This window comes from Cupressus sempervirens, chromosome 5 (assembly GCF_028749045.1).
Source record: "Cupressus sempervirens isolate cs-2001-9-10 chromosome 5, ASM2874904v1, whole genome shotgun sequence".
NCBI classification, from domain to species: Eukaryota; Viridiplantae; Streptophyta; class Pinopsida; order Cupressales; family Cupressaceae; genus Cupressus; species Cupressus sempervirens.
The window spans coordinates 259,390,261-259,678,618 of NC_143122.1; the positions used below are offsets into that span (position 1 = coordinate 259,390,261).

The window sequence follows — 288,358 nt, forward strand, 5'->3', positions numbered from 1 at the left end:
CGAATAGATTCTTAGTTGAAGTCGAGAAAGTTCACCTTTAGAGTGTGCCGAGTAAATATCAAGTGCTGAGTGATCTTCAAGTGCCGAGTGATCTTCAAGTGTCAAGTAATACAGAGGGTGTCGAGCATCAGTAAACCAATAGATGCTAAGCAGAATACAGGAGTCGAGTAATTCAGAGGGTGCCAAGCATCAATAAACCAATAAATGCCGAGCAGAATACAGGAGCTGAGTAATACAGAGGGTGCCGAGTATTAGTAAATCAATAACGCCTAGTTGCTGCATTATTTTGAAAATTGAAGATTCGCCAGATTTGAGCCGACATGGTTGTTATCTAGAATTATATGAATTAGATAGAAGATAAGAATGATGAGCTGGTGGCATAGAACACGATGTAAACCATTTTTTTGACAAATACAATTGGATTCTAGACAAAGTTTCTAGATAAGTGCAAGATATGGGATAGATACATTATATCTTACCTAATCTATTGAAAACCTAAAATTGGAGAGGAAGAATCGAGTGAAAAAGAGATTCCAGATTTCTATTTAAGGAATCATAAGGTCACGAAGCGAAAGTGAGAGAGGTGATCAAGCATGAAATCATGAAGTGTTGAAGAAGGTGCTAAGGTGAAAGAGAGCACAAATACTCTGCTTCAATAGGTGACCATAGATATGATTGCATTGGTATGATGAGTAAGAAGACTCAAGGTGATGAAGCTTGAGATGACAAGCTAACAGATCTAAAGTGATTAAAGCCAAGCAAAGGATTAAACTGAAGTGTGATCTGTAATATACAAGATATGTTGTAAGTTGTATCAGATCAAAAGCCATTGTTGTTACTCTCTAGCAATTGTAACAGTTAAGACAAATCCTATTAACTTAGGTTGGTTTAATAGCCATGTTGTAAATCCTTTAACAGGGTGACATTCCAAGTGAATGTTCCAAAGTCGTTTAACCAGGCCCATTCCTAACAGTATGGTGAAATCCTCTAACAAGGTCACATTTAACAATGTGTTATAGCCTTTAACAGGGCAGGCCTTTAACATGGCAGACCATCAGAAGTGGTTGAAATCAATTGCGCAGTTATTTTGTGGGTATCATCCCCACCCCAATTTTATCTTCTTATTCCTAGAGGGTTTTTGGGTTATCAAATTCTCAGTGTTATGGTGTGATGCATGTCTACTTTTCATAGTTGTTTAAATGTTCAAATTACATGCATGATAGTTTCAGTTATGTGCTATTGAGGATTGAGAGAAAAAGTGGCATTGGACCTTGAATAACTAATTCACCCCCCCTCTCAGTTATTCTAAAGAATTATAACAATTTGTTGAGATGTCTAGTTGGAGATAAGCCAAGTAATTGGGAGATGGTAGTGGTACAAGCTGATTTTGCATATTATAATTATGTGAATAGGAGTACAGGAAAAACACCTTTTGAGATTATTATAGGAATGCAGCCTAGAGGAGTATTAGATTTGAGAGATATTGTGGGTGAAGAAAAGAGCTATGACCTGAGCCAGATTAAGGTTATCTAGAAGGATGTTTTATCATGCATTCATGAGTATTTTATCCTAGATGGTAGAGCTAAGAGAGTCCACAAGTTTCATTTTGTGTTCCTAAATCATTTTAGGTATAAAGATAGAATATCTTTCCCATTTTACTTGAAGTACTCTCTAATTCAAGCCTCCAAGTACATAGGAAGAAGGATTCTCAACCTGTGCTCCATGAGGGCTTAATCTTACTTATTCATAAGTAATGTAAAAGAAAGGTTGTTAAACCCTCTCTGATTATGCAAAAAAAATAGAAAGTGTCTGGTAATGAACCTCACTCAAAGAAAGAGGTTAAAAGTGGGGAAGGCACTAGTGAAAACAAGAGTACCAAAAAGGGGACCATAAACAAGAGATTAAAAAGAAAAATGTTGAGGAAGTGACAGATTCTAAGAATTCTATCGAGGATGATAATAAAAGCAAAATGGGGGACCTTAGGTCAAACCTGGAATGTTATTTTGGGAGCAAGGGCATGTCAACTAGTAAGGATCATGTGGAGGAAAGTAAATATAAAAAATTGATTCAAATGTAGGGTCTGAAGCTTTAAGGGATGATGAGGGGAAACAAAGTGTTCACTTTTCTCCTCCCAATACCAAAGAAAGTGAGGAGAAAATGGACATGGACACAAAAAAGAATAATGAGGGTAATATCCTTGTCATGAAAGAGCACAACCCAATTAAGGAGAAGAAAGAGGAGCTTAATGAGAAGAAAGACGCAACCACTGACATCCAAGTCAATAACACTACCATTGATGTTGCGATTAGGACTGAAGAAGATAGTAAGAATGAGTCTCACCAAGAGAAGCTATCTTTCCTTCATACTAATAAGCTAAAAGTGGAGGCATCCCTACAAGTAGATTCATGGCTATATAATGAAATCATGGTGCTCAAGAAAAAAGTTGAGGTCATTCAGAAAGAGTTGGACCATGAACGTGCTATGAGAGCTCACCTAGAGAATCAAGTTTGTAACATCCCTAACAAACTAAAGGATTATGAGCTATAACTTTGTCAACTAATTAAGGATAGTGGGAAAAGAATGGAGTAGGGTACTTCCAGTTTGTGTGTTGCAGTAGCCAATCTGGGCAAGAAAAGCAATGAGGAGATCATGTCTCCAAATGTTGTTGGGGTGAGGAGCCTAGGAGGGCCTAGAAAGAGAACGAGGTAGAGTATGAGGAAAAATATTATTGAAGCTCCAGAGGTTCTCAATTCTACCACGGTTGATATTATCTAGAGTATTGCAGAAGTAGCTAAGGAGGTGGAGAAGATCATTAAAGAGTTGTTGTAGGTGTTGGTCATGGTTGTTAGCATGCTAGTTACTGGTCTGTGTGGTGTTGTTGGTTCTATTTTTTTATTTTCCAGCTTTTGTTTAAATTGTAGGTTCCAGGTCCTTGTAAAACCTGGGTGTGTTTGGTTTAAACTTGCGGTTGTAGGTCCTTGTAAAACCTAGTTTTTTGCATTTTTTTGCTTTACTCTAGGTTTCAGGTCCTTGTAAAACTTGGTAGTACTTAATGTTGATCTTTTTCTTTTGTTAAAGGGTTTCAAGTCCCTTCAAAACCCATTTTTACCTTAATCTAAAACTCTGTGTAGTAGGCAAAAAAACATGGAAGAATGGAGAATTTTTTCTATTGTTGTGGTTATTGTGAATACCAATTATAAAAGACCTTTACAGTTATTGCTTTGTGTAACAAAACAAAAAGGGGATTTTGGATTTAGTTACATGTGGTTATGCAATTCTGAAGTTTCTGGTACATCTTGACTATCATTCAAACATGCAAAGACTCATGTAAATGATATTCAATAACCAAATAAGGTTTTTCTTTGTTGGCCAAAGTTTGTGAAGACCATTGTTTTTGTTAAGGATTTGGTTGTATTAAATCTATATTAGTTTATTAATTGATTCTTTGAAATTGACTGTAAACATTTTTGTGTATATCCCTATATAAGGGAGTGTATCTGTGTATAAATTGTGCATGACAAAAGGAAGAAAAGATAGACAGGTACATCTCTTTATATATGGAATACTTGTTTATAACTTGACAGAAAAATCAAAAAAAATTTATATGCATCGGTGTATGAAAGTTATACAATTATATATGTAAGTAATTCATATATAAATCCATTGTAAAGGAAGAAGGGTTGAAGCCCTAGCAGTAGAAGCTATAGTTGTAAAAGGTGCGAGTTGTTACTCAATAAAATTATAGGTTCAAATGGAGTGGTTTTTCTCCCTATGACGAAACTAAAAGGATTCTTGAGGGTTTTCCACTTGGCACAAATTTTGTGTTTCTATCTCTTGTGAGTTGCATCTTTTCTATTCTGATATTTTACATATTAATCTTCTTAACTAAGTTATGAATAAATGTTCTTTATGCATCTGCAAGTAAACAAGAAGGGCTTAAATTAAGTTGAAGTCATAGTTCTGATTCACTCTCCCCCCCCCCCCCCCCCCCCCACAAGAACTACAACTACTTCCAACAAGTGGTATTAGAGGTAGGGATTCCTTCCTAGGTCTTCCTATAGGAATTGCTCCAAGGACTCTTGGAAGTATAAATGGCTCAAGCTGAAGGAGCTTCTCTTAATCAGGCTCCATTATTTGATGGAAATGATTATGTGTTTTAGAAAGTGATAATGGAAGGTTTCATGCATTCCTTAGGTGTTAGAATGTGGGATTTTGTTGTTAATCAATAGAATATTACAACAACTCTCAATTGCTTAAAAATGTTATATGTTGATCATTCATTAGTATATAGATTATACTTACTTTATGCTGAACATTTGTTAGTATATAGATTAGACTTTGAATTTTGTGAGCTTTCTATGTTTTAAAATTGTATTAGAGTTGTAACAACCACCAATTTAACAAATTTTACATCTAATGTTATTCTTTTGAGATAAACTTAGAAGTTTGAAAGTAAACAATACTAGTAAAAGGTTGTTCAATGTCGTCTCAAAGGTGTCTATTTATGTGAAAACATGAACAAAATCTATCATGTATTTTGGGTTGAGGGGGGTAGTTCAACAAAAAATTTGTGCTAGAGCAACTATTTAGATTGTGTTGTGCTTATTGTTCCAGGATTTGAGTTCTTGCATGCCTAAATATGGTAACTCTTAATCAGATATAAGCTGATAAAACATAAAATATCTACTGAGAGCAATGAATTGAACTAAAAATCAGATATAAGCTGATAAAACATAAAATATCTGATCAGAGCAATCAATTGAACTAAAAATCGATAAAATCTTTTTCACAAATAAACAAGGTAGTAGAACGGCATAGTTCTTATTAAATATGTGTGAGAAATAGTAATAGTAATTGTTCTGATTTTTTTAGTAAAAATATATTAAATGATTATTTGATCATGATTTATATTTTATTTTATTTTAAAAAGAACTTATAAATGAAATCAATTAATATTGTTGTATAAGTTATTTCTTAATATTATGAAAAATATTTTTTAAAAATAAAATATTAATATTAAATCATTACTTCAAATTTTCTAAAGATAATGTACCAATTTTAACTTTATAAAATTATATTTATTATTATTATAATTAAATTTAATAGAAAATTATTTTAAATCTGATTTGTTAAAAAACTAATTGCTAATAAATAGTTAAAATAAAATATATAAATATTATATATTAATTATATATTATTATTTCATATCAAGAAAATGAGAGAGTTATACAAAATTTACAAAGCCTAAAAAAAAGATACTCATATGAACTAACCAGACTAAACTACCTAATCATAATACAAGATCCAATGTTGTAAACTGCATAAGAGAAGACATGAAGCGATAGGTAGGAGGATCCCTATTAGTCTAATCATAATACAAGATCCAATGTTGTAAACTGCATAAGAGAAGACATGAAGGGATAGGTAGGAGGATCCCTATCTATTATTGGTCTCCTCCATTTGCCCTTCTTTTAAGGTTCTTGATAAGCTAAATGTTAAAGTTGTCAAGCTCACCAGTTGGGTTGCTTTTGTCTTTAACCTTCATAGTAGTGAAATCAGAGAACATATCTTTCTTATCTATATTTAATAATATTGTTGAAAAATCATATATTTAAATTTATAATCTTACAAAAGATAATACTAATTTCATTTCTTAATATTAAAATTTTAAAAAATAATAATAAAGTAAAAGAAATTAGCTAATACGAATGTTCAATAGATTTTAGTTGTTATTAAATTCAAATCTTACAACAACTAAAGATATTTGGTATTTTTCTAATATTTCACTTTTCTAATTAAATATAAAGATATTTCTAATTGAAAAAATTAATCAAAGTATTTAATTAGATTCTAATTTTTAAAACTAGATTAAATATTTTCCTAAAGTATTTAGGTATATTTTACTTCTTAGGAAAGTATGCTTTCATTTTATTTTATTTTGATAAGCAAGAGGGCGAAGCTATTGAATCAGAATTTTCTTCTTGCATTCTATTGCTCATTCAAATACCCTTCATCTAGTATAGTCCTAGTTCTAAAATAACACAGCAAAACCACCAAACAACTTTGTCTTTTCTTTGTTAATTTATTAGTTTGTAATATAATAAAACCACAAATTTGGAATTTTGTCTTTTTCTTCTAAACCATATAGCTTAAAATGAGATAAGAGGACTGGAAACTAACATGAACAAATCAAAGAAGATGTAAAAAAAATATAGATGAACATAAGAAGCATTTATTTATTAAATGCCTCCTTTGAAATGATATTATTTAGGGAACCTAAATCAATAACAACTTACATACCTTTCTCATAATCTTGAAACTTACCATGAATTAGGATCTCCTTTGGCTTGGTTCCTTCTTTACTGGTTCTTTGACTATAATTCTTCTCACCATGAGGTTCGCTCCAACCTTTAAGTCCAAGTTGACTTTTGGTGACTTAACACTTGTAGTGTCCTCTTGAATGTAGTTGAATCTCATATCTCCTTTTGATGAAGAGGTCCTTTTAGAGCATCTAAAAGTAGGGTACCCAGTCTTATTGTAGTTAATAACACTTCATGGTGGAGAAAAGGATCCCCTCCTTCAAAATACCCACTCTGCTCTACCAATTTGGATTCCCTTTGGGAGATCTGATTAATATTTCTCCCTCAAAAACCACCTCCATGTCCTCTACCATATCTGCCTCTTCCTATGGATTTATGACTTTGTTCATGCTTCTTTTTGCTATTTTCTTCCACCTTAAGTTTCAATCAACATGCCTTTTGCACTATAATAGGACACAACAATTTGATTTCTTCTTGAATATTCCACCTAAAAACATTAAAATTTTCTAGCCAAATTTATGCTTTCATCTTGAATAATATTGGACCTCAAACAAATTTTTTGAAACTCTTTAGTATATGTACCCACATCAAGATATATTTGCCTAAAGTTATGCATCTTTTTATGTCGTTGAGTCTCACAGTCCTCCGGTATGTAGGTTTCCTTAATCTTGGCTATCATACCTTTCCAAGTGGCAATGCGGTTGTTTTCCTTTCTTTGTCTCTCTATTTGGAAAAATTTCCACTAGGTTAGAATAGTTCTTGTCAACCTAGACTTGGTCACATTTACTTTTTGGGCTTTACTTATCTCTTCACACTCAATGATTTTTAAGACCCTCAATTCATTCCATGATCATATATGGTTCCATTTTTCTACTAGATAGTGGTACTCCTTCTAATACATTTCCTCCCATGGATTTTAGGAATTTAAGAAGGGTTCTTCTTGTAACATAGGGTCTAGTTTAGGCACTTCATCCCATATTGAAACTTCTTTCTAATTTTCTTTTTCTTCTCTCTCAACGACCTTCATAATCACTCTTTTTGTCTTACTTTCCACTTCCCCAAGATTACTTTCTAACAAATCAAGATTTTCATTTAGTAGCCTATTCTCTTCCTCTCACTTGTATACTTTCTTGGCCAATGCTACATTGGTTGTCATACTTGTTTCACCCACTGACTCACTAGCTAACATATACTCAATGCTAGCACAAAGCTTTAGGATCTAATACCACTTAGATAGGTAGTCTCTAGTTTCTAATCACTTCATTTTTTTTCCTTCTTAATTTTTATTTAATACTCTTCAAGGGTCTCTAAAGGCATGATCTAAAAGATTAGAGTGGTTAGGTTACTGGCAACACTCTTTACTAGAGCTCCCATTCAGTTCAAAAAGATACCCAATCTTACTTGCAAACCCATCTTTACACTCTTGCCACTCAACCATCAAATTCATTCAGTAATATATTATAGGAGTGTAAAGACTTCAAAACTTATTAGAAATCCTTAGAACCAATCCAAATTTCTTGGTCTCCATTGCACTTCTCTATTGATCTAATAACTTGGTCTTTATAAATGTACTAGCCTGTTAGACACAATTAGCCCTTTGTTTAGGGTTTTTGGTCTCTAATTAAAAATATTGACAAATGACCTTATGAAAAAATGGTCATTCAAATCACCCATTTGGAAGGCCTAAATTATTTTTTAGATCTTGGGTCTCCAATCATTCGTACAATGCCAAACCCTAGTTGAGGCCAAATAAGAATGTCTAGGACTAAAAACTAGTCTAGCTTATCAAAGGTCATTAAAATGGATTCATACACACTTGATTTCTTGGTTTTAGTCTCTTTTCATATTATTTCACCTTTTTGGAAAAGTAGATGGTTGTATCCAATCCTCCCTTGCAAGTTATCAATTTTGATACTCAAACCAACCTAGTTGGGCTATCACAAAGCTCGCCTAAGGTATGACCTTAAATTTACTAGTTGAGTTTCCTATCTTTCTACCATGTGGAAAAGAATGTACATGGACTCAGTTTGAAGACCTTCAATGGCTATGAAAATCCCATGGTGGAGTTTCAAGTTTGGGGCATTATTTGAGACAAAGCCTTGAACAACCAGATGAGCTTGGGTGGGAATGTTTACTAAGAGTGGACTTAAACTCCCATTGCAACATTAGTTGTGTCTCCAAAAATTGGAAAGATGCATTGAAAAGCCCCTAGTTTTATCTAGAGAGAAAAAGATTAAAGATTTTTGAACAATGGATTTGTATATTGGAGAGAATAGATGATAAGTACAACTACATCACAATCTATGATCCAAAGAAGAATTCATGCAAAACTCTACCACCCATTCTGCAAAATATTGAAGAAACCTTTCACTACCATTTCCATTTAGTGAAACAAAAATTGGTTTTGATAACTGATTTTTGGATTCATAGTTCTAAAAGTAATTATTCTGAGGCTTGACTTATGTTAAAGCATTAGCTAAGCTCAACACAAAATGTATCAAAGATAATAAATTTTCAAATTTTCAAAAAAAAAATCACATTTATAAAAGCACAATGAATTTTTTCTCAATAATTTTTAAGAACAAATGATAATTTTTTTGCTAAAATTTATTATATTTTCAAGTTTTTAAATATTGATCAACATACACATTGTCTTTAGCCTCGTTCTTTTTGTAATGACTTGTTGAAAATCCCCTCCGTAGTTCAATTTACAATGTGGAGGAAGACAAATCCGATATTATTCCTAGTATGAACACTCACACTCTATTTTATGATGTTTTTTTTGTTAATGGCAAGTTTTCTATAATGGACAATTCTTATGGGCCAAGCTTTCAGGGTTTTGATCCCTCCACCAAGAGTTGGAAAATGATGGAGGATAGACCAGGCAGTTTTAATTGTTTGGTTAGTACACATAGGCACTTCAAAGGCTTTTCTGAGAGAGGATTGATTGAATATGACTATAGAGGAAATAAGTTGCATGTGGTAGGCCCAAAAAAATGTTTGACATGAGGTATTAAATTTTCATTAGCAATTGGTGATAAAATATTTTTGAACAAGTTGGATCACAATGAAGATCAAGATGAAAGTTTTTATTCTTGATATAATTGTTTCTGATCTCTATAGTTTGTGAAGTGTTCATATTATTGTTTTCACATCTTGATCATGGTAGAAATAATGCATGATGATAGTTAAGTTAGATTTTCCCTTCATGCAAGGATATCAATTCGTATTAGAGGGTTCAAACTCATTTTTTGTAAGTACTATTTTTTTTATAAGAGGCTTTGGACTTATTCTAACTACTACTCGCAATTAGTTAAAAAATTACTATATGATGAACATTTGTTAGTATATAGATTATACTTTTGAATTTTGTGAAGTTTCTATGTTTTCAAATTGTATCAAAGTTGTAATAGCTACCAGTTTAACAAATTTTACACCTAAATCTTCCTTTGGGACAAACTTAGAAGTTTGAAAGTAAACACTACTACTATAATTCATTTTGTCACAATCATAATCTAAAAGTTTGTTTAGTGTTGTCTCAGAAGTGTCTATTAATGGTACATATGTGATGCAGGAGAATCTTGGGTGTAAGGGCAATCTTGCATCAAACAAAAATACTTTATTTTCAGTCTCTTCTATTTTAATAAGGACTAGTAGATAGGGTGGTTACTATTTATGGGAACTTGCTATTTTTAGTAAGTTTTTCATACGAGCTTAGAATGTTCTCCTTTCTATAGGAAGGTTCATTTGAGAGATATAAGCCCACCATAAAAATCTCATTGCTCCAGCTTAAGTATTAGAGAAGTTATTGCGGATTTTTGGTGGAAAATTTTGTAGAAAAATCTTTAGGCTCATTGTTGGAGGCCTTAGAGTGCCTAGATGAGGTCCAAAAACTCAATGAAAGGGTGGTAGCACCATTTCAAGCTTGTAGATCAAGAGCTGGCATTTTCAAAAAGTGGAATAGCCAGTCAGAGCAATAGTTTGTGAGTTATGGGCTTCGAAAGTTGGGCTACCAAAATTTCTAAAATAATTTGTCAAAAATATATTTGGCCAACTCTATGTCTATTGCCAGGGTTTGTTGGCCCTAGGTATTAAGTTTGAGCATCTAGAAGCTTCTCGGGTGGCATAAACCTGCCTATTTAAGAAAGGCCCAAACATTGTCTAGGGCAGCTCTAGGTGATAGTTCGTAACACTGTCTTGCAGATTACTATAATGAAGGCACCCATCTAGGTTAGCATATTGTAATTGAGAATTATGTAATTTTGCATTTGTGATGATAATAAGAGGTTCATATTTTGTTCTTGCATTTTTTGTCATTTCTTTGTTTCTGTTATGAGTTTATGGTATTAAGGGGAGTCTGTTGCATCAAGTGATATCAAAGCTAGAGTTCTTGAGTGTGTGGATAGATCACCAATTGTAAGGTAGTTTGCACTAGGACCATGGTTTGTGCTAAGCATGTAGACAGTTCGCTGATTGTGAGGTAGTTTGTACTCACTTAAGCATTTGAGGTCATTTCGCGACCAAAAATTGTGACCAAGTTTTTTAAATGGGCAATTTTTTGTTTTTTTTTAATAACTAGCCTGTGTTGGTCGAAATTGCGACCAATTAGTTTTGTCAAAATTGTGACACATAGGGAAGCATAAAACAAAAGAAAAAGGGTAAAACATTTCATTTGGCTTTTGCACGAGGTTCATTTGGCTTTGGCGCGAGTGAGGGTCTCCATCAAAATTGGCTCTGCTACAGATCATTTTCGTCTGGCTTTGGTGCGAGGGTCTCCATCAACATTGGCGTGAGGGTCATCAACATTGGCACAAGGGTCTCCATCAACATTGGCGCGAGGGCACGTCTGATCTGGTGCGTTTGATTGTAGAAATTTTGAGGGCACGTCTGAAATTTTGAGGAGTTCCATGTGATTCCATTAGTATCCTGCCTACGGCAGGAACTAATATGTTTGCATTTCAAAGAAACAGTTTTTATCTCTGAATTTTTGATATTTTACTTGAATTAGATGGTTGCATAGGCATTTATAGGAAGCCAAACAACATTACATAAATCTTTGAAGAGATTGCTTCTCATAGTATTGGGGAACAAATGAGTTGGGTGGCAGGCCACAACACTCGTAGTTGAATGCCATTTACACCGCACATCTTTTTCCAAATCTTTTATTTAACAAGACCACATCACACACCATAATAAAAATGGACCTTCCTGAAACTTATTCAATATCTCAATTATATAGCCCATGCAAGACATCATTTAACATCACAGTCAAAATGGTCATCATGTGGTCAATATTTCAACTTATTACCATATACTACAGGTATGTCTATTGAGGGAATGATTGGAAAATTGCACAGAAAAATGTAAAAAATTGTATAAAACATGGGTGAATACATAAATCTTAAAATGGTGAAACTAAGGGTAGAGATTTTAGGGAGTCAAAGAGATGTTTAGTGACATGATTAGCTTTCGGCATAGATCAAATTACATAATTAGGGATAAGGATTGTAGTCTGTAACTCTTTTTTGGAGCATCCTTTTTATGATATGCAGTGTATCATCTCATTAGATTCTTCACTCATACTATGTGACTTTCCACGAACTGCCTATTTGGATTATGTTCATGATCTCAACTATTAGGGGAAACTCTACACACTCTGTCTTCTCTCGACTGTGTAGCATTCTAGAATTTTGAACACTTTTGATCTCCTTACGGCTTGAAGAGCCTTATCTTTATCAGGTCTTCTTCCTTTGAAATGGATGTCGTCTGAATTGACACTGAGTTTCTTATCAAATGCAATTGGCTACTTTGCATAATTCACACTAATAGAAATAGCAACACCAACTACTTGTTACTCTACAAGGAAAAAGTGAGCATCTTTTGCACCCCTTTCACAACTTTCATGCAATCTTTTGTGTCTATTACAAAGTGCACTCCACATTTAATGATTCATCTTGATAGAAGTCCTCTCCTTGGAAAATAACAAGCTTTTTCATTCTTGAATAGGGATTGACTACTATTCTATTTATCCCAGGAATGCCATGTAAAAATCTCTACCATATACTGATATATTCAGGCTGTATTGTGTTTTTTAATGGACACTTTTAATGGATTTCTACCAAGTCACTACTTTAAGAATATGCTCTCTTTCGTCAAGATTACTTTCTAGGATAGTTACTAAACTTTTTATGTCAATACTTCAGTTAGAAATATGCTTTCTTGTTCAGCAACACAAAATCTGCCTTGTCTTCATAATTTTGCAAAGTTCTATGATGCTCATCTTGCAAAATCAACCTTGACATTTTTAAAAATTCATTGAAACATAGTGCATATTCCTTGTTTCTTGTATCATATTTCATTATTCCACAAAGTTTTTCTCATGATCAAATCATACAATTACATAGCCTGATAGTTCCTTAAATCAAATTAGCATACATATAGAAAAAATGCACGGAGATGGCAGGTTGTGAAACCAATCATATAGGGCTACAACGTGGGCGGCCTGTATTAATCCTTGAAACTTGCCATCTAATTCTTGTCATTTTATCTGGAGAAATCTTTAATTCCACCACCTATTTAGAATTTGTAACTGCATGCCAATCAGGACAAAACAAAATTCTTAATAGAAAGTAAGGTCACTATGGTAACATTTTTCAATGCCAATTTTATAAATTCAATTGTGTTTATTTTTAATTTTAAGACTTTAGACTACTCATTTGTTTTTTCAATTTAAGATCGCGAAACACTTTAGTCATTCAAGTTCCTCAATATAGCCACCCAACATAGACACAAATCTATAAGTATAATGGACCAGTGAAAATTTGAACCTTGATGACAACCTCACCTATCTATTTTGACCCAGCTCTAAATAGATCACCGCAATGTCAATTAATATTTACTTTAATATATTTTTATTATAGTAATATATTATAAGAAAAAATTAAATCTTTACAAAAAAAAATTAATACCAAAATATTTCTTATGAAAAAGATATAGGCTAGTGTAAATGTAAAAAAAATTAACTAAATTTTTCAGATGTTAAAACTAGAACATATATGAATTTAAAAGATTTATTTATATAATCTATTAATATTTTCTTTAAAATTTATCTCGACTCCAAGGAAAAAGCTAAGGAGTGAGCAAACATAAATTTGAGTGGTAAATGGATCCACCTAGGATTCTATTGGAAGCCAAAGTGGATGCCCGTATTGCTGTTCTTTTTACTCAAATAGATTCAAAATTCATAATCTTGTATTAGATAAAAGGGAAAACTTTATACAAATTGTCAAAAACCTATGACTGTCAAATACAGGGCGTTTGATCATTTCTGCCATAAACATTCAATAGAAAAATCTCTTGTCCATAAGTTTTGGCTTCCTTACAGTTACAGACACCTCAATTCTGATTTATATATCTGAATTAAGAATCATGAAAATTAATTATAGTTCATTATTTTTTTCTACTTTTTGAGATCTATATAATTCTAATGATGGGTGTGATTTCAAAAATTGATAAAAGCAATTTGAGACAATCAAATTAAATTGTAAATTTTTCATCTTGGAAATCTTAGATTTGAATCTATTGAAACTTAATACATAATAACAAAAACATTTATAACAAAATCTACCTGAGCTTTGAAGACAAGTGGTTCATAGTAAACTAACAAATCCTCAAAATTGAGTATAGAAAGACTTTCAAGCCACTCTCCAGACAGAATCTCTTCCACAATCTCAATCCTCTCCTCTCTTTCCACTTCCACACTTTTACTTGAACTCACATTGAATGCATACCTCACCTGACCTCTTGATTGCCTTCTCTTCCTTTCACACTAAGATACTTGTGTTGGTAAGAATGGCAGTGCAGCAAATGATACACACTTCAATTTCACTGCATTTACCAAAGACATTGGTTGTTCCTCTCTACTTTATTATACTCAATTCAATATCTCTTGCATTTTGACATTTATATAGCAAATTAAATGGGCCATACTGAAATAAATGAAAGCTAAATGGTTTCAGAATTCACCTTCATTTGGTGCAGATATACATTGAATCTTATCTTATATGTGGGTCCATTTTAAGACACATGTCTATACATTGGCAAAGATTTGGAATGCCTTTGCACATTCCTCTGAATTATTGTGCAGTGGATAAGATGGACTAAGCTATTGAAAGAGATTGATGGTAAATTTTGTGGACTCTAATTTGCATGAAACAACTGCGTATTACAAGTGGCTTCTACAATGGCGGAAAAACTATTTTTGACTCTTGTAAAACAACTGGCTTCTATCATGGAAAGTGGGGAAGCTAAATTTTAGGGGCTTCAAATGAAGCCAAATCTTTGAATGAAGGTCCCAAGGAGCTTCACTCGAAGCCTCGATGTCAATATTGGTGTGGGGGCTTTGAATGAATCTTAGGGCTTCATTCGAATCTGACATGCAAACCTCGTTCATACTCCTAATAACTGATCAAAAAATCTTTTAAATCCAACATTTTTTCTTTTTTGTCCCATGGTTTCATGTATGAGTTGGTGGACTAGGGCGCTAAGAGGAAAGTCAGTAACATCATACCTTGCATCAGCATCTCCATCTATGGTGCATGAGCACCTAACTCTTATGAAGTACAACTCAGCAACTGTTTGACAAGCTTTAATAGTTGACATGTAATGGGTGATTGGTGTCAGGCTACTGCGTATGCATTAATCCCGGTCTTGAATGCAAAAGAAACTATGAATTCACTAAATAGGGTCAAACTTATTTTTTTTGATTTAATAGATTTGATTTGAGAATGATGGTCTAATGATTTGAGAGAAAGAGTTGAGAGACAGATGGAGAGAGAGATAATACAAGTGATAGAAAGACTCCTAGATAATATTCTTGAGGACAATGTGTATTATAGTCCTTACCATGTTTTCCTTTGATCTACCAAAAGGATGGTGGTGTCCTGCAAATGGCATGGCTCTTTCTACCACTTGTATTATCTCTCTCTCCATCTGTCTGTCCATTCTTTCTCTCATATCATCTGACCAACATTCCCAAATCAAATCTTGACCCTATTTAGTGGATTCACAACATAAACTTCAAATGCTTATCCTATCAAATATTTAGATTTCACAATAGCTAAGAAACATAATTGTAGGCATGATGGTCACATTTTTTGGAAATTTAATTGGGTTGTGTACCCAAGCAATGCAAAGAAACTTCCACACCTTCAATTCCAAGTTGAATTCATCTGTAAGAATGATCGCTTGCCAACAGTTGCTGAATACATCTATAGCTCATGAATACAAGGTCCTCCAACAAATTTATTCAACAACTATTGGCAAGCGATCATTCCTAGCTCATGAATACAAGGTCCTCCAAAAAATCTATTTAATAGATATTGACAAGCGATCATTCCTAGCTGCTTTTTTTTTATAAGGTTTGTCTCAATCCCAATAGGTCGTAGTTTCATTTTCTAGATGCACTTCGTCACTTGGGTATACAACTCAATTACATTGATTTCAAAAAAATGTGACCATGATGCTTACAATTATATTTCTTAGTTGTTGTGTCCTAAGATCCCTTATGACCCTTTACGACCGTTTACAATCCCTAAGAATAAATCTTAGAGCTCTTAAAATGTCGTAAAGGGTCATAAGAGACTCCTAGGAGGGGCCATGATGAGCTTCCACCTTCACGTGGTTGGCCCTGTTAAGTAGAGAATGCTATAGTTTTCACAAAACAAACAGAAGCTCAATAATTTAAGGTCTTAGTCCATAGACAAATTAAATTAGACTTATTATCCAAAACACATAAAAAAACATGCACATAAACATGGTAGGCACTAAATAGAGATAGTTGGAAGAGAATTAAAAAAAGATTAAGGATTATGTTATTTTAAGAAATATTTAAATAACAGTTATAAATTGAGTTAAATCAATAAGTATTCATTTCTACCTTTTCCAATATAAATTTAAATATTGAATGCTCTCTCCTTTATATCTTAATCCTTCAATACTCATAACTCTTTATTGCATTAATTTTGATCATTCACTAAACTTAATTAAATTATAATTATATTACATGTTATTTTAATTTTTTATATTTTTACTTTTTATTTTTATTATTGAATGTCATGTCAAGTGGGGACATTATAGTGAGATGCATTACAATATAGCAAAATAACAAGAACATTATTGAAACAAACTGATACAACATTCAGATTATAAAATCAGACTGCTGCAACAACACAAATTAACCTAATAGAAAGCATAGAATACCATTCCCACAATGACCGAACATTTACCCACTGAACTACACCTCTTCTAAATAATGTAAGATGTTGATAACACGTTGATACTGCCATCACACATGTCAAATTAGACTGATACACACTAAAAGCCATCCCAATCAATTGTAGCTAACATCTGGATGTACACTTATAATTGATGTCAATCAGAATACTGAAGGTCTGGAATAGGGCATAGTGACTACTGATACAGTAGGTACAAACTCGTAGAAAGCTCACCAGATTCGCCAAAGTCTACATAACTAAGACTTAGCATCAAAGGTTCTCCCTAGGCACCTCGAAACCACCAAATATTGGCCCCAAAATAGGAGCACTTCATCTTCAAGCTCTCACATACTTGCTCCACTTGGTACAACACCCCATAAAGGTCATCTATTCACTTTCAACTTGGACAGCCTACAATATGGTCTTTGTATACAATTCATTTTTTGTCGTTTCATTATATGGTTTGAACAAGTGTGGAAAAAAATCAAATTTTTATTATGAATTTTTTGTTCACCAATCTATGTTAAACTAATCAGCAAGGTCACTTTCCTAATACTTTATGAACTAGATGCTATTCGCAAGGTCAATTTCCTAATACTCACTATAGTACTTGCTATTCAATTGAGATAGACACGGCTCATTAGTTTGTTTGTATTCTCTTTGGATTTTGTTAAAGAAGACAGCTGAATGCTATATGATGAACTAAAAGTTTTGTGGTGTCAACAGGCTTGTGCATCTCTTGAGCCAAATTACCAGCCCCAGTGACATTTTTTGTTGTTCAAAAGCGGCACCATACTAGACTATTTGCAAACAACCATGCAGATAGGCATTCTATAGATAGACTTGGGAACATCTTGCCAAGTCTTCAGTACATAATAAAGAAACTAAATTTCATAATTTTTTTTTTTGATAGTCGATTTCTTTAAATATTTCCCATCAAAAATTACTTAGTACATCTCATCTTTTTTCTGCACAGGAGCTTGCAGTTCTGAAGAATCTGATAGCGAAGAATTCGAAGAAGATATTGTAGCAAAGGTATATTTGGTGTTCTTTTTTAAGTGAAAATGTGATTGGAAATTTTGTATATTTTCATATTTCACTTACAGAAAGGTCAAATTATAAATAGAGGTGAAGTTGTATGGATTTAAGTTTCTTCTGTAGAACCAGAATCAGTATGCAAAGAACATTAACAAATAAAGTAAACATTCACAAACCAAAAAATAAATTCACATATATGCTTAGACTAAGAAAGAAAATAAGAAGTGCAAACCTCACGAGAGAAAACACTCCATGCTTTCTTGATTCTGTAGATGTGTCCTTTTGCTGTGGATGTATGCTCAAAAGCTGCTTCAATGGAGATGGGTAATGGCAAATTGGTAGCTTTGTGAGCTCTCAATTTGGCATTATAAGGGTATGGTTGATGGCTTTGGTTCTCAAAATAGCATGGTAACTTTAGCTCAAAGATTGTTGATGAAATGGCTTGGGATGGGATTCAATTTATAGGCTAAGGGGTAGAGGGATGGAGGGCTTAGATGCAAGGATGGATGAAGGCTTAAGGAGGGCTAAGATGCACTCAAAGGGGAGCACATGGATTGTGCTTGTTTAGCACCAATGGGAAGGTGACACTTGTCACAAGGAGGATGAGTGTGAGAGGGTAGGGTTAAGGGTTGGTTAAGGGCATGATGGGTGGGGTTGAGTATGTAAGAGGGATGTAAGAGGAATGAGTGTGGAAGAGGGAAGAGTGTGGAAGATGGGTGTAAGAGTCATGAGTGGGCTTGTAAGAGTCTTTATGTTTTGTAAGAGCACTCATGACTTAGTGGTTGGGTTTTTTTGAGGGGAGACTTTGGTTTGGATTAGGAAAGTCTTAAACTTGTTTAAGGAATGTGACAACATTAGGGGTGGATTAGGCTTGGGTTTAGGATTAGATTAGGGATTTTAGAGATGTGCAAGTGGATGGCATTAATGAGGGTGGGTGAGTTAGTGGCTAAGCTTGGTTAGTATGGGTGGATGGGGTGGATTAGGCTAAATGGAGGATTAGAGATAGGTTAGGGTTTTTTTTTGAATTTGAGGATTTCATTTATCAAATAGATTTATTTAATAAATGGGGATTTTTGAAATTAGATAGGAGAAAAGGATTTAATTGATAAATAATAGATTATTTGATTTATCAATTAGGACTATAGATGATTAATTAAATTAATCAACTAGGGGATGACAAAGGATTAATTAAATAAGAATTTAATTAATGATGCCTTTAGAGATGGCTAAATTAGATTACATTTTGCCCCTCTTTGACATAGTGTCGAGACAACACTATTTCAAAGAAGTTTGAATGAAGACAACATGAGGAAGATGTTTTAGCAACAATGTTGCCCCAGTCTCGGATAAGAAGAGGAGAGACTAGACTTAGATGATGCCCCCTCAAGAAGGCGGCAGGGAGAGAAATGAGGCTTGACGACTTTTTGAAAAGTACAAGAAATTGAGATGAGCTGAGACGCTGGTTGGCGAAGAGAAGGGGCTGAATTAGCTCAAACTCTCACTACGGGAGAATGATAAAGGGAAATCAGAGGCACAATAGTAAAGCAAGCTTAAGACTTTCCAAGATTGGGGGGGGGGGGAGATGGAGGAGCGGAGCGCTATAAAAGGAATCCATTGAAGCTTTTTGAGCGGGGGGATACTTCAAAGAGAAGTACCACCATGTAGTTGAGCACTAGATTTGCTATAGGACTGTTGGTTAATTGCCAAGGTTACCAAGAACATCAAGGCCTTTTCACCAACCGTCCAGAGGACTGACGAACTAACTCAAAAAAAACACACAAGGATCGCCCCAGTATCACACATGAATCCCAGAGGAGGCAGCGTGGAAATGACACTAGGTAACCCACAAGCAGAAAAAGAAAACAAGCAAAAGACCTGATTAAGACCTTACGCTCTAATTGCCCCATTCGCAGCATTTCATGATATGGAAGATCATGGCAACCTTGAGGAGGGAACAAGGAGATTTCTTGGAAAAGATATTTCAAGACCCAAAAGGGAAGATCCCAAATCAAAAGAAAGTGAAAATCCAAAAGAGAACTATTTGCCAATGAGATGGGTAAGACGAGGTACTAACGGACCAAGATCAGACATGAGGAAAGCTATATCCTGCAAAAATCTATCAGAGAGCACCTAAGCTGATGGATCTAGATGAGTGATGTGTCTGGCAAGCTGAACTAAGAAGGATAACACTTTGGTGATAGGAGATCTAGCTAAAGGATGCATTGGAATATCTAACCAAGGTGTGCAATGTGTGCAAGATGTTGACCAAGGATGAACTAACATGAAAGCCGGATAGATACAATGATACTAAGCTAAAGAGGATGTATAAGCTGACAGACCAAGATATGTTACAAATGTACAAGTTTGTTCATGTTTTGGTTTTTTGTGAGATGGAAATTTTTGTGAAGGATGGGATGTCTATAATAGTTGATAGGTGGACAGGTAGATGGTTTGTAAAAAGCTTAAAGAAAATGGGATTCTGTGTGTGCATGTGATAGGATACAGGCTAGGGCACAAGATTATTTACAAGCTGGAATATGGTACAAGCTTTGGACAAGATTTGGATATATACAAGGTATGGTACAAGATTTACAAGGTATAATACAAGCTTTGGTACAAGATTTACAAGCTGTACAGGAGGTATTGACAAGCTCCATCAGATTTTTGATATTTGATTGGAACACCAAGGGAACAAGTAGGTGTTTTATGGGATGGTGGGTGGATGGATGAGGGATAGGATAGTGATAGATAATGGATTAGTCTTTAGCACACAAGGCGCCTGAATTACCAGGTTTTTACCAAGGTACCTATCCAAGGCGCTTGAATTGCCAAGTTTTCACCATTGGACGCTTATTTCTCTTTACTATTTTTTTTTTTTGTATTTTTTCAAAAGCTGGGTATACCAAGGATCTTCAAGCATAGAACTTCTTGAGGTGAATGATTTTAGTGGGATCATTCAAGAGTTCTCCTTCTGGTGTAGATAATTGATAGGCTCCAGAGCCAAAGGAGGCAGTAACCACATAGGGACCAAGCCATGTAGGTTCAAACTTGCCTTTCTTTTCTCGATCTTCTTGGACTTTCATATTTTCTTTGAGGACCATGTCACCTGGCTCAAAGTGTCATGGGAGCACCTTCTTGTTGAAATTCCTTTTGAGACGAGTTTGATAGACTGTGAGATGGTCATAGGCTTGTTGTCTCTTCTCGTCTAAGAGATCTAGCTGGGTGAGTCGAGCTACTCTATATTCTTCATCTGAGATTTGCCCTCGCAAAGATATGCGTAGTGAGGGAAGTTCAACTTCTATAGGTAATACCGCTTTGGCACCATAGACTAGGGAGTATGGAGTTGTGCCTGTGGATGTACGAAAGGAAGTTCAATAGGCCCATAGAGCCAAATTTATTTGAAGGTGCCAATCACGGCCGGAATCATTGACAACTTTCTTTAGAATTTTGAGGAGGGTTTTATTAGTTGCCTCTGCCTGGCCATTACCTTGTGGGAAATATGGGCTAGAAAAGTGGTGATGGATGCGGAGGGAAGTGCATAATTCTTCCATGTTGAGATTTTCAAAATTACCTCCATGGTCAGTGAAGATGGTGGATGGGATGCCGAAGCGGCAAACAATGTGGTACAAGATGAACTTGGAGACTTGAACTCCTGTAGCTGAGACTAGGGGGACTGCTTCCACCCACTTAGTGAAATAGTCTGTAGCTGCTATTATCCATTTATGTCCATCAGATGAGAGAGGGGTGATAGTTCCAACTAGATCAAGGCCCCAACAAGCGAAAGGCCAAGGTGGTGCAATAGGCTGTAGATCCTGTGCTGGAGCGTGCACAAGATTTGCATGCTTCTGACATGGGAGACACTTTCTGACAAAGTCACAAGAGTCTTCTTCAATGGTAGGCCAATAGTAGCCTGCTCTAAGGATTTGTCATGCTAGGACAATACCACTCGTGTGGGCACCGCAAAGTCTGGAATGTACTTCTTTTAATGCCATCGCGGCCTCATTTTCATCTAAACATCGAGAGAGAGTATCGTGATAACCCCGACGATATAGGGTATTGGCTATGATAACATAGCGGGATGATTTTCGGATGAGGTTCTGGCGTTGGGTACGTGTGAGGTGAGGGGATATGATACCATCGTTAAGGTAAGCATGAATTTCATGGTACCAAGGGGATTGGGGACCAACCAAGATACAAACACGGTTTGAATCCTCATTCGCATAGGCAGGTGTGAGGAACTGCTCAACTAAAAACTCATACTGTGTAGCTTCTTGGGGAATTTCCAAGAGCGAGCTGATAGTGGCCATGGCATCTGCTGCCTTGTTCTGCATTCGAGGCACTTGTGTAAACTGAAGCTTTGTAAAATGCTGGGTCAGCTGATCAACTAGCTCTTTGTAGGGTAATAGCTTTTCATCTTTGGTTTGATATTCATTTAAGACTTGTTTGATGATGAGTTGGGAATCACCAAAGACTTGTAACTCGGTGATATTCCATTCTGCAACTATCTTTAATCCTGCTACAAGAGCTTCATATTCTGCTATATTGTTGGTGCTAGGGAATTGTAGCTTGAAGGCTTTTGGAATGTAATCTCCTTGAGGTGTAACTAATAATATTCCTGCCCCTGATCCATGAGAGGTGTATGAGCCATCAAAATAAAGCTTCCATGGGGGCTGTTCTTCAATTAGGCAAATATGCTCATCTGGAAATTCTGTGAGCAAAGGATATGCATCTACTAGAGGTGCATCAGCTAGGTGATCTGCTATAGCTTGCCCTTTGATTGCCTTTCTGTCCACATACTGGATGTCAAACTCACTTAGTAGCATAACCCATTTGGCCAAACGGCCTATAAGTGCTGTTCTGGAGAGCATATACTTGAGAGGGTCAATCTTGGAGACTAGTTGGATGGTATGACTTAGCATGTAGTGGCAAAGCTTTTGAGTTGAGAAAACAACTGCCAAACAAGATTTTTCCATAGGAGTGTAATTGATTTCATAACCAACTAGGGTTCTACTGATATAGTAGATGGCTCTCTCTCTACTATAATCATCATGTTGTGCTAGAAGTGCCCCTAGAGCAGTAGGTGTTGCTGATATATACAAGATCAAGGGACGACCAGGAACTGGTGGAACCAAGATAGGGGGATTGGTGAGATACTGCTTGAGCTGATCGAAGCTGTGCTGACATAAAAGATCCCACTTGAAGTTCTCATTCTTCTTTAGCAAGTGTGAAAACGGTGTACACTTATCTGCAAGTTGGGAGATGAAGCGCCGGACAGATTGAAGTTTTCCCTGAAGAGAGCGAAGCTGTCGCAGTGTCTGGGGAGGAGGCATGTTTAAGATAGCCTTGACCTTTTTGGGGTCGATCTCTATACCTCGTTTAGAAACTATGAAGCCTAGAAGCTTGCCAGATGTGACCCGAAAGACACACTTCTTTGGATTTAGCATGAGATGATATTGGGCCAACCTATCAAAGACTTTCTCCAGGTCAGAAAGATGATCCATGAAGGTGTGAGATTTGAGTAGGATATCGTCCACATAATCCTCCAAAATGCTATGGATAAGATCATGGAAAATGGCTGTCATAGCTCTTTGATAGGTAGCCCCAGCATTCTTTAGGCCAAAAGGCATCATGGTGTAGCAAAAGGTTCCCCAAGGGGTAGTGAATGCTGTCTTATGCTGGTCCTCTTCTACAATCTTGATCTGATTATACCCAGAAAATCCATCCATAAGGGATAGGATTTCATGTCCAGCCATAAGATCTACAATCATATCTATGTTGGGCAAGGGAAAATCATCCTTTGGACAAGCTTTGTTAAGATCTCTAAAATCAGTACAGATTCTGATGTCACTGGAAGGCTTAGTGACAGGGACCATGTTGGAGATCCATTCTGAGTAGTCGATAGGTAGGATAACCTTAGCAGCTAACATTCTTTCTAGTTCAGCTTTGACTAGTAATGCCACCTTGGGGTGCATTTTCCTAAGCTTTTGTCTGACGGGCTTGATCTTTGGATCGACTGCAAGATGATGAACTACAAGCTTTGGATCGAGTCCTGGCATGTCCTGATATGACCATGCAAATCGGCCAATGTTCTCTCATAAAACCTCAAAGAGGAGGTCAGCTTGGTCTTGTGATAGGGATGCAGCAATGTGAACAATTCTAGGGATCTCTGAAGAACCAATGTTGACTTCTCTAGTATCCTCTATTAGAATAGAAGACACCTCTGGTCGATTATCTTGAGGAGGCAATACTAAATCCTCATGTTCTGCTTGTGGCTCTGGATTTTCTTGCTGAGGGGTTCTCTTCGCTGCCTTAGCTAGTCCCAGATTTACCTTAGTTCCAGTTTTGGGTGTATCAAAACTAGGTTGGGGATTTTCTCCAAAATACCCCTTGGGATCTAGCTTGTAGATGTAGGCAGAATCTAGCTTTGTCTTCTTATGAGGAGTTTCAGCTCCCATGAATCTTAGAAGTGCTTCCTCTGATGCGAACTCATCAATATGTATGACACTTGGTTGGTCCCAATCTATGAGTTGTGGATGAGCAAGTGGTAGGTCAATGAGATGGATGGATAGTTCTTGGAGAACAGAGTCTCCTAGGAAGATTTGGTCTGGGATATCATCGTAGGCTCTCTTTTCAACTTCCTCAGGAATGTCTTCAATTTCAACAAGGTCGCGGTGGATGTTCGAAAAAGCGTGACCATTCTCGTTGGTGCCCCCAGTTGTGGGTATGCCAAAGCCAAGACCTGACTTTATTTCCCAATCATCCGCTTCGATGGGACATTGCATGCCCCTTTCTTCTGGTCCTAGTCCACCTCCTTGATAGTTCCATTTTTCAGTGACGAGCTTATGTTGTTGGGGATACTTTTGGCTGAAGTGATCAAGGCGTGCTTGATTTCTTGGAGGTGCATCCTTATGTAGCCCATTGTTGATATTTGGAGTGAGCTCCTCATGAAGAGGGGTTTTTGAGGACACAAAGGTGGTTGGGCCAAACTGTTTGTATCGAGGAGATGGAATCTCCTTAGCTTTGTGATATGTTGACCGTCCATGGGTATGTGGATCAAGTGGGATTGCTCCGACAGCAAATGCATTTGATAGACTATATTCTCCACATCCTTTTTTGTTGATCTTTACAGTAGATAGGGTAGAGGCAAGGATGGTTTCTGTGTCATTACAAGTGTGGGATGAGCTGGCGATGGCTGTGCCGATGTCTATTCCAGGGCAATGGTTTGTATATGAAGCTTCAACTGCATTGCAGTAAGCAAAGGGTTCTGGATTGGCATGGATGGTTACCTCAGTGCCTTGATGCGGAAATTTGATGCACTGATGGTAGGTGGATGGAACGGCCTTCATAGCATGAATCCATGGGCGACCGAGGAGGATGTTAAATGGTAGGTTTAGATCAACAACATGGCAAACTGTCTCTTGAATGACTGGCCCAACCTTGATTGGTAGCAAAATAGTCCCTTCTGTGGTCCTTTCCAAGTTGTCATAAGCTTTGATGGTGATAACCTCACTGATCATATCTGCCTCAGTATACCCAGCTTGTTTTATGAATTTTAGGGTGCAAATGTTCAAGGCTGATCCATTATCTATCATTACTCTTTTCACGGCAAAATTGGATACCATGATGGCTATGCGAAGTGGAAGGGTGTGATCTGGCTCAACTGCGGGTATGTCGGTGGGTTTGAAAGATAGGGCACATGAGGATGAAAGGTGTCCAACAAGATTACGAAAATCAGTAGCATTGATATCAGAAGGGACACGGGATTCTATGAGAGCACTATCAAGGATGTCTTTGTACACAGGACTAGTGTGGAGAAGGTCTAAAATGGATATTTGGGCTGGCATGTTCCCAAGGTGTTCCAAGATATTGTACCGGCTTTTTGATGGAGCTGATGGTGTTGATGAAACTGGTGGGCCTGCGATGTTAAATTGCGCTCTTCGAGTGGTGACCGCACACTCATTGTCTGGTCCTCAGATATTGATAACATTGACTGAAGGCTCTTTCTCAGATATACAACCTATAAGGCTACCATAGTCTATATAGGATGAAGTGTGGTCATTGTTCTTCCCATGCTGTTGGTTTGGCTGGCAGTTGTTGGTGTTGTTTTGGATAGGTGCTTTTCCAAGATTTTGGTTGTTGTGTGGAGGAAAAGCATTTTGATAAATTTGTAAGCCTGCATTGGGAGAGTTTTGGGCACCAACAGTGATTTCCTTCTGATCAATGAGGTCTTGCACATAGTCTTTCAGTTTCATGCATCTGAGGGTGGTGTGACCATTTACCCTATGGAACTTGCAATACTCATTGTCCTTGTACCATGCAGCTTTGGATTGGCTTGGATCAATTTGCTGGGTAGGAGGAAATTTGATTCCTTAGCTAATTTCTCAAAAATAACATCCAATGGCTCACCAAGGGGTGTATAGTTTCTAGGTGCAGGTTGGAATCTGGGCTTTTGCCCTGCAGCTACATTGATGGCATTAGCTTGATTGTTAGACCCTTGAAAGTTGGGTCTTGTATTGTGGTTTTGATAGCTTTGGTTATTTCGTTGTTGGTAATTGGTAGCTTGTTGGTTGTTTGTTTGATATGGTGGGTTAGACTGGTTTCGAGAAGGACCAATGATATTCACATGTCTGGTGTTAGTAACCCCATCTGTTGCAACATGCTTGTTTTTGTTCCAATACCTAGACTTGTCATTGGAATGTGATTGATTTTGGTTGGCCTCTTTGTAAATCTTTACCACACCATCTTTGATGAGTCCTTGCTCAAGGATCATTCCTTTCTCTTTGATATCCTTATAGGTCTGCAAACAGTTCATGGTCATGTGGTGAGCCAAGCTGGGATGTGCATTATCAATAAACATTTTCACCACATGGCATTCTGGCAAGGTGCAGGATATGCGGGTGGTAAGGGTTTGCCATCTTTGCAGGTATTCGGCAAGGCTTTCTCCACCTTTTTGCTTGGTGTGGACAAGATCAACTATTGATAGCTCTGTTTCAACAAGATGGGCATATTGGGCTACAAATGCCTCAGATAATTCAGCAAAGTTCTTAATTGTGCCATAGGGGATTCTATAAAACAATTCAAGAGCTGGTCCAGCCAAGCTTTTGGGAAAAAGGCGCAAGAGGAAGACATCATTGTATGCCACGTCCTGGCAATGCATGTAAAATTCTTTGATATGTGTGACAGGGTCTCCTTTTCCTCTGAATTTGTCAAATTTAGGTACCTCAAAGTGTTTGGGAAATGGTGTTGTGGTAATGGCTCTGTCAAATGGGTAAGGACACACATTCTCAAACTTGAATGTCTTTGGATCATTCCCTTCTTGGATGGCTTTCAGGGCTGTCTTCATTTGCTCCCACTCTGAATTGATAGGTGATGGTTGGGGTGCCCCCAATGTAGGAGTGCCTTGAGGTAGGTATGTGCTGGATGGGGCCATTGAATATGGATGGTTATGAGGGATTTGCTGATAGGGATTGTACATTGTTTGGGCAGCTGCATGGTGGATGACGAGTTGTTGAGGGGGAGGTGGTGCATATTGCTGCATGTGCTGTGAGGCTTGCTGTTGATATGGGATTTGAGGTTGGGATTGAGGAACATAAGCTGGCTGTGGGTTAAATGGATTGCTTTGTGGAGGTAAGGTATAAGATGGTTGTGAGGCTTGGGGAAAGGATCGGAGGGCTTGTGGGGTTTGACCAATATATGTGGGTTGTGCCCCCATTTGGGATGGCATCTGCAAATAATTGGTGGTTGGCTGGGGTGGTGGATTACCTCCTAGAAGTGGCATTGAAAAGTAGTTGGTAAGTGGAGGTAATGAATTAGTTGGTGGTGGAGGTGGTGGGAATTGAAAGCTTGGGAATGGAACTGATGGGGTTTGATAGCTTTGTGGCTGGATTTGGAAGCTTGGTAGAGTGGTGGTGGGAGCTAGGGTCACTTGGGAGCTTGGTAGAAGATTGGCAGTAGCTTGTGGGATTTGATAGCTTTGTGGAGTGAAGGTAGTAGCTTGTGGATTTGTGGCTGGTGGTATTGAGCTCTCGAGACCTAATGGAAATGATGGGATTGTGCTTTGGGCTGTGGTGAACAAGCTGGGGGCGATAAAAGGTTGATTACTTGGCCCGATGGGTGGCATCCCTGTTGTATATTGTTGAGGTTGGCCAAAGATGCTAGCACTGATTTGGGAGATGGGTGGATTTGGAAGGCTAGGTGTGGGAGCAGTAGCAATAGTGAAGGGGGTGAACGGTGAGATGTTTTGGGTAAAGGGGGTTTGGAGTGGAGAGGTATGAACCAAGGATGGAGTGGTGGTGGTTGGGTTGGCTTGCGACATGGAGATTTCAACTTGGGTGGATGATGGTATGTTTGGGTCTGTTGGGTTATATGGATTGGCTGGAGGCTCTTCTTTTGGAATATATTGAGGATAATTTGGATCATAAGAGCCTATGGGTGGTGGTAGCTGCCCAAACAATGGGTGAGATGGATCTGATAATGGAGGGGGTCTTCCAAAGTCAAAGGTTCCTACATTGTCCCTTCGAAAATTAGCCATGATTGTCTCTTTGTTTTTGTCTATAATGGCGTTTACCAATACTACATTTCCTGGTTGGTTCATGAAAGCTTCAATGTCAATAGGCGATGGCATAGCTGGCTCTGGGCTGAAGGATGGCTGAGTGCTCAAGGGGGGTGAGGCTGTTTGATCTAAATGATAGGGCTCCATTGTTTCTTTCTTCTTGGCTAAGCGAGTGATGGGTGGCATGAAAAAATGCTCCTAGGGATGAGATGCAATAATGCTGATGGATGCAAAAGGGGGAAGGCTTTTCTATGCAAATGATTTCCTAGGTTGAGGCAAAGCTATATGACAAAACCTAAGGAGGATTGGGTTGGGGATTCTAACTTCAAAGATATGTTGTCAAAGTACAAAAGGTCTGCTTTCCTATGTGGAAGCTTGGTGGTGATTGTGTCAACTTAAGGATAGACTGATGATCCTTTAGGAGGAACACGAGATTGACCACTTGTGAATCCCAACCTTTAGCTCAAGGTGATGAGGGATAACAAGTGACAAAGCTAGATTACCCTAGACAAAGCTATGTCAAAGGGATAACCTTGGTGAGATTGGTGGATTTGGAAGATTTTAGGAATGGCAAACTTTTAGCAAGGTGACAACAATTTTGAAAGCTTAGATATGCAGAATTTCGATTACTGGCTAGATGGTATGATTCTAAATGAGATGGATGAGCTAATAATGCTTAAGGGGATAACCTAAGATGGCTGGCTTTTCTACAAAGATGACTCTAGAGTGAAGCTTATCCAAGAAGATGTGGAGAAACAAGGGTGTCTAATCATAGAAATCATGCCTAGTTGGTAAGGCATAAGCAGGATTAACTCCTGGATGTTGGCTAAATTTGATGGTGCGCTTTAACCAGGCCTCTTGAAGTGCTTCGTCGATAGCTTTGTCCTCTGCTTTGTGGAGTTTGGAAATTCGTGGGCTTGGTGTTATTGCTTTTCTCTTGGCTGAAAGTTCTTGGTATGCTAGAGATGGCTTGAGTTTGACCTTGTGAAACTTCTATTTGGGTTTGGGTTGTTCCGACATAAATTCCTGAATCTGCTTGGCTTTGGGAAAAATCTCAGTTGTTTTGCTTCAACTTGTTCAACTTCCAAAATAGGCAGTGACTACGCTAAGTGTGCCCTAAGCTAGGATTGACCAAGTTTGGCAAACATTCATTCAACAAGTAAAATAAAAACAAGCAATAGATAGGAACACCCAGATAGAAGTTTGTGGTTCTCAGAATGTGGTACTTGCGCTAAGGAGTGTGTATGTTCTACAAATGTTTCGATCAGTCACTCCAAACACATTAACATCCTAGATGGTTTTTTGCAAGGCAGACAATTGGTTTAGCTAGGGAGTCCTCAATATACGCAAGGTACGTGAGGCCCAAATCCGTAGATGAGACCAAAAGGATGTCACACAGCCGAGAGGAGCGGTAACCCACTTCTCCTCTTTCACTTCTCAAGGGTATAAAGTTCCTTGAGGCTTAGCCCGAATGACAAAATCTTGATCCCAAGAGAGGTGTCTTTCGATTCACCTCCCGATTCTTATACTCCGTCGGAACGCTGGAGTTGAGGTCGTCCAAGGGGTGATGAAATCCCCAAGCAGGCCTCCTAAAAAAGAAACAAGGTTTTGGATCCTAATCTTATGCACCCAAGATGGCCTCGAAAGACGACAAGGGGAGAGAAGACTCGGATGACCTTGGGCTAAAAAACACGCTTGTTCTTTTACCAACTGACTCTTATGTGTGCTAATCTAGACTTTGCAAGCACTCATGTTTAAGAGACAATGTTCAATTCCAACTTGAAGCACCAACAAAAGTAAATCGATCGAAGAATGCACACAATAAGAAGAGTTAGGGTCAACAAAAGCAAACTCGCGCGCCCGGAGGCCCTCCACGTCAAGTATCGATTAATTTTCTTTAAGGCATTCAAGATTGAGTGTGAGTTTGTTTTAAGCCCAAAACAAAAGTGTGTGAGATTTGATTTCAAGCGCACACCCGGAGGCTCTCCACGTCAGTTGTTGTTCAATTTTAGTGCCCAAACTTGAAGTGTGATCGATTTAATCTAGAGTTTTGACCATTTAAGAATTTTGATAAAGTTAAAGCAATTGTTCAAAGACCAAGTGAGTGAGTTAGATTGTGGAACATTTAACACCTTTTTCAAGTAGACCCATCCCCATAAATGGCGTTGAGATTGCAACCAATGGTTAATATTTGATGGGTGATTAGAAAAGAGGTGATTCCAAGGAACTACTCAAATTGATTTTTGTAAATTTGTATTTTAACTTAACAAAGTTTCTTAAATGTCCAAAAATCCAACTTTACCTAGATTGCATGTGAAAAAGAGATTTGTAATGGTTAATTGATCCTTGGCATTCAAGATTGAATTTTTTTGTTTTAAGCATGCATTCCAATGAAAGTGGATTTTAATCCATGACATTCAAAAGTGTGTTTTTGAGCAACATTCATTCAATGAAAAATGTGTTTAACCATTCAAGTTCATCATTTTTTTTTTTTTTAGCAACATGCATTCAAAGACAAATGGTTAAACATTCAAGTTCATTTTTTTAGCAACATGAAAACCTGCAAGAAGCATGGTTAGTGGTTCCATATGTGCTCCAACCTGCAATGAGACAAAAAAAAGCAATTTAGTTAGTTAGCCAAAATCTTCAAAAATGAGAGCTTGACTATGGGAAAAAATTTTTTAACTTTTTTTGTTGTTTTTTCTACGCGTAAAAATGCAGAAATAGTAAAGCAGAAATGGAACATAAGCAAGCAGAGAACACAGTCTGCCAAAATACGAAGATGCTGAACTACAGAGGCGCCAAAATATGAAGAGGACAAAATAGATTTGCAGCACAGAACCCAGGTGACAAGCAGAGATGTCGATTTTCGCAGACGCAGATTTTTGCAGACGTCGATTTTCGCAGACGCGGATTTTCGCAGATGTTGATTTGCACAGACGCGGATTTTTGTAGAAGTCAATTTTCGCAGACAGAACAGGTTGCAGACGCCAAAACCGCGCCAAATAAAAGCTGAAAAATGCAATTTTTTTTTTTTTTTTTTTTTTAGATGGTATTTCTTCTTCCTAAGTGCATTCTTTAACCTGCAAAAACAAGAAAAACACCCTCACAACACACTCAAACAACAGCAAATATTAGATGGTTAGAAAAATGACATATAGATCAAAATAGATGATTAAATGACCCATAGTGGGGTCCCACTGGGCGTGCCAAAATGTAGAACCAGAATCAGTATGCAAAGAACATTAACAAATAAAGTAAACATTCACAAACCAAAAACTAAATTCACATATATGCTTAGACTAAGAAAGAAAATAAGAAGTGCAAACCTCACGAGAGAAAACACTCAATGCTTTCTTGATTCTGTAGATGTGTCCTTTTGCTGTGGATGTATGCTCAAGATGCTCAAAAGCTGCTTCAATGGAGATGGGTAATGGAAAATTGGTAGCTTTGTGAGCTCTCAATTTGGCATTATAAGGGTACGGTTGATGGCTTTGGTTCTCAAAATAGCATGGTAACTTTAGCTCAAAGATTGTTGATGAAATGGCTTGGGATGGGATTCAATTTATAGGCTAAGGGGTAGAGGGATGGAGGGCTTAGATGCAAGGATGGATGAAGGCTTAAGGAGGGCTAAGATGCACTCAAAGGGGAGCACATGGATTGTGCTTGTTTAGCACCAATGGGAAGGTGACACTTGTCACAAGGAGGATGAGTGTGAGAGGGTAGGGTTAAGGGTTGGTTAAGGGCATGATGAGTGGGGTTGAGTATGTAAGAGGGATGTAAGAGGAATGAGTGTGGAAGAGGGAAGAGTGTGGAAGATGGGTGTAAGAGTCATGAGTGGGCTTGTAAGAGTCTTTATGTTTTGTAAGAGCACTCATGACTTAGTGGTTGGGTTTTTTTGAGGGGAGACTTTGGTTTGGATTAGGAAAGTCTTAAACTTATTTAAGGAATGTGACAACATTAGGGGGTGGATTAGGCTTGGGTTTAGGATTAGATTAGGGATGTTAGAGATGTGCAAGTGGATGGCATTAATGAGGGTGGGTGAGTTAGTGGCTAAGCTTGGTTAGTATGGGTGGATGGGGTGGATTAGGCTAAATGGAGGATTAGAGATAGGTTAGGGTTTTTTTTTGAATTTGAGGATTTCATTTATCAAATAGATTTATTTAATAAATGGGGATTTTTGGAATTAGATAGGAGAAAAGGATTTAATTGATAAATAATAGATTATTTGATTTATCAATTAGGACTATAGATGATTAATTAAATTAATCAACTAGGGGATGACAAAGGATTAATTAAATAAGAATTTAATTAATGATGCCTTTAGAGATGGCTAAATTAGATTACCAAAGTAGTGTAATCAAATTTAGGTGTCTACATCTTCTTCATTATTTATAATGCTCTCGATTCCTCCTTTGTAGCTGTAAAAATACTTGTTTATTTTCACCTTTCCAAATACCCTTTACCAGGTTCTTCAAGATTCCAAAATATCTTGGGCTGACCCCACTCCAGTGTGTCCTAACTCCTACTTGGTTTAGGGACCTAACTCCTTTTTATATGTGTCTTCCTCTTACTACTCCATCTGCAGGTTGCAAACAAATCATCCTTCTTCCACCGAGTCATTCCATTCAAGAAAGACCATGTCTGACGATATCAATGCACAAAAAAATAGGGAGGCAATTTCTAGACTACGGGCTAACTTAAAAAGAAAAGGTGATGGAAAATGTTATTGTCCTTGCAAAATGTGTAAGGGCTTAAAGACTCAAAGATATCTAATCACAACAGCTGAGCAACATTGTAGGCAACATGGTCACATTGAAGGGGGAAACAGATATCGCCCATTGGTATGTATTTTAATAGTTTATAAATTACATGAGACATGATTTGATGATGACATCATGGTCATGGTTAATATAAGGTCATCATTTTCATATTGGTCAACGTCCCTGAGTTTCATGTTATGGACCATGACAATTCAAAGAATGCAGTTTTCCAAACGAGGGAACATGGAGGTGTGAATATTGAAGTAGAAGGTAATGATACCATGGAAGAAGATCAGGATGATGAAGATCACAATGATCAAAATGATCACGATGATCAAGATGATAATGATGATGATGATGATGGTGATGATGATGCAGAGTTTGATGTACCTTTACTTAAGAAGGCAGAGCAGCCCCTATATGAAGGCTCCAAAACAACTCTTCTTGCCGCTGTATTGCTTTTGGTGAACTTGAAGGTAATGAATGGTTTATCCAATGTAGCAATGACACGTATGTTAAGGTATGCCATCTTCTTTCATCATTTTACTCATAGTTCCCTTACAATTAACATTGGGTTCATGTAGCAATTAATATTCTTTAAATTAAGAAATTATATTTTTGGTCGTAGGTTGATAGGTGAGTGTTTGTTACCACCATCAAACATTCTATCTCGCTCATACCGAGAATTATCTGCCATCATGAAAGATATTGGAATGGAGTATCAAACAATAGATGCATGTCCGAACAATCATATTATATATTATAAACAACATGAATTTGTAACACAATTCCCTACTTGTCATATTAGTAGATATCAATTAGATCGATTAACAAAAAAGGTGCCTCGCAAGGTTCTTCAGCATATTCCCATTATTCCACGTCTGCAATGATTATTCAAGTGCAATAGCCTGGCACAATTTATGGATTACCATGCACGCAATAGAATTTAAGATGACATTATGCAAATGCCTGTAGATGGTTCGGCATTTAAGGATATAGAGGAAAAATGGCCACACTTTAAAGAAGAACCTCGTAATCTCAAGCTTTCATTGGCAACAGATGGTGTCAATCCTTATGGAGAGATGAGATCTACTTACTCAGTGTGGCCTATTTTTGTTATCAACAATAACATACCTCCTTGGTTGTCCATAAAGAGAGAACACATAATGTTGACACTGATTGTTCTAGGTATTTTTTGATTTAGTGGTCATCTAAATTAATTTATTATTACTAATCCATCAAATGGTCAAAATAATTATGTAATGTTTTTGCTCATTCAACTAGGCAAGTACCAAGTCAAAGATATCAACGTATATATTGAACCCCTTATTGACGAGTTAGTGGTGTTATGGAATGGGGTTACTATGTATGACATTTGTAGACCAATAAGACAAAGACAATTTTAATTTCATGCAATGCTTGTATGGACAATACACGATGCCCCTGGGCTAACACATTTTTGTGGTATGTTCTCTTCTTGACACCTCTTTTTTGGTATGTCAAAGTTAACACATTTAATCCAATTATACATGATCTTGTAGGTCTTTAGACAAACGGTAAATTTGCATGTCCAGTTTGTGGTCCAAAGACGAAATCTCATCATTCAAAAAGTTTAAGAAAGCAGGTGTTAGATGAGAATAGACACTTTTTGCACAGAAATCATAAGTACCAAATTACTGAAAAACATCTTTTCAATGGTCTAGAAGAGACTACATCAAAGCCATAGAGAATTACACCTCGCCTATGGAAGTTGGCATACAATAAAATAAATCATCGAGGTCATGTCATTCCATTTGATGCTTTTTGTTTCAAATTTATATTTTGATATTGTGTTTTGTTTACTGATGATGTGATTGATGGTTGTGAAGGTCGTCAAGACATCAATGTCCAACTTCCAAAAGGACTAAAAATTTATCCTACACAATTTACTAGGTTTTCGTACTATGAGCAACTTAGCAGAGACATTATGGAAAATCTTGGATGGAAGGCGTGACAAAGATCAAATTGTCAAAACTTGTAGTGACACTGAAGAATCCAACCATGCAATAAAAAATGGTATTCGACCAAATAAAAATGGAGACCGGATTGATACAAGTGCCCTTAGTTGGTTATTGTCAGAGCAGCAGAGCAATGCTATAAAAGAAGTCATAAAAAAAATACAATTATTCACAGGATTTGCTGCGAACATAAACAATGTCATATCAAATAAAAGTGAATTTGGGCCAGGGTTGAAAACACATGATTGGCATAAATTTATTAAGGTAATTCATGTTATTTTGTATTCACTATATATTTATATACTGCATGTAGTTTCAATTGCATTCTTTTATAAAATATTGACAAGATCATTTTACAAATATTGCAGTACGTTCTACCTCTATCTCTCCCACACCACTTTGCCAACAATGTCAAACAGGTTATATATGATCTTGGAAAATACATGAGGTGGTTGTCATCTAAAGAAATCAATAAAAAAGATATAAAATATTGGAAGAGAAAAATTCCTCTTCTGATGTGTGAAATGCAAAAGTGTCTACCTCCAAGTTTTTTCAATGCACAAGAACACTACCTCATACATCAAGTTGAGGAGATTGAATTGTGTGGACCTGTACCAACCAAGTCAGTGTGGATGGTTGAGAGGCACTTGAAATTTTTGAAAGGCTTGGTAAGATAGAGAGCACATCCCGAGGGCTCTATGGTGGAGGGATATATGGTATACCAGACCATGGTGTACATTACTGAATATCTTCCTAAGTTTGCAGCAAACATCCATGTAGATCGTATTTGGGATCCCAACTCAATTAATAAATTTGAAGGGGAGTACTTGATGGGAAAAGGTAGATCGAAGAAAGTGAGAGGTAAATCTAAGATTTTATTGTAGTTAATTAATTCATATAAATCTTCAATATAAGTTATTTTTAATTGGCGTATTTATTTGAAATAGGTGGTCAAGAGTGGGATGCAATACATTTGTATATTACAAATAATATTGATTGGATGATGGAATGGATTGAACGATGTCAAAAAAATGGTTGCTCATTAACATGGGAAGGTGTTGCTTCATTGGTTACAAAAGCTCATCGTAATGGAGATTCCAATGTTATGCCGATGGTAGTTGATCTAGTAAATGGTTTAAGAGGTGGAGAGGTACATAAAAATTTATTAATGATCATAACTCGACGTATGTTTCATATCAACTCATGAAGCAAATAATTTACATAGACTTCAAAAATTGCAGGTCAAGCACCACAAAGCTATGTACTATCATGGCCACAAATTCCGCATAAAAAGGTTGGATGACACAAAGAAAACTTGTGATTCTGGGATAACTGCAGTTTTTGAGGTCACCAATATATCATCTAGAAGCGACATACATCCTCAACAATCTCAAAATCAATACTATGGCATCTTGGATGATATAATTGAGTGTGAATTTAACACCTTCAAAGTAGTTCTATTCATCGTCAAATGGTATAGGTTACGACTAAATCAAAATGATCCAGATAGAACGGTTATTCAACATGATAATGGATTTACAATGGTCAATACAAGGTCGTTTGAGCCAGTTGGAGATGAGCCCTATGTTCTTCCAAGCCAATGTGAGCAAGTGTTTTACTCAGAGGTTCCAAATAAACAGGGTTGGTCATTTGTTGTTAGACATGATCCAAGAGGAAGGCCGATAAAGTATAATGTTATGGAAGAAGAAGATATTGAAGATGATGAAGAAGCAGATGATGAAGATCAAGATGATGGTGATGATGATGATGGTGATGGTGATGGTGATGATGATGATGATGATGGTGATGATGATGATGATGGCGATGGTGATGATGGCGATGATGGTGATGATGATGGTGATGATGATGGTGATGATGGCGATGATGATGATGATGATGATGATGATGATGATGATGAAGAAGATAATCAATGACTACAAATGTCGTCACCCCTTCTGTTGATGATCTTGCATTCCATATATAAGGTAAATTTGTTCATGTGTATGATGTTGCATATTGTTCATGTTGTCTTCTAAGTTATTTGTAGCATACACATATCATGTAATTTTTAGCGAACTTAAGATAAATTATTAACATATGCAAGAAATTTGATTATATATTTATTGTGTTCATTTCTAATGATTACAACATATTTTATTTATAGTTACCAATGTTTATGTTGTGTCTGATTATGACCCTTTTTGCAAATAGTCAATTGACTACAGGTACATCATCACCCCTTCTGTTGACATGTTTACGATGTTGCCTATTGTTCATGTTGTCTTCTAAGTTATTTGTAGCAAACGTGTATCATGTAATTTTTAGCTAACTTAAGGTAAATGATTAACATATTCAAGAAATTTGATTACATATTTATTGTGTTCATTTCTAATGATTACAACATAGGTTATTTATAATTACCAATGTTTATATTGTGTCTGATTGTCACCCTATTTGCAAACAGTCAATTGACTACAAGAGATTTGACCCGTTTGGCGTGGATTGTGCACAGTGACATGGATCAGCAGGTATAAGTCAATAAATAGACATAATTTTCTTATATTCTTCTTGTTTATCATTGAGCACGTATGTTATAAATAGACATTATATAATCATATAATGTATATATAGACAAAGAAGGTCCGTATAGAAATATAATTGTATAATCACTTTCAACTTACTACATTTTATATATGTCACTTTCACTTTCCATTTGATGGATTGCAGGACCCACCAAATAGGTACTTATCAGATCTATCTACATCGAATGAGGGAAATGAGGAAATGGTAGATGAAAGCTCTACATGTAGTACGGCTAAAAGAGGGAGATCAACTAGAGGTCAAAAGAATAGAAAAAAATTTGATAAACGCATGCAATTTTTCCTTGCTACTGGGGGGTCATGTTCTTATGATGATGAGACCAAAGGTGACATCAAGGTGCCCTCTCGGTACTCACGCATTGAGAAAGAATGGATACCCAATGAGCTACCTCCAATTAACATATATTTTTGTGTTAATGAGAGGATATATCGCATTGCTCCATCCTCATTACATGGTTTGGGCCTATTTTCCATGGATGGGATAAAGGTATGTTACAACAAAGTTGTCGAATTGTTCAAGTATGTCGGTCCATGTTACAATTACAATGATTGGATGTGGATTGTTTGATATAAAAAAAGTATGAGTAGGTATGGGGTATCAGCTAATTATATACAACGAAAAGAAAATGATCAAAGTAAAAGTTTTGCTATGTACATTGATGGGAGACCAAAAGAAATAGGTAGTATTGTAGGTTTTATAAATAGTACGCGACCTGCTTCAACAAGTAAGCAACCCAATTGCATATTTGAGGTGCATGAGGGGAATGAAGTTTTTGTTTGTGCAATAAAATCAATAAGTGCAGTGGAAGAACTGCTAATTGATTACCATTTAAATCACATAGATACAATGTTACTATCATGAGGGCTGTAAGTACTATTTACCATTTTGTTAATAAGTTTTATTTTGCTGTCTATTGCTTTCAATTAGCTAATTTTTTTATGTTTAATCTTTGTGACAGGATGATATGGATTTGACAGATGATAGAGGTCAGTAGGATGCTACTCCCACCCCTTCTTCAGTAAGGGTAAACCTTTTTGAAATTGTACAAATTAGATAGTTGAAAAATGTTATATTATTACGCTATTTTATTTACGATTTTTGAGTTTTTATGATAGTTTTACTAATATTCCTCTCACAATTTGATGTTCAGGATAAGGGTAAAGCAGTAGCAATGACAATCGAGCCAATAGCTATGCATTCTGATGAGGCCGATATTGTTGATACTACCAATTTTATAAAAATGTTGAAAAAAAAATTAGGCAAATTAATTTAGAAGCAATGAGAATTTTGGATGAGGCAAATATGGAACCCGAGGAGATGAGGAAGAGGTTATTAGAATTGAAAGTGCAAGCTCAGCATTATGAAGTAAGCTCCAATGAATATTTAGTTATAACAAAAGTTCAATAAAGATTTATATTTTATAATCTTTTATGTTGTGAAGTAAAATATGTAATATGTGCAAAAATACTTTATTGATGCAATTTTTTTAAAGAGTTGTAAGAAACTTTAACTACTAACTTCTTGTTATATAGGAATTTTTGGGAATTGATCCAGAACATGGTCAAGGACAACACAGTGAGGGCGGTAGTAGCAGAGTTCCAGCTGCCACTGGTAAAATAATCTTTTAGTTGACAAGTTAGAAGGAATTTTTTATTTCAAACATTCAAAACTTCTTAAATCTTACTTTTATTATTTCAAAATGTCTTTGCTAACAATGTATTGTTCAAGTCATCTAGTGCAGGAGACTCCTACGAGGTTGACAGATGCCCATACGAGATTGCCGACTACAATGTCGGCAACAAGGGGACATCCAGCTGGTAAATCCTTGTTTTTCTATATTTGGTTTTGTGTTAATTATGAGTTGATAATATGTACTTTAATCTTGGGATGCATCACATAGTGTATTTTTTTTTTTTGTGGTAGGAGATGCACTGTCTGGTACCCTGCCAAATGTGGATCATAGTACATCTATTGGTGATAATTCACCGTCATTTCTTGGAGCTACCCATGTTTCTAGCACAAGATCTATGGAGACATCGTTGTTGATTGACCATAATGAATTATGCCTTTGAAATGTCCTAAGCTTCCAGGTACTTTAAATAATTGTTTTTAATATTGTAATAAGGATTTTCTTGCAAGATGTAAACATGATAGGAAGTGGTGAATGCAAGGGCTTTTGATGTGGAGTGATGCCTCATGAACTTTAGTGTGTCGTATTGTGCAAGTTGTTTAATTATTCTGGAATTCCTTTTTATTAGGGGTTTGGTAGGATCATCTGAATTATCAATGAACTTTTGTCTATACCAGTAATTCTCTAGTTTAGTAATTTGGTACATTGCAATTTCATGCTTTGAGTAGAAGATACTAACTAATTTTTCTACAGAGAACCAAAAGTGGGAGTCTTCTTTCATATGATTCATTTTAATGGTTTTTACTATTAATTATCCCATGAAATTTTTTGCAGGAAACGATACATTTTATAGGAGGCTTTGTGACCTCACGCTGGGAAGATTCGGGCCCACCATACGTACTAGGTTGTTGTACATCATAACTGAACTAATTTTATCCCACTATTTTTTTTCATATCATTAATTGGTGCAACATTTTTCCTTTCATTCGAGTCTTTTCTTATACTAGTTATATCTAACAATTTTGTGTTTTTTCTTAAAAGGTGGAACTACCAATCTCAAAAATTAAAAGATGAGCTCATCAAAGATATAGAGCATGAGTTTGGTAGTAATATTTTTGATCGTAAGAAATTGTTACAAAAAGCTGCCAGAAATCTTAAGGTTGTGAGGGACACATATAGAAAGAGCCTTGTCCACAACCCGAAGTACGAGCGTCCTCCCTGATACTAGAATGAGTTCATTTTGGATGCAAAGGAGAAAGGGCAACATCCGCCAAAAGAAAGTGCACCAAAAAATCCAAAAAGGTATGCAATAGTATTAACTACTAGTACGTTAATGAGAAAATTTAGGGTTCAACTTCAGTATAAACAATTTCAACTAGCTCAATTTAATCTATCTATTGATGAAAGGTATGTAAGTCATATGCTGACACAATTGCTTATAAATCTCAATCTCAATCTGGGCATAAATCCTACATAAGATATATTGACAAAATGAAGCCCTTTATTCATGTTTAGTGACAAATTTTAGAGCCTATGTCTCCTATGGGTTCTTTTCTCAAATTTTATCTTCGCTGAACTCAAACTCTAATTAAACTAAGAAATTCCTACTCAAAGTTGTGACAACCGAATCTTTTGATATGATGTACCAGGTTAGATTTTGAGTCATAAAAATAGGCAACGCCTTGACCATTATACTTGTTGACTTTCCCTTTCTTTTACAATAATTGCTCGCTATCTTGAGTTTCCTATCCCCTGTTTTCTTTTAGGTCATGTGTGCATCAAATCTGCATGTAAATCCTAATCAAATCCATCATTGAAGATATCAAATCCCATATTCTGTAGTATTCTGTTAACTATGATAATAGCATATAATGTTGTCATTAGTGATTGTTATTTTATACTATCATCAATTCCATTTTGTGCTTTGTTGCATATCAAAAAAGAAGTGCATATACACTATACATCAGATTTAAGTGTGAAGCATCACAAAATCTAATCTCTATCTTTAGATAACAATGTAGTCTGAGAATCCTAAAGAATTTAAAGCTGAGCATTTCCACCACATCTAAAATCCATTCTTCTTTTTTAGTATTTTCCGTTGCTGCTGAAGCTTTGATCACATGGATTATGTGTCTATACCCAACCAATAGATTATCCTTTTTAGGGAATCCCTACTTTTTCTCCTATGGAAACTGTAAAGATGGAAACTCATTAAGAGATTTTTCCTGATATCACCCTGCTTCCAATCTTTCTCTTCCATTCCTTAGCTCTTTGCAAGCTCAAAAAAGGCGTATTAGCTTTGGTAACATGTTAATTATTTGTGTGTAGACTAATTCAAACACATATATCAGTGAAGTAAAGAGACAAAGTACCAAGCCTAACACATCTACCTTGGGGAAGCACTCTTAAAATACAACATAATGTACAACAAAATTCACAGTGTGTACAAATGACTTTTCATGTGATTTGAACCTTCACCTACACCTCTTGTTCCTTCACATTCTCATCCTTTTGAATTCAATATTTCTCGCTATGTTGTTTTGTCAAAATCCCTAAAATAGGAGTTATTTCTCCAACATACTACCACACATAATCCTCAATTTTGGTATTTAAATTTTGTTATTGTAAATATTAAAGGTATGTAATTCATATGCTGACACAATTGCTTATAAATCTCAATCTCAATCTGGGCATAAATCCTACATAAGATATATGGACAAATGAAGATATATTGACAAATGAAGCTTCTAATATGTTCTCTCTATGACCAAAGGCACTCACCCTTATAAAACCTTCACCTGCGGGTCCAAACCCACTTCCTGGAGTTGTAACTATATGTGCTTTCTCAAGGATCTCAGTAAAAATATCCCATGAATTTTGACCAGGAAATTGAACCCATACATATGGCGCATTTTTTCCTCCAAAGACATCAAACCCAAGTGAAGTAAATGTTTCCATAATGATTCTAGTATTCTCTTTATATCATCTAACATATTTCAAACTTTTTATAGGTTGCAGGACACATCAAAGGCAACAAAAGCGAGGCTTGAAAAGGTTGGGCAGTGCAAACTTGGCTCTGGGGGATATTCGAAAATCAAAGCACGTGTTGTAAGTAGCAATAAACGAATTGCAAAGAAAAATTATTTATAAAATGAAAATAATTTTTTTAATTAATAAAAAAAATGCATGGCATTGATTTTAATCTAGAAGCCACAGAAGAACACAAAAAAATTGCCTTCAAGCAAGGCTATGCAGTGGTGGTTGAAAGCCTACATCAAGCTTCCATTGCCCCAACTGAATAGTCTCCTACATCATGTGCATAGGTAAATATGCCAAAAAATATATTAGAAATTGAATACTTGAGCAACAATTTATTTGATAATAATGTGCATGACATTGCAATGTAGCTTGTTAATCCTAACATAGATCATACGTAGCATCATGAAGCCCCTGATGTGCATCGTACCATCAATGGAGGTGCTCATTTGTTATTTAAAACTAATTATGTAATTATTAATACAATTTAACATCTTTAATTAAATTTGGTGTAACCTTTTTGTGTTGAGGATATAGAATCATGTCGTTTTGAACGAGTGCCAGAGGATGTTCAGACTGATCAGCAGGTAGATCATGTGGCACATTCAGGTAAAGAAAATCTATGTTTTGTTCTTTTAAATTAATTTTTTGATTTATAGTTCTTTTAATTAAATAAAAACTCATAATTCACTAATATAAAATGGTGGGAATTTAACCTCATGAAGTACTTGTTATTGCAACAGACCCCCCTTTGGTGTAGCGGCCTCATGTTGTTCTTGAATGGATGAGGAGGAGACATGTGTTAGAACCAGTAGAGGAGGGGGATCCTAACGAGGACATTGATATTCCTCTTAGAAATTTTATGAAAAAAAGAAATGGCAAGAAAGAAAAAAAGAGATGATTATTCATGAATGATTTACTCTTGAATATTGTGTTAATGAATTATTCATGAATGACTTACTCTTGAATGTTGTGTGTTAATGAATTATTCGTGAATGTTGTGTGTTTATGAATTTTAAGTGTTAATGAATGTTATCATGTGATTATAATGATTGAATGTTCTATTTCAAAAATGGATGAATTGAATGTTATTGAATGTTAATGGGGAATTTAGAGTGATGTTGGGGGGGGAGGGGCCAAATGAGCTTCCACCTTTACGTGGTTGGCCCTATTAAGTAGAGAATATTTAACTATTCTTGAAACCAAGTGAAGCTCAAACTTTAAAGATAAGCTTATAGTTAATAGTGACAACCAATTAGCAAGTCGAAATGAAGTTCTTCGTTATAGGTACCTTTTTAGTTTTTAAAGCACGATATCATGTTTTAATATTGTATAGTTTTTTTCTCTTAAGTTAAAGTATTCTTTTACTATAACAACATAATTTATGACCATTTTAGTAACTATTCTAACCTCGCTTTATGAAAAATCCTATTTCTCATATGTTGAGCATGGCTGCAGTTGTGCAATTGACGTTTCAAAGTATTGGTGTGGTTTATGGGGACATAGGAACATCACCACTTTATGTGTATGCGAGCACCTTTCTTGATGACATCAAACATCCTGATGACGTTCTTGGGGCTTTGTCTTTGATCATATATTCTCTCACTCTTTTGCCCCTCATCAAATACATCTTCATTGTATTGTGGGCCAATGATAATGGAGATGGTAAGATTATAACAGCTCTAGTTTCACTTTGTTTTTAGGTCAAAGTTTGATCTTTTTGATGTGAAAACATGTGTTCTAAGTTTCAAGGGATGATTTCTTTTTTAGGTGGAATCTTTTCTCTTTATTCTTTGATTTGTCGCCATGCAAATGTCAGCATGATACCCAATCACCAGGAAGAAGACAGGAAACTCTCCTCATATACACTTGAAGTTGCAGGTAGAGAGCCCAATAGAGCCATTAGGATAAAGGAAGCTCTTGAAAAAAGTAACTTTTCCAAGAGATGTTTGTTAATACTAGCCCTTGTGGGGACTTGTATGGTTATAGGAGTTGGCATCCTCACCCCTTGCATCTCTTGTACATATTATTGTTTTTACAATATGTAATGCTTTTTGTTGTTATTTTTCAATATATTGTATGCTTGTTATATCAATGTTTCAATAGTGTGATCTATTATCATATGTTAGAAATCAAATGATCTCGAAGTCTACTTAATTCACAATAAATCCCTTAGATTGTACAAAATTTGTTAACTTTTCCCTTTCATTTGTTCAAGTAGTTTCACTAACACTTAATTTGTTGATATATTTTAGTTCTTTCAACAGTGGAGGGAATCAAAAGGGTGGACAAGTCGCTCAACCAAGGTGAGTTTTTGGCATTTTCTCACATTATAATATTTGAGATGGGTAGGAAGGTTATGGTGAGTAGAAAACATGAACATGAAATTAGATTGATAAACTAATGACATTTCATTCTTTGTCCTATTCCTCAATTTCATGCTTGGGTTTTATAACCCCAATTGATCTTCCTTAAAAAATTATTCCATTTCTTTTATGAATTCTGAAGTCAGGAATCTCTGAAATTGTAATGACTTTGCAAGGTATCCCAACAAATCTCAAATTCACATTCTTTTTTTTTCTATCTTAAAGTCTTGCCTGTAGGAAATTGTGATCTTGTGTTGAATACACATGTTAACCTGCAAATTTATCTGACTTTCTCTTTGGACCTACTTTTGGTGTAATCTTAGAACCCATATTGTTGTACTCAAATTTGGAAGGCGTGATGGAGATGGCATAGCTGTGAAATGCCTATGTTTGGAAAGCTGTTTGGTTTTTATCTTGATTGATGAATAGTTTGCTGTCATTATGTGGATAATGGCTTCAGTTACGGGCATCTTATCTTTCCAAAAGCTGTCATACCTAATGACCTGAGAAAATCCTAAAATTTTGACGTGTTATATCTGATTTGGAGGAGGAAGAAGTACAAACGATTCAAAAGGTTGTCTAGAATGAGAGAGTAGTGTGCTTCCATAGTTTTCATCTATCTTATTTTTGTATATTGGAATGACTTGAATATTTTAAAATGCAAGAAGAATTGTGCCAAAAAAAACATAAAAATTGGGATGAATTTCGAAGATTTCTGGAGGATCATAAAGCAACTAGCCTGCTTACAGCAAAGACACACTTCATTTGAAGCAGGCTCTTTGCTTTATGATCCTCTAGTTCTTTGATAAAGAAAAGAACTAGAGGATCATAAAGAAAAGAGCCTGCTTCAAATACATCTAGTTCACCACCCAAAGATTTTTTTGAAGATGTTGCAGAAGGGATGAAAAGGAAGGTAAGAAAGTTGCATATATTTTAATTATTTGATTGCAGGATTTAATTGCACTTTCACAATCAGGCTTGCAATCATTATTACTCAAGGCAATGTATGTTTGATCCTTTGATGTAACCATTTTTTGAATATGTATCTTTGGCAGTACTAGGAGGACAAATCAAACATAAAAGATGCTATGGAGTCAAGAAAGGTGTGCCTTTTGTGCTTTGAGATTTTCCATTGGATGTAAAATATATTGTAATCTTTTTGATGTAATGATTGCAGCTCCCAGTAACATCAGCATGGACTCTTGACAAGTTCAAAGCCTCCATTGGGGAACTATATGATTTGGCTACTGCATCTAAAACAAATCTTAAGGTTTGTTTTGGTTACATTTCTAGATTTTTTGTCTCAGCTACAGAAGACTTCACAATAAAAGTATTTGGTATTTGCCTTTGAACAATGTTGTCACATATTGTTATGTTCCTAGTAACTACTATTTATACAAACAAGGATCTTATCCTTATGTTCCATATGACTCTGGTTCCTAACTTATTCGATCATTGCATCAACTATATTATGTTTTGACTCATTTGCACTGGTAAGTAGTTGCTAAAAGTGAATTGCTATCACAAATGCATTAGTCTGTTCTCATTAGTGGATAATGGATTTTTATTAGGTTAAACTGAAACAATTGCAAATGTTGAAAGTAATGCAAGTTGTTTTGGGATATATGATTTTGTTAGGTCTTACTAACATCTTGTGTATTGCTTGCAGCTTGTGTTTGAAGAAGTGATTGAACAAGTAAAGGAAAAGGAAGAGAAAGAAGCAAAAAGGAGGGAAAGGCTGGCAGATGATTTCACAGCTTTACTTTATTCTCTGAAGGTTTACATTATTCATTTTGGAAAAAATCCTTCTAATGCGGTCTCTTTTTCCTCTACTACTTTTACACCTGGAGTAAAATTTCACAAAGTTTTGTACATTAAAAATCTTGAATATGAATGAATTTCCATTCTTATCATAAACAAATTTCTATCTATGTAACGATAAATTAGTTATATATTCTTTTTCCATTTCAAGAAATTGTTGCTTCCTCAGAATGGGAGGATTGCATACCTTTTCTCAAAGATGCAGAAGCATACAGGTAAAAGAGCCACTATCAGGAATTAATCTTATTGTGAGTAATTAGAGGTACTTATCATGTACCTTACACTAGTAGTAGCTATAAATATATTGGATATGAATATTCAGGGCGATTAGTGATGAAAGCTTCTGTTGGGAGATATTTGATAAGTACATTGCAAATCTTCACGAAAAGGTTAAGGAAAACAAGTGCAAACGAGATGAAGAAGAGGTACATGAGCTGATTATCATTTCCACTTTCATATCTAATTTTGTCAAGATCTAATTGTTGTTTAAATACCTTTTGAAAGCATATTTGGGTGAGTGTTGCACTAAGAATTCAAATTAGACCTCCTTATGAAGATAATTGTATTACTAACAAGTTATTTTAACTACTTTTACAAACTAGCTATTAGAAGTCAAATTGTTGCAAACTAGCCTTTATCAAGACCTGATATGACCTAGATGAGATGAGTTAGGGTTAGTAGACTAACCAACATGAAAGGTCATTCCATGTTGAACTAGAAAAAAATAATTTTAAAATTTAATATGAGAGGCACCCACCAGATAAGATTTGGATGTTGTCTACAAGCACAACTCTTAACTATGAAATTGTTATAATATAGTGTGTTAAGATTTGGATGCCTTAGTTCAATTTCCTCTTGGTAGAGTTTCAAACATTAGCTCAATGCAATCCTTTTGGTTTAAAATTTGACAAAAAAAGTTTCTTAAAATTCTTATAAATGAAAAAAAGTTTGTAAAAGAAGCCCTCATATTTCCATACAGTGAAATTTCCTTTTAATTACAAATTAGATTAATTGAAACTATGAACTTCACTATACCATGACCATTTCTGCCACTTAGGATAGCCCATACATTGCGACCAATCTTTTTCTTGTATTTGCAGCTTAAGTAGTTCACCACCAACAATTTTTCTCTTCAGTTTTGCTACTATTAAGTTAATCCATATGACTAATTTCTTTTTATTCGAGCTTCTCTTCAAGGCTCTCATACATGAGGAAAATGGGGCAAAATTAGTGCCTTGGCTGTATTGATGTTTTCACATATTATTCACCAGACCTTATTAGAACTAACCTATGAGAACTTTCTACCGCAACAACTTTAGTAAGCACATTATTTGTGGAGTAGATACAAGGTTCTGTCTCCAACATTGAATGCCTCATAGATGGAGAAGAAGTCTAGTGCCAAGGTTTGTACATTCCATAGAGATTTTTGTTGTCTTGATCACATGGCACCATCATTTTTTTGTTTGAGGTATAATACAAAATGGTGACCTACAAAATGTAAGGTTGCTCAATCAAATTATATTAAGTTCCTCATTTGCAGGAATAATTTAAACAGTTAATACTACAATATATTGCATTCTTATTGATCAGTTTCGGAGGATGATGAAAGATTTTTAGGATAAGCAATCTATGGTTCAGAACATTTTTTTGTGCCGTCATAAAAAAATCAACTCTTCAATGGGCAAGTGAACTACAACAGTTGTCATCCTGACTATAATGATTACAAATATATGTATACATTATGGTTAACTTCAACAAAAGTCATTCTATTGGCACAAGATTCATATACATCGGCCATTTGTGAAGCAAATATTAGCCCAAAACAGTTAGAACACAGTCATCAATGTTAAAGCCAAAAGAAATACAAAAGTTGTCAACAACACTCTTGACATTCTCTATGTATATGCTAAATGAATGTGCTATCATCAAATACACTTAACAATGATGTTAGCCATTCCAATATGCATGCAGCTTTAATGTTAAATGAAGATAATTCTAATGTAACTATCAATCATTCTAGCGATTCTTTTGGCCACAACTTCTTCCAGGCTAAAATCTCTTCCTCCGTAATTAACTTCTAAATGCCTCCATAAAATCCTTCAACCTCACCTCCTACTTCATGATGACGTTTCCTATTGATTGGAGCACGTCTCTATCAAGAACCAGAGGTATATTGATGAAGAGATATTGAATCTTATTAATATAACAACTAACTTGATAGCATTAATATACATTATGGATGAAGAGATATTGAATCTTATTATGGACCTTATCCTTGGTGGCTATGAAATGACATCTAACTTGATAGCATTAATTTTGAAGTTTCTAACTGAATGCCCTAAGGCATTGGAGAATTATTAAAGAAAACATCAAGGGATAATATTTGAATTATGGATATTTGTAAATTATGTTGGTTTTAGATAGTTATAGTTATAGTTATATATGCGCTCTTATGATGATGTGATTGGGACTGTAAGTTTTTTGTCACATTTATCTATTTGAAAAATAGATGAAATTATTGGCTTTCATTCCTAATAAATAATTATTTCCTAATTTTATTCTTCTCTGCAGGAACCAAAATTTAGATGCCCTGTGCCAATTATTGCAAACCCTTTGCTCTCATAGGAGCCTTCTAAACTCCACAAAATTTGAGTTGTAAAGCATAATTGCTCGGTGGAAACAGGATATCGTGCACATTTCTTCCTCCTTCCCATTGTTTTGTATAAAATAAATCATTTGATGAACGAAACAATGGTGTGGAGGAAGAAATGTGCATGATACCTTGACTCTCATGCATCAAGAAATTACACTTTATAATCAAGTCTTGTGCAGTTTTGAACGCTCCTATGAGAGTAAAGCTTTAAAAAAACTAGGACAGCACGTCTCAATTGCGACATATGTTGGTCTCAATTGCCACCAATCTTCGTCGCAATTGAGACACCAAACTGGCAACATTTACGTCACGAGTATGGCTCTGGCATCAAAAGCTAAGGTTTTGTCGTCAGAATTTTGACTCAAAATTGGGCAAGTTTATGTCGATATTGGGAAAATAACAGTTTAGGCTGGATAGAGAAATGGACAAAATTTGTGTTGGTAAATCAACGTTTATGTAGTCAAAATTTTGACGCGCAATTAATGTGGCAAAAAACCAACCAAATTTGTTCGATGACTTTGGTGGCTTTAGCGACCAACTTGTGTCAAAATTGAGACCTTTTCGCATTGCAAATTAGGCCTAAATTTACTAGTGACTAGGGTTTCAATGGAAGCATGAAAATACCTCCACGAAGAGAGCGTGGCAGAAGAGTTGTAGGTGTTACACCTGAGGGTTTCCAAGACCTCCAAAGGAAAATGCAAGCATTGGAAAAAAAAATGTGAAGAGGGATAAATCTTCCTATAAGAGATGAAAGCGAGGATGAGGATGAAGTAGAAGAAAATGCTAAAGCAGAGGCAGTTCTAAAACTAGAGGAAGATAGGCTTTTTAGGGCCATGTCCAAGATTGGAAAAAGACTTAAATTTGAGGTTCCCACTTTTTTAGGAAATTTTAACCTAGAAGCCCTGATCGATTGGATCAATGAACTAGAGGAGTACTTTGATTATGAAGATATTGAGGATCTAGATAGGATCAAGTTTGCGAAGGCAAAACTAAAGGAACATGCAAAGATCTAGTGGTGAGAGGTTTGGTTGGAGCAAAATACAAAGGGAAAGGACAAAATCACCAGATGGGATTGGATGATAGCTAAAATGAAGCGATAATTCATTCCTATGGATTATAAGCTTGATTTTTTAAAGAAGATGCAAGGAATGAAGCAAGTGGGAAATTTTTTTCAAGAGTATACCGAAGAGTTCTACTGAGTTCTCACTAAAACCTGCCATGTAGAAGCTAATAAGGAGAAAGTCACTCATTATCTTAATGGGTTAAGGCCAAGCATTTAGGATGAGCTAAGTCTAGTTTGAATGAGCAGTATTGAGGAGGCATACCAATTTTCCCTAAGAGTTGAGGAGAAACTAAGCAAGAAGTTTGACAATTAGAATAGTGGAAGAGGTTGTGGTGGAAGATCTGGTGGATGATCTTATGGAGGCCATAATGATGATTAGAAGAACAAGGATGAGGTTCAAAGTAGCAACTAGAACCAAAAGGGAAATAATTCAAATCATTTCCATAATTAGAACAATAGAGGACAAGGATTTGGAAGATGTGGCTTCCATGGAAAATGTTTTCATTGCAGAGAAGAAGGGCATAGAGCATTTGAATGTACCCAGTGCTAAGGAAGGACAAATCAAAAAATAGAAGATTAGGTGAGAGTTGTACATGTTGATGAAGATGCCAAATCCTCACATTTTGAAGATGCTGAAAGAGGAAAAGTTCTAGTTAATAGAAGATTCCCATTGAGTGGTGACAATGAACCTGATCAAAGAAGGGGCTTGTTTCGAACAAGGTGCAGATGTGAAGATAAGGGTTGTGATGTGATCATTGATGGTAGAAGTACTAAAAATCTAGTGTTAGAAATGATGGTCACCAAGTTGAAGTTGAAGAGACAGAAACACCCGTGTCCATACTATATAGCTTGGGTGCAAGATGACCATAAGGTTATGGTCAATGAGCAGTGCTCAATGTAGTTCAAGATTGGGAGCTACCAGGATGAGGTACTATGTGATATCATACCTATGGACATATGTCATATGTTGTTGGGTAGGTTGTGGTAGTTTGATAGGCATGTTGTACATGATGGGCAAGCAAATATGTACACTCTAACTAAGGATGGAATAAAACATAAGTTGAAGCCATTGAAGGATAAAGAAGAAAAGGTATGTAGTGTTATCAGAATATGTCTTTTTGATAGAAAAGAGTTTCTTAAAGGTATGAAACATGAGAATATGTGTTTTGCTATAATTTCTAAAGATAGTAAAGAAGAAGTAGAGGAGGTATCTGCAGAAGTTGCAGATATATTGGAAGATTTTTCTAATATTGTATCAGATAATGTACCTAATGGATTACCCCCAATGAGGAAGATCAGTCACCAGATGGATTTGGTTCTAGGAACCAATTTTCCAAACAAGGCAGTGCACAGAATGACACCAGCAAAAAGTGAAGAGTTGAATAGGCAAGTTCATGAGTTGTTGTAGAAGGGGTTGATTTGAGAGAGTCTAAGTCCATCTGTTGTACCAACAATATTAGCACTAAAGAAGAATGGAGAAGTGCACAAATTCTCATTTTATCAACAAGATCACCATCAAGTATAGATTTCATTTGTCGAGGATGGATGATATTATGGATTTTTTGAGTGGAGCTCAGTATTTCACAAAGATAGATCTGAAGAGTGAGTACCATCAGATTTGTATCAAAGAAGATGATGAGTGGAAGACTACTTTCAAGACAAGGGAAGGATTATATGAGTGGTTAGTCATGCCTTTTGGGCTAACCAATGCACCCAGCACTTTCATGAGGCTCATGAATGAGGTATTGAAGGATTTTCTAGGTAAGTTTGTCATTGTTTATCTAGATGATATATTGATCTTTAGTAAGACATTGGAGGAGCATTTGATTCATATTCACAAGATGTTTGAAAATTTGAGGGAAGAAAAGTTGTTGATAAAACTGAAGAAGTGTAGTTTTGTAAAGGAGTTGGTGTACTTGGGATTTGTAGTCTCAATAAAAGGTCTGAAAATGGACCCAGAGAAAGTGAAGGCTATCCTTGAATGGCCTAGTCCAAGGAGTGCAACAAAGGTAAGATCTTTTCATGGATTGGCTACATTTTATAGAAAGTTCATAAGAAGTTTTAGCAATATTTGTGGACCCTTGACTAAAACAATGAGAGGAGATAGGAAAGAGTTTAAGTGGACTATAAGAGCAAATAAGAGTTCCAATCTATTGAAACAAAAAGTTACTGAGCAGCCTATTTTACCACTTCCTAATTTTAACAAGGTGTTTCAAGTAGACTGTGATGCTAGTGGTACTACAATAGGATTTGTTTTGAACCAAGAAGGTAGACTAGTTACTTATTTTAGTGAGAAGTTGAATGATGCAAAAATAAAATATTCTATTTATGATCAAGAATTTTATGCTATAGTTCAAGCATTGAAGAAGTGGAGACACTATCTTCTTCCCAAGGAGTTTTTTTTGTATATTGATCATCAAGCTTTGAAATATTTGAACAATCAAGAAAAATTGAACCAAAGGCATTTAAAGTGGGTTGAGTTTTTGCAGAGTTATACATTTGTTTTGAAACACAGAAGTGGGAAGTCTAACAAAGTTGTAGATGCTCTGAGTAGAAGAAAACTTTTACTGATAGAAATGCAGATAGAGGTGGTTGAGTTCAAGGAACTTAGTATATTGTATCCAAATGATCCTAATTTTGGTGAAGAGTGGAAGGCTTGTACAAAACCTGTTACACTTGATAGGACAAATTGGTTGGATTTTATGATCCAAGATAATATGTTGTTCAAAGGAAGCTAGTTGTGCATTCAAGGAAGTTCAATGAGAGAGAACCTCATCAAGGAGAAGCATAGTGGAGGATTGGCTGGACATTTTGACAGAGATAAAGCTATAGCTTTGGTTGCAAAAAATTATTATTGGCCACAGCTATAGCAAGATGTCACGAATTTTGTACAAAGTTGTTGAATATGTTAGATGGTGAAAGGAGTCAAGCAGAATACAGGGTTGTATTAGCCATTACCTATACCAAATAAATTATGGCAGGATGTCAGCATGGATTTTGTTCTTGGATTACCAAGGACACAACATGGGCATAATTTTATTTTTGTGGTGGTTGACAATTTTTCAAAGGTTGCGCATTTTATTCCTTGCAAGAAGACCAGTGATGTTGTTCATGTAGCAGAGTTGTTTTTTAGAGAAGTGGTGAGATTACATGGTCTTCCAAAGAGTATAGTTTTAGATCAAGATACCAAATTTGTTGGGTATTTCTGGCATATAGTATAGAAGAAGTTGAAGAAAAATTTGAAGTTTAGTTCATCACATCATCCACATACTAATGGATAGATAGAAGCTGTGAATCGCAGTTTGGGAAACTTGTTGAGATGCTTGGTTGGAGATAAATGAAAAGGATGGGATATGATTTTACCACAGGCAGAATTCGCATATAATAATTATGTCAATAGGAGTATTGGTAAATCACCATTCTAGATTGTATATGAAAGTAGTCCTAGAAATGTTTCTGAATTGAGGAAGTTGGATAAGGGAGAGATAAGTAGTGCTGAAGAAAAAGACTTTGTTGAACATTTGAAGAATGTCCATGAGGAGGTGAGGAAGCACATCATAAAGATGAATACATAGTATAAGGCTAAGGTAGATGTGAAAAGGAGATATAAGGAATTTCAAATTGGAGATGAAGTCATGGTTCATTTGAGAAAAGAGCATTTTCCAGTAGGTACATATAATAAGTTGAAGATGAAGAAGTTCTTACCATGCAAGATAGTAAAGAGGTATGATTTTGGAAATGCGTATGAAGTGGAGTTGCCTACTGAATTGAATATTTTACTAGTATTTAATATTTTAGATTTGACAAAGTATTATAAAGGAGGTAATGGAGATGAAGTTGTAGAAGCATAGTGGAGCATTCCAATAGCTAGTTCGGCTACCAAGGAGATTGAGGAGATACTAGAAAGTCATATTGGAATAAGTACCAGAAATAGAACTTATGAGGAATATCTAGTCAAATGGAAAGGGAGACCAGTTGAGGTTTCATCATGGCTAGCAAAGGAGGAGGTCAACCATCTTGGTTTTCCTCTGAACACCTAAGATGTGATGGGGTCATTTCTCAAATAACCCCTAGTGTCTGATGCAGGAGCATCCTAGGTGTAAGGGCAATCTTGCATCACCCAAAAATATTTTATTTTCAGTTTTTCTATTTTAATAAGGACCTATAGATAGGGTAGGTACTATTAATGGGAAGTCATTATTTTTAGTAAGTTTTTTATATGAGCTCAGAATGTTCTCATTTTCTATAGGAAGGTTCATTTGAGAGATATAAGCCTCCCATAAAAATCTCATTGCTCCAACTTAAGTATTAGAGAAGTTATTGTAGATTTTCGGTGGAAAATTTGTAGAAAAATCTTCAGGCTCACTATTGGAGGCCTTAGAGTGTCGGATGAGGTTTGAAAACTCAATGAAAGGGCACTAGCACAGTTATGAGCCTATAGATCAGAAGCTAGTGTTTCAAAATGTGGTTATAATAGCCAATCGGAGCAACACTTCATGAATTATGACCTTCAAAAGTTGGGCTAACAAAATTTCTAAAATAATTTGTCAAAAATGTATTTGGCCAACTATATGTCTATTGTCAAGGTCTGTTGGCCCTAGGTATTAAGTTTGAGCATCTAGAACCTTCCTGGGCAGCATAAAACTGTTTATTTAAGAAAGGCCTAATCATTGTCTAGGGTAGCTCTAGGTGATAGTTTGCAACATTGTCTTGTAGATTACTATAATGAAGGCACCCATCTAGGTTAAAATATTGTAATTGAGAATTTTGTAATTTTGCATTTGCGGCAATAATAAGAAGTCCATATTTTGTTCTCGCATTTGTTGCATTTATTTGTTTCTATTATGAGTTTATGGTATTAAGGGGAGTCCCTTGCATCAATATGTTAAAACATGAACAAAATCTATCATGTGGCAATTGTTCAACAAAAAATTTGTGCTTATGTATATATGTGATTGGAGTAACTCTATAGATAGAGTTGTGCTTATTGCTCCACCATTTGAGCTCTTGCATGTTTAATCATCGTAACTACTAATTAGATGTAAGCTGAAGAAGTGTTGCTCTATTTTCATTTTCATCAATTTGTCAACTTTTCTTTTAATTCAAATGGGTTGATTTCAAAAGAGTTTAAGAGATCAAGTGGTTGATGACTTCTTTACTTATTTAGTGATCTTAATACTACCAACTCATCTCTAGCTTCATCTAACATTTCAAATTTTTGAATTCTGGTGTTTGATTTTGAAGATATTGAAGGTTGATGAAGATGTTAAAATACATGTTTTTCATCCACATCTTAATCTCTAACCTTTAAGAAGTTAATGTTTGGAGTTTAGAAATAGTTCATAATATGTGTTTCGATCCAAAATCTTAACTTCCTATCTCAAAATGAATTAAGATAATGTGAAGTTCGCAGCATACTTTTGGGAGAAGTTTGGAACACAAACTATTCAACAGAGCCACCCATGAGTATTTATTTCCTAGTGTGATAAGATTATTTGTAGGATAAGAAACACCACAGACAATTAGAAATAGTGCATGGAAAATTTTTGACTGAATGTCTCCATGCAGAGCCATAAAAAGATGGGTTAAGTTGGTGACTTATTTGAAAAAATTCCACCAAAAATGTGTCAGCTCAATGTAGGTGATATTGGTGTGATATGTACAAAAGATCCATAATGTTTCATTTACTCATATCATCAAACTCATGAAAGAGTATGATGATAAGAAATATAATTTTTTTTAGCATGATTATGGAATATACAGACAAAATCAAGGTGACCACGCATACAATCAGATAGCCATGATTCAAATTGGATAACTCTTAGTTGTGTCTCCAAAAGCCAACACTCAGACTAATACAAAGATGTATGTCATAGTCAATGATCAAAGGTGTCCTAATTGTTTAATAATGTATTTTCTTGCCAATTGGAATGATTGCAGACACATCGAGGCAATTATTTGATGAAATACTTCATGGAGAATGAAGTTTGCCATGGTGGTTAGATGAAACATGCTATAGGTTTGATGCAATTCCTATCAAGAATTCGCATAGACTATCAGGTTAAAGATGTAGATTCCAAACTATTTGATAGAAGATCTAAATTACATAACAATACATAGTATTGTACCTGAGGCTGTGGCTTAATTGTTACTCTTTATGAAAGACAACAATTGCAGCCTATAGGTTCATTCAAGTTGATGGAATTTTGAACAAAGAAGGTGAATGTTACAGAGAGAGACACCACTTCGTTAGGTGGGATAATATTTTCTTTATCAAGAATTCACTTTAAAGTTATAGATAGGTAGTTTAGAGTGAGATGTCAACATTCAATCAAGACAAAATAATTTTGTAAAGGTGATTGTCTTTGTGGAAGAATGATCAAGACATATGACTTGTTGACTAGGGAGATATTCTATTACATGGCTATCCTCCATCCAAATTGTACAGTCGACCAATTTTCAAAAAATAGAACACATCATGGAATTTTCTAAAAAATTCAGCATTTGATCTTCATGATCTACATAGTTTGTAGTCGAAAACAATAAAAAATTTGGAAAATAAACACTACATTTTTGTGAATTTGGAAAAATAAAAGTTTGATTTTTTTTTTTCTTTAGTGTATTTTGGATGGAGATTAGCCTATCCCATTCTATTTTAGATCTAATAAAGTGATAAAGCACATTTAATGTACATAAACTTTAACTAAGCATTTGGAGTGACACAAATATGGTCATGTAAAGGGGAATGTTAAAATTGGAAACAAAAGTACATGCTTGATTTGACTCTTCTCCAACACTTTGAGGAAAGAAAATTATTGATAAAAGAAAGGATGGTCATGAATATATTCCAAAACAAAGTTAGGGGCAGATCGGTATCGAGAAAATAAGAAGAAGATCTAATGACTCTCATCAAGACCAATCATTCAACATTCTTTTCAAAACATTTGAATCTCAAGTCACTTTGGTTAGTTTTGTCAAGGTTAATTAACCTCTCCAAAATCATGTAATTGAGAGGTAGTTATTAACCACAGAGGAGTAATTCTTAACTTCAATGTCTATATAAGAGATCAATGTCTATATAAGAGATCATTTTGGCTTTGTGATGGATGTTTAAAACTTGAAGATTTGAGAGAACAACTTTATTACTAATGAAGACCAAGTAAATTGAAAGTATTTTCAATGCCTTTGGCTTTTCAACTTTTAAATTAGTTATGTTCATTGTATTTGAACATAGCATTTTATGCTCTCTTTCGGCTAAGACAAATAGTCAATTAATAATTTGTTCTATGTGATTGAGTACTTTTTTCTTGGTATCTTGAAACTATAAGTTCTTGTTAGGAGTTTGTATATTCTTTGAGCAAGAATGAAGTGTTGTAAATATTTATACTTATTTTTATCCCTAACCTTTTAAAAACCCAAATTATACACCCTACAAGGGAGATGCTCCTCTAAACATAAAGGAAGGTCACATATCAAGAGCCTATCTAACTGGTGGAGAGATAGATTTGTCACAGATTCCATTGGGTCAATCATGTATTTTTCAAGTGACAAATCTATTTACCAACAAGAAGGAATGATAAAACATATAATATATTATCTAAATAATCATCTTTTTCATAAATAAATAAGGCAAGGGAGCGGCATAGTTCCTATTAAAAATGTGTGGAAAAATAATAATTTTTCTAATTTTCTTAGTTAAAATGGATTAAATAACTATTTGATTATGATTTATATTTTGATATATTTTAGAAAGAATTTATTAGTGCAATCAATGTTTTCAATTATTACAATTGTATATAGCATAAATTACTTTTTAATTTTTTTAATTTTATGAAAAGTAAAATTAGTTTTTGTTCTTTTTAAAATGAAACAATAATACTAAAATAACATTTCAAATTTTCTTTAAAAAATATATTAACTATTATTTTATGAAATTTATATTTTACAATTTTTTATAATTAATAGATAATTATACAACTTCCTACAAAAGCCATCAATACGAAACATATTTTTGAGATAAAATAATAATTTATTTTAATAGATTTTTTTTAAAAAATCTAATTTGTTAAAAAACTAATAACTAATTAATAGTTAAAATAAAATATATAAATATTATATATTAATCATATCTTATATATATATTTAATAATATTACTTAAAAATCAAACAACAGTAAATTATGAGCCTCTCATTAAATCTATTCGAGATTAACACATAATAATAATTAATCTTAACAACAATAATAAATAATCTATGCTTCAATGGATTATAGCTTCTTCTTTTCTTTTTTTAAACTTACTATTAGAAATTCATATATTTAAATTTATATTTTTACAAAAGATAATATTAATATCAATTCTTATATATTTTTAAAAAAATTAAAAATAAAGTAAATATTTTAGCTAATACAAATGTGCAATAGATTTTAGTTGTTATTTAATTTAATTCTAATGATAACTAGGTATGTGCAGGATCATAGTGGGCCAAACTATGGTCTTAACTGGCAATGAAAAATTAGGACATCAATGTTAGTCAACTTGATTGATGTGAAATCTTGAACTATTTATGAATCTTATTTCAAAAATTTGTAAGAATAAAATTTGCATTAAATTGAAAGTAGTTTCTAAAATATTAGCTTTTTATTACAATAAATATAATAATTTTATTGGTCAAAATTTGGGATTTCAATGCAAAAGTATGAAACATTTCACGAAACAATAAGAGGTAGGTGTATGTCTGACCACATTAATCACAATCAAATCATAATATTTTTTAAGATTCTAGATATAAGAAGTACACTCATATCTAGAGGTGACACATATTTTTTGCATTTTAATTCTAAGGAATTAATTAATTTTGAATTTTTTGCTACAATATTTTTTGGAATAAAAAAAATTTCATGTCTAGCCACTTTAACTCATTCAAAATTATACAAAAAATAAAATTTACTTTTGTTTCCCTCATAGTTAGGAATGCATAGAATGTGACACATCTTTTAGAATTTCAAAAGGTTATACTGTTTTAAAGTTATAACTTTTTTTTCAATCAGTATGTAAATCAACACTTATAAGTAATTAGATTAGAAAATAAGTAATAATTACTTACTGAACTAATGATTTGACAACAATTAATTACCACTTGGTTTTGCATCTCTTGCTCTCTTATCCTGATGATGAATCATGTAGTATGATTTAAAATGTTGATGGTAAAAATTGAACACAATCTAATCCAGAAATCAGACCAATAATAACAATTAAATCGATGGAAAGATGATAATTTCCTAAGAAATCATTTTCATTTCATCAAATTCAAATGAAAACTATTTTTTTTAATATTGCCACTTTTTGGCCCATCATGATCCTCCACATACCCAACTAAAGATATTTCAAATTCTTCAAATATTCCACTTTTCTAATTTAAAATAAAGATATTTTGAATTGAAAAAAAATTAAGCCAAAATTTTAATTAGATTTTAATTTTTAAAATTAGTTGAATATTTTCCTAAAGTAATTAGGAACATGTTACTTCTTAGAAAAGTATATTTTCATTTTATTTTTTATAAGCAAGAGGCCAAAGCCATTGATCAAAATAGTAAAAAATTACAATCCTCTCGAGAGGCACTGAAAGGATGGAGTTAGGCAAGTGTCTTTCAAATTTTCTTGTCATTTCAAAGATATAAAAGAGAGATACAAAATATGAATAAGAATTTTCTATTGCTCATTCAAATCCCCTCATCTAGTACAATCCTGAAATATAACATAGCTAAACCACCAAACAACTCCATGTCTACTTTTTTAATCTATTAGTTTGTTGTTTTAATAAAATCACAAATCTAGAATTTTATCTTTTTTTTAAAAACCATATAGCTTAAAAGGAGATAAGAGGACTAAAAACCAACTTCAACAAATCAAAGATATATTAAAAATACAAATGAACATAAGAAGCATTTGTTTATTAAAAAGTAAATTCAAAGTGCATAGCCCAGATGAATAGTCCATAGCTTTAGATATAAGTTAACTAAGGACCTTTTTCCCTTTGTGTCCTTCCTTGAGTTTGGGTCTGCCTCATCATCCTAGTTCTTCTTTTTAACCTTTAACTTGTTAGGACTTCCATCTATCTCCATTTCTTCCACCTCATCCTTTGAGTCCAGAAGGGTGACATTTACAAATTCTATGATTTCCTCATAACTCTCAATCCCTTCCTCCTTCAATTACTTTGTAAACTAGTTAGGTTCATCTAGGAAGTTGACATTAAATAAGCCCAAAAGGAAGTTCAGGTTTTGCATCCTTAGGTTCACATTGTCTCTAAAGGAGTTACAGTCCTCAACCCACAAAATGGATAATTTTGGAACTATCTTACCGTCCAAATCCAACTTGTCATAGTTTATGGGCTCTCAGCATAGTAAGATTGTTGTCTATGTTCAATAAAACCACATCCATTTTAAATAGATACTTTTTATGGAACACACTTTTACATAGATTCTTAGCAATATCTATGTCATGCATTCAAAGAACATAGTAAGGGAAGGAATGTAGATGCATTATCTCAATCCACCCTTGTCATGTCCACATTCTTCAAGAATTCCTTGCCTAAGAATTTCATTACTATATCCAACACCAAAGAATGAGGAAAGCATATTATACCTCTCAGTCATTCCTTGGTGAAAAACTTCATCACTTCTATTTGTAACTTTACCCCTTTCAAATGGAGAATTGTATCCATATCTACATTGACCACTACTAAGTTAATGGGATTACCTTCCAATTAATAGCTAAGTAGCTTGACACCTAAATAAGTTGGTGCAGATGACGATAAATCTGTAATAAACACATCAAAGGAAAAATCATATGAAGTACAAGTATTACAAAAGCTTTTATATTAATGAACTTGGTAATCATTACAAACTTAGAAATTAGAGTCCTAAAAACAAAAATATATATTTAAAAGGAACATCGTCCTTCACTCTTGGGAAGTAGGACAAAATCATCATTACCAAAATAAATTCCCTTTTTAAAAACATCTCACTTGCATTAATTCCATATGTGAGAATATTCATCCATTTAATGATGTTCTATCTTTATTAATATATAAAGATCATCTATCTTAGCTTATTGAAAGATTGATTCCCTGATTAGATAACTCATCCATCCTCTTCTTCCCTTCATGATATATACGGTTGACTAAAACTTTATTGAAATAATTACAAAGCACTAGGGTTTTAGATAATTGGGCATCTTATCTCTAGTTAATGAGGGAGCCTTTCCTAAGAGCTTTGACTATTATGGATGAATCACTATATATTTCTAGTTTCTTGATTCTCAATTCCTTACATAGATCCAAACCCTCAACTAAAGAACAAATTTCTACCCAATTTCCTATAACCTCCTTAATTTCTTTAGCTATACATTTAATCTCCATCTCTTCATCTTTATGGATGTTGCATCCTATACTAGACTTACTAGGATTCCCCCTAGATTCTCTATGGAAATCGATCGTATACCATCCTCTCTTAGGGGTCTTCCAAACACATTCATGTCTGCTTATGTTACTTTGAAGGTTTCCAATTCTGAGGAAGGGTAGATTTACAATCTAATCCACCTATTATGCATCTTCTCATCCTAGTGAGACATTTTTAACCCTTTGTGGATCATAGACATCAGTCGACTATTAGTCAATTCAATACTTGAGGGTTCAATTTTATTAATAAGATGATCAATCTCCATCTTCTTATCATTAAGTATTCTTCTATTTCTCTCCTTCCATAGCTCACAAAGAACTATGGAATGAGAGGATATCCAAGGTTATTGTAAATTCTATCTGGTTTTAGTAGGACCCAAGCTAAAATAAAAATTATGATGGAGTTAGGGAAGGTTGAACTCCACCCTAACTTCTAGTAGTGGTTTGGGAAAGGATAACTAAGAAAAAGGTGATATGTTGTTTCCTCTTATGTTTCACAAAGGGGTCATCTACTAGGACCCTGGTAGCATATTCTCTTAAACCTATAGGTTGGCAAGGCTCTATTGTGGAGAATAATCTAGGTGAACACTCCTACCTTGGAAAAGCAGAATTTATCCAAGCAAAGATTAGTAGGAAGACAACTCTTAGAGAACCCTAGAGAGGATTCTATAATCTTATAACCCATTCTAGAACTATAAACATCGCTCATACATCCATACCAAATAAGGGAATGTTTACCTCCCTAAAATGAAATTTTCCTAAAGGATAGCACATTCTTCAAAAAGTCCTCTCTTAAAGGAATATCCTCCTCATCCAAGCTTTTCCAATGCCATTTAAGATTTCCTTGATCAAAAACTACATAATCCTTAACTCTAGAACCCCATTTGGATTCTAAATAGCTCCTTGAGTGGAGGAGAAAACTAAATTTTTCTAAGGCTTTTTAACCACCCCAAGGTTCATTCCAAAAAAGTGCATCCTCTCCATCCCCTAAATTCCAAGTTAACTTATTCTTTATGACATATCTACATTTGAGAAATAAATTCCATATTCTTGAGCCTTTTGAGGGATTGGTTTCTCTAAACATATTAGAGGGAGCAAAAAAGCAAGGTATTTGTGGCAGCAGATCCTAACCTATTTTAGATTTTGGAACTTAAGCATTCTCCCTGCTATCCTGATTCCCAAAGTATAATTTGATATTGTTGATACCAATCCCACCTTGCTCTTTTGGTTTACAAACTTGATCCCAAGATACAAGGGGGAAGATTTTCTTCTAATCCAACCCCTGCAAAAAAGGTTACAAGAAGCCTATTAATTTCATTTAGTTTACTGCCTAGTAGGTCAAGGCAAGAAAGTTGACAGATAGGTCAGGTTGATAAGACTGATTGAACTAAAGTAATTCTCCTTGTAGATGAAAGTCATTCTCCTTTCCATCCTACCACTCTTTTTGAAGCTTTCCTAAAATAAGATTCCATATTTAGTTGATCAAGTACTAGAGTTTAAAGGTAACCCTAAGTATTTACAAGGAAGGGATCCCTTGTTGAATTCAATAATATCACAAATCTAATCTTGCACACTTGGTTGGGTGCTAAAGAAAATGATATATGATGTATCTTTGTTGATCTCTTGACCAAATATATAATTTATCTTTGTTGATTTATCTTCGTTGTTAGTTCTAGCTCACTAGTAATAGAAATCCCTTTAATCTAACCCAAAGATCTAGCATTAGACAAAGATCTAATTAAAGCATTGACCATAAGGATAAATAAAAAGGGGAAGATTGGATCCCCCTTCCTTAAACCTATTGAAATACTAATGAAGCCCTATGGAGAGTTATTGATTAGCATAGATAATTTTGGTGTCGAGATACATTCAAAGATCAAGTTTATCCATTGCTTGGAGAAATCATAAGCTTCCATATATTTACATAGGAATCTCTAGTCTACTTTATCATATGTCTTTTTGATGTCCAATTTGATCAACATACTTGGTTCTTTCTTGATTTGGACTGAGTGTATTTCCTCATATACAATAATAATTATATCATAAATCAATAAAAAAAATGACAAAACCATTATGATCCTCACTAATAGGGTTAGGAAAGAGAAATTGAAGTTGGTTAGCGAGAGTCTTGGTAAGCAATTTTTAAAGATTATTACAAAGTGTTGTAGGTCAAAAGACTCTGGTTTCTCTTTTTTAGGGATGAGATAAATAAATGTGTTGTTTAAAGCTCTCAGAAGTTTACCCAAGTTCCTAACTCCTTCTACAGCACTAGTTATGTTGTCACCTAAAAAATCCTAGCATTTCTAAAACAAGGTTGTGAGGAAGCCATCGAGCCCAGGTGATTATTTTGGGTTCATAAGATTTAGAACTATCTCAATTTCTTGCTAAGTGAAAATTTGCATTAGCTTTTTGTTTTTCTCCTCAAAGATAAGTTTGGGAATAGATGCTAAAATATCCCTCTAGACCCTAAGGTTGGAGCTTACCATATTTTTATAGATGTGATCAAAATATGATATGGTTTTTGAGCTAATATATTCTAGAGAATTCCTAATTTGACCTTCAACGTCTCTAATGGATGTTATACAGTTAATCATTCTCTTTTTTTTGGTACTATTGTGAAAGAACATTTTATTCCTGTCCCTTGTCTCTAACAAATTTTCCCTAGACTTCTTCCTCTAGAAGAGCTCCCCCTTAGCTAGGACATCTTCATAGTGTTGCATGAGCTTCTTCTCTTTAAGGAACTAGGGTAAACCCATCCCATGTTCCAAAACCTCTTTATTAAGGGATTCCAATTTATCCTCCAGGGTGAGTTTATCCTCAAAGATATTTTCATAGAAATATGAGTTCCACTCTTTCCATTTTTATTTAATAATCTTCAACTTACTAACCACTTGAAAAAATTTGGAGCAAGACACTTTGGTTTCATTTCAACATTACTTAATCAAATTAAGGCAATTCTCATCCCTAATCTACATTTATTTGAACTCAAAAAGGCATTTTCTTCGTCATTTTTTCTCAATATTTTGGAGTTTGATAGGGAAGTGGTATAATCCCAAAACTAGTCAACTTCAGCTATGAATGAAATAGAGTGAGAAGAATCCCCATGAATAAAGATCATATCAAGATTTACAATAATATTACTAAAACCCTTCCTCTAGTTATTCTAGGTGAATGAGTCTAAGGAGAATTAATTTTCCAATAGACCAACCCTATGGACCCATTCTGCAAAATCTTGGATGTTGAGGAGAGCTAGATGTTGCCACCTCATTTCTCCGAAGGTTTTTAAGGATAGCATTAAACTATCCTCCTAAAATAGAAATTTCTAACACCCCTAGAATAATCCTATCTTCTATTTCCTTCCACATACTTCCTTTATCCCAGTTTCTTTTTGGACCATAAATGTTGAAGATTCTGAAATAGACTTTAGATCTAATACTCGTCACTACCCATACTTTCAGTTTCTACGAAACTCCAAGGAAGATATTGAGATATTCCTAGGATCCCACAAAATAGCAAAGCCCTTTGAGGCATCCTCTACAGGGATAACTTTAATAAACACCCCTTTTAGAAAAAGGTATGAAATTTTGGCAAATTGAAGATTAGTTGAGGGTAACAAAATTAATTTCTATTGCAAATTTTTTCTTTAATGTGGCAATTTTTTCAATTTTATTCGTGATTTTTTTCAATTGTATAAAAATTCTATAAAATTATGATAAATATTTTATTATTGAATACAATTATAGACAAAAGTATAGATACCTAGAAACCATGATTTTATTATTATTATTATATGGAGCCTAATTAATTATCAAAGTTGAAGGTCAAATTTAGCCCACTTTTATCATTACAACTTTCCTTCAAATTATTGAATAGTGGTTTGTGGGAAACACCCTAATTATTTATAATCATTGTATGATTCTAAATCATTGGCCTAAATTCTATTTTGTTCCAAACTTTTAAAAGAATATTGAGTTTTAAAGAAAGTTCCCAAAATAAGACATGTGTCCCTAATCAAACATATTTGGTCAAAAGTGAGAAAGGATAAGTTTGATGGAAAATCTCCAAAATAGAGACATGAGTCAAATCTACTACTATAACCTATAACCTAGCTTAAATTCTTACCATAATATTGGTGAATATGACCATTAATTAAGAAAAGTCTTAGAAATTATAAGTAAAAATCTTTAATTTATCATGTGGAAATATTAGATTCAATTGGCAAAGTCTTCACTAAAATAAAAATACTTTTGTATTATTTTTGGTGATTAACCTAAGCATGGGACCAAATTTTCTTAAAGTGAGATGACATGGCTACTTCAAAGTTGCAAAAACAAGGAAATTTTTGGGGCCCTAATGAGTGAGATTATCCAATTGGCATATATTAGCCACTAAAATTATCCTTGGTCCTTCTTTGGAGACTTCTTGATTTCCCTCAACCTAGGGTTCTTCTAAATTTATCCATCTCTTCCTTAGCTAGTTTGGTTTCTTGGATAAGGATGATATTGACTCTAATCAACAAGATACATAATTTTAGAAGATATTGTTTGTTAGGGGCATTAAGACAAAAAGACCCCTAACATTCTAGGTTAAGATATTATTGATGTTGTGGGAAGGATCTTCCCCTTCCCAACATGAAATGAATCCGTTAATTTTGGTTTCCCTTGGGCTACTCCATCTTTGGATCTATGTTGTTGAAGAAATTCATGAGATTGTCGACCACCATATTATTTCGGGCTTCCACTAAAATATTAACCTCTCTTTTAACCTAGCTTGGGGTCTCCATGGTTTCCTCTTGTGAAAGAATGTTGATGTCATTCTAATCTCAGATGTTAATATTGGATGTATCCTATTCATAGTCAAAACCTTGATCGATTTGATCCTTTACAGGGGGAATTTTACATAAGCTATGTCAACGTTAATAGGGGAGGAATCATCTTCTATTTATTTCTCTACCCTAACAATTACTAATTGTAGATGAGGGGATCCCTAATCTCCCCTTCTTCCGATTCTTCATCAATTAGAAAATAGAAACCTCCCCCATCCTCATTAATAATTATTTGAACATTTGAGGTAGGGGTAGAATCTACTAAGTAGTTTGGAGCTAGGGAAGGAAGATCGCAAAGAACTAAATCTTCCCAGAAGGAACACTCGACAAATCTACGTTTGATAAAAATGGTTTTATCATTGATGAACTAATATCTAGTAGTTTAGGTTTTAATATGTTAACATAAATAATAATAATCAAACTAGAGAACTTAAGATTGATTTCTATAAATGCTGAAAAAGATAGTACAGTATTATCAATAATTTTAAGTGTTTCCCTAACATTTAGCTCTATTAGGAGGTTTGGTAAATTTCTTGCGTGATCTACTTTGAAATCTCCCAAAGTCCTTGGATCAAAAAAGGGTTCCCAATCCAAAAATTTGAAGAGGTAACCATTGAAAGCTAGGGTTTCCCTTTTAAGAAGTCTATTTTTTAAATATGAACTATCACAAGCTATGTAAAGAAAATTGTTTTCCATAGTTTTTAAGTCTATGTTATTTTCAAGAGCTTCTTATTCCATTTGACTATAGCATTTATATCCATACCTGGGATAGTCCATCAAGAAAAATCTCCAAATTTATGGCATTGGCATTAAATTTATTCAATTGAATGTCCTATGAAATTCAAAACAATGTGATCAACTTCCTTGATCCTAGGTTTGTTATTCAAGGACTTTTCTAGATTTGAAATTAAGGGATGCATTGTCATTGACTTCTTGGGGTCTGGTGCTCACTCCAAATTATGGAGAATGAATTAGATTTAATATTGGTATTTCTTCTACCTCCATGCTTAGGGGGAACCTTTGTATAGGGTATCAGATTCCTTTAACCCCCTAATCTTGATCTACCATCGTATTTGTGCGATCAATGAGATCAAACTATCGTACATTCTCCCCGATCATCTTTTGTGAGAGTTTGAGGGATGAGGGAATGGAGGAAGGGTATTGCATATTGGAACCTCTAGAAGATATGAAATTGTATAAGGTATCTATTGAATTTTTCATGAGGGTTGAACGATGTTGAATTCACATACTTCATTCTTAGCGCAAAGGTCTTCGTGTCATACTTATTCAAGTGTATGATTTCATATATATATATATATATATATATATATATATATATATATATATATATATATATATATATATATATATATATATATATATATATATATATATCTTATTTTTTAAGCATTTATAAAAAATCCTTCAATAATTAAATTCAAAAATACTATGTTTTAATATTTTGGTTTAAATTTTTTATTATAATGAGGGTTAGGGTTTAAGGTTATGGTTTGGTTAACCATGATAGAATTATGTTTAGGGATGGGTTTAGAATTATTGTTATGGTTAGGATTTAGATTGGATAGACAATAATAGCTATGGATATTAATTTAGGGTACACTTAGGGTAAAGATTAACGTATGGATTATGATAGGCTTACAATTAGAATTATGGTTATAGAACTAGTATTTAGCATTAGTATTATTATTTGAATTGTAGCTATGGTAATGCATTATGGTTATAGAACTAGCATTTAATGTTAGTATTATTGTTTGAATTAAAGCTATGGTGATGGATTAGTATTAGAAGTAGGGTTAGGGTTTCATTTTTCCTTAAGTTTATAATTACTATTAGATTTTGAGGTTAGGATTAGGACTACGGTGTATGGTATAAGGATCCGGTTTTAACATTTAGGATTTAGGGACAGAGATAGGGTTAGAATTAGAGTTTAATATTTAGGATTTAGGGTTAAGGTCTTTGTTAGGGTTAGGTTTTGGATTAGGTTCAAATTTGGGTTTTTCATTTAGGATTTAGGATTATAATTAGGGTTAAGTTTAGGGATAGGGTTAGAGTTAGGGTTAGGGTTAAGACTAGGATGAAGGTCTTGGTTAGGATTAGGGTTAGGGCTATAATTAGGGTTTGAGTTTACCTACAAGCTCTCAGTAGTTAAGATACTATATTGAAATAAATATTATAAAATAGAATTTTTATTGACAAGGAATTATTGAGAATGAAAATTGGGAATCATTTTACATACCATGGTTTGGTCCACTTGTGCTCTTCCTCTTATCCACATTTTCTTCCCAATCTGCATCAATAAACATACTCAAAGAGTAATCATCTCTCTGAGGACACTAAATACCATAGTCTTTTCTACCCTTAAAATAACTAAATATCCTTTCACTTCCATCATGTGAGATTCTTTAGGATTAGTGGAGAATTGAGAAACTAATCCTACAACTACCTATGTTATATCTAGTTTTCTATTCACAACATATAGATTCCCTATCATATATATGCATAATGTCTCATCCACCTCCTTAGATCCATCTTCCTTAGAAAATTTGCAATCAGTCACCATAGGTGTACCAAATAGTTTTGATTATTATAATCCAAATGTCTTGAATATCTATTTCACATACTTGGACTACCTAATGTAGATTCTATTTCTAAGTTGTGATACCTAAAATCCAATGAAGAAATTGATCTCTTCAATTAGTGACATCTAAAATTAATTTAATCTAATCTAACTATGCACACCCAATAAAAACTACAAACAAAATATGCATAAAAATATGATTTTTACATCTACTTACCAAATACAGCTTGTCTCCATTGTTCTCCTAGCCTTTAAGTAATTTTATTGGTGAGATCTCAGATTCCTTGATCAACTTCTTCTTCAATATTTTCTTCCAAAGTGTGGAGATTATTAATTCAAAGCAAAACTAACAAGATGATCCTAGAATGCTCTAAAATTGAGATGAAATGATGGATGGATGACAATGGATGGAACATGATCCTAATGATAATATGAATATGCTATGATCTTATAATGCTTGATTTCTCATAGAAATATCTAGCACAAATATTTCTAGAATTCGTATTTCTCAAGTTTCTAATTAACTTTCTTGTGGGAATGAAGGCTCCTTTTATAGACTCTTTGGAGACCCTAGCCTAGGTGGTACAATCCAATGGTTGTGAGTGAAATTTATTCAAGTGGGTTGTCAAGATTGACTTGGTTGGGGGAATGAGGATAATTGAGGGATTAGTTGGGATGTGAGAGGAAGAATAGGGGTCATGTTCCTCTCACCTTGACACAAAGCAATTTGATATGGAAAGGGAAGCCACATGAAATGTATCTTACAAAGACCACTAAGAGAACATCAGTGTGACTCTAATCTCAATGAGAAATCTTTGTAAAAGTGTCTCATGAGTCACCCATGACTAAGTGAGGGGGCTTGACCATCAACTAAATTATAGGGAAGGTGGCATAGACTTTGTCACAAAGAGGCAAGTGTCCCTATGACTCATTCCTTTGAGGACACATAATCCTCTTTGACCCCTTATAGATAGGACTAGTGTGTGATGGAAAATAGGATAATTAATAATATAATTAATTATTTGTGCAAACGTGATGTGTCACATGACTTATAAAATGAATGTGGACTAGTAGACTTAGTCACATCATGAGTGTGTAATTAAGTAATTAATTGAATCACTTAATAGGACTAATCAAAAGCCTTAGGACGATGTAACATAACCTAAATGAGTTAACTTAATAAATTAAAAAAATTATTATAGTTAATAGAAGAATCAAATTAATTAAATGTTAAAATATTTAATTGATTAACTTCACAATTTTTAAGTGTATATATTTTCCCCATATTTGAAATCAGTGTGTGTTGTATGATTCAAAAATAATAATTTGTTACTATGTTTGGGATAAAGAACAAGGACACCTAGAAAATTTTATTTTTCACCCTTAATCAATAATGTTTTAGTTGACTCTAGTGGATCTTTTACCATATAAAGTTGGGTGATAACATGGAAATGATGTGGCATAAATGAGTTTTGATGAATTGGTCAAACATGGTAGTTGTGATTGAATTTCTCAAATTTATACATGTTCACTGAAAAATGTGCAAATGGCCAAATGTTCCTTATTGAATCAATGTGAAATTCAAATTGATGATCCAAAAGATCTATCAAATAATGGATTAAGGTTTGGCAATAAATTTTGGTGAGCTAAGGTAAAATTCAAAAGTAATAAATGTTAGTTAAGGTGGTGGCCACCATAAAGATTGAAGTATTTATCTATACAATAGATTGTCACAATTGTGAGTGTGTAGATCATGAATGGTGTTTGTGATCAAGATAGTAGTTGAATTCCTACAAGAAGAAGTAAATGTTGAGCTCAATTAGATCTGTAATAAAAATTGAGAAGTGTTATACATAGATCGCATTCCTTGTTGAATCCTAACAAGCTCTCCAAGTCTAAATCCCTTAACTAGGTCACTCTTAAAAGGATGAGTAGGATCCTAATAGGTCTAAAGATTAATTTCCTTAAATAACTTGAGTTAAAAATCATCCTACAAGGTTACTCCTAATAGGGATAGAGAAAATTCCCTTAACTAAATGACTCCTAATAGATTTTTCCTTTAATAAGGTATTAGTATAAGATCCTAATAGGGATAGGCCTTTAACATAATGGATTTCAAAATAGTGCAAATATTTGTGGGTACTAATTTGCACAATGTTTTTTCCCTCTAACAATTGGATTACACGTAAAAATATTGGTGTCTTTATGCTACTTGTTTAGATGTTTTTATGAGTTGCTTTACTTATTATTTCACAAGTTAACATTAGATGAATGGATGAATGTTAAAGTGATTAAATATGATTTTGATTGCTCATTATTGATAAATTGGTAATTAAAATAAATTTGATAGATCACCCCTCATGTAATCTTGGGCCATAAGTACATTAACGATTGGCATTAGAGTTTAGGTCCCCTTGGTGGGAATCCTAACAACTTGAGGTAAAAATCAAGATGAGGAAGAAAGAAGTTCCAAAGTGTTCTAAGAAGAACTTATCCATATGGTGTGATAGAATGGAGATCTATATTGAAGGAGTGTGGTCATAGTGTCAGATGCATGTTGAGACCAAATATGTCATACTTAATGGGACCCTCAATGCATATGAGTTGAAGGTGGGAGAAGAAAGCATACAAGCATCAGATGTCATTGTAAATATTTTATTTGATATTGATTTTATTGATAGTTGTGGACTTAATATTGAACATGATGTTTAGAAAAATCTTAATTTGTTTTATGGTGGAGATATGCATGTTCAAATAGCTAGGGTTAATAGTTTGAAAGGAAAATATGATGACATAAAAATGGTAGAAGGTAGAAATGTTGATAGGTATGGTCATAGATTAAAAGAGGTCATTGTTTTAATTATAAGTGATGGTAGAACCATAGAAGGTGAAGAAGTCATAATTAAAATATTGAGAACCTTTATGCCTAATTATGCCATTAGAGTTTCTACAATTTTGGAGTTGAGATATTTTGATGAAAGTCCCATTGATGGACTAATCAGAAATCTTACTGCATTTGAGATGAACAACTACAGTAATAGTGTTCCAAGGTTGATATAGATTTTAAGGTCTTCTTATCACTGGCTTTGGGAAGAAAAGGAAAAGAAGTTATAAGACACATATATCTTGACTCATTATTTGATGAAGAGAAAAGAAAAGCTGAATTTAAAGCTCTACTTGTAATAAAATTACCTAGAGGCACTCCTAAGTATAGAGGTAAACTACCTTTGAAATTTTTATCATGAAATACGATTACTCATATTGCTGCTAGATGTCTTAATGTTGATCAAAAGTGTAAGAAAGGAATATTTAAAGATAAAGCAAAGAAGCAATGCTATGTTGCAATTAATGAAAGAGTAACTGGTGAAGAATTGGAGGGAAATGATGAAGAAGAAGTAGTATTTGGTGTAATCAAGGAGGATACCATAGAAGGTGAAGGTGAGAAGTATTTAGTCTCACATTTAGATTAGAGTAATGATTGGGTCATTGATAGTGGATTTTATTGTCACATGACTGATGATAGAAAAGGTCTAATTAATCTTCAAGAGTTTGATGGTGGTGTAGTCATATTTGGCAGCAACATTCCATGATGTGTATCATGTTTAAGGTTTAAAGCATAATTTTCTTAATGTTGGTCAATTGCATAAAAAAAATTATCATCTATAGTTCAAGGAAGGTATGTGAAAGAATCTAGGAAGCTCAAGAGATTGATAGCTATCGAGAGATAGACCAAAGGTAACATATTCCATTTGAGTGCTACAATTAATTTTTGTTTGGATACAGAAGTTGAAGATATTTGGCTATGGATTAGAGGGTATTTTCATGTGAGTTGTTAGCTTGATTAAGATAAGAAAGACTAATAAAATTAGAGGATTTATTCCATTAATACAATGAGACAAGATTATTTGCAAAGATCATCATTTAGGTAAGTTGACTAGTACTACTTTCAGTAGCATGTCTTATTCATTGAAAGCATTTTGGATTTGGTGCACACTAAATTGTGTGATCCTACAAGGAATAGAAGTTATCGTGATGATAATCATTTTATACTATTTTTTGATGATTATTCTAGAATGATATGGTTAACTTTCTTGAGGTAAAATTCAAAAACATTTCATAAGCTCAAAGTTTTAAAGCAACTAGTAGAAAAATAAATCAGTAAGGCCCTAAAGTGTTTAAGATCTAATAGAGGTGGAGAGTATAAATCTTAGGAATTTATTGACTATTATGACAAGAATGGAATCAAGAGGAAAAAGTTTTCTCCAAGGACTCCATAGAAAAATGGAATTTCTGAAAGATGGAATAGAACCATCATAGATGTTGTTAGAACCATGTGCTAAGATGTTTTCAAGAGAAGTGATTAGTGCTACAGTTTACACTATGAACCGAGTACGAGTGATTAGTACTGTTATTTTGGAGAGATATTTTGCAAAAGAGATAAAGGAGGAATTTGAAAGGTGTATGATAGGTGAGATAAAATAAATCATTTACTTACAAGTGATGCAACTCAAATAGATTATTTTTATTTTCAATCCAAGTATGTGAAAGAAGTGTTTAATACTTTTAGGATGGAAGACTCTAAACCAGTTGGAATCCCCTTGGTTATAAGATGCAAGTTGTTTAAGGATAATTATTCAAGTTCATTAAATGAATCTTTCTAAAATTCCATGATTAGAAAGCCACTAGTGTTCACAATAGACCAGACATTGCTCATGCAATTGGGATTGTTGTAAGATTTTAGTCTAGTCCTAAGGAAACACATATGATGGTAGTGAAAATTATATATATATAAAATTATGGATTTGGTATCCTCATAATGATGATTTTATTCTAAGTGTTTATTGATGTAGATTGGATAGGCAATGTTGATGATAGAAAATCACAAGTAGTGGTGCATCCTTCCTAGGTATAAGACTTGTGTCTTCAATTAGTAGGAAGCATAATTGCATTTCATAATCCACAAAAAAAGAAAAATATTTAGTATCGTCTAGTAATATCTCACAAGCTATATGGATAAAGAAAGTCTTGGAAGGGATTAATGAGAAGATCATATAATTGGTAACTATATTTTCTAATAATACCAGTACAATAAACATATCTAAGAATCTAGTGTAACACCCTAAGACTAAGAACATTGCAAAAAAAATTACTTTCTAAGGGAAAAGGTGTAAGAGAAAGAGGTCGAGAGGGCTTAAGTGACCTCAAAGAAAGAAGGTGCAAATATCTTCTAAAACCATTACCTAAGGATTCTTTTGAGTAACTCATAGGTAAGCTAGGGATCATTTCCATACAAGTATAGAACTAAGATGTTATTTTCACATCAATATAGTGGATTCATTGCATATTTTATAATGGATCTATGTAAAGGGGACTAATTCTCAAGGGGAGCAGTTGGAAGTGAAGTAGTTGGATTGGAATATAGAAATTAAGTTAGTACAATTCAAAGACTAGTACAAAATCAAAATGCAAAACAAGAGTTATTCTTTGAAATTGATGATGGAATTCCAGTACAAATTGAAGAAACTAGAGAAGAATAGAGAAATATTGAGTATGTTTCAAGAAATCATGTTGATGATTATATCATTGGTAATGCAAGAAAAGGAGTATTAACAAGAAGGGTAAGAGATGAAATTTTCATGTCTTGTATAAGGTCTTATTATGGACTTGTAGAAGCATGTCTTGGCTCTTGATCTTTGCATGCTAACCCTCTACAATATGGTCATCATAACCAACCTTTTTCACCTCCTTCCAAAATGTAATTTATTAAGAATGTACCTAATAGGATGAATTCTAGTAGCTGATTTGGTAGGAAGGTGTGTAAAGATAATCCTACACATACCCCTCCCCTCATTCAGTGAATTTTTGAAAATTACTACCAAGAAGCATAAAACCCCTATTGATTTATTAGGGTCCTCCAATTCAAGAAAAAAGACCCAAGATGTTGGAAATAATCAAGACTAGCTAGGTTACTAAGAGGGGAGGGGTGAATCAGTAACCTCAAAACTGTTGACAAATATAACACTTAATAACATAATCCATTCATCATTAATTGATCTAATCTATAGCATGCATGAGAAACTAAAAGCACAAAACACTTTGAACACAATATTTGGTGACCTAGAAACCTTCCAATAAGAAAGTAAAACTGGGGTGGGGATGATACCCACAAAACTTCAATATTGTAGTACAAAGTTGGCTTGTTAAGGCTTACAATGATCACTTCTGATGATCTGCCCTATTAGGAGCAATTAGCACTACTAGGTCCACCTTGTTAGAGGTTTTACAAACATACAATGAGTATGCACTCGATAAAGAGATTTAACAAAAGACTATTAAGTCTACCCTGTTAAAGGATTTGAAGTTGATTCACCTATTAGGATGAAACAGTAGATCTAACTTACAACTGAATTGTTGATTTAGATCCTTGAAATGTTGATCACTCCTTTGTGATAGATGAACCTTGACTGCTCCAAATTTGACCTTGCTATACACTTTGCTCTGCTGCTAATTCACATTCGCATTCTTATGCATCACTTCTTCTTGCTTGGGTATGATACAATACATTACATATATAACAACCCAATTCTCATAATTACAAGGTTATCCAAAACACAAGATAACACCAATATTACTGAGTCAACCCAAATGTAGAAACTCGAGTTCTCAAAGCTAACTTGGTGAATTTCTAATACTCGACATCCACTACATTACTCAACATCGTCATGCATTTGGTAGAAGTAGAGGCTCGGTCCATACTAATTAATCAATTTAGGTTTGAACTCAGTGAACATTGGAGACTTGGTAGATATAGTGTCACTTGATAGAAACTGAATACTATGTTTACCTTGCTTGCACTCGGTAAACACTACTCATCCCATCACTCGGTTAACACTGGCTTCACATCACAACAACTGATGACTTGATAGACACTATGAATCTCGGTAACCATTGAACTGCTCAATAAGAACTAAATTGCTCGGTCTAAATTGCTAGACTTCACACTACCTGAATTCACTTGGTAACTACTGGAATGCTCGGTATGAACTGTGAGACTTGGTAACCACTGAATTGCTCAGCAAATACTGAAGACTGAATGAAGAGCTCGATAACCATATAGAATTTGAATAAGTGTTGTCACTAATAAAAAAAATAAGAATTAATGCGAACACAGGAGGGATCCTAAAATAAGAGAGTTGCAATTATTATAATTGAATATATGAAGAGGAAAAACAATCAAAGAATAAAGAAACCAAAAATATAAAGAGAGGTTATAATCAAATGTGTAGATCTATCAAACTAGCAAAAATTTCCCCAGTCCTACAAAACAAAGGAAAAATGATTGTGTTTAATAAAGAACAAGGCACATCTCAAGAAAAATATGAACTTGTGTATGAAGAAGACAATGAAGATATGTGATGCAAGGCAAGGTAGGAGAATCCCCAAAGGAGATGTCCTAGCCCCTAGCAAATAACCATACAACAGAAACACAATAAAAATGCAAGATTTGATATTAAATCACAACTCTTTATTCATAAAATAATTAATTACATGCAATGTGTCAAGTTCTAAGGCCTTCTTGGTTATGACCAAATACAAAGCAAGTAATTGTTCTACACAATCCCTCAAGATCCAATCCAAACTCTAGCTAGTTTAGATCCACACTCTGGTAGAAACCTTTCACCAATCAATCTCCTTGTTTCCCAAGCCTCAACTACCATCTCTTATCAAAATTCACTCCTCTACCACATCCTCTTCTCCAAGATGAATGAATAATCACAATCCTACTATAAACTACCTCACATTCAGTGCTCTATCCATAGACTCAGGAAAAACTCGCCCTTCAACTACTTTCTAGACTCACTCCTCCTCCAAATGAATGAATGAATGTTTAAATACTTCACAATACCCCCTACTTGTACCCAAATAGGCCACAAGTCATCCTAGTAGCCTACAAATTAAATATTCCTCACATTAACTACTTGAAGAGCCATAAGGCAGCCTTCAATAGAAATTAAATACCAAATGCCTTTAAAAGCTTACAATACTTATTAAATACATCAAAATAAATTACCCAAGACCCAAATAGGTCCACTCAACTCCAAAAAAATCCCTGAATCATGCAGGATAGCCAACTACCCCCAGATGCTCCTGTATCAGACTCCCCAAGTGTGAAACGAAAAGTGTGTCCCACACTTTGATGCCCAATGAAAATTCACAACCGTCTTCATCTTCACCAAAGGCTTCCACTCCAACAGGGAAAAGAAAACCAACATGAAAATCATCCACATCTACATCACTTTGTCAAACACCAGAATCTCAACCATCCAATCAGCATGCTTACTCCTAGGAACAAGTTGAATGTAATGCTTCATCAACAAAATCTCATCCACATAAGCAACTAGTGAATCCACACCAGCAACAATAAACTCCATATCAGCAGAAATATGTAGATCTCCATCAACACATTCCAAACTCACAACAAAAATGGTCTCATTATTCACAAAAAGATAGCCTACAACATAAAAGTCCCCACCAACAACAACTGGATCATCCATGATTGAGTGTTCTGCAATATCCATGTCAAACTCAACCAATTGATCATGAAAACCAATCTCCATCCTAGTGTCAACAAGGTTAGGATTATCCTCAGCAAAAACCTCTAGTTTCTATGTAGGTTCTGTATCAGACTCCACAAACTGATCAACAAAACCAACCTCTTCCACCAACCTTTCTATGCCATCTTCTCTCTCGATCAAGTCATGTAATCAACCAGACAACTCTCTTCCAAATTGGTGGACTCTAGCTCCACAAATATCTATGAAACTCAACTATTCCTTGCTTAACTTGATCAACCAAACTAGCTTCAAACCAAGCAAACATCTCTAAAAACCTCTTTGCCACCATATCATGAAGATTTGCAATCACCTTAGGATCCAATCCTTTTAGAGCCATCTCCAAGATCTTCACAAATACTCTACAATAAATCATGAACAGATCAATCTTCCTGAACAAGATCAACCTTCCATCTTCACAACCATAGATCCATTTGCATGTCCTCCCAAGATCTAGGTGCAAACTACCTCAACTTCGATGATTTGTCTACATGCTCAGGAACAACCTTCACTCTAATACCACTTGACGTAGTGCAAGGTACGAGAATCCCCAAAGGAGATGTCCTAGCCCCCAACAAATAACCATAAAGAAAAAACACAATAACAATGCAAGATCTAATATTAAATCACAACTCTTTATTCATAAAATAACTAATTACATGCAATGTGTCAGGATGTAAGGCCTTCCCAATTATGGCCAAACACAAAGCAAGTAATAGTTCTACAAGATCCCTCAAGATCCAATCCAAACCCTAGCTAGTCCAGATCCACACTCTGATATAAACCTCCAAGGAAGATCCAACTAGTACTTGCAAGCCCACCAAGAAATCTCCTTGTTTCCCAAGCCTCAACTACTAGCTCTTCTCAAAATTCACTCCTCTACCACATCCTCTTCTCCAAGATGGATGAATAATCATAATCCTGTTGTAAATTGCCTCACATTCGATGCTCTATCCACAAACTTAAGAAAAACTCATCCTTCAACTACTCTCTAGACTCACTCCTGCTCCTTTGAATGAATGAATGAATGCCTAAAGAATTCATAATACTCCCTACTTATACCCAACTAAGCCACAAGTCGGTCCAATAAGCTACAAATTAAATATCCCTTACATTAACTACTTGAAGAGCCATAAGTCAACCTCCAACAGAAATTAGATACCAAATGCCTTCAACAACTTACAATACTTATTAAATACATCAAAAAAAATTACCCAAGACCCAAATAGGTCCACTCAGCTCCACAAAAATCCCTTAACCATGTAGGATAGCCAACTACCCCTAGATGCCCTTGCATCAATATGGAACATGAAAAAGAAGAAAAGAAAGAGGATGAAGAGGTTGAATTTAAAAGAAGACTACAAGTTAGAGGAAACTGAAGGGAGCCCTAGGAAGGCATCAAATTTTATATGGAAGATCTCTATGTGAGAATGGTTATGCTATAAAATAAGGTTGATACTATATCTAAGCACTAGAAAAACAAGGAGTTGAAAGAGGCAATCCTATCTCTAATAAGGTTAATGTAAGGCATCATAAAAAAAAAAAGTTATGGGAGTTCCTACATGCTAATATAAAACCAAAAAGAAGTTGAAGAAGATGGGAAAGAGAAATGAAACTAGAGGAGCATGGTCTAGAGGATCAACAATGGCTACCTAGAGAGAGATGTTGGAGAACCTTCTAAAGAATTGGAATGTCATCTTTGTCCCAATGAATTTTGATTCATCGTATGTTTCGTGCTCTCTTTTTTTGGTGGTGTACTTATGTTGCCTATTATTTTATCATTATATGGACATATTATGTTTATCTTTACAAACTTATCAAGCATATTCATGGTTAGGGTTATCTTTAGGTTGTTTCTTGTTTCAAACTTAGTTTTTGAGAAGACTATAAGCTAGGTAAGTATGAATTTTAATTTTTCTAGCATGCTTAATTAGTTTCATTATGGTCTATTCTATTTAGTAGGTAGGCATGCCCTATGTTGTTTAAGATGGTGTTTCTCATGTGTTGGTTGTATATTATTATGTTCTACTCTATAATAGGGTGAAGGCCCTTTCCCTGCTAATCTAATAAAAATCAATGCATAGAGAGAAAAACTTCCTAGAAACATAACATAGAGCATTTGTAATGAAAAAAATCCACCAAAAGGTTGGTAAAAAGGTACTAGCCAAAAAAACAACCCCAACCCTTTGTAAGGAACTTAAGCAATTCCTTATGGTTGATTTCATTATCACCATCTTTGGCCAATTCCTTCTCTAGCAGTGGATAGAGGGAAGTAGTCGAATATTGCATGACCTTAGACCTAAATTTTGAGACATTCATCAACTTCTTTTTGAGTTCCCACACCTTATATTTAGGCATCAAGAGATCAATAGTAGTGACATCACACTTAGTACATAAATAATTCTCTTCAAGAAATTCTACAAGGGTAGAACTTGTGTATTCAAAATCTTACAAGTCATTATCGTTAAATTAGTGGTTGGTGGTATTAACCAAGCTTTACTGCTGAGAATCCTCATAATCATCAACTGAGTTGGAAGCTTCCTAATCACTAGAGTCAACTTTGACTACCTCTTACCTTTGTGCATATGACAACCCACAAATTTGTTAGTTCTTCTAGGATTGGTGTCATAAACATCTTTCATCTCCTTTTCTTAACAACTAAAGCAATGTTCTCCTCAATATGTATTTCCTCAATCTACACATAGGACTTCTCAATTTCCTCCTAGTTAACTATAAATGGTCATGTAGTATTATAACCATGAATAGTAATCATAAATTTTTAGCACATTCTACTAAGTTATATATGGTTATTTGAATAATTTAGGCAATATTTTAGTATCATAATTAGAATTAACATTATAATCTTGTAGCAACTTTTTTTTTATCGATAAATGGCTGAGGACAATGCCTTTTAATAATTATTAAAACGATTTTACATGGTTCCTCCATTCAAATAGGCATAAAATGGAGTCAAGAAACCCTCCAATATTGTCTAGGGACTTGTGCCCGCTAAAATTACAAATAATATTATAGGGGCATTCCCCTATTTAATTATTATTTTTTGAGATTGTAAGGATTATTCCTCAATTTTCCCAAAGTTTGCATTTGGTCTATCTTTCTTTGTCAATTCCATAATTTCCCTTTGATGGATATTCTTGTTGCTTTGCCTTCTTTATTGAATTTCCATTATGTTTAGCCTACATCCAATTACCTCTTAACCAATATCGTTGTTAGAATTTGAAAATTAAAAGTAAATATAGATTTCACACAAATCAATAAGAAGGATTTTTTTTGTTTTTTATTGATAAACAGTCGAAGCCTTTTAGATTATGTTATGATATAAAAAAATTACAAATGTCTGTTCAAACAGGCACTGGTAGGAAAGAATAGAGAAGAAAAAATCTAGCCTTTCCCAGGACCAAGGTTTTGTTTAGATACAAACTTAAAGGGGCATACCCCAATTTCTATTATTTTGGAGGTCATCCTTTAATATTCATTTTCCAAAGCTTAACTAGTTTTTGATCTTTTATACAATTTGCCCAAATCTTCTTTAGATACTTTAGAAGGCAAACCCTCTTTTACATCTAGTTTCAATAGTATTAGTTACAATAAATCTCATGAAAAACAAAGGAAATAATTAAGGATGAAAACTCTTCCAAACTCTCGTTGGATTTTCTAGAGACTGCTTCATGTCATTCTGCATTAAGACAACTTCTTTATACACATTAGATGTTAGCACTTCTTTATTATTAGATATACTTACATTACAGAGTCTTGTCCCTTTTAGTTGATTTCATTTCTTATTTATAAAAATTTAAGTTTTTTGAAACTTGAGTTTTATAGGGTGAGGTTTCCTTTAAGGGGTATGACTGATTATTTACTGTTAAAAGTAGAATGAAAAGGTTAAAGTATTCTAAAAAAACCTATATGATTCAGAACAAAGATACAATATAATTAAATGTATGCTGAAGATAAAGTGAGGAAACATCTCATTAGCTATATGATGCTCATCTACAACAACAAAATGATTAAATTCTTAGATCTAAGCTCTAAATCTACCATGGAATCCAATACTGATAAATGAAGAAGCAAAATTCAAAATATTAGATGCTAGATAGATATAAATAACATTCAACGTATTAATCTAAAAATAAACCTTATATTGATATTCAATATGTACATTTATACATTACTAAACATGGACACTACTAGACAAGGAGTGAACAAAAACAAACCAACGGTTATGGAGGAAAAGGGACAAAAATTGAACAGAGCTAAGTCCACCAGCCTAAATAGGGTCATCGAAGAAAAGGCCAAATGGTGGATAAAACCATGAAACGAAGATCACAATAATGATGAGAGATAACAAAAAAATAACAAAATAGGGGAAAGGACCCAAGGAAACCCATAGCCAAATAAAGAGCCACAATTAGATATCCCCATCTGATTTCCATGTCACCATGTTGATGTTGACTGCTTCATCCAGATCTTTTTCCCTAGAGCCTGGAGGAAAGATGAAAGTTGTTTTCTCCTTGCTAGATTTGAATAAATTTGGTAAACTGAAGTCCAGAGTATTGATATCATCAAAAACTACCCCTAAATCGATGTAGGCCTCAAATGTCCAAAGATAATGTAGGAGCCAATTCTTGTCTTAGTCTTCCATAATTATTCTCCAATGAAGCCGAAAGTTGATGCTAGCTTCCATCTTAGGTCATTCCTAGTAAAGATGGATATTATCCTGAATAACCAAGATTGGCCACCTTGAAACTTTGGCTAGTTCCAAACTCCTAGGAAGATGAGACATATAGACTTTGGGTAAGGGGATCCTTAAGTTATCATCAATACAAAGGACCTCATGTTCCAAACCCTCAAGATAGATTGGATCAAAGATATTCTAGCATAGCCAAATAATCTCCCATTTCCCTACATTGGCCCTCATCAAACAACCAATAAAGGAATCTAAGACATTGTTTTTAGTTCTCCAAGTGAAATCATAGTTGAAAACCCTCTCACCAAGCTCTTGACTAACCACAACCCTAGTCATATCATCTATAGGATTCAAAATCCTATTCCATCTCTTACTTTTGACATTACCCCTAAAATTCATTGTGCGTACCTCCAAGGCATGATACAAACAAATGATAGATTCCATTCTAAACCTAAGAAACAAAACACCTACCAAGCACCTGTTGAAAGTGACAAAAAATAATCTTGAACTGAGTATAAAATACTCATCTTTGGGGCCCTAGAAAGATCTAGAAGAGAGAAAGACAGACATTACATCACCTACTAATCATTATAATTCATGATTTTTTTTAAGTGAATGAATCATAATAGCTAGGACCAGCCTACTTTGTTCTTTTTTTTATCACTCCTATATTTAGCAATTTGAAATAGTTTAGTGTGTTACTCCATTTTATATGTAGAGTTTAAAAATGTTTTCGATAAGGCTAAAGGTTAGAGAAGGGTAAAAAATTTTCCACCTTAAGCTATGAGGTATGAAAATCAACTAAGAAGAGACTTAGATGCTAGGAGAAATATGTCTTCTCCTTCCACTCTTCTATTAGCCAATTGGCCTGCCTTTGAGTTTCCTTCTCAATATATATGTTTAATCCTTATTTATTTGAACTTATCAACGAGGTTTAGTACACTCTCAAGTTTTGAATTTATGACCCAATTTAAAGTTTCTATTTTCTTAATGTGTTTAGAATGATTTGGGAGTCCCCTTCAATAATGATTCTCTTGATCCTCAATTGTAGACTTTTTATTAGCCCCTCATGGAGAGCTTATAGTTTCGATATGTTGTTTGCTTCTATACCCAAGGGCTTAGCTCTTTTGATGATCCAGTCTCTAGAGTCTAATCTGATTATACAACCTATGCCCTCCTTTCCAAGGTTAACTCTTGAGGCTCCATCAAAACTTAGTTTCTTCCATCATTTTGGTGGCAGTTCTCATTTACTTTCCTTTCTTTCATTGTGGTTTTTTTATTGTAGACTAATGGTGGGTTAATTAAGTGATGCCACTTCTTCATTTATTCATCCCATTCTATAAAGGTCCATTCTTCTTTAGTTGTCTTCTTTAAGTGATTGTTCATAGCTTCTATTATACTCACTTCTACTTTGTTGAGGAAAGAAGAAAAACTTATCTCTATATTATTAAATATTTGTCTATTCCTTTCTTTTCAAATTTCCCACATTAGTATGGCAGGATATATGTTACAAAGTTTGTCATATATTTTGTATTTACTTCCATTGGGCCACCCAGTTAGATGACTATTCAAATTCATGGGAAGGGGGGTGGTCCAACTAAGTTTCTGTCGAAGCCACTCTCAACAATCCTTAGCATAGAGGCATTCATAAAATAAATTCTCTATTGTTTCAACATTTTCTTTGCATAGATTATATCTTGAAGGGCCTTCAAAGCCCATCTTCCTAAATCTATCAATTGTTAAAATTCTATATTGCATTGCTACCCATAAGAAGGTACCTGCCTTTGGTAAGTCAACAGGGTCCCAATAGAGGTTTAAAGGCATGTTTATATTTTACCACCTTTGAGAGTTAATGATTATATTGTATCACGTCTTCACACTATATATTCCATCTTTTGAAGCTCCCTTGATCATCTTGTCTTTCCTATCTATATGATTGACCTGACGCTCTCCTAGAATTTTCTCTAGTCTCTCCTTTTCTTCAAATGATAGTCTTGTATTTTCTAGATATTTCCATGTCTAGATATCCTCTCTATTTATTTTTATTCTTTGTATATAATCTACTACCTTTATCCTCCATTCATTCATAAGTTTGTTTTTGGTGTTAATTGATATATTCAATCTATCTAAAGGGGGGTATATGTTCCATGAATCTTCCTAGGATAATGCTTCATATCTTCTTCCTAGGTCCCAAGTAGCATATTTAGAAATCATTGGGAGATATTTTTGCATGAAATTCCAAGCCTCTAATTCTCTAGGTGGGTTCCTTGTTCTCAGAAGTGATATTGGATCAAAAAAATTCATATATTTATTATATAAGATTTTGGCCCATTTACTATCTCTTTCTTGATACATTCGCCAAACTAGTTTAGCTCCTAGAGCTTCATTTTTCTAACTAAGGTTCTTGATTCCTAATCTAACAAAATCTTTTGGCTTGCAAATATTTTCCCATCTGATCAAATCTTATTTCTTTTATTTTTTGTTCCCTTTCAAAAGAAGTTTCTAAGTTTCCCTTCTACGTTTTTGTTGATGTTTTTGGGTAATGGAAGACATGATATTTGGTAAGTGGGTATAGCTTAGAGAATTGCTTTAATTTTTGTTTCTCTACCAACTTTGGTTAGTCATTTCCCTTTCGAGGCCTCTGTCTGTTAATATATTCTATCTAAGATATTTTCCCATTCTTTATTCTTCTTTTGTCCTTTTTTTAGATGGATTCCTAGATACTTACATGGGAATGATTCTTTCTCATATCCCAACTTATTGCAAATACAATCTTCCATTTCTAATAGTGTATTGAGAAAGAAGATTTCTAATTTTTCAGCATTTAATTTTTGTCCAGATGTTTTTGTGTATTCATATATTATTTGTTTAAAGTTTTTAGCTTCTTCCTTTGAGCTTAGCCCTAGTAAAATTGCATCATCAGCAAATTGTTGGTGAATGGGGATGTTTTCCTTTACCATTATTCTTCTGATAATTCCTTCCATTTGGGCTTTCTTTATTGATCTCCCAAAAGCTTCAGCCATTATTATGAATAGGAAAGGTGAAATTGGGTCCCATTGTCAAATACCTCTAGATATACTGAAGAAACTTTCTGATGTGCCATTGATAAGAATTGAGATTTTAGGTGTTGATATGCATTTTACAATGATGTTGATCCATTGGTGCAAAAATACAAAGACTTCTAGTGATTTACATAAAAATCTCCAATCCACCATATCATATGCTTTCTAGCTATCTAATTTCATAAGCATACACTACTACATTGAGGTCAGTTTTCAACCTTCAATTTTGACCAAAGGCCATTTTGGCTTGTGATTTTCAAATTTTTTGTTTATGTCTTGAAAAGGTCCAAATTTTGATGCCACTTATGTTTAGTGTCAAACTTTTGACAAACTTGGGATATAAACAAAACAAAAAGAAGTTAATTTTAGTTCATTTTGTTTTGGGTGGGTCCCATACCGACGAGAGGAAGGGTTTTTAAAATTTTGATGAGCACGGGATACAAACAAAAAGAGAAGAGTAGATCTCATTTCATTTTGTTTTAGATAGATCATAGGCAGGAGCAAGGATTTTAGCTACGCATGTTGACCGATGGCACTGGTAAGTCCTTCTTTGCTAGTATAAATGCCCTATGCCAATGCTTAATGTATTTGTTTTGGTAGTAATGGTAGAAAGTAACAACAAAAACTAGGGCTCACAAAACACCTTCTACAAATATTTTTCAATTGATTAAGGATTAGTTGGATTGCCTATTGCATACTTTATTTCCCTTATTGTTTTCTTCCATCTCCACTGAAAAATATCACTGCAAAGACATAGAAGACAAGGGCATAGAAAGAGACAAAATATATATTCACTCTTGAATCCTAAATGAATGAATGAAGGAATTGAAAAAATAGTTGCTTCTATTTATGGAAATAAGAATCTCACTCATCAATTCCCTTCAACTTTATAAACACAAACCACACACACTTATTGCTGCTATTTATGGAAATAGGAATGTATGAGGCATAGTAACTATTTCACAAAATATGGTAGCATGGATGAGGCTTAGTACCCATGGGATTCTACATCTCTCTCATTTATGGGTACTTTTTGATGCATATCTATGCTTGATTTTCTCTAAATAAGTAATCAATTCCTTATTAGTGTTGTTCAAAAGAAAAAGAAAAATGTTTATTTTATGCATGTCACTATTATAATTCATCAAATATCTTCAAACAAGTAGCTAGAATTGAACTTTTAAAATGATTATCCTATAGAAATCATTTTCCTGTTGTTTGGAGTATATTGGAGTAGATCCTTGATATGACCATGTTGTATGAACTTATTGCAAGCAAACTGAAAATACCTAGTGGCTGGAGAAAAGTAATGATTAAAGAATGCTAAAGGAATCAACACAAGAAGAGGTTGAGCCCATGATAGCTATAGAGCATAGATGAAGACAATGAGAAGAGATGGCTACAAAAATTAAAGTCTATGTAATGGTGTTTTCTGAAAGTTGGGTACTGTAAGGATAAGTATGTTGGTAAGAGATCTGGGTATGTGAACTTAAAAAGTTGAAAATGTTATTAATATTTTGTGTTGAGTGTCAAAATTTCAATTAGAAAAGAATGGTTTTTTTAAGCAATATTTATACAAATAGGACAATGTGTGACAATTTGTTTCAGATGTGTTATGAAGCTTATAGTTGAAGTCACTAGCTAGTAAGGAAGTTTGCAGAGAATGTGAATGAAGTTGCATGTTTAAGTTGTTGAAATGAGTAAAGAATTTTTTGTCACTTAAGTCAAAATCATTTGTATGTCATCTATGGTAATTTTTTAATCATATGATTTTTTGGTATATAATGTTTCGTCATTAGCTTAATTCATAGTTGATGTTATGTAAGAATCTTTACATTTGAACAATAATACTCAAACTTTCATCCTTTGTTATAAATTTGCACCTTTTCCTAGCTGATTATACTATTTTGATCATGCTTACATCACACCTTGTTAAATGCTCCTAGTCATCCTTACATCAACCATTCATTCTATTTTGATCATGTCAGCATTTACATATTACCCATAAACCAAAACTCCAAGCTTGACAACCCAACTATCTATTAACCTTACCATATAGTATCGTCCTTACCCCTACCATGAAAGAAACATTTAGAAATATCCAAGGCTTTTCCCATAACCATACCCAACTTGGATTCACTATGTATCAAGATCCAAATGAAAAAAATATCATTTTTATACCTTATTGTCATGTCATGGCAATCAATTTCAAATCTACAACTTTCTTTGATCCAAGACAAAAATCTTAGCTTAAGCATTCATAGAGACCTTCGATGCATAAAATTACTCTCAATATACTCATCTCATAACATTTAAACCAAATTTTAATCACCAACTTCAAAAGACATCGTAACATGAATGTTCTGATTTTTATTAAGACATGTTTGGATCTCTGCCTTGTGCTAGATTATATCTTTGTGAATATTCTCTTAAGTTTATTTGTATTTATGCATCATGCTGTAATCAACACATTATTTTAGAATTATTGAAAGATTTGAACATAGTAGTTGAATGTTGAAACCCTAAAATGAACTGAAACTTCATGATAGTATCTTTTTATGAGTGACTGTAACATTTGAACACAAAATGATGATACCATCCATCACCGAAACATAACTATTTTTTCGTTAATGTTGTAGAAATAAAAATCTGTAGGCATTTGTATTTTATATGTCAATTTTGGCAGTGCTCTTTCTTATTTTCTATTAGATATACTACCTATTTGACATACTTAATGTTGTTTCTACATCAAAAGCCTTCATAGTTCATAGTTTATTTAATATTGCTTTTGTTCATATTTGATGCAAGTGGAACTTGTGTTTGCCTCTTATTGATATAATGACCTCTCTAAGGGAATATTTCAACCTTCCAAAGATTTGAGTTTGTAGATCCTTCCCAAGGCTTCCAAGAATGAGTTCTTAACCTCCTAGGTCAAGGACAGTTTGCCAAACCAATAACTCTTCCAATTCTTGTATAGTTCCTTCAAAGGACTTTATCCTTCCAAGCACCATTACTCCCACTATTATAGGATCTTCACTAAATTAGATAACCAACTTCTCAATAAAATTTTTAACACCTTGTGTCATCATCCTCTTTAATGGGTTTCAGCCATTCTTGGTTCCTTAACCCTTGTTTGGTTGAACTATGCAAACTGGTTAATAGTCTAGATCAACAATAACTGGTTTTTTTCTCTTTTCTAAAAAATTACCTGAACAAGATACCAATATTTTTACATTTGTGAGTGACCATTTGAAATTTTTAAACAATATCTCATTTTGGCAGCTGGGTTTTACCAATTTCACAGTTAACTTAAAAAAAAAAAACCCTTTCAAAACCTTGTTTTCATTGCTATTTGTGAGTTGGTTGATTGGATTCACTTGCCAATACTTGAATGGGGCTTTCAGGTTGTTGAAATCTCTCCTAAATCCTAAATGAATGAATGGGAAAATTAGTTTCTTCTATTTATGGAAATAGGAATGTCACTCATCAAATCCTTTCAACTTTATAAATACAAACCCCACACACCTGTTGCTACTATTTATAGAAATAGGAATGGATGAGGCATGGTAACTGTGGGATTCTGCATCTCTCTCATTTATAGGTACTCTATGATGCATATCTATGCTTGATTTTCTCAAAATAAGTAATCAACTCCTTATTGTTGTTGTTCAAAAGAAAAAAGAAAATGTTTCTATTATGCATGTCGATATTATAATTCATAGTTTATTTAATATTTCTTTTGTTCATATTTGTTCATATTTCTTTTGTTCAATTATATTTATAACACCTTGTTTCATCATCATCTTCAATGCGTTTCAGCCATTCTTGGCTCTTTAATCCTTGTTTGGTTGAATTATGCAAACTGGTTAATAGTTTAGATCAACAATAACTAGTTTTTTTCTCTTTTCTCAAAAACAACGCGAACAAGATACCAATATTTATGCTTTTTTAGTACCCATTTGGAATTTTTAAACAATATCTCATTTTTCCATTTGGGTTTTTACTGATTTCATAGCTAACTCAAAAAAAAACCTCTCAAAACCTTGGTTCCCTTGCTATTTGTGAGTTGGTTGACTGGATTCACAAAAACAAGCAGAAAGGCAAGCAGCCACAAACAACCAGCCAAGAAGGAGTGAGCATCTCAGGTATAGGCATCTTGGTTATGCTAGTTTGAATTTATTTTCCAAAAAAAGAATGGTAAATGGTTTGCAAAAATTGTAGAGTCGTGTAGCAAGTGTGAGGCTTGTATTTTGGGTAAGCAACATAGGCTACCTAATGAGTAGGGATTGATACTTTGCCTTAGCCTATCCACCAAGGCACTCAAGGCTCTTCTATAGCCTTCTTAGGGTCTTCTTTTCACCCTACCACTAAGGGAATGCTTCCTCTATTCCCCTACTTCACCAATCTACTCCCATCAATTTGAAACTCTTAACAACCTCCAAGGTCAAGTTTCATCCCTTGTCTTGAGTTACACTATAGGATGAACCAAGAATTTCTCTAGATTTCCATGGCTTGTAGGGCTTCCATTCTCATGCATTCAATTATCTTCAAGGTTCTTGAAGAGATTTGAGTCATTAGTTTGCATACGATCTCAAGATTTCCTTGTTTAGGAGCGCTACTCGGGTTGGTAGCAATTAGGCCTCCTAATTGACCTTTTGGCTTCTAGTTTCAAAAAGTTCCAAATGACTTGTCAAAAAAACTCCAAATTAGGATACCCTTTTTAGGGTACTCCAAGATTCACCTAGACTTAGGTCACCAAGATGTCTATACAATACCTTTCCAATTTATCCCTGTTTTTAGGGGTTTTAAGGATTGCAAACAACAATTTGCTAGGGTCATTCAAAACCCTTTGACTTTAAAGATAACTTCCCCAAGACTTGTCCTTTGGCTTAGTGTACCTTCATTCTTTGCTCCTTCCATCCAAACAACTAGATTGATCATGTCAACCCATCTACTATGCCTTTGTCCTTTGTTTTGTTGAACTTCACCTAGCTGAGTAGCCTCATATTCACATAGGGATTTCCTTTAAAAATAGAAAACCATCTCCTAGGCACTCCAAAATGCATATGTATATAGTATATACATTTCTCTTCTTGATTCCAAAGAGTCATAAATATTTGACCATTGGGATTGAAGAGAGATCCATTAGTCTCAATGTTACCCCAATGAGGGCAGTGAACTATATAGTTACAAATTGATTTTTAAACACCTACTTTAACAGAACTTCAAGAAACCAAATCAAAACACAGAACTCTACATTAATAGGAAAATGCTTAAATTTTTTTATTACTTCAAAGTTGAATCCACACAATCTGAACAACAACCCTTTTCTTGGGTGTGTAACAGTTTTTCATACCACTTTTGCACATGTGGAAACTTCTTGTATGGGCTCATAATTGAAACTTTTAAAGCTGCTTGGTTTTGGTAAATTGTTGTCAATGTTGTCAAGTCCAACTTTTGCAAACTACAAAGTTGCTTGAGCAACTTTTTATAACTTTGCACTTTGACCATGTATAGAACTCAAAACATCTTAAATGTGTCTAGTAAGGTCCTAAACCAACTTCTAACACTATTTCCCAACTTAGGAGTTTTTTTTGTCAAAGCTTGGTCAACCCCTGACCCATCAAGCAATTACAAGCAACTTAGACATTCTAAGGACATTTCTTGACTCTCCACTTTATCATACTCACCTACTTATATACATGACCCTAGTCACACCCTTGAAGCTTCATACTTATCCCTTATTCCTTGGCGGTTGGCTAAAATCATCTACAAGCCAAAATTTGTAAGACCTTTCACTATGATCCCTAGGTGCTCCTGCACCACTCCCCTTTAATTATGGTAATTCTAGAAGGGCAAGAGTACCATTGGAGTTGGTTCATACTAATTTAGTTGGCCCTATGTAAACCACTTCTATTTGCGGGGTATTTATTTTATGATATTTGTAGATGATTTCAACTATAGGACATGGGTATATTTTTTGAGAAATAAATTTGATGCATTTGATGAATTTTTAGAGTTTAAATCCTAGGATGAAAAAGAATGCGGACATTATGTCAAAGATGTCAAATAGTGGGGGGGGGCTATAGCTCAAATTCTTTTGTAAATCTTTGTAGGAAAAATGACATCGAGAAGAAGCTTACAGCTAGCTAAACTCTACAACAAAATGGGGTGCTAAGAGGAAGAACAGAACAATTGTTGCAATGGCAAGAAGCATAATAAAAGCAAAGGGATTCCCAATTGAATATTGGGAAGAGGTTGTAGAAATAGTTGTATATTTGATAAATAGGTGTCCAACAAAGGCACTATGTGGCATAGATGGACTTTTGAATAATTGAGGTTGTTTGGGTGTGTAGCATATGCACACATGCCAAATGAGCAAAGGAAAAAGTTGGATGACAAGGGTGTGAAGTGCATCTTTACTGTTTATAGTTCAGAATCAAAGGCATAAAAATTATATAACCCGGTCACCAAGATGATCATCATTTCAAGAGTTGTAATAGTTCTTTTCCAGTTTAATACAAAGCAAGAAAGCAAGCATACTTGCATATCTTCAGTGTATTGTGTTTGTGTTGTCTATGTTTCTTATCTCGATGTGCATTTGGTTGTTTGGCAAAACAAGGCAACAATCTCTATTCTTTCTCTGTGCATTTTCTAGAACATTTTTTTTTAAAAAAAAATTGTGGTGGGTTAACACGTCACTTTACCGAGTGTTAACATTGCTCGGTTTTGTCTTAGTTTTTGTTTTTATTGAGTTGTTCCTATTTTGACCCCAAAAAAATTTTAAAACAAATCATTATCGTTGAAATTTCAATGCCAACTACTTATTGACGTCAAAATTTTGATGCCACCACCACTCATTTTGATGAAATACAAAAATAGCAATGAAGTGATTGGTCGAAAAGTTGACCAATTTGCGTCAAAAAATTGACCAATGCATTGTTGAAAAAATTTGTGCAATTTTACTAGTGGTACATGCTTCCTTATTCTCAGATGTTGAGTGAATGGTTTCCTGGATGATTGATATAACATCTAAAATGGATCTACCTGGCAAAACCCCTAATTGTTCTTCTGAAATGAGTTTAGGAAGAAAACCTTTTAATCAGTTTGCTAAGGGTTTTGACAAAAATTTATAGTTCATGTTACATAATGCTATCAGTCTAAAATATCTCAGTTCCTCTATGACAAGTTTTTTCGATATTAGAGTTAAGAAGATATGATTCATTTCTATTAAAAGTGAACCTCCATTTCTAGATGCTTCTATTGCCTTCCATAAGTCCTCCCCTGGAATTTTCCAGCATTTCTCTAAAAAGAATGCTTGGAACCCGTCTAGACCAAGAGATTATCTGGATTGATGTTAAAGAGTGTCAATTTAATTTATTCTAATGTGAAGGGTTTATTGAGAGACAAGTTCTCTTCTTCTGTGATTATTCTAGTAATAGCTTTTAAAAATTTTCTTGAGCTAATAGATTTGAAGATTTAAAGCTATTAAGGATGTTCTCAAAATAATCTACAAATGCCTCGGCTATCTTGGTTGGATTTTCTTCCAAATTGCCTTCTTTAGTTTTTGTTTTCATATTTTTGTTAATTGCTCTATTATGTGTAGTATCGTTATGAAAGAATTTTTTTGTTTCAATCTCCTTCTTCTAACGATTTCTCCCTTGACTTTTGTTTCTAGAATATTTTCTCCTTAGCTAGAATATCTTCTTGTTTTGCTGGCAATTCTTTTTCTTTAATTTTTTTTTTTTTGTTGTCCATTCCTTTTTAATAACTTCTTGGTTTAAATTCTTAAGATCTCCAATTTTTAGTTTTTCTTTGAATATGTTATTTTCTTTAAGCATTTTTAGTTTAGATATAAAACAATACATTTTGATCCTTGGACCTGTCCTTCTTGCCACCAGTGCTTAATTTTTTCCATGAAGTTCTTATCTAAGAAACACATTTTCTTACATTTAAATGGGTTTCTAGTTGGTTTATTAGGTTCTACTTAGTCTATTCTAACTGGATAGTGGTCTGAGCTGGCAAGTGGCATGATAGTTGCCTTTATTTCCAAGTCTATATTACTTAGTTCTCCTTTAAAGAAGAACCAATCAAGTTTTTCACCTATGAAGCTAAACTATTTCCTCCTATTATTCCAGGTAAATATTCCATTGTTGGTTGGAATATCTATCAATATATTCTTCTCTACCCATTCTCTGAACTCCAATGTTATCGTGAAACCATCTGTGATCCCCCATATTTATATTCTTTTTTTAGAATTGCATTAAAATCTCCTCCAATGATGACGTTTTCATTCGGGTTATTTTCCACAAATGAACTTATTTCATTCCATACGTCTTCCTTGTCTTTTGTTTGAATGGGCCCATATACATTTAGTAAGATTATTTGGAGATTATGCCTAAAACTAGTGACTCTATATCCCATCTAGTTTTTATTTGTAATTATTATATTTTTATTTATCTTTCGAGGGTTCCAATATTATACATATTCCTCCTAAAGCCCCATTTGATTCCTTCAGTATTGTTTTCCTATGACCCAATTTCAGCTCTAGTTTGTTTCCTTCTTCTTTATTCAATTTAGTCTCTTGAATTAATATAACTTCTTATTCAAATAATGTAAGGTTACGCTTTAACAAGTGTTTCTTGCTAGGGGCATTTAGTCCCCTAGCATTCCAAGTTGTGATTCTCATTGATCAGTGGGAAGGATCTTCTCCTTCCCTGTATTTAGAATTTCATTTATCTTTGTGTGTTCCTTCGCTTGCCCTACAACCTCTCTTAAGTCTTTAAGTGATTTCCTTCCTCTTTTTATTTTTTGTTTGCCACATCTCAGAGTTTTGAATCCTTCTTTGATTAATGGATATGCCTAGATTATCCGAGGATGTCTGCTCATTGTTTCTAATGATTAAGTTTTTATCTTCTTCTTCTATTAATTCTTTGACAATTTGGTCTTCTAATGTTCTTTCTTCTCATTCTTGTTCATTACTTTCTTTATAGTGTTTTTTATTTTCTTTAATGTCTTCTTCATCATTGGTTTGGACTATGTCCTCCAACACCCCAAATTCTTCCATATCTGACTATTTTCTGATTGGTTATCCTTTTTTTTTTCTTTGATTGGAGATTTGTCTTTCCTCTGAATTTGACTCTTTGATGTATGTTTCTATTTCCATGGGTATTAAGGGTTCCTTTATGTTGTCCATTTTCTCATATGATTGTTGTTCCTCTTCCCATCTTTCTTCAAATAGATCTTTTCCATTAGTCAATGTTTGTCAAAAATTATTATTCCTCTTCTTTGGCTTTTTTCGAATTGTGACATTGCTCCAACATTTTAATGATGTTGTAGGTATATTAGTTTCTTGTGCTTGACTTTAATCTAAATCTTAACGTTGTAATCAAATTAGTACTATTATTAAATTGTATAGAAATCATAATATATTGATGCAAGTACTTTCTAAACGTAAAATTTTCCTTGTTTATCTTATACACGATTTGTAAGTTACAAAGGTGAATACAATCTATTGATTATTATAAATGCATTATTAATATTTATTTTGAGAGGTTTTTTTTTGTAAAGTTCATTGTATTAACTATTCGTTCCAACTTTAGTAATGGCCTAACTATTTTATCACTAAACTAAAAAACTTATATTCTAATCTATAGTTATCTCAATTACCTTTGCATTATTCATAGGAAATCCTATAACTAAATATAAGTTGAAATGTGAACTTTAATGATGGAATTTCTAAGTATATGTTGACTGTAGCTTACTTTTATATAAGTGAATTGCAAATATCTTTATTTTCTAATCATGAAGCAACTATTTTATTAACATTATAAATCTTGAAAAAAAATTAAAATCTTATCATTTTTCATATTTTTTCATAGTATTTACAAATTGTCTTCTTCACTTTTTTGCATTTGTTTTATTTTATTTTATTCTATTTGTCTATTTGATTTTTGTTTTTTCAAAAAAAAAATTCCTGTATCAATTGTATTTCTCTTTTCAATACAAATTTAGTATTATACAAAATTATTTAATAGTTTAAAGAATTAATTTATATTTAAACAATTATAAAATAAAAAATTTAAAATATTATAATTTTTGTTATGAAGGTCCAAGAAAATTCATACAAATAATTCTTAATTATTTTAGTCTAATATACGATAATATTACATTATAATGAAGAATATAAAAATTGTATTGATATAGACTTGCCCAAAACACAATTGAAGAATGTAATTTAATTAGAAGTAAATAAATAAAATTGGAAGAAATATTAAATCTTTTGATTTCATACAGTGTTAGTATGTGAAACCTTTCTTTGGAAAAAAAGTATAAAATTTTGGTAGAATTGAACATTAGTTGAGGGGAACAAAATTAATTTTTATGGGCAATTTTTTTCTTCAAAGTAAGAAATTTTTTAATTTTATTTGCCATTTTTTTCAATCATATAAAAAATTTATAAAATCATGGCAAATCTTTTATTATAGAATAAAATTGTAGACATACTAGAAACCATGATTTTATTATTATTATATGGAACCTAATTAATTATCAAAGTTGATTACAGTTTCCCTCGAAATTATTTATAATTATTGTATGATCCTAAATCATTAGCCTAAATTCTATTTTGTGTCAAACTTTTAAAAGGATACCAAATTTTAAAGAAAGTTCCCAAAATAAGACGTGTCCCCAATCACACATATTTTAGGCCAAAGTTAGAAAGGATAATAAGTTTCATGGGAAGTCTCCAAAATAGAGACTCTTGTCAAATCTACTAACCTAACTTAAATTCTTACCAAATATTGGCCAATATGACCACCGCTTAAGAAAAGCCTAGGAAATTAGTGGCAAAAATATTTAATTCATCGTGTGGAAATATGAGATTCAATTGGTAAAATACAAATACTTTTGTATTATTATTGGCGATCATGGGACCAAATTTTTGTAAACGCATGTGACATGGCTACCCAAAAGTGAAAATTAAAATTTAAAAATTTAAAAATTAAAAAAAAAATCAAATTTGGAGTCCTTGATGATTGAGATTAGCCAATTGCACTCATCCAACTATGTCTACATGTACACCAAGTTATTTGAATTAATTATGTATTTTTCATATTTGGAAATTAGCACAAATTTAAGAAGTCTTTAAAAATTAAAAAACCTAGGAAGCACTATTTTTTTAATCTTCTATATGTGTCTACATGTACACCAAGCTATTTGAATTGATTATGTATTTTTCATATTTGGAAATTGGCACAAATTTAATAAACCTTTAAAAAACACTTAAGAAGCACTATTTTTTTAATCTTCTATATAAAATAGTAGGTCTTGCGGATCAAGTAGAAAATAGGAAAATTATAATTAAAAATCGTGTCTAAGGCCCCAATTTATTTAGGCAATGAAATAGCTTTAAATTAATTTTTTCCATTTATAATTGTAGGAAATGTGCATCTATACTATAAAAAATATAAATTATAGAACAAAGTTTAATAATAATTAGTTTTCACTTATAGAAATAAAATAAAAAGTAACCACTAGTTATTAGTTATGGAAAAGTACTAAAAGATTAAATTTCCTATTTTTATACATAAATACATTGGCAACAATATATAATATGCTTTGTGAACCAATTAAATAATAGAAAAATGTAATTAAACAAAAAAATTTGTCACAACTATTGTAAATAAGAATTACATGGACTCCAAACTATTTGGATGGATTAGGCAACTTTTGATCTTAGAAAATTTTTACAATTCCAAAGAATTCTTAAGAGAAAAAACCAAGATGCGTAAAATTCTCTAAGTTTGTACATTAAATACTTTACCTAAACTAATAAACCAGCTAATATGCTTTGATTTTAAAATGAAGAGATCATAATTACAAGTTTTTTTCCTCTCAAAAATGGTACATGATGATTTACATGTTTTTTTATAGGGTTGTAATCCAAAATATTTGATTTAATTATAGATGTATCTAAAATTTAAAATTTCAATTAAACAATCTAGAAAGCACTAAATTCTTCACTTCTATTTCCTAAATGTTTTGCCATCAAAAAATAGTATGGTTTGTGGAACAATTAAAAAATGGAAATGATTACAATTTCACAATCTTTTTGGTCATTAACGTTGTAAATGAATGTGTACATGATATCTAAATTTTTTAAAATTTACAACTCTCCTCAGTTTTAAAAGTAATTTGTTATAAGTAACTTTTTAAAAAAATACATTTACCAACAATGAATAGTGTACCTTGTGAGTTAATTAAAAAAAGGGAAAAATATGCCTGAAAAAAATTCCCACCACAAATATTGTAAATGAGAGCCTGCAAGCATTCCAAACTATTTCACCTTCCATGTTTGGAAACCTACACAAAAGTTCTTTAAAAGATGTACAAAATTTAAAAAGTATTGCCTATTTTTATACATGGATGCTTTTGTCAACCATAAATAATATATAATTTTTGCTTCTGGATTTGATTGTGTCAGTTTTTTTAGCATCAACGTTTCGGATCACACTCTGTGATCCATCATCAGGACTTTTTCATTCTTGCATTCTCTCATCCTGATGATGGATCACAGAGTGTGATCCGAAACGTTGATGCTAAAAAAACTGACACAATCAAATCCAGAAGCAAAAATTATATTCTAATGGATTGTGGAAATCTAATAAGAGTCATAAATAATATGCTGTGTGTACCAATTAAAAAATATGAAATATGTAATTTTAAAAAATTCTTGTCACAAGTATTGTTAAAAAGAGTTCCATGAACTCCAAGCTATTTGGATGGATTACACACCTTCTCATGTTTGAAAAATTATACAACTTAAAAAAATCTATAAAAAACTAGAAAAAAGTTTAAAACTTTTTTTTTTCAAATAACTAGTTCCAATCCTATTTTCGTTGTAAACATTTATGTCTATTATGAGATTTCATCCGTCTGGTGTAGATAACTTGAAATAATTGAAGGTAAAAGTAAGAACCAAACTTACAATTAGATTCAGCATCACATATTTAAAAACAGACAGATCTTGAGCACGTAGGTAATACTAATTCAAACGATTCCCACATCATTATTTGGTGGGCAAAACAATATCAAATGGGATCAAAATTCAAAGACATACACAGCATAATGTCTTGTTGGGGTGACATATCATAGTATATTACAAGTATTCCTCTGACACAGTCAACTCATTTGCTAAGCTAGCAGCTAATGCCTCATAACCCTACATCAGTCTAATTCTATAAGATGGCCGGTACGTAATTCAACTCATTCCCCATCAATTTGACACTTCAAAAATTCTAAATGGCAGCAGGCTATTAAAATGTTAAGTACTGCTCAATTAAGGTCATATACTCATGGTACTCTAGTTTAACATATTAGAGATCTAAATATAATCGAACAAGCACCAAGGAAGTAAAAGGCACCCGCAATCTCCATTCTCTTTGCTTTTTATTTAGAGTTCTCCCTTTCCCCCCTTTCCCTAGCAACTCCCTATTCAGTCTAACATTAGCTAACTTCCATGTACAGTAACCTAATTCCATTTCAACATTATCTAGTACAAAAATGCCATCATGTTCTTCACTTCCATCATCTTCTATGGCAGCCTCCATCAAGTATATATTCTGTCCTTGGCTTCCGTTGTCAGATGTAGTTGTACCCACCTTGTATTTAACATACATTGGCAAATCCTTGAAACGTAACAAGTCCTTAGGCACTCTAACAACCCTTTCTGCTCCTGGAGTTGAAACCTGAGAGAAAAATGAACCAGTCAAAGTTGGCCTATTATAAAACTAGATTTTTTTAAGAAAGTTCTTTATTGATGAAATTCAAATCTTACACATTTGTCTTTTATTGATGAAAATTAAAACTAAGTTTATAAACTTTCCTTTGTTCTGAGACAACCTTTGAACCCAATTAATTTACTAAGTAGTTATTAACGTATTGGACTTGCAGAGCATTCAGCAAGCCCAAAAATATTTAATTCGCAAAAACTCAGGAAAAACTCAACAAAAGGAAGAACTTGGCAACTTCGAATGTACAAAAATTAAAACCTCTTAAATAAGCTTTTTTTTTGGTTAAACTCAATTAAAGAATGTATTAAATTTAATACAGACATCTTAAAAGAGAAAATGCAACATTTAATAGCAAAAACAGCATGTGAAAAATGGATTTCAACCAATGTTTTATGGCTTACCTGTGTTGACATTGGTATCCATGTTTTTTTCATCTATAAAAAGACCAGTTAAACTTGTGAGAACTTGTTCCCTGAAAAAAAATAGACTACTCGCCACTTGGATAGTATTTGCAGATTTTATAAACTATGCTTGCTATAATATGTCTAGTCCTTCAGGCATATTTGGGATAGAATATCTAAAAGCTCAAAAGAATGTAGCACACATTAATATCATAGCATTAATAATCCCAAACTCAAAATACTAATGAAAGCACATCAAAGAAATTTACTAGTAAGAAAATGAATGGCCATACAAGGGAGGGGTTTTAAAATATGCCAATTGACCAAAGCTATAGATATGGCTAAGCCAAATAGGAAGGGTTATACATCAAAGTAAAATAATGATCTAAAAGATGCAATGAATAAATAAGAAACAAATACATCACACATATAAAATTATGTGTACAAACTTCTCAAAATGAGCTTAAAAAATAACACCTGAGAAATTGTACATACAGAAGATACTCACAAACATAAATTATTATTTCATTTCAAATTTCTGACACATGTAATACCTGTTTCTAGATGTTGGTACAGTGACACACACATATGCATCTATTTGTATTTGTTAGTGATTCAAAATGGATAGAGGAGAATAGTAGAACAAAAAATAGCTTCTTTTTTTCAAAATTTTGAAATGTGCAAGCACCTGATATTTTATGATAACAGACTTGCAACCAACTTAAAGTATCCAAGATACCATGCTGTTTGCCTATCTAATGCAGAAAATCGACCCGTGTGAACCACAGTTTATTCCACTCCATAATTCCAAAACAATCCGTACCTAGAAACATTCAATTTTCAGGCCAATTCAGTGACATAGTAATAGATTACCGATATGTAATCCCCAAAGCTTACTCTTGTAGGCAATCATATAACACCTTGTCACCCAGAAAGTCAAATATAGAGACAAGGAACACGTCAGGATCTGCATCTCTATACCTGTTGTTTTCCTGATTGTCTGTATTACTGAATGCCAAGAGAGGAAGACTCAATCTCCTTTTATACCTTTTGTTGGTGCCCCTTCATCAAGGGACACCACTCTTCCAAGCTTGCCCCAATTATTATATTATCAATATAATAATTACATTATGATTATCACAACAATAATAATTATGAATATAGTTATTATGTTACCAATGATTATTATAATTATATTATCACAACCTTTATGTTATCCATCTCGGGCTTGAAGGAATCCAGCCATAGCTACAATAACATTAACACTCCCTCTTAACCAGGGAGGAATCCTTCTCAATATCTGAGTTATCTAGTGATATCCACCATGGCTACTCTCAAAGGGTGAAAGAACACAAGTGTTAAGTCATGGATTCTCTCACATGACATCAACCATGGCTACTCCCAAAGGATGGATCCACCGTGGCTATTTCTAGAGAGTGGAACAAAGGCTTTCACCTCAAACTTCTCTCACAGAGAAGAATACATTATAAGGGCTGACACCTCAAATTTCTTTGTCTTGGGAAAAAAAGGACTACAAGAGCTCACACCTCAAATTTCTTCATCTCAAAGAAAAATGCACCACAAGGGCTGATACCTCCAATTTCTCCATCTCAAAGAAAAATGCACAAGGGCTAAGACCTCCAATTTCTCTTAGAGAAAAAAATGTATTACGAGGGTTGACACCTCAAATTTCTCCATCTCGGACAAAAAACGCACAAGGGTTGACACCTCAAATTTCTGTCTCAAAGAAAAATGCAGTGTAAGTACATCTCAAGAAATCATTCATATTAAGACTCCTCAACAAGGGCTTCATTCTCTACGACTCCAAGCTTGTCTCAAAAAATTCCATTTTGGCAAAGAGGCTTGGTGACAATATCAGTCGTTTGTTCTTCACTACTAATGTACCTTAATTGAATACCATATCTCTAATATAGTTATATTTGTGATGAATCCATTTCTTGTTATTGCCAAACTACCCTACTACTGAGTAGCACACCACACACAAATGGAAAGCTGCATCCCCTTTTGTAACTCATCGAAATGATTCAAAGAGAGATGAATAAGCACTCCAGAATTTAGCAGCCCAAAAGTCTTTGCAATTTTTCCAAGACCCAAGCAGAGCTTATTTATTGCAGACAGAAAGAGACCATTTTCATGCACACGAACATTACCAGCATCTCCGTAGTGGCAAAAATGCTTGACAGCAGCAATATATTGATCAATTTGGCCCAGCATGATTAGTGACAAAGAATATTACAAATACCAGCATCCAAATTTATCAACATGACTAAATTCCCAAGTAGTCAACACGAGAAGCTACAGGAACCATTCTATCTTTCATGTCTCCCACAAATGCTTCGAACTGCCCTTACATGGCCAAGACCAGATCTCAGACTTTACTTTATGTCTACTCAGATTTCACACCAATAGATGTATACATCTGCATATTCTCTGTATTGTCTATGTTCAAAAGATGCTGGAAGTGATGAAGTTACCACCTGGTAACTCTCTATGCATGGCCAGGTACTGATACATAGGTCTCCACCATTGTTCTTCCCATGGCTTCCAAATGTCTCTATTGAACAAATATAGATATATATAGGTAACGCAGTAATAATATTTAGATCCGTCCTTGCACACTAAAAATATTAGAGGGGCTGTCTCAACCAATGATCAAGCAATTCTCTGAGAGAAGCTCCTGCTTCAAGCTAATCATGTATGCATCGATAACAATCATGCCACCATGTCACACCTTTGTAGAGGGAACTCATGAGTATATATTTAGATTTACTGATGATAGCATTTATAACTTTGCTCTTTAATGGTCAAGCACTAAAGTTCCCCACAAGTTAAGTTCCTATATGCCAAGGAAAAACGGCCATATAAATTTTGATTCAATGCAATGTTTGTAATTTTCAGGTTCATATTTCTGTCCCTTCTCTCTTTTGAAAGCACCTCCCGATTGATAGGATGTATGTCGTCGGTAAATATTGTGTAGCCGACAAAATGTATGTGGTCGGTAAATATTGTGTAGCCGATAGAATGTATGTCGTCGGTAAATATTGTGTAGCCAACAGGATGTATGTCATCAATAAATATTGTGTAGCCGACAGGATGTATGTTGTCGGTAAATATTGTGTAGCCGACAGCCCCTTCAAGAAGGTTCTTGTTATGTAGCCAATGGACCCCTTTGGGAAAGTTCTTCGAAAAGTATATATACACCCTCTGAGATCATTGTAATCAGAAGAAGCATAATGTAATGTCTTTGGCATGTGCAAAGAATAAAAAGAGTATTGCTGTTCTTGTTCATTGTCTAATGCATTAATCTATTTACCCTATGCAGTAAACATTTGGCACTGTTGCCCCATGAACCTGGAACGAAGGAGGAATGAAGACTAATGCCAAATCAGCTTAACAAGGATCGAAATAAGATAAAGGGAAAAGATGGAATACACACTGTGCAAGAAAATTTAATTTTGGCCCAATAGGCCGAGCGCAAATGGAGGTTTCAGCTGATTGCCGATGAACACCGAAGCACCAAGGAATTGTTGGAGGAAACTTGACAGCAGGTGGAATTGGTGGAAGAAGCAAGGGAGGAATTTTTGAACCTGTAGTCGCTAAGGGAAGAGAATCCAGACGAAAGGGAATTAACTTGCACAGTTCAGAGTGCCAAGGGAGCACGAGCGTGGACTCTTCGTTCACGATACACTTCTGGAACGAACAAGTTCGCTTAACAAAGACCCTTCTTCACCAAACAATGCAGCTGTTGGGAATAAGACAACTGCCCGAAACAGCATCATTGTCATTGGTGTCGGAATACAAAGCATTGGTGTCGGGATACAAAGCGTTGGTATCGGAAAGCAGAGCGTTGGTGTCAAGATATAAAGCATTGGTATTGGAGAGCAGAGCGTTGGTGTCGGAATACAAAGCGTCGGTGTCGGAATGCAGAACAATGCCAGTGTCACAATGCCGAATAGTGCCCATACACAAAATCAAGTAATAATGGCAGGACCAAAAGAGAAGTTGCCAAAGTTTGATGGTGATGAAACGGCCGATCCAATCAGACACTATAAGACATGCGAAACAATTTGGACAGCGAATGGCGTAACTAACACAAATGAATGGGTGCGACAATTTCCGGCAACCCTAAGGGGTGTCAGAATTGATTGGTTTGCTAATACAGATCACCAAAAATTAACCAATTAGACGGACGTTAAAAAAGAATTTACCACCAAGTTTCAACTATTGCACGACAACAATGAGATCGTAGCAAAGATATACAACATGAAGCAAGGAAAAAATGAAACAATTCGAGTATATGCCAAAAAATTAAAAAACTTAATAAACAAGATGGAAAGTAAGCCGGCGGATGGGCTACAAAAGAGATGGTTCGTGGAAGGACTACGTTCGAAATTACAGAAGAAAATGAAGAATGTGTCGCCATCATCATACAGTGAAGCATACAATCAGGCAATGAACTTTGAAAGTAAGCAGAAAAAAAAAAAAATTAACTCATCCAATTCAGATGATGATGCATTTTCGGAAGAAGAAAGCAGCAATGACGAAAAGGGCAGCAAGAAGGTCCGAGCTCTCCAAAACGATATGATCTGAATGATGAAAGAATTTAAGAACATGCAGAAAGAGACGAAGGGAAACGACCTATGGTGCACAAAATGTAAGACAGGTTACACGAAGGGATCCTGTCTAAAGAACCAGTTTTGCGAGATCTACCAAATCATGGGACATTCCACAAAAGAATGCCCCTTCAATATGAAAACAAGAAGACCTCAACAAGTGCTCCTAACCCAGGAGGCTTCTGCATCAAGAGAGAGTGGAAACACCAGTAATGAGGGTGCCACATCGGGAGGGTACAGAAATAATAGACGAAGGCAAAACAACAACAATGCTAACAATAATAATGGAAGCCATAGCCGAATTCAGTACGATGCGAACGACCGCCCAATAGTTCAATGCCGAGCATGCAATTTGTGGGGCCACTTTGCCCAAGATTGTACAACAGCAAATACACCGCAGTTGTTATGCAGATGGTGCGGTCCTGGAGATCATGAAGATGCTAAGTGCTCGAAATCAGGATTGAATCTAATCACCATCGGGACGGACGAAGAGGAGGTTCTTGTAATCACACGGAAGCAAGCAAAACTGTACCCCGACCCAACGAAGGAAAAGAAGAGATTAGAGGAAGCATGGGTGGAAATTGAGAAGGCGACGCAGGCGAACAAAGCACACTTGAAGGACACTACTGGTACCTCAACAAGAAACTGCGCAGAAGAGAACATCGTACGACAGATATTACAAACCGAAGTGCCAGTCAAGATAAATGATCTGCTACTCACAATGCCTCAACTCCAATCGGCACTCACAAACGTCCCTCCAATTGCTAAATTATCAAGAGAACAAGGGAGAAGGAAAGTGGAGCACGTGTAGAGGACCCGATGCTGCTAGCCCTCACATTCGGACGACATCCAGCGGTCGTCAAGATGGGAATTTTGGGAACTGTTATGACAGACAATTGTGGACATAAGGTCCAGTGTGAATGTGTTATTGGAGGATACTTGGAAGAGGTTGAGACAGCCGATGTTGTGGCTGCCTACATTCCAGTTGCTAACAGCGGACCAACATGGCATTAAACCTCTCAGCGTCCTAACGGCACAACCAGTGACGATTGGAACACAATCGTTTCTACTCAACTTCGTCATTCTGCTGAAGAGGAGAGGATATGACGCCATTCTAGACCGAGGATGGCTTGTACAAGCAAGGGTTAAGCATGATTGGGAGAAGAATACACTATCAATGGAAAGCAGGGGATGTCGATTCACTATTGATTTACACACAAATGGTGGGTGAACAAGCCGTATCATTTGATTCCGAAGAAGAGGATGAAGGAAAGCAATGATTGGAACCCAATCAGGAAGGAGTCCTATGGTTGGAAGGTGGATTGACGAACGATGACTTGGATTTGGTGAACGGCTTTTTCTACTGGTAGATGGAGGATTACGAGCTCTTTCCAAGCTGTAATATGTTAAGGGTCAACGAAGGTGAGAAAGAAGAGGGAAATGAATGTTTGAAGGAATACAGAGAAGCGGAAGAAGGAAAGGCAATTACAACAAAAGCTGAAGGGAAGAACATACAATACGAACCCAGCAAAAGGAAATATTCCACCATATGGAACACAATGAACGGACCGCGCAGAAAGAAAAGGTTACAATGCACCACGAATTTACCAGAAAGGTGCCGGTAGCAAGGAAAACACATCGTACGGTCTACATAGGAAACAAAGAGAAAGGGCTTAATAGAAATTTCAGAAGTACAGAGTGAAGATCCTAAAATCAAGAATACAGTTATTGACGGTAAGGAGTGGCAGCCGACGAAATTCATGGTACCGAGTGTCAAGAACAAACTGGGCGATATGGAAAACCTGAGAGAGAGATCGTGTAACTTAAATAAACTTCGATGATTGCAGGCACAAAAGGCCGTGGAGGTCACACAGAATAGGCACAAAGCTCGGCATGATAAACACCTGAAACTAAACAAGTTCCAACCGGGACAGTGGGTGTTGAAGTATGATGGACGGAACGAAGTCAAACTAAGCAAGTTTAAGGTAAAATAGGTCAGGCCATACCAAATTCGGGAAGTAGGTGATAATGGAGCAATAAAATTGTGGACATTAGATGGACAAGAAATACCAGAGGCAGTCAACGGTTCAAAGCTAAAGATGTACCATGCCAGAACGACTCCCTTGTCGTCACAGAACGACAAAGCTTGGAGGAAGAACTGATTTGAAGAGAACGCAAGTGGTTGGCTGAAAGAGTGTGGAATCAGAAGAAAATCACAAAAATGGTGTGTTCCATGGAGTTTTGTGTGGGTGTGAGAGTACCAATTTGATCTTGGCGATGGGGGTGCTGCCCCTCGACCCTGCCCTATATCGCGACAGGGAGCGTGCCCTGCGGGGGCACTACCCCTCAACCTCGCTGGAGGCGATGTTCCCTAGACCCCCAGTCGGTGCAGTTATCAGTCGTGGCAAGCGTGACCAGTTGATGGGACCTAGAGCTGTTGTAAGCATGGAGTGTCTGTATCAAAGGTGGCACTTGGAGTAGGTGTTTGGCGTAAGCTGTCTTGGTGGATGCATAAAGAGCTTGGGAGGAGTTGATCATCCAGTTGAAGGCAATGCAACGACACTTGGCTAAGGGTACCTTGGAGTTGGAAGCAGAGAAAGCAGCACAGGTGGCTATCAAGGTCAGCTTGACTAAGGAGACAGTATTGTGTTAGCAGAGGCTACAGATGCAACGTGGTTTGGAGACCAATTTGGTGCAAGCACAGGACGAATGCGAAAGTGGTGTGACAGAAATAGATTTATCTTGTTGTAGTTAGTCATTTAATGTATTATGTTTGTTAATCTTTCGGATATTTTGTAATTGTCATCCGAAGACGACTTTTTCTTTTGGGAGGATGATGTCGTTGGTAAAGATTGTGTAGCCGACAGGACGTATGTTGTCGGTAAATATTGTGTAGCTGACAGGATGTATGTCGTCAGTAAATATTGTGTAGCCGACAGGATGCATGTCGTCAGTAAATATTGTGCAGCCGACAGAATGTTATCATTGGTAAATATTGTGTAGCCAACGGCCCCTTCAAGAAGGTTCTTGTTATGTAGCTGATGGACCCCTTCAGGAAGGTTCTTCGGAAAGTATATATACACCCTTCGAGATCACTGTAATCAGGAGAAGCATAATGTAATGTCTTTGGCATGTGCGAAGAATAAAAGGAGTATTGTTGCTCTTGTTCATTGTCTGAATGCATTAATCTATTTACCCTATGCGGTAAACACCAACTTGATCTGGAGCATTCATCATATGCTATCATGTTAAACAAAAGATAAACTGTTCTTTGCCTCATTAATCTATTGTCACTTGTTCTCTGACAAATTTCCACCATAAAAAATTCTGAAGGCACCATGTCTATAATTCTTAGTGTTGTCGACTTTCTCCAATATAGTTTGACCACTGGAACCATTATAAATTTGTCTGTAAAACATGATCAATGTTTTTACTGCTTTGTGAGTCTATTTGAATTTGCATCCTTCACTTAGATAATGATCATAATTTATTTTCGTCATTGTTGCCTCGTATAAACAAACAATTCATATGCCAGCATGTGAAAGGCACACATACTTTAGTCACCCCAAGGAAAGACAATCACTGAGACACCCACTATACATGATAGCATTGATACTTACAAAATTTCTTGATATAGAAGTTCCTTCACCACATTATATGGTTCATTGTAATCACTGAAGGTATTATTCTTCACAATCAATGTAGTATACAAGCTGCCTTCAATATAATTGATTGTGTGCATGTGTGTCTATTTATATAGCCAATGCATATTAATATTGCCTCAAATGGAAATATTGTTGCCAACATAATCATCGACTTAATTGCCTTTGAAAAGCCTTCCACACATATTGTTCTCCTGACCTCTTACACAATATGGAGCACTCATGCTTGATTTAGATTAATGATGGTAATTTACAATAAACTATTTTCTCCAAACCATATAAACAACACATAAATATATATGCCACTCCATAATTTCCATTTTCAATCATGCTTCTTCTCTTCTCTATTAAGTTAACAGAGCTCTTAATGCACACTGCTATATATAGAGATCATATAAGTTAGAGGGTATATCTTCCACCGTATAAATCAAAAGAGTTTATCATATCGGATACCTTCTAGTATATGTACTTCCTTTTTGTATAGTATATTGAACTTCTACACAAGACAACTTCTTTAGTAAATTCGCCACCTTATGAATGAAGATTGATGCCTCTCTAAGCTATGTCACACTCCATTATTTCTTTAATCTTAACTCACAGGAAAATCAACCTTGTCCAATCTATCACTCATAGAGATTTGATTTATCCAGCACTACTTCAGGAGCTTGTAAACTTGGCTATGTTACCATGTTATTCTAATTGTCTATATTATTGATTGCTGAGAGACAAAGAATCAATCTTCCTTTATACCTTTTGGTGGTGGCCCTTCACCAAGGGACACCACTCTTCCAAGTTTGCCCCAATTATTATATAATTAATATAAAAATAATAATATAATAATTACATTATCACAATAATAACAATTATGAAAATAATTATTGTGTTACCAATAATTATAATAATTATATTACCCCAATAATTGTTTATCGATATAATAATTATATAAATAGTATAAGTATTATGTTATCAATAATATCATTATATAATCATAACCTTTATGTTATCTATGTCAACCTGAAGGAATCCGGCCATAGTTACAATAACATTAACAATACCCACATCTCTTAGTGAAAAATATTAATTATAATATAGTTGCACCCTTATCAATTTCCTAGCATATAGTGATTTGAGTGGCTTTCTTGTACCAATTCTCACACCCTCACATCTCCACAGGAAGCGTAGAAGTTAGGGGTGTTCTTGCCCTTTGCAATAAAGTTCTATTACATGTAGATTGAGGGAGACCCCTGATGAACAGGTTGTATAATTGAGGGGAAGGGGGGGGGGGGGGCGCTAAAAACTTTTACTTTGTCGATAAAGTCATAGATATATCTATATTAACTTCTATTTTATCAATAACCACATCAAGCAATTATAATAGATGTAAATATGAAAAAACCACCAACAAAAAGAACATCGAAATTTATGTTGAAACCCAAATTGTGAAAAACCACAAAGAATCTAATTCTCATGAAATAAACATTGGTTAAGGTGATTTTTACGAAGGTTCACCACAGGTTGGCTCATTGTCGATCAGGCTAACTACCCTAAAATATGAATATGGATAACTATCAACACAAATAGGCTCACTATCATAATATAAGAAATGAGATTGAAACCACCACTAAGATCACTGTCACCAACACTCTGTAATACAAACATGATATATCAATCTGCTACTGATTGCATCTACTTACACAATTATAAATACACAAATCTTTTGTTAGATTCGCATTCACTTTGCAAGCCACACTGGCAATTGAAATTGTCACTCTTCTTATACTATTTGATGTCATCAACCAAGTCAGCCTAAACCAATTTGAAATAGGTCACACCAAAACATTCCCACACGATGGTAAGGAATGAAATGTTGACCACCTCCCTCAATACAACACGCCTCATGCATCAACGCACTAAAGCATCACCATGATTTTTGGTACCACCAAATATGATCAACGCGTTACATAATAGCTATTGGAACCTAAACATAATGAACATGCTCCAAATAAGACCAAACCAAAATAATCGATCCACCATATGTTGCAAGTGGAATAGAACCACCACCAAAGAGGATAAGGATAAACTTTTAAAGCACATCCTTCCATGAACACTTTTAGCAATATGCCAAAGGATATTGGTACACATCAATTGATACAACAAAACAACCAAATCATAAATAAACCACAAGTATGCATTGAATATATTGACATCAATGACAACAACATCAACTTCACAATCTAACAATCTTCCCTTTGTCATTGATGGCAACATTCATCAATAACAAAGAAAAAAACTCACAATCAAAAGATAATAGCATGAAAAATATAAAAAAATCTTCTCTCGCTTTGACAACAATGACAAAGGGCCAAAACCTCCCTCAGTAATTCCCTCTACTCCCCTTGCTAGGAAGCCAACAAGCATTGATCCAAAATAGAATAAGCATACAATGTACTAGACCAATACACACAGTGATGTATTTACCGAATACTAGGAAGGAGCAAAACACCCAGCTTCTCCCTAAGATACTCAAAAGCATCTTTGCTCAAAGGTTTTCTAAATATGTCTACTATCTGCTCCTTTGTAGGCACATACTCAAGCTTTACTTCACCTTCCAACACCACCTCTATCAAAAAGTGATAACTAATAGATATATGTTTCATTTTGGAATGTTGCACTGGATTTTTTGAAATGTTAATAGCATTAGTATTATCACACAGTTGAAATCGGCACATCAAAAGTTATGCTTGTATCTTTAAAGTTTGTTTCATACGTAATACCTACAAACAACATGAGGATGTTGCAATGTATTCTGATTCAGCAGTTGATAAAGATATGCAATCTTAGTTCTGACTTGACCAGGAACTAATCAAGAGTAAATAAAGTAAGCTCCACCACTAGTACTTCTCTAGTTATCCAACCATACTACCTAATCTACATCAGTATAAGTTGACAGTGTGCAATCCAAACCTTTTGGATACCATAATCCAAACTCTTGTGTTCCCTTCAAATATCTAAAAATCCCCTTCACCACCATAACATGTGATTCTTTCGGTTCTTGCTGAAACTTGGTTGCTAAACAAATTGCATGCATGCTATTTTTTTCCTTGAGCTTAGACTCTGGCACAAGATAAATCCTATCCTTATAAAAAATCACATCATCAATTAACTTGTACTTGATGTCTTGGAGCTGCCTATCCATGATTTGACAAACTTGAGTATTCTTAGAATACTCAACCAGTAATTGGGACTTCCAATCTATCAATATCTTTGAAATGGCTCAACACCCGACTACTGAAGGTCTCTTGAAAAGTGCATCGGCAACTATATTGTTCTTACCTTAACATACTCAATGTCAAAATCATAGACCTAAATCTTGCTGTCCCACTTTTACTGCCTTTCATTGAGATTCTTCTGTTCTAAGAAATATCGCAAGCTGTTGTGGTCAATCTTAACTGTGAATTTGCCACCCACCAAATTTTGTCTAAACTTAGCTAAAGCGTGCATAATTGCTAGCATTTCCTTGTCATAGGTGGAGTACAATCTCTCACTGTCCTTGAGCTTCCAACTCCCATAAGCTATCGGATGCCTATCCTGCATGAAAACTATGCCAATTCCACTCCCTGAAGCATCACACTCTAAGACAAAAGGGCAAGAGAAGTCGGGAAGTGTCAAAATCGGGCATGTGCTCATCACCTTCTTGAGCTTATCAAAGGTCACCTCTACATCATCTATCCACCTAAATGCCCCTTTACATGTGAGATCGGTGAGGGGAGCTGCTCTCTGAGAGAAACCTCTAGCGAACCTCTTGTAATAAGAGCAAAGACCGAGGAAGCCCCTCAAATCCGATACGTTCCTCGGAGGTGGCCAATCTAGGATCGCTTGTATCTTTTCCTGGTCACCCCATCTGCACCAATTATGTGTCCAAGGTAAAGAATCTTAGTCAATCCAAGCTCACACTTTGATTCCTTCGCAAACAATGAATGCTCCTTCATAATGCTAAGTACCTCATCTAGGTGTTGTAGATGCTCCTCCCAAGTTCTACTGAAAACCAAGATATCATCAAAGAATACCAACACACTCTTACGCAACTATTTTCTAAAAATATGGTTCATACATGACTAAAATGTGGCCGGCACATTGGTGAGCCCAAATAGCATAACTAAGAACTCATAGTGTCCATAGTGGCATGGAAAAGTTGTCTTATGCACATCCTCCTCACGAACCCATATCTGATGGTATCCAAATCTAAGATCTATCTTCGAGAAATAGACTATCCCATGTAATTCATCTAGCAACTCATCAATGCGAGGAATAGGGTACCTGTTCTTAATGGTCCTCTTGTTGAGAGCATGATAATCAATACACATGAGAAGAGAGTCATCCTTCTTCACCAAAACTACCAAAGAAGCAAAACGGCTTGAGTTGGGTCTAATGTGTCCCATGTCTAAGAGTTCCTTAATCATCCTTTCTATTTCCTCTCTACAATGCATGGGGTGACGATAAGGAGTAGTAATGACGGGTTTGGCACCCTCCTCTAACTCAATGATATGCTCAAACACTCTATTTGGGGGAATACCCTGTGGTATGTCTTCAAAAACCCTCTTGTGCTTATCAAGCATCGGCTGAATGTCAACATGAAGCTGCAAACTGAACCTAATAAAGCCTTAGAGGAAATGAAATAGTGTGCTGCCCACTCCATGTCATCATGCCTCATAATAGCCTCCATCCTATGGGCTGAAATCAACCTAGGTTCACTCTCTAGCATGGCCTTGAGAATCACCTGTCAACCATCCAGTAAGAATTTTGGCTGCATTTTATCATGATCAACTGTGTACCTACCGATAGTCTGCAACCACTATCTTTCCAACATGGTATCTAATCCATGCAAATCAACAACATAAAAATCTAAGTGAATTGAAAGCCCTAGCACTTTCCCTGTGCACCTCAATCTATCGCCTCCTGCCACTCTAACTTCGAACTCAAGTATGTATCAACTTTTAACTTTCTCTTTGAAACACAACGCGTGCTTATGAAGTTATGTGATGCACTTGTATCTAAAAGACACACAATATGTTGCCCTCTAACTACACCCTTCAAGCAAAAGGGGTGACCTGTGGGATCGCTAGAAAGGGAACCTATGATAGGAGATTGTCCCAGAGTGGATTCCTTCTTCCTTTCTTTAGGAGGCTGCTCCTCACTTTCTTCCGAATCGTTGCCCCCTGCTGCTCATCCTATTCTTCCGACAGAACCTCAACATAATGTATTTTACATTTGCCAAGGCATCTGCAATACGATGTCAATGGCTCCCTACAAGTGAAGCATAGCTTCTTCCTCCTAAGTTCATTCTATGTCTCAAAGTCCAATTTGGGAGGGGAAGTCTCATATTGATTCTTGTTCGTCTAGAACGAAGTAGACCCCTTATAAGGTTTCTTAGGAGGTTGTAGTATCGAAGAAGGTGAGTCTAGATCATGTGCGATCTTAATAGCATCATCCAAAGTGTTTGGTTTTAGGACCTAACCAAACCTCTAAATCTATCTCATAAGCACTCAATGAACAGCATTACCTTATTTTTTTTGTCATATCCGGAACCATCACCGAGAACCGCTGAAACTCATCAATGAAGTCATCTAGAGATCCACCCTGTCACAACTGTGCCAAATCCCTGTAGTAGACCTCAATGTCCTTCCTATCAAAACGGGTAATCAACTTAGAGCTAAAAGTCTCATAAGATGTAATGAGACCATGACCCTAGGTGACCAGCCCATGATGCCACCAATCATTTACTGCTCCCTCTAGATGCATTGTGGCGAATCTAATGGCTTCTATCTTCAACATGGACTTAAGTGTCAGGTAGGTGTCTAGCTTGTGAGTCCAAGCTCTAGCGGATGTCTTACTACTACCATCAAAAATGAGGAGGGATAACTTGTTCATGGCATGCTTCAAGTCCCTATTTTGTGCCCTAGGCCTCCTGTCCTATTATGGTCTCTGTCTCCCTTTTTTGATTCATGTATTGAACAAAAGTCAAATTTTGTTTAATCTTATCAGGGAACATATCCCATTCATCATACATCGCCATAAGATTATCCGGAAGTAAGCCTTGTGTCGCGGGTTGGGCTACCTCTTCCTCGGCATTATTCTCAGCAAAAATGGCATCAATGGCCTGTCAATGTTCCATGTGGGGGCCCTAGCAGTCCAGGGTGATCCTGACACACTAACTCCTCCATTGTGATGACTAGGTGTTCTCTTGTGGGTTGGAGCTAGCTGCTGCATAGCACCTATAAGTTGTTGAAGTGCAGTGGTGATATTATTCTATCCATCATTAATAGCTCACAAGGTTTCCTTCACTTTCTGTTCATGTTCGTTCCCATCGTATGCCATTTGAATGATCTGTACCTATATGCTGTCCCAAAGGTTAGCTCCTCATCAATTGTATAACTGTCCTCAATATCAATTTGATCTGAAGATCTTGCCTATTTAGGTCGGATGTGACTAAATTTATATGGTTTCCTATTCATGCCTATCTGACATTTTTCATGTTTTAACCAACCTGCAACTTCAATAATTTTCCCACAAGTTGGCAAGTCTTGTCGCTCTAATACCACTATAATGATTTGATTCTGGTAAATAGTAATAAAATCAACTAAATTCAATGTAATGGAAAAGCTTGTAAAGAAAACAATTTTGGTATCACAACATACTTCCAAAAAATGCCACAAATCTAATGGACAATTTATCTGCTATAAAATTTATTAAGACAAATACTTAGTGAAGTCATACATCCACACTCAAAGTCTAACATTAAGCATTAACTAGGTGAACAATTACAAACATGAACTGAAAGTGGAACTTGAATGTAACAATGTATATATGGCTGACGACCTGCCTCCAGTCAGTCTACTCTATGATGACTGAGACTTTTGAAGCAACCTTCACACCAGTGTCACTATTGCCTCTGTGTTACCTGCTAGAAACGAATCTGATTGAGGATGGATCTGTCAGTGGTTCCCCTCCCCTTTAATCCCTTTCACCAGTTACTCAAGGCACACCTGATAATGGCAACTTACGGTCTGCAATATGTTACCTGATATATTCCGCTAGCTCCTGTTACCTCCATGTTTAATCGTCCAATCTACACATGACTGCTGAATGAAGTTGTGGGCGCATCCAACTGAAAGTGACATTGTTGGGTCTTAGGTAGTCATCACACCTCCACGGATACCTACCGTAGTTTCCCACTATCTTGTTTAGGAATGTCCCAATTGGCTCTGAAGTACATAGCTTGTTACTATTGCTACCACACGACTTCACACCTCCTCTTCTATTCTAAACCCTTGGTCATACATATTCACCAACTAACAAATCAAAAGGGACTTGTTCATACCTATCACTGCATACTGATTTCCTGCTAAACATGGGTCTGCTGGAGCCATATATTAATCTGAATTCTCCATACTCATACCTGGTGTGATCTCTCCAAGAGAGACTAGGGCTACGTCCAGTTTCTCCAATCCTCTTAAGGGGTTTTGTCCTTAAGAAAGCACAATCACATTTAAGCAACTTGTTTGTATTTTGATCAATATCATATTTTCATGGGGACAATCCCAAGGAGCTCATTGCTTTTATAACCTCGATATGAGCGAAAGTACAAACAACTAGGCAATGTGGGATAAAAGTCATTTTTGTCTTCTAGTCACTTAAGTTACTTTGGTTACAAAATGACTTTAAGTCATAAAGTAACTTTATAAATCCACTTTATAAAATAAAGTAACTTAACTATAGAAAAGCTCCTCCACTTAAATATTTCCCCAACGAAACCAAATAAACTCCTGTGACTGGCTAGCACTTCTTCATCAATGCCATTAGCCTATCCGGATGGGGAGATAGACTAACAAGGCGCTAGTAAGGCCTAGCGCGGAGAAGGGGACATTACAGAAATTCTCCAATCATTGATCTATACTTACTTGCATCTACTTTCGATGAATCATCCTCCTTAGTCAACTTACAACTGGTGACAACTGGGTACATAGTGCTTTAGAGTTCTCCAAATCAAAATTCTTCAACAATTCCTTGACAAACTTGGACTGCAAATGAAAATGTCTTTTACTATTTTGATTTACTTGCAAATCGAGGAAAGAAATTCAGCTGACCAACCATAGACATCTCAAACTCTTTTTGTATCTCCTCTACAAATTTCTTGCACAAGTCATCTTTTTTGCCTAAGATATGTCATCAACATAAGAAAAACAATCAGAATCTGATCTAATGAAATCTTGTAATACAAGTTACTATCTGCAGAACCATTTTGAAACAATTGTTCAATCAGATATCTATCTAATCTTCCATACCAAGCTCTTAATGCTTGCTTCAATCCATACAATGCCTTCTTCAATCTGTGTATAGCATTTGGATTCCTTTCTAATTAGAACCCTATTGGTTGTTCTATTTAAACTTCTTCCTTCAATTCTCCATTCAAGATTGTTGACTTGACATCCATATGATAAACTTTGAAATCCTCCTATTCTGCAAAAGCTAGAAATATTTGGATTATCTATATCTGTGTAACAAAGGCATAACTCTCATCAAAGTCTATACCTTCAATCTGAGGGTAACCCTTGCATACTAACCTTGCCTTGTCCCTTATTACCTTACCATTCTCATCCAGCTTGTTTCTAGTAAACCCACTTTGCACTGATCACATTCTTATCAACTAGTCTAGGCACAAATTCCCAAGTTTGATTCTTCTCAATCTGATTATATTCTTCCTTCATTGCTCTAAACCAATTTTGATCATTACATTATTCTATAGATTTAGGCTCAATTTTTTAAAGTAAACACAACAAAACTTGTTCTTGTGTTGCTTTTCTTTTAGGAACAACTCTATTTTTATCACCAATAATCTAATTCTCATAATGATTTCTTTGTACATACCATGGTGTCTTAGATGTAGATGTCGAAACTCGCACTCTCTCCTTCCTTTTTGTCCTCCTCTCCTTTATCTTGTGTGTTTGATTCATACCCAATGTGTTTCTCAGAAGTTTTCTGAAAATTCTCATCAACCCTCGTATTTGCACTTTCAACTATTTTGTTCAATCATTTTTTAATAACCCACGATAAAATTTGCTCCTTGTAGAATATCCCAAAAATATACCTTCAACAACTTTGTTGTCAGATTCGCCAAGATTGGCTTCATCTTTCAAAATGTAATATATGCTCTAAAGATTTTGAAAGATTTAATTGTAGGTTTTCTTCCATGCCATGACTCATATGATGTCTTGCCATACTTATTTCGATAAAAAAATCTTCTTAGTGTGTACATAACAGTATGTACTACTCTCCAGCAAACTTCTAGTAGACTTGTTTCTTTCATCGTAGCCCTTGTTGCTTCCTGAATTCTCCAATTCATTCTTTCCACAACTTCATTCTCTTGTGGTGTTCTAGCTACTAAAAATTGTCTTTTAATACTATGTTCTCAGAAGTAAATCTCTTTAATCAGATCTCAAACATTTAATCTTTCTGCCACATCCATTTTCAACTCTAGCCTTGAATATTCTAAGTTCCTCAAATGCTTATGATTTTTCTCTTCGAAATGCAACCCAAGTCAACCTTGAATAATCATCAATAAAAAGCATGAAATATCTCTCACCTTGTAAACTTCTTGTTCTCGTAGGACCATAATGGTTAGTGTGTGCTACCACAAATAAATTGGTAAATGAGTAGTCTATTGCCTTGAATGATTCCTTTCTCTGTTTTCCTTCCTAAGCATCCCTTACAAATAACATTATCTGATCTGCACAATCTAGGTAAGTCTCTTACTACATGAGATGAACTTATTCTTAACAAATTGTCAAAATTAATGTGGCACATCCTTCGGTGCCAAAGGAACATGAATTTAGTACATGTTCCTTCCAATCCTTTTGCCAACAACAATTATTGTTCTATGTCTCTTTGGAATCTCACATCCTTCATTCTTGAATATAATAATATCAGTCATTCTCACACATTTATCCAACACTCAACAAATTGTGACACAAACCCTTCAGATGATAAATATTGTCACTGTTATGCTTCCCATAAAATATTATAGAACCCCTACCGACAATATATGTTGCATATCATCACCAAGTCTAACAAGACCGCCATTATACTTGTCTAAGTGTTACAAATTTAACTTTATCACTAGTTATATGATAAGACCATACACTATCAGTCACCTGTTCATTTTTGTATATTCTAACAAATAAAGTAGTTTCAATATTATCATCAACTTCACGGAAAAAGTTAGAAATATTAATTCTTGTTTTTTCATCTTCTTCACCATAGAACAATCTTATGTTTTTGACTCATCATCCAAAATACTAGCATCTCCATTAACATGGTAAGCTTTCTTATTAAACTTCTTACACTTTTGTTTGGGACCTTTGTCCAAACACCTAAGAGCCAAATGACCAACTTTTCCACACCTAAGACATTTGAGCGATAACATGCCTTTGTACTTGTCAGTGCAATTCTTCAATTTCCTTGCAAAATTTGCTTCAAATTCATTTGATTCATCATCACCATCAGGATCTTAATTTGATTTAGTTGCCTTGAATGTTGTTTCAGATCTTCTCTTTTCTTTTCCAAACTTCCTCATCTCAAATGCAGTTAAATTGCCAAACAATTGTTCTTTAGTAAACTTCTTTGGATCATAAACCTCCTCGAAAGCCGAGATCTTGTCATTGTAGCTATCTAGTAATGTCATCAAGATCTTTTCCATGAAACCTTCAGCAGTGATATTGTCTCCTTGATTCTTGACTTCGTTTATTGCGCTTGCAACCATCTGACATAGCTTCTAATGTCTTTACCTGCTTCGAGTCTCAAATTTTCATAGTGACAGTTGTTAACTTCTTAGATAGCTTAACCTCATCGTTTCTATCATAAATCTCTTTCAATTTTTCTCTAACTTCACAAGCAGTTTTCAAATAAATAACTGCAGCTAATCCTATTTTTTGATAAAGCACTGGTGATAGCATACCTTGCTTTTTAATTCAACTCAAGGCTATGATTTCATCTCGAGTATTTACAGCATCCTAAGGGAACATATACTTTGTCTCCACATGCTTCCAGATAACTATAACTGATTGAAATCAAACATCCTCTCATCCACTATTTCCATGAACTGTAGCTGAATCCATCAAATATAAGAATGATTAGTCTGTGTGTCATTGGATCTGTCTCAAGTGGTTAAGCTCTATATGGAGGAACCAAACTGTAATACCAATTGTTGAATAGGCTGAATAACAGAGAGGGGGGCCAATCAGTTATTCCAAAATGCTTTCTCAAACTTTTACTTTGTCGGTAAACTCACAAACCATACAAATGATAATGACAGATACATCTATATTAACTTAAGTTCTACAAATAACCACTCAAGCAATTATAACAGATGTAAGTATGAAAGCACAGAACCACCAACACAAAGAGCACCAGAATTTATGTCAAACCCCAAATTGGGAAAAACCCACGGAGAAGCTAATTCTTATGAAACAAACACTGGCTAAGGTGATTATTACAAAGGCTTACTGCCAATTTGCTCACTGCAGGTTGGTTCACTATCAGTTGGGCCAACTACCCTAAATAATGAATATGGCTAACAGACATTGCAAATAGGCTTACTAACAAAATATAAGAAATGTGATTGAATTCACCACCAACACACTGCAATACAGAAATGATATTTCAATCTGCTACCAATTGCATCTACTTACACAATCATTAACGCACAGATCTTCTCTTGTCAGATTCACATTCACTTTGCATTTAAGCATCACACAAGCCACACAAACAAGTGAAAGCATCACTCTTCTTATCCTGCTTGATGCCATCAACCAAGTTGGCCTAAAGCAATTTAAAATAGGTCACACCGAAACATTCCCGCAATGGTAAGGAATGAAATGTTAACCACCTTGCATAAGACAACACACCTCGTGCATATCAACAAACTAGACCATCACCAACACTTATGGCACTAAGTAATATGATAAACATGTTACACTAACTGTTGGGACAACATGCTCCAAATAGGACCAAACCCAAACAATTGATCCACCATATGTCGCACGTGGAATAGAACCACCATTGAAGCAGAGAAGGATAAACATTTAAAGCACATCCTTTCTTGACCTCTTTTACCGATAAGCCAAGGATATCGGCACACATCAGCCGATAGAACAAAACAGCCAAATCATAAGAAAAACCACAAATGTGTATCAGATATATTGACATCAACAACAACAACATCAACTTCACATTCTAATATCCCCATCTTGTTTTGCAACATGAAGACCTGGGGAAAAAGTTGCAAAAATTTCAAGACACACCCAATACTTGCCATGATTTATTGTAAAAACAGTCATTTTTTCATCAAACTCACCAAAAAAAACATGTGGTAATTTCCTCATGCAATGAGTGCTAAGTGTTCCATTTATTCTCATGAGAGATGGGTTCATGTGAACTACTACTAATGAAACTTGGGTAAATGAGTTTGAATCAAAACCTACATAGTTGAATCTTGATAGCAAATCACAATTTCCTCATAACTCACCAAAACCATCTGATTTTTCCATAAAAATTTGCCCAAAATGAATATAAAGCTTTTTTACCTAAAGTTGAAAATTTAAATTGATTTGCATTTTCACATTTGTGGAATTGATGGTGCGGCAAGCATGGGATTGGTAACCAGTAAATCATTTTTTTTCCTTTTCATTTTTGTAATTTCCACCTTCATTTCTATCATCTCCTTGTTTGCAAATTGATAGAGGGAATCTCCCTATAGGCTTGAAATTTCATAACTTAAAATTTGAATAAAATTTAATGTCAAACAGCCAGCCAAGACAAGAGACCATAACAAATCAATATTTTCTCTACTAAGAGTGTTGATACATTGTTTTACGCCAAAATGTTCAACAATCTTTCACAAGTTAACACTCTTTTTGAAGTTCTTTTCCCTTTCTATGCTGAACTCTGAAAAAATGAAAATGCTGATTCAAAGATTAATAATCAGTCACATGTGGAATCAAAATAAAAATTCAAAAAACTAAAAAAAATTCTTAGTTATTTCTTTAGTTTTACTCTACACCCATGATTTGGCCTATTAGACTTATTTTTCTGAAGTTAGGAACTTGAATAATGGTAAAACAATTTCCTCAGTTGGAATCAAACTAAATTATGGTGTCTGTCTCTTTTGGCACGACTGACAATTACATCCAAGTACTTGAATCAGCTCACCCATTTAAAGAGTCTATTTTTGGTGTGAAGCCAAAATCTTTAAATATTTTCCTTCAAATCAAAACTATGTAATATTTTGAAATTCGTATACCACACAACAAATTAACAAAAGCTGGGATTACCTTGCAGCTATGTGGGTAGAAAAGACCCTCAGCCAATGGGGCACAAATAAGGACCCAGTGCCCAGGCAAATAATGTATGCACTTTATTCTCTTTAGGTTAACAACACATACTTGCAACTTGCCTGGCTAGTCACTAATTTGAAATAGGGTCAACGTTGTGGTAAATGATCTATCTCTAACTCAGCCTAGTCGACTTGACAGAATCAGTTCATTTTTATTTGCAATAATTTTATAAAAAAGTTACAGCTTATACTTGATTGCTTATTCTGTTTTTAAAACTTCGAGTTTATTTGCAAAAACATAATGATTTCTAAGTGGAAAACAATATTAAAAATATATCTTTAAGTACCAAATTTCATTCATAAGAGAATGCTATTGATATATTCAGATCTCCTTAATTATGTTAATCTTATGCAAAACTTAGAACGATAGAATAATATGTGCAATATTAAAAATATGTTTTTAAGTACCAAGTTTCATTCATAAGAGAACACTATTGATATATTAAGATCTCCTTTAAGTATGTTAATTTTAGGAAAAATTTGGAACTATACAATGTATGTTGTACATAATGGAAATTAATTGTATAGTGATCAATTGCCAGATTCAGTATCATGAAGTCAAATCAGCAACATTACTTCAGCCCTAGGATGGTAATTTGTCTATTTATCTCTGATTGACTCTCATTTTTGTCACTCAAATTTGACAATGCACCAAAAATAAATTTGGTATGTAAGAACTGTAAAAAACTAGCTAAAAGGCCTGACATATATGCATCAGTGCCCTATTAGACCAATTCCATCATTAACTTTTATAAGCTTGTTCATAGTATTCCTCTGACATACTTAAATTGTATTACACCTACTACTAATGCCCCAAAACATTCTAATTGTACAGGCAAACATGTCAATGATTGATACATGTGTTCATAGGCAAACAGGCTATTAAAAGAGAAAAAGACACCTTCATTATGGTCAAACTACTCATGACAGCCAATTGATATGTCAGATGTCCAAATAAAGTCGAACAAGCACCAAGGAAGCAAAAGGTATCCGTAATCTCCACTCCCTTTTATTTTTATTAAGAGATCTCCCTTTGCCTAGCAACTCCCTATTCAGCTTAACATCAGCTAGTCTCCATGTACAGTAACCTGATACCATTTCAACATTATCAAGTAGGAAAACTCCATCATGCTGTCGGCCTCCATGTTGAGCTCCAATAGTCTCTTCAACATATCTCACATACATAGGCAGGCCCTTGAAGCGTTCCAAGTCTTTAGGTACTCTAACAACCCTTTCTGCGCCAGGAGATGAAACCTGAATGAAAAAGGATGCAATCAAACTTGGCCTGTCGAACAAGCCCGCTTTTACAGAAAAAAATCCTTGGCAAATTTGTTTTATAACTGGTTTAGCAATCGCTTTGATGCTTGTGCTTAGGGAGATCAGGATATAAGACTTGAACACTACTTACCGTTCTAATGTAATAGCTAGCCCAGTTGATTTATCACAAACTTTACAATAATGTATTTTGAGGCTCTAGTCTCTCAGAGGCTTCATGCTATAAGATAAAATGCCTAAGCTAAGAAATCCTCGCTGAATTCCAAATCCAGATGTTAAGCGCTACTGTAAACTCAACCAAAGAAGATTCAAACAGGCAGAGAAGTGACTAACAAGGAAATCAACTCAAGTTTGGTATGTATCTTAACAAACTAGTTATCATGAGAAGAGAACCATCAGTTTCTATTTTCTGTGAACAATGTCCTTTGATTGTTATCTCTGAAGAGTTGCAGGGACAAGTACTCTAATTTTCTTTTAGTTAAATCAAAGTGCTGGAAGCATCTGCAAGAGAATGAATATTATAATTATTATTTCCAAATTTTCAACTTGTCTAACAAAATCTTATCAAGACTACATTTTACTAATATCGAGCAGAAACTGATGTCATGATACTCCTGCATTTATAGAGATCCTTAATTTAAAGTCAAACATTAGTATACTGTCCACTCCTCAGCCTTAATTAGCAAATCAACCTTCGTACAAAGTTTGGGAGGCAACTCTTTCAACTTTGTTATAAGAAATGAAGTTTAAATTACTCTTTGATACTATGTGAACTTTGCCTTTTGAGTTTTAAAACCAGGTCTAGCCAAATTGAATGGGTGCACATAAAGAATCCCTCAACACATCAGCTCAAGTAGATTTGTTCTTACTTTTAATGCTATCGTGTAAATGTCATTTTTTGTAGGACTCTTTCAGTTGTAGATATAATATCTTGGTGAAAACAATACACTTACTTGGCCTTGTACTCATTGTAGTTAGCAATAGATTCAATCCAATGTTCTGTCATGTCTCCTCTTTAAGCCAGGCCCATGTCTAATTGCTATTACCGCTTTTGGCCCCTTGCGAGCTAGTTAGCCATTCAAGGGGGCACAGTTGTGCACCTAATTTTGAATTTATATTTGTGGCATAGCCGACTCCTTTTATAGGTGTTTAAGTTTCCTATTTAAGGGAGCTTATTGTAAGATCATTAACATCAATTCAACAATTCATCTTCTTGTGTTTGCCATACCTATTTGGAAATTGAATTGGAAAACAGTTATAAAGGTGATAAATCCTCCCTACTTTGTTAATTTCTCTAGTAAGGCGAAATCACTCCATGACCTAATTCGACTAATTGCAGCAATACCTTTCTTTTGCAGATCAGAGGTTTTGTTACAAGTGGTTTCCATTGTACCAAAAGATCGACCTGCCAATGCCCAATACAACCACTAGACTTATAGAATCCATGGAAGGTGATTAGTCCCTTGTCATGAACCCAGAGGGAGTGCTGAACATTTTGCCAACAATCTCCCCCTCAATGTTACCCGAAGGGATTCGAATGTGTGTCCAAGCTCTAATACCACTCGTTACAAGTGTCGTTGTCGTTACACCAAATAATCGACATGTCAATGCCCGATGCAACCACTGGAGTTATCAAATCCAAAGGAGGCAATTAGTCTCTTGTCACAAACCCCAAGACAAGCACTGACCATTTTGCCAGCAGATTTATCATATGAACGACAATGATACATCCCTTGAGCGATCAGATCTGAAGGTCTATCATAGCAATTGCATCCTTGATGAAAATGATGATTTATGCAAACAATTGCAATTAGATTGGTTGGCCATTTGGAGGAAAGAACATGTGGTATCACCTAATGTGTATGAATTCTCCAAAAGGTTTTGAGCATAAAATTGGAAAGCTCAAAAAGCACATGACTAAAAATGAACTAATAGGCTACAGGTTGCAAGATCTTTGGAAAAGAGAAAGAACAAAATGAGAAGAGAGAAAATTTGTTTCACTTACCATGAAAGTTGGACATCTAATCATGTTTGTGGGTATTCTAATGAAGATAGTGCAGCCAAAGAAATTCAGAACAGCAACAAAAATGATAGGAATTTCACAGATTTGCCCCCACAAAATAACACAAATATTGGTGGGGAGATAAGTCCAGTTTTTGTTAATGGTGTAGGATATACAAATCTCTACATTAGTGATTTTGAGGTTGTAATCAAAACGCATTCTGTTGAGGATAGTCTTACTCAATCTGAGAGACTGTTTGGATCTCAAGATCGTGAAAATTTTTTGAGAATGATGAGATGACAGAAACCTTGCCCTTGCATAAAAATCAATCAAATAGGGAGCATGACGCCTACGATAATATTGATGACCCCCTTGAGAGGAGTGATGAATCATGTGTTCTTTATGCAGCAACTCATTTAGGCATGATAGTGAGTTAAGGGGCCAAAAAAAGATAGCACCCCAGGATGATGGTGAAAATGATGAGAGGCATGCTTTGAAGAAGCAGCTGAAAGTTACTAAAGATATGATTGTTGCAGTCTTAGTGTGATATAATGAAACTCACACGACCCTTAAAATCTCTACAAGAAGGCTCAAATGGAAAAGAGGAAGAAGGAAATGGAAGGTGATTCTTATATTGTTGATTTACAGAGAGTCAAAGTAACCTTTGAGTCTTTCAAATCAAATTATCTATGTCTATTTTCAGACAGGAATTACATTTTAAAGGTTGTTGATCAATTGAGGAAAAAACAGTATGAGATTAATAATCTCAACAAAGAGCTTAATGTTGCTCAGGAAACATTGGTTAACAATCGGGTTGCCCTTCAAAAAGCACAAAATCAAATTTTGGTCACTAGTAAGTTCAGGGAATAGGAGAACAGGGAAAAGACTGAGTTTTTCAAGTAGGTGATCAAGGAACTTGATAACATTCAGTAGACTTATGACTTGGATAGTTGTTCCAAGAGATCAAGTAACAAATTGTTGGAACCACCACAACTACAATATGAGTTGGAAAATATTCAGTTGGTTGACAATTGTTTGTTTCAGGTAAACTGGATTTGACATATAATAATCCACTTTTTTGAGTTGGATAACAAAGGTCTTTCCGATTTCCATGATGAGGATGGAATTGACTGCAGGATTTGAGACCCAGGTGCAGTTTCTAGTGATGAGTTTTGTTTACAGGACTGGAGTGGTGGAACAACTTTTGGAGTCCGTATTGTTTCTCATTCTTCGATTAGCTTAAACATTGTTTCAGATTCTAACTTACATATGAGTTGGATGGATTTTATGCCCCAACAGCTAAACCAATCTTGGTTGAGGACTAATGAGAGTTGTATTTTGATCATGGGGGATGGGTTTTCATCCCTTCTTTACTCGTGAAACCTATGAACTCAGTGATTTTAGTATTAGCCTTCCTACACCCTTGGTGTTGATTTCATTTATTGAGCAATTTGCTCCCTGCATCAGCAGTTTAGGATGGGCAATTATGATTTATTGTAGGATGGGTGTTTCCACATGAGATCACTTACAAGTGGAGGGTTGTCCCATGTTAATAGATCCTTGAGACATTTCTATTTCCTCATATCTCATGGTCGTGACAGCCCGACCAATCGGAATCCTGGTATTAGTATGATTGACGCACTGTTGTTGTGGAGTATTAATAAGTGGATTCACAATTCTAGACATGTTTGTATAAGAGTAATATGGTGACTCGGAGGAGCAGCTTCCTTGAGGTTGGTATGGTATCTAGGCATTTTGGTAACATCATGTACATACAGATTGCTTGAGGGCAAGCAATCTTTGGGAAGGTATGACTGTAATGTCCCCTTTCTTTAGCCACTATTTCCTCGTGTCATTAGCCCTTTTGACTATGGTTTCGTGGGCTAACCAGGACTTTATAGGGATTAATATGGGATTCGGCCTTGGCACTCTCAATTTTAGGCCTATCGGAGTGATTTTTCAGGGTTTCCAGGATACTTACTATTTATAGTAAGTCAACAAGGTTCAGTATTTTTGGCATTTTAGTATTGGACTTAGAGCTGCTCACCGAGACCTTTCCAACGAGCTATCACACATATTGTTCTAAGTTTGATTGGTTATTTACTTGAATGCCAAATGATTCAATAGTTATTTGAAAAAGTGACTATTAAATTAAGACACATATATTTAAATCACTTTATTATTAAAAAGGCTTTATTTCTATTAAATGGAAAAATGACATTTTACTTAAAAGATGAAGAGACGGGTAGTGGAAACTAAAGAGTCGCTATATTGGCCATTGAAAGAAGGAAGCTTGATTCATTTCAACATGCTTGGATATTGGTTTGGATTTCAGGTTTCTTCTCTTGAAGAATTGGTACAAAAACCTTGAGCCGGTTTGAGGGTGGAAACCCTCGAGCCATTAGATACAAAGACCATTCCCTGTGGGAGACGTCATATCAGGTGTTTCACTTGTGCTTGAACTCTATCTCTTTTTCTCCAATCTAACTGTTATTTTCTGTGTTCACAATTGGAGGTGAAAGTTTACTGAAAAGTTTGATTATAATATCCATTTGGGAAAACATACTGCTGCTGGTATTTCATATGTACTGCTGAAAGTGGAATGAAATAGTTTTTCTGAGATTATTATGTGCTGGTAAAAATCTGAAAGCTTGCATGAATCATTAGTTTACATTTTTGTAAGTTTTTTTTGAGAAATTGGGTTATATATCCAGGCGCAATATTACACACTGATCAATCTTTGATGGCAAGAAAGGCTGAATGTTAAACCAAAATGAATGAATTTTATATTTAATAGTGCTACTTTAATTTGGTCTTCTAAATGCCTAGGCTTTGATTTGTTCCTTGAATGCATTCCCACCTGCCTTAAATCAAGATCTAAATCAAGTACAAATTGGTTCCAAACCCAACATATACTTCCAGCAAACCAATAACTCAAATTCTTATGCACTTTACAAAGTATATACTATTTAATAACTAATAAACTAGGAAACTATTAGATTAACAAGTATATACAAAATAATTTTGAATAGACTTAACAAAAACCCATTACGTTATTTTGCTGTCCCTCCTAAATTTAAGGATCTGCTAATCGTTGAGGTATAATTCCACTTTTAGAGATTTCTAGTGAATTCTATCACTTATACACGAGGTATTATTGGCAATGTACAAATGAAAAAGTAGTGATATCCCTAAGTTTTATCTATTATTTTATAAATAATTTTGCGTGTTCATAATAGAATAATGTTTTATGGAGTTTTCCCGTGGATATATTTTGCAGTGTGTTGAGTTTATACATCTTGTAGTTCCCATTCATTTACCTTATATTTAATTTGTGACAATTAGTAACCTAGAGATCTAAGTTTTGGCATTTCCCCAAACACTCATAAAATGTTCATTAAAAAATCAACAAGAGAGTAACTTTTATGTATTCAAATACATAAAAAAGACACTTCTTTTTTATATTATCTTTTAAGCAATTAACGCTCTTAACAATGAATCATTTGGGGTGAAAGATAGGATATTAGGAGACCTAATGTTCCTCTGACTTCCACTAAGGCTTCATTATCACTTGCTTAGGTCTCGTTCTCTTCTTCCTTAGCATCTGCAACATTGTTGAAAGTCACAACCTCTCCAAGCACAACTTTTTCACCTTTTACAAACTCTCTAAACATCCTCTGCCCATAGTCTCCTTCCATTTTCTTGCTAACGACCAAGCAATTAATATCTTCACTAGAGGGTAGATGGCTCCTCAACTCTAACAATTCTCAAGTCACTTCTAAATGCCATCCTCTCCAGTCATATCTACCATAACTAGTAAAGCCATTCAATAACCCTTCCATATGATAATTATAAATCAAGTCTAAGAACCAAACATCTTCCTCAAGTACATTACCAAAACTAATCCCTTATCAAAATAACAGTTTGTATCTGTCTTTATACCCATACTAAACACCAATCAATTTAAAACTTACCAAAAATTAATGTAAAGAACCCAACTGTATTTTCCTTGGCAAACCGAAAAAATATCTATCTCCTTTTGTTGTGTATAACGGATTTTACAATTTTGTCTTTTTTGGGTTTCGAATGTGTGTGTGTATGTTTGTGCATTTGTGTGTCTGTGTGTGTGTTTTTGTGTGTGTGGTTGTGGGTGTGGGTGTGGGCGTGGGGGTGAGGGTGTGGGTGTGTGTGTGTGTGTGTTTGTGGGTGGGTGTAGATGTGGGTGGGTGGGTATGTGTGGGTGTGGGTGGGTGTGTGTAGGTGTGGGTGCATGAGTGAGCGTGCGTGTGCCTATTGGTGTGGGTGTGGGTGTGGGGTGTTGGTGGGCAGGTGTGGGGGGAGTGGTGCATGGGCGTGGGTTGGCGTGTGTGTGTGCGTGGGATGGGGGCTGGGGGGGGTGTGTGTGCACGTGGTTGTGGGTGTGTGGGTGTAGGTGTGGGGGTGTGTTTGGGTGGGTGTGTGTGGGTGTGGGTATGTGTGGGTGGGTGTGTGGGGGTGTGTGCGTGCGTGCGTGTTCATGTGGGTGTGTGTGCGTGCATGCGTGTTCATGTGGGTGTGTGTGCATGCGTGCATGTGCATGTGAATGAAATGAAGTATTAAAATCTTAAATTGATAATTCATACAATATGCCAATGTTGATAAAGTGAGCAATATGCAATTCTTATTCAAATCACAGTTGCAACATGTACAAGTAATTGAAATAACATAAACCTAGAAATAATAGACTCGGCGAACAATGGCCGTCAAGCTTCAAATCACAGCCCAAGTATTATGGGTCACAACAGTCTTGAGTTGACACCAATATTGGCTTTAATGTTGTATTAAAGTAAATGCCCAAGCTGGTGTGGATTGCAGAGACCATACACCCTTAAAGTGGCATCCGAATTCACAGCCGATAGGGCAATTTGCATAACCTAAAATGCAGATTCAACCCTATGATTCCCATCGTCCAAAAATCTGTAGTTTGGTGTTCAGATTCAAGGATTATCGAACTCCTAAATGCAAAGAGTTGTGACGCAAAGAACAGAAAACTCCAAACACTTATATGCAGATCAAATAACGCCCAGCAGCAGATATCTAAACGCCAATTTAACAGGGAATTTTGGCATTTCAATTTGCAGATTATCCACATAGAATTGTAGAGTGAAAACCCCCAGTTCTGGGCATACCAGACACTCAACAAACAGCCCCAATGCTGCCACAAATAGAGGGTTACTGAGGCACTCAAAATGCAGCGAATAGAGTGCCAAAAATTTAATACAAAGTCACGCCAAACAGAAGATGGTAATGGCAATACAATTCTGAGACTCTCAATCACCAAACCTTCCACACAATTTCGACTAAAAGCAGATGCAATACTCTCACAATAACAGAGCTAGGAATTACCAAAACCCAGAATTTTAAATTACTAGTATAAATCACCAATCTCTCCAGCATAAACCACCTTCTCAGCAACAGTGATCACAGAAAAAGAAAGCACCACATCCAAATGCTAGAAATCAAATCAAATCCATTATACTTCAGCAATGGATTGAATTCACCAACTCAATACAAACCCTCACAAGAGATATTAAAAAAGAAAATGGCAATTGGATGCCAATTTCTCACAAATGGAGTCATATTTATAATGTAATTGTGCAACTTAGCTTCCTCTTCATACTTCTCACTTAAGAGGCTTCAACTTCACAACACCAAATTATAACATGAAATAACATTAAGTGTTTTTATAATAATGAAGCCTCGTTAATAATCTAATAAATATGAACACCATCAATAATATGCTTTGTTGTCCTACATTTTGTCACCACAAAATGTTGGTAACAACACAAAACTTTTTCAAGCTAGTTTCATTTTTCTCTAAGTTTAATTTGATATTCAATTGTTTAATGTTAATCGATCAATTGACTTTAATTCGTCTATCAAATTGTTTTACTGAAGGCTTTCGTCAAGTCTTTTTCATTTTGTTTTTGTCGAGCCTTTGCTTGATTTTTGAAGTCTTCGTCATCTTTTTCTTTACTTTTGAGTTTGCATTTGTTGGTTTTTAATCCTTTGGTTTTGCTCATGTCATGCCTTTCTCTTTTCTCTTCAATTCGGTCTAACCTAAAGCTCAATCGGAGTTGTCAGTCAAGAGATATGTTTGTTTTAGTGCCTCAAAAGTGGACCTTTTTGGTGCAATAGCACGAATTAAAAATATCATGTTATATTTCTAATTTGACATTCACTTTTTGAAAAATATAACTTAAATTCACTTGTTGTTATGTTTTTAAGTTACTTTAACTTTAAATTTTTAATTTAAAGTGACTATAGTGCACTTTATGTTATAATTTTAAGTTGAGTTACTTTTTAATTTTTCACTTAGAGTGACTATATAACTATATAGTTCCAGTTTAATTTTTTAATTTTAAATCAAATGTTCATTTAAATGCTATGTTTTAAATGATGTTTATATGTTATATTTTATTAATATGATATATAAATATTTTTTATGACCCATTTAGTAACATTTTTATAAATTTACGTGGATTAAATGACTTTAAGTTATCAAAAGTGGACATTTTATATGCAATTACATGTAAAATCCATCAAAAGTGGACATTTCACATGTCACTACATTTAAAATTCAACTTGGTGGACCTTTTTGATGTCATTACATCAAAAGGTTATCATAAGTGAACCTTTTTTATGTCATTGCATCAAAAGGCAAGTTTTTATGTCTTTGCATCCAAAATGTGAGATGTAACTTAAGATGTGCATTCCCTTCCAAAAGGTCCGATTTTGATTGTTTGCACATTTTAAAATATGTTCTTGACCCAAAAAGGTCCAATTTGCCTTGTTGAAAGATTTTTAATTATGCTATGCACCCAAAAGGTCCCATTTTAACTAAAAGCATGTTTTAAAATGTGTCTTGACCTCCACAAAGTCCGATTTTGAAGAAATGCATGCACTCGGCCTCCAAGAACCCAATTTTGGAGATTGTAAGAGATTTACTTTATAGTTTTTCATGAGATCTTCTTCAATAGGGTCGTTTTTGCTTGGCAATGGATTTTCTAACATCAAAAATGGATTTATCTTGCTAAAAAATATTTTTTCAAGCTCCTTCCAAGGGCACGTTTTTGGAAAAATCTTCAAATAAATCCATTTAGAGTGATTTATATCATGTTTTTGCAAGGAAAAGAGGTGTTTTGGCATCTTCAATCATTTGCAATACATCTTGGCTCACATTTTTGCACTTCGAAGCCAAAAACAAATTTATTTCATGCCTTTAATGAATCACGTTTTTGCTAAAAACGCCTAGAAAATTGGGATTTTTATCTACTTTTTTGCATTTTGATCCATGTATATACATTTGGGGAAGTCGTTTTTGCATTCACAAGTCAAAAATGACTCAAAAACATACATTTTTTGGTCACGATTTTACAAAAACGGCCCAGACTTTTGCATTAAAAAATCATGTTTTTGTTCAAAAAACTCAAAAAAATGCATTTTCAGCCCATACCTTTGAGCAAGAGGGATTGTTTTTGAGTTTTAAATGCATGATATTGTCTTTAGAGACAATGTATTTGGCAGTTTCATGTCAAATTCGACCCTTCATTGCTCATTAATTTTTGTTAAATGGAAGTATGGAAAAAGTCAAAAAGTTGTTTGAAAATCCGGATTTGAGGAAGAATTAGTCTTCAAGTCTATAAAACTTGCTATTTTGGCTCTTTAACCTCCAAGTGGGTGGACATTTTCAAACTTGCTCATCAATTCATGCTTATCTTGCTATTTTCATGCATATTATGGCTTGTTATTGCACATTTGTCCAAATATATGCCATGAATAGTGCATTTTTCCTTTAAAAATGAAGAAATGGTTCATTTTCATGTTTTTCGTTCTTTCTCAAGCTCCAATTTCGAATTTGAGTGTTGAAATGTTTTGCATCTTGGCATGTTTGAGTCACTTTCCAAAGGTACGGTTTTCTTTATGTTTTTGTGTTTTGTGTTTGCTTGTTGGTTTTCTCCATTTTGAAGAAGTCAAAAGATCTTTCCCAAGAACTTTTTGTTGCTTCACTTCATGCGAAAGCATCATCACATTCCACTTCCATTTTCCATGCCACAACACTTTGCATCTCATCCGACAAATGCGATTACATGTTTTTCATCTCATTCACCATTCGCACAAACATGTAATCCCATTTTCCACTTTCATTTTCATTCATCTCACTTTCTGCATCCATTCACACGACACGATTGCATGAAAAGTCTTATGTGTAATTGCATCCAAAAGGTTCGATTTTGATTTAAGGTCGCTTTTCGAAAAGTCAAAAAGATGTCATTTTCATCTTTCACGTACTTTGACTTCACCTTTTCACCAAAGATGACTATAAAGTTCATTATCCCTCCTCCATTTTCCATTTTCCATATGCATTCTCGCCTCCATGAGCAAATACATGTTTTTCCATTTTTTGCATCTTTCCATGCTTTGCACCTCATCTTTCATTTGCACTTACATGTAAAAGCTTGTCCATCATCCACCTTCGCATTCCATCTCATCCTTCATCCCTTGTTACATGTAATCATTTTTCATGTAATAACATCTTCAAAATCCTAAGTCACATTTTGGAAATCAGCAATCTCCATTTGCATGCATTTCCATACGCCAAACACTTTACTTTAAAAAAAAAGGTTAAAGCTCCTAATGGAAAGTTATTTTGAGTTTACATCCGGACATCATCAAAAAGGTTTTCAAAGTGTCAAAGACTCCAATTTGTGCTGATCTACAAAGAAGAATTGACAACAACTTGAGCGAGAAAAGTTGAATCACATAAAGTTTTCAAATGACAACGGACAATTCATCAAAGTTGGAGGTGTTCAAAAAACGCAACACCATGGTTATCAAGGTGAATGCAGTGGAACAAAATACAAGAACTCCCAATTCTGTTATCATCCGGGATAGCATTGCCAAGTACAAGGCCTTTCAGGAAAATTCCTAAGATTGTTCAAATTCTCTTCCGTCTTTATTCTTCTTCTTCTTTCATGGTTGTAATTGAAGAGAATGCATTACATGAGATGTGTAATTACATGTAATGCGAGTTGCATGTACATGAAAAGATGTAATGCGAGTTGCATGTGCAGTTGCATGTAACCCTATATTTTCTCTTTTAGTTAGACCAGGTCAAAGTTGGTTGAGTTGCTCCCACTTTTTCCTCCACCTTTTTCTCAACTCCTGTGCCTATATAAAGGAGTGCCCCTCATTGTAAAAATCATCTTTTGTTGTATATAAGAAAGCTCTACCACATTTGTGCAAGCATAACTTCGATTGTGTAGTACAAATTTGGGAGAAAAGTGAATAAAATAAGCAATTGGATTCGAAGCTTTGACTAGAAGCAGTTGTGATATAGCAAATTAAAAGCTTTGACTATAATTTGTGTCTATTGATTCATGTTATTATTGTGTGTTCAATAAAAGAGCATAGTGATTTAAGAAGCAATCGGAGCCAAAACTTTGATTGGGAGCGGTTGTGAAAATATATAGCTAGAAGCTTTGTCTGTAACTTAACTTCTTTCTTAGAATAGTTAAGTTATTCTTACTTTTAGGAGGCTTTGTGCCCTAATTGTAAAGTTTTTTCGTGTAGAAGTACGACCAAACTTAGAACCAAACCGGTACATTTTCAGCTAGCCTTTGAGTTAGTGAAGGTTAATCAGTATCACTGTTTCCAACTCTTGATAGAAGTGTAGTTAGAGATTCACCCTACCCATTACTCGCTCCACGAGTAAGTGGACTCTTTCTTGAAAAATAAGAAAAAAGGATATTAGTAAGACCCATTTTATAAAATTTCTTGACTTCTTGCTTACCTTGAGTTGATCCAAGGAACCGTGAGAAGGGGGAGCCTTCCCTTTAAGGTAGGAGAGACTCTGTCTCACACGTTGTGGTTAATTTGTGCCCAAAACTGTCGGTTGCAAAATATCCACCCAACATGCTCAACAATATGCAAATGGCAACCAACTACCAATGCCACCAATGCATTGCCAAATATAGAAACCACTCAAAGCCCCTCGGAACTCCCTGTCAGCTCATGAGGGTTGCCATGATGAGCTAACCTAGACAACTGCAGGAAGCTACTAAAAATGAGGACATTACAATTAATTACACAAGTTCCAAGGCCAAGTAATAGTTCACTGTAGACCAAAGATCAAAGAAATAGGAGAAGCTCTCATGGAGAAGATAACTTCATCGCTCATAACATCTAGAGCTCCTCTAAAAACATAGAATCAACTAAAACTAAGACTGAAAAAGTTGTGCAAATAGGATATATATAGTATTATTATATATACAAGCAACATTAAATGGATGCACTTTGAATACAACTTAAATGGAACACAATGTCGATGGTTTTGATTCCAGCCAGTTGCTCTGATTGTTTATAATAGAGTGCTTTAACTCCAAGTACATTATCCTTTTAGCTGGTATATTCATATATCAAGAGCAAAGACCTGAGATTGACAGCACTATGGAAATGTTTAGATTTTCCAACAAATACACTGAATATAAGAGTGTCCAAGTAGAGCGTTCTTTTAGCTGAACTACGTTCATAAATTGCAGGACAAGAGTTCAGCAATTTGCAAAGATAAGATATTGCAACAAATAAATTACAGATAAACAACATGGAAAGTCTGAGTTACAAAAGACACATTTTTATAGAGAAATCTCAACATCTTTCCAACAAGACAATCATGAGCAAGAGCTTCAAATAATTACCTCTAAAACCAAATTGTCCGGCAAATCTCCAGATTCTTTGGCTTTATCCAGATGCATAGAATAAATGTTGGAGAATTTTTCAATTTCATCTATGCTAGGAGAGCCATACCTGCATGAAAATGTATTCATATTGTTAGAAATTATGGTGGACAACCTGCAGTTGTTCTCAACACCGGTACAGTAATTTGATAATTAGAATTAGAAATTAAGAATTTAAGACTGTTTTTGGCAGGGTTTTCTTGGTGTAACTACGCAGCTTTTCTGGGCATTGAAATGCCTATTGATTGTCTTTGTTTTTGTTCTATTATAACTGCAAGTTCAGAAAAAGTGTTCAATATAGTGATTAAAGCTTTTTCCTTTATCTTAGGTGTTTTTTCGTCTTTTTTAGGGCTACAGCACCTATTTTTAAAAAAATTCTAAATATTTTATTTTGGGATCACTGGATATTTTTTGGTCAGATTTTGGTATATTAAAATATCTAAAAATAAGATTAAAAAATGTGTGCCTAGTTTGTGTGTTATTTATTAACTCCTGGCATCACTATTTTTTGTAATCCAAACTGCAGAAAGAGCTGTTGTGATTTTTCAAACAATAACTTTATTTTCACAGAATGCAGACTGATTCTAACTTCAGTTTATTGTTTTAGCTTCTCATATGTTTAGCTTTTGTGTATGTATGTGAAAGCACTCTAGCTATATGATAGATTGAAGGTCAACATTCTTCAATTTTATAATTTGTTCAAACCCTAGAGTGTAGAATCTGCTTACCTTGGGTGGAATTTTTAACATGGATTGGAGAGGAGAATTTGAAACTTCCAAGGTTTCTACAGATGGAAATGGTTGTTGCCCATGAGGGGGATTTGCCAAAGGGTTTCCGTAGAAGTGATGCACAACTTTCAATGATTGAACCTGATCCATGCTTGTGAGACGAATAAAGGCTTATGATAAATTGTTAAGTGACTGGAATGTTTATTTTAAGCCTTGATATTTGGCTGATTTATTCCCATGGGCGTAAATCCTAAGAGTCTTTAATGATTGACGAAATTTGGACTTGTGAATCTGCACCTAGTTAGATTGATGATCTAGTTCATTTTAGCTAATTTGATTAATTTCCAAATAATCTAGTAATAACAAATATGACAAAGTTTTATCTCAGAGAGTTTGACCACTTAAAGGGAGCCTCAAATATTACGCATTGGAAGCATAAGTTTCAGACGCTAGTGGAAGAAATAGATCTTTTTTTTTTGCAAAAACCATGATTTTACCTCTTTGATCATGTTCATTGAACAAAGAAGATGGCTAAGGCAAAGAATTTCATTTTGACTTCTGTAAATTGCTCCAGTGACTACTAGTTTGATCTGCACCTAGTTAGGTTGTTAATCTAATTTCTTCTAGTTGATTTGTTCAGTTTCGACACATTCCAATACTACAAACACAACTAGTCTGAAGAAGAGGGACAAGTCAATACTTCGATATCTTTTTACACAATACCAAAGATACATATGTAGGAAGATATATAATCGGAGTAACTGCATAACTTCCCCAATTTTAATGTAATAATTTAATTTAATTAATTAATTAACCGGTTCCAGAATTTAAATAATACAATTTAAGAGCCTTTAATTAGTTACTTTAATTAATTAATATGGGGTCCAAGTTAATATTTGTATGTGTGGTTTTGATTGATTTAGTATATCTCGGACGCATTTTTGTTTTAGTGTCTATTGGTAAGTGTTACCGTTAGCTATCTTTGTACACCATCGGAAAGGTTTTCCCCGGTAGGTATTTAAGCACGGCTTGTAGGTAATCGTAAGTATGTGATTTGAATTATTTGCTTTGTATTGCGAATTCCCGTTGGGATGCTCTATTGTTAGCCATTTCAGAAGTGAAAGATCTTCCCTACTTGGCTTGTCCAGTTTCGATGGGATTTAACCCTCACCTTATTCCGTTGCATATAATACTTCACTCAGATCTGACAAATTGGAGCACCATCTTATTGCAAATATTAATTGAGGGATATTCATGTTCAATCTCCATTCTTGTTTGGTTTATTTATGAATTCGGATCTATAAACTTTTGGTTGTATGACTCAGTATTCCTCCTCTATCCAGACACCATCTACTACCCTTGGTTTGGTGCAACACACAGTGCATCTGTCTATGTTTCAACATTACCATTCTATATGGCCATCTCTGCCTGTGCCACAGCATTACCATACTGTATGGCCATCTCTGTCTGTACTACAACATCACAATACCATACGACTCTCCAGGCTACCATACGACTAATCAACACCACCTTTTGTACTCCATTGTACTCCATTCCAAGCTACTGTAGGACCCACTCCAAACAGTCTATACATCACTATTCACTCCATTCATCTATACTGTATGGCCAATAGTTAACTGGCCATCAAGCACACTGGACCACCAGGTAGCTAGCCATCAAGCACACTAGACCAATGCGTAGCTGGCCATTAGGCACACGAGACCAACAGGTAACTGGCTATCAGGCACACGAGACCAACAGGTAACTGCTATTAGGCACACGAGGCGAATGAAACATTAGTGGTATCAAAGCTGGTGATTCTGCCAGCCTGTTGGGAGAATGGAGAGCTTTGACTTGGATTACACTATGGCTCAGTTTCCATCCAATCGAAGGGCACATCTGTTAGTAGAATACTCCAAGAATACTTATTGTGTGCCAACTGTTGGATGGTCAAGTGCAGGATGACAAATACAAGGTGGTTTGCAATGTTATTTACCACAAAGAAAGAATCTATTTGGCACCCGAATCAAAGATGAAGGAATGGATTCTGGAGGAAGATACCGACACAAATATTGTCAATCATCTCTTGATGAAAATTTGGGTTCTGTCAATGGCCCTCCAAATGAGGTTCTATTGATGGTTGTTCAATATCCTGGATATGCTATGGACGATTCCTTGCAGGAGCAACCACAATGGGCTAAATATGGAGTTTACCCTTCAGTTGTGCCTAAGTCATGCATGACTGCAATTTTTCCATGTGAAGTGCTTCCTCATAAAAATAATAGGATCTACATGTGTTGTGAAGAACCTAAGGAGATTGATGATTACATGAAGATTACTGATCTATCTGATGATTGGCTCCCTTGGGATCTGGTGGTTTTGGGCATAGCAATGTTTATATCAGAGTGGCGCAGTGGAGCCCGAATGGCGGTCTACTCATCTCAATTGAATTCAATTATGCATATGTGATCTTGAAGAAGCATAGAATTTCCAGCAATCTGCATCCACGCATGGTTTGGGATCCTGGAGTTTGCGTATTGCTTGAGGGCAAGCAATTTTTGGCCGGCGAGCATTTGTAATGTCCCCAATTTTAATTTAATTTAATTAATTAACTGGTCCTAGAATTTAAATAATACAATTAAAGGGCCTTTAATTAGTTACTTTAATTAATTAATATAGGGTCTAAAGTTAATATTTGTATGTGGTTTTGATTGATTTAGTATATCTCGGACCCATTTTTGTTTTAGTGTCTATTGGTAAGTGTTGTCACCGGCTATCTTTGTACACCCTCGGAAAGGTTTTCCCAATGGGTATTTAAGCACAGCTTCTAGGTAGTCGTTGGTATGCAATTTGGATTATTTCTTTGTACTGGGAATTCCTATTGGGATTCTTTGTCTTTGCCATTTCGGAAGTGAAAAATCTTCCCTACTTGGCTCTCCGGTTTCGGTGGGATTCAACGCTCACCCTATTCTGTCTGTGTATTGTTTGGCTCGGATCTAGCAAATTGGAGCATCATTTTTATGTGGAGTATTATTATTATTTGGTACAAGTATGTATCTGTTCGGTCTCTAATTATCTACAAGTTATTCTTGTTTTTAATATATTGCATTGCATTTGAAACGGTGTTGTCGAACTTCTTTGTTTTCCATCATCATCTTTCCTTCACCATTCATCCTCCTGCCCCTGTGACCGTACAGACGTACGACCTCAATAAGTCATTCCCCTCTGTACACGCTTCTAACTTCCCCTTGTTCTACCGTATGGACATCATAAACCGTACGGTCATATGACCTTTCCTGGCCCTCACCACATGCTTTCACATCTCCTTTCATCTACCATACGGCCCACCCCAAACAGTCTGTACATCACTATTCACTCCATTCAGCTATACTATAGGGCCAACAAGTAACTGGCCATCAAGCACACGGACCAACGAGTAACTGGCTATCAGGCACACAGGACCAATAGGTAACTGGCCATCTAGAACATGGGACCAGCAGGTAACTGGCCATTAGACACATAGGACCAACGGGTAGCTAGCCATTAGGCACACAGGACCAACGGGTAGCTAGCCATCAGGCACATGGGACCAACGGGTAACTGGCCATCAGGCATAGAGGACCAACAAGTAGCTGGCTATCAGGCACACGGGACCAAAAGGTAACTACTATCAGGCACATAGGACGAACGAAAGATTACAGAAGGTATATAATCAGAGTAACTGCATAACTTCCATAACAAACAATGGAATATTAACTGCTATGCTAACAAGCCCCCCTATTACTTTGTTCCTAAAAATTTACCTCTATAAACGCAAACTTCACATTGCCAAGGGACCCCCTTAAGAATTACACAACAATATTTGTTGATTCTAATATAAATTCACATTTTAAGATCTTCTCCTGAAGAAGCAAATCCTAAACCAAGCAAGCTTCATTAAACTATCTCTTGACCTTCAGAAAGGTATAGATCTAAGCTATGTCTTAAGCTCTTAGTCCCAAACTCTCAAATTAGAGAATGTTGAATTCTCTTTCAACAATCCCTAAGAGCTATGATAAGCTCTATCTTTGTCTAATGACTACAAATCGATCATATAATCTCAAGCTCATTGAACAACAATCCATATTGAGCTCAAAAGAAAATATTGAACTTGTATCCAAAATCAATCTTCACAATGCATCCTTCAAAGATTGTCAACATCAAAAAAAAGAAAATCCAAAGGAAAGCAAGAAACTAAACCCAAAAATGCTTATCATGCAAAACACCAGATCAAAGTGAGAAGATAGCTTGAGATGATGGAAATTCCTCCGTCCTCCAATGCCACCAACCTCCAAATGTGAAGGCTCAAAGCACAAATTTATGATTAGGACGAAAATAAAAATCATCACCATTTGGTGTATCTTCATCCTCAACACAAGCCAAGCTCACTTCATTAGATTATTCTTTCACTTTTCCTTTAAGAACAATACTAGCTCAAGATCTACAAGCCCGAGTTGTGTGACCCTTTAATAAAAACACACAATTGCCCCTGATCTTATATCATTGTTTCTTGTTCTCTTCTTTTACTAAACAGCTAAAATCATATCTTCTAAGGTCTTTGAAGTAATTTGACTGAGTGTAAAAGTAACATTATTGTATTTTGAAAGCAAGTTGTTTACTAGTATAGCCTTAGCATCATTATCATCTACAAGAGCCTTGTAAAGTTCGTGCAAATTCCTTGGACTGAATATAGATTAAATTCTGCCCTCTCTATTTTCTTTATACTTGCTGTGAATAATTTCAGATTATTGCCTTCAACTGGATTTGAAATGTAAATCAGAGTTCCGAGTTTTACTTCTGCTATTTGTATGAAGGTAGTAATGACTAAGGAGCAGACTTATTTGTTCTTGTGTGTCGTTAGACTTCATCCTTACCCTCTATATATATAGGAGTCAAGGGATATGTCCTTAGAAAGGACATGTCTCTTCCAAAATTATTTGCCCAACCCTCTAGAAGTCGGCGGCTTTCTAAGGATGATTAAGTTTAATTACAAATATTCACAACTAAGTTTAGTTTAGTCTTAAACAACCATCCCAAGGTTAGGCGCCAATTTATAAAGGAGACAATGCATACAATTTGTCCTATATATATCATACAATCTCAGATCGAACTGATCTATTCTCAGACTAGTATGCATTAACAAGTTACAGAATTAACAATCCTTAAACTCTTCTAACTACATAGATTGTTTTGATATTTTACTTGTACTTGCTTATAATTTTACAAAGCCAATTTGCTAGTTTTAGTTTTCTTCAGAGTTCAAACTATTAGACTGTGGCTACCAACCATCAGCATTCCACATGAGGATGCGATTTTCTTACCTATTTGAATTTATATATATCTAGATCAGCTTGTTTGGTGGTTTACTCATTTACTAACTTATTAGATGCATCTCCTTATTAAATTTTGCAGAAAAAATGCATTTCTGATTGAATTTAAGCAACTTTTTAAGTTCCCGAAATGTTTCCAACTTATCTCTAATATTTCCTGATATCTTTTTTTGGCCCTCAATGATAAGTAGTCGATAACAATACTTTGAACTATGATCTTGACAGAGTCAAGGTGTAAGAACCTCCAAAGGAGATTTCTAATCTTGCAGCTAGATTATGCCATAGTGGAAATGCTCAAACAAACTGACAAGAAATGAAACTCAAAAGAAGAAATATCATTGGATTCTCATCAAGTTGGCCTGCAAATACAGTTATTGCATCATCATTGTCAATATACAACTAATAACAAGACATATGCATTCACTACCTTCGATAACATATTCGCACTTGATCATTCCTCAAAATTATGATGTTTCATCATACACTATCTATCCAAACTTGCTTCTACCAATTCTTCTCTATCCTTCTCTAAAGCTCCTTAATCCTTCTCTCTAAACAAGAACCACTACCCTACTTACATATAAGATTGCTAGCCACAAGTCAGCTCATCCAATCATTAAATTTTGAGACAAAGGAAACGTATTGCAGACATATATGTTAAGACCCAAATCCATAAGAACAACCCCAAATAAATACATCCTATTGTGCGAACATACAAGAGGGTTGATCAATCATATAACAACATAGACCAATGCGCCATTAAGCATCGCATGTCGTGAATCTTCATCACAAGCCGCAACTTGCCACCTTGCCCATTAGAACAGGAAAGTTAGTATGGGACTAAACTAATCCTAAGAGAACTTCGTCTAGAAACATCGAAATAAGATGCAAAGCTAGATATACAATCTTCATAAAGCCTAGACCACACCATAAGGATCGCATAAGAAAACAAGCCAACTAGATTGAACACAACGCAAAATAACAGGAAAACTGTCCAAATGATCAATATATAGATAAACTGAAAGAAAATATTTTTGGGTGATGCAAGATTGTCAGCTTTTGGCATATAATTATCTAGATCATATGAAAGAGAATAATCACAAACCCTCAATTCAATATATATCGGAACCAGATTATCCAACCGAAGGATACTCTAGTATTACACACCCCAAGAAGATGTTCCATAAGAGGAACTTATGAACCTTTGATAGGATTCAGAATATAAATCCCAATCTCATTCGTGACCCACATATCCTCTTAATCAAGAAGGAAATGGCTATGTCGACCTTGTAAATCCACAAATCTAGAAAAATACACTCCATCATCAGGTATCAAACTATCACCGCTTCCACAACCTCTGTTTTGATCAATCTCACCACACCTAGTGCTTCGGCCTCTATCATTTTTGCAATCACCAATCAACGCCTTCTTCAACTCCTTTTGTCTAACTCCACCTCTGGCATCGTTCAAGAAGTTTGAGTTCTCTAATTCATTTACAAGATTTTGTTGCTCATTTGATACCATTTCACCAATACCCCATTGTAACATCATTATCCAATTTGCACCAGTTTTTAAATTCACCAGTTCAAACTCACTCATCAAATTCCTCAACAATTGTACTTGTACTATCCCCATTTTTGCCAACATCGAAGTTTGAGACTTTAGCTTATTATTGTGATCATTGTAGGCTAATTATCGTGGATAAAGAGTCTTTTGAAGCATTGGCTTGGCTTGGGAGGGTCTTGTCTTCTCCACAATTCAGTAAGTTACAAGTTGGTCTCTATTTGGCTTTAGATTGGACTTGTTTGGGCTTAATTTTGTGTACTTACTATTTGTAGTAAGTCGGGTATTGATTGAGATGGATTCTTTCTATTTTTGAAAAGTGTTTTTGGTCACATGGACAAATAATAGGTGTGACTTCTATTTCAGACAGCATATTTAAATGATGAGTATTTTGGGCATTATTATATTTTTAGTAGCCAAATTATTATTAGAGCATTAAATGGCTTATTGTAAAGTTATAATTTAACTTTATAATCTCACTTAAGTTGAGGGTTGAGTCATCATTGGAAGGGGTCATTTATTTAATTAATTATAACCCTTGCCAAGTATTAAATGTTATTGAAGTTGTGTTGGAAACTAAGTTGCACGGGTACCTCCTCCCCCCCCCTCCGCACCCAAGAAAGTTCGAACTTCAAGTCCGATTCGAACTTGGTTCGATGCTAGTGTGACTTTTGCACTGTTGGTTCAATCGGGTTCGAACTGGAACCCAGGGCAAACCAACTCCATATTTTCAAACCTAGTTCAAACCCGCCGCAAAGTAGGCCCCACAGATGGCTAAAAAAGAGTATTTTGAGCGAAATTTAATTGCTTTTAGCGTCCATAAAACCTAAAAGTTCTTATGAATTGTTTTTGTGCCCTCTCATTGTCATTTTATGTTTCTAAACAAGTTATTTTGTCTTAAGGGAGAGCACATAAGTTTTTGAGCAAGCATCCGGTTGTGCAAAGAGGAGTTTGAAAATTGATTTGTTGTGGTCTTCAAGTGTTTGTGCATCATTCATACACATTTGCAAGCTTGTAATGGCTGGAAAAGGTAAGATCTTATTCCATTTGCTATTGTTTTTGTTCTAATTTTTTCATTTTTCCATTTCTCTTTCAATCTCCATATGTTCTTTTCCATTATTCCAGAATTTGTCATTTTCTTGCATATAAATTATGAACATGTATCTAATTTCTTACCATAGGGAAAGGAATGTCATCGAACTCTACATCAATAGGCAACACCGAACAAAGAATGGAACCCAACTCTAATTCTCCTCTATGGAAGCATGTAGACATTTTAAAACCCCTTCCAAGGGGTGGTGCATTTCGTTGGAGACGTCGAGGATTTGGTGTAGAAAGAAATAGTTCTTATTATTGTGTGGTAGGTCATTTATGTGGTTACACTGAAAGAGTCAAGAAATGCCCTAGCAAAAAAGGTGCCCCTATACCAAATCAAACTGTGTTAAAATATATTGAAGAGCATGAGGCAGCAGAAGAGAAAGAAGGATGCAAGGCAACAAAACTCAGTAGCAATGCCAATAAAAGTAAAAGAGCAAAGGGAATGCAGCCCCCGCCCAGATGTTATAGTACAAGACCACCCCTAATTTAGTACCGCAATGGACACTGACACTGAATCTGTCCCCGTTGTACACAAAAGAAAGGGCCCACTAGAAAATGCTTTTCAAAATAAGGGTCGAGAAATTGTTAACATTTAGGTAGGAAGATGCCTGTATGCAAATGGGTTGTCCTTTAATGTTGTATGTTCTCCATTTTGGAAGGACATGTTGAGGGGTGCCAATGAAGCTCCAAAAGGGTATTGTGGCCCCAGGTATGAGAAAGTGCACACCACCTTGTTGGATGACAAGGTCCAATAGATTGAAAATCAATAGAAGCCCATAAGGGACTCATGGGTTGAGACAGGGCTAACAATTGTTTCAGATGGCTAGAAGGATTCTAGGAACCATCCCTTGGTCAATGTCCTTGCGGTGTCCCTAAAAGGGGTAATGTTTCTGAAAGCGGTGGATTGTGAGGGCAAAGTAAAAGATGGGTCATTTATTGTTGATATCCTAATTGGGGCCATTGAACAAGTGGGTGCAATAAACGTTGTCCAAGTCATAACGGATAACGCAAAGAATTGTAGAGCAATAGGTTTGTTGATTGAATCGTGATATCAACATTTCTTTTGGACACCTTGTGCAGTCCATTCACTCAATCTTATGCTACAAAAGATTGGGAACCAAATTGAGTGGATCAAAACAATGTATGAAGAGGCTGAGGACATACAAATGTTTGTCACAAACCACCACATGACTCAATCTCTTTTCAAGAACTACTCAAAATTGGAGCTATTGAAGGTAAATGAACTTGAACTCAAGTTAGTAATTTAATTTTTAATATTTGACAATTTCTGATTTTTCATATTTTACTTGTGCAATGTGTATACTTTTCTAAAATATGTATCTAATAGTTGTTGTTTTTTGCTCTAATTCATGTCACAGGTTGCTGAGACCCATTTTGCATCACATATAATCGTCTTAAGAAGACTCGTGCAAGTGAAAGATGCACTTCAAGTAATGGTAATCAGCCACAATTGGGGTGTATGGAAGCAAAACAACATGGTAAGGGCAAACAAAATAAAGGATAGGTTATTGGTGAAGTCATGGTGGGAACGTGTCGAATATCTCCTTAAGATCACCGAGCCCATTATGAGCATGCTAAGGTAAATTGACAAGGATAGGCTTTGCCTTAAAGAGATCTATGATGGCATAGACTCAATAAGTGAGAAGATCAAGCAAATTATAAATGAGGCACAAGATCCGCAAGAGACCTTTTTCAAACAAGTGCAAAAAATTATTAATGAAAGACGGAACAAAATGACCACTCCATTACATTTGCTTGCCTATGCCTTGACCCCCAAATACTATAGCTCACAATATTGTGATCTACCTAGAAGGTTGCCAAGTGTCTAATGGGTATTAGGCAAAATTTAGAAGAATATTTCCAGATGATGATATGAGAGATGTAATCATGGATGAGTTCATAGAGTTTGTCAATGCTAGAGGTCTAAGTAATGATGCTCTTCATCATCGGTTCAAGAAGGATGCTCATGGTTGGTGTTACCTCCATGGCCAAAAATTCCAAACATTGCAGCCCCTTGCAATCAAAGTTATATCACAAGTAAGTTTTATTTTTAAAAATTAGCTCACTTTATCTTCAAAGGAAGCATGACTAGAAAGTGATTTTAAATTTTTTATAAGATAGAATTAATTCTTTTTTAATTGCTTACCCTATATGTTGTCTTTATAGGTTGCTAGTTCTACATCAAAAAGAAATTGGAGCACCTATTCTTTCATCCACTCGGTGAAGCGAAATAGGTTTCAATCAAAAAAAGCAGAGAACCTGGTACTTGTGCATAACAACTTGCGCCTTCTTTCACACAAGAGTCAAGAATACAAAGAAGGGGAGACAAAGAAGTGGGATGTAGGAGTAGAGATTGCAAACTTGGATGCTTCCACTACTCAGCTTATAATTGATGATTTTGATGGCTTTGATGTCAATACCATTGTTGATTATGCTGCTGATCCCATTGGCCTTTGCGCAAGTAATACCGGAGAAGAAGAAGATGAAGAAGATGAATATGAAGAAGACGATGACGATTGAAGAACTTAGAACTAAGAATATTAATAGATTTTCATTCCATTAGTTAAACAATGAACGTGAAACAATGATACTTGAACTAGATATTTTAAATGTTTTAAATCTTTGATGTTGAAGTTGATTGAACTATGTTACTATATGATGGTATGATCACTATGGTTACAAGTTTAACTATTTATGGTGTTTTAAAAATTTTGTTATTTAAATGTGTTTATGCTACTATGCTACATTCTAATTTTAACTCCTACTTCATAAAAATGTGTATATATATATATATATATATATATATATAATGAACTCAAACGAACCCAAAACCCTTTCCAAAATTTTGTCGAACTTGGAACCAAACCCAAACTGGCAACTTAGGTTGGAAAGTTTCTGGAGTTGAGTTCTTTTGGGAAAATTTTGGCAATAAAGGATGATAAATACAAGCTCATTTAACTGGAAAAGATATCCGATCATTTGATTGTCTTATTTTTCTTTGTTGTCTTTGTGACACTTCTAAAGTTCTAAATTTTTGTGCCCTTGCTAAGGTATGAGGGTTTGATCTAAGGTTCTTGAAGCTGATTATTTCTCCAACCTACTATTGAGGTATAGTAGTTTGGAATTAGAGTCTTCTGAATTAATTTGGGAGTCTTCCTTTAGTGTCCATTTGGTTCCTGGAAGATGACAGTAATTCGCTTTTTCAAAATCCAGATTTGAAAATTTTTGTGTTTGTTTCAAAATTGGCAAAATGTGTTAATGTTTTGTAGCTTCGTTCTGATAAACTCTAGTGAAGATATGTATATATATATATATTTGATATATATGAGATATACATAAATATATATACATATATATTTTATAATTATTTATATATTAGAGAAAGAGACAATATATAATTTGTATATATAATTATAATGGTTAATATTATGAATACACATATTCCTAAAGAGACATGTCTATTCATAACTCTTTCTTCATATAAATATATTGATAGCTTCATTTGGAAGACACATACCAGACATAATGGCAGTGCTTAGTACATTTGCAGCGGTTCGAGGGAACTAACATAGTATCAGAGCATATTCGATTCAAGGAGGATTGTGCTAAAGATTATTAAAACCAAATGCACCAATATCAGTGTAATTTTTTAGGATTTGGATTCTGCCATGAGAGTTTGTGTAGATTCTTTGTTGATCATTGATGGGAGATAGGCGAACTGCAATCTTGCTTGGCTTGGTGTCGCTTGATCTCGCCCCTCTACTTCCCCATATTTACCGTACTGGGTAAGGAAATCAACGCATACAAATAATGGATTAGAACAACAGAACTCTTTATTATTATTCGCATATGCCAGACATTACAAGATCAAATAGAAAGATGAGATACAATGATCCCAGACGAGATATAAATACTATCCGTCGAACCTTCCCGAAGGAGTCCGTCGGCTACAGCCATTATGTCCGCTATAAACTATTTACCCGTCGGCTACAAAATACAAAAACATCGACAACCATCAAGTCGGCTGACATCATCCCCCCCAAAAGAAAAGTCGTCTCCTAATGACTAACAAAATTAGGAGACAACCCACAGACGCAAGAGGAATACTAGAGAGAAGGGGGAGGTGTCCCAGAAGAGTGCTACTGGCGACGCAATTCATACACCTGCTCCGTCCTGATGCGCAAATCAGTCTGAATTTGAGAATTAACCTCTACGGCCTCCTTCAGTAGAAGCGCGGCATCCATAGCCTGTCTCCTGGCTAATTGCAACTCATGCTCAACTGCATCCTTATCTCGTACAACCGCTTCCGCATCTCGAATAACCACATCCTTATCCTGCACAACTGCTACCATATCCCTCAACAGTGCTGCCCGTGCTACTGCCCATGTTGCCTGCTGGTCGGCCAAGTCGGCAGCTAACTTCTCTCTAGCCTCTCTCTCCGCTGCCAACGATCTCTCGGTTGCAACCCTGTCTGCTGTCCTATCCGCCTCTGCGCGCCGACAAGCATAATAAACCTCCTTGTACAATCCCACAATCTCATGTGCCAGCTTCATTAGTGGAGTGTCATTGGGTCCCAACTCCGGCTCAGTAGCCCAATCTACCATCATCTCAGCTATCTCAACCGCCGGCCAACCTCTGTCCACAAAACATGACTGAAATCATCGCGAACAAATCCCATGTATATACTCTCGGATCAAATGCCACTCCCTCCACAGAATCATAAATTCAGTTGCCAGCTTGATTCCCTTCAGAGCAACAGCCTTCATAGTTCGGAGGTAGTCTCTGCACCTATCCTCGTCCGACTCGTAATCCTCCTTGGCAAAGCCCTCTGGTGACCATTCGACATCACTATTCTCCTCCTCATCTGCGGGGACGATGCCCACATCCGGTGCCGCCGACTCTGCTCTCGGCACAACCACGGCCTGGGGCATTCCCTCCTCCTGAGGCTAAGGCTCTGGTACTGTCGATGATGCTCCCGAATGCTTGGGAGACTGAATGGATGGACCCCACTTGGCAGGAGTGAGTCGAAACTGCTGCCTCAAAAACATACTAGCTCTATCCATCACCTTCGGTTGCTCTGACAGCGTGGGCTCCATGGTCTCCTCTTACTGTACTAGCTGGGCTAACTCAGCTGGCTCGGCCTCTGCTAATAAGGATGACGAAACAGTGACAATTGCATCACAATCAATCACATCCAACCGAACCTATGGCTCAGGCTCCGACGCTAGCAACTATGCTCTGTGAGATTGCGACTGTAACGACATTTGCTTGTGAAACTTGCTCCGCTGGAACAACTGGAATCACTTCCGCTACAGCCGTCAGCAATATATCGGCGATTGTCAGCGGAACAACATCTGTCACCGCCGGAGGAGTCATCACGACTGGGGCATTGTAATATCCCGAATAGGATATTTGCCGGATTCCCTTAACAATACCCTTAGAAATTAAACCTTGTGGACAATTTACAGCACATTCGGAAACCAGTACAATTTTCCAATTATATAAATGTCCCCAGATATAACATTCAAAAAACCGGGTATACGAACATGAGACACAGTGCTATAATAAACCAGAAGATTCTTCAAATTTATAGAACCCGTTATTTGCAATAACATTTAAAATATCAACATGCAACCAAGGTTCATAGACTGGTATGATAAAACCAGAAAACTCTAATAATTTCTCAAACAGTGATGTTGCTTTGTACAACAGCAATATAACATCCAACAACTAAGTGTTATTGTATTTTACAACAGCAATACAATAACCAGCAACTAAAATTCAATCTTATACACAGAAGTTACAGTCAGATTGGAAAAACACGGAAAGAACCTGTAAGCTCGATGAGACACCTGAATTGATATCTCCCCTGACAATGGGTTTTCGTCCACTGTCTGCCTGCACGAGGGGCTACGTCCTCACACCGGCTGAAAGCTGAAGCTTTCTGAAAACTCTCCAAGAGAGAACTAGAAATCTGAATATGAAATCAAGCATGTCCATCAATGAGCAACTTTCTCCTTTTAAAACAAAATCCAGACTCTTCGGCTCCTCTCTGGTTTCGTCTTATTCCCTGGTGGCTCTTCAACTTCTCCAAAGCATTTCGTCTTGTTCCTCCTTGTCCCTTTATCCTCAATATAACATTAAATCAACCTTTTTAATATTTTGAGCCCTAATCTCAAAGTCAATTTAATATTGCATGAAATAAGACTTCAATATTTTCTAATGTTTCCTTTGGAACATTACAAATCTCCCCTCCTTAAAATTGCTTGTCCTCAAGCAATTCGTACCAGGATCCCATACGAGTCTGCAGGAAGCCATGAAATCCAAACTGAAAATAGTGTTGGCCAATTGCGAAGCCAAATGTCACCCTGCAATCTATCAATCAACCGAATCCCTGGATCCCATATAACTCTCTAAAAAAACTCAGCACCTGCTCTTGTAAACTGCTCAACATTGATCAATACCAGGACCACAATAAAACCCTCATCCAACCAAAGATACAACCAGCCAACACCTGGATCTCCAATCAACCAATACATTGTGTCAAACCTGTCACCACCTGGATCCCAAAACAAACGAACCCCACATCCATTCGCTATATAGAGGTAAAAATACTTGGTAGCGTCTATAACACATCTCTCTACAGCTTCCACTAAACTCCCATGGATGTGATAACCAACCAAACCATCATGCCAACTGATACCATAGTCATCCTGTAACCAAGTATCCATAAGAGAACCTTGTGACATAGTAGTAGCAAACCATGTTGGATACATATCAGCATGATGTACAACTGCCAGCTTTCTCTGCAAGTAATCCCCCACAAACAACTGAGTCGGACACTTGCCATCGCTAATCCCATCTTCTGAAGATGGTGAACACCCATCCCACAAAGGATGATATAATTTTGTAACCAAGCTGGAACTAACTACTACCTCCGAAGATATCGCCAAGGGAGTAGTATCACTAGCAAGAACCGTGCCCACTACTGACTTACCAACATCACACATGATCTCTGATACAACATCCCTAGTCTCCGTGCCATCAGTAGTAGAGACCACCACCATGTCAGGCATACCACAACAAACTGCTGCAGCACCCAACTCAATTGAACCTGACCCCAGTGGAAGAGAGCCCGATATGCCAATGCTAGTATCAAGGATGGATGCATCCCCATCTCCACTGTCTCTGATAATCTCAACCATGGACATCCTCGGATCAGCAGACACCACACCTCGTGACGGTATAGAATCTGGTAAAGACTGCAGTCGTTCCAACTCCATGGTCACCTCAGCCAGATGCAATTGTGACTCCTCGAAAGCCAATTGTGTACTATCAAGAATCTTAGAAGTCACCGCGAGCTGCTGAGTAAGCTCACTCACCTCTTCTTCCTTGACCAAAAATGCGTCATAAGTTGCACTGCCCCACTCCATAAGATGATCTCTATCAGCTACCAACTGCATGTAATTCTGTCTCAGAATCCAGATAGCCTCCCATAAAGAGTGGATCTTTGTCAAGGAAAAATAACTACCTTCTTGCTCAATACTAGTAGGAGAGCCCCATCCGTAAACTGCTAACAACTGACGAGCAGCATCGGAATGCTGGCAATCGATGGCAATGTCACACTCACTAACTCTAAGCTGACTAGACACATGATGTCGCTGGCTAGCTTGTCTCCTACAATCCTCCTCTACCATACTATCCAAAGGAGTAGACTCAAAATTACTGATCTTCGAAGTACTACCATCCATACTCTGCGAATCAACTCCAAAGCTCATGTCAACATATAGAGTATCAAAATTTGTAGCATCACTGTCCAACTCCTCTGTACTGAGAGAAACTGCCGGGGAGACTAAGTCCCCATAACTGTCCACTGCATCCGCTTGGATGTCATCAATGCCAATATGATCCAAGGACTCATCTGTAATTACTGACAACTCAGATGTGCCTGAATCATCATAAGCCCACTGCATTCTGAGTGGTCGACTGGAAATGCACACAACTCCCAACACGAATGTATAGAAACTAATACCAACATCAAACAAGCTGCTGAAACACGAAAGAACAACACCATGCAATCTTCTAATCAAATCTATGATAACACCCAAACAATCACTGTTACCAAAGAGTGATAACAATCTCCAGTCACCTGAATCCCAAATACCAATATAAAGATTCCAAGTCCATATCCGTAAACTAGAATCAGCTGGTAGCTCGAGCAAACTCCTCACCAAAGTGATATGACTAATGCCAACTAACTTCCCATACCTGTTTGATACTGTCCCTGAATCCTGGGTATGAATGCAAGGTGTACTCTCACAATTATCAACAACCACATGTGAGCTGCCTACTGTAGAAAGCTGAGTATCAGGTGTGCAGGATAAAACTAAACTCAACTCCACGCCACGCTCGACCACATATCTCTCCGAGTCCTGTAATGCCAATGGAGTATTCCCCAAAGAAACTCGAGTGTCCTCAAGCTCGCGAGAAAGCTTGTCAGCTTCCTCCTCCTTTCTCCTCAAGGTATCTGAATAGACTCCGGCAAGGCTAAGAAGATGGTCACGATCTAATAGCAGATGTAAATAACGCAACTTCATCGTTCCCATTCCTTCCCTAATCGCCTGTAAGTCCATATAAGAAGACTTTGCCTGAACTCCCTTATGTCTTCCCTGTAACTGAACCATCTGGATGTGATTTTCTATCATATCTCGCATCCTGTCATGATGCGATAATGAAGTCACAATTCTGTCTACGTTCACCTTCAGCTGGCTAGACAAACCATGTGAAGTATTTCCGGCCTCAATCTCATGTGACGAAGCATTCAAATGTGCCTGGCGCTCCCTCTCCGCAAAGTCATGAATACTCAATGTTTGTTCTTTTCTGCCAGGTAACTCACCATCGTGCACAACAACATCCTCATAATCATCATCCGAACTCACTATGCTGTAGTCACTGCCTGTTGTAACCAAACCAAAGTAACGAGAATCGGAATCGTATCGGAATCGGCACGGCCGAATCGAATCGTGAATCGGGGGTGAATCGCCGATGAATCGGCGATGAATCGGCAAATTTGAAAAAACCCTTTAAATGTAGAGATTTTAACAATTTAAGCCTTATTTCATGCACCCTTTATTGAATATAACTTAAACACACTATAACATCATCAAATAGAAGTTGAAACTTAACATATATAAACATGGAAGTTTGTGTTTACCACATGGGGTAAAGAGTTTTTATAAGACAGCTTCACATCCAACACCTACTCCAAGTGCTTCAAAGCATATCACCCCTCTCGAAAGGCTTGCTCTATTGTTCTCTCCACCACAGACACTCCATGCTTGCAACAGCTTTAGGTCTCATCAACTGGTGAGACTTCCCACGACTGATAACCGCAGCGACTGGGGGTCTAGGGGGCAACGCCCCCAGCGGGGTCGAGGGGCAGCGCCCTCGCGGGGTCTTGGGGCAGCGCCCCGGGCGTGCTCCCTGTCGCGATACAGGGCGGGGTCGAGGGGCAGCGCCCCCGTCGCCAAAACCAAATTTGCACTCTGAAACCCACACAAAACTATATGGAACACAGTGTTTTTGTGATTTTCTTCTGATCCCACACTCTTTCTGGGAACCGCTGATGTTTTACTACCTGATTATGTCTTTCCCTTCCCTTGGGCATCATCCGTTATGCATTCTAAACATTTTTTATTTGTTGTCGTTTTTTTTTTTTTTTTTTTTTATAACCTATGGTTCTTTTCTCTTCTCTCTTCTAGTCATGCTTAACAATTAGAAGGCCCTTTAGGGTTATAACAAAGAGGAAAGGTTAAAAAAAAAGCAAAAAACATAAGCGATTTTTTTATTATTTCCAACTAAACATGCATGCTATTGCCAGCCGATTTTTGGCGATTTCTAATGGCGATTCAAGCGATTTTTTGAGTGAATCGCCGATACATGCGATTTAGGCGATTCACCCGATGAAATCGCCGATCACGATTTCCGACTCCAAAAAAATCGGGGTGCATGAATCTGATCGCTGAATCGGCGATTCACGCGATTTTAGCGCGATTCTCGTTACTCTGAACCAAACCATCTTGAGTACCTGTGACACCACCCTCTGGCAACCTGTATACAACTGTCTCAACTTGAGTATCAAGATGACAGTTACTTTCAATCTGCGTAATATCCTTCACCACTTCCTCCTGCGGCTGAGTAGGAACTGAATCTTCTACCTGAACGCTGATCTGTTCTTCAAACTCCCCATGCAAGTTCCCGGTAACTGTATCAGCCGATCTCTTGTTGTCTGTCCTGTGAGACAATCTGCATAAGAATTTAGTCCACTTATCCACAGTAGCTGGATCAGCCAACTTGTCATTCCACTCACGGTTTATTTTGACTATATCATCAACTGCTTTCTTGATTTCAATCCAGCTGTCTGAATGATTACCCTTTTTGCTCCTCTGTGGTTCCTCTTTCAAGAAGGTAGGCCGTGTAGGACGGTTAATTGACCATGAAGTGTACCTTTTCCTGTCCATTCTGCAATCAATCGAGTGCTTATTAATCATGCAAAGACGGTTCTTACCCAATAGGATACACTGAGCAAATTCCTACAGCAGATTTCAAGTGATCATGGTATTAATTTGTTCTCGAAATTTGACCAAAGATCATAAATACTGTTATATATGTGAGGAATAATTTTTTGTCAAACAATTCACTGACATCACCAAGACTGTAAGGTGTTTAGTAATAAAACAAGACCAACTGACATCTCAGCTCAACCATCTTCATTGCAACTTGAGACTGGACGTATCCACCAGTTTTGAAAATAGTGTTTAAACATAAAACAACTCCCAGTACAATAAGCTGAACCACACGTTCTCTTTCAGGGATACGCCTGGGCTAATATCCAAATGTTGTAACTTGCCATCGACCCAGTGCAGTTGTCTTATCCAGATTGACGCCTGTGATACCAACGAGATATTCTTGGGGTTATTCACGTGGTTGTTGTTCTCAACAATTTCCAATGCAACCCGACCAGTAGCATTAGCGTCCAAATACAATCTGCCCCTATGGAAGTGGCTGCCACGGGTGAAGAAACTGAGCCTCCAAATGTGGCCCTAACTCAACCAAATCCCTCGTCCTTGCTGCGAAATCAGTGCCCTTCCACGATCGGTGACAGTGTATTTGAAAAGTCGTAGCAGCCTGGTTGTAACTCACCCACAAACTGTTATAGATGGTGAGACGTCTGTGTGCCTGTTTTCGAATGCATTGTTCCCACACTGCCGGACGCGAGTATTGGAGCCCTCACGTTGAGACTGACCCATATGAAATGCAGCGGTTACATGCGTTATTAACGAGATTCAGACAAAATCTCTCCACCCACTCATGAGGCCGAGTAGTAACGCTTTAACGGATTAGCTTCTATCAATGAGTCATATGGCGAACGTTACACGTACGAGTCATCCATCTGTTGCCCCTCGATTCCCCCCTTCCTAGTCGACAGTCGGAAGCTTCCAAAAACCCATGTAATTTCCTTACGGCAGGAGCTTTTTGTCTTTTTCCATTTAGAAGAATTCTGTAACCAACGGTTAACAGCTAGAGATAGTGGCGTGTAACAGGGACGTTACTCTCCAGATGTCCCCTCAATGCTATTCGGAACACTCCAGCGGCTGCAATATCCAGACTCCTTCCTATTCTCCTATCCACGCAAGCAATGTGAAGGTAACCAAGCGTTTGAATATCCACGTGCAAGTTAATGGCTGTACGCTAACAAGTTTCTTGCCTTCCCATGTAAACAAACCCGATTGCTTGGGCGTGATTGGAAATTGCCGTATGTTTGATTAATGGTATTGTCGTGTCTGAAACCACACTCCCGCTATACTGTAGAGTGTCATGACACCTTTGCAAGCCAATGCCGTTTGTTCTCAGTAAAAACTCAACCCGTGGTTCTGGCTTCGTGCGTGGTTACTTCCATGCGTATTTGTGTTCTGTTTTGAAACGGAAATAGACCACCCACATTGGCAAATTGGTTTAATACTATGGTTCCACGCAAGGTGTACAGTCCTGCGAGATGAAAGTGCTACTGTCCTGAATTTGCTCACACACTCGACCACACTATCCTCCTTATTTTCGCTCGGACTGATACTGGCAGCATTAGAGGTTAACTTTGCGAGTAACAATGGAAACGACTCCCTATTGATGTGGCTACTCAACCCTTGTATGGTCTCACGCAGTAAGGAATATTGAACGACGTCTATTAGCAACACTCAGATGTTTCTAGTGCCTCGGGCTTTCCTCAACACGTGAAACAGCTGAACACAGTCCACGGCTTCTTATGCCAAAACCTGATATGACTCCCCTTCAGAGAACAAAAATCTATCAAACCCGCTCCTTACAGTCTATTTGTTTGATGAAATTTTACCAAACTCGGAGCCCCTATATTTATTTCTTGGCCTCACCGGTTGGCACGTTCAAAGCTCCAATTTCACTTCACAGGATGGCAGGATACTTGGCTCTGATACCACTGTAATATCCCGAATAAGATATTTGCCGGATTCCCTTAACAATACCCTTAGAAATTAAACCTTGTGGACAATTTACAGCACATTCGGGTCTGTAATATCCCGAATAGGATATTTGCCGGATTCCCTTAACAATACCCTTAGAAATTAAACCTTGTGGACAATTTACAGCACATTCGGAAACCAGTACAATTTTCCAATTATATAAATGTCCCCAGATATAACATTCAAAAAACCGGGTATACGAACATGAGACACAGTGCTATAATAAACCAGAAGATTCTTCAAATTTATAGAACCCGTTATTTGCAATAACATTTAAAATATCAACATGCAACCAAGGTTCATAGACTGGTATGATAAAACCAGAAAACTCTAATAATTTCTCAAACAGTGATGTTGCTTTGTACAACAGCAATATAACATCCAACAACTAAGTGTTATTGTATTTTACAACAGCAATACAATAACCAGCAACTAAAATTCAATCTTATACACAGAAGTTACAGTCAGATTGGAAAAACACGGAAAGAACCTGTAAGCTCGATGAGACACCTGAATTGATATCTCCCCTGACAATGGGTTTTCGTCCACTGTCTGCCTGCACGAGGGGCTACGTCCTCACACCGGCTGAAAGCTGAAGCTTTCTGAAAACTCTCCAAGAGAGAACTAGAAATCTGAATATGAAATCAAGCATGTCCATCAATGAGCAACTTTCTCCTTTTAAAACAAAATCCAGACTCTTCGGCTCCTCTCTGGTTTCGTCTTATTCCCTGGTGGCTCTTCAACTTCTCCAAAGCATTTCGTCTTGTTCATACTTGTCCCTTTATCCTCAATATAACATTAAATCAACCTTTTTAATATTTTGAGCCCTAATCTCAAAGTCAATTTAATATTGCATGAAATAAGACTTCAATATTTTCTAATGTTTCCTTTGGAACATTACAGGCATGGCGCTGGCCAAACGGGGGAATGACTATCGTGCAGGTAGTCAAGTGCGTCAAAGTTGACAACTGAGGAGGGGTAAAGAATGTGGACCGACTACCTGCTACCTCACCGCCAACTTCTGCCGAAGTGCTCTCCTCCTCTTCCACGGACTCAGCCCCGTCATTCTCGAAAGTGTCCTCCCATCTGCTATCTGTATCTCCAGAAGCGTCATGAATTCCTCCATCCTGTCGGCGAGGACTGAAGCCCAATCATATACCATCCCCTACATGATGCCATTCATGAATACAACTTGTGGCAACGCTATATCTGAAGCTCGAGTGGCACCTGTCAACCTGCTCTTGATGACGTCCATGATGCACCTCCAGTGACCCTCTCGAATAAAGTCCCTGCGAAGCCCTCTGCACTTTGACCCCTGAATTGTTGCGTCCCTCTCCACGGGTGTAAGATCCCGACACACTAGATCTATCCAATGCTCCTTCCGTTCCCGTGAGAGTTTGTGGTTCTTGATCTCCACTTTCTTACCATCGGGGCCAGGGATGCTGAAAACCCTAGTGAAATCCCTAGGTTTAAAAGACATCGTCATCTGATGCTTTTTGTACATGAATGTACTTGTTCTGTTCTGCCAACTATATGTCTTTATCATGGTGTGCAATACTGATTCGAACAATCGGATGGAGAAGATGGGAAGCTAGATGGCCCAATGTACCTGTGCCCGTATCAGAATCTGCTTAATTTGGTTTGCCTCCAAGGTCTCCTGCCATCACCTTCAGCATTCGCTGCCATTAAGACCCTCGAACTGGACGGTGAGATAAGTGAGTTCCTCCCTGACCTTCTGCTTCTTGCTACTAGAACGCGAGGGGCCTACAACTCGACTCCCCGATGCCAAAATTCTTGAGTTCTTTTCCATATTTACCGCCAGTTGACTCTTCCACGGCTTCCGTTTCCCTACCGATTCCATGCAAAAATGGCTTATTTCTCCTTATATAAGTTTCCTTCGTTTGTTACAAGAAAAATCTCCTGTAACCAAGCACACTTTTCCGGCGGAAAGATAAGGCAGCAAACAACTATGGGAGAAATCTTGAATCCGACCTCGGCAAATGAGAAACTCAAGCAATTCTTCCGGCAGTGAAATCAAACAATCTATTCCTTTGAATTTTCCCCCTTAATTCTTATACAACGCCTGACTGGAGCAAGCAAGAAAGGGTGCCACACCAGGGGATGATATTACATCAAACTGTCACCAAACACCAATAACTAATCCAACGCTATTGCAATGGCCTCTAATCAGTTCCGACACTGCTTTTGCCTCAGAGAATGATGGGAATGCCAAGTTTCAGGGCTACTATACCTTACCGATCATACCCAGCAAGTTTCGCAATGCCAAATCTATACATCCATGGCGCAGGACTCGAGAAAGCACTCAAAAAGACACCTCAAATCACCATACAACTTACTATTCTAAAGTGAATAAGTTTGTTATAATTTTCTGAGCATAATGCAGGTTTGAAAGTGCCAAGAATGAGATAGACCTTTTTGTTGTTGAAGCGAGAAATGAGAATTGATGCAAATTGATTATCTTGTGCCAAAACACCCAACTTAGAGTTAATAATCAACTTAGATGCAGAAACTCTTTCATTAATTGAAGTCACAGAATACAAAGAAGCCGATATTCGTGGGATGCATGTCTCCACAAGTTTGTTTCAAACACTTTCATATTTGCAAAATGTAAGAGCTTTAAATGGATCAGATATAATATCACAAATGTAATACTTAAAACCAAGTTCCACAAGGATGAAAATAAAAAATCATTTTGCCTTCAGAATGCACGTTTCACACTTCGAAAGGATCACTCTCGCTTCATCTGCCCTCATTTACTGCAGCTGTTCAACAACTTTCCCAACGACCGCGATTAGAAGACAATCTTCAAATTGATGAAATCTTCAGCGGCAAGGGTCGTTCAATGGCTCAAATCATAGCTTTCAACCTGCTTTGCCGAAGCCAATCACCACTGTCGAACCAGCAAAATGCACACCTGTATGCTGCTTTGTATCTCGCGGACGCAACGATATTCGTTCTATGCTCGATAATCAATCAAACTGCGTTACTCCGTGGAAGGGAAGGAGCTCTCGCACGAAAAGAGAAGTATGGACCCCGCGAAAAGACGCGTGGGAGAAGAAAACTCTGCGGTTAAGAGACAACCCTGCAGAAAATACAATGATGACCTGCATATTACACAACGTCGCCATGGCTCTGCAAAATTTAAAGGAAAAAAAATACTTAAGGAAAACTCCGTGGTGTCTAAAACAACTCCATGAAAAGGGAGGTTCCGCAGGTTGCTTCCGCGGACAGCCTGCCCGCAGACATGTGTCTACGGACAGTCTGCCCGCAGGACACAATCCACGGACAAGTTGTCCGCGGGCTTTTTCTTTTTCAATTTTTTTTTTTTTTTTTAATGATCAGATATACAAAGTACCTTCAAATTGGCGTCGGAGCCTCGGCATCGTCTAACAACGAAGGAATCATCTAGGCATTCGACGACCGCGACGATGGCATCTTTCGAGCTCGGTATATTTTTAATTTGGATCCGTTGACTGTCTGAGGTACCTCTTCCCCGTCCAAGGTTGACAATTTGATCGCTCCATTGTCACCGACTTCTCGGATCTAGTATGGTCCGACCCATCTAACTTTGAACTTCCCTGGTTTGATTTCATTGCGACCGTCGTATTTCAACACCAACTGTCCTAGCTGGAACCTGCTACGTTTCAAATGCTTATCATGCCAGACCTTGCGTCTATTCTGTCATTTCTATCGCCCACTGCACCAACAATCGCTTATCCAACTTATTCAAATTACACAGCCGCTCTTTTAAGCTTTTGACATCACCTAGCTTTTTTTCTAGTGCTATTCGTAGGCTCAAAATCATGAATTCAGCTGGTACTACCGCCTCCTGTCCAAACATTAACCGGAATGGTGTATGCCCTGTCGTCACCTTGTAGGCCGTGCGGTAAGCCCACAAGGCGGTGGCTAAATTTTCCTCCCAATCTGCACCTTCAACCGCACAAGATTTGTAGATGATTGATACTAGGATTTTATTTGTAGCCTCGGCCTATCCGTTTGCTCTCGAGTAGTACAGACTCGACAGTGAATGATAAATCTTGAACTAGGTGGTGAGCAGTCAAATGACATGATTAACAAAATGTCCTCCCCTATCACTTGTTAATTGCAACGAAATTCCATACCTGGTAATGATCTGTTCATAAATAAACTTCGCAGTGCTGATGGCCGAGTTATCTGGTAATGCCCGTGCCTCCGCCCACTTGGTGAGGTACTTTGTTGCGACAATGATGTACCGGCACCGTCGAGTCTTGCTCACCCGCAGGGGTCCAATGAAATCTAATCCCCATCGCTCAAAAAGTTCCTGCGCATGGGAGGGGTTAAGTGGCATGAAATCTCACTTCAGCGGCTTCCTGGAGCGTTGGCAAGTGTCACATCCGACGACCCATTCCCACGCGTCATTGTACACCGTCGGCCACCAGAGACCTGCACAGGACCTTCATGTGCTTCTTTTAACACCCGCAGTATCTCCTCTTCTAACACACACCGCCAAAGAATATGATCCGGCCCCATTTTGTAGAGCAATACGTTAATCAATTAAAATGTACCGCTCTTGATTATCAACTTGCGCCTATCACTTGGTGGCATCCCAGTGGGAAACTGTTCTGTTGACAGGTATTCGCCAATACTCCTGTACCATTCCGGCAATACCGCAATCTAAAACAGCTGCACGTCAGCAAAGTCGTCATTCACACCCTCCACCGGTTCCCCTGTTTTGATTCACGACAGATGGTCGGCGCTGACGTGTTTCTTCCCCGGCTGGACAATGATTTTGAAAGTAAATTCCTGCAACAAAAGTAGCCATCTGCTGATCCTTCCTTGGATGACGGGTTTATTAATTATGTATAATAAGGCCTGATGATCAACATAGAATACAAACAGCGTAGCGAGCAAATAATGACAGAATTTTTGCACAGCATAGACCATTCCCAACGCTTTTCGTTCAATCGTGTTGTAGTTCTGCTCCACCTTTGATAACAACCGGCTGGCAAAGTATATCGAGTGATCCAGCCCATGGTTACCTGTCTGTGCCAGGGTTGCACCAATTGCATAGTTGAAGGCATCCACATGAACATGAAACTCTTTATTCCGGTCTGGATACACAAAGATGGGTGCCATAGCCAGTCGTACCTTCAGCCCTTCAAATGCCTTGTCCTGGTCTTTGTCCCATCTAAATGATTCTTCCTTGCAAGTTAACCTGTCTAGTGGGTATGACACCTTGGCAAAAATTTTGATAAATCTCCTGTAATAGCCTATGTGCCCGAGAAACGACTTTACCTCCAACACATTAGTGGATGGCTGCATTTCGAGAATGACTCTCACTTTGTCCAGGTCCGTCTTCAACCCTTCCCTACAGACAATGTGTCTGAGCAGTATTCCCTGCGGAACCATGAATCTGCACTTCTTGGGATTCAACGCTAGCCGCGCTCTGCGACATCTCTCCATGCATTCACCAAGTGCTGCCAGGTGTCTGTCTTCCACGCTGAATACTAACCAATCGTCCAAGAAGGCTTTGAAGTTTCCCACGGACATCTTGTCGAAGATATGCACATATAATACGATGGAAAGTGGCCAGCGCGTTACACAACCCAAATGGCAGCCGATTGTACGCATATACCCCATCTTCGACGACAAACATTGTCTTCAATTTATCCTCCTCCGCTATAGAGATCTGATTGTATCCGGAGAACCCGTCCATAAAGGAGTAGATTTCATGTTCGGCGACCTCCTCCAGAATGTTGTCTGTGAATGGAATCGGAAAGGGATCCTTGATCGTGACTGCATTCAGGCATCTGAAATCGACACATATGCAGATCTAGGTAGTATCTTTCTTTAGAGAGATGACTATCGGTGACACCCATTCGCTGGTCTGCACCTTGAAGATAATGCCAACTCCCAACATCCGGTTGATTTCCTCCTTAACCCGTGCTGCATAGTTCTTGTTCATCCTATAGGGTCGCTTCCGCACAGGTGCTGCTCCTTCGATTAGCAGGATGCGGTGCACACACAACTCCAGTGGTACTCCCTTGAGGTCCTTGTATGTCCATGCAAACACATCCTTGTATTCCAGAAATATCTTGAATGCTGCGGCCTTGAGTACTGGATCCCAATTATCTTCGACTAGTATGTTCTTCGGCTCTACCTCGTCTCCCAAATTCATCATTTGCAGCATGGCTTCATTATACTTTATTGTCTCTCCCTTACTGAATGTGTGAGTGGGTGTAACATCCAACGGTGCCTCTCCCTCCTTTACTTCAATAAACTCGTTCGAATATTCGTTCACTCTCAAACCTTCCTCGATCGAGAGTACATTGCAGCTGTGAAACAATTCGTAGTCCTCCATTTGCCAATGGAAGAGACCATTCACGGAGTCTAGATCGTCATCTGTTGAGCCTCCATCCAACCACAGGACTCCCTCCTGATCCGATTCCATCCGTTGTCTGCCTTCATCCTCCTCTTCTTCCGAATCTGATGACAGGGCCTCTTCGCCGACCATTTGGGTGTGCAGATCGATGACAAATTGCCGACCTTTACTTTCCAATGATAAAGTGTTCTTCTTCCAGTCGTGTCGAGCTCTCGCTTCAATAGGCCATCTGCGGCCCAAAATGGCGTTGTATCCTTTTCTTTTCAATGGAATCACCACGAAATCCAACAGGAACGGCTGAGTGCCAATTGTTACCGACTGTGCCATGAGGATACCCAGCAGTTTAATGCCATGTTGATCTGCTATCAGCAACTGAAATTTAGGAGGCCACAACATCGGCTGTCCAAGCTTCTTCCAAGTCTCTTCCGGCAAGACATTTACGCCGGACCCTCCGTTGACTATTGTGTCTGTGAGAACATGTTCGAGGATCCCCATCTTGACGACCGCGGGATGCCGTCCGGATGTGAGGGCCAACAACATCTGGTCTTCTCCACCTGCAACAATTTCCTTTTCCTTCCCTCGACTTGGTTCTCCGGGTAACTTAGGAACTGGCGTAATATTTGCGAGAGTGGATCGGAGTTGAGGCATGGTGAGGAGCAAATCATTTATCCTTACTGGTACCTCCGTTTGCAAAATTTGTCGTACTATGTTTTGTTCCACGAAATTCCTCGCCGTAGTGTCGGTGGTGTCCAACTGAGGTGTTGCTGCTTGGGATACTTTTTCAACCTCCGCCCATGCTTCTGCAAATTTCCTCTTTTCTTCGATGGGGTCCGGGTATTCTTTTGCTTGTTTCCGTGTAATTGCTAGAACTTCTTCCTCATCCGTCCCGACAGTGATCAAGTTAACTCCGAATTTCAAACACTTGGAGTCATTGTGATCGTCGGGTCTGCACCATCTGCACAATAGTTTAGGTGTATTCACCGTTGGACACTCCCGCGCAAAATGCCCCCATAAATTACATGCCCAACACTGTACGATCGGTCGTTCGTTCACATCATACTGGATTCGGCTTATGCTGGTATTGTTATTGTTATTGTTTGCATTGTTGTTATTGTTCTGTCCATGCCTATTATTCCTGTATCCTCCGGATGTGGCACCTAGTATTCATATTTCCGCTACTGCCCGACGGGGAAGCCTCCTATGTAAGCAGCACCTACGGAGATCCTCTTGTCTTCATGTTAAAGGGGCACTCTTTTGTCGAATGGCCCATGATCTGACAAATGTCACAAAATTGGTTCTTTGGACACGATCCTTTAGTATGACCGTCGGTCTTACACTCCATGCACCACAGCTCACTGCCTTTTGGCTCCTTTTGCATGTTTTTAAACTCCATCATGCCGATCATGTCCTTCTGTAAGGCACGAACTTTTTTGCTGCTGCCTTCATCATCGTTGTTATCATCTCCGGCAGGCTCGTCCTCATCAAAATCAGATGAGCTAGTCTTTGTCTTCTGTTCACTTTCAAGGTCCAATGCTCTGTTATAAGCTTTCGCGTATGACGACGGTGGCACAATTTTCATTTTCTTCCGCAACTTGGAGCGTAGGCCTTCCACGAACCATCTTTTCTGAAGTCCGTCCGCCAGCTCGTTTTCCATTTTGTTTATTAAGTCTTTTAATCTCCTAGCGTAGATGCGGACAGTTTCATTCTTCCCCTGCTTGGTATTGAAAATTTCTGCTACAATTTCATTATCATCTCGCAATAGTTTAAACTCTGCCAGGAACTCCTTTTTAATGTTATCCCAACTGTTTAGCTTTTGGGGATCTATATCCATAAACCAATCAGTTGCCACCCCTCATAGGGTTGCTGGAAACTGCCTCACCCATTCGTTGGCATATGTTATTCCATTTTCCCTCTAGATCATCTCGCATGTCTTACAATGTCGGATGGGGTCAGTTGTACCATCACCATCAAACTTCGGCAACTTTTCTTTGAGTCCCGCCATCACAACTGAATTTGGTGAATAGGCGTTGCTGGGTCCTGCAACACTGGCGCTGTTTACTCCGACACCGTGGCTTTGCACTCCCAGACCGACGGTCTACACTCCCGTATCGGCGATCTGCTCTTCTCCACCGGCGATCTCAATAGCTGCGAACCTTGGTGAAGAAGAAGGATCTGCTGAAGTTGTCTCCCGCGGGAATTTATCCTGGATGAAGAGGTCACTCCACGCTCGTGCTCCCTCGGCACTCCGAGCCATGCAAGTCGATGTTCTTCCGTCTGAATTCTCTTCCCTCAACAAACACAAATTCAAGAACTCCTGTGCTTCTTCCACCAACTCCACCCACTGTCGAGTCTCCTCCAACAATTCTTCTGCGTGCGTCGGCAGTAATCTTCTGGAACCTCCTTCGGCGCTCAACTTGCTGCATTAAAATTAGATCTACTTGTGCCATGCGGATTTAGTCCTTGTCCTTCAGCTTGCCCTTATTCTTGTTCAATTGATTCGGCATTACTCTTCATTCTCCTGCCTTTCCAGGTCCATCGGGGCAATGGCGTCAAATGTTTACCGTACTGGGTAAGGAAATCAACGCATACAAATAATGGATCAGAACAGTAGAACTGTCTATTATTATTCACATATGCCAAACATTACAAGATCATATAGAAAGATGAGATACAATGATCCCAGACGAGATATAAATACTATCCGCCAAACCTTCCCGAAGGAGTCCGTCAGCCACAACCATTACGTCCGCTACAAACTATTTACCCGTCGGCTACAAAATACAAAAACACCGACGACCATCAAGTCGGCTGACACCCCACATGGTGGGCAGTTTAGAGTAGTGGGTTCTTTTCACAGCAATCTTCATAGTGGAGGACATGGTAATTATAGCAGTGAAGAGTGTTCTTAACCTGCTCAAATTCACCACATTTCAACAAGGCTTCCCGTACCTAACTTATGGGCACACCGACACGCTCAACCTAAATCAGCCAGCCCAACAACACACTCAACATGCAAATTTGGCAGGGCAATGCATTCTCTCCGATACATAGTGACACTTGTATATGATCCCACCAACAATGATCTGATAAGCCTTAATATTGGGCTCTAATTTGCATCACCACCCACAAAATTTACGGCTCATGGTCAAGTGATATATGCAGAAATAGACCCTTGTAGAATTTGACACCATGGCGAGAACTGGAGTGTAACCCAGGTATAATGACCGCTAGTGGAAGCAACCAGCATTTGGGGATCTCTCGGTCAGTGACCCTACCAAATCAGACCAAGTATTATAAGAGCCATAGAGACGTTGGGCAATGGAATCTATGAGGAAATGGTAGATAATACTGTCACTGTGGAAATACATAGGTCCTTACATCAGGTACAAATGCCACGCCAAAATGAGACAGTCAGCAAATTATGAAAGGATATTTGCGATAGAATTGAAGAATTGCATTCCAATCAAAGGTGACTAAGATGGCTATTATGACTAGTTAAGGTGATGAATCAATAGAATAATCGACTCATAAGGGAGAAAAAGGGCACCCTTGCAATTAAAGCAATGGGGATAAATTGGTCATCAGATCCCACGTGTAAACTAAGGTAATGTTTATTTACATTATTATTATTATGGTATTAAATAACTGAGATAATGTATTTCCTTTACATTATTATTGTTATATCTCTATACTATATTATGATATTAAATACATTACTTGAGATATAAATAACATTAGAAATTAGATGCACATGTGTAGAAGATTGTGAATTTCTTAAAATAAGATAAGTTATATAAATAATTTTGATATTTTATGAGATTGGGTGAAATAAATTCAATGTTATATATATATATATATATATATATATATATATATATATATATATATATATATATATATATATAAAATTTATGAGATGGGGCGGACAATCAAGGATGTTGATATGCAGATAACTACTTATTTTCCTTGAGTATTGCAATTGTCTATTTTAGTCTCTCTCTTTCTCTCTCTCTATCTTATTTTAATATGTACTATAAGAGCTACGTGCCTTGATCTTTCCTTTGAGAGTGTTATTACAAGAAAAAGAGGGAGATTGAGAAGGAGACTAGCATTTCATTAGAGGCAACCTTGAAAGAGAGGGAGTGAGACAGAGGATATGATTCAATCAATCTTTATTGATTTTGATCATACTGATTCAGAGGGAGCAAACCACGTTGTGATGGATTCTCCAGTGATCAACAAATTGTCACAGTCAGGTGGACCTTGATTCATACATTGTAACCATGTGATTTTTAATGGGCCTACCCCCTATGTATATCATGAGGAAGTGACGACTTCCAAATGATGTTACTTGTATTTGCAAAAGTTACTGTAAGGTGACGATCTTACAATAACTTGTATCATGAGATCTAAATTTGAGTAAATGGTGAATGTTTTGCATCTCAACATTCTGGGAGGCCATTACTCAGAGCAATTGGTGAATATCATTGATATTCTGGGAGGCCAATACTCTTGATATCAAATGTGATACCAAACCTTATTTGAGTACTTGGTGAATATCTTTATATTCTAGGAGGAAAATACTCGTGATGTCAAATGTGATATCACACCTTATTTGAGTACTTGGTGAATATCGGATGTCAATATTCTGGGAGGCCAATACTCTTGATATCAGATGTGATATCAAAACCTTCTGAGTACTTAATGAATATCTTTAATTTTCTAGGAGGCCAATACTCGTAATATCATTTCTAATATCAAAAATGATAGATATCATCTGATCAATGATATACTTTTTGCTATATCTAATATTACCAATGGTGTAATACATGTCTTGTGTTTATCCTCCCTAGCTAAGACGGAGTGTTAATGTTTTGTAGCTTCGTTCTGATAAACTCTAGTGAAGATATGTATATATATATATGATATATATGAGATATACATACATACATATATATATATATATATATATGCATATATATTTTATAATTATTTATATGATAGAGAAAGAGACAATATATAATTTGTATATATAATTATAATGGTTAATATTATGTCTATTCATAACCCTTTCTTCATATAAATATATTCATAGCTGCATTTGGAAAACACATACCAGACATAGTGGCAGTGCTTAGTACATTTGCAGCAGTCCGAGGAAACTAACAAAATGGAATTAGCATACCAGACTTCCAATTTTGCCTCAAAACCAAGTCTTCCAACTTCCTACTAGCAAGTAGGAATTGAAAATCAAAACCTGGTTATGTTTTTTAAGGAGTGTAAAAAGAATAGATTGGACTACATTTTGAAATTTGCCTTCAACTCCAAGCTTACGCATAAAAATTTGCTTCATGTGCATCTTCCGATTGAAACAAACGGTTCAAGTAAAATCCCAAAAATTGGAATGAAGATTTGCAAAACCTTGATTTGGCTAAACCAAGGTTTGTAGAAATCCTGGTTTTTTAAATTCCAAGAACCAAATGGACCCTTACTGTTCTTTCTGTTACTTGGAAGACCATTATTTGTTATTATCTTGATTCTGGCTGAGGGTCGAAATCTGAGAATTATTCTGCAAATTAGAAAATTAATCTGCGTTTTGTGAGGCTGCAAAAGTCATCTGTAGCAGCGTCCAAACCTGCCCTCATATCTGTGATTATTTTTAGGGGGTCTGTGTTCATCACAAAAGCCTGCAATCAAGAAACAGGGGTCTGCAATTGAGTTTTTGGGCCTGCCTGACAAGTTTCAGGCCTGCGAATTAATTAATTGGGGCCATGTTGTATTACTGAGGCAGCGTGGGATTCACAGGGAGCAGCAACTAAGTTTGCAAGCAGCTGTTAATTTAAATTGCTCATCGTGAGTACTGAAGAGAAAAGTCTGGAGTCGCCAGAAATTCAAGTGGGCTTGGAGATTATATCTGGGGAGAAATTCTGCAACTGAATAACTCAAAGGCTGCTTCTTCCTGGTTCCATTTCAGCTTATTAACAAATAAGGACCGAACAACATTTGAATTTAATTAATTAAGATGGCATGATTAAGTTGTAATTTTCTGATTACAGAGTGCCAGTGAACATTAGTTATAATCCGACTCAGGAGTCAGGAAGAGTTTGAATCACAGTCCAATCTCATGTTCAATTGTGACATTTTGATAATGGAAAAGCCAGTAGTGATAATAATTTGATTTAGTAAAACACATTTGGAAAACATATCTTTCTAGCAAATTAAGTTGAGAGGAGCCAGTTGGGTTCATTACAGTACCACCTTAGAAACCTTTCCAGCCACCTGCTTCAAATCCATCACCTTCTGATCCGAAACAATCTGATCTCCTAAGGTGTAAGTCCTCATCATATTTAGGTTCATAGATTTCATTCCTTCCTCCTTCAAAGGAAAAAAAGTAAACTTTCTGCCATCTTTCACAATAGAAATAACATTCCTTTGGCAATCATGAATAACAACATCATATTGTGAAGCTCTACCCAAAAAAACATGGCAAGCGCTCATGTTAACCACATCACACAATACCTCATCTCGGTATGGTCCAATGTTGGAATTAACCCAACGCTGTTCTTTCCCTTCCACCATATGATCATCCTAAAACCAACTTATTCCATAAGGGTGAGGATGTTTGAGTCTCCTCAATCCTAACTTTTGTACCATTTCTTCTAATACAAGGTTATCAGTACTTCCACCATCCATTACAACTTAACAACATTTACCTCTTGATTCACAAATAGACTGGAAGAACTACATTATCTGCATAGGCTTTGATTCCTTCTTTCTCAGCATAATTCTCCTAAACATCAGAGATTTCCCCCATCTCAGATGCAATTTCCTTTTCAACAAGTTCGTCTTTCTGTACGTGTTCCTTTGTTAGAACCAACCGAGCTTTGGGAAGCTCTATGCTCAACATTGCCACATTTGAAATAAGTACCTTTGAGTTCTCCATTGTCTCTCACCATCCCATGGATCTTCTAATCATGATCCTCTTCAATCACAAGTTTATCTTTACCCATATCAACAACCCACTTATCCCCAACTCTAGAGGTAATTTGTCTTATTTTCAACTTATCTTTTGGCTTCAAGGCATACTGATAAGCATCCTCAATTGTACTAATCCACAACATACTTAACCCATCTTGAATGTTAAGTCTCAAACCATTAACATACCTAGCCACCTTTTCCTTAGATGACTCTTGTTGTCCAAATCCAATTGTCATCTTGCAGAATTCCTCTGTTTACTCTTTAACAGTCAAATCTTTTTGTTGTAGATTCTGCAATCTCTTAAACAATTCCAGTTCATAATTCTCCAAAATGATGTTGGCCTTAAGTCTAGAAACCATAACTATCCTTCTAGCAATCTTAGGTTCTCCATCATCTTCCCTATCTTTATGTAATTCTTCCCACCATAAGGCAGCATGACCCTTCAACTTAGTTTGTGCTAACCTAACTTGTAATGTCCCCCACTTAGCCAATTTGGAGGTATGTTGTCGTTAGCCCATTTTTGTATGGTCCCGAGGGCTAACCAGGACTTTTAAAGGGATCCTGAGGTTATTTGGCCTAGTCAAATTTAATTACAGGCCAAACGGAGTTCATTTGTTGGGTTTTCGGAAAGACTTACTATTTTTAGTAAGCCAATAAGGGGATGCAGTGCCTTCAATTTTCAGTGACAGGATGAGATGCGTTTTGTTGGGCTCTTTCTAATGAGCTATTATATGTGGGATTTCGAGTTTATTTGGTATATTATTTTAATGTTTGAAGTTACAACGGTAAAGTGACTATTTAAATTAAATATTATAACGTTTCATAAAGTCACTTTATAAAAAATCAAGAGTCCCCCTTTTGAGTACATACATAGACTTTGTAAAAAGAAAAAAGAAGTAATATTAAAACTCATGTATTATCCCACATTGGCAAGAAGGAAGCGTGGAGCAAGTGAGGAAGGGATTAAAAGAAAGAGGATAGCTCTCATTTAGGCAGGCTTGGAAATATCAAAAAAATTGAAAATTTTGTTGGAGATTATGTCTCAATAGTTTGGAGGACGAAATCCCTTCAAGCTAGAAATCTTGATGCCATTGAAAGATATGGTCTTCAGATTCAACATAGTAGCAGTCCGAAAAAGCAGAACCGAAAAAGCAAGCTGAAAAAGCAGGTACGAAAAAGCTGTCCGAAAAAAGCAAAACCGAAAAAGCAGGCTGAAAAAGCGGGTGCGAAAAAGAAGGCCAAAAAAGCAGTTTGAAAAAAGCGAAGTAGAAGGGGCAGCATAGGAGAAAATTATTACAGCCATCTACAACCAGGTTCTTTGTTATGTATTGTTTTTTTAGGGTGTTATAAGCTTTCAGCTGTAAGTGTGCATTATACCAGCATTATCATTTTGTAATCCATGTAAATGCCAAAGTCTTGGCCATATTTCATGAGCATTGTAAATTTCATTGCAATTAAGAAGATAATAGTTGCTGGTGCCATTTAAGCAACTTAATATCATTATTTATCAGCTAGTTAGTTTGCATACCAACTGTTTGTAAAAACGCCAATTGGCTGTAGGTGTTCATTTCTCATGCTTAGATCATATATATGCACTGAATATTATCAAAATTTGTAGCACACTCATGTTAGGTCATTGTGTAGTCCATTGTAGTCTTCTAGCACAAGATTTTCATTGATGCAAATTGTAGAAAAAGTCATTTGAAGCTAGCTGAAATACTATATCAGTCATACGTCCCTTGCATGTGAATTGTTTGATGAAATTCCTTGAGCTTTCATCAGCATTTTTTTGAGGGCAGATTAGAGGTGGGTTATTACATAACTCTTGGTGGATCTCTAACATCTTCAAACTCAAAGTCATCTTCTAGATTATTAATCCAATCTATCAATTAATCTGGATGTAAAGAACCAGAAAAGCATGCAACATCAATCCTATGACTCTTACCCATTTGCATCATAGCTCTTAAAAATCTTTCTTCCTTTGCCTAAACCTCAACTTCAGTTGTCTCAAGATCTTCAACAGCTCCCTTAAATTCATCTTCAGTCTCAAGGTCTCTCCTAGCCTCAGTCAAAGCATTTTGGATCCCATCCCTTATCTCATTTCTGAAATTTTGCATTATTTTCTCTAACCTTCTAGGATTCACCCTTCTAGGCAGGATGTTAACAAAGATGCCAATCTTCAATTTCCTCAAGTTCAGCGATTTGATTTGAAGTGATCATTGCCCTAATCTGATCCAAAAATCTACCAACACTAACAATCTACCTCAAGCAACAAGTTCTATTCCATAATTAGGAAATATCAACCAACCAATCCTCCTTGTGCAACCCTACACGATTGTAGGTCAGATCCGATCTTTTGCCACCCTTCAACCAGGTTCACAAATGTGATAGCCAATTCTTCTAAGTTACCAATCCTTCTCTAGCCACCTTGCACTAACCTCTGATTAATGTGGATCAAATCCTCAACTTCTATCACTTCACAACAAGCATGCAAGTCAAAGACACCAAATTCCAAGTGCTTGTTCTACTCTAATGTGTAACCATGCTCTGATACCACTTGACGTAGTCAAGGTAGGAGAACCTTCAAAAAAAGATGTCTAACCTTGTAGCTAGATTATGCGACAAAGGAAATTTCCAAACAAACTAACAAGAAATGAACATCAAAGGACGAAGTATTGTTGGGTTCTCATCAAGTTGTCCTACAAATACAGTTATTACATCACCATTGTCAATATACAACTACTAACAAGACAAATTCATTCACTGTCTTCAGCAAACTTTTTGCAGCTGATCATTCCTAAATATTATGATATTTCATCAAACCCTAGCTATCTAAAGTTACTTATACCAATTCTTCTCTATCCTTCTCTAATCCTTGTTAATCCTTCTCTACAAACAAGAACTACTACCCTACTTATATATAGAATTGCCAACTACAAGTCGGCCTATTCGATCATTAAATTCCAAGACAAATGAAACATATTACAGATAAATAGGTCAAGATCCAAATCCATAAGAGTAACCCCCAATAGATACATCATGTCATGCGAATATACAAGAGGATTGTGTAATGTCCCCATTTTAGCAGTTGACCAAGTGTGTGTGCGTTAGCCTTGTTCTACATGGTCCCGAGGGCTAACGAAGGGTTTAATGGGATCCTGGAGTGTTTTGGCCTAGTCATTTCCAGTTTGGGTCAAAACGAAGTTGATTTACTCAGTTTCAAGCATACTTACTATTTTTAGTAAGTCGACAAGACACAGTGCAGGTCAATTTTGGTGATTGGATTTGATACTCCTCGGTGAGAGCTTTCCGATGAGCTATCACTCGCATTATTTGGAGTCCAATTGCTAATACATTTTAATGCCTAAAGTTTTATTAAAGTAACGTCTAATTTAATTGTAAAATATTAAAGTGTTACTTTAATATTTATTTTATGGGGATGTGTACCCAAGGGAGACATAAGGGGTATTTTAATATATGTTTTATATATTACACATCTTTTATCCCACATTGCCCATACGAGTTGAGCGGACCCTTGGAAATAGAATAAAAGGAAGCATTTGTGGCTTCATTAGACAAGTTGAATATGAGAAGAAATTGGTGTGTGAGTTGCAGCTCCGTTCTTGGCATTTGAGGACGTTTATCCTCTCTTGTAACATTCTAGACGTCATTCCCTTGGGGTTTGGCCTTTGGAATTCTTTGTTATCGGCTTCATTATCAGGCAGTTTAGTTGCATTTCCAACTACAGGCAGATTTGGTATTTTGCTCATATCTTCTTCACTACTTGTTCGACACTTATGCCGCTTTGAGGGAATGATATTACGAAGGTAGTGGACTGATTGAAGGACAAGTACTGTAGGAGCACTATTCATGCGGCACTGTAGCAGCAAGTTCGAAAGCATGGGCTGGAGTATTATGTCAATAATGCTGAAGTAATTAGTGAGTTGATAAATCTGTCATGTATTTGGTTTTATGAATTCTGAAAATAACATTTTATTGGCAGCAGTTCATTTCCACTTTGCATATTATTGTAGTTTCTTTCTTGTTTATGTTGTATGATACCAACTCTATGCACAAAACACAACAAACAAATAAACGTTTGATTTCCAGAGTTATAAGGGTTTAAAACATTAAACGAAGAAATAAGAGGTTGAATGCAAACTGTTTGATATAATTCCTTTCAGCAATTTGGTTTAGTTTAATGGGACATTCAGGGGTTCCCATTACAGTGGTGTCAGAGCTATAAGTCCTGCCATCCTGTGGAGGTCTTATAGGGAATTTGGAACAACTGGATAGAGGGAAAAGTGTTTGACGAAATGTCAAAACACTAAAATCAGAAATAAATAAATAAAAACACAGGCTAAGCATTTATGTTTGAGCATGAGACAGGGGCCTTATAATTTTCGTGATACCAAAGCAAGACAAAATAGGATTTCAGACTTGCAAAAAAAGCAGTCTAGTACATTCATGCAGGTGGACGTTGAATCCAACTATACAGACACAGAGGAATTATTCTTTGATTAGGACAACAATATGGGTGATCAAGATGAAAGGAATACAAGATTAGGCGGAGGCGGGAATGCCGGTCCAGATCAGGGGGAAGTAATGCTCAGACAATTACTGGATACATTAGAGCAGGGGCAGCGTATGCAGCAGGAGCAGAATAGGCGAATGGACATGATGTTGCAGCTCATGGCTAGATAGATGGGTGTCAATATTAATCCAGGTGATGCCAACAACAGAAACAATAACAATGAGGGAAACAATAACAATGGGGGAAACAATAACCATGGAGGCCAAGGCAACAACAATGGTCCTGAGAATAATATTAATGGTAATAATGGACACGGCAACAATGGGAATGAGGCTGATAACTTTAGACAAGCTGCACGCCTAGCACGGACTGCGAGCTCGAGACCTCTTCTACCCACTTTCCCAACCAGAGATCCGATTCAACCAGTAAACGAACCGCAGATTACCGAGTTACAGGATCAGTTCAGGAGGGACTGGGAGGCTAGTGGAACGGAGTTTCAAGCGGATATTTCCCTCAGAGATTATATGGACTTGAGGATGAGACACATGCCAAGAGCAAGAGGGAGGAATCAAAACTTTGAGCTGAGAAAGAAAGTTGGAAAACTTTCTTTACCTTATTATGATGCTTCAGGGAAGATGACTGCACGAGCTTGGGTGCAGAAGGTAGATACATACTTGCAGCTAAATCCTATGCCTGAGGAGGAGGCTATCAAGTATGCGGCTATGCACTTGGATGGCGTTGCACATGAATGGTGGCATCATGGCATGGTGACTTTGGGGCATAATCAGATTACATCCTATGAGGAATTCACCGAAACATTGATTGAGAGATTTGACACTAGGGATCCCGAGTTACATTTCAAGGAGCTAGCACAGTTAAAACAGTCAGGTTCTGTGGATGCTTACATTACCAAGTTTCAGCGCTTGTCTGTACTTGTTACTAATATCTCTCCTAGGAGATTGGTGGTGTTATTTTGTGATGGTCTTGCTGATCCATTACGAGGTTGGGTGAAGGGACATGATCCACTCACCTTAGCTGAAGCAACTAAAAAGGCACGAGATTTAGCCCCTTCAGTATACAAAGGAAAAAACCATTCAACAGATTCTTCCTACCGCAAGGACAAAGACAAAAAACCGTTTCAGAAAGAGTATAGCAAACCCAAAGAAGGATCAAATGGACTAGACAATAAAACCTTGAATGAACTTCGAAAGAAGAAGCTGTGCTTCCATTGTAGAGAGCCTTGGGACTTATCTCATAAATGTTCTCTCAAGGCTAAGGCAAATCAAATGGAGTATTTTTCAGCAGAAGAGTCACATAGAGGGTAACACTATAGAGGAGAGCAGCATTCCTAAGGATGATAGATCGTTGGCACGCTTGACAGGGGCCCAAAAGGCAATCACATTTAAGGTCAGGGGTACTATCCAGGGGCAAAAAGTGATATCTCTTATTGACATTGGGGCTACACATAACTTCATAGATGCACAGTTGGTAGCCAGGAGAGGGTTACAGACAGAGGAGCATGATGGGTTTAGAGTCATGGTGGCTAATGGTGATAAATTATTATGCACTCGGAAGATATCTAATCTTCGCATCAGGTTTGGAGATGGCTACGAGTTGGAGGATGGGAGATTATGATGTCATCCTCGGCATGACATGGATGGCTTCACTAGTTGAGTTCACACTCAACCTAGCGAAATTGGAGATGAGATTCCAGCATGAGGGCAGAACTGTGGTACTTAGAGGACTTTCAGATGGAGGTTGCAGAGTAGTGTCCTTGAGGAGAATGCAGAGACTTTTTCGTCATAATGACATAGAGTGGGTGGCAGAGTGCTACATTATGCCAACTTCACCAGAGCCACAAGAAAAGAGTCATCCACCAGATATCCAGAAGATACTTGATAGACACGCTAAAGTATTTAGCGATATTCCTCATGGGGTTCCTCCTGACAGAGGGATGGAACATGTTATTGAGCTCAAGGAGGGAGCCAAACTAGTTATGATTACTCCCTATCGTCATCCTAAGAAACACAAGGATGAGATAGAGAAGGCGATTAAGGATTTGTTGGCGATGGGGCATATCAGGCCCAGTAAGAGCCCCTTTGCTTCAGCAGTAGTATTGGTAAAGAAGAAGGATGGGACGATGCGCATGTGCATCGATTACAGGGCACTGAATAAGAAAACAATTAAAAACAGGTATCCCATTCCTAGAATTGATGAGCTGATTGATGAGTTGCATGGGGCATGCTTCTTCACCAAAATTGATTTGCGATCCGGATACCATCAGATCAGGATGAGAGCAAAGGACATTGAGAAAACAGCCTTCCGATGTCACTATGGCCACTTTGAGTTCATGGTTATGCCATTTGGTCTAACCAATGCACCCGCTACATTTCAGAGTTGCATGAACCAGGTATTCAGGAAGCAGCTAAGGAGATTTGTCTTGATCTTCTTTGATAACATCTTGGTCTTCAGTAAGACCTGGGAGGAGCATCATCTGGAGGAAGTGTTATCTATTCTGGAGAGTCATTGTATGCCAAGGAATCTAAATGTGAGTTTGGCATGACTGAGCTCCTTTACCTTGGGCATATCATTAGTGCAGATGGAGTTCGGGTTGATCCCGAAAAGATTAGAGCTATTGTAGAGTGGCCTACTCCCACAAACCTTACACAGCTTAAGGGATTCTTTGGTTTATGTGGTTTTTATAGCAGGTTTGTTAAGGGATTCTCACAGATTGCTACACCCTTGACAGATCTTACCAGGAAGGAAGCCTTCGTGTGGACAAGGGCAGCACAGAGGTGTTTTGAGCATTTCAAGCAGGAGAAGCATCCCATTGCATTCGAGAGTAGGAAGCTCCGGGGAGTTGAGAAGAGTTATTCTGTCTATGACCGAGAGATGTTGGCCATAATGCATGCATTGGCCAAATTTCGATCATATTTGGTAGGTGGACGTTTTGTGATCAAGACTGATCACAACAGTATTAAATACTTCATGAGCCAGTGTGATCTTAATGACCGGCAACAAAAATGGGTGACTAAATTGCAGGCTTATGACTTTGACATAGAGTTTGTAAGAAAAATGTGGTGGCTGATGCCTTATCTCAGAGACCTCACTTATGTGCTCTGGCAGAGATTTCAGGAGATTGGAGAGATCGGGTTATAGCAGAGTATGTCGGAGATGCTTGGGCTTTTGGATTGATTTCAGGTACCATACAAGATGATCGCAATGAGGTGATAGATGGATTGATTAGAGTTCAGGACAGGGTTTATTTGATTCCGTCATCACATTTGAGAGAGGCGATACTGAAGGCATTTCATGATGCACCCACAACTGGACATTCGGGGGTCTTCAAGCCCTATAGGCAGATCCGAGAGCGGTTTTCATGGAAAGGGCTCAAGGATGATGTTCAGAGGTATGTCAAGGAGTGTGTGGTTTGTCAACAGAATAAGGGAGAGCACACATTTCCTGTAGGTTTATTACAGCCCTTGCTCATTCCTGATAGGAAATGGAAAAGTATTTCGATGGACTTCATCACTGGTTTACCACGAGTGCAGGGAAGGGATTGCGTCTATGTGGTGGTGGACCGGTTTGCTCACTTCTTTGCTATTCCGTCCACTTACATAGCAGTACAAGTGGCAGATCTTTTCTTTAGAGAGATATTCAGGTTACATGGGCTGCCCAAATTCATTGTCAGTGACCAGGATAGTAAGTTTATGAGTGTTTTTTGGCAAGAGTTGTTTAGGTTGTGTGGTACAGATCTTACACCTAGCACTAGTTATCATCCGCAAACAGATGGGCAAACAGAGAGTGTGAATAAATGGGTGGAAGGATATTTGAGGAACTATGTAACTGCACAACAAAAGGCCTGAATCAAATGGTTGCATATGGGAGAGTATTGTTATAACACCACTTATCATATGTCCATCAAGATGACTCCTTTCATGGCACTCTATGGTTATGAAGCACCTAGCTTCATGGATTTAGTTTTGGGGGACAGTAGAGTGCCCAAAGCCAAAAACTTATTGCAGGATAGTCAGGACATCCTAAAAGTGCTCAAAGAGAATATACAACAGGCCCAGAATCAATAGAAATTGTATGCTGATCAGCACCGAATAGAGCGTAGCTTTGAGGTAGGGGATATGGTTTACTTGAGGCTACAACCATATAGACAGTCATCGCTCAAGAAGAGAGGAGCTGAAAAGTTGAAACCTAGATTTTATGGTCCCTACAGGGTGATTCACAAAGTGGGCAAAGTCGCCTATGAGCTTGAGCTTCCAGAGGGCAATCGAGTGCACAATGTGTTTCATGTGTCTAGGCTTAAGAAAGCCATTGGTCAAAGTGTAGTGCCTTCTGCAGATTTACCCCCTTTGGATGAGGAGGGGAAGCTTGTGTTAGTACCCGAGGCTATTCTAGACACCAGAGAGAGGAAGCTTAGAAACAGGATAGTGAAAGAGTATTTGGTCAGATGGAAAGACCTGCCGGAGGAAGATTCTACATGGGAGAGTGAGCAAGTTATTCAGCAGGCTGGACTGAGATTGCTTGAGGACAAGCAATTTCAAAGGGGGCAGACTGTAATGTCTCCATTTTAGCAGTTGACCAAGTGTGTGTGCGTTAGCCTTGTTCTACATGGTCCCGAGGGCTAACGAAGAGTTTAATAGGATCCTGGAGTGTTTTGGCCTAGTCATTTCCAGTTTGGGCCAAAACGAAGTTGATTTACTCAGTTTCAAGCATACTTACTATTTTTAGTAAGTTAGTAGGACACAGTGCAGATCAATTTTGGTGATTGGATTTGATACTCCTCGGTGAGAGCTTTCCGATGAGCTATCACTCGCATTATTCGAAGTCTGATTGCTAATACATTTTAATGCCTGAAGTTTTATTAAAATAACGTCTAATTTAATTGTAAAATATTAAAGTGTTACTTTAATATTTATTTTATGGGGATGTGTACCCAAGGGAGACATAAGGGGTATTTTAATATATGTTTTATATATTACACATCTTTTATCCCACATTGCCCATACGAGTTGAGCGGACCCTTGGAAATAGAATAAAAGGAAGCATTTGTGGCTTCATTAGACAGGTTGAATATGAGAAGAAATTTGTGTGTGAGTTGCAGCTCCGTTCTTGGCATTTGAGGACGTTTATCCTCTCTTGTAACATTCTAGACGTCATTCCCTTGGGGTTTGGCTTTTGGAATTCTTTGTTATCGGCTTCATTATCAGGCAGTTTAGTTGCATTTCCAACTACAGGCAGATTTGGTATTTTGCTTATATCTTCTTCACTACTTGTCCGACGCTTATGCCGCTTTGAGGGAATGATATTACGAAGGTAGTGGACTGATTGAAGGACAAAGTACCGTAGCAGCACTATTCATGTGGCACTGTAGCAGCAAGTTCAAAAACATTGGCTGGAATATTATGTCAATAATGCTGAAGTAATTAGTGAGTTGATAAATCTGCCATATATTTGGTTTTATGAATTCTGAAAATAACATTTTATTGGCAGCAGTTCATTTCCACTTTGCATATTATTGTAGTTTCTTTCTTGTTTATGTTGTATGATACCAACTCCATGCACAAAACACAACAAACAAATAAACGTTTAATTTCCGGAGTTATAAGGGGTTTAAAACATTAAACGGAGAAATAAGAGGTTGAATGCAAACTGTTTGACATAATTCCTTTCAGCAATTTGGTTTAGTTTAATGGGACATTCAAGGGTTCCCATTACAGATTGATCAATCATATAACAACATAGAACGATGCACCATTAAGCATTGCATGTCTTGAATCTTCATTGCAAGCCACAACTCGCCACTCTAACCCTTAGAACAAAAAAGCCAATATAGGACCAAACCAATCCTAAGATAACTTCATCTAAAAACAAGATGTGATGCTAAACATAAGATCTTCGTGATGCCTACACCACACTAGAAGGATCGCATAAGAAAACGAGCTAACTAGATCAATCATGATTCACAACCTTAAACAATAGGAAAACTACCGAAATGAACAGTAAGCAGGTAAATTGAAAGGAAACATTTTTGGATAATGCAAAATTGCCAACAACCCAAGGATGCTCCTGCATCAAATCTGTCCTACTCCAATCTAATAACTTGGATTTGTAGGTGCTTTTCTTTTACAATTACTATTCCCCATACATTTGTATTCATTAATTGCATTTGTATTTTCATTCTCTAAGTATGAAATTGAATCCAAAATATTTGTCTAAGAGACTATCCATTTTAGAAAATGTAAACTAATACCAACCTACTTCAAATCTTTTTCTAAAAACAAATCCAAATATGAAATGCAAATGGATAGACTAGCCCCTCTCATAACCAAAAGAAAGTACCTTGACATTTGCATTTTCTCCATTTCTCCTTTTTCTTCTTCATTAATCTTGGCAGTAAATGGAAAATATATTTGAAGGCAATCAATAGATCAGCAGTTGATGGATGTGCTTCCTCAAAAACAAATGAAGACAATAACTTGGTCCAAAATCATCTAGAGTTCCAATACACCCTCCACTTTCTGCTTCAAACCATCCTTAATGACTGCTAGAGTCCAATATGAAAGGGACACACATCCAGTTACATAACGCAGTATATAGTCTTCTCTTTTCATACATGAATTCAAACTTTCTTGGTGTTCCTTTTGTAGAAGGTTTCACTCCAAATAAACAAAAAACAAAAACACACCTTACATGTACATAACCTCTCTTATTACTTTTGTGCATGTGATATGAATTCAGTAGTGTTGTGGATGCTTACGATTTCCATGCCAAAAACCACCTCCACAGATTCCAATACCAAAAAAACTTTACAATGCTCATAAATTCAACTAAACCACAGAAGACCCAAGTCAAGCCTATCTGCACCTTTTGAACTCTTCATTGAGTCTCGTTTCCTCATCATACGGGGTGCTCTGCAATCAGCAGATGTAGACACAACACCAAATAAGTGGAATGATTCAGCATGCTCTTGTTCTACCTACAAAAAATGAGTTGTTACATGTACACAGTTCTTTGAAACTTAAAGCTCCCATAGGATTCTTCGCTATCTCTACTAGAGAGAGGATGGTGCATGAACTGTTTACAACCACAACAAATCTTAACATCTTTAGTGCCTAATGTCTTCAATGCTCATGTAGTGGAAAATCATCTATAGAATTTGCAATTCTTCTATTGCGTATCATGCTCAAACATGGCAGGCACATACTTTTCCTAAAGGATTACAAATGGTGGAACAAAAGCATCCCATCTATCATGTCCTCTATCCCATCACTTTGATGCAGGCTGCCACCTCTCACAATTAAACAAGAACGAGAATTGAAAGTCGCTCCAATAACATATGAAGAAGAGAGAAGATTAAATATTTCAATATCTTATTAATCAATAAAAAAGATACATACATAGGAAGATACACAGTTGGACCCCAACTATATAGCTGTCATAACAAACAATGGAATATTAATGGCTATGCTAACATAGTCTCAATTCAAAAGAATGTGACCACCTCAAGGAAGCTTCAAATTTTACTCCTTGTAAGAGTAGGTTGCATACATTGCTGGAAGAAATGGACAATTTTGTTTTTGTTGAGAACATGACTTCATCTCACATTGATCCTATTCAATTCGTTGATCATAACAAGAAGATAGCCAAGGGAAAACATGTTATTTGATTACTCATATTGATTTTGATTACATGAAAACAGGTTTTGAAGGGACCCTGAAACCCTGTTACAAAATATAACTAAAGATATAAGAAAGTACAGCCCAAACGATACATCATAATAAAAACAAAAAAAGGCCAGCAAAAGTGTAATGACCCTTACTTTAAAGGTCACTAAAAAGACAATGCTAATCTGAGACAATTCATAAAACACCTGTCTTGTAGTCTGAACTGCACTGTGGAGAGAGGGTACTTATGAAATTTGTCAAAACTGGGCATGCAACTGAAATGGCCGCCTCCATTGGTAGTCATACGCATCCTCTTCACAATCCAAAAAAATGCCAATGCTGCTGAAGTAAACACAAACTGCCGTGCGGGCCTGTGCAGGATTGCTTCAGTTACTGTGACGAAACTGACTTGGATTGAGCCGGAATGAGCCCTGAAAATGTCCCTAGCTGTTCAGGTAAATCGCCCAGTTTTAATTTGATGTGAATCGAGCTGCGGATTTCATCCAACCCTGATCCGAAAATTCACATTTAACTCCTGCAAGAAGTTAATACTGTCACCCGCAAAAAAACCTAGGCATTCAGGCTTTGCGATTTTTTTTAATAATCCTCTAAACTCCGAACAGATGCTGAATGTGGTTCACAGAATGGACGCTGGTATTAGAGGATAGCTCCTACATTATTGTTTAAGGGAAACGCTGCTCCAGTAGCGATTATTGAATGGAAAAATTAGCCCTGAGTTGTGGAATTCAAATCTTCATTTATCTCCTGTAAACCCTGTGCGATGGTGCCTCTCTCGATGTAGGGTAATATTTGTAATTTTTCTTTCTCCAAAATAAATGACGAAAAAACACACTGAAAGGAGGCGCTCGAATTTGCTTGTTTGGATATATTAAATGCTAGATGAAACTCCTCACTCCTCTTTGCAAGTTTGAACCCTTAAAAACAATTTCCAGATTAATCCACCATGAGATAGCTGAACGCCATCTCCAATGAGCAACCTTTCGGAAGATATCTCACTTCCTCAGTTATGCAGATCTGAGAGAGTTTTCGTTCCCAAAGATCTAATGGAAATTTGCAGACCAAAGACCACAAATTGCTCCAATATAATAAGTAGTAGAATCCACAGAATCGCTTGTTCAAATGGGTGCCTCCTGTCCTCTATTTATTCACTTTTTGGAGAAGTAACTGGAAGCTTCTAGAAACGTCTTTTATAATATCTTATTATAATGCACTTTATTAATAAATAACTTTATAAAATTAAAAGTGCAATCTCAATTCAACATTAGAACATGTAGGCCCCACTTACTGGATTGTAGGATTAATTATATTCTCAGAGGGCAAAATGCAATCATCTGGCAACGGGATGACCCTCTCTCCAAAATCATTTGCCTACGAGAGTCGATGATAGGCAAATCTACTGTAGGAATCGTGTTGCTAGAAAGGGGACATGACAAAAAGAGTAAAAATCCAGCCAACAAAGAGACAACAACAAAAGGCCCCAACCCAAAAGACATCACAACCCAGAACTAGGAAAGGACAGCAACACACCACTATCCAAGACACTTCAGAAGCTCCGTAGCCTCCAACTCAAGCTTGTCCATCTTCTCCACCGTCTACTTGATCTCTTTAACATCCATGGTAGCTGAAGAAAGCTTCTTTTTAGTGATGGCTCTGGTCCTCTTACTAGGACCAACCTAGCTATCAACATGTGCCTCCTTATCTTCCATGATTTGAATAATTGCCCTATCATCAGTAGACCCCTCCAGCTTACTAATAAGAATTTTAATGTGCTCAATAGAAGCCTTAGGATCTTGTAGCTCTAATCAGCAATGCCCTTTAAAGGAAATTCCATATTGAAAACCCTGCCATCCAAATTCATAACTTTGGCTTCCAGCTTATAGAGGGTTGCAATGTCCATCACAGTACCAATGTTATCCTTCTTATGCTCAACAAGTGAGCTCACACCAACTCCCACACCACTATCTTTTAAGGCCTCCTCCTGGTTATTAACCCTACTCAAGAGCTCTAATCCTCAGATTCACCTCCTTAAGCTCATGAAATAACCATTTGATGGACCTATAAAAGTTCAGCATACCACATTTCTAGCAATAAAAAGAATGTCCATCTTGGCCTGTCTGCTAGAGTCATTCAGAATAAGCATAGAAGGATCAATCATTTGCATGACAGTTTCATTGCCAATCTCCCCTACCCTGATACCAAATTCATCTTTGGCCTAGAAACACCTAACTTGACCTTTCCCAAATCAACATCATTCCAAGAAGTATTATCACCATTGTGGGGGAGACACCCTATCAAGAGAGTGGAAAGGAATGTTCTTAGTAGGGGTCTGAGATGGCTTCAGGGAAGCCTGTTTGGCACTCATCTTCACATCGTCAGTAGCAGCATGAGGAAAACCCTCCTCCTTCTTCTGCTTTTTGCTCTTCATAGTAGGGTAAGACAAACTTGGTGTTTTCCTTCGACTCTCAGGATCATCTTTGCCAGTCTCCATGTCCTCCTCATCATAATCATCTTCTGAGGAGATGACCACCTTAGTGTTTTTCCGGTTTTGCCCTCGGCCTTCAAGGTTTTAAGGGACCTCTTAGATGTAGACTGCTTACCTTTGCTCTTCATGACAGTCATCTCAAAATCCTCAAAGTGTAGGTCATCGCTCTCCTCAGTGGCAAAGAACTCATTATGGATCTCAATATCTTCATCAATGGAAATCCCCACAGAATGAACTTTGATATGCTCATAGATAAGCACCAGGAGATTATCATGCAAGGGAGGGTTAATGACCTCATGGGACTGAATCCCATTGATACAAGCATTAAGGGAGGTATACAAGTAAAAAGGTATGAAGATTCTAATATTGTGTCTGAAGTGATCCAGTAAAACAAAGTGATGAGTGCAAATGCAAGAAAATCTCCCATCCAACAAAATGTAATACATAATTGCCCTGAGCACAAACCTCCATATTTTCTTAACAAAAGCCAAGGGAGTAATAAGTCTTACAAGACTTGACCAGGGCCTCCCGCTCCTCCTCATCCTTTGGAAAATCTTCCATTGCAGCCTAAAAGTGCTTCCTATCTCTATAAAATTTCTTTCCAACAATGGGGATCCCAATAACCTAAGAAATCATGTCCTCTATGACCATAACTCTCCTCCCTTGGTACACTAGAGTCCCTTCATCCCAATTCTTATGGAAGAACTGAGTAATAGTAGGATTTCCCCATAAAGACGCTCCATGAAAGGCATCAAACCACCATCTTTGAGAATTTCCCACACCTTCGTTCTCTTCCTCCGTTTCTCACAACTAGCAGGCTCCCTACATCTTCTTTGGTCCCTCATCCTAGAGCAATGCTCCTTACCTCCAAAATAGCAGACCAGAGAAAGGAAAATGAAAATAAGGAAGTAGATATCAAAAAAATATAAGGAAACACTGATCAAACCTACCCAGAAAGCGTGTGAACAAGGGAGGAAATAATTATTGCGTCTGTCTTTAAGGCACATCATATGCCTTGTAATCATAAGAACATTACCTTGATTAACCCCCTCATTAGCATTAATTATATCATAATGAATACATGAAATGACCTCTGAAAGGTGAGACACTTCACCCTGCCAACTCATCCTTTGATTCATCTTAACTGCCATGTTCGGTATAGAGTCAGCAACCATATTAGGCTCTCGACAAGCATGGCATATAAAATAGTTATCCATAGTGCTAAGAAGGCTTCTAGCTTCTTGAATTATGTTGTTAATAGTCCAAGAGGGACTAAACACTCCCTTAAGGCAATTAACAATATTTTAGAATCACCCTCCAACCAAAGATTTGAAATATCAATATCCTTATCCATTCTTATAGCTTGAAGAGCCATCATCACCTCCGCATAGTGATTAGTTTGCTTTCCCAAGGGGAGTGCCACAACAATAAGGCATTGGCCGAAATGGTTTCTTAACACTCCCCCAAACCTAGCTAGCTCAAGATTACCCTTAGCTGCCTTATCGAAATGATCTTTAAACCAATCCATTGGAGGAAAAAGCCAATTGCTTTCCCTTCTCTTACTATCATCATGAAAGATCCCTGATAGATGCCCTTGCTGATCTGCTGTAGTTTTTAAATTAATAAACTATATTTTCCTATGATTTCTTTGATGGTCTTTGAGAATAGACAGAAGTTGCAAAAGGTTTTGTTTTTGTTTTGTGTTTTTTGATAGTTTTCACAATAGTAATGAATAATGAACAATAAACATGAGAGGAGACAGAAAATAAATAAGAACATAGAGCCAAATCAGAATTGTTATAAATCGTACCATGCAGATTTCTGATTTATAAAGCCAAATAATAAATCCAATGCAGTTCCAAGGAGCTTACATCCAACAATGATGCCAAACTGCTGCAAATGGCAGCCATAAGACTGCAAGGAATCACGTCCAAGCTAAAAGAATCAATCTGCAACGCTGAAACCATAAATCTGCAACCTGAATCCACAATAAAGAATGGCGTACTCTATCCCTGATAGCAACGCACACTATCTGAAGAATCCAATGCCACTAACTGCTGAGGGCTACGTCCCAGCCAATCCAGAACCTGAGGTTTGCATCCCAGATGAAGAATTGCTCTCTCAGAGCCAATTGACAAAAACAAGTTTTTCAATATGCAAAAGATAATAAGAAATTAGGTCTCCATCTCCTTATATCCCCTTCCAACTGTAAATCGAACCCTAAAGGGAAATTACACTTTGCCCTTTAAATAAAATATAATAAAATAACATTTTCCCAATTAAAGTCGTCCATGCTATAGGAAAAACATTACTTTATTAAAATTCCATAGCTGAAGGCACCAAAAAGTCTACAGATAGTAAAAATCTTGTATAATAATTTGAGACCTTTCCAACGAGCTATAACACATAGGTGTACCTGATCAACTGAAGCCAAAATCCCCTTATTACTCCAAAATAGTTATATTATTAACCTTATTTTAATTTATTTAATCACCAACTTAGGAAATATTTAAATATATTAAAATATTTCCCAAATGGTCCTAAAAGGCCCAAAATGACCAATCAAACATGACTCTGACCTTGTCACCTGTCTGTGACTGATGCCGGACAAGATGTGTCAACTGGTTGTCCATCCCTAAAATCTAGGGATGCTCCTAAAAAGTAGGAGACAGCCCCAATCAACCAAAATTGAGTCCCAATGACTCCCTTGCTGTGTGCACCTCTGAGAGAACTGTCACTGAACTAGGAGTTCCTCCTAAAAATTAGGAGATGCACTCTAAGTCTCCAAAACGTTCGCCGAGGTCTCCAAATGCCTCCTAGACCACTCCTAGTCAATCCCTACAAATTAGGAATCCCTCCTAAATTGTAAGAAACTGTTGTCTACTGCTCCAAACTACTTGGGAAGCTCATGCATGACTCTCAAAGTCCCTGGGTTGGTTCCCTCTACGCTCTGCTGGCCTATGGGAACCAGATAATAAACCAACCTTGCTAGAAATGTTGTCACTAAGGAAGGGCAGAAATTGGGGACATGACACATCAGGATTATTAGGATACTGCCCAAAGCTATTCAGTATACCCGACCAGAAAGATCCAGAACAAGAGCAATTAAAATTTTCCAAAATAGCCCTCTCAATTTTGAAAAAAACACCTTAAGAGAAGAAGGCACGTCTCTAAAGATCCTATTATATGCTCTTTCGAAATACCCCATAAAATGTGGGGGAGGGAAAGGGACCACAGATGCTTGAGATCTTTAGAAAGAGAAGAGGCAGGTAACCATTGGATAAAGAAATCAGAAATGGTATAGGGGAAAGTCCAAGCCAAATCAACCCTGCTGAAGAAAAGAGAGCAAATATTCCCGATAGAAGGACAATAAATGAAAAGCCGGTTAACTGACTCCTCGTCGTTACAACATAGCACACACCTATTCGGGAGATAAAAGCATCTCTTGCACAAGGTATCCATAGTGAGGATTCTATTCTGAAGGAAAATCTAGAAGAATATATTAACTTTAGGTAAGAGACCAGAAATCCAAGCCTTAGACCAGCAAGGGGAAGAAATAGGGACAGCGAACAAAGAATGGTAGGTAGACACCACAGTGAAGAGCCAGAGGGTGAAGCAGCCCAAACCAAGTCATCTGGCTTGTGAGAAAGGACTGCTGAGGAAAGAATAATCATCAAAGGAGCAAGCTGGGGAGAGACAACCTTCAGATCCACCCAACCGGTGCCATTCCAATAATCAGCAACAAAAAATCCCAAATCTAGCCTCACAAACATCCTTCCACATATAAAGTTCATCTTGATTGACCAACCTCCCAGTTGGGAGCCAATCATCTTCCCAAAATTTAACCAAATTACCATTACCAGTCTTCCACTTGATACCCATAGCAACAGTCCCTCTAGCTTTCAGAATACTATTCCATATAGCAGAACCATTTGGAATGTCATTGGAAATCAAGAAGTCATGATGGGCAAGATTGTTGAAATGATACTTGGATCAAAGGATGTCTCTCCATTGCCCATTGTTATTGAAGATTCTCCAAACTTATTTGGCCAACAATACCTGATTGAAGAGTTTCAACTTTCTAATTCCTAATCCACCTCTATCCTTCGAAAGGCAGACCTTGTCCCATTATATCAGAGGAAGTCTTTTGTGATCTTCAATACCAGACCAAACAAATAGCTTCTAAATCCTCTCAATAGCCTGTCCAAATTTTGAAGGAATAGAAAATAGGATAAGAGCATAAGTAGGAAGATTATGAAGGGCAGACTTAAGGAGCTGGAGTTTTCCAGCTTAACTCAGCAACACACCTTTGCAGCCAGCCAACTTCCTATTAAATTGTCAATCAGGCTGCTCCAAAAAGAATCAGAGGGTTTAGATCCAAGAGGAAGACCCGAGTATGTCGCAGGGAAATCAACAATTTGGCATCCCAGGATGTCAACAATACGCCTCTACCTGTCGAAGAGAGTATTGATATAAAAACTCTTATCCCAGTTTATCATCTGTCCCAAAGCATTACTATAGCAATTCAGAGCAGCTTTAAGGTTCTTAGCCTCCTTTATCGACAAAGCCCCTCCAAGAATTGTATCGTCAACAAACTGTTGGTAGGAGAAAGTGATGTTAGTAGAAGACGGCTTTATCCCAATCAAACTCTTGGTAGAAATATAAGAGGAGATCAACCTACCAAGGCGTTCAACAATGATGACAAAGAGGATAGGTGATATCAAGTCACCATGTCTAAGACCTCTAGAGGGTCTGAAAAAAGTTGAAGGGGAGCCATTGACAATAACCGACAACGAAGGGGTAATTACCAATTGAGAAATTAACTTACAAAACTTGTGGTCAAAGCCATACATAGATATAACCTTAATCAAGAAGCTTCAGTTCAGCCAATCATAAGCCTTGGATAAGTCCAGCTTGAGAAGAAACCCTTCACTCGACGAGGCTTCAAGGGAGTGAATCACTTCATGGACAAAGATAATGAAATCAAGAATCTGCCTACCAAGAACAAAATCAGACTGCAAGGCCAAAAGCCTGAGAGTAAGAACCTTAGAGATAGTCTTAGAAAAGGAATTGCAAATGTTGACAGGACGAAATTTATCCATAAAATCAGCCCTAGGCACCTTACGGACAAGGACAGAGAAACTAGCGTTGATCTCTTTAAAGATATTCCTGGATCAAAAAAATTATTGCACCACTTTAATTACATCCTCCTTCACAATCTCCCAAAACGTTTGAAAGAAGAACATCAGAAAGGCATCAAGCCCTAGTGCCTAATCACCTTTGAAGCAAAAGAGGGCATTTTCAATCTCTTTAGCCTTAAAGATAGCCCAAATAGATTCATTTTGATCTCTGTTGATGAGAGGCGGGATATTGTGAAGAAGCAGCCCTTGACCTTCAAGAGAAAGGTTAGTACAAGGAGAAAGAAGATCAAAGAAGAAGTGCTTAGCTTCCAAACTAATCTCGGCTTCATCCCACATAGTTTAAGCCCCCGTGATTAAGTTGAAGATTTTGTTGGCAGCACGGTGCATGAGAGTAGTAAGCTCGAAGAATTTGGTATTCTAGTCTCCCTCCTTAAGCCATAATGATTTGGATCTTTGTTTCCAAAAGACTTCCTCCTTGGCAATAATATAATGATATTTATATAAGAATTCCTTTTCCTTGGTTAGTCTTTCTTCATTGTATCGAACCTACAGAATTTCCTCTTGAATCTAATTAATATCCATTAAGTTAGCAGCTTTTGCCTCAAAAATATTTCCGCAATTAGTTTTGTTCCAATACCTAATTTTGCTCTTGACATGCCTCGGCTTCTTAGCCACTCTAAACATCGTCGTTCCTTCAATATTAATGCTCCACTAGTCTTGAAAAGCCTTAGAAAACGTCAGATGACCAAACCACATTTTTTTCATATCTAAAAGGGAAGCTCCTCTTGCGACCTAAAGCATCCATAACCAAGGAAATAGGAGAGTGATCTGACCTGACTCTCACCAATGCAAAAAGGAAACAATTAAAGGATGAGAACCAATCTGTAGAAATTAGAGCCCTGTCCAATCTCACCTACATGAAATCCTCCCCCATTCTGCGATTAGACCAAGTTTATGCAGCTCCTTGCAGGTCCACATCAATGAGGGCTAAATCATTAACAAAATTCATCAGATCAATCCTACTATCCAGTTGAGCAGCAGATCCTCCCTATTTCTCATCTTCTCTAAGAGGAGTATTAAAATCTACCATAATAATCCACCTCTCACTAGAAGAAGATGTCGTCGGTAGAAATTGTGTATCAGCCGACGGGTCCCTTCCGGAAGGAAATTGTGTATCAGCCGATGGGTCCCTTCGGAAAGGAAATTGTGTATCAGCCGACGGGTCCCTTCGGAAAGGTTATTGTTATGTAGCCGATGGGTTCCTTCAGAAAGGTTTTTATTATGTAGCGACATGTATGTGGCCGACGGACTCCTTCGGGAAAGTTCTTCGGAAAGTATTTATAACCCCTTCGGAAAGCATTGTAAGGAGGAGATCATATCTTACCATCGAAGCATAATGTATTGTGGGCATATGCGAATAATAATAAGAGTTCTGCTGTTTGCTGTTCATGTCCGTATTCATTGTCAGTTTCTTAATTAATCTATGCGGTAAACATTTGGCGCCGTTGCCCGATGGACCTGGTACACAGGCAGGCGGATATGAATTAAATGCCGAATCAGTTGAACAAGAATAAGAATAAGTTGAAGGAAAAGGATGACATACGCATTGCACACAAAAATTTAATTTTGGCTCAGCAAATAGAGCGTCGAAGGAGATTCCAGAAGATTGCCGACGGAAACAGGAGTGCGGAAGGATTGTTGAAGGAGACTTGACAACGGCTTGATTTGGTGGAAGAAGCGAGGGAGGAGTTTCTGAACCTACATACGCCACGGGAAGAGAACCCTGACAGAAGGAGATCGACTCGCACGACTCGAAGTGCCGAAGGAGCACGAGCGTGGAGTGACCTCTTCGTCCGAGATATACTTCCGGAACGAACAGCTTCGGTTGACGAACCCCCTTCTTCACCAAACAGCGCGGAAGTTGAAAACAAGGCGGGTGTTGAAAACAATGCGGAAGCAGAAAACAGCGCGGGTGTTGAAAACAGCGCGGAAGCAAAAAACAGCGCAGGTGTAGAAAATAGCGCGGTGTGCAAAACAGCGCAGGTGTTCAAAACAGCGTGGGAGCTCAGAACAGCGCGGGAGTGCAAAACAGCGCAGGTACACAACAAAACCCTCAACATACAGTGATAATGGCAGGTCCAAAGGAAAAATTGCCTAAATTTGATGGTGATGAAGCAGTTGATCCCATTCAACATTGTAAAACATGTGAAACGATCTGGAGAGCAAATGGCATAACAGATACAAACGAATGGATCCGACAATTTCCCGCTACCCTACGGGGTGTTGCGATTGATTGGTTTACTGATACTGATCCACAAAAGTTAAACAGTTGGGATAACATTAAGGAGTTCATCGTAGAATTTCAACTTTTGCGTGATGATAATCAAATTGTAGCAGAGATATTCAATACCAAGCAAAAGAAGAATGAAACAGTACTGGTCTTCGCCAGGAGATTGAAGGACTTAATCAGTAAAATGGAGAATACGCCGACAGATGGGCTCCAAAAAAGATGGTTCATTGAAGGCCTTCACCCGAAGTTGCGGAAAAAGATGAAGATCGTGCCACCATCGACATATACTGAAGCATACAATCGGGCATTGAACCTCGAAAGTGAACAGAAGACAAAGAAGAAGAAGAAGACCAGCTCATCCGATTCAGATGACGACAACCCTTTGGAAGAAGATAGCAGTGACGATGAAGGCAGCAGCAAGAAAGTTCGTGCTCTTCAGAAGGACATGCTTTGGATGATGAGGGAGTTCAAAAACATGAACAAGGAGACTAAGGGCAACGACCTATGGTGCACGGAGTGCAAGAAAGAAGGCCATACGAAGGGATCATGCCCGAAAGATCAATTCTGTGAGATTTGCCAGATTATGGGACACCCAGTAAAGGAATGCCCTTTCAACTTGAAAACAAGAACACTGCAGCAAGTGTTCCTGACACAGGAGGCATCCCCGTCAAGAGGGAACGGGAACACCAATACGGAAGGTGCCACATCGGGCGGATACAAAAGCAACCGACACGATCAAAATAACAACAATAGCAGCAACAACAATACAGGCGGAAGGAGTCAAATTCAGTATGATGCGAATGGTCGGCCAATTGTTCAATGCCGCGCATGCAATTTGTGGGGTCACTTCGCCCGAGAGTGTACAACGGTGAACACACCAAAGTTGTTATGCAGATGGTGTGGACCTGGTGATCATGAAGATGCTAGGTGTCCGAAGTCGGGAGTAAACTTGATCACCGTCAGGACGGACGAAGAAGAGGTTTTGGCCATCACACGGAAGCAAGCGAAAGTGTACCCTGACCCGGCGGAAGAAAAGAAGAGACTGGAGGAAGCACGGGTAAAGATCCAGAAAGCAACACAGGCAGAAACGGCACACCTGAAGGACACGCCGAGTACTTTCGTACGGAACTGCGTAGAATAGAACATTGTACGGCAAATTTTGCAAGCCGAGATACCTGTCAAGATAAGTGATCTGTTGCTCACTATGCCTCAGCTCCGATCGGCACTCACAAACATCGTTCCCGCTGCTCAACTACTAGGAGAACATGGAAGGAAGCAGGAAAGTGGAGCAAGTACAGTGGACAAAAAGGAGAAGGAAAGTGGCGCAAGTGCAGAAGATCCGATGCTGTTAGCTCTTTCATCCAGACGCTATCCGGCGGTTGTTGAAATGGGCATTCTCGGGACTGTATTGATGGAAACAATTGTGGACAGAGGGTCCGGTGTCAATGTGTTGCCTGAAGACACTTGAAAAAAGTTGGGACAGCCAACATTGTGGCCACCTACCTTCCAGTTGTTAACAGCCGATCAACATGGAATCAAGCCATTGGGAGTACTCACAGCGCAACCAGTGACGATTGGAACACAACCGTTCCTGTTGGACTTTGTCGTGATCCCACTGAAGCGGAGAGGATATGATGCCATTCTGGGCCGGGGGTGGTTGATACAAGCCAAGGCAAAACAGGATTGGAAGAAAAATACTTTATCACTTGAAAGCAAAGGCCGGAAGTATGTCATCGATCTACACACTCAGATGGTTGGAGAAGAAGCTCTATCGTCGGATTCCGAAGGAGAAGATGATGCGAGGAGGCAGAGTATGGAACCCGATCAGAAGGGAGTCCTACGATTGGAAGGAGATGATGATCTGGATTCAGTAAATGGTCTTTACCACTGGCAGATAGAGAATTACGAGCTCTTTCCAAGTTGTAATATGCTAAGGATCGACGAAGGTAAGAAAGAAGGAAATGAATGTCCGAAGGAACACAGAGAAGCCGAAGGAGGAAATGAATGTCCGAAGGAACACAGAGTAACCGAAGGAGGAAATGAATGTCCGAAGGAACACAAAGAAGCCGACGGAGGAAATGAATGTCTGAAGGAACATGGAGAAGCCGAAGGAGGAAATAAATGTTCGAAGCAACACTAGAAAAGCCGAAGAAGGAAACGCGGGTATGATTGAAGCTGAAGGACAAAACATACAGTACGAACCCAAAAGAAGGAAAGATTCTACTGTACGACTGCGTCGAAAGAAAGTATTACGTCAAACCACAAATATAGTAGAAAGGTACCAGCAGCAAGGAAGACACACGATACGGTCTGCACAGGCAACAAAGAGGAAGGGTTCAATAAAAGTTGTAGCAATACAGAGTGAATGTGTTATTGACAGACAGAAGGGGCAGCTGACGGAGTCCATGGTAGCGAGCTTCGGGAACAAACTGGGCAATATGGAGATGACACAGAACAGGCGTAGCTGGTTTCAACTCGGACAGTGGGTGTTGAAGTACGATGACCGGAATGAGATCAAACCGGGCAAGTTCAAAGTTAAGTGGGTCGGGCCGTATCAAATTCAGGAAGTAGGGGACAATGGAGCAATCAAATTATGGACTTTGGATGGACACGAAGTGCCTCAGGCGGTGAATGGATCGAAGTTGAAGATATATCACGGCCGGAAGACTTCTGCGCCAGGGAATGGCCTTTGGGCGACCCCTTCGTCGTTGCAGACCGATGATGCCGATGGTCGAAGGAAAACTGACTGCTTTTTTTTTTTGTAAACACCAAAAAAAAGGGAAAAGTTCCGTACGGTTTTCATATTTGATGTACGGTTTTAGATGTACGATTTTTTAATGTAGTGTACGGTTTTTAAAGTGTTGTACGGTTTTTAAAAGTGTCGTACAGATTTCACAGTGAAGGAAGGAGTACCGTACGGCTTCCATAAGCACCGTACGGATTTCTTAGTGGATGGAAGAATATCGTACGGCTTCCTTATGTACCGTACAGTTTTCAGGGAAAGGAGTGCCGTACGGTTTTCAGGAAAAATACCGTACGGCTCCATACTTGAAGGAGAGACTACCGTACAATTTTTCACATCTGAAGGATGATGTACGATTTTTCAGATAATTTAATGTGTAGTACGATTTTCAAATTTGAAGTACGATTTTGTAGACAAGGTACGGTTTTCATAACTGAAGGCTGGTGTACGATTTTAGTGTAGTACGATTTTTAAAGAGCTGCATATTGTAACATTGGGACCACTGTACGGATTTTAATAGAGAAGGTTAGTGTACGGAATTTGGAAGTAAGGATAGCGTACGGAAATTACAATTTAGAATGCGAGGTAATTGTACGGATTTTTCAAGCATATCATGTGTACGGATTTGGATTGCAAGATTACAAATTCTGAAGAGTGGGGTTTTTGCGTACGGCTTCTACTTGCTATTTGGTAGCACAGAAGGGTGACAAGAGGTTTTCTATAAAAAAAGAACGTCGACAAATCAAGAATGCTCAGAATGAGTATCAGATGATGCCACAGGGTAGAGGAAGAACCAACGATTGCCAGAAAAAGTGTAGAATCAGCAGGAAATGACAGAAATGGTGTGATCCGTGCAGTTTTGTGTGGGTTTCAGAGTGCTAATTTGGTCTTGGCGGCGAGGGGCACTGCCCCTCGACCCCACCGGGGGCGTTGCCCCCTAGACCCCCAGCCATTGCGGATATCAGTCGTGGGAGTCTGACCAATTGAGAAGACTTGGAGCTACTGCAGGCATGGAGTGTCTATCTACTAGAGGCACTGAGAGTAGGTGTTGGCCGTGAGGCTGTCTTGTTGGATGCATAGAGAGCTCGGGAGGAGCTGATCATCTAGTTGGAGGCAGTGCAGCGACACTTGGCTCAAGGTACCGAGGAGTTGGAAGCAGAGAAAGCAGCATAGGTGGCTATCAAGGTTAACTTGAGGAGTCAGTTTTGTGTTAGCAAAGATGCAACGAGATGAATGTGAAAGTGATGTGGCAAATCAATATTGTTGTATTTGTTGTTTGAGTTTTGTCTGTTGTCGTCAGGAGACGACTTTTCTTTTTGGGGGGGATGATGTCGTCGGTAGAAATTGTGTATCAGCCGACGTGTCCCTTTCGGAAGGAAATTGTGTATCAGCCGATGGGTCCCTTCGGAAAGGAAATTGTGTATCAGCCGACGGGTCCCTTCGGAAAGGTTCTTGTTATGTAGCCGACGGGTCCCTTCGGAAAGGTTTTTATTATGTAGCGACATGTTGTTTGTGGCCGACAAACTCCTTCGGGAAAGTTCTTCGGAAAGTATTTATAACCCCTTCAGGAAGCATTGTAAGGAGGAGATCATATCTTACCATCGAAGCATAATGTACTGTGGGCATATGCGAATAATAATAAGAGTTTTGTTGTTTGTTGTTCATGTCCGTATTCATTGTCTGTTTCTTAATTAATCTATGCGGTAAACAAAAGAGGCATTGATGTCTCTAATCCTATCCCAATATTTTAGTCTACCTCTTTTCAAATTTGGGGCATACACATTTGTAAGAGTCCAGTTAGGCTCATCCTTGAGATTAACAAAGTTGACAAACATAACATTACCTGCTTCATACAAGACTTCTCCTTTAATCTAAGAGAAATTCCTAAGCTTTGCTAGGCCTCTAGATGCACCATCAAATCATTACCAAAATTCATTAGATCAATCCTACTATCCAGTTGAGCAGCAAATCCTCCCCATTTCTCATCTTCTCTAAGAGGAGTATTAAAATCTACCATAATAATCCACCTCTCACTGGAAGAAGAGGCATTGATGTCTCTAATCCTATCCCAATATTTTAGTCTACCTCTCTTCAAATTTGGGGCAAACACATTTGTAAGGGTCTAGTTAGACTCGTCCTTGAGATTAACAAAGTTGACAAACATAACAGTACCTACTTCATACAAGACTTCTCCTTTAATCTGAGAGGAATTCCTAAGCTCTGCTAGGCCTCTAAACGCACCATTAGAGCTGGATCCAACAATTACATAATTCTCATAAACTTTCAGACTTTCCACTTTATCTTTAGTCATTTTAGTTTCTTGTATAAGAACAATATCTGGTCTATGTTCTCTAATCAAGTTTCTGAGAACATCTTGCTTATGTGGCTCATTCAGACCACAAATATTCCAAGAAACAACTATCATTTTTTCTCGAGAGAGAAAACCTCTAGGATAGTCAACTAAGTACCATCCACAATATTCTTGCTTCTTCTTAATAGAGTTGGCTTTCTCTCTTCCTGGGGTTATGGGCTTAAGCCCCCACATCAGCCTTGTTCTTACTTCCTGTAGTTATAGGAGAGGAAATAGTCAGAGAGGCATTCATGTTATTCTTGTTTCTAGGTCTTTTCCTAGTAGTATTCTCCCCTTCCTCCTCTATAGAGGTCTCCAGACCCTCGCCTTGCTTTAATACATACTCCAAATTACTACCCTGGATGATGTCGAAGGGGCTTTCCTTAGTGCCCGCCACAAACAAATCAAAAAGTTGAATCACTGACTACCCAAAATGTTAATGGCTGAGCATTCTAATACCAGAGGTCAGCAGGAGAGACACTTCCCCTAATTTCTTCTAACTGTTGTATTTCCCCTTCGTCCAAATTCTAGTCCTGGAAGGTATCAAGGATGACTGATAAATCAGCCGATTCCACCTAGATGGAGTTGGAAGTATTATATTCTTCCTGATTACCACTAGCCCCAATAAATCTAATTCCTTCCTTCTCCTCATTTGGGTTCTCTTGTGATCCATTGTTGGAGACAAAATTCTCCTCTGTCAGATCTCGTTGGTTCCCAGGATTAACCTTTGGAACCTCCTTGGGGAGAGACTTAGCGGCGTCATCCCCAAGTTGTCCATCCAAATTTTTTGACTCCTTGCTATTGTCAGGGACAACTGCACCCACTTTATTTGAAACCTTCCCTTTCTTCTGCTAGGCTTTCTTAAGTGTCTATTTAGCTTTCTCCTTTTCGATGTAGGAAGGACAAGCTTTCTCTATATATTCTGCTTTTTAATAATGAAAGCAAGCAAAAGGGATACTCTCATAAACGATCTTTTGCAGCCATTTCCCTAGCTTAGAATGCATCTCAATGATCTCAAGCATGTCCCTACCTTATTCGACCCCTATGCAAATTCTTACATAAGTTATCTCCTTCGTGAGGCTGTCACCGAGTATATGGATAGGAATTCTCCAAATGTACTAGCAATCCCATTAAAAATATCCTCATACCAGAACTCCACTGGGAGATCGGGAAGTCTAATCCAAACAGAAGTTTGAACAAAGAAAGAATCATTCAAATCAAGATTAAAAGACCACTTTTCAAGCTCAAGGGTAGACTTACCTATCACCCAAGGTCCTCCATAAAAGATCTTAGTGAAATCTTCTTGGAAAGAGACGGAGAAAAAAAGAAAGCCCTTCACCATGGTTGTGATCTCCACCTAACCCTTGAGATCCCACGTCTTTTTTAGCAAAACCTCTGACAACATCAATGTTAGACCTTCAACCCACAAATTTGCCAACCAAAGTTAGCGCCATTAGCCCAAAATGAGCAAATCTAGAACTGCAATTGCTAACTTACCCTTCTCTCTATCAAATATGTCTTTAACTTCAAGGAATCTAGACTTCCCAGTGGGTTTGACCCCAAAAAGAGTAGTCCATAGTTTGGATAAAAACTCCACTCCCCATGGCTGAAGGGGATCACGAGAGGACCAACCTAACTATTCGCACAACTCGAGGGACCCAGCACCTGAATATTCTCCTTACCACAATCTGCCTTCTAAACATTCTCTTTCCCAAGATCTTTTTGGAAAGCCAATGGGTCCCCATCCTTCTAACCATCCTCCGCTTGATCTAATTCACAAGAATCATGAGAAGCAGTACCATCTCCCCGATCCCTGCTTGGAATTGTTCTTGCCTACCTGCAAATTCATATTATCATCTCCCACCTTGCTCACCTTGCTTGTCATCCTTCCCAAGTTTTGGTATGTCGGTATTGTTGTTAATAGTCTAATTACTCATACTGTTGAAAAGCAATCAGCAAAGAATGTGTATGATGTCTTGACTTCTCTTTATTAATGTGTGATCACACAAGTGACACAAAAACTAAAGCCACCTTCCTAATGAAAATCACAAAAAAAAATTGATCAACTTGTCCTTATAGGGGTTAAGGTGAAAGATGATATTAACAATTGGGGGTGGCAATGGAATGAATTGATAGTTCAATCCCTTCCCTCCAACCAGATAAATGAGATTTTGATTCTTTTAAAATATCCCTAGCTTTTTGGGGGCCAATCAATTTTTAAAAAACACATGAAATAAAATAATTAAGTTGTACCTTCAAGCTTTACCTAAAGAGAGGTCTTAAAAAAGCTTAAAAGTGCTAGCCCAAGTTTGTTTGCATCAGACAATGATTTAGAATAGCCATCATATTGAGTATCAATGTTACTTAATCGCAATGTACTGTGTATTTTATATCGTTAACTTGATGAATAATATACATATTATATTACAGATTTTTTCCATTGATCATTGCATCAATTGATTGTGGAATTGTTTAACTTCATATGAATTCAGCTTCTCATACTCATTGTTTACATTGATAATAAATGTTCGGCCATTGGCGAAAGCTATATAAAGTTTAAACCCATAAAATCAGATAGCTTTTGGCTTATACAATGGGTTGAGGTGAAAGATGAAGAAATGTTACTTGTGGCCTTAAATAGGTTCTCTCCATCCTCTGAACTTTTTGTTCAAAGTGTCTATGCTCATGAGAAGCTTCCCACTATTGAGAAGCTTTGAGATGATCTCATCTAAGAGGAGACCAAAATAGAGATTGTTTCAACTTGAGTAGAAAAGAGTCAAAGCCTAGCCTTGGAAGACAAAGAAAGGTAGCAAGAAAGGTAGAACTAGGCAGGGTTAGAAAGGTGAGGGGGAAGAATTGGACTTTTTGGACAAGGGCAAGAAATAAATGAGTGATTGAAGCATTTCAACTTTGAAGTGCCACAATATGAAGCACTATGCATATCAATGTCTTCAAAAAGAAAGCCTATCAACAAAACAAGATTTTTTGAGGGAATGTAGAAACTTCACCTAAAGCAAATGAGTGGTCATCGAGAATTGAAATTGTTTTGTTCATTGCAATGTGGCTATTGAAGGCTGATCCAAGGATAGAAGAGCATCTAGATACATAAAACTTGAAGAATGGGAGAACGGCATATAGGTTGAGTGAGGAAATGATACCACTTGTCCAGTTGCCCAATGTGCTCTATCTCCTTCTCCATGATTTGAAGTAATATAATTGAGCTTATTGATGTCTTGTATTTCTTGGTTTAATGAAGAGTCTTCTTTCGAGATCTTGCAAGCCCTAAACCTTGTGAAGTTTTGGCCAAAGAAGTTCAATACAGTGGTCTTACAAGTTCCCAATCCAATCAAGCAGGTTTGGCAAATATCATGATAGAGGAGAGCCCTATGTTTGTCAAGTCAGTTTCTATGAGCAACAATGCAATAGTTCAAACATTAAAATTAGAAAATCTCTAAGTTAAGACTATTTATGCCAAGCTTTTCTAGGTGCAAATTGATAAATTTAGTTTATATTTGGTTGCTTATTTCAGAGAATAAAGCTCTTCTTCTTTTTACGTGCTGTCATATGAAATATCTATAGCAGCAATACTCTTAAACAGGATGAAGTCAAGGCTGCATGTCTAAACTCTAAATTTTTTGTTCTTCTCTGCACGCCATAAATAGCAACTACAATAGCTACCATATAGGCAATCTTTCTAAGGATCCGTGGAAACAAAGAAAAGTAGATAAAGGATGTAAGGGGAATTTATGTCATCATTCAAGTTTTATGCAAGCACAAGGAGACTGTGGTTTCACATGCACTGAAATATAGATGTAACTCATCATAAAAGGGAAGAATATTACTTGTTTGATAGCTTGTCAAGTCGCACACAAACTCGGCCCTTATTTAAAGCTTTGAAGGCAAAAATTTCCAAATCGTCCTTAAACAAGCCAATGACTTCCTCTGCAATAGCTAAAGCCTTGCCTCCCCATGCAGTGCCTCCCAGAGATGCTCCACCACCTTCTCCACCATCACCAACCTGAAAATGTTAAGCATGAAGCATTCACTGAACAGCTCTATCAAAAGCCTAGATTTTCATTATACCAAGATAAAATTAGCATCCAATGGTAATGCTTCCTCTAAAAGCAAGTTTGTCCCATATTAAAAGCATAAGGATAACAAACATGCCTCAGCTATTGGTGGGTCCTCAGTTTCAGATGACTCCTCGTAATCGTCATCGTCGTCGTCATTGTCCATCAATATTTCTGCCATTGCTCAACAAATGCAACCAAACATATACTCAAAACTGAGCTTCACCAAAATTAAAAGCATCCAATCATATTTTTAACCCATAGATCATCACTCATCTTCATATACCTTTCATTTAAACTTAATGGAAAGAAAAGTACAAGGTTATTTTAAAATTTCTCTAGACAAAATTTATATTGGTATTCTAGTATGCCTTACAAACAAAACTCAAAAGGCCCTAACGATGAAATCAAGAATATAATGCCTGAAGAAAAGTCACCAGTGACAAACAATATAATGTAATGAGCATCAAAAAAAAACAACTATCCATAGCAGCCACCAAGGTAGCAACTTTACTATGAAACAGTTTATATGGTGGACCATAAATATGAAAAAGAAAAAAATTACAGAAAACTGTAATAGATACAGGAAAAATAAAGAAAATGATATATTCAATTGTAATGCTTCTCAAAAAGAAAAAACAGCATATAATTTTTCGTATCAATATTTTGGATCTCAGTCTACCATCAATGTTCCATATCTTTAGATTTATACTGACTTATATTCATTTGTAAAAATTAATAAGGAAAAGATCAAAACTTCATATTTTTCTTTTCTTTTTTGCTCCGTAAGATGTTGGATGTCACAAGGGGAGACTCCTTCCCATTCAACATATTCAATTCAGAAGCCACATAAGCCACTTTATCAACTCAAGCCAACGTAGATGAAACTTTGGGGGATTTGAACATGGATCTCCAGAATGAGAACCTTATGGCCTTGCAATTTGAGCACAACCCCATTGACAAATTTCGCACAATTTTCAATCAATATTCTTGCCACCATAAAATTTCAATCATTTATTTGCAATAATTTAATAAAATAAATTCTATCTATTTAAATCTTGACAAAATAAGAAATGAAAAATATTGAAAACATACCATATAAACAGTGTTCTTAATTAGTGAAGTATAAAAGATGAAAAATACAGTGGATTTGCAGAAATTCACCATGTGGTAATGGTAGCAGCCACCATGCCAACATTGACAGATAATAAATGTCGCAAATCAATGAATCCCAGCTTGTTGGTGCGATACATCAAGTTCAGAATGTTCCATAGACAGCAAAACATCTTCCAGTTGTCAATATGCAAGGCTATGGTCCTATGTAAGGGACTAGCTAAAACAATTAATAGTACCACACTAACAAAATTTAGGAGTACTTCTATGAAGAAATGGTCTCACAAAATCTACAACACACTCTGCAGCAAATCTCCAAGAAATTCTATTTGGAAAGTGAATTAAATAAATTACAAACTGCCTTTTAGAAACAAGTTCATTACTTTGTAGAAAAACCTCAATTTCTTCTTCTGCAAGGCCCACGGAAAATCTTGAAGCCCACCTCCTATTTATATCCAAGACTGGAATTATATCATCACATGGTGTAATGTCCCCATTTTTAGCAAGTTCTTGCAATTGGCTTGGTTAGTTCACCATCACAACCCCCATGAGCTGACAATGGGATTTGAGGTTCTCAGTTGTGGGGTTATAGACTTTCCAGCAGCATATGGCGTGTTTTGGTTTCGTTTAAGAGACTTACTATTAATAGTAAGTCAAATTTTTGGTTCTGATGAGCTCAGTTGTGTTAGAGGAGTTAAGTGATGCTCTCAATTCTTATTTCAGGCTTCCACTTTGGGCTCCAAGAATCTTGGAGGGAGCGTCTATTTAAAAGTAAGTCACCCTGTCAAGTCCATTCTTTGTCTTTCTTCATCAGGATCACTCTAGTGTTGTGAGATTTTGATTTTGATGCTTCTTCAGTTGTTTTCGGAAGACGGGTGATTATTATTATTCGTTTAAATATGTTGAGGTTGCTATTTTTGTTGGTGTTGTATGTTGGTCACCTCAGTATCATAGCTCATTGGAATCGGAATTAAAAAATTTAAATCGTGGCACAAGTAACTGTAGCCTTGTGTGTCATAATATTATGTTATAGTGGAAAAGGTTATTTTTGAAACCAAAAGCAATTAATAAATTTTATTATAATGGCACTTCATTATATTTTAATGTTCTATGGAGGAAGCTTCTTGAGTGAAGTTCATTTGGGAAACCTCTGCCATTTGGAGACTATAAATATGAGGCCATTTGATGGGAAAGGCATCCAGTTGAATATTATTTTTCTTTTGTTGTCTTTGTGACACTTCTGAAGTTCTGAATTTTTTTGCCCTTGCTGAAGTATAAGGGGTTGTTCTGAGGTGTTCTCCATTGGTAAAGTATAGTGGACATTGGAGTTGTGTATTCTGGAAATTTGTTGGTGGCTTCTCTACTGTACTTACTGTGACTGAGAAGAGAATTTATTTGTGTTGACCACTGCTAGGGTATCATGGAATTGGTGTTATTTTCTGAGAATTGTTTGCATCTTCCACGCTGTAGTCACTGTGATTAAGGGAGGCATTGTGATTGTTGGAGGTTCGTTTTCATTTGCATATGAGCGTGTGCATTTGGACTGCATAACTGGGCGACCATATCCCTGTTGTGGAGCAATTAAGCTGCAATATCTAGGTCGTTTTTCTACCTACTGCTGGAGATTGCTACTTTGCAAAGTGGGCATCATTTTCAGCACCAGGGTGGGCTGCTAATGGGTGTTTTTCCTCACCATTATTAAGCATAAAAAATCCCTCCGTTGGGCAGCGGATTGCAATTGGAAATTGGGTGCCTTTCTGCATCTGAATTTGGCATCCAAGGGAAGAGTTTATATGCATTGCATGAAGCTGAAGACTCTGTAGGGAACCACGTAATGGAGTGTCCAAAGTACACTGGAGCTGTTCGAATGGAATTAAGAAATCTGAATTGTATGCGTTGACATTAGGTTCCTTACTAATTTTCTGTAATTGTAAATTAAATCGCATAATTTAATATTTATATTCTTTGATCGTAATTACTGATTGGGCATAAAATTTGAATGGAGAAAAGAAATATTTACTGTTTCAGCATCTGTTATTTCTCTATCTACTTATTGGTCACAAACTTGTGAATTGCAGATTCATAAAAAATTACAAAAAAGCCCTCAAGATCGCAAAGCAAAAATAGAAAGAAGATACCCCTGTATTTCATCAGCATTGCTAGTAGAACCAGCTCGGGTTTCTTACAGTAGTTCCTGAGCTTGCTGAAAAGTAGAAGAATTTGGTGTTTGTCAAAGTGATAACTGGTTGGGGTTATTACAGTGGTATCAAAGTGGTTTCTTGCCATAGCAAAATCATTGTTATTTCAGATTTGTTGTTGTTTTGAAAGTGACCAGCATTCTTACATTTTATAACCATGGACAAAAATAAGAAGACCAGTAGTTCTATGAGCCGATGAAGTAGTGCGGAGAATAGTGAGAAAATAAATGCCTTGAGGGAGAGTATGGAAAAACTTAAACTTCATCAGCAGAGGTTGGCAGCAAGCTTGTCAAATCCAGAGATGGTTGAGAGGGTGGTGAGGTATATGGTTTCCACCTTTAGACGGTCAGCATTGAGGCTGCAGAAGGAAGCATGAGTTTTCCCTCACAGGTGTCCATGATGCAAATGTACCTATATTTAGTATAGCACCTACTAGTGCTATCCACAATGTTGATGATGGATTTATTTCAGAAGGACATGTGGTGGGGTCAATGGTAGTGGAGGATAGCGGCATTGAAATTCAACAGGTTGAGGCTACCAAAGTTGTTGTTGTAGTTAGTGCAGAGACAATCGATGCAGTTGTTACCACTGATACTTCAGGCTCTTTTGAGGAGGAAATTGTTATTGTAGATATATATGTCAGTTGTCGTAGTGTTGCTCTAGAAGGGGAGGCAACACCTTTCTCAGGTGGGACAGACAAGAGTATAGTGCTACCTAGTTATGATATTAGTGATTTGGGTGTTACAACGTAATCAGTTGATGTGAGTTCATGATCTAGCATTATTGATTCACAGCCTAACGTTGAGTCATGTGTGCAAAGTCAAGTGATGACAGTTGAGCATTTGTTAGGAGATCTAGATACAGAGAGTATGGACACCTCTGACGATTTGTTAGATGATGCTATGAGCTGCACCGGGTATGATATCCCTTCCCAGGCATCTGGTGATACAAGGAGGTTTTGGATGGGTCCCAGGAATAGTGTTTATGGGATCTTACTATTGAGGTGGAAGTTGAGGCATGCAAGGAGTTCAATATTGTGAGGGCTTCCACTTCTTTGGATGAGGAGTTGGTTTAGGTACTGACTGGTTGTATCTTAGTTGTGGATATATGCAAGGACAGTGACACACATGTGGTGAGCGATCTTGTGGTGAGTAGTTCTGATTGAGTTTCCTATCACAATGCAGATAGTGAGACAGAGAGCTTGCACAAGAGGCAAGGGTTACAGAGTCATCATGTGACCTGTCAACTGAAGGTGAGTGAAAATGACATTTCTTTAGCTCTTGAGCATTACGATGCTATCCATCAGATGCTAGCTACATCTGGTTAGGATGTTCCTATGTCACATGAGGACAATGATAGTAGCCTTTCCCTAGCAGAGATTCATGCGCTTCGAGAGGCTATTAGGGTCTTGAAGCATAATTACACACAATTAGTTGTTGACAGGGATTACCTTATGGAGTGGGGTAGCACCTGTAATGAGGCATTATTAGGGAAAGAGGAGTCGGTTGAGCTCACCCAGGAGCTTGAGGCAACTATGGACTCTCTTCAATGATCTTAATTGGCTCTTCAGGAGTCACATTCATGATTGGATGAGGTAACCGTGGAGTTGGAGCATATTCAACACACACCAGCCTCGGATCCAGTTCAGTCGCACATTGTGGTGTTTGGTGGTGAGTTTGATTCTAGGGTTGGGGATGATGGACGTGATGATGTGGCAAACACATCTGTCCAGGATATGGGTGCAGTAGGTACAGAGGAGGTGAGAGCATTAGTGGAGACGAGCTCTCATGGTGATTTGCTTCCTTCTGCTGGAAGCGAATCTATATCTTTATATCATACAGCTGATAGCATTGAACAGTTGGCAATGCTACATTTTCAAAGGGATCAGTTGTGGGTCATGGGAGAGTGTGTTGATGCTTCCACATACAATTTCTACTGTATCGAGTCATTCATGGAGTATTTACTCGAGAGTAAAAATTTGCGAGAGGATTCATACATAATGTCTAAGGGTACTTTGGTTCGGGTCTCTCGAGCTATACAGCGATTGGTGGGAAAGATTGCAAAGACCTTGTCTACCATGCCTCCCCATAGGGATTTCATGGTTGGGTTTGCTAAATGGATAGACCAGGATCATGTCCGACCAGTAGTTTGGAGTCAGAGATTGAAGTCATCTCCTGATTCCCAGTTTAATACTGATGAGCCTATTGACATGGAAACATGGAAACAATCTCGGAAGTGTGAATTTACAATTAGAGATTAGGTCTCAGGAGAAGGCCGGCTTCCTTACTATCAAGGGGCACCTAACTATTTTTTGAGAGGAAAAGAGAGAAGGAATGCTCGAAAGCAAACTACCTATTCTAATCTAAGAGGGGTGATACGCCTAATAGTATTGTTCAATCTTATCCCTGCCCAAGGAAGCACAGTTCATCAATATAATCTTTAGATACACAGATTCTATCTTAGCTTTGACTCAACAATCATCAACAGATTAGAAATCAATGAAATGGTATAAGGGACTTCACTCTATATCATTCAAAGACGAATAGACACAACATATAACCAAAGAATGAAGGCAATACATCAATATAAGGCAAAAGATGTTGCACTATATATTAATGGAAGAAGGAGATACAATTGAGAATTATATTCATTCACAGGCAAAAGGGAAATTACGATAATAGAGCATAGAATACTACTGCTATAAAACTTGCTTTTATAGCTCAAGCATAACTGAGAAACTTCTACCTTAAGCCAAAGCTCAACTACTGCCATTAAATTCCCAGAGAACAATCACTTCTAATCCAAAGAAGATTTGATTGAGTGTGTGCCCATATGCAAAATATCATGTCTTCGTACTAATTCTGACCTCAAAGAGACATAAACGGCCGTCATAACTGCATAGCTAGCTAAGAAAGCTAACTCAAAACGGCGATGGGGTGTCCTTTGTATCAACTAGGCATGGAGATCACCAAAAAGTAGTTGCAAATGATTAAGGAATTAGTTCGCCATTAAAGTGTTGCCTCTGAGAGTGTTTTCGATGTGCCAAATCAAATATGTCATCAATTCGACCATCAAACCTGCCGCATGGCCCAATAATACTAAAGCATTTTGCCACCTTGTTTAGACATTCAATTGTCTATTGACCTGTGCTCATCACCTTGTTTCCTGGCTTCACGACTTATTTCCTTCATTAGTTGCCTGATCGGGTGAAATTGCGAATTGCTTCATTTTATGTTTATCGTTGCTTTGCGGCTTACCTTCATTGTATTCCCTTAACTATTGCAACCCTGCAAGCAATATGTAATTATTTGCGTCGTCGCCGCAGTTTAGACTTAACAGTCTTCTAATCGTGCGATGGTGCAAAGACAGTTATGTCTTGTCGCCCCTTCACAACTAAAACTGAACATAACATCAAATGTTTGCGATCCCGCAATCGATGCTACCTTTACTACATATGTTGCCTTTTTGCATGGTCGCAACTTAAAAATGAACTGCAGCTTGGACACCTACAACCTAGCAAAGACTGCCATTTAACCATAATTGCACCATCACGACTTGATTTGTTAACCCTAATGCTAACTCAGCGATGATGCAATAAGGGCACTTCGCTGCTTCGCAGCTCTAACTCCAGTTAACCCTTAACTCCTTGCAATGTGTGACCCATAACCATTCATAGCATTGTAGCCTAAACTATCAACCCATCTCTTAACTCCGCGAACATGCAATAGTAGGTTTTCGCCACTTCGCGACCTTGACCAGGGTTGGCCTTAACCATATGTAACTGTTCAAACAGGAGGAAGATCGCAACGTTGTCACTTGAAATGTTAACTCAGACGTTAACCCTACGAACGAGCGATGAAAGCAAAATGTAGCATCGAACTTGAAGCTACCTAACCTTGGAGTTAACTGCGATCATGCGTTGTATAGTTGTTCGCAACATCGCAGCTTGATCATGAAAGTTAGCCCTCTAACCTGCGAAGCTGCGTTGATGGTTTAGGTGACTGTTTTTGAATCGTCGCAACTTAACTGACAGTAACTCCTTAACTACCCGCCACCTTATGAAAGGAATGATCGCATCGTCACGGCTCAAAATTGTTCCTTCGAGATGAAGGTCTTAAGAGACTTAAAACCAAAACAAAAGTCAAAAGACTTTGTCATATTCCATTGGCTTGTATGGTGAATAATGAATAATCCAAAGGATGTGAACATGGTTGCCACCCTGAAAACTGGATTTTGGAAGGAGGGGCAAAAAGGGTGAATAGAGCCCTTGATAGAGATTGGGAGTTTTTATCAGCATTACACTGTGAGAAATGGTCATCACTTTTCTTTTGACCCACAAGTAGAGGATTTGGTTTCACATCGGTATGGGTTGGCTCCAGTTCCATACCATCCATTATGGGATTGGTTAGCACCATCTTTTGCAAATGGGATTGACAACTGCAAGTTAGACCACTTGCAGTTGCTACACACCTGAGACAGTTTGGCAGAGGTTGGAGTAGATGGTAGTGTTTCAGGTGTTACCATGGTTGTTACCATCTCCACAGTGCAATTGGGTGTGAGTGTTAGTTGGATGGGGACTCAAGTGTGGACAAATTTTGTATTTCGTATTTCAGTTGGGTTGAGTTCCAATGAGTTGTTTCCTTCATCAGCACCTAGAGTTAGTTTACAGATGATTTTGATGTTGATGTCTATTATTTGGGTGTTGGGGCTACAAGAGTCTCTCGTACACAGCAGGGATAGTACGCAGTTCTACCGTTAGGATCTAGGTGGACTGTGATGTTCATTTTGCTTCGGGATTGCTTGGGAACAAACAATTTTAAGGGACGAAGCACTGCAATGTCCCCATTTTTAGCAAGTTCCTACAATTGGCTTGGTCAATTCACCATTGTGACCCTCGTGAGCTAACAATGGGATTTGAGGGTCTCAGTTGTGGAGTTATAAGCTTTCCAGCAGCCTATAGTGTGTTTTGGCTCCGTTTGATAAAGTGTCAATATTTTCTCCACAAAACATTAAAGGGTCAAGAATAGGTTCTCTTTCACTTTGTTAAGGGTGTGAAATTCCAAGGTCGTGTGTGATTTTCAAATACCTATTACAAATTCTAGACCAGCTTGTTGTTTTGTGCAAGTTGGAAAAATATTTTCTCACTTAGTGGGTGGCGACTCGAAGTTATATCTTTGCACCAGTGCAATTGTGAAGTTGAGGGTATTGTGAAGGTGCAACAGTTGGAATGCAGATTTGAAGAAGTCATCTCAAGCCCCTGGCAATGGTTGTGAAGAAAATGGGTGATGCTACGCACAAGTTACTAAACCAAGACAAGATTTGAATCTGTTGTTGTTCACAACATTGAAGATTTTTGCAAGCATCACATTTAAGGTATTTTCCTCTTTCTTGAGATTTCTTTTCAAGAAAGTTATATAAAAAGGTTTCTCCATCAAGTGATATTTTGGCACTAATTAGGAGAAGTGTTTAATGCATCTCAGCATATTCTATGAAAGATTGTTTTAAAAAAATGTATTTACATCTTGGAATATGTTAGAGATTTAAGTTGGTAGATGAGTTTTCAGATCTACTGCAAATTATAAATTCTGAAAGTTATTTTGGTGAGTTGTAAGTTTGCAAGAGATGGCAGATTTCTTTTCACCTAGTATGCAGTCCATTGACCAAGATCATAGATCTTTTTCTACCAAGAGATACATGCCATTATTTTTCAATGGTATCTATGGTTTCCCAAATGTCATTCCTAATGATATTAGAAAACATTTGTCTAAATTTAGTGGGAACCATACTGTTTCAGCTAGTCATCATATTCAGATATTCAGTAATTTGATGGGTGACTGAGATTTCTCATGAGGATGTGCACATGAAATTATTTGTTCAAACTTTAAAAGGTGATGCTAAAGACTGGTTTTCCTTTTTACTAGTGTGTTCTATTTCATCTTGGAGTGAGTTGCGTTCGGCCTTCATGGAGCAATTTGGAGAAAGGGTAAGCATATCTTATTCATATAGTAAATTTTTAAGGATTCATATTGAGGATGGTGAACTTGTTCCTCAATTTAATATCATATTTGTAAGAACCTTGAATGAGATTCCTGAGAAATGTAGACCAAAGGATCAAGTATGCCTAATAGTTTATCTTGGTGCATTTGATAAGAAAATGAGCTATCGATTAAGGGATTTTATCTATTCTCCAGATTCAATTGTATGCCTTTACACTGGTACCATATAAAGAATTTGAGGTCCACCCGCCTAGGTCTCATAGAGCCCGAAGAAGAAGGAATTATCCTTATAGTTGGCCCAAGACTGCAGTCAAGTGCATCCATTATAGGAATTTGCTAACCTTGGATGTATTGGTCTAGTTTCTTGGTTATTTTCAAAACTATTAAATCTTGGAGGAATTCTAGTTTTTCATTACAGTGTAACTACTTTGTGGTTCCAGTCTGGTTGAAATTCTTTTCCATTACTGTGATACCATTTTTCCTTAGTATTCCTCTATTATGAACAGCAGTATTGTATTTCTTTTGAGGCATTTTAGATATACAGTCATTTCTTGGTGTTCTTTTCTGAATTTTAGCATACAGATGATATATTGTTTTCAAGGAAATTAATACAAGAGCTTCATTTCTTTTAGTTTCATTCTGAATCTCATCTCCTACTTCTATCACTTGCAATGTCTTGTGTTTAAGAACGAAGAGCTTAAATTCATTTGCAGTCCTGTAAGGTTGTATGTCTGGATAAATTTGCTAGTAGAACAAAGATCCATGTAAATGCTTATTTATATTGATAGGGTTGTAGGTTACACCAAGAAGATATCACCATAAGTATGAGATTTTCTATGAAGATTGATGTCTATTTGCAAGTCAAATAGATAGATCAGATATCTAAATATACGAGTATACTTCAAATTTCCATGTGTATGTTAAGGTTTAGTTAATGCCCAATGGATAAGGGACTGGTCAGCTTAGAGATTACATGTTCTCTGTTGTTGCATACCCGGGTTGTGCTGAGATCCAAACTTTAATTGAATATTAATTTCCCATTTTATGTTTTGAAGAACTAGAAATGTTGGTCATGGCTTACTTGCTGTTACTTTTTGGTTATAACTAGCTACTATAATGAGAAAGTTTGTTAGCAAATTATAGAAGACAATTGACCACTTCTGCTATAGGGGATTAACTGAACCTTAACATACACATCGAAATCTGAAGTATACTCGTATATTCAGATATCTGATCTATCTATTTGACTTGCAAACAAACATCAATCTTCATAAAAACTCTCATACTTATGGTGATATCCTCTTGGTGTAACCTACAACCCTCTCAGTATAAATAAGCATTTACATGGATCTTTGTTCCACTAGCAAATTTATCCAGACACACAACCTTACAGGATTGCAAATGAATTTAAGCTCTTCGTTCTTAAACACAAAACATTGCAAGTGACAGAAGTAGGAGATGAGAATTAGAATGAAACTAAAAGAAATGAAACTCTTGTATTAATTTCCTTGAAAACAATACATCATCTATATGCCAAAATTCAGAAAAGAACACCAAGAAATGACTGTATATCTAAAATGCCTCAAAAGAAATACAATATTGCTGTTCATAACAGAGGAATACTAAGGAAAAATGGTATCACAGTAATGGGAAAGGATTTCAACCAGACTGGAACCACAAAGTAGTTACATTGTAATGAAAAATATCAAAAAACTGGAACCCCCACAATGTGCAGCCAAGAAGCATATAAAGAATAGAAGATATTTCAGGAATTTTCCATCTAAAACTGACATGTGTCCCCCTGAAATGTCTTCAATCTGAAGTTGTTGAAACTGAATTTCTTGCAACTGCCTGCAATCAAAAACCATAAATGATGCAGCAAAATATCTAATATATCTCATTTAAACAATTAGCAAAATATCTCATAGAGAGAATATCAGGTACAAATCAAATCTAATCTGGAGAAAATATAGAAGATTAAGGGATTTTATCTATTCTCGAGATTCAGCCATATGCCTTTACACTGGTACCATATAAAGAATCTAAGGTCCACCCACCTAGGTCTTACAGAGCCTGAAGCAACCCTGTCAGTATAAACAAGCATTTACATAGATCTTTGTTCCACTAGCAAATTTATCCAGACATACAACCTTACAGGACTACAAATGAATTTAAGCTCTTCGTTCTTAAACACAAAACATTGCAAGTGACAGAAGTAGGAGATGAGAATCAGAATGAAACTAAAAGAAATGAAGCTCTTGTATTAATTTCCTTGAAAACAATACATCATCTATATGCCAAAATTCAGAAATGACTCTATATCTAAAATGCCTCAAAAGAAATATAGTACTGCTGTTCATAACCGAGGAATACTGAGGAAAAATGGTATCACAGTAATGGGAAAAGATTTGCATTTTTCATTAAGAAGACCCCAAAATTACAAATCTGTCTATAGCCGCTTCCAGTAAATACCTGCACAAAATCTGATCCTGGAAATGAAAAGTTCGTTTCTTCCCGGTTCCAACTGTATGCTACACTGCATATTTCGGATAAAATTTGTGCCCGTGAGATCAATCTAAAAATTTGGCTCCCAGACCATGAACGGCATTAAAAAATGAAAAATTTAAAAGTTTATATAGTATAACTATATAAAACTTTAAAATCACTCATCTTTCCATTTGAAAATTCATGCGTTGCAAAATCTTAATTTTTATATTATCCCTCTCCCTCCAATCAAACAGTGCCAAGTGTCGATTTATAATTCAACAATCACCATTTGAAAAGCATGAAATTTTAGAACTTTCGTAATATCGTAGGAATGAATTTTTCCCTCCACGATCTTACGCCAAATCATATTAATCTATTAATCTTTTAATAATTCCATCGTAGCATCTTGCCTTCAAAATTTGCCCTCCCCGATCCTACGACATGCCATATTAATATTTTATTAATATTTCAAATCTTTAAAAATCCCCCCTATTATCTCCCCTCGTAACATCGTATATGATGATTTTCACTCCCACGACCTTACGAATTTCGTAAGATCATGGACCTCTAAATTTAAACCCCCGACCTTACGAAATTCGTAAGGTCACGGCCCTTCTCTCCCCTCCTTCGATCCTACGCCGACATACCATCACGAGCCTGCGAATGAAGTCTCCCGATCTCCCAACAGAGGGACTCATCGTAGCATTAGAAGCCATTGGAATCCAGCTCATGATCACACGACTGCTTCCCGAAGTCGCCACGTGTCACATCTTCTTTAGGTTGACCATCAAAACATTGTTGTCGTCGCCAGGGTCCCATTATGTAAGTTTTACGTTGGTTTTGAAAAACGTGTCTTTGAAGACACCTTGGATATTGAGTCCATCAGTTTATAAAAAGGCAAGTTGATTGCCACGTTCCCAATGTGGGACAAATAGACTGCAACCATCTCATGCGGCTATCTTCAACCATGGAGACCTTGCAAATCCTCCTTGTGCGTTGGTCCTTCTAACTTCTTCCTGCAGTGGTGCTTCTGCCCTGCACGTGGACTACCAGCCGTGGACCTCATTAGCATGGGCTGCTCTCTTCTTCTTGCCGAGCCATTTCCTGCTGAAATCGTCCTCTTTGCATGGGCAACTCTGCATTTATGCAGCGGCTGTATGCTTGTGAAGTCAAATTGTTGGTTCCGATGACCTCAGTTGAGTTAGAGGAGTTGAGTGATGCTCTCAATTTTTATTTCAGGCTTCCAATTTGGCTCCAAGAGTCTTGGAGAGAGTGTCTATTTATAGTAAGTCACCCTGTCAAGTTCATTCTTTGTCTATCTTCATCAGGATCACTCTGGTATTGTTAGATTTTAATTCTAATGCTTCCTCTGTTATTTTGCAAGGCGGGTGAATTATTATTATTATTCATCTAAATATGTTGAAGTTATTTTTGTTGGTGTTGTATGTTGGTCACTTTAGTACCATAGCTCATTGGAACCAGGATGAAAAGTTTTAAATCGTGGGCACAAGAAACATTGGCCTTGTGTGTTAGAAAATTATGTTATGGTGGAAAAGGTCATTTTTGGAGCCAAAAGCAATTAATAAATTTTATTAATAATGGCACTTTATTATATTTTAATGTTCTGTGGAGGAAGCTTCTTAAGTGAAGTTCATTTGGGAAACTTGTGCCATTTAAAGATTATAGATATGAGATCATTTGATGGGAAAGGCATCCAATTGAATATTATTTTTCTTTTGTTGTCTTTGTGACACTTCTGAAGTTCTGAATTTTTGTGCCCTTGCTGAAGTATAAGGGTTTGTTCTGAGGTGTTCTCCATTGCTCAAGTATAGTGGAGATTGGAGTTGTGTATTCTGGAAATTTGTTTGTCGCTTCTCTACTGTATTTTCTGTGACTGAGAAGAGAATTTATTTGTGTTGACCACTACTAGGGTATAGTGGGATGGGTGTTATTTTCTGAGATTTGTTTGCGTCTTCCACGCTGTAGTCACTCTGATTAAGAAAGGCATTGTGATTGTTGGAGGTTCATTTTCATGTGCATTATCATACAGTTTTATCACTATTGATCTGGGCATTAAGCTTTCGGGTTTTCAGCATGGGGTTTTATTTCACAGATCATTCTTTGGCATATCAGCATGTGCATTTGGACTGCATATCTGGGCGACCATATCCCTGTTGTGGAGCAATTAAGCTGCAATATCTAGGTGGTTTTTCTACCTACTACTGGAGTTTGTTACTTTGCAAACTGGGCATCATTTTCAGCACCAGTGTGAGCTGCTAATGGGTGTTTTTCCTCACCACTATTAAGCATTAAAAATCCCTGAGTTGAGCAGCAGATTGCAATTGGAAATTGGGTGCCTTTCTGCATCTGAATTTGGCATCCAAGAGAGGAGTTCCTATGCGTTGCATGAAGCTGAAGACTGTAAACGGAACCACATAAGGTTGGGCGTCCAAAGTACACTGGAGCTGTTCAAATGGAATTAAGAAATCTGAATTGTATGCATTGACATCAGGTTCCTTATTAATTTTTTGTAATTGCAAATTATGTTGCATAATCTAATATTCATAATCTTTGATCTTCATTACTGATTGGGCATGAATGGAGCAAAAAAATATTTACTGTTTCAGCATCTGTTATTTCTCTATCTACTTATTGGCCAAAAACTTGTGAATTGCATATTCATAAAAATTTACAAACAAGCCCTCAAGATCGCAAAGCAAAAATTGAAAGAAGATACCCCTGCATTTCATCAGCATTGCTAGTAGAACCAGCTTGGGTTTCTAACAATAGTTTCCAAGCTTGCTGAATAGTACAAGAATTTGGTGTTTGTCAAAGAGATTATCGGTTAGGGTTATTACACATGGAGCCAAGTTGACAAAGGATAAATTGGAATGGTTGACCTGCTCATTGGGACTGCACAAGAAATGTTTATAGGGAAACAAATTTCAACTTTGAGGACCAATGAACGCTTAGTTACCATATGCTGCATAACAAATCTGATTTCTAGTAATCATCAAGTGAAACACCATACAATGGAGAGGCAGGGAGATTCAATCTAGATTAGAGCTAATAAGCATGTGAAAAGCATTCTACATAATTGAGTAGCAATATACACCCTAGTGGAACACCCGCTTTTCCTGTACCAGGAACTAAAACACCATGTGCAGCCACCTCAGAAAAGGACAAGTTGGAGTGCCATTCTTGCTCATTTGGACTGCATAAGAAATGCTTATTAGGACAACTAGAATTTCAATTTTGTGGACATATTGCTCACTGAAACAGATGATGAACACTTAGTTACAATCAATGCTATATTATTTCAATAGTACATATTTGTGTGAGTGTATGCTTCTGGATTAAACTATGCGTTGGTTTTCTAACATCCAGAAGCATAGACTCACACTGCTTACCATATAAATATAGTAACTCTGGTTTCTAGCAATCAACTTGTCAAATTCAATCACCAGAGAGACAAGGAGATGGATTGATGCATGTGCATCCTGGAAGGAGTGTGAGTAATCCTGCACTTTCATTTTGTTTTTCAATTTAATTGGAGTAACACTAAATTCAATAATGTGTGCCAGCATCCATGAAAATGCCAAAGACATTATTTTTCACTGAACTACAAGGAATGGAATGGAATGGAATAAAGGAAGGTGAACAGAGGATTAAAAAAACAGCATAAGTAATAAAAGAGAGATCATTTAGTGAAGGGGGAGACAAAATGTGGCAATAAGAGAGGAAGCAACAAAGGAAATGATGGGGCCTGTATAGGAAGCACAGAAGACAGCAGTGTAATTGAAAGAAACCCTAAAATACTGAGTAAAATGGACAAGCCATGTAGAAAGAGAAAAGAACACAAACTGGAGGTGAAGGGCTGTGTGAAAGGTAGAGAAACTGAGAGATTAATGCAAATGAAGAGGCATGGGGCATTGTGACAAATTATATAATGGCGCTCGGGACAGAGGCAAAGAATAGAATGGGGAAGAGAAGATACTACCGAGTGGTAGATGGGCTACGAGACATTGAATTTTTTGTGTTTACAAATTTAAGAGAATGCAAGTTTTGATTTCTATGTTGCAATCCTAGCATTGTTTTGAGGAGAGATCCTTTTTTTATGTATGAATTTTGTGTTTGAGTTTGAAGTTTGTAGGCATGTAGGGTCTAAGAATGCAATGTTGTAATTAGAGATAGTTAGTTTGGGGATGGGTAGTTGTTAACGAGGGATGTGTCGATTGGTCTTCCTAACCAACTGACCTCTATTTAAGAACTTTGGAATATGAATGATGTACTGATGGTTTTTGGTAATCAATAAAATATATAGTTTCCCTCACCAACTTTGGTACAAATGGTAATTGCATTAAATGTTCTTTTGATTCCTGTACAATTCAATGTATGTTATGTTATTCTAGTTGATGTCCATCCTACATTTTGGTGTCGTTGCCTAAGTTCAATCCTGGAGGTCATATACTAGATAGAATGGAGTAATGGGTAGACCATTCCTTCCACAAATACAAGAAACAAACACCGACAAAGAAGAGGAGGAAATTACAAGGGAGGATCAGGTAACATGAGATCTGGTGGTAGCTTGGGAAGTTTGTGTCAACCAATACATACAAAGGGAAGCCTGAGAGAGAGTTGTTCGAGAGAACACCATACAAAACAAACTTTCAATGCCACCAGCAGTGTACGACCACCTCAGAAAAATTCCTCGGTTGCTAGCAAGAAACTTGGTACGTGTGGCAGAAGAAAGAGCCAAAGCACAATGGGAGCAAAGAAGGCAACAAGTACTCCAATAATTCACTAAAAGAAGTACATAGGAACTTCAAGAGAGAAAAAACCCCACGGAAGACAAGTAGGCAATAAAATAATTCATGCCCCTACTCTCAAGCAAGGATCCAAGGAAAGTACAAGAAGAAGAAGCTGAGGGGAAAACTGCCTTACGGAAACTCCTACAGAATAGGGAATAGGAAGAAAGATGTCAACATTTAAGAGAACTTGTAAATCAATCCCAAGAGCCAAATCAAGAAGAGAATCTAATAAAAAAACACAATAAAGGGCATTGCCAATTCAGCAATCTTGAAAGGATGGGGGGAAGGAAAGAAGGGTGGACAGACCCTGAGAGCCCTGCATGTAAAGAACACCGTAGTACATAGCAACAAAGTTCTAGTCACAAAGAGGATGAACTAAGGGCAGAAGGAGAAGCCTTTGGAACAAGCACTTGAGAAACCCTTACAACAGGAGGGAACACACTCTCGACAAGAGGGAACAGGATGGCCACAGAAAAACAAAAACTTTTGAGTTTCTTAGAAGACAGGATAGAAGACCTTGCAAGGCATTGTAAAACCTACATAACTAAATGACAGGTGAACGGAGAAAATGACACTAACGAATGGCTAAAGGCATTTCCTGCCACCCTGCAAGGAATGGCTATTGATTTGTACATAGACATGAGGCTAGGAAGAAGGCCACATGGAAAGACCTACGTACTGCTTTTGAGGAGGAATTTTGATTCTTACGGGATGATGAGATTATAACAAAGATATACAACACAAAACAAGAAAAAGGTGAATTTGTAAGGGCATATAGCAGAAGACTAAACGAGTTGATAGGGAAATCGGATAATAAACCTATAAATGGACTAAAGAAAAGATGGTTTGGGTTAACCCCATCCCTACGAAGGAAAATGAAAATTGTCCCACCATCATCTTTTGTTGAAGCATGTACCGCGCGATGGATATAAAAAGTAAAAGCAAGACTTCTAATGGAAGGAGGCACAAAAGCGGAAGCAAGAGTTCTAAAGAAAGTGGGGGGTGAATCTAAAACCATACAAGCATTGTGGAAGGATATGATGAGGATGATGAAGGAAATAACAAGAAGCAAGGAGGAGAAAAGGGAAGGAAAACAACTATGGTGTACAGACAGTGAAAAGGAGGGACACACGAAGAACACTTGCCCCAAGAAGGCATTTTTCAACATATGTCAGGTAATGAGGCATTCCAAAAAGGATTGTCCTTACAATTTGAAAGCACACAATGCCCAAGTATTTTTTACTCAAGGAGAGCCATCCACACCCCCCTCTACTCCCCCACACAACACTAACACGAAAGCATCACCTAGAAGGTACCAAAACAATAGGAGGGGTGACAACAATAACAACACACCAAGGAGTCAAATAAAGTAAGACTCCAGAGGATGGCTCGTGATACAACATAAGAGATGTAACGAGTGGGGGCACTTTTCTTTTGATTGTCATAATGGAGGACAAGGTGGGGGGATGCTCTGCAAATGGTATGGGCCTAGAAATCATGAGGATACAAATTGTCCCAAATAGAAGAGCGTGAACACATTGATGGCGGCAGAACCAGAAGAGGAAGTCTTAGCTATTACTCGGATGCAAGCCAGAAAACTCACATATCCGAATGCAAGTATGGAAAAGGAGAGGTTGGACAAAGCTAGGATGGATATCCAAGTGGTGATGGATAAGGAAGGGAAGGTAAATACACCTAAAAACTCCAACAAGTCTATTCTGGAAACTAACATCATGAAACAAGTTCTCGAGACTATAGTACCATAAAAGATTGGGGATTTGTTTGAGACCCTACTACAATTAAGGGTGGCAATAGCGCATGGAAACAATACTAAGGAGGAACAATCGAAGAAGGAAGAAAAATGGGAAAAGGCAATAACTTTGTATTCACCATAGGAATGGGAAGAACTCTGACGGTGGTGGAGATGGAGATCATGGGGTGCAAGTTGAACAATATTATTGTAGATGGAGGCAAGGGTGTGAATGTTCTCCCTGAAGAAACTTGGAGGGCTCTTGAGAAACAAACCCTGTGGCCACCTACCTTCTAGTTAGTCGAAGCAGATCAACATGGGATCAAGCCCATTGGAACCTTAACGGGACAGAAAGTGGTGATTGGGACTCAACAGTTCTTCCTCGACTTTTTAGTATGCATTGGAGATGATGGGGTGCGGTGCATTATCGGGAAGGGGATGGCTAATCTCAGCAAAAGTTAATCACAACTAGAAGAAAAATATCCTTTCCATTGAAGTTGATGGTAGGAAGTACATAATTGACCTAAGGAACTAGTCGGTAAGTCAAGAACTTGCCTCTGATTCAGAAGCTGAGGGAGAGGATGGTAATGGAATTGAACCAAACGAATAAGGCATTCTACGGCTAGGAGAATATTCAAGAGATGAAACTATTCCCTTAATGGTCTGTTTCACTGGTAGATGGGGGATTATGAAGTATTTCAACCAGAGTGTAACATGTTACATGTTCAAGAGATGGAATCTGAGGATGGTTATCCAAGGTGTTATAAGAAGCACATAGAAGGTACAACTTCAATCGATGATACCCCAGCATAGACATTTCTGAAGGAGAAATGAATAGAGTACGAAGAGGCTAAACTAGAGAAGTTGAATCTAGGCGAAAAAGGACCGGCCTAAGGAAATCTTTATAGGAGACAATTGGGATCTTTTTTTAAAAGCAACCACATTCAGAATATTTCTTGAGTATAAAGATGTGTTTGTCTAGACGTATAAGGACTTAAAAGGAGTGCCACCTGAACTGTGTGTCCATCGGATACCTTTGGTGCCAAGAGCAAGACTAGTACGAAGGAGACCTTATCGGATCAATAAGAACTATTCAGCTAAGGTTCAAAGGGAGATCACGAATGTGCTTGAGGCAAACATAATATTCAAAGTGTAGACCAATGACTGGATGTCGCCAATAGTTATATCCTTGAAAAAAGATGGAAAAAGAAATCAGAATTTGTGCAGAGTTCAGGTACCTAAATGCAGTAACTATAAAAGATCCCTTCCCAATTCCCTTTACTAATGGTATCTTGGAAGAAGTGGCCGGACAAGAGATGTACTCCATGGACGGGTTTTCAGATACAATCAAATCAGCATTGCCGAAGAGGATAAACTGAAAACACCTTTGTAGTAGAAGATGGAGTGTATGCTTATAACATGATGTCGTTTAAGTTGTGTAATGCACCGACCACATTTCAAAGAATTATTCTTCTCATATTTGATGCGATGTTAGTAGGCAATTTCAAGGCCTTTCTAGGTGACTGGTCTATTTATAGTGGAAAGAAGCAGCAACTGAAGGTTATAGGAGAATGCATGGAACAATGTAGAAGGGCAAGGTTGGCATTAAACCCAAAGAAATGTTGGTTCATGGTTCCCCAAGGCAAATTCTTGGGTCATAGATTGTGCAAGGCAAGCTTGAAGATAGACCCTAAAAAAATCAAAGTCATTGTTCACATAGAGGCTCCCGCAGATGTGACAGATGTTAAATCATTTCTAGGGCATGTGGGATACTGTAGGAGATTTATAAAGGAGTTTGTAGAAGTTACCCTACCCTTTGAGAAATTAACAAGAAAAGGGGAAAATTTTGCATGGGGAAAGGACTAAGAGGAGGCTTCTCAAGAATTAAAGAGGAGAATGGTGGGTGCTCCAATCCTCATATATTCGGACTGGAATAAGGAATTTCACGTCCATCAACTATACAATAGGCGCCACTTTGGCACAAACGAGAAAGGAGGGACTGGACCAACCGGTCTACTTTGCTAGCAGGTTACTTTCAAAAGCGGAGCAAAATTATAGTACCATGGAGAGAGAAGCTCTAGGTATGGTTTATGCAATTTAGAAATTCAAACATTACTTATTAGCCACTCCCTTTACACTTTTTGTAGACCATCAAGATCTTATGTATCTAGTTAACAAACGTATTATCCAAGGAAGAGTTAGCAGGTAGCTAATCCTCTTCCAAGAGTTTGCCTTTAAAATTATAATCCAGCCAAGGAAAAGTAATGTGATTGCAGATCAGTTATCCAAAATAAAGTCACAAGAACCTGCAGGAATTGGAGTAAACAAAGACTTCCCAAATACCCACTTGTTTCAAATTGCAGTACTCCCACAATGGTACAAAAGCATTGGTCAGTACCTATCCACGGCTACCTTTCCGAGAGAAATGCTAGTAAGTGAAAGAATGAAGATTGTATTAAAAAGCAAAACATTCTAGTTGATTAACAGTTTATTGTATAAGATGGGGCTAGACAAGGAGTTAAGGAGATGTGTGATGGAGGAAAAAATCCTTGAGGTCTTCAGGAATCCCATGAAGGCTTGGCTAGAGGACATATGGGACCAAATGCTACAGCTCAGAAGGTACTCTTGGCAAGACTCTGGTGGCCTACACTTCATGTCGATGCTTGAGAATGGGTTCTTTGTTGTGATACATGTCAGAGGGCAGGAAACCTCTCAAGAGAGACTTCATGCCACTATTTTCCTCACAACCACAAGAACTATTTGAGCGTTGGGGTTTAGACTTTGTAGGCCCCCTGCCTACTAGCAATACTCACAAATGCAAATATATAGTGGTTGCAACGAAGTACCTTACCAAGTGGGTGGAGGCAAGGGCGCTCTTAGACAACACGGCAATAAGTACAGCCAAATTCCTTTATGAAATAGATAGTGACTCGGTTTGGTATACCCTTGCAATTAAAAAGTGACAAAAGAATATACTTTGTCAACCAAGAAATTCATATAATGACAAGTGAGTACAAGATTTTCTATTCTTTTTCCAATCTGTAATACCCTAGGGCCAACGGCCAAGCAGAGGCCACCAATAAGGTTTTGGTAACCATTTTGTATAAAACTTGTGGAGTGGAAAAAGGAGATTGGGAGGAAAGGCTTCCAGCAGTCTTATAGGCTTACAAGACTACTTCCAAGGCCACCACTGGGCAGACCCCCTTTCTCTTAATGTATGGACAGGAGGTTGTGTTGCTAGTAGAATATGTAGTACCCAGTCTCGGAATAGCAGTTGAACACGGGCAAGGGGATATGAAGAGTTTAAGAGCGTGGAAAAATGCCTTGATAAAATTGGATGAAAGGAGGACTAGGGCCCAATGGCCCACTAAAGGGGCACAAGTGAGACGAAATTTTTGGCATGATAAATATTTAAAGAAAATGAATTTTAAAACAGGGCAGTTGGTACTCAAGTATAATGGCAAGAATGAAATAAAGCCGGATAAGTTCAAAATAATATGGTTGGAGAGGATAATGGAGGTATAGGAAAATGGAGCTATAAAGTTGTCAACCATAGATGATAACCCTCTTAGGGACCTAGTCAATGGGTCTAAACTGAAACTTTATAAAGATAGGAAGGAGGATTTTTCTATGTACTCCTTAGACATAAAAGAAGAAAGTCACACAGAGGGAATGAAGAGAGACATAATAAAAAATAAAAAATAAAAAGACTAAAGAAGGAATAATAAAATTAAAAAGGAAAAGCAAACCAAAAATTGTCTTACATATATGGAGGAGTATCGCTCAAAAGAAAAGTATTTTGATACCTACCATACAAAAAGCATGTGAAGTATGAAAGGTGAGAAGAATACTTGGTGCAGATCGGATTAGGAGAGTTGGAAAGGAGTCAAGCCACGTACTTGGAACAAGGGAAGAGTCGGAGTCAAGTCGTGTATGCCATAGGTGGGAAGCCACGTACATTGCAAGTTAGATGCCACATACCGTATGAAGCCCAAGCGTATTGGTGCAATTACCAGGCGGAGGTGGGCGAGAAAAGGAGGCCAACCAAAATGCGTACAAAGCGAAGAAGGATGTTGCGTACGAAGTGAAGAAGGATAAGGATGCCGCGTACGAAGTGGAGGGATCAGACGGAGTGGAGAGATCAGCCACGTACGAAAGGACAAGAGCAATCGCATTCGAAGCCAAGACGCCATCGTTAGAGCAAACGTACGAGGTCAATCAAGGCGTACACAATCAGAGTAGACAGGGCCATACAAGAATAGCTCTAAGATGATGTACAGGACGGACAAGGTCGTACGAAACTCAAAAGTATGAGGTGTAGGGATACAAGAAGGAGCAAGTGGGTAAACTCGTATAGCCAGTTAGGCAATCCTCGTGTACCAAAGGTTTGGGAAGGTTGTGAAGCCCAGCAAAGCAAGGAGCCACAAGAAGGGTGGTAAGAAATTGTACCAAGAAAAATCTAGGCAATACATGGGGACAAGAAATGGTTGGACTACAACAGGAATTAAAGCCACCTAGAGACTGGCCAACTACCATAAAATGGTGAAGACCAGCATTGGGAACCCAAGCAGAGGGAAAGTTAGTGATTCCAAGAAAGACACGGTCTTGCAGGTGAAAAAGGTGCAAAAAACGACTATCAAGAAGGACAACGAAATGAATGCAGAAAGCATTACGGCTAGTAACATTTCATTTGAAAATGTAGCAGGGAGCAAGTGTCCGACATGGTGGAGGAATGTAGAGGAGACCCATATACTGAAAAAGGCATTATGAAAAGCAAAGGTAGATAAAATAATCTTTATGCTTATTTTTGATTTAAAGGAGTTTGACCCTGTGCTAAGAATGATGGTGGTTCGATACGACAAGAACGGTCATAAATTTGTTATTCAATATTTTCAGCAAACCCTCACTATCTCGTATTCTCCAAACAAAATAAATAAAGTTTTTGGGTTACTAACAAAGAGCATGAAGTAACAAAGATGCCAACCAAGATGACAGTGGAAGAAAAGAAGAAATGGTCGGGACTGATGTGCAGGAATGATCTTACAAGTTTGGAATGGGATAGCATTCTAGGCAAGATTAACAGTCGAGGATTGAAAAAAATATTCATAGTGAACAATGAATAGAGGTGCATCATAGACCTGGTAAAGAGCAAACTGACCAGGGGGAAGTTGTGCATCTGATATTGGTATTTGGATGCTACCCATAGTAAATGGACTAAATATGGGAAGGGTTTAACACTGGTCACAAGTGCTATCAGAAAGATTGAGGGAATTTTCGCAGTTAAAACATAAAGCTTTATACATGCCCTATCATGCCATAGCATTATTTCTGGAAGCAATTCGAACACAGGTTGCCCCAGAGCATTGGAAGACCTTCATACCAACAAGCTGATTGGAACCTCATAAACCAGCCAGGTTCCATCTTGATATCTTTGGAATGGGACCTAGAGAAGGAGAGTCAGGGAAAGAAAAACTAAGGCAAATGGCGGTACCTAATATGTCTCTTCAAGCACCAACCACAAATGAAGAGGATAACAGTTAAGATGGAGAAGAGACCAGTATAGGAGCATCTTCTTCAGAGGAAGCAAAGAAAGAGGAATTTCGAATGAGCCATCTCAAGAACACACTTGGTGAAGTCACATTCCTACCACCAATTGGAGAACCATTACCTCAAGCGGTTCCAGAATTCACAAAAGTCCATAGGGGGCCAACTAGAGCTTCCTAAATGTTGTTGGATCCTGCAGAGGGGAGCCTATAGGAAGGAGGTTGTACGGTGGATAAGGGAGGTCGTATGCTGGATGGAGGGAGGTCGTACGGTTGCCAATACGATGGGAGGAGTTTGGAAAAGTGGCCGTACGATTTTCAGAGAAATTTGGACGCAAGTGGCAAAAAACTATGGGCACGACTTGCAAAAAAATGGCACCCAACAGACCTCCAAGTGAACAGCAAAGAATAACCCTCAATTTTCAAAGGATTCAATCACACTAGTTACAAATAGAAGGGCGCAAGTTTGCAGATCGGAAAAAATCGCAGGAGTCACAGACAATATGGCACAATTTTTTGGCAGAGAACCCTAGTTGAACCAAAGGTTTTGGAAGCAAATATGCATGAAAATCATTTCGAAAATAGGGTCTGATAATTTTAGAAAAGAAACTATGATTTTCACAAAGATTTAAAGAAGTGGCTCTAATACCTATTTGCTTGATATTAACAAAGACCGAGAGGTCAATATGTACAAAAGAATAAAGTGAGGTTTCCTTAGGAAACAATCGTAAAGAATAGAAACATTCTATTCTAGCTAAAAGAAAGCCAAAGAAAGCTAACAGATAACTACAGACTAGCTAAATATTAGAAACATTCTAATATTTACAATAGATTACAAATAGAGAACCATTAACTAATAATACAAGCTTATTTATTATCGTAATAGGTTATTCCTTGTGCAATTGTATGGGCAGTGAAAAGTTTTTTGTTGAATGAAATGGATTTAAACTGCTGAGGTATGAAGTTGCGATGAAGCTAGGCAACTATGAAGATGTGAATGAATATATACTGAGGATGTGATTTTTGAGTTAAAGATTTTGGAGCTATTATTGTATATATCACAGGAATTGAAGGAGTTGTGGGTCACTCTCATATATTTTCAAGTATCTTATTCTAAGATGAAGTGTAATTTTGAGTCAGTGCTCAAACTAAGGTTGATGCCTCAGCTGATTGGAATTGGTGTTTTGAAGAGAGTTGTTGCTCTCTATGAGAATTGATGCTCACTTATGTAATGTGGGTTGGTGTTCATTTTGTTAATAAAATCTATTATTTGTTGTGGTTTCTTATCTGAAAGAGTTTTCCATGTGGAATTCGATGTTTTATCTTGATGATTGCTCTCTATGTTTTATGTGGTTTCATGTGTTTAAAAGTTTAAAATAATAATTCATCCACTTGCCCACCCACCCTCTCTCAGTATTTTCTATGTGCTCTTCAAGAGCGAACTAGATTATGTGGAGAGAGGGAGGAAGAGAGGAAAAATAAAGAATGGAAATAACGTCAAATTACAGGACAAACTAGTTAAGCATATTCAGGAAGATGGAGCAGGGAAGTGGATCCAAGATAAGCATAGGGTGTACATATGTTTTTGAGTTTGACTCATGAAACGATTTCTTTCTACCATGACTGTCTAATGCAAGAGCATCCAGAAAAAAGTACGAATAATCCTACACTTTTATTTTGTTTTGCAATTTAATTGATGTAACACCGAATCCAATAGTGTGTGCCAACATCTAAGAAAATGCCTAAGGCCCTATTTTCACTTAACTACAAGGAAGGGAACAGAAGAGGAAGGTAGAGCATTATAAAAAACATAAGTAATAAAGAATCGTTGAGTAAAGGAGGAGACAGAGTGGGAGTAAGAGAGAGAGCAGCACACTAAGGATGTGATGGAGACATCAGAAGCATAGAAGACAGCAGGGAAATCAAAAGCAACCCTAAATAGTGGACAAATAGGACTGAAAGAGAATGAGTAAAAGGTCAAGAGACTAATGCAAATGTAGAGGCATGGGGCATTGTGATAAGTTATATAACAGTGCTGATTCTTGTGGAGTCTGAGACTAAGGCAAAAGAATGGAAAGAAAATGGAATTGGGAAGAGAAAATCACTGCTGTGTGGTAGACAGGTTATGACTATGAGACATTGAAATTTTTTGTGTGAGGTTAAGGCGATAAGAGGCCATGCTTGTTAAATTTGTGGTTGTAGATTTAAGAGAATCCAAGTTTTGGTTTCTTCGTTGCAATTCTAGAATTGTTTTGTGCGGAGAGTTTCTGTTTATGTATGGTTTTCATGTTTTAGTTTGAAGTTTGTAGGCAAGAACAAGAATGTGAAAGGCACTCTATATAAATGAGTGGAAATATCAACCCTGGGTGAACACTCACTTAAAAGTTATAAGGCTAATCATCATATTTATGTGGAGGATGTCAAGATTGTTGGGAGAAAAAGACCATTACCTAAATCACAGAGTTTATTTTGACGGAGAGCAATGGCAGAAAAATAGGTAAAAGGAATTTGCGAAAAATTGGACATTCTTAGTTGCTTAAAACTATGTAATAACTCAAGCGAAGGAATGCACATGTCAATGTTCTGATAAGTTTCTAAGTATTGGGGAACACTGGCATTCTTAGAGCAACTATTGAAAAATTTCCACTCTCACGATGGGTGAGAGAAGACTTCAAAGATTTGGGGCTTACAAATTCTCACAACATGATCCTAGAAGCAAAGTTATGTAAAACATATAAACCGCAAAAACCAAAATCAAAATAAATTAAAAATGGGTCAAAAAACGATAGCTTCTTGTGCTCGCTTACGTTATTTTTGACAATAGATGTATACATTTTGACTCTTCCTTGAACTTTGTCTGGTAGATGTCTTTCAAATTGGCAGCTGAAATGTGAATACAAGATAGTCGAAAGTTAATTATAACTTTAGATAGTTCTATTCTCAAATTTAACAAACACTTTGGGTGAAATTTTTTTACAGCTTTTCCTTTTAGATTTCTTAATACGATTAATTGGCTTCACCTGTATGTGGGTATACAGAATAGTGATGAAACCATAAAAAAGATGATATTCCTTTTCACTACGGTTTCTGTAAACTTACCATCACTCCAGTCCTGAGCAGCTGTACAGTGGGTGATATTGCTCCTCCTGCGGCTGCCACCATTAACATATATATAACTTACAGATGGACAGAATGTGTCAAGTGCACGACACCACATATATAACTGTAGACGATTACGAAATGCTGGTTTTGGGGTCTGTTTAAGTGCTACCATGGATTTGAATTGATGAATAGCACTGAAACGTCTGTTCATATTCATGCTGTAGTACATCTTCATGGTGCATCCCTTTGCCGTGCTCTCAATTAGGCTTTATTTCCAGAGTGCCCAGAGTGCAAGATGTCACCATACAAAAGAGATTGCTAATTCAACTGACACCAGAGCTAATGCTGTTCTTGAGAATTACTAAGCAAGCAGCCCCCGCCCAACACTTAAAACAGACCCAGCGCTCATTTCTTATCTGCTTCGAATATTGGCTAACTAGTATCTGCTAGTCTTTAGTTGGGGGGGAGATGGGATCCAGAGAGGAATTGGGGGATAGCCTCTAGTTAGGAGTATGCGGGATATAGGAAATTTGTTGTAGGTCACTATGAAATCTTTGTTGGGAAAATAGGGATTTGTATGATTTAGGCTTTAGGAAAATGTTCTATTATGTTAGGAATATTATTGTCATTTGTTAAATAGGGAGGCTAGTTTTGTAATATATATATATATAGTTTTGTAATATGAAATCTTTGTTGGGAAAATAGGGATTTGTATGATTTAGGCTTTAAGAAAATGTTCTATTATGTTAGGAATATTATTGTCATTTGTTAAATAGGGAGGCTAGTTTTGTAATATATATATATAGTTTTGTAATATGAAATCTTTGTTGGGAAAATAGGGATTTGTATGATTTAGGCTTTAAGAAAATGTTCTATTATGTTAGGAATATTATTGTCATTTGTTAAATAGGGAGGCTAGTTTTGTAATATATATATTTTAAATTTTTAAATTGTGTAGAGTATAAAAAATAAGGTAAGAGTCTGTAATATAGTTTCTTATAAGGGAGGTCTTGGGTTCAAGTCTATTCAAACTAAATCAATAATATTAATAATTAATCACAACACATAATAATAAATAATCTTAGCTTAAGTCTCTTACCGATCAAAAAAAAAGTATAGAAAACAAAGGTATTCAATTCATGAGACTACCAAATTCGTTGAATTTGAAGTTTAAATGCACTACAAAATTTATAAGAGCGTTAGGATGTTCCTAAACTAGTAATTGTAACTTAAGTTATAATGGTTATGTCCCAAATATATTAAAATCAATTATGAAGAAATATGTATTTAGAGGAGAGGGGTAGATCTATTGATTTTATTTATTTGTTATGTTTATGTTTTGAGGGCAACTATTTATGTTTATTATGGAGTGATACCATCTCCTTTGTTGCAAAAAGATGTATAGACAATGTGAAAATAGTTTGTTCTTTGAAGGTAAGTCTAGAACTTGATCGTGACATAAGAAGTTGTTAATCTACAATTGTAGGTTCTACATTGCATAAATTTGAGAGAAGTGCACATAATTATGTTCGAACAAGTTTGTCAATAGTTTGACAAGATATTTCATTGAGCGGTATAATTGGTATGAAGCTACTCCATAGAGTAACCCCATAGGAATTTGATGCATACATTGGAATGTCTTTGACTGGTGGTAGCTTGCCCAAGTCACCAAAACGCACAATTGAGTGTTCACCAAATGTGATGTGGTTGTGGTTAGGGAATGCTTCTCACAACCTAATATCATTTCATTCTAGCACCTTCAAAATAATGAATGTCATCTCATGTAGTAGAATATATCAAATGAAATGCATGCTTCCTTGGAAGGTTGCAAGTGTTTGCCCCTCCAAAGGTACCATTTTTGTGATTGGTATTTGGAGGGTGAGATGAATTGTTTGAGAGGATTTTAGTTTTGAGAGAGAAGATATGTTTCCAAACAATGTAGCATTAGTTAAACATAGATGTGGTTGAAACAAAAATAATACTGGAAGTAATATAAAAGCATGCAGCTTACAGTGTGGATTTGCTATAATAAGGGACTTGCCCTTATATAATTTTATGAGGTGATAAATTGAACAAGATGCTATAATCGAATAAAGTTGATCGAGAGATGTCATCTATTAATTTTGAAAAAGATCAAATAAGAAATCAAATTAAAAAATTATTTTAAAATTTATAATTTTAAACTTCTAAATTACTAAGAGGACTACCAAATCCAATTTGACACTAAATGAAATGACATTGTATTTGGTGTGATGTAGACTTCGAAATCCAAACATTATCATCACATTTCAATAGAAGTAGTTGATGTTGTTCTATGAATAACAAGTTTTAGCTAACCAAAATACATAAATGCATTTAAACATAGGTGCTTTTTAACCAATCCTATAATTGAGACAACTTTTAGCCCTTGCCTTTTCTATAAGGAAGGAACATATGTTAATTAAATTTCCAATGCCAAAATTTTAGATCCCTAAAGTTTGGCAGCTTTTGATTTAAAAAACATATTTTTTTGCAATTTTACAAAATTTCCATTTGTCTAATTAGTCAATACCATTTTTGCTGAAGTTTAGACAGTTTTAAAAAAAATAATGGAACGATAAACATGTATTAAATGCTTGTTTGTAATGTAGTTGATGCTTATTAATAATGGATGCAATGTGACACGAAGACAAGTGTATATCACATCAAAATTTGATGTACGTTGTATTGTACTTGTTGTTGGCTAGTACTACTTGGTAGTTTGCACAATTAGCTAATTAATTTTGCAAAGATCATCGAATTATATTAAGTTATTTCTAACTCATTTAAATATTTCTAAATTTTTTTTTTTTTATCAATTAAAAATATTTGTAAAAATGATTCATCTCAATTATAATTGGCTCAATGCATTAGGTGTTATAGAACCCCTTTTGTCTAACTCCCTCCATATTATGTATTTTACAACAATATTTTAGGAGATTAAACAATGTAATAAAATAATATTACATATGCATAATATTAAATTCTAGAAATCGAATTTATAAAGGGTGGTGAAATTTTTTTGAGTAAATTCAATTGACATTCTAAACTTTACCATCTCCTTCTCTGTCTACATTGAAGCTATAAATATTTTTTGTTTTTAATACAAAGCTCATTTGACCTATTAAACAATTTGGTTGAATAGGGGTTCTCATGAAATTATATAACTGTAAAAATAATTTACCTAAATATATTAAATCAAGTTTGTAAGCATTAGATATAAAAGAATAAAATAATCTAATTTATTTATTGTTTAGGATTTATTTTATTTTATTTTTTGATTGGTAAACGATTGAAGCCTTTTGATTATATTAATTAAATAAAAAATACATCCAAGTATCTCCGTTCAAACGGGCACTAGTAGGAAAGAACGGAGAAGAAAATCTCTAGTCTTGCCTAGGACCGTAGTCCTTAAATATTACATGTTTAAAAGGGGCATACCCTAGTTTTCAACTATCAATTTTAGTTTTTGGGTACCATATCAAAGCTTGATTGCCATTTCTAACAATATAGTGTAAAAGTGATTCATGAATTACATATGTAGTGCAATAATAGGGGAGAGAAGAGCAGGAGAAAGAAACACCCTCATCTTTGTTTACTTGTAGGAACTCTGCTATCTTTCTTGATAAAAAAGTTTCACCATGTTCACTTGCTACTAAGAAAAACAACTTAAAAGTGTTGTTCAATTGAAAAAAGTCAAAAATTATAACCTTGGTTACCAGATTTGTTTCATTTAAATTGAAAAGATATCTTTAGATTGATTAGGGTTGTTTTAAGCCAGAGTTAAGGTTAAATATATAATAATGCCGAACAAAGTACTAAATACCTGTAGAATGAATCTGATTACTAAAGAGTTACCTAAGAGGGCTTAAGCTATTTCAAGATTGTCAACCCAAAATCACCGATAAATAAACCACCATAGGAAAAAATGAACCAGCACCATTTCAGGCCGAATAGGAACGAACACTGATAAATTCAATATGCTTAACAATACAAAATTAGAGAGAATAGAACATGTTGATGAAAGGGGTCGAGCCCAAGTTAGCAAGGTTAGATCAGATAACCCCATGAAAAGATAATGACAGATATAATATTTGTTTTATATTCATATTAAGATAGATATACATAGAAACCAGAGATAATTTATTATTTAAGATATTATTGTATTATAAAATTAAACAATTTGACACTTGAAATATAATACAATATTATTAACTATAATAGTTTATTCTAGCTACATATATTTTAAATATTTATTTTATTAACTATAACTATATAATACATATTTATTTTATTAACTATAATTATATAATACATATTTATTCTATTACCTATAACTATATAGTACATATTTATTTTATTAACTATAGTTATATAATACACATTTATTCTATTAACTATAATTATAAATGGCTTCATGCTACTAACTATTAAATTTTTCTATCAGTTGGCTTGACATGGCTCTATTTTTCTATGCACTCAATCCATGTAACTTTTATTAACATCCACCTAATTAATACATTATTAACATCCATGTATATAAGCTTAAAGAAAATTGTGTTTGATATAAACTATATATTATATTACATATTAAAATATATGCAACATGTAGAAAAGATAAATCATCTAAGAAATAAAAATAATCACCAAAAATAACAAGATTGTAATATATGCACTAAAATGCTAGCTAAATACTAGCCTAATAAAATATAGATTTTTGCTTTATATTTTATTTTTTGCTTTAGATTTTTTTTTTTTGTAAACTGTCTTTTAAATATAATATATTAACAATTTCTCAATTAGATTTTTATGCTTCTCAATTAGAGAAAAAAAGTATGGAGTTGGAAAGAAGGGGTAGACTTAAGAAGAAATAGAGGAGGAGAGAGGGGCAAAGAGCGCAAGCCAAGGAGGAAATTAAAAATGATAAAGAAAAACTAGAAAAGTTAAATAAAAGGTAAAGAATAAAAGGAAGGAAAGTGAAAAAAAGAAAAAGAAAGATTAAATGCACATGAATGGAAAAATAAAAGAAAGGAAAAAGAATATGTGTGTGCGCGCGCGCATACATATATCTACATACATATACATACATATATGTATGTTTGTGTATATATGTATGTGTGTGTGTGTGTGTGTGTGTGTGTGTGTGTGTGTGTATATATATATAGTATGTTATCTTTTATATATATATAATATAATATAGATATATATGTATATATATAATATATTATGCTTTCTATATATAATATAATCTAAAGTATAATATACAATGCAATATATCTATATATATCATAATTTTTTAATATATTTATATTTAATTTAAATTTATTTAGTATAGTATGTTATCTTTTATATATATATATATATATAATATAATATAGATATATACATATATATTATATAGTATATTATGCTTTCTATAAATAATATAATCTAAAGCATAATATACAATGCAATATATCTATATATATCATAATTTTTTAATATATTTATATTTAATTTAAATTTATTTAGTATTATATAATGCATATATCTATATATATATCATTATTTTTTAATATATTTATATTTAATTTAAATTTATTTAGTATTATATAATGCATATAATAATACATTAAAATCTAAATTGCAGATTATTTTTAGAAAATAAATTTTATATATATAATTTTGATGAATAATTTGATCTTTAATTTTTAAAAGTCAAATAATATGTAAAAGTCTTGTATCTATTTTTTTTTAAAAGAACATATTAATTGTCCTTTTCTATTAATTATAACATTAAAGTTACATATACACAAAAAAAAGTCTAGGAGATATGAAGATCACCCGACCAAATAGCCCAAGGCTGGAAAAGTAACAACTATTCATCAAAAAAAACTAGAGGAATTGCCCTCATGTGGATAAAGCAATGCCAACCAAGGGAGGAGGATCATGATGATCAACATAACCTCATACATCATAAGGGTTGGTGGGAGGCTCTAGAGGAGCCCACCTATCTCAACAAGTTCTTTTTCTTTATCTTCTTCTCCCTCTACCCTAAGAGGCGAGATCGCCAAATCCAAGCAGAGGAATCACCATTTTGGATCTCTACTAGAGGAAGGTTAACCAGAAAAAATAGGGGCAACAGGAGAAGCAACCAGGGACTAGGCAAAAGCCCACCATGGAGAGGCTAAGCAGCAATGTCAACCATCAAAACCTTCACTAGGAGAGTTGCAGGGAGCTTGAGAACATGGCATTCAGGAGTGGTGAGTAAAGGAACTATGACCCCACCGATAGCCATGGGACAAAATGCAATCCATGAAAATAGAATCTGGTGACACTCTGGCAACTGTACATGGTGCATTGCCCCAATGGTTAAGCAACTCCTTTAGGTGGACCACCTCAAGAGCCACCTTGTTGGCTTGTACTTGAATTTGCATCATTACATTGTTACATATTCATGCTTTAGTATACATCAAAACATTTATATCTAGAAAGTTGTGAGTTAAAAGAACAACATTCCGATCTAGACGATGTGGAGTAATAGCAATGCATTCATTTGAAACTTGGTCCCTATCAACAAATTTTCCCTACACTATGAACACCTTCTAATAGTGTTAGATAAAAGATTAAAGAATGTCGGGAAGCTCAGAGAGAATCTATTAGACTTCTTTAATTATTTTGATCCCCGCAGAGGTATGATGAACTCTAAGAGCCTGGAAATTTTCCTTTGAAGCTTGGTCTCCAACTTCAAACCAGTGGAGATGAGCCTTAATTTGTGCACTCATAGCGACATAGGTATCACCAACTTGTTTATGGTTACTGAGACTAGCAAGCCAAAGTTGCAGATCTGAATCAAACGGATTCATGGCCAAGGCCTCGAAAGCCACACAAAAGTCTTTGGTAGTGGCATCATATGACCACTTGTGATACATAACAAGTTGCCTACTATAGATGCAGAGAAATCTCGTCATACGAGAGATGACATCATTCCACTATTAAATCCAGCCAATGTGGGTGTAGGGCCGAGGTTCCAAATTCCAAATGCACAAAATATGAGCCATATTGGGGTCATTACTCAAGGGTGATGTGTTGAGGAAAAATTGTATCTTAGAAGGACATCACCAAGCTGTTTTTCAAATAATAGTAAATAAGATGGGATAGTGTGTTGGAAACTCCAATTGGAACAATTGTTATGTTGTCATTGATGTCAAACCTACTGGAGAGACATTTACTAATAGTGTAGTCATTTATGTTGATTGATGAAGAGGATTTGAAAAGAAAGATAACTATATGAATTGGTGAAGTTCTTGAATGAAGAGGAGCAAGTATGATATAATTACAATGGACACTTGATCAATTAGCCTTTGACAAGATGATGTATTGTTTACTCAGTGTATGAAGTATAGAAGTGTTGAGTGAAGCACAAGTAAAGCTTAGTAAAATATGGTCAATCAATTAAAGAGTTGAAATAAAAGATTAAGGAAATTAAGAGATAGTCAAGAAAACAATATTAGTCGATTGATAGTTTTGACTGAGCAAGATAAAGAAGCAAACTGTAGTAGCGATCAAGCGTAGTGAAGTCTGAGCGAGTTAGTGAAAGCCAAGTGAGATAGAATAGTAGAGACCAAGCCACACATTGATAGTTGAGTAGAACACAGTGATGATTGAGTGTCAACAAAATAACAGTTTGTAGAAGAATCAAGTTTGAGGCTGACATAGTTGAATTTTTGGATCAGTCAAAATGTGTGGATGATAAGGATTGATGAGCGAGCATATTTAATCCATGAATTGAGTTTGTTATACAATCAAAGGAAAGGATTAAAAAAGAAGTTCTATAAATTTCAAGAAAGGAGTAGAAGGATAAAAAGGATGGATAGATTCGTTGAATCTAACCTAACCCTAAGATTTTCAGTGATGTTTAAGAGGTAAAAGTTCAAAGATACCTATTTAAGGAGGCATAAAAGATATTTTCTAAGGTTTGTTTGTTGTTGATTGGCGATTTTATGGAGAACTTGTGAAGAACAGAGCAACTAAGAAAAGGTGAGAAGATTAGTGAAGTGTGATTTCTTGAAGAGATGCTAAGAAGATTAGTAAAGGAGATGATAATGAAGTCCAATTAATGAACCAACAAATGAGCCAAATGGAGATTTGAATTTGCAAAGTGAGTTGTATCTAAATAGATCAAATCTGTTGTTACTTTCTAACCATTGTGGCAGTCAAAATCCTTTAATCAAGGTTGACCTAACAGTCATTTTGTAAATCCTTTAATCAAGGTGACATTCTAATGGAATGATCCAAAGTCCTTTAACCAAGCCACTCCTAACAGGGTGATTAAATCCTTTAACAAGGTCACACCTAACAATGTTTTTTGTAACCTTTAATAGGGTTGGCTCTTAATTGAGCTTACTTTAGAAGAGTGAAACATGGTAGTATGTTGCTTAATGGTCTTTTCCAAATTGGGTTTCCACATTAAATCTTGGTGTCATATATGTGTGATGCATGTTATTTACTATTATTTATTTATTGTTGATTGACATATACTAAATAGAGAATTAAGTAATGGAGAATGTTAAGTTTTTGATGAGTTGTTATAAGGACCAAGTAGTTTAATGAGATTGTTTAAGTTGTTTGAAGTTAGTGAAAGTTGAATTGGTACATCTAGATCTGAGGATAATTGATTCACTTCCCCCCTCACCTTCTTAGTTATTCTAAATATTCTAACATAGTGGTCTGACAAAGTCACATCAACAAAGGAATGATTGGTAATTCTCCTTCTTCAGAAAAAAGAGAAAAAAGATAGTGCAGCTATCATTGAGTGATTAGGCTACTTCAATTTTTTTATCAAAACTAGCTCTAAAATTATACTACGTATTCCAAACCCCACCATTCTGGCAATGATGGGCATTGGGATCAAAAAGGCCCAATTTATTGTGCATGTAGTATCAGGCTTCCCATTCTCCATTTATTTAGTGTAAAGGTAAAATACCATCTTCATCAGAAGCTAGCTCTACCATATTGAAATCCCCACATATGACCCAAGTGGAAAGTGGTAGAAAATCTTTCATCCAATGCCATAGAGGTGATCTTTTAATAGCATCATTGGAAGCATAAACATTAACTATACCAAAGGAAGGATTATTGAAGGATAGCAAAATTCATGCAATTCTTTGCATGAGTTGAAAACCATGAGAAATAATTGAAGAAATAAAATGAGGGGAGAGTAAAGTAACAAAATGAGGGGAGAGTAAAGTAACAACACCACCTCGACTAGCTTCGTGTTGGAAATTTAAAATAGCCTTGTCTAGCTAAATAAAATACAAGCAATAGTGAGAAAACCCCCTAACATTTTAACTTTCGAGAGACAAAAAAATATCCAGGAATCTAAGTCAGTGTCTAGTGTCCTACACATAATACTTGTGAGGAAGGTTTGTAAGATCTTGCACATTCCATCGAAGAAAATTCATGATAAAAACTTGTGCATGTCATCCCCTTACCCAAGAGAGGAGAATTTTTTGTGCAAGAAGGAGCTAGTAGTGAGGCTAGGAGAATAATCTCTACTAGAGATGATTTTCTTCTTCTCAAAGTTGTTATTTGGATCTTCTCCATGTCCATCTAAGTTGGGAGGTTGGCATAAAGGTTAGAAAACAATCAAAGAAGTTTCCTATGGAGTGTGGACCCAAGCGGGAAAGAAACACTTGCAGATGTCACCATTCCCTATCCAACAGGATTTAAAGTAGGTGGTGGTGAAAGAGGCCCCACTAGTGTGTCTGGCATAGGAATGAAATTCACTAGAACAATCTCCAATGAAGGTTGGGTTAAAGAAGACACTGGTTGTTTTGGAGGCAAGGAAGTTTTACCTTTACACACCATAGTTGTTCATTCATCTATTTTGTCATTCTCCGTAGGTTTAGTCTATGTCTCCTTTGTAGGAGTCATCTTGTCAGGCGCAACCAATGGGAAATCCTTCATCTTATGCTCAATTAATTGACACTAATAGTAGCTATTTGGAAAATTCAAATAAAGCACCTTTTGAGTGAAGGTATGAGCCCTAACCTGAATGTCAGTAATTTCCTTGAGATCACGGAAAAGGTTGACTTCCACGCAAACCCTCCTTTTAGGGAAAGCATTAAAAAATATCTTCGGTTCCATGCACACCACCTTGCTAAGGGTTTGTGTAATGGCATGAATAAATGGCCAACAAGGCATAGGGAGACCCAAGAACTCAATGCCACAGGGACCTTTAGTTTCTTATCATCTAAGATTTAAAAATCTCAAGACCAATGCTAAAAGACAAGCATCAAAGACATAATTGTCCATGCCCGTGGTTAAAAATTGCATCAGCCCTGGAAGGGTTTGCAAATCAAAATTATAAAAAAAACTCTTAGTGAGGCTTTGAACACCTTTAAGTTAGACCTCATGGGGAATCCAAGCCTTGGCTACCCATTCTTTAAGCATGCTTTCAGGAGGAATTCTACCCACCAAATACCCTATCAAAGTATGCTTCTCTAACTAGTCACAAGCATTATCAAAATCCTAAATATGTAATGCCTACCCATAGTTTGCTTTTCTATTATTTTTACCAAACTCTTTTATGCCTATTTCATGCGTGTTAGTTTCAGGGATAAAGGATTTGTAGTTATATGACATTATTCCATGACTTGATTTTATGTCTAGATTGAATACTTTAATAATGATTATGCTTTAATGACTTCTATTTAGTAATTGCAATTGCTCTCATGATGATGTCTTACAATGTGTCTTTAAACAATGATGATTGTGTATTCATCATTATGAATATTTATATAGATATATAATGTTCCTTGTACTCATGATCAATTATGGTACTTACCGGATACTTGCATGTGTATGATGTGTGTGTTTGTTTCACTTTTCTATTTGATGTGTTTGATGTGGTTAAGGGAGGGAGTCATAGTCACTTGCTAGTAAATATGTGTGTGTGTGTGTGTGTGTGTACAAATGTATATGTATATATATAAACCAAATGGTAGGGAGTGGTACATCGTGTAGATATATATGTGTGTATATGTATAGATATGTCCAAATATATCTACACGATGTACCACTCCCTACCATTTATTTTATATATCTATATATGTGTGTGTGCATGTGTGTGTGTGTAAACTAAATGGTAGGGAGTGGTACATCGTGTAGATCTTAACTAGCAGGTGATAATGACTCCCTCCCTTAACCGCATCAAACACGTCAACAAAAAAGTGAAACAAACACGCACACCATATATGTATGTATGTATGTATGTATATATATGTATGTATGTATGTATGTATGTATGGATATATATGCACGCACACACACACATATATGCACATGTACAATTTTGTCTTTTATGCAGGACGCAAGTATCAGACATCGACTTCCTTGAATTGCTAAGATGAGCATGCCCTATCACAATAACTCAATAGTAAGAATAGAAAGATAATGATCAAGTCCAATCCCAGCTATACCCTAAATACTTGTCCTGCAAAGAGGATTTGTAATTGATTGTCTACCCATTTTCAAACCCGTGAGTCTTTCTGTGTGTCTATTGTTTGACTTTCACTTTGGTTAATTTCCTTATGCATTTCATGTGGTTTGACTTTGCATTTATTTGGTAGAATGCTTATTTATGATATTTAGATTTATCATTGATTTTTAAATGTTATTTGATTTTAAAAGAAAAATATTAAAATAAGTTAATTTTCATTGGCTAGAATTATTAGAATATTTGACTAAATTATAAGAGCTAACTTAAAGTCCTAATTTAGAAAATAAAATAATTTTTTTTTAAACATTAAATATTATTTTAGTGTGAATATTTAATTAATATTGATAAAAATTAGAGTTGCATTTAAATAATGAACTCTAATTATCTTCATTGATTAAATAATAACTAATTACTCATTTGTTTGTTAACTAGGTGTTAGTATTAGTGATATCTCAAGTCTAGTTAAACTACTAGTTGCATTTAAGAGATTGTGTATTTATTAATGCAAGTGGAAAGTTGATAAATAAATATTTGTTATTTTTAATTATATTTCTAAGAGGAGTTATAATCGAGTTAACTATGTGATCATCTATTTAAGAATATTTTATTTTATGAGAGAAATTATAAACTATTTAATTAATATTATAATTTCAAATTTGAGTTGTGTTTGGTTGCATTATGAATTAAAAGAAAAGGAAATATTAATATTGGACTAAAACAAAAGTCATATTAATATTTAAGAAATAGAATTGATATTAATATTTAAATCTAATTAAATACGTTTACGTTATTAATTAAATCATTTATGATTTAAGAATAATGTTGTTCAATGCATCTTTATGGCTCAAGCTAAATATAGAAAAATATGGAATTTAACTAAATGGTTGGAAACTATGCGTTTTCATATATTATGTTTATAGTCTTGTGATGTTTGTTTTTGTGATGATTTTCTTTGTGAATTGTTTAGTTGGTCAAGTTAGGATGTGCACCAAAGGTGTCTTTGAGTCTTCTTTTATGATCATTATTTGACTAGATGTCATGATTTAAATTGAGATTTATGCTTATGAGATTTATCTTGATGAGAATCTTATGAGAACTTGGGTTTTGAGAACCAATGTTATTGTTGGGTTGCCTATTATAAGATCGAATTCAATCATTATTATTTTGTCGTATGGGACACAATTGTGATTTTTGAATTTTTAGGAAGGTTGACTAGGTGCATGTCTTTGGGAGTGGCTTACAATAGGGGTTTGGGGCCCAAAGTGGTCAGTACCAAGGTAACCTATTGTAAGTTATGTAACAAGTGATAACATAGTAATTAAAATATCTTGCCTAACCCTTTCCTTGAGACACACTAAAAAGATAAGTTAGAGATGTTTGCCTCACCCATGCCTTGAGCACTTGTACAGGCTAAGGATGGGAATGGGATGATACCTAGTGAGAGTTATGACTAGTTTTCCTCATCTTCGTGAGAGGGTATTTTGGTTCTGCATGTGCCACATTTAGGGTTTGAGGTCTAGAGTGACCAATCTAGGGTAACTCAATACTAGAGGGTATGGGGTCTAATTAGAGAGCAATCCAGGGTAACTCAAGTAGTTTGACCATGTGATGACACTCCCTAGAATTTAGCTTGAGTCTCCTTTGTAGATTTTGTATTTTCTTCTGGTGGTGTATCTATTGGTGGTATATTGATTGGTATATTTATTGTTGGATGTATTTATTGTTGATGATTCTTTCATTGATGACAATTGGCATTTGGTTGGTTATTATACTTAACATGTGGATTTTGACTTGGAGTGGATATCTTTCATTGACTTTATCACTTATTTCTTGATACTTGATTTATACTTGGTATATGTATGTTGACTTTGGAATGTGGTGTTGGTATTGGGTTGAGTGTCCTTTTGATTTTGATAATGTTTTCTTCTTGAGTAGTTTGTGTTACCCTTGAGGTAGAATTGGCTATCAAGATTCCTTGCATAGGATTGTTTTATGGTTTGATTATCTATATGTCAATCATTCATTATTTTCCTTGCACGATGAGAGTGGAAGCCTGACTAGATGACCGCACAGTCGAGAGGTAGTGTCTTCTTACCATTTAGGTCCCCCTCAGTTTGACAGATGTTGGATGCTCATTGGTGCAGTTGTACCATTAACATTCTTATTCTTACATTGGAGACTTCTATTCAGTTGGTGTGTATATGTTATCATGTATCTTGTATTATGATGTATTGTATCTATTCTCACATACCCTGTGACATGTGTAATGGATGTTATTTATTGGATATACTTTCATTGTATTAGTTGTAATTATGTGTTTGCTTATAAGATTATGTATGTGTTACTTCTTTATGATCATGAGACATTGTACTCAAAACTTAAACTAATTACTATAAACTTCTTAAATGTGACTCAACACAAAGGAACCCTTGAGGAATGGAAAATTGTATTTGTAATTGCTTATGTGTAATTGATGTGTATTTGTATGTGTATATTGCTTACAAATTATTGTTATATTGATGTTGAAAAAACTAATTTTTTAAAAATAGTTCAGTAAACATTGAATCATGTTAAGTTATTTCTCTTGGGTTCTCAAGCGAGGCATTACAAAAAGTTAAGAACAATATCAAGGGGGCCTTACCTCATGAAAAATTTTGAAACAAACTTGTGAGGGTGTTTGTTAGAGGCGCTATAAGCATTTGTCACAGTAACTCCATCACCAACATCAACTATTGTGTTAAAGTTAGTTAGAGCCATATTAAAACCCCTAATGCTCTCACAATAAATGTGGTATGATAGGTGCAAAATACAGAGATGGTCTCAGAAAGAAAGTTGTACTACATGCAAAACCCTAACAGAGTGATTTGACCCGTCAACCTTTTTCTTCATCTACATCACATTATTATTATTATTCATGGTTGGATTTGCTGAACCCAACTTATTATAATAATATTTTAACTTAAAAATAGGAAATATTTTAGTTTGGACTGATTCTTTAGTGGTGTAGATTAGCTTCTTAATTGAATTATACTTATTAATTTATCATTAAAAAATCTCAGAGTGGCTAGAAATTTAAATTAGTTTTAAATTTATATAGTTATATTTTACGTTTTTAGTTTTAAGAGTTATCTTTAATTACTAACAAAACTTTGCAAGAAAGGAGAAGTGTAATGCATCTTAGCACTTGTTTGACGAGTATATTTGAAGAGAAGAGAATCTACTAGAGAAATTTGTCTAGGGGAAAAGCCCCACTAGTTTCCCAAGCTAACTTTGTGCACCTAGATCTCCTAAATTGTAAGTCAAATTATGTTGTTTTTTTGCTGCACCTCCTTAGATGAATCAAGAACTTAAAACTATTTTTTCAACATTTGAGCATTTACAGATCTCTTTGTAGAGCTCGTGGAGTGCAAAGTGGTAATCGTAACTTTTATGCATGCTATATTGAGCCCCAATTCAAAATAGTTAGGTACTGATGCAATATATGTACAAATGACCTTAAATCAAAATAACAAGGAATAATGTGATAGATAAAGGGATATGAACCTCTTCAAATGGAGTAAATAGAAATGCCATAGATGAAGAAAAATGGTCTTTAGATCAAAATAGCTCAATACAAATGCTAAGCATAGAATATCTCCTACTTTCTACAAAAACTAAATCCATGTTCTATTTCTCACAAAAGGCAGGGACTGTAGCTCCTCCAAAACTCTTAATTATTTTTTATTCTAGCTACATTGAAAGTTAAAGCATACTCTATATAAAAATTATATGTTATATAGAATTATACATTATTAAATGCTATTATTTTAGTTAGTATATAATATAGAAATAATATTTATTAAATATAAACATAATTAAAAATTCATTAAAAAAAATTAAACTGAAAAAATAAAAATGGCAATAATAGCAAAAAATGCAATGATCACAAAAATCCATGGAATTGAAACCCTAAGTTTTGATGGCAGTATCTTTCAAATAACTTCAATTATACTGCAAATCTGACAAATCCCTCATTTCGAAGAAAAGCAGGCCTGAACAGATCTCCCTTAAGAATCAATTCAAAGTATTAATTGAGCAAGATGAAGAATGAAACAAGGAAATAATCAATCAAAACCAACAACAAATAAAGAATTTCCCTCAGATCTCAAAGCACGAATGCATGAAATAGCATGAAATCTCAAGCATAACGAGGAAGAAGGATGGGAGAAGGTCCACACTTGGAAGGAGATCCAACAACAAAAGGATCAAAAATCCAAAAATAATAGGGATCTCAAAGGAAAAATGACATAGAGCCAGGATGAAAGAGACAAAGAAAGACAAAAATATCAAACAAATTTCTTTGGAAAAATGAAGTGTGCAAAAAATACACAAACAAAAGGAACCTTAGCAACCAAATATGTTGAGGAGTTTTCAAACAATAAAAATCTTAACATTAGCTCTAAGGAATGGAAAGCCCTAATCATTACACATCCTCAAGCTCCTCATATATGTCATAAACACTATAGAGTATCGATTGCCAACAACATTCCTGTTAACCCTAAACCTAGGAATCATACTTTTTTTTCCTCAAACCTAATTCATATGGACAAATTTATTTCACCTCCCATATTCCAATTTGGCCAATTTCCTATTCATAAACTAGGAATAGAACAACCACAACCAAACATTAGCCGAAAAATAGAAGCAAAGGTAGCCACTACCATCATCATTAGTAATAAGACTAGCGAACATAGATGGTTCAATTGTGAAGAAAGGGGTATGTATGTAGTATGGACTGGGCTGAAATTGGAATGGTAAAAAATGGTTAATTGGTTCAAATCCATGGATGCTAAACAGGTAAGTATAACTTTTCTCTCAAACTTTTTAGTTTTCCTGCATTGTATAAATTTAGGTATTACGAAATCTCTTCTTGAAAATTCTCTCAATTTTATTAATGGATATAGTCTAAACTTTTTAAAATGGAAACCCAACTTTAATGGAATCCTACTTAGCTCCCTAAATCTCCCAATATGGATAACATTAAACAATATCCCAACTGAATTATGTGACATCAAGATTTTTATTCAAGTTGGAGAGTTGTTGCGGGATTAAGGTTATGAACCTCACCATATCAAATCTACCTCTATAAAACTCTTAATTAACTTAAAACCAGAATTCTATCACCAAGAGTATGCCAAAATTATCACAAATAGATCACTATACAAAATCAACTTTTGTACATATCAAGGGAAAATTAGACGCATTAAATTTCTCAAAGACATGAGAAGGGTGGCTACAAACAATTAATATTTTGAAGAAATAAAGTTGAACACTAACTTGGAGAAATAGTATCCAAAATTGGTGGCAAAAGGACAATCCAATAATAATAAAAGAGGAGAGATCAAACAAAAAAATAAGACAAATAATCTTCTTACATCCACAAATAGGGAGATAGAATAAGGTGATATAATAGAACCAGAGATAATACAAAGTGTACTCAAAAGTATTGAAAAGAAATCTAGAAAATTAGAGGGAGAAGACACTAATCATATCACACAACAGATACATATAGAAAGAGTTAATTTACTCAACTCACTAAGTAAAAAAGTTGCAAGCTTAAAAGAAGAAACAGTGCAATTAGAAAATGAAATGATAGAATTAGAGGAGAATATTTGAAGTATTAAGCAACTTAATGAAGAAATTACATTTAAAATTAATGACATCATTGATCAGATAGAGATTCTATAGAAAAAAAGAATAGTAAAACAAAACCAAAGGAAAGTCTAAATCAAAAAGAAAAAACATAAGAAGAAATCCCTCAAGAAGAAAAGAGAAAGGGAAAATCAACAGTTGGAAAAGGTTCAACAATCAGAGAATAATAGCCCAATATCTTAGAGCAAGCCTTCAGAAACCCCTATTCATGAAAAGGATAGTCCTAAAGCTATTGAGGATACAGAAAATGCATGGCTTTTCACAACAAGGGATACTCAAAGCACAGGAGAGAATAGCCCTAGTCTAAATAAAAAGAGGTCCAAAATAGAATCAACCTCAATGGAAAACAAAAACAATTATATGGAACCAAATGGTTTAATAATTGAAGCAAAAAATTAAGATCAAAATATAGAAGGTGTAATTCCACTAGCAACATCAAAACAATGGAGCAATATCACCATTAGAAAAGGAGCCAAAAAATGGAACTACAAATTTTGGAAAACCCCAGCCAATGGAAAAGATCCATTTGAAGCAATAGCCAGTGAGGAAACACAGAAGTCTGAGAAGCCTAGAAGCAATAAAGAAATTTCTATTCCAACAGAAAGAGAAGCACTCTTGAGTATTCCAAATGCCCAAGAACAAAACAATAGTCATGAGCAAGAAGAACATAATGAGAAAGGAATCTAGCAAAATTGGGAGGAATATGGAATTATGTTGGATCTAGAACAATACAATGAAAAGGAAAAGCCAGAAGAAGGAAGAACATAGATGGAGGATAACACATAACAAGATGAGAACCAAATTGATCTAGTAGAACAAATAATTAAAGAACTAGGAGGAGAAAAATAAAATGTGGAAGAATAAAGCAATGTAGTAAGCATCAACAATGCTCAAAAGAATCTAGAAAATCTTAGAATTTCAATGAATCTAGAAGGCATCAAGACACTGAATTGTGGTAAACAAAAGTCAAAATGAAGGAGGAAATCACTCAAAGAACTAAAAGAGGCAGATGATCAGGTAAAAGAACAAATAAAGCTTATTCAAATACTAAATGTTGGGAAAGGGAAGAGCCTTCCCTTGTCAATATGAAGATTACAACATGGAATGCTAGAGGCCTTAACGCCCTAGAAAAAAATGCTTATTAAAGATAAACATATCTCTATTTGAATCTGAAATTACATTAATACAAGAAACAAAACTTAATAAAGAAGAAGGAATCAAATTAGGGAGGAAATTGGGAAGTTGGAAAATAGTCTTACAAGAATCAAGAGGAGCAACAGGAGGGATAAGTATGATATGAAACCTAAGGAGAATAATCTTAGATATGATAATCTTGAATCATAATTAGATGGGATGTAAAATTAAGAGTATCTGGAATAGTCTCCAAATCATCCTAATCAATATATATGGGCCAACACAAATCGTAGACAAGAATCATTAATGGGAAGAAATAAGAATATTCATGAGAGACTATCAGAATGATTACATACTCATAGGTGGGGATTTCAATGTGATTTTAAACTTGGATGAAAAATACGGGGGAATCCAACACATCTCACAGGGAACTATTGACTTCAAAAGGCAGGTGGAGCAAAATTAGTTACTAGATATTCCAACGAGCAATGGAACTTATCCTTGGAACAATAGAAGGAAAGACTTCAAATACATTGCAAAATAAATAGATATATTTTTCTTTAAAGGAGAATTAAGAGATATAAACATGGTAATTCAGTCAACTATCTTGCCCATAGCAAGATCAATTCATTATTTGGTAAGAATTGAATTAATTGAACCTATAAGACCTTCAAGAAACCCCTTTAAATGTGAAAAAATGTGGTTTCTAGACACTGGCTTCATGGAAAACATTAAACTATGGTGGACAGAAGGAAACTTCCAAGGATGAAAAATGTATTGCTTCGTTTCTAAGATAAAAATGATAAAACAAAAATATCCTAAAATGGAACAACACACATTTCAATAACATATTCAAACAAAAATTAGATAATGAATAAAACCTAAAAACACTAAATAATGATGTTATAAAGAAAAGAATGGACACTGAAAAATACCTAAAAGAAAAAGAATTACTTGCAAAATAGGAGGAAATATTGGCAAAAGAAGAGATATTTTGGAGACAAAAATCTAGAGAGACATGGTTAGCTGAATAGGATCAGAACACTTTTTTTTTCTTCATAACAACACTAAATTTTAAAAAAAACTATAAACAAAATCATGAAGATTAAGGATAGAGAAGGAAAAAAAACTGAAAACCCAACAAATATTGCAAAAGTATTTGTGGATTATTTTAAAAACCTACTAAACAACTTTGACTACTCTAATATGAAAGTAGAAGAAAAGATGCTAGAAACCATCCTAAATTTGGTCACAAATGAAGATAATAAAATACTTAACAAACCTTAATCCTTAGAAGAGGTCAAATATGCACTTTTCAGCCTTAATCTTGATAAATCACTAGGGCTAGATGGCTTTCATGCCTTCTTTTATCAAAAATGTTGAGACATAATTGGGATAGACCTTTGGGAAGCAATAGAAGCATCCAGAAATGACAAATCATTATTAACAGAGATCAATCATACATTTTAAACTCTTATCCCCAAGGAAGTTTCTACAAAAGTACTTGGGGATTTTAGAACTATAACACTATGCAATACTATATATAAGACTTTCTCTAAAGATTTAGTGTGACACCTCAAAATGATACTTCCCAAACTCATATCAGAGGAATAAACACATTTTATACCAAAAAGATCCATTCTAGATGGTATAACCATTATCAAAGAAATGATACATTCGACAACTAGGAATAAATAGGCATGCATGTTTATGAAGCTAGACATACAAAAAGCATATGATACGGTGGATTGGAGATTCTTATGTAAAACATTAGAAGCCTTTGGGTTTTTACATCAATGGATCAACATCATCTTCAAATGTATATCGACACCTAATATCTCTCTCTCTCCCATAAATGGAACCCCATAAGGTTTCTTCAATATTTCAAGAGTTATTAGACAAGGAGATCCCTTATCACTATTCTTATTCATCTTTATGGTAGAAGTTGTTGGGAGATCAATAAAAAGAGCTCAGGTAGAAGGTAAAATTATAGGCATAACTATTGCATAAAATATCTCCCATATCACACACTAACAAATTGTTGATGACACAATAATGCCTGGAGAAAGCTCGTTGGTAGAAGCCCAAAAAAAATTTAAAAATGATTTATCAATATATGGAAGAAATAGGACAAAAAGTAAATGTAGACAAGTTTGAAATTTCCTTCTTAAACACAAAACCTAATTTAGAAAACTAGATTTATAACCTTATGGGATATAAAAAAAGGACCATTTCCATGCAAATACCTAGGTATAGAATTAGAAAAAGGATAAGGACATAATAAAGGATGGAATAATATCTTAGAAAGAAGTGATAATAAAATAGGAAGTTGGAAAGGAAAATAGTTTACAAAGATGAGAAAAGCTACAAAAATCAAGGTCATTCTATCAACAATCCCTACATATCAAATGCCTTGCCTCCCGCTGTCCAAAAAAGTGAATAAAAGTCTAGAAGGAAAACTTAGGATGAACAAATGAAATTGGCCTTAATAAAATGGGACAATATTTGCAAACCCAAAGAGTTAGGAGGCTTAGGTATAAAAAATCTCAATTGGCAAAATCAAGCATTAGGAGCAAAACTGGTATGGCGAATATATCAAGAATGCCAACAAAAGTGGGCAAAAATATTGTACAAAAAATACCTAAATGAAGTAGATCACACATCCCTTTTAATAATGTGAAATTTATCAAAAGGATCAAAAAGTTGGAACTCTATAGTAAAATGTCGACCACTTATAAGTAAATATGTAACTTGGGATATAGGTAAAGGAGAAGAAGCACTATTCTGGAAAGATCCATGGGATGGACTTTCCCCGCTAGATAGCTTAAGCATCCCTGTCAATGTAAAAAACACTTTAGTAAATATATGGGGTACTAAGGTTACCGATTACAAACAAATCTGGAAGGAAAATGGGAAAGATATATGGGAATGGAAGTATTTGGAAAATATAGATCTTGAACACGAGGAAAAAAAAACTTTCAAGAAAATTCTTAGTTAGCAAAAGGTCAATCATAAAGAAAGAAGATATAAAATCATATGGGGAGCTTCCAAAGATACAACTTAATAATACAATCACAAAGATGGGAAGCTATTAATATGCATCTCAAATTGTGCTAGGATACAACATGCCTACTAAAGGTAGGAATGTTCCTCTTGGTAGCAATTCAAAAGAGGATTCTAACACCATATAGACTAAGGAAAATAGGAATTGAGGGAACCTCAAGGTGCTATTTATGTAAATAATAAAATGAAACTTTAGAACATCTATTGTTCCAGTGTTCATATGCAAAAGAATGTTGGGAATGGCTCTGACAAAAGCTTATCAGACCTCTCCCCTATTCAGTAATCTTGAGAATTTTTTGTTAGAATGGCCTAAAGGTTGTTCTTTTAATATTTATGAAAAAATATGGAATATTAGTCCATATATTCTTATGTGGGAGATTTGGAAGGAAAGGAACAGGCAAATTTTTTATGATTCAGAACTCAACTTACCCATCTTTTCTTAACACCTATATAACAGAAGTTATGAACGATCACTTAAGAAGGATAGTAAAAGAGGAAGGATCTTTCATAGAATGGGATGGAGAAATGAAGCAAAATTGGAACAAAATTATTAATCCTTCACTAGTATATAACAAGCACAATTAGAAAGCTAGAATGAAATGCCAATGGGAACCTCCACCAAAAGGCTGGTCGAAACTGAGTTTTGATGGAGCATCTAGGGGAAATCCCAAAAAAATAGGAATAGGTTCTATCATTACTTTAGATTCTAGAAAATGGATAGTAAAAAGAGCCAAGCCTATGGGTATCATCATGAAAAATATAATAGAATTAGAAGCCCTCCAAGTGGGGCTTCAATTGAGCTTAAATTCAGGTATTAAGAAATTGATTATAGAGGGGGACTCCCAACTTGTTGTTAATGCTTTAAGGAAAATCAAAACCACAAATTGGGTGTTGAACTCAAAACTTGAAGAAGTATTGAAATTATTAGACTTAGTAGAAGAAACCAAAATTTAGCATATATTCCAAGAAGCCAACAAAAAGGTAGATCTCCTTGCAAATAAGGGAACGAATGGAGAGGATATATTAATTCATCAAAACTATTAATCACATGACTTTATATTTAAATATTTATCCTAAGTATACTTATTTCTTATTCTATATCCTCCCAAACCTAAAAACCTTTAGGCTTTTAACTTTTAATTATTATCAGTAATGAGTATGAGAAATAGCAACCATGGCTTCAACAATTTGCATTCAATCATGTAGCCTATGCTTCAATTTTTCTAATAGTTTCTAGATCCTTCATTTTTGGCATCGTCTTTAAAAGAAGCATCCTTTTCAATTTCTCTCTATCTATCACTTGTGTCCCCTATTAATCATGTTAGTCTCTGCATCAAATGGAGATGACTATAGTAGTCTTTCATGCCCTAGAAACTTGAATCATGGCATGTAGGGTACTGTGAAACTGGAAAGGTGGAATAGACTCTTGAATCCTATGGATGATTTGTCAAGGGTAGTTATTAGCAGAGTCTTAGATGAGAATTCTTTCAATTACGACTTCACTTAGCACACTTATAGCTTGGTCATAGGGTCTTTCATTACTTGTCTGGCTAGGGAAAATGTTGGTCATTCAGAGATTATTAGCCTTTGTTGTAACATATTTGACCCTACATGGCTAGAGGGTTTGGAGAATGCAATTCATAGTATTAATCACTAGTTGAGGATTCCCCTTCCACAAGTTTATATGAGCCAACTCCTAGCAGTTTAGGGCTAGCAAACATTCATAAATGTCATATCTTGTAAATTAGGGACAACATTATGTTTTACAAGAAATGGTCAAAGATGAAGGCTAATATCAACTTTCTTTTGTCCTCGAGAGGGATCATGGAGGAACAGAACACAACATGGCTTCATTATTACCTAAATTTGTACTTTGCATATGTTGAACCAAGGGGTTGTTTTGGACAATCTTAATGTTGTAGAGTTCATTCTCCCAAATCTATACAAGTCCAACAAAGAAAAGATGGCTTATGTTTTTCCTTCTAGGTGTTTGGTGACAAATATATAGGAAACTTTAGAAATCATAATGGTATGTGTGAAGAAGGAGGAGGACTAGGTTAAAGATAGTGGTTTTTATAGTATTCTAGTTTTTTGGTCCTCTAGCATTCTCATTTTATTTTTCTAGAACCTTGTTTCTCCTCTTTATCATTTTAAATCTTCTCTCGTGGCTTTACTTATTGTTAAGTTTTAGGATTTGCACCCTACTGAACTGGTAACCCTTACTTAACATGGGAGTCATTTCACTATGTGAGACTGGCTAATGAAATGAAACCTCCAGATTCTAGGCCGGCTCCTATTGGATTCTTCAGTGAAAACTCTAAAACTCAATAAAAACTTGCAGGGAAAAGGTAAGAAGTGACTGAAAAACAAACCTAAAACCTAAGTTTAAACTAAGGAGGTGATACAACAAAATTTGCTATGAAGACGTAACACACATGTAACAAAGAGAGGATTATATAGCTCTATAGCTCTATGAAAGACAAATAAAGCACATCTTCCTGTAAAGGCTTGCACAAGTGATTTATGATAAGGTTTTAATACTGAAACTACAGAAGGAGGATAAACTACTACCTCACTTTGATTAATTTCACCTACAAACATATATCATAACCTGCAAGCAGACTTACTTTTCTACAAAAAGGTGTTGGAATGAGACAAAAAACAAGGAATAATGAAAACATTCACAAGTTAACTTATCAAATCATTCAAAGACACACACAAAATTTGTAGAAAGGAAAAGGCTTAATGACTAAATCCATAAAGCATGATCACACTACTGTTACTGGTATTATTTCTTCAAAATGTTGAATTACAGACCCTATAACAAAGCTTAGGACTCAAAAGGATGTCTCAAAACTTCATCATAAAATTAGAACTCCCTAAAATGAGTTACCAAAACTCCATAAGTACAATACCCAACTGTTTGGGTCGTATGTAGAAAGATAGCCTCCAAAACAGGGCTTAGAACCTTCTGAAATAATGATCTTTTGCCTAAAAAGCTCCATTCAGTCATAAAGCACCCTATGAATCACTAAAAAATATCTCTAAAATAGGCCTTAATAGTTAACAAATGTCATTTAACTGTTATGATGAAACCAAACTCGACCCAAAAATCCTATTTTGGCTCTCAATGTTTCCAACTGATTTTAGGCTTCATCAAGACCATAATAAGGAGAACCTAATGACTCATATTTTCTTTTTTCATTTGTAAAAATAAGAATTAATATTCAATAATTCATAATTCATCATTAAATATTAATTTTTTACAATATTGGATTTATTGCAAAAAGGAAATAAAATCCTTTATTCTACATAACAAAATCATTAAAATGATTACTCATTTTAATGATTCATATTTAAAACTTATGCAAAACAAATAAAGGATTATCAAAGTTTAAAAACATATACAACATATTTACACCCTTCACTTTAAATGCTAAAATGAGATAAAATCTCATTACCCGCAGATTTCAAATGACTTTTCAAAAGGGCAAAGGGTATAACATGTTAAAGAAAACCTAAGTTATATTATTTTCTCATTCTGAAGCTTTTGAAGTGGAAAGGAGGAGTGAGGGTTTCGTTAGTCATTTTTGGTAGAAATCCGATGGCTCTTGCACAGGTGCCATGTCTAGATTGGACTTTCTTCACACCGTGATCGACATTTACAACTGAACTCAATTCACTGTTTGCATTTGTTGTATCTTCTATTGTGGACATGACCTCATTGATGTTTTCCTTGTATGTGAAGGTAAGAACTTGACTCAATGTTTTTGTTGTTGCTGTTAGCATGCTGTCTTCTTTGCTGGATATGTGCTTTTGATAATTTCTAGTCTCCTGTATTAATCTGTTATGAAGGCCATGAAATACTTCTATTGTGGGTTTTGAAAATGTAAAAATGAATTTTGGAACTTGCATTTCGTTCCCATAAAAACCCAAATTGGGTTTGCTTGCATGTGGGTTTTATAATAATTTCATTTAACTAAAACTCAAAACATGGGTTCTCCTGTAAGCTGAGTTGGTAGAGAAGTATGTTTTATCCTCTGTCCACCATTTTGCATTTGTTGGAACATTTATTTCCTTTGTGTTTATGCTGACTGGGCTACTTTTCTGTGTCCATTGGCTTTTTGTTGTCCATGAAGTTTACTGGAACTTGGACCCCAACATAGAACAAGTTGTTTTTTTCATACTATGGCCAGCCCTACACAGACCTTGCCTTGCAGATTTATTTTAGAATTCAAAAGTATCTGAGATATCATCATTTGTGATTAATTGCTACATGTGAGAGCATCTTACAAGTTGATGTATATTTTTAATCAACTTTAGTCTGCTTCTTGGAAACTGGTTACTGGAACAGTTTGCCTCAAACTAGGATTTCTGATATGCATGATTTTAAATGCAAGAGGTAGAGCCCTCTCCTACAAGATTACATTAAGTCCTTTAACTGGCTGCTAAACTTGAAAGAACTTGCTGCATAGAATTTCATTTCGAGTCTTCCTTTTCCATGTTTTTCTTTTTTTGTTTGAAAGTTTCTATGCAAACTGATGTAAATCTGGACAGACCTGAATGGAAAATTTATCTTTTATTGCAAATATTGATAGTATCCTACTGCCTTCAAAGTATGAGATGGACATTTGAAAACCATTCTTTCTTGTTTGATATTATGTTGTAATAAATGCATTGCTCTGCTTCTTTCTTGTGGTAACTATACATCGGCAATCTGTGATGTCAATCTTTATTTGTTTGCTGTATTTCTGAAGCATCTTATTCTATGAGGTTCGAGCATGGGCTCGTGACATTCACAATAAATTTTCTTTCTTTCTTTCAATTTGCATTCTTTTGTAATGAAATGCATCCACAGATAGAGTATATGTTGTAGAGATAGGCGGTCATTGCTTAGATCCTTCGGGATCTAACATCAGTTATTTTCATGTTTTTTAATAGCTACTTGAGATCATGAAATTTGGAGCTAGAATCTGCTGCGCCAGGGAAAAATACATAACCTATCAAAGCAACAGGCAATGACTGGTTATCCCTACTCTTTATTTCTTTCATCATATATATGTCTGTTTGTGTATATCCTTATGAAAGAAACTTAGTATAGTGAGCTATACTCAAGACTTGTGTGAGATCTTTTTCTGTTCAGTATACCATTTCATTTCATTGTTTGAAAATGTCAATGCATATTTGAAAATAAATAAATACAAGGACATTTCTATTGTTTAAATGAAATGAAAAACACTTCTATACTTTCATTGCATGCATGCTTAAATTTTTACACATGTCCAAAAATTTAGTAACACTTATGTTTCATCAGATCCCCTTATGTATTATCTAGGTTCCTATGGTCTAAAGCTATGCCAAAGGTTTTTGGGTATTGTAGGGAGCTTCGTGTCTTTTGGGCTGCCCTGTCGGATAGGGGTTTTCTCATGTGTTGTTTTAGCCTTATTTTATAGATAGTATTTGTTGTTGTCTTAAGGATGATTATGTTTTTGTAACTTGAATTCATCCTCTATAGAATCTTTTTGGACAGTCTTCAGAGTCTTAATAGTCATGTCAATTAGTATGTTTAGGAAGGGTTATATAAATATCTCATAAGATCTTATGCAATACTCTAATTATCAATATATTATACTCTTTAGGTGCAATCGGTTTTGTCTCTCCTTGTATTATCTTTATTTCTAGACAAAAGTTAGTTGGAAAAGGTAATGGAGAAGCATGTTATTATCAAAACAAACCCTTAATGCTTAGCATCTATTTCTTGAATTAATCTTGCAATTTTTTCAGTCCTTATGATTTGCGTACTTTTGGAATTAGAATCAAGTGGTATGTATCTTAATTTATGTTCAATTGGACCTATCATACCTAAATCCTAAAAAAAGAAGCAAATTCAAAAGTAAAATGTGAACACTTTTTGACATCTTAATTTTGTCAAGTACTTTAATGTCTAAAGAAATAGAGGTGATACTCATCTCAGCTCAGGCTCATTTTGATTAGAAGACTAATCCTATCATAAATTAAGAAATTGACTAAAACTTAGAATTAAGGGTAGTCTTTCTAATAAATCTGACTTCAGAAGGACTCCTACTATCGAATAGAGTATTAAATTTTAACCATACCAATTTGAGAGACATTTTAACTAGGCATAAATGTTTCTCATGAAAGTGGTTTAGTAGGTTCATACTTCCTAACAAATATATAGTATAACTAGGGAACCTTATATCCTTTAGATAATCGAAATCAACAAGCATCACCAATTAGGAAAATAGGGTTATCAAATCTATTGATATTATTTTCTAACATAACTAAATTTATCTAAGTTTTTAGTAGGTAAGGAAGGTGTAATCTCGAAATCTAGTATTGTGGTGGTATAGTCTTTTTTACAAGGAAATGAAGATCAGATCATCTTGTCACCCTCTCCCTTTTCTTTGGAAAGTAAAAGGCGTCCTTAACTAAGTTTGGTGTTCTTGTCTACTTTCAGAAGTATCTTATTAATACTCTTGTATACAAAACAACTAGTAACATATTTAAGACTGGGGTATGCCCCTTTTAATCATGTAATAATAAAGGACTATGGTCTCAAGCAAGATTGGAGGTTTTCTTCTCTGATCTTTCCTACTAGTGCCCATTTGAACAGAGATACATGTATTTGTTTTATTTAATTATTACAATTCATAAGGCTTTGGTTGTTTACCGATAAAAAAAATCATATAAAAAATTTAGTTTCTTCTATTTAAATATAATATTAATTATACTATATAATAATAATACAGTATACAATCATGTTAAATAAAACTTTGCAATCTCTATCATATCAACTGTAATAACATTTTCATAAAATAAAATGACGAACATTTATATCTAAACTCTTATATTTAATTCCATTTATTTGTGGAATGTAAGGTGTCCACTCCATCATGTAGCACATAAGCCCTTTGTAATCCTCCATGCATCTCTCTACGTGGTATGTGCAAGGTATCCGCAATAGCACATACAACATAAACCTTTACAGTTGTTATGGTTCATGTTCTCGGGTATGTGAAACATTTTAGGGTTATCATGAATTGGATTACAAAAGTTGAGAAAAAATGGTATTTTGAGTTTTGGTGCCTTTTGCTTCATTGCATCTCTTATCAATTTGTACACTCTTTTCCCTAATCGAGCTCCTTCCATATGAATACATCCATTTTTCTTTTGATTTTTAAATCAAATAAACTCAATTAAATATCTTTGTTGTGGAGAAATTCTATAAGAGAAATTGGGGAAATAGACTTGGAAGGGAAAAAAACCCTATTATATCAATGAGCTCAACCCTAAGTGTGATCAACTCCAAAAGGCATACATTGGGGCCAACATTTCTTGGAGAGATAAAAGTCTTATTGCACAACTCAAACCCAATTCTTATCAACTTTGATGTGAAATAAGGTGATGGAAGAGACCAAAAAGTCTTGGGAAGAAAGAGTTTGCATGCGTTGCAACTCTAGAAAGGTCAAAACTGAGCAACACTTTGTGTTAGAGTGTGAGGCACACAAGGATATCAAGTTTAAAAATTATGGATATTATATATGGCAGCTCTTGGCACAACTAATTCAAAGAGGAGAATAATGAGAAGTTAGGTGAGCTCATCATTAGCTTGCACAAAAAAAAAACAAAACTGTTAAAGTTGGTTTAGTCAGAAAGTTGTCCCATACACTATGTTTAGCCTCGTGGATGTTAAAAAACTATCTATCTATCTTTAATCTATCACTACTCATGATTTTAATATTTGTGTGTCATATTTCTTGTCCATCGTTCATCATGTTGTCTCTACATGGTTTGTGACTCTTGGTAGGATATGAAAATATTGTCTTTTCCCTAATCAACCTTGTCACTTCTTGTAACTAGTCTATCCAAAAGTATCTCTCATTTAGCTCTCATTGTATTAGAAACATCTCTTATTAAAGTTCAAAGTTCAAAGTCCTAATTTTCTATTATTTGTGCAACATAGGGAAATGACTTTTGGAATAAGAAATCACTTGTTGATAATATTCTTATTTTTTAAAGTTTATTTTTTCTATGACATTTTCTAGATTATTTGAAAATCAAACTTATTTGCACTATCCATGATGTAGGATTCCTTGGTGACTAATCCAAAAATATCCCTTATAAGTGGAAAATTATTTTATTATAGTTGCATTCAATTTTCATATTTTACATTAAAATCTTTATTCAATATACCTTTAAACATTTATAAAGGTTGGTTTGGGGAATTGTATTTTTAAGTGTTTTAAAAAAATATTATTTGATAACTGAAACAAAGTTAAGTAGGGGAGAGGATCCAATATGTACTCACCCTAACTTCACACTTTTGAAAATGTTATTCAAAAATTTCAAATTACTCTCAATTTGTTTGCAGCAATATACTTTTCAATTCTTCTATTAAAAAATCATTTTTTATGTCTGCATAGTCAAATATGATGCCATATTAGTATGTTTTTTTTGAAAGGATAAAAAATGGTCCCCGAAAAAGTAAGACCCATAGTTATACACTAAATCATGTTTAATGGTGCTAGTGTGGCACCACATGATTTTTTTTAATCTTCCATCTCTTTTTGGGAATATGCATTTATGGGACATGTTTAGTGCACCACTATAGGTCTATTTTGGTCATGTATTCACCTAAAGTGTTAGCCTTTTGGATCTCGCTCACCTATTGGCTCCTCTCCCCTAGCTAGGTTGGATGGTTCTTTCTTCTTTAGGAAGATGTTTTATATTTAGTTATGGGAGATATGGACTACAAAACATGCTTGATTTTTATTGTGATAGAAAATGTGACAGGTGTCAATGTTGATATTACTTTTTGAGAAACCAATATTTTTCCTAAACTTGGCCAAGTTAATAAGTCTATGTTAAACTTGATATATTCTTCATTATTTTTTCTAAATTACTTCTTAATACATGATTTTATGCTAACTATTAATCTATTTTCACATGTGGGTGTATATATGTAATTTTTTTGGCAATTCTAAGTGTAGTAGAATGTTCATGGATTGTTGTTGGAATGTAAATAGCATAAAATATTGTTGTTTTTCTTGAAAAACACACTATGTGTCACTTTTTTCTCAATTAAACAAATCCATGGACACAATTTTTTTAAAAAAAAACTATAATAAGATGTGAATCTTAGTTAGCCTATCAACGGTCAAGATATGAATCACAATAACGAACACCTCTCATACTCATTGAGAGCCACTTTATTCTCAAAGAAGGGCCCAAAGACTAAATCATAGCCATTGTGTTATCATGACCTTTGGAAAAATTAACCCAATGATAATCCATCCATTAACCACAATAACCTATTTGGTTGAGTAAATACACTACACAGAAATAGATCAACACAATCACACTCAGAATCAACATTTTTGTCTTTGTTAAGGGATAGAAATCCATATTTGAAAGCCTTGAGCATTTAAAGTAATTCATAGATGAAGATGTAATGGGGGGATACAAAATTAAAAAAATCTAACTATTTTGTTGCTATCAATGTCATCGACTATTATCATCTCTATTAACTCCCTAAAGGATAGCACAAATAATGCTTGGGAGCTAATATTGGGGTAAAATAGGGATGCCCACTCTTGCCCACTTTATTTGGCTTGCATATTGAAAACTTTGAAGATTGGTTAAATAACACTATTGGGGAGGTTATCTAACTCATTATTATTGTGGTGAAGTTTCTTTTATGAAGATGATCTCATTTCAATGGAACAAATCATTGTAGATTTGAGAGAACATTTGAAAGATCTAGATAGCTCTTATCAGGAGGTGGGAATGCAAATGTAGGTGAACACTAGAATAAGAGGACGAAACAAGAAGATAATTTTATCTTTCAAGGATTTTTGTTAGATATCATGGAGGAAAACAAATACTTAGCAATTGATTCACACAACATGGTCAATTAGGAAACATGTAGAAGTAAAAAAATACAAGGGGGTTAGAGAGCTTCTTTTTTGCTGCAAAATAAGTGTAGACAAGAAGAGTTGTGGGATTGGAAGAGTTTTTTTAAATCTTCCCTCTCTTTTTGGGAACATGCATTTATGGGACATGTTTAGTGCACCATTATAGGTCATTTTGGTCATGTACTCACCTAAAGTGTTATCCTGATATAGCACGTTTTGGATCTCACTCGCCAATTGGCTTCTCTCCCCTAGCTAGGTTAGATGGTTCTTTCTTCTTTAGGAAGATGTTTTATATTTAATTATGGGAGATATGGACTACAAAAACATGCTTGATTTTTATTGTGATAGAAAATGTGACAGGTGTCAATGTTGATATTACTTTTCAAGAAACTAATATTCTTCCTAAATGTTGCCAAGTTAATAAGTCTATGTTAAACTTGATATATTCTTCATTATTGTTTCTAAATCACTTCTTAATACATGATTTTATGCTAACTATCAATCATTTTTCACATGTGGGTGTAGGTATGTACTTTTTTTTGGCAATTCTAAGTGTAGTAGAATGTTCATGGATTGTTGTTGGAATGTAAATAACATAAAATATTTTTGTTTTTCTTAAAAAACACACTATGTGTCACTTTTTTCTCAATTAACCCAATCCATGAACACAAAAAAAAAACTATAATAAGATGTAAATCTTGGTCAACCTATCAACAGTCAAGATATGAATCACAATAACGAACACCTCTCATACTCATTGAGAGCCACTTTATTCTCAAAGAAGGGCCCAAAGACTAAATCATAGCCATTGTGTTATCATGAACTTTGGAAAAATTAACCCAATGATAATCCATCCATTAACCACAATAACCTTTTTGGTTGAGTAAATACACTACACAAAAACAGATCAACACAATCACACTCAGAATCAACTTTTTTTAATCTTTGTTAAGGGATAGAAATCCATATTTTAAAGCCTTGATTATTTAAAGTAATTCATAGATGAAGATGTAATGGGGGATACAAAATTAAAAAAAATCTAACTTTTTTGTTGCTATTAATGTCGTCCACTATTACCATCTCCATTAACTCCCTAAAGGAGAGCATGGAGAATGCGTTGGAGCTGATATTGGGGAAAATAGGGATGCCCACTCTCATCCACTTTATTTGCCTTGCATGTTGAAAACTTTGAAGATTGGTTAAATAAAAATGTTGGGGAGGGTGTTTAACTCGTTACTTTTGTGGTGAAGTTTCTTTTATGAAGATGATCTCTTTTGAATGGAACAAATCGTTCTAGATTTGAGAGAACATTTGAAAGCTCTAGCTCTTATCAGGAGGTGGCGATTCAAATGCAGTTGAACACTAGAATAAGAGGATGAAACAAAAAGATAATTTTATCTTTTAAGGATTTTTGTTAGATATCATGGAGGCAAAAAAATACTTAGCAATTGATTCCCACAACATGGTCAATTAGGAGACATGTAGAAGTAAAAAAATACAAGGGGGTTAGAGAGCTTCTTTTTTGCTACAAAATAGGTGTAGACAAGAATAGTTGTGGGATTGGAAAACCAAGAAAACTCATTTTGTCTTGTTGATAACTTTGGTTGTACTCTATGGTTGTGAGGTTTCTTGGAGTAGCCTTTCAAATTGCAAATAGAAACAAATAGAAAATAATTAAACTTATTTTATCGCTAGTAACCTAAAAGTCAAATAAAAAATTCCATATGAGATTCTTCTAGCATAAGTAGGTATGTTTCTAATGGAGGCTTCAATGGTAATATGTTTAAGGTATCTTTAAACAACTAGCATTATGGATAATTACCACTACACCAAACTTGTGGGAGTTAGTGCATAGAAAGAAATGTGGATGAAATAAGACAAGAAATAATTGAAGAAATAAGACATTTACATGCAAGAGTTTCCCAACAATAATGAAGAGATTAAAAAAAATTGTTCTATAAAACTTTAGAGCTTCCCCATGGACAACCCAAATAAGTTGAAAAAAATCCATAAGTGTTCAATCCCGCTTGGGACTATGATGAAAAATTTAGATTACTTTTGAGTTGTTGTTTTGCATGGTGCTAAAGGATATGAATCCTTTTGAACTCCTCTCTTGAAAAGCTAATCTAGGATCAACTCCAAGGTTCAGGGTGATCTTGCAACCTACTGGAATCCACTCAATTGAAGATAAATGTATATGTTTACGAGGATGCCTTTGCTGCTTCGAACCAATTTCAGATAAGATGTTTGATCTGTTATTTTGAAAAATAACCACAAAAGAGATATGTTTTTGGTATTTTTTGTTTTATGATGAATGCAATTTATTAATGCAACTATATGAATTCCTATTTTAACCAAGTGTTAGCAAAGCAAATAACAAAGATAAGGTAATGAGAGATTAAAACAAATAACTTGAAAGAGAAATTCCTGATGAACATAAACCATGGTAACAACACGTTTGTGAGTTAATCGTTGAAAAGATTGGGTAGGAAACCAATAAAATAGGAGTAGTGCTTCCTCAATTCCACTAATGCAATCATTGATGGGAACTCAATAATAATTGAAAGATGTTTCACTTCTCATCAAATCACAAGGCCACAGAAAGTGCAATCATGTGAGACAAGAAGCTATGCGGGAACAATAAGGTGATATTTTCTCCAACTCAGTACATTAGTGAAATTCATTAACATGAGGAAAACATCAAAACTAAAAGATCGCATAATCAAATAAACACAAAAAAACCATTGGTTCCATTATTATTCATGAACATGCATTCACAAAAATTACACACTTCAACAATAATTACTACACTCAAAATGAGAGCACCAATAGCATATATATATATATATATATTTTAAAAAGAGGGTTAAACACTTTGACCTGGAGCTATGAACCAGTGAGGCCACAAACGGGGGACCTCATCCCCATGAGATTTGAACCTTGATGGCAAGGATAACAACACAACAACTTAACCATCACAACATGCCACTATTGGCACCAATAGCATATATTATTGCATCAAGATAATAGTTATAAATCATGTATTTATAATAAATCATCTCCTCCCTTTGTGTTAGGAGAGAGAGTTCTTAAATACAACTCATGCTAAAAAGTAGTAAAATAAAACTAATTATATACAAACTGACTCTCTAAATGGTGATAAGTAGGTCTCCACCCTTGTTTATATTTATTAATGGGTGCATGAGCCTTTACATGACTTAAAGAAAAGAAAGAAGAAGTAGATAAAAAGAAGGAAGCTACAAGAAGATCTAAGAGTCACTAGAAGCTCTAAAAATCGAAGCTTGATCTTTTTTGGGTGTCTCTAGGAGTTTAACTGTCATCAAAATATGTTTTCGGTGCATGGAATGCTCTAAATTAGGAATTGGTAGTTAATTGTTGGCACATAGTTACTTCTTCAAAAAAATTGGTGCACCTTTGTGAATAGCCCACCTTAGCACCTTGTGCATCTTGATGGCAAGTTGGAAAAATCCAAAATTTTCCCCCAAGTGTCAAAATTGAATTTCTAGCATTTGGGTTTTTGTTTCCTTATCCTAAAGTGATTTATGGATGTTTATTCTTGAATTTATCTATGATCTTTTCTACTTGGGTAGCTTCTAACAAATCTAAAGCTATATATTTATCGTTAACTATTTGTCGGTAGTTACTAACCTCCATATAGGTTGCCACAAAATCTTCAAGTTTAGTGTTTAGGTCCAATAATACCTCTTTGGTCTTAAATACTTTCCTAATATCTTCATTAGAAAAAGCATGCTTGAAAGTTCTTCATAATTTTTGGACTACTAATTGCACTAAATTGAGCTTTACTTTCAACTCATCTTCAAAAATGTCAAGGCAAGCAGTATTGTAATACTTCTCTACTTCCAAAATTTTCTCTTGAATTGGGTCTCTTAACCTCTAAATATCCTCATGTAGCCCTTCCATGACCTTATTTATAGTGGTTATCTCCTTAATCCAATCCTCAAGCTTATCAAGCTCTTTCATTGTATATACCTCCATGAGTGTACAATACCATTGACCTTTTATTGATGTCAAAATTTGTAGGTATTTCACCCATGTATGTACCTCATCCATTAACACAAAATATTGGTTCACTATGGACACCAATTTATCCATACTCAATTGAATGTAGTGCAACAAGTTCAAATTTCCCTATATTATTTGTACACCCTTTTCCTCAAAATTGTCATGCCATTGCTGACATGCCCCCAAAAATGAATCTATCTGAACAATCCCCTTATCCTCTCTCTAGTGATGCAACAAGAGTGATCTACATGATCTAGATCTATTGGGCCCACTACTCTCATAAGCTCATTTTGTTTCCTCAACATCAACAATTCAACCTCATTTCTATCCATATGCTTAAACACTTCTTTTATGCCCGTAATAATCAACACTTTGGTTGTGTCTATTTTGGGCTTTCTTAATAGGACCTCCTTGACTTGATAATTGTTAGGAGTCAAATCTTTAGTGTTAGCATGCGAAGGATGGATGACTATGTGTGCAAGAAATTCTTGATCTTGGTTCTTCATAATGAAGTCCAGTGGTCATGCATCACCCATAGGTGGCTCAAGGTTCTTGATGGCTTTCACGAACTCATTCATTCCCTCCTTAGTAGTTACATTCAACTGCCTCTTATGTCTAACCATGACCTCCCTCTTCACCCAAGTAGGTGTAGTGCCCATGGGAGACATATATTTTACTGAAGAAGGGGTTTGCACTACAAGTCCCTTTCCCTTATCAGTCTTCTTTAGAGTCTTTTCTTGTTGAGTGATATTACTAGTTTGAGTGTCTGTTTTTTCTTGGGCTAAGGTTCCAGCCTCAATATTGTGAGGATTTTGTTGAGGTTCCTCATGTATTTTCCCCTCCTCTGATACTTCATTGACTTGCATTTTTTGGGGCTCTTCTTCCTCCACTATCTATTCTTCAAAGTCTGTTACAGGAGGAAGTGGCATTGCTGAGCCTTTGTTCAAGAACGACAAATCCTGATATGGCAGCGGTGGTAGGCTCAAAGGTCCTTGAGGCAGAGGTGGTAATTGGTTCCAGTCCTCTCCTAGGGATTGAATCATAGGAGTATCCCTTATTTTCTCCCCCACCATCTTGGTTTCCACATGCATTGAATCAAAATTTGAGAGGTTAGAGATATCTGTCTCTTGACCCTGCATGTCTGCAATCCATTGTTGTTGCTCATCCTTTGAAGTAGTAACCTAAATAGGTTCTTTTGGAATAGATGGCAGCATTATAGTGGAGCTTCTTCTTCTTTCTTCTTCCATGGCCTTCACCAAATGAGTCCTCTAACTCAAGGGTACATATTCAATTTGTTCTCCTTCTTCTTCTTCTTCTTCTTCTACTTTAGCTTCTAGAATAGTTTTGAGTACCTATGGGGGAGGAGTATTATTTTTCTTTAATATTATCCTACATGACCCTCCCACATTAGACTCAATCTTAGCCTTCTTAGATGCTAAGGGGGAGGCTTCTTCCTCTTGACCTATCGTTGGCACCCTTTGTTCTTCCTCTTGCTCTAGCTCCTATTCCAATCCTAGTGGAGGCACTTGCTTAGTCTCTCTGGGTTGTCTTCTCATCTTGAGGCTTTGCTTTTTTAGGACCTTATTGCAGTTATTGAGGTAGCTAGGCTTGATTTGTTTGTTTTCTACCCTTTTTCACTCTCTTCCTTTTCACTCCTTTATCTACTTCAAAATACTCAATTACCTACTCATGTCAATGAGCCGTTTCTTGCCTCACTAGTGATTGAGTCAGGAAAGTTGGTACTATGACCTTTACACCTTTGCCTTTGATAGGTTGTGTTCTAGCTTATAGAGGAATAGCCTATGGAATTAGATCAAGTTTAAGGGCTTCTTGATCCATTCCCTTATTAGTTGGACAATATGGCAGGCTCTATTGTTGATGTTCACATTCTCATACCTAACAATCTCTGCATTCACATCGACATGTTGTATATTTTGTCCTAATCATACAAAGGATTGAGGACATCTTTACTGTCTTTCTTGATATCCTTGAGTAGGATCTTCATTTTCAAGGCCTTTTCAGCTAGATATAGAGTCATTCTACAGTAATTTTTTATTTAGACATCATAGTCATCTATTGCATTCATCCAGTAATCCTCCAGTGCATCTTCATGTACAAACTACTTCCCTGCAAGATGTTGCACCATCCCACTATTATCAAAGTATGGGCAAGGGGAATTGTACTCTTCTAAGGGATATTAATCCCATTCTTAATCAAAGTTCATGATGTCTACTTTTTCTTGACCTTGAAGGCACCTATGGTGATCGACCACACCCATGTCTTCTCGTGTTGTTTCCTCACTCTGTCATATGCAGATGTGGGTTGCCTGGAAATCTCCAATAGAATGAGCCTATCTCAAGGATATCTTAGGAGATTTATTTGGTTCACTTATGTGCCTATGACCCTAAGGTACATGAATGTTTTGAATTGAATGTAGTAGGCATCGATCTTTGTGATTCTGGCTGCTACCTTTACCAACATCTATTTGGCATAATCACCCTCTATGAATCAGATGATTGTGAATATAAAGCTATCTTTCACTATCATTTACTCCTTGCTCTGATCCAAAAGATTCTTCTTCACCAGTTGAGGATATACCACATAAGGCCATGCATTAGCATCTTGCATGCTACCTCTTTAGTAAAGTCTTGGGTAGTCAGTTGTTCTAGCTAGTAACAAGTACACTAGATATGATGGCATGTAGAATTTGGGGTTAGCCTTAATAGTTATTAGTTCTTCATCCAAATTATTGCTCAGCATTATGGCCTAGTCAATTGGCATCTTGTTCATTTAGATGGTTTCTATGAAATTGACCATTGAAATATTGAGATGTCCAACTGCTGGTAGACCCATGACTCCACTCAAAAGCATGATGGTGTATCCCATGTTATCCTTCATATATCCCCATGTCATGTCTACCTTACCGACTTTGTGGCCCATTGGTGTTCTATCAATCGAAAATGATGATTGGATTATCTCTTTGGCTTCCTCTCATGTTCTTGATACCATCTTTCTGCCCCTTCATAAGATATGTGTACATATTGATCAGCTCTAGGAAAGTGGAAGAATTTCTCAATGTTTTGAGGTTAGAGGTCTAGGACTATCTCTCTAGTGACACTCTTGACAACCTTCTCTTCCCTAACATAGTTTTCTGCAAGAGCCATGATGAGTTTTGAAGATTGCACAGAAGTAGGATGTGATGATGCATTGACTAACCTTCATTGGATAAGTGTTGACACCATTGAAAATCTCTCTTTAAACTTTTTGCAAATGGTGAAGAAGGCATTCCAGTCAATATGTCCAAGTTTGGTGTCTCTGATTTTAGAGTGTCCATCTTGAAAGCAATTATTTTTTGATGTACCTTGGTATTTGAATACTACAAGTTTGGGAGCCATCTTTTCTACAAGTGAGGATGATGAAGATGCCATTATATCTGTACAAAAAGAAAGACATTAGTCCAGAGAGCTGAAAATATAACCCAAAACAAATCCTAACCGACAAAAAACCTAGCCCAAAATACACAAAAACAACTAGAACATTCAATTCCCCTTCCACAAAGCTCTAGAATGCACAATAGTGCACCTTGACAGGTGTGCTAAGTGTGCTAAATGACAATTTTGGGATCATTTTAGTGTAGTTGCGCATGTGCACACCTTGGCGAGGTGCACGCATGTTCTTGGCAAGTGCATAAAAGGGGGGAGGACTTAGTCCTTCAATGTTTAGAGTGTAGAAAAGGGTACACACATGTCTACCTTGGTGGGGTTTTCATGTGTGTGCCCTTATATATGCCTTGAGGTTGCTTTGAAGAAAGGTGCACATGTGCACACCTTTCCTTAGGTTTCCTTAACTTTAGTTTAGAATTAAAAGGTGCATGCATGCACACCTTGGATAGGTGTGCATGTGTGCACCTTTCTTAGATGTTCTTTTTTTATTTTTAAGTTTTAGGTTTAGGTTTTAGTTTTACAAAGGTCTTGATGAGTGTACAGAAGTTCGCAAATGTGCACCTTTGATGTCTAACACTTGTGTTTTGTTTTGTCTTATGTGCAGGGTCAAGCACACCTTAGGAGGTGCAAAGGTGCAGTTGAACTGGGAGCGTAGAGAGAAATGAGGTAAGGGAAAGGGGTCCTGGGCTTATATAGGCCTAGGCCTAGTGTGAACACCCTTTGGAGGTGTGCACATGTGCAAGTGGGAATCTCCAAAGGAAATGAGTGCGCTACTTTGCATTTAGCGCATCTACGCACCTAAAATAGGTGCACATGTGTGCTAAGTGCACTTATTTGCACAAACTCTATTATTCTTCCAAATTTTCCCAATTATGACACCACGATGCTTCTCAGTTATAGATAAAGGCTAGACCCAGACTCCAGGGGGAGTTCCAAAATGACCCAGGCCCCAGACTAGGGGTTTGGGAGGCAAAAAAATTATACTAGGGGGTCCCCATTTCTAGAAGAAATGGGGTGTGCATTGTGAAACCACAATAATTACTCACAAGTGGAAATTAATTATAAGACTCAATTGCTAGTGGTGTAACTAAGAAAAAGATTGCATCAAAGGAGTTAGAGGATAGAAGTGATACATCTAAACTTGTGAGGATCAAGTACACATTAGGAAAGAGATGATATGCTATATAGCAATAGAGTGCTAACCACAAGATCATTACTAATACATTCTAGCAGGTGGATTAGTTAAATCTTTGACAAACTAGTCTTAACAAGCTATTGTAAATGCTTTAACAGGGTGCTTACTTAATTATAAGTTAAAGTCCTTTAATCAAGCACACTTCTAATAGGGTGTTGAAATCCTTTAATAGGGTAAAATCTAACAATCTTGTAGGCCTTTAACAAGGCAAACCTTTCACAGGGTAGATCATAGTTTATGATCAAATATTGTAGCCTTCATTGGATACATTTTATAACTACAATAGTGGAGATCTATGGGTGTCATCCCCACCCCAATTTTACCTTCTCATTGGACGGTTTTTGGGTAACAAAATATCTTGTGTCATAAATGTGTTGAATGTTATTTGCTTTCATGCTATGGATGAATATGTTTAGCTAGCTATTTCAGTTTACATGCAAATTGTGAGATGGATGTGTGGTGAATGAATTTGTGGTTAAATTTTTGAAGGACTAATTCAACCCCTCCCCCCCTCTCCGAGTTTACTTTCCCTATTGTAGTTCCAATAGATGGATTCTTCCCAAAGAGAGTTAGGAGGAATGATTGTGTTCTTTTTGTAGAAAAGGGGGTGTAAAAACTGAATGAAATTTATCTTTGAATGTGTTTCTTACCAAGATATATGTGGTCAATATCAGAACATCTTAGAGGAATGTTCTCTAAACCAAATTTTTGAAGAATCAAAGATTCACAATAATCCATATTCCTAATTAAGATTCACAATCAAAGAGTTGCATTACTGATAAAATGGAGATGATTAAGGTTTAGATACTTGGTTCCCTACAACCTTCATCTTGGGAAATAATTAAAATTCCTTTATTTATTCAAGGAAAGGAAAAGACTGAGAAAGTTCTCTTAATTATTGTAGATCTCCTAATTGTTGGTCATTTCAGAAGCTATAATCCTTAATAGCTCAACAAAATCAATTTGGTTGTTCTTGTTGGCATCTACACTCATAAGAATAAAATTCAACTATTTATTGGTCATCTTGAGCCTTAAAGACCTCAAAAGTGCATTGAGCTCCAACACTATCAAGTTCTCATCGATATTGTGATTAATATATGAAAGATCTCTTTGAGCTTTGTAACTTGTGATTCTAAAATTCTTTAGTCTTTCCCTTTGGACCCCATGCTCACCCTATCTAAGAGAAGAGAAATCACCTAAAATAAAAGTGATATGAATCTATTGTTTGGATGGAAAAAATATATGTTATCAACTACCAAATAGATCCCAAATTTTAAAAAAAGACTACTGCTCATTTAGTCATGGAAAAACCATCCACATAAAAACTTGGTTCTTCTAGATTGAGAAATCTTATTAAGACTAACCCTAAAAATCCAATGAAATTTCATGCATACAAGCTTCTAGATTAAATTTTTCATTAAAACCTATAGAAGTGGGTAAAGGGAGCTCAACAGAAAATCATGGAGGTAATCCTTGCAATTCTACCAAATCAATGATGATGGAATTGAATTCAGAGCCAAGGATAGGCATTTTGAGCTTTAGCAGCCTACTGATGGTCATGATGTTCATAGATCCCATCTAATATGCATTGGAAAAAGTTTAATATAACAAGAAAATGGATGACCATGATATATGCAACAGTCTTGGACATTTGTGGATACATGTGGTAGACCATTTATATCACTTTAAAGGCCCTCAATTTCAAATAATATTTGCCTTTCGTGTACAAATATCAACATCTTTAGCTCTTTTGTTAAGGAATCCCCCTTTGTAGGACTATTAGAAGCATCAAATAGAGGGATTTTCTATTTATGAAGAAATACTATTGTACTTATTTCAACTTAGGTGCAAAAAATAGTGTAATTTATTATTAGTATTATGCAGCAAGTCAATATATTAATTGTTTAATTATATTCTCTAAGTTGTCTTGTACAACCTTAGTTGGTCTAGTGGTGGAGAAATTTCGATCTTGAAAGAGAGGTCACACGTTCCAACCCCATAATAGGTAAAGTATGTTAGATTATTTGTGGCACGATTAGGTGTACCCCACAAGGGGTATAATGAAGTTTCATATTGTTATAACCATATGTAGATCCAAAAATAGATGGTCGGTATCATGGATGATATGAATACATTTTGTTTATTTTCCTTTCCCATTCTATTACCTCTCATGTATTCATTCAAAATACAATTGCTGAAAAAGGCCATAAAAGCATGATAAGAAAGAGTGTCTATTCAAAGCAATATTGGAGCAGTGGAATAAAAAATTATTATAGAATGTGATGCCTTCAAAGACATCATGGACAAGCATATAAATATTATGTCTAGTAGTTTCTTGATACAATTTATTTGGTGAGGGGTTGTTAAGAAGTGGGGGTGCTCAACATCTCCCTAAATAAGAAAATAATTTATATGCAAAAAATGGCAATGTTATGTATCCTATAGGCTATTTTTATCCTTGTAGAAATTAAAAGTTATACATTAGTTCATATGGAACATGTTACGACATCCACAAAAGAACTAATTATTTACAATTTAAATGTTGGTTCAATGTTGTCTTAAACAATGTTTTTAATGAGAGAGATAAATCATTGATGAAGAAAATAAATAAAAGTGGATGAACAAATAGTAAAATCATGTAAATGCTCTTTCTAATAGTATTAAAAAGGGTAGTTTTATGCTTGTGATAGGACACAAATAGATGATAAATTCTATATTTTTTAGGTAATTTGTATAATTATAGTGAGCATAATTTAATTGGTTGGTTGGACAAGTTGTTGGAGTTAATGCGTGGTTCAAGAACAATATTGGGGGTTGACAATAATTTATAATTTAAAAACATTGAGGAGTTTTTGGAATATTTACCAAATTGGATATTGTCAAAATATTAGGAAAATATATGCATCCTCATATTTGAATGATATATTGTCATTCATGTAAATATATTTCTTTGTTGAGACAGTGTTGGATACTTTATGCAAAAATGTTCAATAAAATTGTTAGAATATATAGTCCACCAATATAACTAAGAGGGAGAGGGTGAATCAATTATCCAACTATTATCATAGTTATCAACCTTATTAAATCTTAACCATATGAGAAATATAATAAAAAACCACAACAAGATACTCATGAACAATAACACCAGATATGTTAACTAGGGGAACCCTTGATCAGAGGGAAAACATTGGTGGGGATGGTACCCACAAGATGATGTACTAATATAAAAAATTCTCATTAGAGGATGGACCTTGTTAGGAGTCTTATGATTTTTTTTAGTACATATTAGTCCCTATTAGGAGACTTTGAATCCATATTAGGAGATTCCAATCTTGTTAGGAGTTGTAGAAGGCAGATGGATCCACTGTCCAAACAACTTCAGGGGCAAGACCAATGAACTCAATGTTCAAATGATCTCTGTATTATGCCTTGCAAAATAATAGAATTGAACTATACTAATCCTTCCTCTTTCTCTATCCTATCAACCAGACTTCTACTTCTTCTAATCTTGATACCAGATCACACACTTCACGTTCAATAATCCCTTGGATTGCTTACTTGCATTTACCAAATACTTTTCTCTTGTTAGCACTTCCTTTTTCTCTTTTCATCCAACATACTTTACAATAAAGGAAAAATACTTTCCTTTATACCAAGTCCTCAAAAAAATTCCTTGAGTTGGCCTTGAGGCTTTCCCAATTAATTATAATAGGACCATAATAAGATAATTAATTATTTCACAATCACAATAGCACTGTCGGCTCACAGTCTATACAACTTCTCACATGTATAACTTTAGGACTTGTGCATTCACTAACATCATCATCAGATTATCCTCTATCACTAATCTAACTCTACATCACTAAATTATATCTCTATTAGAAGATATAATATGATCATTAGAAACTACTTTGTAGTTACTGTGGTTATGTACTTCTCTTTGTAAATCATGTATAACTTTTTTATCTCTTTGACTTATGTTACACACGCTTAACCTCATCATCAGGACACTATGTGGAACATCTCCTTAACTTTGTGTCACCTGACCATCAAAACTATGTCTACTACTTTGCCATACTTTACAAAACTACTGCTATGTTGGCATAAATGATAAATACAGTCATGAATTCAGCATGTCAATACTGCCACATGCTCTCCAATGCTTATGATACTCCCCCAAAGGAATACCATTATCATTTATGGTAAAAATCTCTGCCTTTGGTATTGATGGCAACATAGATGAAAAATATCTAGGTTCCAAGAATACCAAACAATATTTTTTTGTAGTTGTTGTTCTCATCTTTTCAAATCTTCTTCATCAATCAAATTTGAAATCCTCTGAAACACTACTCAAAGTTGCATCTTCTAGGTTTGGTATCAGTTGTTCAAACACTAAGCAACTCTCAGCTTCTCCCCCATGCATCATATCTCTTTATCCTTTATATCTCCCCTATAAAGTGTAGAACTAGATCTTAGTGTGCAAGGAACATTAACATTAAAGAAAGCATTCACAAACCAAAACTAAGTTCACATATATGCTTAGACAAAGAAAACAAACAAGAGATGCAAACCTCAAAAGATGAAGCACTTCATTGCTTTCTTGATTTTGTAGATGTGTCCTTTGATGTGGATGTATGCTCAATTGCTTGCCCAATTGCTTCAATGGTGGAGATGGATAATGGCAAATTGGTAGCCTTGTGAGCTCTCAATTTGGCATTATAAGGTTAAGATTGATGACTTTGGTTCTCAAAATAGCATGGTAACTTTAGCTCAAAGATTGTGATTGAAATGGCTTGGGAGGGGATTCAATTTATAGGCTAAGGGCTTGAGGGATGGAGGGCTAAGATGCAAGGAGAGATGAAAGCTTAAGGAGGGCTAGGATGCACTCAAAGGGGAGCACATGGATTGTGCTTCTTTAGCACCAATCAGGAAGTCACACATGTCATAGGGTGAGTGGATGGAAGAAAGGGGATGGATGAGTCAACAAAGGAGGCTCAAGGGATAATATCTTCATAAAGACCCTTCATTATGGCTTGTAAGAGCAATGAATGGGCTTGTAAGAGTCTTTATGGCCTTTGTAAGAGCATTCATGGCTTGGTGGTTGGGATATTTTGAGGGGAGTTGAGATTGTTGACTTTCCTTGGCTTAGGAAAGTCTTAAGCTTACTTAGGGAATGTGACAACATTAGGGGGTGGATTAGGCTTGGGTTTAGGATTAGATTAGGCTTGTTAGAGATTTGCAAGTGGATGACATTCATGAGGGTGGGTGAGTTAGTAGCTAAGCTTGGTTAGTATGGGTGGATGGGGTGGATTAGGCTAAAAAGGGGGATTTAGGATAGGTTAGGAGCTTATTAGATTTGAGGGTTTTATAAATAGATTTATTTAATAAATGGGGATTTTGGAATTAGATAGAAGAATAGGATTTAATTGATAAATAATAGGTTATTTGATTTATCAATTAGGAATATAGATGATTAATTAAATTAATCAGCTAGGGGATGGAAAAGTATTAATTAAATAAGAATTTAATTAATGATGCCCTTAGAGATGGCTAAATTAGATTACCAAAGCAGTGTAATCAAATTTAGGTGTCTACATAAAGATGTTCCTTCTCCTTTCTTACATGAATCTTTCTAAATCTCCCTAATAAGGTAGAGGTTTCATGCACACTCCTATTCTCCCTATTAGAGGATCTTCTCCCACATACTCTCCCCCATGATTCTAAGGAGGTGTTTTTCATTCATTCTCTTCCCCATTGACATCAATGTCAAAGGCCTCATTATGTCAATCCACTACTCAAAACCTTCAACCAACTCGAGTGTCCAAAGACACTGTTCAAGACCAATTACCAAGAGTCCTTAGTGGCTCTGCTTATCACATATACTCCCCAAACAAGAAGCATCAACATTTAGTCTAGTTAAACAATAGTGTTGTGTACCACTAGATTGATGCAATATGTGCATCATCTACTCTAAAGTAAGCAAGGGCATAACCCTGGACATACCTCTCAAGCACTCAAATATATCTTTAGGCAAGGGCTTAGTAAAGATATCTGTAATTTGATCTTTAATACTAACATTCTCCAATCTGATCTCTTTCTCTACTAGCCTCTCTCTCAAAACATGATACTTAATAGATATATTCTTAGTCTTAGAATGCAGTACATGATTCTTAGACATACTTACTATACTTGTGTTATTACAATATATGACAACATGTTCTAAAAATTCTATCCCAATATCCTTCAGCATTTGCTTCATCCACATGACTTGATTGCAATTATTTATTGTTGCTACATATTCTACCTCAGTTGTGGTATGTGAAATACAATCATGTTTCTTTATTACCCAAGAAACCAATCTTCCTCCAAGAAAGAATGCTCCACCATTGGTGCTTTTTTTGTCATCCATATTGCCTGCCCAATCTACATTAGCATAAGAACATAGAGTGAAATCACATGATTTTTCATACCATATCCCATAATCATATGTTCCCTTCAAATATTTGAATATTATCTTTACTGCCAAATAATGATGCTCCTTAGGATCATCTTGAAATCTAGCTACAATCCTAACTATATTTGCTATATCTGGTCTAGTGTGAGTTAGATATTGCAAACCTCCAATCATAGATATGTACTTCTTCTACTCAATTGTAGGTGTCTCATCCTTGCTAGATAACTTGTGACTAGTTATCATTGGTGTACCAACATGCTTACCATTTTCCAAGCCAAATCTTGTCAACAAATATTTCAAATACTTAGCTTGTGAGAAGAAAATGCCATCACTATTTTGCACAATTTGTAAACCTAAAAATAACTTCATCTCACCAATCATGCTCATCTCAAATTCATTTTTCATCTCTCTAGCAAACTTACTAATTGATTCATCATTGCCTCTAAAGATTATATCATCAAAAAATATCACAATTTTCAACAAACCATTCTCAATTTCTTTCAAATATAAGTTAGCATATGCCATACTTAGAAAATCCTATTGTTTCCAAATATTTGTCCAACCTTGCATACCAGTTTCTAGGTGCTAGCTTTAGCCCATATAGTATTTTCTTCAATCTACATACCATGTCCTTTTCTTTAGTCAAAGGGAATTCTTTAGGCTAGTCAATGTAAACTTCTTCTTCAAGTTCTCCACTCATAAAGGTTGATTTGACATCCATTTGATACACTTTGAATTTCTTATTTGCTGCATAGGCCAGAAATATTCTTATTGCTTCCATTTTGGCTATAGGGGCATATGTTTCCTCATAATCTATTCCTTCTTGTTGTGAATACCCTTTGCATACAAGTCCAGATTTGTTTCTTACAACTTAGCCTTGTTCATTCATCTTGTTTATGAATACCCATTTGGTTCCAATGATATTCTTGTCTTTAGGTCTACGAACTAACTCCCATGTGTCATTCTTCACAATCTAATCTAATTATTCCTTCATTTCTTGAATTCAATGATCATATTTGCATGCTTCATCTGCACTCTTAGGTTCAACTTGAGAAATCAAACATAGTTCCTCATTAACTCTATTTATTGTCATCACTCCTTGGACTTTGCTTTGAATTATCTACTCTAGTGGTTGATTCTTTGTCATGTTTCTATTAAAGGGAGAAGGTACTAACTCAACTATTGTCTCTTCTCTTGGTTCAAATTGTTGGAAATACAATAGGAAAGGTAAACTTCTGCCAGGAGTGGTGGTGGTGGTGAATCAGTAGTTTAAACTTCGACTCATAAAACTTTCACCACATAACTATCTCATGCATTCAATGAATAAACTACAATAAGCTTATACATCTAGATCATGCAAATATGCAAGCATTCACACACATAACACTAGATATGATTACCTAGAAACCCTCCAAGTGAGAAGTTAAAACTAGGGTGGGGATGATACCCACAAATCTTCACTACTATAGCAATAAAGTGTACCCAATGAAGGTTACAATGTTTTGACCATTAAACATGATCTACTATGTGAAAGGTTTGCCATGTTAAAGGCTTACAAAGATTGTTAGGTCTTACCTTGTTAGAGTATTTCAACACCCTATTAGAAGTGTGCCTTGATAGAGGACTTTAACTTACAACTAAGTAAGCACCTTGTTAAAGGATTTCATACAACCTATTAGGACTACTCTATTAAGAGATTTGACTGAAATCACCTGTTAGAATATCTCAGCATAGATCTTGTGATTGGTACTTGCTTGTCTACTAATTGATCACCTATAAACAATGTTTTCTTGATCCTTCTTAATTAGATGTCTCTTTTCTGTATCCTTTTCTCTATCCTCTATTCTGCTTTAACTAATTTTGCAATGTGATTTCATTTCATAACTTCTAAGTCACCATGAATGCTCTATTTTCACATGTAAACTATCCTCTTCACTCTTTTGATTCCTTACACACTCATAAACAATTTAAGGTTTTTTCCTCCTTAAGAAGACTTTGGTGGCTTAGGGTTAGGTATGAATCTATGGCTCAGATTCATCCATTTTGTTGCTTAATCCTTCCCATTTTCTAATTGGATGCATGAAATTGAATAGGGAATCCAATTAGAGATTCCTCCTTATCTCCAAAATATCATAATTCATCCTTAAGTTGGCTCAAAAATGGTTTACATGGTTGTTTGTGCCATTACAAACAAATATGTCAAAACTGTCTTACTCAGCATCTGAAGTCTCGGATGCTCGGCATGCACTAATCTTTTTGCTATGACTCGATAGCTTTATTGCTTGGCATCCACTGTTTACTCAACTCTTGAATCACTCAGCATGGTTTATTTGCTTGGCACTTGAGTGACTTGGCACATGAGTGGCTTGACACTCACTCTGACTCAACATGGTCTAATATTTACATGTTGTTCTTGGCATGCATTACTAGTTCAGAATGAACTAAGTAAATATCTTAAGTGTGTTGACACTCACTTGTCAAAACCAATCTAAGATAAAAAAAAAAACTCCCCTTTTGACATGAGTGTCAAAACACTTGAGTATACATTATTATCCTTAATCTCCTGAGCATAACATACCTTGACTTATATACAAAACTTCAAAATTTCAAAAAATTGAAATAACTTGTATACCTTAGAATTTACTAACTCCCCCTAAGTTGATAGGTCTATTCCATAACCAATATCCTATGCTCCTACTGAGTACATGTGTCTTTGCTGAGACTTTGACTTCATGCTCTATTTTGTTAATACTCTTTCATTTGTTTTTTGCTTTGATGCACTCCAAAAATATATCTTCTCCTTTATTTTATTTTCCCTCTTTCTACTTTCTCTCCCCCAAAAATATATATCTCCCCCTTTTTGACACTTATGTCAATGGGCTATACACTTATTGTGTGTTTGTCCAAAAAAGATTTATGGACATCCAATATTATCTTGAGAGCTACATCCCAGTTCTCACATGCAACATCCAATGATTTTATTTGGATTGCAAGCTCAACAGCAAGGTGAATTAGACCATCTAAAGTAGAAAGATTGGGGTCTTTCTTCAGTAGATTTTCAACATAGCCTAGCTCCTTGTGCAAAATTTCCATATGCAGGGTGAGGGTTGCTTGGATGCTAGTCAGTTTGAAACTCTTATGTTAGCCTAATCTGTTGTCAATACAACTAATTGACTCTGTGTTTGAAGCAATGTCTTGAAATGCTTCTCACTTTGAGCTAGATTCATTGGTAGTCTTGCACCTCATGCAAAAATTTGGCTCTCCAAACTCAGAATGTGACTTTTGGTCTCTTGGGTGAAGAGTGTTGGATTAAATAATTTTGTGTACAATGAGAATATGTTCTCAAGTACCTTCTTCACATACTCAACCTTAGTTTCCAATGCAACTTGTGTGAGTGCTATGTCACCAGATATTTTCTCATTCACTTTGTTTTGGAACTTCTTTTCTGAGCATTCTAATAATTTGGCATTAGTATCAAGGTCTTCATTACTAACCTTTTCCACTATATCTATCAGCTGTTCCATTAGTGGCTTGGTCTCTTCAAGAGTTGGCAAACTAAATGCATCTAAAAAGATGTCCTTAATGTCTTGTAGTGCTTGCTTTTGCCTATGTTCTCTCCTAAGCATTTCTTGATGCTTTGTCCTTTCTAGGGCCTATTGTAATATGCCCATTTGTTCTATTTTCATAGCATCAAAATCAAATTTTGGTAAAATTACCTCTTCATCAAGGCTCACATCTCCATATCAAATTACTTCTTCAACCTTTGATGAGCTAGGGCTCGACACTAAGATCTACAATAGAGTAGCTTCTGTGCTTGGCTTCTAAAGAGTTTGTGTGGAAGGAATGGTAGATATTGGTAAGGCTACCAGAGCTTGGATGGAAACTTGTTCCTTCACCTTAGGTGTTAGTTTTGTCTCTTTAGGCTTGCCCTATTTAGCCACTCTGACTTATCTTGCACCTTGTCCTTGTGTTGTAGGTGTAGATAAGTCTATCTGACCTGTTACCTATTGTCCTGCAGTGGGAGCTTGTTCTTCTACTGTCTTCTTCTCAACAGTATCAATCTTGACAATTATATCAACCTTGATAGATGTAGCTTCTGGCATTTGGACCAAAGGTTGTATATTAGTGATTGAAGGGATGGTAGAAGGTGGTTCTTGTGGATTTATCTATTCCCTTACAATATCAGTCATTGAATTTTGTAGTTCATCTACACTTACCAAACTTGGATTGCCACAAAGTTTGGCCTATAGTGTAGACTGATCTAATATCTTCTTCAAATCTTGTTTAGTAAGAGGATTGATGTTCTAAGTTGATAGATCAAAAACTGTAAGAATTTGCCTTAGGAAAAAATCACCCAAGATCAAGAAGCTCAAACACTAGCACAATATGGACCAATAAAGTATGATGAAAGTAACAATATGAAATTAAATTGATGTACACACAAACTAGGAGTTCCTGAATATAAAGGCATCTACAATGACTAGGAGTTAGCAAAATAATAAGCCTCACAACTAAGCGCATGTCCACCAAGAGTAGATTATCCTCCATTGAGCGCAAAAGTTAGTGTGATGATGAGAGGATAAGCTTACATAGGTGTGTCATGTAAAAACATGTTGTAGACACCATGTGGTTAATTAGAGTGTGAACAACTATTTTGTCTACATGACAACTCAGATAAGTATGCAAACTCCTGTGTTGTCAACAAGACAACTCATATGAGTATGCTTAATCCTAGGTGTCTAACTAATAAATAACAAAATAATGCATTAACCTAAGTAAACTTAAGTAAAGTTTAATAATAATTATTTATTTACACTAACAAAAACATCCTTTACAATTACTATTTTAGTAGTCTTAGTTGCATCACATGGAGGACTGACACTCTGCAATTGGGTGTCATGCACACTTTGCTCTTCTAGCTACTCAAGCTCAATTGTTAACTTGTCATTTACTTCCATTTTTGTTCCTCCTCCAACAATATTATCTTTGTCATTATCTTCTTTATCATCATCCTTGACCTCAGAAGGTTCAGTTTCTCCTTTCTTTATTATGGTTAACCCATAAATGAGTTTCCATATGTGTGTTGACTTTTTGACAACATCCTCAATATTATTTTGTAAAATGCTAAGGGCTCTGTATTTAGGTGTCAACCTAACTACGTACTTTTTTATAGCCTTAGCAATTACTTGGGCCAATGTGGTCTCCCTGATTTTTCTTTATAGATTTAAGCAATAATGCCATTTTTGCTCAACTGTGTCATATAGACTCTTAGGTATAGAGTTAGCAAAATCTAGTGGTGTTGTCTTGAATTTTTCCATCATGGCATATAGGGCCTCGTCCACTTGGTTTTACTCCTCTTTACCCAATTTATCAAAATAAACATGACTAAATCTTGATAGATTTGTATTATTCTTAACAATTTCACATAAATTTTCAAGATCTAAAAGAGGGTTGTGACTCACCGACTTAAATTGGTTGTTGTCATCTAACTCTATTTTCTCCTTTTTAGAATCTGGTTGTGCAACATACTTCCTTCTTGGTCTCTTTTGCTCTTGACCTCCTTGCTTTGCTTATTTGGTCTTCCCCTTGGCCTTTTGTGTAGTTGCATGTGTGTTGGCTCTTGTTATAGGTGCAGTGGGCTTTGGCTGACTTGGTTTGGCAATTTTCTTAGTCCTTGCCACTGGCTATGCCTTGGCATTCCTCTTCTTTGGTTCGACAGGATTAAGTGCTTAGTCAGCTTCTTCTCCCTTGGAACCTTCAGTCTTTTCCTCCTCTTGATCTTCTCCCATACCCTGTGTCAATGCTAGAGGTTCTTGTGTTTGAGTTTCTTCGTCCTCTTCATCCTTTTCTTCTTCTTCTTCCTTGGCACCCTCTCCAAATTTAGCTTCCAATTTCTTCACCAGCGTGTCCTTTTTCTTGATAACTGAAGTAGTTTTCAATTCCATGGTGATTTTTGACTTTTCCACTTCATAGTTTCCAAATTTTTTTTTAGTTTTATCTACCTCTTCTACTAGTAGAGTTGTTATAACTACAGAGGCTTCATCCACATTTATTTCATAACCTAACGGTCTCAACCATCTTACCCTTGGTGTAGTAGCTTGTAAAAATGTATAATCAACATCCACAAGAAAACACACATGATTATAATGTTTCTCAACTAAAGATACTAGTATTCTTAGTCTTTCCTTCATTGACTTCTTGAATTCTTCAAAATAGCATGTCATTAGAGATTCAAAATTCTCTCCTAGCTACTCAATATATTCACCAATTTGTATAGCTATTGATCTATTGGTCTTCCATCCCATAGTACCAAATGAGGGGAATGTGTTTTGCACATAAAAGAATATACAAAACAATATTGAACCAAATTTGTACTGTGCACTCTTATTTTTTCTAATTGCTCCAAGGTTCTCCATCAATTGTTGCAATTGTAATTCTTCTAGATCATATGTATGATCTTTCTTGACAATCTTGTATCCAACATCCATAGCTATATAGGGTACACTATTCAATCTACTAGATTGATAGAACTTGTGTGATATTATCCTTACAAAAAAGTTAATAAGAGGATTAGTTATTGTATCTATTCTCATACCTTTTTTATTCTAGACAGCTCTAGTGCTCTTTTCAATCACTTCCTTCAAATCACTTCTTAGTGTCTTGGGTCAATCTAGGGTCGGGTAGCCAGTAACCCTATGGATTATTCTCTTAGTAATTTTAATAGGCTCATTGTCTAGCCATAATGAACTATCATGAATTTGACTAAGCACTATTCTAATCCATTTTGTCTTAAATATATTTGGAAAATCTAGGGCTAGTGTTAATCCCTTTCTCTCAACAATCTTGAACTCTTCTTTCAAAACACCATTTTCACAAGTTTGTTGTATGCTTCCCTAATTTCCATATCGCCAATGCTTCCTATCTTATAGTTGTATCATTTTCTCACATCTTGCACCATTATTACATTCAGCAGAATCATTGATAATGTACCAGAAGGGTCTTGCTTATACGCAACGTCAGGAATAGCTTTGAAAATAGGTTGTTTAACTTCATTACTTACTAACTGAACATTCAAAACTTCCTTCCCTTCAACATTCTTTGAACTAGACACCATTATGTGAAACTAAGGTTTACAAATTTTAAAACTACGTAGCTTGGCTCTTGATAAATACCTTGTGAAATCTGGCAAATGAATGTGAAACTGCTGTTAGAATCTTTTGCAACTACTTGGAACGGATTTCTAGATCACCTTTTGCTCTGTTCGCTCTTTCTTGAATTTGAAATGATGATAAATGAGCTAAAATTGATTAAATACCCTTTAAAAACCTTGCATTTAATGCTAAGTGCTTACACAGCTATATGCTTGGCATCAACCAATTTCAAGCTCACTCAACATCCATTTACATTTTTATCACTCGACAATCACTATGAGCTCAGCACCAACTGGCCAGACTGCTAGCTCAACATCTTCTAACATTCCACTCGACATACATAGGAAATATTTCATGCTCGGAAACAACATGAAAAACTTAAATATTTATCTTGAATTCCTATCAAAATCTTGCATCTTTATTCATGCTAATGTAATCTTTTCAGTACTGTCTCCTTTTGGAACTGATGTATGATATAGCCTTTAAATATCAGTCCCACATACTTCTTGATTGCTTAGTTTGATGAGGTGTGATCACCTAACCCATTGCGTAAAGTGATCCCTTCTTCATTTGATGTGTTGCAACCATCTTTTCTCTTCCATGTCTTGTTCATCTCATCTTTGATGTGTTCAACATCTGTCTTGCCTTTGCCTTTATCAAATTCACAACTTGGTGACTTTGACCTAGATGGACAATACCTACCAATGTAACCAGTCTTCAAATAGTTAAAACATGTGGTTCGACTCAACCACCTTTGGTAGTTACCTCTGAAGTGTGTCCTAATACAATTCTTGGGAATATGTCCATATTCTTGACAATAATGATAGCTATATCTTGTATTATAGTCCCAACTATAAGATTTGTCATTGTTCCTTACTTTTGTTTGCATGTTTGATGACCACATAGTTTTTGATTTGCATTCAAAAGATCTATGTCCATACTTCTGACAATTATAGCAATATCCTTCAAATCTTTGTTTATGCATGGTCCTAGTTCTACTTGTTGCACTTATGGTAGTGAACCATGTTCTTAGCCTTGACATTTTGTTTTGTAGTCTTTTTCCTACACACATTAGTAGTATGTCTTTTCTTACCACAATTATGACAAGTAGGTTAAGAGTTCTTACCTTTGTTGTTCCTTTCTTCTGCACTTTTGGATGATTCTCCTTCTTTAATGCTTGTGTAACCCAATCCTGATGTATCATTCTTGGATCTAGGGGATCCCAATAATTTCTCAAATTATTTGATGGCTTCATTTGGTTTGTTGAAACTTTCAACAAATTCCTTTTCCCTCTTTAGGTCATTTTGCAATTGTTCATTCTACAACTTCAATGTAGTTATCTCAATGTCCTTGACATTCAATTCATAGTTGGCATTCATCATTTGACTTGGAGTATCCAATTGCATGTTCAAAATCTTGGTTAGCTTTGTTGACTTCTTTTCCAATCTATTCGCTAGAATTCTTTTGTCTTCTTCAATCATGACTTTGTCTTCCATAGCTTTCTTCTTTTGTTCAGTTACCTCACATAGTAGTATAGCTTTTGATTCTTGCTCTAACTTGAGATTTCTGATATCCTCAGCTTGGAATCTATTCTTTTCCATTAGATCTACAACAACTACATCAAATTCATTTGAGTCTCCATCTATAAATAGCTTAGTAGTGTCTATCTCTTTATATTGTGTGTCATTCTCCACAATAGCAATTTTCTTCCTTCTCTTCAAGGATTTATTTAGTTCTTCTCTTGCTTCATTGAGTTGATGTAGAATGAGATTTATTTCAATCTCATGGTTCTCACTAGTCTTTCCCAACTTGTAGGCTTCCATTTCAAGATTTTTCCTCAAAGCTACAAATCTTCTCTTTAGATAACAAGGCTATGATACCAATTTTTGGAAATACAATAGGAAAGGTAAACTTCTTGTGGAGGGGGGGGTGTGTGAATCAGTAGTTTAAACTTGGACCCATAAAACTTTCACCACACATCTATCTCATGCATTCAATGAATAAACTAAAATAACATGTAAAGCATAGACATCTAAATCATGTAAACATGCAAGCATTCACACACATAACACCATATATGAATACCCAAAAACCCTCTAAGTGATAAGGTAAAACTGGGGTGGGGATGACACTCACAAATCTTCACTATTGTAGCAATAAAGTGTACCCAATGAAGGTTACAATGTTTTGACCATGAAACAAGATCTACGCTATGAAAGGTCTACCCTATTAAAGGCTTATAAAGACTATTAGGTCTCACCTTATTAGAGGATTTCAACACCTTGTTAGAAGTGTGCCTTGTTAGAGGACTTTAACTTACAACTAAGTAAGCACCTTTTTAAAGAATTTCATAAAGCTAATTAGGACTACTCTGTTAAGAGATTTGACTGAAATCACCTATTAGAATGTTTTAGAAAAGATCTTGTGATTGGCACTTGCTTATCTGATAATAGATCACCTCTAGACAATGTTTTCTTGATCCTTCTTGATCAAATGTCTCTTTTTTGTATCCTTTTCTCTATCCTCTATTCTGCTCTAATTGATTCTACAATGTGATTTCACTTCATAACTTCTAAGTCAACATGAATGCTCTATTTTTGCATGCAAACTATCCTCTTCACTCTTTCAATTCCTTACACACTCATAGAAAATCTAGGGTTTCATCCTCCTTAGGAAGACTTTGGTGGCTTAGGGTTAGGTATGAATCTATGACTCAGATTCATCCATTTTCTTCTTGATCCTTCCCATTTTCTGATTGGCCGCATGTAATTGCATAGGGAATCCAACTAGAGATTTGTCCTTATCTCCAAAAATATCATAATTCATCCTTAAGTCAACTAAAAATAGTTTACATAGTTGTTTGTGCCATTACAAACAAATACATCAAAACTATCTTACTCAACATCTAAAGTCTCTGATGCTTGGCATGCACTAATCTTTCTACTATGACTCGGCACCTAAATTGCTTGACATCCACTATTTACTCAACTTCTGAATCACTTAGCATGGTCTATCTACTCGCCACTTGAGTGACTCGAGACATGAGTGGCTCAGCACTCACTATGACTCGACATGGTCTAATATTTACATGTTGTGCTCGGCATGCATTACTATTTTGGCATGAAATAAGTAAATATCTTAAATGTATTAGCACTCACTTGTCAAAACCAATCTGAGATCAACACAAATATTTTTTATCCTCTTTGCTCAATAATTTACACATCATTCTGTAGATCATTGTTAGTCTCAAAGAAAACTTCAACATTCTCTCTAACAGTTATAATATTTTCTTCTTCTTCATCAAAATTGTAATCCATCATGTTTTTCTTAATTCCAAACTTTTCATCAACATTTACATTTGCACATTCAACTATTGTCTTGGTTCTATGATGAAAACATTTGCAAGCTGTATTTTTCAATGAATAACCAAGAAATATACCTTCATCACTTCTTGGATCAAACTTACCAACATCATCATCTCTCTTTATCTAACACTTGCTTCCAAAGATTCTAAAATACTTTACTAAATTTTATGACCAAACCATAACTCATAAGGGGTCTTATTCATACCTTTTCTAATATGTACTACGTTCATGGTGTATATTGTTGTATTCATTGCTTCTTTCAAAAATGTCTTGGATATCTCTTTCTACCTCTGATACTAATTTGTTTCTCCTTTTTGCAATATCATTCTACTTAGGAGTCTTGGGTGAAGATAAATGCCTTTTAATTCCATTATCTTCATGAAACATGTTGAATTCTCTAGAGATAAACTCTCCTCCTCTATCTGGTCTTAAACATTTTATCTTAGCACCAGATTCATTGTTAACTATATTCTTAAATATCTTAAACTCCTCAAAAGCTTCATATTTCTCTTTAAGAAATGCTACCCACATCATTCTGGTGAAATCATCAACAAAAGTCATAAAATACCTTTTCTCCATAGAATCTTGTTGTCCTTGTAGGGCCACTCAAATCTGTGTAAACAATTCCTAGCTTCGTTGTAGTAGTAAACTACTTGCCAAGAAATAATACCTTCTTCTTCTTAGCCATGATACATTCTTTGCAGTCAACATTAGTAGGTTTCATTATTTTAGGTAAATCTCTAACTATGAATGTGTTACTGGCCTTCACAATGTTATCAAAGTTTATATGATAGAACCTCCTATGCCATAACCAATTGTTATCCACTTTAGCAACCAAATATGTCATCTCAGTGAGACTCAACTAAAATACATTACCTTTGGATCTTGTACCTATTCCAATCAACTTACCATCTTTGTCTTTGATAATGCAGGTCTTTTTAGTGAATTGCAACTGATAACCTTTATCCACCAACTTTCCAACACTCAACAAGTTATGCTTTAAACCATCAAAAAAGTAAACATCATTAGTGTTAGTATTTCCATCAAGACTAAGAGATCCTATCCCTATAATGTGATAGGATGTATTGTTACCAACTCTAACAATACCTCCATCATGGTTCCTAAATTTAAGAAACTTGTTCATATCACCAGTCATGTGATATGAACATCCCTTGTCTATTATCTTATCAGATTTTTTTTCAACTTAGGAAACTAAAGCTTTCTCCTATCTAATTTCTATGTCAAAATCATCTTCTTTTATGGCTACAAATCCTATCTCATAATCACTTTCACTCCAAACTCTTTCCTTAGATTCCTCATCTTCATTTGCATATAAATAATTTTTAGGTCTTCTAGAATTAAACTTTCCTTTATACCTTTTCTCTCTTTTAGGATATTTAGATGCATAATGACCAAATTCATTACAAGTCCAATATTTAAAGATATTATTACCGTATAGTTCTCTTCTTACAAGAAAGGCTAGACCTTCTTCAATCTTCCTATATTCATTAGATCTAGTTCTACTGCTACTAAGGAAATCTTCATGAGTGTTTGCACTTCTAGATAGATATGGACAAACACTTCAGGCACTAAAAGTTGTCTCCACTCTTGTTAATTCTTGAGATTGTCATAAACCTTTTTTTGTTGCTTCAAATCTTCCTACCAGAATTTCCCTTGTAAACTTCTCAATACAAGGTATCAAAAGTTTAATCATTTGTGTTACTTACTTGAATGATTGTGTCAAAGTATTCAAGATCTTCCATACAACCTCATCTTCTTCCTTGGTTCCACCATATGATTTTATTCCTACAACAATCTCATATATCCTACCAACATAGCTTCTTACATATTCATCTTCCATCATTTTAGCATCTTGAAACAAACATATCCAATTCTACAATCTTATCCTTTTTGAATGTTTATCTCCTTCAAAAGTAGATTTTGATGCTTTCCAAATTAGATGAGATATTGCCAAAGATTTTACCTAGCTCTATTCATTTTCAAGAAGAGCTAATAGTAAGGCTTCTCTAGCTCACATATTACACATGAATAGATCTCTTTGCTTTACTACATTCTTCAAGCTTCTCTTCTTTCACAAGTTCCTTGTTACCTTTTGTCAAAAGCCAATAACCTAGACCCATATATAGCAGAAGATTCTTCATCTTCTCTTTCCAATTATCATAGTTGACTCCATCAAACTTGGGACTATCTTTTTTGAAGTGACTTGCCATTGATCTCCCAAAGTTGTTAAGCTTTCTCTTCAAGGACCTAAAGCTCTAATACCAATTTTTAGAATATATATTCCACCAATATAACTGCGGGGGAGGGGGTGGGGGGGGGGGGGGGGGGAGGGGGTTGAATAAGTTATATCACAATTCAATTATCAACCTTATTAAATCATAACCATATGAGCAATATAATCAACAAGCACAACAAGATACTCATGCACAATAATACTAGATATGTTAACTAGGGAAACCCTTGATCTGAGGGAAAACCTCGCTGGGGATGGTACCCATAAGATGATGTACTAATATAACTATTCCTTGTCAAAAGATGGACCCTATTAGTAGTCTTATGAAAATTTTTAGTACATATTAGCCCCTATTAGGAGACTTTGAATCCTTGTTAGGAGATTCTAGCCTTGTTAGAATTTGTATAAGGTAGATGGACCCATTGTACAAACAACTTGAGGGGCAAGACCAATGAACCCACTGTTCAAATCATCTATGTATTATTCCTTCTAGAATAATAGTATTGAATTGTACTACTCCTTCCTCTTTCTCTGTCTTATCAACCAAACTTCTACTCGTTCTGATCTTGATACCAAATCACAAACTTTGCATCTAATAATCCCTTGAATCACTTACATTTACCAAATACTTTGCTCTTGTTCATGCTTCCTTTTTCTCTTTTCATCCAACATACTTTACAATCAAGGAAAATACTTTCCTTTATAAAAATTCCTCAAAAGAATTTCTTGAGTTGGCCTTGAGGCTTTTCCAATTAATTATAAT

The 288,358-nt window shown here is 36.1% G+C and overlaps 1 protein-coding gene across 2 annotated transcripts; it reads right to left on the bottom strand.

Moving 5' to 3' along the window:
* Positions 1-98,417: 98,417 nt before the first annotated feature.
* On the bottom strand, positions 98,418-228,915 carry LOC149555531 (uncharacterized). 2 transcript variants are annotated; one of them, XM_089829619.1, is made up of 5 exons: positions 228,364-228,905; positions 201,464-201,540; positions 201,139-201,314; positions 135,328-135,436; positions 98,418-99,125 (listed from the first exon to the last, which is right to left on the bottom strand). In XM_089829619.1, the coding sequence occupies exons 1-5, from the start codon at positions 228,599-228,601 to the stop codon at positions 98,754-98,756; spliced, it is 972 nt and encodes a 323-aa protein (XP_089685745.1). In that variant the 5' UTR covers positions 228,602-228,905; the 3' UTR covers positions 98,418-98,753. The 2 variants fall into 2 exon arrangements, with proteins under 2 accessions (XP_089685745.1, XP_089685746.1); XM_089829620.1 differs by lacking the exon at positions 98,418-99,125 and adding an exon at positions 121,755-122,568 and having other exon boundaries at positions 228,364-228,915.
* Between the last annotated feature and the right edge of the window lie 59,443 nt (positions 228,916-288,358).

Excerpts from the sequence above, each read along its gene's own strand:
- LOC149555531 (XM_089829619.1), bottom strand. The coding sequence starts at position 228,601 with ATGAAGATGTACTACAGCATGAATATGAACAGACGTTTCAGTGCTATT. Across the intron at positions 201,315-201,463 it reads AGGACCCACCAATAGCTGAG|GTTGGTGATGGTGGAGAAGG; the intron begins GCATGTTTGTTA and ends TAACATTTTCAG. Across the intron at positions 99,126-135,327 it reads CGGACAATTTGGTTTTAGAG|GTTTCAACTCCAGGAGCAGA; the intron begins GTAATTATTTGA and ends TTTTTCTCTCAG.